The sequence below is a fragment of the Salvia miltiorrhiza genome, chromosome 5 (genome assembly GCF_028751815.1).
Source record: "Salvia miltiorrhiza cultivar Shanhuang (shh) chromosome 5, IMPLAD_Smil_shh, whole genome shotgun sequence".
Lineage (NCBI taxonomy): Eukaryota > Viridiplantae > Streptophyta > Magnoliopsida > Lamiales > Lamiaceae > Salvia > Salvia miltiorrhiza.
This window is the reverse complement of record NC_080391.1, coordinates 13,539,364-13,827,100: the sequence shown is the minus strand read 5'-3', so window position 1 is coordinate 13,827,100 and position 287,737 is coordinate 13,539,364. Positions and strand designations below refer to the sequence as shown.

Sequence of the window (287,737 nt, the reverse complement as noted above, 5' to 3'; positions counted from 1 at the left end):
AGCGGGCCAGCCCGTCGGGTTGTCGGGCCAACCCACGGGTTGTCGGGCCATATCAAAATTTATATTTTATAGAATTTCCACTTTGGGTTTTTCTTTTTAGTTCATTGGTTGAGCTCTTCCTTTGGGTGTTGTGTCTCATTTCATTTATGAATTATGAGAGATACAAGGAATTTCCACTTTAGGCTTTTATTTTTAGTTCATAGCTTGAGCTTTTCCTTGGTTCTCATTTCAATACAAACCATGGACATTCTTTATTGGGCTTGTGGGTGGAAATTAAATTTAACAAACACATTTATCAACCAAGACTTCCCCTGCTCGCTTTGTTGGGCTTTTGGGCTCGTGGCACATCTTCTACATTCTCAATAAAAGAAAAACTTCGACATTATTAAAAAAAGAACCTTAGATTTAAAAACAAAACAAAAAAAGCTAAAATTATTAATCCATTTATTATTTTATCATCCCCAATTTAAAATATTATCTTCGTCAAACGAAGATTAAAGATCATAACCCATCAGTGACACGGTTTTCAATTAACATAGCACCGCACCCAGATATTGATCGACACAGTTAGCACGGTTATGAACAGCAACATACGAAAATCATTTTGATTTAGATACTATTACCAATTTTAGTGTATTTACTAGTTGGAAGTCGGGCAACTGTTATTTCAATGAAATGAACCACCCCTGCCGGTGTTCAAATTAATGTTTTCTAAATCAAATCCGCATCCAAAATCATTCATCAAGCTCAAGCTTTGATTTGGAAAACAAACTCACATCTGTAAAATGTTTAACGGAAGATAATTCGTGATATAAAAGGTAAAAACGTAAATGGTAAAAGAGAGAAGAATGGGATCAGACTGACGTGCAAATATGATATGTTCAGCAGAGCAACAGATTTTCACTGAGCCTCTGAAAATAGCGATATATTGATTCGCATCATTTCCCAAACTCAATCTCAAAATTATAACAAGAAATAGAAAAATGCAGCAAAAATGTATTTGTAGATATTCAGAGATCTACCAAAATGAAAATGAAAAGCAAGACAAAGCAAATATCTAAAAATCAACAAGTACCAGTTTCATGTGTAGATATTCAGAGATCTATCATCAGAGATCTATCAAAATGAAAATTTGAAAAATGATAAACTAATAATGCGAAAAAAATAAAAGATGTCTGTATGGTAATAAAAAAGAAAAGAGAAGCACTATCATTAGAAAAACCCTAATGTCGTTCTCAAATAAAAATTGTAGCTAGGGTTTTTAATGAACACAAACATTGGAGCAGATGCAGACGAAATTTTTTGGCTATCGTTTAAATGAACAAATATGATACTTCAGCAAGAAAAATTAAACATGGAGAAAATTAAAAAAATTAAAAATTAAAAAACGAAAAACTAACAAACGAAAAAAAATAGATCTTACAAAGTATAAAAAAGAAAACTAATCTGCAAGAAAAAATTTCAAAATTAAACATGGAGATCGCTAGAATTAAAGATGCAGACGAGGGAGGAGGCCGAGATCTGGAGGCTAGGGCTTGGGCGACGCCGTAGTTTGAAACCCGCACGGCGGCGGCTGGATACGAGCTGTCCAGTGGGAGGCAGCGGCCGATTTATCGTCGTCGAGAAGAGAGGTGACACCGCATGGAGCGTCGGCTAGATGTGAGGGTGGAGTTGGCGGTTTAGGGATCTAATACTTTTGGACGGCGGCTTTGTCGTGATATGGTTGCATGTTTTTCGCCGGCAGAGGATGAGGCAGAGGGATAGATAGGCAGAAAGAGAGAGAAGGCGATAGAGAGCAGGGTTGAGCTTATCGCCGGCAGCGGCGAAATGTGGAAGAAAGTCGGCAGAGGGAGAGAGAAGACGAGGAGAGCACGGCTGAGCTTCTCGCCGGCAGCGACGAAAGGTGGAAGAAAGTGGAGGTTTAGACTAGGAGAAGAAATGAAAGTGAAAAGCGGCGCTGAACCTTAAAAGTAGAGGTGATGAGTATTTAACCTGTATTTTAGGGTAGAAAAGTGTAGATGGGCTGTAATAATTTAATTGGGCTGAATTTATTGTAATGTATTTAATTTGGATGTATTGGGCTGTATTTATTTTATTCTTCTATTATTAATTCTCCTTTAAGAAAATAAACCATTATAATATATATATATATATATATATATATATATACGAATTAAATATTTTTACTTAATATTTGTTTAAGTAAAATATTAAGTATTTTACTTATTAATTAAGTAAAATATTATGTATTTGTTTACTTAATATTAAGTATTTACTTAATATTTGTTTAAGTAGTAAAATATTAAGTATTTGTTTAAGATGTAATTTAAAAAAATATAAAGATAATTGAAAAAATATGAAATTTGTGTAATAAGGAATATAGGGAGTATTTTTGAAATGATGGATTATAATTGCAAATAAGAATATGTGTGTTGAGAAAATAGTTTTTTTAGTGGGTTTTGAGAAAAATAGTAATTTAAATCAAAATTCATTTAGTTAGTCAATATGTGAATTATTTTTGTACAAGATATCTAATGTTTCATCTTTACTTACTAATAAAAATATTTGTAAAAAAAAAAAAAAACAATTACAAAGATATAAACCATAGAAATAACAAATAAAATGATTTGATTCAAAAGAGTAAGCTATAAATTTGAATTAATTTAAAAGGCTGCGTACTTTTTTATAATTTTAGGGCTTAATAGTATTTATTAGTTAAAAAGGATAGAATTAAACAAACAATCCATGAGTAAACTAAATAATTTAATGAAAAAAATAATTCATGGAGATTAAAGATCAATTCATTTCAGACCATTATTTTCTAATAGGCGTGAAAGAACTTCTACAGATTTTTAAGGTGTGTAGCGGCGCACAAACCCTAAAAATGAGATTAAATAAGTATTTATAATATTTTTATTATGTAACTAATTAATAGTTGGTTTTTTGTTCATGGGCTTAGTATTTCGAGGCCCAAAATACTCCATAGTTGGCAGCACCAACAATTTGTTTCAACTCTACTTCTTTATAACCCAAAATGAAAGTTTCGAAGGAAGCAAAAAGTAAATACAACACTCACCAACATATTAAATAAACTAGCATTTGCATCCCGTGCAATGCACGAGAAATTATTTTTTATTTTTTATATTTACATATAAATTAATATAGTATTAATTTAATTATCATACTCATTAATATAATAAAAATTAATTTAACTAAATGTATTTGAATTTAATATTAAAAAATAAAAAAGAATTTACAATTATGAAATTTGACATTATGAATAGAAAAAAAAAAGTTAAAAAAATTTAAAAAAATACTAATAAAAAAGAATTAAAAATAGTTTTTTTTTAAATAAACATGAGAGAGGAGAGAGAAATTTGTAAGATTTTAATATTTAAACAAATTTAATTTTTACATTTTAAATCAAATATTTACATAAAATATATCAAATTGAAGCTCTTATCGTGATCTTTAATTTGATATGCATATTAAATATTTTATAATTAATCAAATTTCACAATTTTGGAAAGAAATTAAAATAACAAATCAGAAGTTTAAAAAATGAAAAATAAAAAGAAAAATAAAAAGAACAATATAGTTAAAACATAAGCCTTCAATTTTATTATAACTACAAAACTTCCACTCAATTTTGAAATTGAATTTCAATTGGAAACTGCCCTTTTAATATAGTATAGATAAGGGAATTGATGCACTTTACTCATAATTTTAAGGATGTAATACTGTAATTGAGTAAAATTTATTTGTATCTCTGATTTTGTAATTTAAACATTTCAGAATTGAGATGAATATCACACAATAAATCGATATATGATATGTCAATTAATATTCTAAATTAAATTTTTTATGTGCACATATATAGTTTTATGTATTGATTACAAATGAATAGACTATCATACTACTTAACAACTTATATATTTTTACTATTATACTATCATATAATATAGTTTAAATTTTAGGAGCCCAAAATTATGATGTTAAATACATGCTGTTAATTTTATTTTATAAATGCCAAACAGATGACAAATATTTATCGCTTTTATTTTATAAATTTTAGGATTTTTTTCAGTTGCAATATTTATCGCTTTATTTAGAGGGTGTTTGGCTAAGCTTGTGTTAAAGAGCTTATAAGCTCTTGGAGCTTATAAGTTGTTAAAGTGTTTGGATAATTGAGGTTATAAGCTAGAGAGAGAAAAAAAAATTAGAGAGAGAAAATCGAAGAGAAATGAACTTAAATGATTAATGATGAAAATAATAAATTATAGTTGAAAAATATTTGTAAAATGATTGTTGCATATGAGATTATAAAAAAATAAGTTGAGGTAGATGAACTTAATTTTTGAGGAACTTATAAGCTATTGGAGCTTATTTTTGGAGTTTATAAGTTGTTTATGAGCTTATTTTACCAAACACTTTGAAGGAGCTTATAAGCTGTTTTGAGGAGCTTATAAGCTCAGCCAAACACCCTCTTAATAAATGGGCTTTGGTGAAACATGACAAATAAAAGCGGCTAAAACGTGGGGCTTCTATGCATTTAAAAAGTGACGTGTACATAAGAAATTAAAATGATAAACAAATTAATTTCGCACTCATACAACGTATATAGATTTATATGCACTTATGCAAGTGTTGGTTAAATGAATTAATAAACATAGGATTGGTTTCTACAACAAAATGAGTTTATATAAAAAATTAAGAAATATTGAACATGTCAATAATACAGTTGAATATAGCAATAATTTTATTAAATATTTGGAATTTTTGGGGTTCGAAACCTGGATACGTTTAACACAATTACCGATATGTTCATAAAAAATCTTGATGCGAAATTTAATCTTAATTATTGATCGTTCGATAGATCATGATCAATGGCTGAAATTGTTTTTCCTTTCTTTGTAAACATTTATTTTCCTAATGAACTTCCTCCAATAATATATATGTATATGTATGTGTATATGTGGGGGAGGGCTAATGTAAAAATACATTTTTTTGTATAAACTATAAACGAATAAAAATGTATGAATTCTATGTAGAACATGTATGAACTGCGAAAAATAAATTTTCGCTACCTTTGGGATTCGAACTCAGGACCTGAATTCATCCAACAAGGTGTTGAATCAACCGTAGATCTTGATGATCTAAGGGCTGGAAATTATTCCTATTTTATACAAAAAATGTGTTTTTATTCTAACTCTCCCCTGTATATGTGTATGTATATATATATATATATATATATATATGTGTGTGTGTGTGTGTGTGTGTGTGTGTGTATAAACGAGCCTAAAGCAGGTCACTTGAAGATATATATTTCTCAAGAAGAACATCGTGACTAAGAATCTCAAGTTTGATTAAGGGATGATTTGGTGGACGGACAAAAATGTCAAAATAGATCAACAATTGGTGGACGGAAAGAGTAGTATTGAATGTTGGTTGTTGATTCCTAAAACCAATATGAGTTGTTGAAAACGATGTATTGTCCATATATTTTCATTATTTATTTAATATTTATTATTTTTAGGGTGCGTTTATTTTGATTTATAAATTTATCATTGAAAAAGGAGGGATAATAAAAAATTATGTATTTAGAGGTAAAAAAGAAGGTCACCTTTTCTTTTACAATATTTGACACAAAAAAGAAGTTCACCATTTATTATCCAACATACGCATCGGATAATATTATTCATCATTGAAGTAAAAATAAGGAAGGAAAAATGGTGAACTTTTTTGGTGTCAAATGTTGGAAAATAAATGAGACATTTAAAGGTATAATTTTTTGTTATCCCTTGCCTTTTCCAATGAAAAATTTATCCGTCAAAGTAAACGCACTCTTAATGTTATTTATTATAGCTGTGGTCCAAATATGTCAAATATAATAATGATAAAGATTACATATATTAAATAAAATATAAAAGTTTTTAGTGGGCCAATATGTAGTTTAGAAAAATATATATATATAATTGCATATATATATATATATGTGCAATTATATATATATTTTTCTAAACTACATATTGGCCAACTAAATAACGATTTAATAAAAACCATTTATATTTATTTAACTCTCTCAATTTTACGTCTTATCTTTTAAAATTTTTGATCATCAACATTAATTTCAATTTCAATAATCTAAAATTTCATTTTACAACTTCAATATATTTACAAAAATTTATAATATTACTACTATGTATTATAAATTTGTACGAATAAGTAGACCGTGCATCGCTCGACAGCCAGAGCAGAAACAGCACGCCAGCCAGAGCAGAGAATACCTAGCAGACAGAGCTATATCAGCTCGGTAGCCAGAGCCGATGGTGCTCAGCAATCAGAGCAGAGGCCAATTCCAGAACATCCATGGAGGCCAATTTCAGTACTCTCGCACTCATTTAGTGAAACTAATGTGGATAAAAATAAAGATATTTCTCAAAATACTTTTTTTAGAAATGTTACACCAAGAGGTTACACCCTGCAAAAGCACCATTTGTTTAGACTTTAGCAAAAACAAATGAAGCTGCAGACAAGGAAGAAGGTTGTCGCTGGAATTGAAAAGACGTTCGACTCATCTTTACTGAAAAGATGGCAAACAAGGCAGAGCAGAGTAAACTTGGCAGTTTGTGCAGCATCAGCTCGGCAGCCAGAGCAGAAACAGCACGACAGCTAGAGCAGAGAATGCCCAGCAGACAGAGCTGTATAAACTCGGCAGCCAGAGTAGAGCCATCTCGGCAGCCATAGCAAGGAATGCCCAGCGGACATAGCTGTCTTAGCTCGGCAGCCAGAGTCGATGGTGCTCATCTGTCAGAGCATAGCCATCTCGGGTGCCAGAGCAGATCCATCTCGGCAGACAGAGTAGAGCCATCTCGCAGCCAGAGCAGAGAATGCCCAGCAGATAGAGCTGTATCAGCTCGGCAGCCAGAGCCGATGGTGCTCGGTAGCCAGAGCAGAGCCATCTCGGTAGTTAGGGCAGAGCCATGTCGCAGTTAGAGCAGAGCTATCTCCGTAGCCAGAGCTGCAGAAGTAATATGTGAAAAAATATAAAGATGTTCTCTGTATAAGAAAAAACTTATCTGCAAAAACAAAAAAATTGTTGGTTTAAGAACCAATTTGTGTAGATATTCATAAATCTAGAAGCGGCTGTAATAATTTAGTTGGGTTCGAAAATTATTAATTGTTTTGGACTTTCTTTAAGTTTGTGGCCAACAAAAAAAAAATAAACTTATTTACTGGAGTTCATGAAGTTTGCTGTAATAAATTTATTTTTTACACTTATTTCTTTAATTTATTGATTTGATTAATGGTTTTTATGTGAATTGATATGATTGTGAAGTAATTGGCTTGGTATATTCTAAATTGTTATGTTATCTAGAAACTGATATTTGTATTCTTTCTCTCTAATTGAATTATTGATTGTATTTAACTCATATATAAAAAATTAGCATTTGCATCCCATGCAATGCACGGAAAAATATTTTAAATTTTTATATTTATATAAAATTAATACTAATTCAATTATTATACGTATAAATATAATAGAAAAATAATTTTAATTGAATATATTTGAATTGAATATTGAGAAAATAAAAAAATATCACAATAATAAAATTTAGGGTTAAGTATCAATTTAGCCCCTAACGTAGAGGCCCATGTAACCAATACAACCCTATGCGCAGGGGTGTCTCAACTAAACCCCTAAGGTCCATGTTTTGCGTCAAGTAGACCCCTCCGTCTAACGGAGAGTTAACTCCGTCCGAATTTTAATTTTTTTTTATTTTTTTTATTGCGTGGGGCCCACCATTAAGGGAAAACATGGACCTCCTTTTCTCCCTCTCGGTCTCCCTCCTGCTGCCGCCTCCAGACGGAAGGGCCGCCACCGGAGCCGGCGGCCCTGCCTCATCTCCCTTCCCCCTTCTTCCTATCTCCCTTCTTCCCTCATCTCTCGCCCCCTTCGACCTCTCTCCCTCTCTCTCGTTCTCCCTCTGTTTTCTCCTCACCACAGCTGCGCCCAGCCGCCACCGGAGATTCCAAGGTACTGTACCACCGTCCCAGATCCGGCGTTGTTGCTGTTGTACTTCTTCTCGGGCCGCCACCCCAGCCTCTCTCCTTCACATTCTACTCTCTTCTGTCAACATTCAAACAAGTATTAATTCATTATTCATGACAAGATCATGAATTATGGTACAGTACCTTGGAATCTCCATTCAGACTAGCCTGTTGTTCATGAATTACAGCAGCCCGAGAAGAAGTACAGCAGCGCCTGTGAAGGAGAGAGGCTGGGGTGGCGGCCTGAGAAGAAGTACAGCAGCAACAGCGCCGGATCTGGGACGGTGGCCGCGCTGTCGGGCAGGAGCAGGCGGCGGCTGGCGGAGAATGACGCCGGAGAAGGAGGCGGTGGCGGCTGGGCGCAGCTGTGGTGAGGAGAAAACAGAGGGAGAACGAGAGAGAGGGAGAGAGGTCGAAGGGGGCGAGAGATGAGGGAAGAAGGGAGATAGGAAGAAGGGGGAAGGGAGAGGAGGCAGGGCCGCCGGCTCCGGTGGCGGCGCTGCCGTCTGGAGGCGGCAGTAGGAGGGAGACAGAGAGGGAGAAAATGAGGTCCATGTTTTGCCCTTAATGGTGGGCTCCACGCAATAAAAAAAATTAAAATTCGGACGGAGTTAACTCTCCGTTAGACGGAGGGGTCTACTTGACGCAAAACATGGACCTTAGGGGTTTAGTTGAGACACCCCTGCGCATAGGGTTGTATTGGCTACAAGGGGCCTCTACGTTAGGGGCTAAATTGATACTTAACCCTAAAATTTAATAGGGTAAATATCATGGAAACTCCTGAACTATACCCGCTTTATCAAAAATACCCTTAAACTTTCGAAATGTTCTCTAAAACAAACCCTCAAACTATCTGGTTTTATCAAATATATACCACATGTATTTTTCAGTCAACAGAAACGTGATATAGCTCGCCTGATGCCACAATGTAATTTATATTCTATTTTTTTTTTTTTAAATTACATGGCAAAAATAAGGGCTCTTAACTGGGCAAAATATACCACATGTATTTTTTTTTTCAATTCTTATCTTCTTTTATTATACAATGTAAATTTTCAGTTCAATTTAAATACTATGCATTTTTTTTTGTACCACTTAAATACACTTAGGGTGCGTTCATTTTGATGGATGGGAGAAGGAGGGACAATACAAATTCATGCCTTTAAATATCTCCTTTTTTATCCCATATTTTACACAAAAGAGAAACTCACCATTTTTCCTTCCTTATTTTCATTTTAACGAGGGATAATATTATCTCTTTATTTTTTAAGGTATAATATTATCACTCCTTGAAGTGAAAATAAGGAAGGAAAAATGGTCCTTCTATTTAGAGGAGATAAAAAGCAAATACACCCTTATAAAATTTTATAGTATTACTATTATTCATTATAAATTCGTACGAATAAGTAGAGCGTGCATCGCACGGGTAAAATCTAGTTTTCAATAAAGCAGCGGTGGCGGCGGAAGATTTGGCGCTGCCGTAGCCCTAGTTTCGTTATCGCCAGCTATATATTTGGGCTCAACCAGTATTTCTTATTTGGGCCTTCTGAAGAATAATGACGTTGATAATTCAACTGTCACAGATTTGAACTTTCCAAATTAGTATTATTTTCTTGAAACAAATTATAAAAGATATTTGTTGAAATCCAATATTTCCTGAAAAAACAAATTGATTAGATAATTAATGTACAATTAGATTATAACAATATATGTTAAATATCAAATAAATAAGTTTATATATTCAATATTTCTCACAAGTATATTGATGAATAAATATAAGCCAATGAGTCTAGTAGTGTTAAATTTAACTTTTACTTGTTTATATTAACGAGCCTCACAAAATGAAGTTCAACGGACTTTCGCCGAATTGAAATTATGCTCCGACGAATAAAAGTAAGCTCATATAATATAATCATATTACATCTAAAAAATTAAGACATCTAGATGTAGTTACAAATTCAACACAACCATTAAACATAAGCGCGCGATTAGTGCACTATTTTGAACTCGGACATTATTTAATTTTTAATGTATTGAATCCTAAATTTCATAACGGATGAGTCTTATGTGTCAACGGTGTCATCGTATCGACGAGAGGCGAAGGAGCCGGTGGCAGATGGCGGCGAGAGGGAGTGGTAGATGACAGAGGTAGGAGGGGATGGAGGGAAGGAGAAAGGGAAGTAATGGTGGTGGTGAGAAATGAGATGGGGAGCGGCTGGTAGAGAAAGAATCAAATGTGAGAGGAGAGTTATAATGAATTGATTAAGAATTTTAGTTAAGCTTAACTATGGCTCAAAAAGGAAACATCTCATTATTTGGGACAATCCAAAAAAAATACAGGCTATAAATAATGGGACGGGAGTAGTAAATTCATATTTATTTATTATTATTGTTATTTTAGATAGGAGCTATACTAAGTAAAACTATAGCTATAAATAGAATTATCCTCCAAACATAAATCAGCACTGAAAACAATTGTCCAGCTCGGCATGAAAATAGGATTATAACACAAGGTCCGAGCGGATTGGCTTGAGTCCACGAGCTAAATCAGAATTTCAAATTGGATCGTAACAGTTAGTTATTGTATCATTAAGATTAATTTAACTTAAGGGTGAGCTCATGTTATTTTTAAAAGGCAATAGGAAAATAAGAGAGAACCTTGATTTTAGTCCAAATTTTTTTTGATTAATAATTTGAGACACTAAACACATAAACAATCTATAATTATTTATCTATCTAGATTTATAAGCCCTATCAAATATGCAAGTAAAAATAATATGATCCAGCTTGGGCTGTCAAATCAGGCTGGCCATCTCTAGTCAAAATACATAAAATGGGCTATATATTACGTATCTAGTTCATGTTTGGTTGGGTATTTTCGGAGGTTAGAAAAAGATTTAATTAATTGAATTCATTACTTGTTGTTTGGGTTCGATAATAAGTTAACCATTACCTTTACTTGAGGATAATTCAATTACCCAATTTGTTACCCCTCAAAATAGAGGGGAAACAAAATAAATAGAATCCCTTACTAACGATTTCTTTCCATTGTTAAACCAACACTAAAAAAAGTAGTAATAGTTATTGTTACAATTTCACCCATTTATTTGATTTTATTCCTCTACTTGAATCAAACGAACACTTAAACACAATGAGACCAAATGGCGTTGATGGTACGACCACAATAGGTGGTGTGATTTTCTACTATTAACCCAACTAATTGATGCGTAGTCTGTCGAGTAACTTAATCGAGATTCACTATAAATTAAATTTTAAAAAATAAAATTGTACTTGAGTAGAGTTTAGTGATATAAAATCGTTCACCACGATGATGAATCAAAATGATGAGTTAATACGATTTAGCCACTTAATTACAATTAAAAAATAATATTATTCTCATTTTAGTCTTAAACACGTATATCAATACTCAATAATTATCCTTCAGTATAACAACACGAACGTTGCAAAATAACATTAATAATAATTAATAGAGTAAATAACAAAATATTAAAAAATAAAAATAAAAAGTTTGCATAGACATGTGGAGCTCGAACCCTTTTTAAAAAGATAATTTTAGGACCATTTTTTATTTCAAACTCGTATAATAATACCCGCTAATTATCCAAATTCATTTTAATTTATAAAATATCTAATTAATTAAATATAAGTTGTTACAATAATTGATTATTTGTCTTAATAAGATCTCAACATTACAAAATTAGCATTAATAATAAATACCAATAAATTATTAATTAGTTGTTACAATACTTAATTATTTGTCTTAATAAGATTCAAATATAAATATCCACTAATTATTCATTTCATCTAAAACTTGCATATTAATAATAGTTAACTTTCAGAACTCATTTGAATTTATAAAAATCTATATATAATACTCCCTCCGTCCACTAATTGTTGGCCTACTTTCCTTTTTGGTCCGTCCACCAATTTATGTCCTACCCATTTATAGTAAGTCTTTATAATTTTTTAATTGGTGGGTTCCAATAAACAATACACTTTTTCTCCACTCAACTAATAAACAATACACTTTGTGGGTCCCTTTCTCCACTCAACTAATAAACAATATATTTTGTGGATCCCTTTCTCCACTCACTACACTTTTTCTTAAAATCCGTGTTTTGCCTCCTAGGCCAACAATTAGTGGACAGAGGAAATAGTATAAACAGATGAGTTTTTTTTTTCAAATTTTCTCTCTCATCTCAACTTTTTCCACCAATTTTTTTTTCTCTTATTATTATTATTATTATTATTATTATTATTAACTTTGATTCATGAAAAAAATATTAAATATGGATGATAAAAGCAATTTAAAAGCATTTTACTACTGATTTCAAATTATGTAACAAAGGAGAAGTGAGGAGGATGTTTTGAATGTTTAGCCACCTAGTACCAAAGAGGATATATCCGATGCTAGGATGTTATGTCCAAGCAATGGGTTCTTCATGACAAGTGCACACTGTTTCTCTTCACTCTTCAGTGCTCACTTTTCCTTAAACTGAAAAAGAAAATCATCATCAAAAACTCCAAAACAACCAAGGTATTGAGCACAACTTGTTAGAAAAAGTAAATACAAGGCTGTTTCTGTTTCTCCCACATCACAGCATGGTTGAGAGAGAGAGAGAGAGAGATGCGGACAAAATTTCCACCTTCAACCTCTCAAATAATTTCAACAAAGATTCCAAACAATTAACCTCTATCGAACTCTACATCAGCTGGCAGCAATGACATTTAGGAAGGAAAAATCTTATAACATTCCTTGGGAAGATCCATGAATAAAACTCAGACAAGGCCATGTTGAAAAGACCCTAGTTACTCAGAGCTAAATGGCCATCCGTTATAGGTCCGATAAGTTACCCTTCATTCTTCCGGAATCCAAATGTGAGGATTCATATTCAACCATACACAAGAACGGCACTAAGAATAATTCAAACTTAGTCTCCACTTGTTCCTGTAGGTGAAAAGAATGAGGCTGCATCTAATGGCCACTTATTTCCTATTTCCCTTTTCCATCAAGACGCTTACTTTTTACTTACTTGATCAGCATTGTCTTCCTGTACAGACATTACACAATCATTTGACATATCATCAACTGGGACCTCATGATCATCTGTCCTATCTGATTCATCATCGCTCATAGATCTTCTCCTCCAAAGTTTCGATATAAAACGAGTTACCCCTCTGTTCTCTACGGATGCCTCTTCATTGTTTATTCTTTCAAAACGAACAGCACTTACTTTTCTGGCATTTCCTGCTAGTATCTGCACCAATCATTTCAACTTGAATTAATATAATAAATGAACTACTACATTAATTAAATATATATATATTGATTCATACATCATATAGCAGCACTGCTTTTCTGTGTTTTTTTTTTTTGGCTTATAACATAAAAAGGGGAGTGAAAAGTCAAGGACTGAAGAAAGATAAGGTATGTAGAAAAACCAAACAAACCTCAAGCTTAAATATTTGAGTTTTCTCATTTTCTTCTTGGCGGTCAGATTCGGGCTCATCATAATCAACATGGTCCTCCTGATTTTCTCTTTCAAGGACTACTTTTATTGTCTCACCTGTTCTTGGGATATATCCGAATGCCTCGCAGACAAAACCTGAAACTGTTTCATATTGATGACCCTGCATCATAGGGAAACAATGTCAACAAGAATGATACTGAATTGCAACTTTACAGAGTTCTGGATTCGCCAATAGCCAAATACTACGCAACTGTTTCCTCCTTTAGAAAGAAGATGTGCTAATAATGTTCCTCGAACATGATATAACTAAGTATTATATGCAAACTGCTACTAATCATAATAGTGCTCCTCAAACATGTAATGTTAATTATTTACATGCAAGCTGCTATTAGCCACAAACCTTCGAAAAGAAGATTGCTAAATTATCTCCAATCTCATGGATATGTTACATTTGAACCTTGAGTTCTCGTCACAAAAGAACAACATACTAACCGGAAGAATAGTATGCATCATATTAGAGATTTGATCTAAGATTAGTGTGCTGTGATTATCATCAGATCAGAGAGCACTGTTTGAAATAAAATAAAAGATGAGCAAATTCAGAGTACCTCTGGCATTTTAATGTTAAGATCTTCAGAAAGCTGATCTATTGATGTATTGGCATCCACATCATATATGCCTTCAGCACGCATGACAACATAACCAGTCTTTTTCTGGATTTCCTCCTATAAAACAAATAAAATTTGTCATGAGGAAAACTAGGGTTGGTTTAGAAATCTAACTGATATAATTAAAATGAGATCTTTAAGATAGCAAGCAAAAGAGTCCTGGATGAGCATATTAACATTTGAATGCCTCCATCTACAATTGTTCTTATCAGTTTGACCATCATGTGCAAGGAATTCACATTCTGATCAACAATCTAATTACAATATTTTTGGATCATGTACCAAATTTTGTATCAAGAAGACTATTCATAGCAGGATATGGAAACCAGTTGAGAAGAAAGAAGAGCAAGCCACCAGCAGTCACCAGAAACTTCAATCTCATTATTATCAAACAGAATTACCTTTGAGTCATTTTCATCAAAAATCTCACCAACAATTTCTTCAACTACATCTTCAAGGGTCACTATCTGTACAGCATTAAAGAAATATAATTAAAAGCAGAAGTCCAAACTTATTTAGGGTGTACATCATTTCATTAAAATGATTAGGCTTTTAATGTACTTAAAATAGAAGAAGAAAGGCTTACACCAACAGTTCCACCATATTCATTTAGAACAACAGCCATGTGAACTTTCCTGATGCGAAACTCTCTAAGAAGATTCCAAACAGACATTGAATCTGCAACATTCAATGCATTTGTATATACACAAAGAATTAAATAAACATGAATTAAAAAGACTATCACAGCCAACAAAGAGCTTCAATCTCTCTTCCTTTAACAATAAATGTAAAAATTGGACAAAAATCAAACCTTTAAGCATTATTCCGATATTTCATATATTTGGCAGGACATAATGACACTATCTCATCTTATATCTCACAAAAGATACATCTATGAAGATCACTACATGTAACTATGGAAAGATAAGAAAACCAAAATGAGTATTGGGATATTCATTTTTCCATCAATATAATCAATCGCCTAAAGCATTCCTCCCTAACATCTAATCTGAAAGGAATTCAAAACTTCAGTCATATTTTGAATTACAAGTACTATAATTTACCAGGAACAAAGTATGCAGGTTTGTGGGCCATATCTCCGACTTTAGAAGTTTCTAGCAGCTCCCCCTTCAAAACCGAACAGACAGGATATTTTCTATAAAATTAGGAGTATGAAATAACAAAATTCTGGGTAAATAAAATATACTCCCTCCGTCCCCAAAATAAGTTCCTCTTTGGGGACGGCACGGGTTTTAAGGAAAAGTAGTAAAGTGTATTGATAGTGGAGAAAAATATGTTATAATTAGTATTGGGAGTGGTGAAAAAGTGTTATAATTAGTATTGGGAGTTGTGAAAAAGTGAAAAGTAAGAATAAATAAAGTATTATTAGTGGTGGGGTAGTTGTCCAAAAATGGAAAGAAAGAAAGAGGAACTTATTTGGGGGACATCCCAAAAAGGAAAAAGAGGAACTTATTTCAGGGACGGAGGGAGTATATCAAAACTTAGTTGACCTTCTGCACGTAATCCAGGAGATCCATTGCATATGCCATGCCAACAATGTTGTCAATTCGCTCCTCAAAGACAGGCACCCTACAAGCAAGTATGTGTACTTTTTAGACCAATCATAGAATATCTAACTGTAGAAAAAGGGAGCCCTACCTAGAATACTGATGATCTACCCATTGATTGTGGAAATCTACAAGTGTCGCACCGTCATCTATGGCAACAACATCAACCAGAGGAGTCATCACCTCCCTCACATGGGTATCTTTTATTTCCAACACATTTTCAATCATATCCTGTTAAAGTCCAGTCACATTCAATAAGATACATTATCACATTCTTCCAATTACACGGAAAACTGAGCACATCCATATAAGATCAGAAAAAAGAATTATGTCAGGCAAATAAGATAATGATAAGACAGGCAATTTACAAGGTTAAAAACTTCATAGATTGCATCCTCTCCATGTGCTCAATCAATGAGAAAAGAAAATAATGTTGAACATGCAAGTTACACCATCCCACCCCGGCCTGTACAAAAAAAAAAAGGGACTATGCTAGTGATCCCAATAAAACTCATCAATTTACCTGTTCTTCCTCCTCAATTGCGCCACTTAACTCTGCTCCGCGTAACATCAGTTTTAGTTCATCTTCAGTTACATATGGTTCACTAAGAGATCACAATGAAACAGGTCAAAGTTAAGTCAATAGCACAAAGTAGTCAGAGAAACATACAAAAACCAGAGTCTTTTCAATAACAGTGACCAATTACATACTAAAGTACATGCTAACAGTACTATGCTTCATATTGAGAAGGCATTTAATTGTACTAGGGATATTGAGAAGTATTAATGCATATGAAACTGAGACAACATACTAAAGTACATGCTAACAGTACTATGCTTCATATTGGGAAGGCATTTAATTGTAATGTTGTACTGAATGTACTCTTACATCTCAAAGAAAGTAATTGTTAGTATATGAGTGCTGATCTTCCTTTAGAATAACTACTATTAATTACATCTCATTCTTTTCTGCAACTGCAGAATGCATAATTTTCTCATGAGGTCAGCAGATGCAATCAAGGATATATTAATACATCTTAGACGCACATGTAAAGACATTAGGAACATGTAATGCACATATTGTAAGTGAAGAAAACAGACCTTTTTCCTTTTAAGCCTAGCAATTTTAGCATTCCCATTGACAGATAAGTCACAACTCTCCCCACAGGATACAATACGAGGGAAAGCCATGCCACTGGCCTGACCTAAAGGCAACAGAAAGAGTAGAACATCAAAAGTGTAAAAAAGGTGTATCTTGCCCTTGGATTACTTTATTCATATTGCTCCTTAAGGCGGAGGTATAGCAACATCATGCTTGCAACCTGATCAGGTCAAAACTCACCACAAACCTAGCAACCTCAGTGGCATTGTGAACAGCAATGCTTTTTGGAGTAATTTCTGTCAGGAGCAGAATAGCAACCTGGGAATTTTGGCAATTTAAGACTATCAAACATTTTGAAGAAAACAACAGGGACAAAGGAGCTGCGGTAAAAGATTTGATCATTACACAGCATGCACCAAATATCATAAAAACAAAGACAATTAGTTTAAATAGCATTAGAAAAGATTCTACTTTTCTCGGACAAGACTCCTGGCAGAACGGTAATCGAACTTGTGACATTTCAATAAAAATAAAGAAGAAAACATGTAAGTCCTTTGAATGAACATAAATAATATCATCAGTGCTTAGCAACTGATTCATTATTTCAGAATATAGCAGAATACTTTGCTCCTAAATCTCATGATTCGTCCAACTTAAAATAGGCTTCTCAAATCATTCTACAAAGAGTAAAGATAACCAAGATCTCATTCAAAAACTACAACAAAGCATCAGAATAAATTTCAGCACTCAGAAAACAGCATATAGGGTTCACAATTTTCAGTATGAACTGTTAAATCGATAGTCCATATTGCACTGACGTCCTAATTCTCATAATTTGCATCTTTCAGAAGTAAGCAACATTCACGCTAAGGTGCGTTCACTTTGTTTGTTAATTTATCACAATAGGAGGGATAAATAAAAAATAAAAAATCTCCCTTGAAATCCCTCCTTTTTTATTCCTCATCTTCTATAAAAAAGAATTTCACCCTTTCTTATTCCTCCTTTTCACTGAGTGAAAAGGAGGAATAACACTGAGTGAAAAGGAGGAATAAGAAAGGGTGAAATTCTTTTAATAGAAAATGAGGGATAAGAAAGGAGGGATTTAAAGGGAGATTTTTTTTATCCCTCCTTTTATTGTGATAAATTAACAAACAAAGTGAACACACACCCTAAGAGTCGAGAAAACTGAAAAGCTTCTGCAAGCAGATCAACTCAGTTCCAATACAAAACTCTAGTGCAAAAGTAAAAAAGAAAACACTAAACATACCGTCATCACCCCAGTAGCTGCACTGACACCAGCTTCACCAAATATTGCAGTTGCAGCCTCAGTAACTAATGCTGTAGCACCAATATTGACCACTCTGGGCACATAAAACATCTACAATAAGAAAACAAGTTCAAATAAAAAAGAAGAAAACAGATGCAAGTCAATTTAACAAGAAGAGCATTACGTGGTGCCAATGAGGATTGTCGTCAGGAACCGAGTAACATCATTCCTTAGCATTTTGAACACACCATTCTCTGATTCTTTCTCAGCCAATTCCCGTACCTGCATTTAGTATAAATAACATTAAAATATCCTTAATGATAGCATAAACTCTATCATCAGGAAAGCCAATTTGAATTTCCAACCGAAGAAGAGGAAGCAACTTCTGATTGATCATTTTGGCCCAAACCTAATCCTTGCTATGTTGCAGTAAGTATGATTATCATTTTCAAGAAAATTATTTAAGCATAAGAAAATTCATGCGCCAAGGAACTACACATATCCATATAATGCTTCCATCACATCACAAAAATGCAAAGAACGATATTGAGCCAAAACTTCGAAGGGGACACATGAATATCCTCACTCTATTGTTAGCATGCTTTCAGATTTCAGTACGAACAAATTACTTGGTGGATGGCATCTTAATCATAATAGGCTTAATAATCTGATAGCTTTCTCCAAAATGAGCCGAGTTCATTCTCGCTGAAATACATTTCAATCATAAATACCAATATCCAATTATATAACCAAAATAAATTCCACGGCTAAGGTTCATTGACATCGCTCAAATACATTTCATTCAAAAACAAAAATACCCAATTATAAAACAGCAGCACCTTCCAAGGCCAAAGAGTAGTAATGGAGGTCTCAGCCATGGAGAAAAATGCAGAGAGGCCCAGCAGAGCCGCAAGAATCAATCCCTGCTCCTTGAAAACCGTCAAAACCTGCAAAACCTTGGGCCATGAACTCCTCATCGCCGACAAATTACGTTCCCAAACTCCATATCCCGCAGCCACAACACCCTCGGCCGCTAATGCTCTCCGACAAGTTAATATTACAACCGCACCAATCGCAACCGCAGCCGCAATGGCCAAGCCTCTCCTCGCCAAAACCTCACCAAAATCAATTGCCCTCGCTGCTGGGCTATTAATATCATCATTCACACGACAACTAGTTTTAACAGAAAGCAAAGAAAGAGGACTTCTTTTATTACAATTGAACAAAAGGATTGGGGAGTTGTAGGGCGGTGGACAACAGGAGCAGCAGGCAAGCTTCTTTGCGGCCAATTTAGGGGATAATCTCAACAAGGAACGGCGACGGAAGATGAAGGAAGGATTTGAAGCGGTGATGAGAGCGGATCGATTAAACAATGTGGTTTCAGACGCAGCCATGAAGTAGTTGTGTATGATCATAATGAATACAGCACAAACAGATTAAAAAGAGTTGGTGGTTAGTGAGAGAGAGATGAATGAAGGGGTTGTTGCGGTTGCGGGAGTCTGAATGCAGCAGCTGCGAAGCTCATCGTGGTTTATTGTTGTCCCAGAGCTACGACTGGTGTAGCTCTGCGGATTTCTTTTCTCTGTACGCTGGAATCGAAGGGAAGGTTTCAGCCAACTTGCAGCACTTAATGACGAATATACCCCTCTCTAATCTCAAATATTGCTTTTCTTATCCCTCCATACCTCTTAAAACTCAATTCTTCACTTTAAGTTTAGGGTTACTAATGGACCAAATTACTCGTCACCTATTTAAATTTTGACTTGATAAATATTAAATTAACCTCATTTCGTCAAACTTGTTTAAACAATTGAACTAAAAATATGAATTTATAAAATGTTTCAGTATTCACTATAAGTATAAATTAATGTATTTATCGTTAATGTGGTAATGTTATATAAACATAAGGGGTAATTGTCCCTAAATACATTTTTTGGAATTGCACATCACATTTAAAATCCGCTTTATAATACATAACCTTTCCTTTTCTTCTGAAATTGCACATGGTCAACCAACCACCAACCGAAAAAATGACGTGGATGCCGGAAACGCCACATATACACGCCGAAAAAATAAAAATTAATTGATGTGGCAGCCATGTAGGAAATTATAATTTTTTTTTTTTGCTATTAAATTCGAATTTCCAGAATATAGAATTAAGGCATTAATTTCTCAAATTCCCAGTTTTCCCCTAAATCCCCTAGTTTTACAATTTCCCCATTCGCAACAAATTGTCGAACGGACAGATCTTTATCGGCTTGCACCGAACATGATGGTTGGCCTCCTGACATCGCTGATCGCAACCTTCCATCACTAGATCCCACGAAAACAACAATTTCCCATCAGCCCTGCAGTTCTACCATAATCAACAACACGACAACGATAAATGCATTTAAACTAGCCAAAAAATGATTATATCAACTAAGTTTTCAGCATAGTAGGCCCTGGATAAAGAAAGCAACTCATGCCAAATGCACAATGAAAATTCAAATTGTCGGCTTATTCGCTTTAATTGAGTTCATGGAATCTATCCAAATTAGCAGCTGATGTTAGGGGAAAGATCGTAATCTAGGTTAAATCAACGGCGACACGTTCGTCTCCCTGCCTGGTTCGTCTCGTGAGCCAGAGCTTTGATCGTCGGTTCGTCGCGTGCGCTGGAGCCTTCGCCGCCGATTCGTGTTGGTGTAATCGCTAGAGCAAGTGTAATCGTTGGAGCTGGAGCCTCTCTTGGTGTTGGTGTAATCGCTGGAGCTAGGGCAATGTGGAGCAGATCGCTGGACGCTAAGGCAATTGTGGAGCATATCGAAATTTAAGTCTGAACGCTAGAGCAATTGTAAAATTGGGGGAAATTGTAAAATTAGGGAATTTAGGGAAAATTGGAGATTTGAGAAATTAATACCTTAATTCTATATTCTGGAAATTCGAATTTAATAGCAAAAAAAATTATAATTTCCTACATGGCTGCCACATCAATTTTTTTTTTTCGGCGTGTTTATGTGGCGTTTCCGACATCCACGTCATTTTTCCGGTTGATGGTTGGTTGACCATGTGCAATTCCAGAAGAAAAAGAAAAGTTATGTATTATGAGACGGATTTTAAAGGTGATGTGCAATTCCAGAAAATGAGGAAATGTAATGTATTTAGAGGCAATTACCCCTAAACATAAAAGTCAACAAGGCGCTTTTGGAGAATTTGCTAGTTGCGGATTGGATTATTCTGCGGCGTCAGCAAAATCAAAGGCGTTGGTTGATCTCTCCAATTGAGCTGTGGTCATTTATTCAACTTAACGCGTGGGAAGGGCTTACTCTCGTAATGACCCGACTTGGTCTCCTTCCCTTCCTACACTATTCATTTTCACTAAAATAAAAAGAGCGATTGAGAATCTTGAGAACCTCTGTCTTTGCGGAGCAGTTTTTTTTTTTTTTTATTTGTAATGCCCTCCATTCCACTATTTTGATCGAGTGCTCTTCCGAACAACCAAGTCATAATGAGATAAAACATGATGTTTCCTCGACTGTGCATAGAACATGCATTAGCATTATGTCATTCCTACAAGTGATCCCCCATTCAGGATTGAAACAAGTGCTATATGAGGACTTCGAAATCAAATAGAATATATTTCTTTCCATTCCTCGTGAGCCACTTAGTTCTCCGAAACAAGAGATCAAAGTGATCTTCTTCCTATTTCCCAATAAGTCGACGGCGTTACACCATTGGGATACTTCGAATAAACTGGAGTGCATACCTTTTCTCAAGATAACCTCCAAACTCTTGGGGTCGTTGCTCCGAATGTTTATCTCCTGGTGTGAAACCGATTGGTTCCGTAGTTTTAGAATTCTGCTGATCCCAAGTACTCCATCTCCATCATTGCATATGGCAATATAGAAAGTAAAGAGGAAAAGGCATGACCAGAAGAATTGTGTGAAATAAGTGAATTTATCTAATTGGGGTACTTTCACTTTGATTTCAGAAAGATCACGTGAAAAATTAAATGAGAACTACGATTGGTTAGGACTAAATGTACACTTTCCTTACATAGGATAATACAAAAATCCATTCCAATCCACCATCGGAATGAGTTTTTGAGCTTGTTTTGTTTTAAGCGTAGGAAAGAAAGAGCTAACCGAAGGCGATAATAAGCCTTTCTTCATATCATAAAAGAATTGGACCTGAAAGCTATGATGCTATCATAAAGGAATAGGACCTGAAAGCTATGATGCGATCAGTCCATCCGCACTATAAAACTACATAAATTAATTGCGTAAAAAAAATACATAAATTAATTAGGAGTTATGGCCAAAAACTACACGAACTTTGAATAAAGTTGCAATTTTCACCTCAACTTTCAATTAAGTCAAAAAATACATGAATTTACTCCATCCGTCCCACCATAAGTGAGACTCTTTCCTTTTTGGGTAAAAGTTTTACCCTTTAAACATATTTTCACTTTTTCACCTACACACAAAATACAATTTTCTTAATTTTCGTGCCCAAAAAAAGGGGTCTCACTTATAGTGGGACGGATGAAATATATTTTTGTTGCGATTTTCACATAAGTTTGACTTTCAACAAAATTGAAGCTTAATTGACAGTTGAAATTAAGTCAAATATATTAAATTTTACTTTATTAGACATTCGAGCTTCTAAATACTCATCATCATTAGAAGTTAGACCAAGATCATGTGAAGTTCCGACAGTCAATTAAGCTCTAATTTCGTTGAAAGTCAAACTTAGGTGAAAATTGCAACAAAAATATAAATTTATGTATATTTTGGCTTAATTGAAAGTTCAGGTGAAAATTACAACTTTTTCCAAAGTTCGTGTATTTTTTGGGCATAACCCCAATTAATTAATAAAAATTTAATGTTTATAATTTTTTAAAAAAATTATGTATGATCTCTAGGTCGATTTGATTAACCATATCTTTTTTATACATAAAAATCGAAATTGGATTGGTAACCATATTTTTGGCATGATCTAGATACGATTTATGTGTCGGTTCAGTTTCTCAATCTTTTTAGCTCACCCCTTATATTAATACAAACAAGTTGTACAAGAATCTAGAAACAAAAATTATAAAGCACAAAAACTTATAGGACGTTTTCTGCCTAAACAACCAAAAAGAAAAGCTTGAAGTTATTCATTTGTGAATTATTGACAAGTAAGTTTCATCATCATCATTTGCTATTGATTTACATTTGAAAGATTTTCAACACTAGAACTTGATCTCATGCTGTATTCCGCCACCAGCTTTGAAAACAGAGATGACTGGTCCTCCAACAACTTCTCCGGCGTGTCGTATTCCTTCAGCAATCCTGCACCACACCAACAACCAACTCAATCAATCACACACACACTGCTAATCGTGTCGCAACACCAATTTTACTACCGTTACCATACCGTTATCCAACAGAACAACCATGTCGCTGTCCAGTACGGATGTTATCCTATGTGCAATCGTTATAACTGTCGAGTCACAGAAATGATTTCTCAGGGTCTGTTGAATCAGATTATCAGTTGCTGTGTCGACAGACGCTGTTGCCTCATCCAGCACCAGAACCTTGCTTTTCTTCAGAAGCACGCGCCCAAGACAAACTAGCTGCCTTTGACCCACGCTCCAGTTCTCTCCATTCTCGGACACTGCTTCATCACAATTCAAACTCATCGAGTAAATAAGCTGTGGAGTCGATTAACTAACTTGCTTCTACGAAAAAGAACAATCAGTGAACGAGATTTACCTGCAAAATCAAGCTTCTCTGCCTTTTTCCTAACCTCATCACCAAGCTGGCATTTATCAAGAGCCTAAAAATAAAAACAAAAACAAGATACTTAATCAACACCTGAATCAGGAGAGTATTCTGCGTCTTACTCGAACTAAACGCACCTCCCATATCTGCTCATCTGTATACTCTTCAAGGGGGTCGAGGTTAGTTCGAACAGTTCCCTCAAACATAGTTGGATCCTGAGGGATTATGCTTAACTTAGATCGTAAATCATGCAGTCCAATATCTAAAATATTGACACCATCAACCAGTATCTGTCCGACTGTTGGTTCTACAATTCGGAACAGAGTCTGAATAAGAGTTGATTTGCCACTTCCTGTCCTTCCTACTATACCAGTCCTCTTTCCACCAAAGAAAGTACATGTTATGCCTCTTAACACGAAGGGCATGTGAGGACCATATCGAACCTACAATAATAATTGGTTTAAAGAAAATCTCCAAGTCAGCATAAAAAACCAACGTATTATTAGATATTCAACGATATGGAAGTCCAGCCAAAAAAGTCACCTGAAGGTCTTTGATATTAACTTCTCCTTGGGTAGGCCAGCAACTCTCGGGCCTGCTCGACTCTATAACAAGAGGAGGTTCACTTGGAAGTGAAGTATACTGAAGTATTCTTTCGACTGATATGATTCTGTTCTCCATAAAGCAAAGGTTCCAAACAACCCAGGATTGATACATATTCAAATTGAGGCCATATGTCACTGCTAAACCAGCAAGACCTGCATTACATATTAAGAATACAAGAAATTACTTAGCTGTATAAGAACATTCAAAAAGTTCAGCTTGTAAAATATACGATATATTTGCACAACACTCACTTGGATCAATAGTTCCTTCTGGAAGAGTAATCAGGAAAATCAGTGCAGAGGCAAACGTCATGAGAGACAACACATCCAAACGAAGGCATAGCCATTCCATGGCGCCAGCAGTATTAAACTTTGGTCTGGAATATCCATCTATTAGTCTCAAGCTAGTATCTCGGAATCTGGGTTCTTGATCAAAACTTCGAATTGTGATTGATCCTGACAGTGTCTCAGAGAAGTGTTGTATAACTGGAGCTTTGCTCACTCCACATAGTCGGGCGAGTTCTCGTGCAGCAGCTATGTAATATCGCTGCAAAGGAAAGTATTGAATTAACTAATCATTTGAATCGTATGAAATTAGCATCCATCAACACACATGATAAGCAACAAAATTTGAAGTCAAATACACCTGGAATAAGCACATCACTTTATAAATCAAACGACTGGGCCGTATATATATATAAAATAGTAGCAAAGGAATTTGAAGAGTTTACCTGCAACAATATGCAAATTGCAATTACTGGAATGAAAATGATGAAGACCTGCCAAGCAACTTGTGACATGACTGCAACAACTCCTAGAAGCTGAATTACGGCAAAAGAAAATAGCGCAATGATACCCATGTTCAAATCCACAGTGCTTTGGTCCGTAGATGCCTGTGAAAGAACAGAGCTTTCATGAAAAGTTACTCTTTAAGCAGCTTGACTTCCATGAGTGTCAAGAAAATTTCAGTCAGTGTTAAGGACAGTGAAAGAAACCATATGACAAGTGAAAAAGAAAACAAAAGAACATCGTCACATACCCTATTGAGAATCCGCCCACTTGGAGTGGAATCAAAGAAAGACATGGGTGCACGGAATATGCAGAGATGCATTTTGTTAAAGAGTATGTTTGCAGTCTTGTAGGTAATGGTCACAACAGATAAAGCCCTGCCCAAAACGCAAAAAGCACTTCCAATTGACAAAGCAACATAGACAAGGATAAGGGTAGATCCTCCAACTCGAGCTGCTTCATCCTTCGAAACAGGAGTTGCCCAAGCCATCCAGTAATTGCTTCCGATTTGAAGTGCCTGAAACGCTATCTGACATAGCAAAGCAATGGGTGCTAAGAGTCCTCCATACGCTGTCGTAATATAGTTCCAGTAAACTGACAGTCCTACACTTCCTTTTACTCTTTCTTCTTCTTGAACAAGCTGACCACCCTTTGTTACCTCATTAACATTATCATTTCCATGTCTTTGAGATTCCTGCCTCTGCAAAACAGGCTTAGCATTTGTTGAGCTGCTTCCCTCACCACTCACTGATTTCTCCACACTCATGGAATCAAGAGCTGATAACGCCTCCTCGTGTGCACCAACTAGTTCCATGAAGTCACTTCCTGATCGGAGGATGTCATTGTACCTGCCTGCTTGTTTAATTTGTCCTTCTTTCATAACCTGATGATTAAAAGATTAGTCATATGTCACAGGATGAAAGTTTGCAAGAAAAATGCAACAATTTAGAGATGAATAAGTCACCAGAATAAGGTCAGCAGCAGGCAGAAACTCCACTTGATGAGTAACATAAATAATGGTTTTGGAATCCAGAAGCCCCATAATGCATTCCTGGCATTACATATAAATCATGTTGATGTTAGTACGTCAATTGGACATTAAAACAAGAGGCGTGGATGGAATTAAGAAGAGGATCAACTATCATCATAAAAAAATGTGTCATAAACATATATTACAATTGAAATGAAGAACATATTGTGCTTACATTGAAAAGATGAGTGCCTGTATGTGCATCCACAGCACTGAATGGATCATCAAATAAATAGATGTCGGCATCTTGGTAAAGAGCTCGTGCAATCTGTATCCTTTGCTTCTGTCCACCACTCATGTTGATTCCTCTCTCACCAATAACAGTTTGATCCCCAAAAGGGAGAATCTCCAGGTCTTTGTTCAGTGAACATGCTTCGAGGACCCTATTGTACCGTTGTCTATCCATTTCCTTACCAAACAGTATGTTTTCTTCTATCTTTCCGCTTTGTATCCAAGCTGACTGAGCAACATAGGCTTTTGATCCTGAAAGACTAACCGCCCCAGATATTTTTGGTATTTCCCCCAAAATACTAGAAAGTAAGCTCGACTTGCCAGAACCAACCATACCACAAATTGCAACCCTCATGCCAGGTGACACTCTAAAATTAATATCTCTCAAGGTGGGACTAGGAGATAATACATCCCAGGAAAAGTTTCCATTTATTACCTCAATGGCAATATCAGAACCACCAACCGGAAGCTTCTCTACTACATCTGGTGGCAGGTCGTCAACAGAAAGGAATGACGCAATTCGATCCAGGGAAACCTTGGTCTGAACAATCATCGATATTGTATCAGGCAGATTGTAGATTGGCTCTTGAAGAATCCTAAACGTTGCCAGCGCAGATAGTATCTTTCCCGACTCAAGTGGGATTCCCATCAGCATACAAGAACCAAAAGTTACCACAGACACAAACGTAGGAGCACCCCAAAAGACAAATGTGGTGAAGGCTGTCGTATAAAGATATTTTGCCAACCACCCCGTTTCTACACTCCTAAGATCCTGAATTCTAGAGAGAAACTTCAGCTCCCAAGCCTGAAGTTTAAGGATTCTCATGTTCCTCAAGACTTCTGAAGTCGCCTTCATCCTTTTATCTTTGCATTTCATTAGCTCGTCCTGAAATTTCTCCTGCAATTTCCCAAGTGGAACATTTGCTAACATGACCAAAATAGTAGCAACAAGTGCAGCTATTGAAGCAAGCCCAAGATCTCTATACAATATAATTAATGCTAAGACGACCTGCAGAACCACCATCCATGGATCATGCATATACCAACCAAAGTCACCTATCCTCTCAGCATCAACTGCCATGAAATTAATAATTTCCCCCGTTGTATGTTCTTTCTTCGATTGACATGAAAGCGTCAATCCCTTATTATATATTTTGGCAACTAAAGCTGCCCTCGCCCTATAACCAGCCTGCTGAACCTTAAAAAACCAATGTCTCTGGGAAAAGCACTCAAACAACTTTGCAATGGTAAATGCAGAAACCAATATATAGCCCTCATTTTCGAAATGTCTACTTCCATTTAAGTACTGGACAAACACATCAATAAGGTATGGACCAACATAAGAAGCCAAAGTGTATATCAGCACACAAACAGCAGATAGCACGACTTCTCTCCACGCCGTATAAAGCAACCCCTTGGCCAGCATGATCGTGGTGACTCTGTTACTTCCTCCACTATAAGATTCCAGCTTATCATTCAAAACTGGAAATGCCCCTCTAGCAGTGTCCAAGCCGGCAAGCTGAGGAACATCCTCGAGGTCCAACGTTTTCTTGTATCCTAGAGCGATTAAAGGACCCATCCACGAGAAAGTAAAGAGACTATAAAAACCAGCATCGGCGTAAGGGGTCACAGTCTCGTCCCCTTTGGCTGGTGTCTCAGACTCTATACCATTTCTAGCACTACCAATTAAAAGGGGTGTCTCAAGGATAGTGTTCTCATCCATTTTCCTACCCCAAAACCCAGTGAAACAGAACACTAAACTCAGAAGGATGGAAACAATATCAGAGGCCCAAAACAGAATCGACAAATATTTGGCCTTTTCGAAATAAAGAAGGTCGGTTACTAGGCAATAACAAGATACGCAGAAGAACAGCAACCACCAAAGCCTCAAAACGAGTGGATACTTGGTTTCTTTCGAATTCGAGAAATATATATGCAAGAAAAGGTAGAGAGACAACCAAGAAACTGTTTTGACCGCCAAATCCGATAAAGTTAGAATCTTTTCATCACTCCAACCATTTCTATACCAATAGAAGAGGTTCAAAAGGCATAGAGTGAGATTAAAGAATGAAAGGGCTAAAGAGGAAAAACGGGTTGTTTTGTAGTATGAGACATTGTTAATTGTTGTACCACTATGTTTGTGGTTTTCATCGCCGTCGCTCCTAAATTTCTTGTGAAGCCACGAAACGAGAACAATAAACAACAAAATCAAGTGCACAGAGGCCGTCAAGAAACGCAAGAGAATTGGATTAAATAGAAAATCACGGCCACCTCCCATGTCACCAAAGGGAAAAAGGCGGGAATCGGAGAGGAAAACAGACATACCCGTCGATGAATTTGTCGTTGGAAGGAATCCCATTTGGTGTGGGACTGTGGTGGCCGTGAAGGTTGGTCGCTTCTTCTCCTTTAGTCGGCGGGTAGTCAAGTGTGGTAGTATGGATTGGAGTGAGTGATGAAAAAATGTAAGTTGGTAACTCGGCTTTATATACTTGTGTTTATCAAGAAGATACTCATACCCCCGCATCCACTGGCAAAAGAATCGACTTTTCCTTTTCCATTATTTGTGGATTACTTTTTGTTTGATTTTCATATAATAAAAAGAGAAGAAAAGAAAAAGTGGTGATCAGAGGATAAAAGTCAAACACAAAAGGCTGGGCTTTGGTTTGCTTTGCTTGGGCAGGAGAAAACGTGGTGGCCAAGACTCGGAAGATAAATGGCTTTCTCAAATCTGATTTCATTCCACAATATCCTTTCATTCTTTTCCCCCCTAATATTGTCAGAATTTAGAATAGACGGCCCCGCTTAAATCATAAATGCCAATTTATCGATTCCTCCCAAGTGGATTTTATATTCCTAATAGATAAATGGATTTTCACAAGTCAATGTGGAAATGTGTGTTAGCTGTCGACATGCATGGAAAATTAGCACTACAAGTAACATAGAATCAACCGCCGTCTATTTTTGAAACATTTTTTTATTTAATCACCTAAAATAACTATAAAACACATTTGAATTTATAAATTAAAATACTTATAAATTATTAATATGATATCGGATATCATTCTTAACATAAAACGATTAGCTTTGAGTATTTAAAGAATAAAAAGTGTTCAACAAAATAGATTTAAAATATTTTAAAAAATTTGCCAAAACACCTGCGTTTAAAATGCGCAATTGACTGCATTTTGTGCACATCAAACCTTGTTGTGTTTTTTAATAATGGAGAGGATCCATTCCCTCTTAATTGTCTTTTCATTATTCTAGACCATCACTTCATTCTTTAAATACTCCAAGATACTATTGATGAAAAATATCAAGCGGCTATTAATAGACTCAATCATACTAGAAAATCATTTGTGGTATTTCAAATGAAAATCATTTGCATAATTCAAATGAACTAAGATTTGAATTCGAGTTTGAAGACTCAAAATAATCTTAATTGTGAATTCAAATTTAAAAACACGAATCAAAATTAAAAAATTAATTGATAATTTTTAAATTATTTATTGAAGGTAAAATGGCAAGTGTGGTTAATTTTTAAATTTTTTATATTAATTAACAAGTTTTTATTTTTGGTATTTTAATTTGAACATTTTTAAAGTTCAGTCTAAACTAAAATAAGCTGAAGAGAAACAATAATACTGTATGGCATCGCATTGTTTAATGAGTTCATCTTATGCACTTCATCTCTACTAGAATCCATCCATTACCATTTACCTAGAAAATAGAAAACACACTACTATTATTAGACACATGATCCCCCTGCAAAGTGTTTGCTTGTGAAAACTTGTTGGCTTCACGTGAAGCACGTTTTCACACAACATATATTTCTTAAAAGTCACGTAGAAATCGATCTCATGCTGTATTCTGCAACGAGCTTCGCAAACGAAGACGACTCCTTCCCCAACAGCTTCGGTGGAGAATCATATTCCTCAACTACTCCTGCAATACTCAAATCCTACGTATTAACATTATTTATCCAATCCATCGCCCAAACTAAACGCGTTCCACATTTGACATACCGTTATCCAGCACTAAAACCATATCACTGTCCAGCACAGACGTTATCCTGTGTGCGATTGTTACGACTGTCGAATCCGAGAAATGATGTTTGAGAGTTTGTTGGATGAGATTATCAGTTGCTGTGTCCACAGACGCTGTGGCCTCGTCCAGCACCAGAACCTTGCTCTTCTTCAGAACAAGGCCGGCCCTTCTATATGGCAAGTGGGGCAAAGGCCTAGGGCCCCCAAAGTTGAGGGGCCCCAAATTTTAAAAATAAATTTATTAGTTATAATATATTTTGTATTAATTATAAAAAATTATTATATATTAATCTTGAATGGATCATAAAAAAAATTAATTATATTGTGCTCACCTCCTATATTTTCCTCTCTCATCTCATGCTTTACTGTTTTGTTATTTTATTTGTTTTAAGTGTCTGCAACTTAAGAAATGTTAAATAACCTAAAAATTTTATACACTGAAAACAAGGTACTAGAGAAATTTGATCTTGAAGCAACAAATTTTTTTAAGTTTCATATTTATGGGCCCTTTTTTTTTGCTTCGCCTAGGGCCCTCGAAATCTCAGGACCGGCCCTGCTTCAGAAGCACGCGCCCCAGGCACACCAGCTGCCTCTGCCCAACGCTCCAATTCTCTCCATTTTCAGACACTGCCATGTTTCAACAAATGGAACTCAATCAGTTCGTTTGGTTTGCCACTTAACGAAATCGGAGAATGAGGGAAGAACCTGCAGAATCAAGCTTGAGTTCCTTTTTCCGGACTTCATCAGCAAGCTCGCATTTACCAAGAACCTAAAGCTTTCACAACATATACTTAGTTAATCAAGATAATCATAATCCTGTCTTCCACTTTAAAATAAAGTCTTGTTACCTCCCAAATCTGCTCATCTGTGTACTCTTGAAGAGGATCCAGGTTAGTTCGAACAGTTCCCTCAAACATAGTTGGATCCTGTGGGATTATGCTTAACTTAGATCGTAAATCATGCAGGCCGATATATGAGATATCAATACCATCAATCAGTATCTGCCCAATTGTTGGTTCTACAATTCGAAAGAGAGTCTGAATAAGGGTTGATTTGCCACTTCCCGTCCTTCCTACTATACCAGTCCTCTTCCCACCAAATAAAGTACATGTTAGGCCTCTTAGCACGAAGGGCATTTGAGGAGCATAACGAACCTAGACATAGATCGGATAGAACCCGTGGTCAGCACGGAATAGACAGTTTTTTTGTCAAAATAACTCCCCACAACGAAGATCACCTTAAGGTCTTGGATGTTAACTTCTCCGTGGGTAGGCCAGCAGCTCTCTGGCCTGTTCAACTCTATAACAAGAGGAGGTTCACTTGTAAGTGAAGTATACTGAAGTATTCTTTCGACTGATATGATTCTGTTCTCCATAGCGCAAAGAAACCAAACAGCCCACCCCTGCACGGTGTTCAAGCTGAGGCCATACGTCACTGCTAAACCAGCCACGCCTACATTGTTGTTAACATATTCAGAAGATAGGAAAATCACTTAGGCAAGTGTGTAGTTAAGCTGAAATTAAGATGGTGGTTGCATCTCACTTGGATCAATTGTTCCCTGTGGAAGAGAGATAAGGAAAGTCAATGAAAAGGCGAATGTCACGAGAGACAAGACATCGAGACGAATGCATAGCCATTCCCTTGCACCTGCTGTATGGAACTTGGGCCGCGAGTATCCATCGATCAATGTCATGCTCATATCTTGAAATCTTGGTTCCTGATCGAAACATCTGATTGTGACTGATCCAGAGAGTGTCTCCGAGAAGTGCTGTATAACTGGTGCTTTGCTCACCCCACACAACCGTGATAGTTCTCGCGCTGCAGCTATGTAATATTGCTGGAAAGGAAAACATTGAGTTAACCTACCATGTTAGCAAGTTACAAGTGATAAGAAACACCTGCAAAAGCATGATGAAATTGGATATTACAAATACTTTACCTGCAGCCATAAGCAAATTGCAACCACTGGTATAAAAAGAATGAAGACCTGCCATGCAACTTGTGACATGACTGCAATAATTCCTAGAAGCTGTATTATGCCAAAAGCAAATTTCCCAATTATGCCAGCCATGATCAAATCCACCGTTGTTTGGTCTGTAGATACCTAAGAAAGCAAAAAACCTTGCTAAAGCTATCCATGAATCCAAAATGAAATAAAACCTTCCATGACCAAAACAAGAGAAATTAAAAACATTTTTCCACATACTCTATTGAGAATACGCCCGCTTGGGGTGGAGTCGAAGAACGACATGGGGGCGCGAAATAGGCTGAGATGCATTTTGCTAAAGAGTATCTTGGCTGTCTCGTAGCCAATGGTTGCGACACATAAGGATCTGCCAAGAACACAGAGAGCACTTCCTACTGACAACACGACGTAGACGAGGATAAGGGTAGAGCCTCCGACGTTAGGTGCCTCATCCTTGGACACAGGGGTCGCCCAAGCCATCCAATAATTGCTTCCGATTTGGAGTATTTGAAACATAACCTGAGTTAGCAAAGCAACTGGTGCTAGCAGTCCTCCGTATGCTGTTGTGAAGTATTTCCAGTAGACTGATGCTCCGACATTCCCCTTTTCCCTTTCTTCTTCTTGAACAAGCTGGCCCTTTATTTTGTCACCGTCATCTATTGTGTCATCTGCAAGCTTTTGAGATTCCTGTCTCTGGAAAACAGGTTTAGCATTTCCAGAGCTGCTTTCGTCACCACAAGCTGTTTTCTCTGCACTGATGGAATCAAGAGCTGATAACGCCTCCTCATGCGCACCAACAAGCTCCATGAAATCACTCCCCGATTTCAGAATATCATAGTATTTGCCAGCTTGCTTTACTTTACCTTCTTTCATCACCTGTTGATCAAAAAAATATTAGGCTTGTGTAATTTCTTGGTCAACAAATTTACACGATGAGAAACTCACCAATATCAGGTCAGCAGCAGGCAGAAATTCCACTTGATGCGTAACATAAATAACAGTTTTTGAATTCAAAATCCCCATAATGCACTCCTGGCATTCCAAATGACTAATGTCAGTTTGAATAAATAGATTAATAATCATTAGCAAGAAGCTTCCCAGAAGCATGAATAACAGTAGCAACCAAGAAAATTGAAAGCATGGTGCTTACATTAAAAAGATGAGTTCCTGTGTGTGCATCCACAGCACTAAATGGATCATCAAACAAATAAATATTGGCATCTTGGTAGAGAGCACGAGCAATCTGTACCCTCTGCTTCTGTCCACCACTCAAGTTGATCCCCCTCTCACCAATCACAGTTTGATCACCCAATGCAAGAATCTCCAGATCTTTATTCAGAGAGCATGCTTCTACCACTCTATTGTACCACTGCCTGTCCATTTCTTTACCAAACAGTATATTCTCTTCAATCTTTCCACTCTGTATCCAAGCTGACTGAGCTACATAGGCCTTTGTACCCGAGACCCTAACAACCCCAGATACCTTCGGCATTTCCCCTAAAATACAAGAAAGCAAGCTCGACTTCCCAGAGCCTACTGTGCCACATATTGCAACCCTCATACCATGCGAGACTCTAAAGTTAATGTCACTCAATGTAGGAGCAGGAGATGATACATCCCATGAGAAGTTCCCATTTGTTACCTCAACAGCAATATCAGAACCATTTACAGGAAGCTTCTCTACTACATCTAGTGGCAGGTCGTCAAGAGAAAGGAACAATGCAATTCGATCCAGGGACACTTTGGTCTGAATAATCATGGCTATTGTATCAGGCAGATTGTAAATTGGCTCTTGAAGAATCCTAAAAGTTGCCAAGGCAGATAGTATCTTCCCTGACTCAAGTGGGATTCCCATCAGCATACAAGCCCCAAAAGTTACTACTGAAACAAACGTCGGGGCAACCCAGAAGACAAACGTTGTGATGGCTAAAGTATATAGATATTTCCCCAACCAGCTGGTCTCAACACTTCTAAGACCCTGGATTTTAGACAGAAACTTCAATTCCCAAGCCTGAAGTTTGAGGATTCTCATGTTCCTCAAGACTTCTGATGTCGCCTTCATCCTTTTATCCTTAGATTTCATTAGCTCATCTTGAAACTTCTCCTGCAACTTCCCTAGGGGAACATTTGCCAACATCACTAACACAGTCGCAACAAGCGCAACTACTGAAGCAAGCCCGAGATCTCTATACAATATCAGTAATGCTAGCGCGACCTGCAAAACCACCATCCACGGATCATGCATGAACCAACCAAAATCACCTATCCGCTCAGCGTCAACTGACATGAAATTTATTATCTCCCCTGTTGTATGTCCTTGCCTGGAGTGGCAGGAAAGAGTCAATCCCTTGCTGTAGACTCTAGCAACCAATGCTGCCCTTGCTCTAAATCCAGCCTTTTGGGAGTTAAAGAACCAATGCCTCTGCGCAAAACACTCAAACATCTTTGCAATGGAGAATGCAAAAACTAATGCATAGCCTTCGTTTTTGAAATGCCTACGCCCATTCAAGTATTGAACCAAGGTATCAATGAGGTAAGGTCCAACATAAGAAGCAAATGTGTATACCAACGCATACAAAGCAGATAGCAAGATTTCTCTCAAGGCAGTAAATATCAATCCTTTAGCTAACATGATTGTGGTAACTTGGTTACTTTCCCCACAATAGGACTCCAGCTTATTGTTCAACATTGGAAATGCACCTCTAACACTATCCAACTTGGAAAGCTGAGGAACATCCTTGAGGTCCAACGCCTTCGTGCGCCCTAGTGCGATTAATGGAGCCATCCAAGAGAAAGTAAAGAGGCTAAAAATACCAGCAATGGTGTAAGGGGTCACAGTTTCATCCCAATTTGTAGGTGTATTAAATTCTGTACCATTTCTAGCACCATTATTTAAAAGGGGTTCTTGAAGAACGGTGTCTTCATCTGTTTTCTTACAGAAAAACACAATATAACATAAGAGTAACCCCATTAGCACCGAAACAATATCAGAGGCCCAAAACAGAGTTGATACAGATTTGTGGTTTATGAGATTAAGAACGTCGATTGCAATGCAGTAACATGATAATGAGAGGAAAAGCACCCACCACAGCCTTAGAGAAAGCGGGTACTTAGTTTCTCTAGAATTCAAGAAACCGAATTGCAAGAAAAGATAGAGAGCCAACCAAGCAAGTGCTTTCACCCCTAAATCCGCTAAAGTTAGAATCTTTTCATCAGAATAACCGTTTCTATACCAAAAGAAGAGGCTCAGCATGCATAGGATGAGACAGAAAAATGAAAGTCCCAAACAGGAAAAGAGGGTGGTTTTATAGGAGGAGAGACGGTGATATCCAATGGTGTGTTTGTGGTTTTGATCATCCCGACTGCCCTTGAGTTTTTGGTAGAGCCATGAAGTAAAAAGGAGAACCAACATAAGCAGGTGCAGAGAGGCCGTGAAGAAACGCAAGAAAGCCGGATTAAGCAGAAAATCAGCTCCCATGCCTTCAAAGGAGAAAAGGTACAAAGAAAAAACGAACATACCCGTCAAGAAATACGATGAAGGTGAGAATGTTTCTGGTTCTGGAGTAGGGCAGTAGTTGACTGTGGTTTGTGGGTCTTATTATAGTAGTGTTGAAGAAGAAGAAAAAGACGAGATGGAGATAAGCAGTGGAAAAGGAGCCGACATACAGTACTGTAGTTCAATATTCTGTATTAGTATCTTTGAATGAACCTCTACTCGGTGGTCAGTGGAAAAAAGGTCAGGAAAGGGGAGTATGCACACACCCAGCTTTCCACGCTTATCGCTACGATTACTACACATGTGTCCCTTCACAAAACCAACTGGTTTCTTCAAAAATGAACCAAACCGGCCCGCTTTTTTTAATACAGTCGGTTGGTTCTTTCAATTCCTGTTTTTTGTTTACCACTTTATTAGAAACAGCTTTATGTACTTTTAATTTGTGAGGCGACTAGGAATTTGGTGGCTAACTGGCTGGTGTCTGAGAGCAAAATAGCGCAAGTGTGTGAGAATAAGAACTGAAAAATAAATTGGCCACAGCGGTCATGACCGTGGCAGTGGTCTGCTGATCCGTCCCTCGCCGGTGAAAGAGACGGCAACAAATTGGGGATTTTTGATTTTAGAGGGAGAGAGAGTTGAGCAGCCAGATTTCTAGTGATGCCGGGAAGAAGGTTTTGTGTGTGTCGAGAGAGATGAGTAAGGAAATGGGCCCGGACCTAAAAAAGTATACATAAGTTGGGTTTGTCAAGTTAAGTTCGACACTTACATGAATTCAATTGATTATGTGTAGTAGCTGAATTGCATAACGATTTGATTATGCTAAATGGTGATACAAATCGTGTACTCCGATTTGATTATGCTAAATGATGAGTAAGGAGTATTATTTAAGTGATGACTTAATTATGATTTAATCAGGCTTAATGGAGTAATAATTATTATTATGTATAAAAACAAGTATAGATAATTAATTAAATGATTAATGAAAAGAATTTGCATTAAACAGCTTACAAATAAAAAGTATTTTTAATGATGAAATCTATACTATATTAAAAATGGAGTTTTCAATTTCAAATTAATTTCAAAATTGAGTGGCAATTTTGTAGTTAAAATAAAATTGAAGGTTTATTTATAAGCTATACATCTTTTTTTTTCTTTTTCTTTAACTTCTTATTTTTCTATTTTATTTCTTTTTTAAAATTGTGAAATTCGACTGATTATAAAATATTTGATATGCATATCAAATTAAAGATCATGAAAAGAGCTTTAATTTGATATATGTTATGTAAATATTGGATTTAAACTATAAAAATTATATTTATTTAAAGATTAAAACTTAAGAAAATTCTCTCTCCTCTCTCATCTTGTTTTTGAATAAATCTATTTTTTTTCAATTATCTTTTAACTTATATTGTTTTCTTTTTTCACAATATCATTTTTTATTAATATGAATTATTCTTTATTATTTTTATTAAACTAAAATATATTTATTTTAAATTATAGTATTTTTAATTATATTAATTTAGAATTTTTATATAATAATCAAATGATAATCAATTTTATATATAATAAAATATAAAAATATTTTTTGTGTGTTGCACGAGTGTAAATGCTAGTTACCTTTCATAAATGAATCTCAATTTAATGAAATAGAATATCAATTTCACAAATACGAATTGGGGATTTCACTATTAAATCTCAACTATCATTTGCATTTTGTGTAATGCACGAAAAATATTTTTCTATTTCTATATTTATGTAAAATTAATATCAACTCAATTATATAAATATAAATATATATATATATATATAGGGCAGGGTTAATATAAAAACTACTCTTAAGATGAAAACTAGGAACCAATTTAAAGCCATTGATTTAAATAAAATAGAGGGCTGAGATTAAACTACAGATGCACAATTTCGATTGCATAGATGCACAGTTTCAATTGCATAGATGCACAATTTCGATTTGCTTGAGTATTTTGCATTGTTGGTTTCAATTGCATAAATTACATATTTTTTAAGTGCACAGTTTCTTTTGTTAACTAAATCCTAACCATTAGATCTAATATTTAAAAGGTCAAGATTAGTGATGAGGAGTAATATGTGCAGAGTAGGGAAGGAATACGAATCAGAGGAATCGACCCCATTGGCGGGACGAATATGGCAGAGGAGATACACTCGCCAGAGAAGTCACCATCGTCAGAGAAGTCATCGTCATCAGAGAAGTCAATTCCATCAGAGAAGTCACCATCCTCAGAGAAGTCCTCCACATCAGAGAAGTCACCATCCTCAGAGAAGTCCTCTACACCAGAGAAGTCATCCACGTCAGAGGAGTCCTTCATGCCAGAGAAGTCATTACCGCCAGAGAATACGTGTTTATCAGAAGAGTTACCTCCATCAGAGATGTCAACATCACCAGAGAAGACGCCTTCGCCAGAAAAGACATTTCCATCAGAAGAGCCAACAAACGCGCGGGAAGGTCTCCCGCATATTATCGAAATTACCAGCGTACCCTTCCATCATGAAAGACGCATGCACCGCAGATGTTTTTACTATTTTACCCCTCCGATTGTAAACCTATAAATAGGGCCCGAGCTCGTGTACTGTGACTTACGCTATCTCATATTTTCAAATACAACTGCTATTTTCTCTTTGGGGCAAGGTTTCCGATCATTTTTACTTCATCTTCTTCAAGTCATCAGACTAGGTATAATTCGCGGTTTCTCTCTATAGTTTTAGGTGTTGGTTTCGTAAACACCAACTGGCGCCGTCTGTGGGAACGGATCAGAGCTACGTCGTGAGTTCCGACGAGCTTACAAAAAAATAAAATCAGATTCACTGTTCATGGAGAGATCACTGTTCACCGAATAAAAATTCAGACTCACTGTTCATCTAGGGGTTACTGTTCATGGAGGCGTGATCACTGTTCATCAAGAAAAAAAAATCCAGCTCGTTTCTTCCCGTCTTGTTCCTCTTAGTTTTCCGGCGACGCCGCCGTTCAACCATGAAATCCGACTTTCGCAGCCCCATCATCGATCTACATTATTCTCAACAAATGGGGGGATGTTCTTCCCCAATCTTTCAGATCTAGGAGAGTCCGCTCAAAATCGAGCCCAATCTTTCACCGATTTCTCGATCCCCAAATCTCCCAAAATTTTCGTCGACCTCATATAATCTCCCAAAAATTCCAACAAATCTCGTAGCCATCATCTCAAATCACTCATTCTTCAATCTAAAAGCCCCAATTCCAAAGAGCAATTCCATCTCCAATCGGAAATCACAAAATTAGAAAATCAGATTCCAAAACCAAAGCCCTCTATCATCGAGCTCACCAGAGCCAGGCCGAAAAGCCCCAATTGCAATTCTGAAATCACACTCCACATCAACCGCCGGCTGCAGGTCGCCACATCCAACCCCTTCTACGCCAAATCAGCTGCCGCCGCAACTGGAAGACCGGCGAACGCGGTGTCACTGCGCCTCTGGTTCGATGCGCGGTCGTGCCGTCGGCCTAGGTTCCAAAAATGGAGCTGTACTTCGATGAAAATTAGCAAGGGCTGCCATCGATGCTGGGTCATGAAATCGGCGAGGTTCGCCGCTCGCTTTCTAGCTCGACGGAAACGGGGCAGTGCCCCTCCTTTCTAAAAGCTAAGTCCAAATTTACTCTACTCTACAATCTTGATTTGCCTTACTGTGTAATGTGTGCGAAATAGATGTATTTATCATGATAATTCTGAATTTGATTTGCTTGGTGTGATTTGCTTGAGATTGCGGCTGTGGGGATTAGTCGAGAAAAGAAACTAGATTATTTTTTTTACAGCAATTAAGGTTATGCTGTTAAAATACTTGTATCATGGCATGATATTGATTTCGGTCAACTAAATTGATAAGGGTGTCAAGCCCTAAAGTTCCCTAATGCTTTTGATGCTTTCAAAGCAAAGTGGTATATAGTCATCTTCTATTTATTCTTTTCAATTATCGATTCGTGGAAGAATTGTGCTCTTAAAACTGTGCTGGTGTTTTGCTTATTATATGGGAGATATAAACGATGTTTATGCTCTGTTACACACTCTTGACTTGTGATGCTTAGATATTTTGAGCCCATCTCATGGTGAGAGGAGGATTAGCACCATATCATATAAATTTATCATGATCGCGAGTAATTATTACTGCTATTGTGGGGGATTAATATTGTTATGATTTTGCTGCTATTATGCTCTAATTGCGGGACTAATTTTGTGCTGTTAATTTTGTGCTGATAATTTCTCTGCCCTGACGGGTGACGGGGATTCCTCTGCTCTGACGGATGACGGGTGACGGGCATTCCTCTTCTCTGATGGGTGACGGGTATTCCTCTGCTCTGACGGGTGACAGGTGCTCTGACGGGTGCTCGGACGGCTCTGACCGGGATGCTCTGGGCGAATATTTTCAGCTCTGCATAAGACATTTAATACAATTCTTTGTATTATGCTAACTCTGCGTATTAATAGATTCATGGATATTTACAGGTTTACAGCCCTATCTCTAAGGGCTCTCATATTTTACTAATATATATGTGCTTAAGAATTTTTGTAGCACAGGATAAACAAATTTGGGGAATGATTTGAACAATTATGGTAAATACCATAATGTAAAACAGGGTAACCCACTAGTAAGTGGTAATTCAGGTATTTCGCTGACCTCTATCAATGGGAGGAGCATGATTGGGATGTGTGATATTTTATCAATTGGGCAAAATCATGGTTTATATGATCTTTGATGGGATTTAAAAATTTGAATGAATTCATCGGTATATGAATATGGGAATCAAGTTGTGGCAATGGATTATATAATCTAGGGTTCGAATTCTCTTTGCAGCCCTGTCTCAAGGGGCTCTCATATTTTACTAATATTCTCGTTCAAGAGTTCTTACAGCACATGATAAACAGCTTTGGGAAAAAACTTGAACAAGTATGGTAATCACCATAACACGAAAAGCTAATCCACTTGTAAGTGGTAACTCAGGTACTTCGCTGAACTTTATCTCGTGGAAGCATGTGAGCATGATGGGGGAGTATTATGCTTTATTACTAGGCAAAATTATGTCTTCAGGATATTTTTATGGGAACATGTAAGTATGATAGGGATTTGGGAAATATTCTACTTCTTTACTTGGGCAAAACCATGACTTATATGATCTGTGCTGGGATTTATGCAATAATAATTATGTCTTGGAAGCTGCACACCTTTTGCATATGTGCCTAGGGCTGGATTATGAATTGACTAAGTACACGAGGCTGCACACCTTCTGCATATGTGCTAGGGCTTGAAATGCAACTTGAATTATGTTACTTGGGAACTGTAGTTATGCTAACTCTCTCACAATCATCACAAGCATGAGCACCAAACACACACACACTTAACATGTTCATAACAGAGTATTGCACATGTCACCAGAGGGGGGAGTAGGGTGTATACCCGTAGTCCCCAATTTTCAAATTCAAAAATTGCTTCTCAGCAAGTCAAGGGAAAAACAGAGGGATCATGCTCCACCAGAACAGAGGGAAGCACTCGTAAGCCGCGAAAGTTGGTTGCGCCACCCGGGCCCTCCATGCTCCGCGCAGAAATCATCGTGTAGTCATAAGCCGCGAAAGTTGGTTGCGCCACCCGGGCCCTCCATGCTCCGCGCAGATATCACCGTTTACTCGTAAGCCGCGAAAGTTGGTTGCGCCACCCGGGCCCTCCATGCTCCGCGCAGAAATCATCGTGTAGTCGTAAGCCGCGAAAGTTGGTTGCGCCACCCGGGCCCTCCATGCTCCGCGCAGATATCACCGTTTACTCGTAAGCCGCGAAAGTTGGTTGCGCCACCCGGGCCCTCCATGCTCCGCGCAGAAATCATCGTTTAATCGTAAGCCGCGAAAGTTGGTCGTGCCATCCGGGCCTTCCATGCTCCGCGCAGAGGGTTACTATTTAATCGTAAGCCGCGAAAGTTGGTCGTGCCATCCGGGCCTTCCATGCTCCGCGCAGAGGGTTACTATTTAATCGTAAGCCGCGAAAGTTGGTCGTGCCATCCGGGCCTTCCATGCTCCGCGCAGAGGGTTACTATTTAATCGTAAGCCGCGAAAGTTGGTCGTGCCATCCGGGCCTTCCATGCTCCGCGCAGAGGGTTACTATTTAATCGTAAGCCGCGAAAGTTGGTCGTGCCATCCGGGCCTTCCATGCTCCGCGCAGAGGGTTACTATTTAATCGTAAGCCGCGAAAGTTGGTTGCACCCCCCGGGTCCTCCATGCTCCGCGCAGAGGGTTACTATTTAATCGTAAGCCGCGAAAGTTGGTTGCACCCCCCGGGTCCTCCATGCTCCGCGCAGAGGGTTACTATTTAATCGTAAGCCGCGAAAGTTGGTTGCACCCCCCGGGTCTTCCATGCTCCGCGCAGAGTGTCAAGCTTGGATGGGAAGCAGCAAATGAGGGAAGCAGCTGAGGAATGCTCCGCCGTGATTTCACTGCTCTGTCGTGATTTCACTGCTCTACCGTGATTTCACTGCTTTGCCGTGATTTCACTGCTCTACCGTGATTTCACTGCTTTGCCGTGATTTCACTGCCCTACCATGATTTCACTGCTCTGCAGTGATCCCAATGCTCAACCACCGTCCGTGATCCCAATGCTCAGCCACCGTCCGTGATCCCAATGCTCAGCCACCGTCCGTGATCCCAATGCTCAGCCACCGTCCGTGATCCCAAAGCTCTGCCGCCGTCCGTAATTTCAATGCTCTACCGGGATCTCAATCCTCTGTCGGGATTTCAATGCTCTTCCGGGATTTCAATCCTCTGTCGGGATTTCAATGCTCTGGCATGATTTCAATACTCTGCCGTGAGTTCAATGCTCCGCCGTGACTTCAATGCTCTGACATAATTTCAATCCTCTGCTGGGATTTCAATGCTCTGAGGGGCATTTCTCTGCTCTGAAAGGGGATTTCTCTGCTCTGTCCGGGCTGCTCTGAAAGGGCATTTCTCTGCTCTGTCCGGGCTGCTCTCGAAGGACATTTCTCTGCTCTGATCGGGCTGGGGTGTTTCTCTGCTCTGTCCGGGCTGCTCTGAAAGGAGATTTCTCTGCTCTGTTCGGGCTGCTCTGAGGGACAATTCTCTGCTCTGAAAGTGCATTTCTCTGCTCTGATCGGGCTGGGGTACTTCTCTGCTCTGACCGGGCTGGGGTATTTCTCTGCTCTGACCGAGCTGCTCTGATGGGAATTTCTCTGATCTGATAGGTGTTTCTCTGCTCTGACCGGGCTAGGTATTTCTCTGCTCTGACCGAGCTGCTCTGATGGGAATTTCTCTGATCTGATAGGTATTTCTCTGCTCTGACCGGGCTAGGCATTTCTCTGTTCTGATCGGGCTGGGGTATCTCTCTGTTCTACTCTACGGGCTACACTATTTTGCGCCTCTGCTTTATGGGTTGTTTTGATCTATTCTAATCACTGCTCAGCGAGAAGTAAGCCGCCTCTTGGGCGTGCCAATGTTATCTATTGGTCTTCTCACGCGCTGGATTTTTTACGCGCTCAACAACAGGGTATATTGTTCAGACTCGACAAATATTTATGACGGGTTTTCTCACATGATCAAAGTATCATATTTCTCAACTTCGACACGGGTCTTCCTATGTTATTCGGGTATTCTTGCAGCGGTCTTCTGGGTCATCCAACACAAAGCATTTATATTGCTTATCTATGCAAAGTATTCAATATGGGGTATTCTCAGCGCTGGTCTTCTTATGCGCCCAAAGAAATGGAAATTATTTATCTTTGTCAACATTCAACAAACAAGAAGGAAATCTAACTTGGAACTACAATTCCAAAGTCAAGGGGAAAATGCTTATCTTTGCTTTCTTACAGTATTAAAACTCTTATGTCTTCATGATTTGCAGGGATTAAGGAAAACAGCACAGCGCTGGCTTTAACAATACTTGACTGGCTGAACACGAAGAATACCCGGTTCAACCAGACCAGGGGGGGAGTTGTCACAGCCCACTATCCCAATGACGGGTTAACAGGGGTTATGACTTGGGGTGAACAATAAGAAATGGAAATGGACAATTACTTAACATTAAAGCATATGGAAATGTCACTCATAGATAAAATGCTAGGATCATATATGATTATTTGGATACTTATAAAACATACACATAAATGAGAACTGATTAAGGTGGGTTACCCAATAACACGTGTCACAATTTCATAACATAAAGTTATCCTAATCAAAGTGTTTTGCAGCGGAAAACGTGTGAGATATACATATGAAGATGTATACTCAAGGTTACATTTCTTGAAATGTCAAAGGAACACCCGCTCAACATCATTCCATTCCATCAACTGCTCAACCTGCACATTTAGAAATACATGCAGGGCTGAGTATAAAAATACTCAGTGGGCATAGCCGAAAATACAACATGCATACATATATAAATTGAACTGCCATAACAGTAACACACAGGGGTTTTCTTAAATGACCTGCGCTTACTAAAATATTTCTTTCATTTTCATAAAGTCGATCGGCCGATCATTTTCCTTCATATGATCCATATCTGTTCCTTTCTGTCACGCGCCGGGAAGGAGGCCTCCTTACCACGGACGCCAAGACCGGTCGCAAGCGACTCGCGGTCTCCATAAGTGTACACGTTAACCCTAGCTAGCGACCTTTGTCTAGCATAGGATCCCAATTGGATTTCCTTTAAAGTTGGCGAACCAACACAGATAGGATACATATAAAAACATAAACATTTTTGGCAGTCAATCATTTCATAAACATTTCATTTCATTTCATAAACATTTCATTTTTATTTCATAAGAGTCATTTATCATTTGGGCATAATAATAAACTGAAATTAACAGTTAAAATCATCTCATGCATATATTCGTATAAGAGGCCTACGACACGCAGGGGATCTCTATATACGTATAGTAAAAGTAATGCCCACCTGTATAGGCAATGCCTGTCGTTTAACGTTATCTCTGAATCGGAATAGCAGTGCTAATCCTCATGATGCTCAAAGCCTACAAGAAATCTATTCTCAATAGGTCTCCTTAAATTCTAATCTTAAGTCATGGTGTAGTGCTTAATATTCTATGATTCACTTAGCCGGGTTTTCAAAATTTAATGAATAAATAATTAAAAACATTTCTCTTGAGTTAAGAACACCAACAATATTCTTACTCATCTTTCTTTAATAATTGGAATTATAAATAAAACCAATTAAATCATAAATACTTTTTTATTTCATGATGCAAATGAAATGTCATGTCATGCTTAGCATATGATAAGTAATTACTTAAAATATGCACTTAATAATAATTTAATATTATTATAAAAATTATCCTTTAAATAAATTAATCAAACTAATAATAGTTCAATTAATTAAAAAATAAGAAAGCCTAATTTAATTAATTGAAGGCAATCCAAAGTCTTTAAAAATAATTAATCAAACTAATTAATAGTTCAATTAATTAAAAAATAAGAAAGCCTAATTTAATTAATTGAAGGCAATCCAAAGTCTTTAAAAATAATTAATCAAACTAATTAATAGTCTAATTAAATAAAATAGGGAAGCCATTTAAATAGATGAAATAGAGCTCATGCTTAAATAAATAATAGCCCATATAAATTTAAAAGATGAGGCCCAACTCAATAAAATATGAATGGCCCAGACTGAATAAAATAAATCGGGCCCAGCTAAATAAAATTAAAAATCGGCCCAAGCTTTTTTTTAAAATCGCAGCCCAAATCTATTTAAAAATCGAAGCCCATCACTCATAAAAATCGGCCCAAAGAGATTAAAACAAAAGCCCAACTGATTCAACCCAAACCTAAGCCCAACACTCCATTAAAATCGGCCCAAGTCAATTTAATTAAAAATCGGCCCATCAGGCCCAACCTCAAGCCCTAGCCCATCACTCCACCCTTCTTCTCCTTCCTCCCTAGCTGCGCCCCCTCTCCCCCATTTCGTCTCTCTCTCTCTATTTCACGCGCAGACACATACTCACACCCACACAACAAGCGGCGCGGCTTCTCCGGCGACAACAGCTGCCGGAAATCGCCCCATCTCCATCTGATCTCTCTCTATTCGGCTGGTAACAGCCGCCCGTTTCTTCTTCTCTCCCTCAAACGTCCGTGGCCGAGCAGTAGCAGCCATGGCCGCCGAGCTCTGCCTTCCTCCGCTGAACTCCGGCTGCCACGACCAGTAGCTGGTCGCCGCCCCTTCTCACCCTCTCTCTCTCCGTCCTCGGCCCGACATCAGCGGGCAGAGCCGCCGTGCAGCGGCCTCCTCTCTCTCTCACTTCCGCCAACGAGTAGCGGAAGCCGCTCTCTTCCCCGACTTGACTCGGCAGCCGACGGCAGTAGCTTCGCCCCGCCGTCGCCGCTCACCCTCTGAAACTCCCTCTCTGCCCGTCCTTGGCTGGGCAGCAGCGGCACCACCGCCGCCAAACCCAGCCTCCCTCATCTCCCTCCGACGAACAGCGGCTGCCAGACCGCCGCCGACAAGTTCTGACCCAGCCAACAGAAGACATGCACCCTCGGCTTCACTCTTCTCTCGGCTGAAACAGGCCCGACATCCCACCGCGAAGAGCGGCGCCCGAGCCCTAGCTCCCTCTCTCTCACCGTGGCCGGGCGACAGCAGCGCCGCTGCCGTGCCGTGCCTCCGTCCACCTCCCGACTCAACACAACAAGTTCGAACAGAGAAAGTTAAAGCTTCAAGACTTTTTTTTTTTCTACTCTTCTTTTCATTTTTAAAACAAATCATGCTTTCATTGATGTATATGCACAGATTATGTATACATATCTATTTTCATAGTAAAGTATGTTTATGATCGAAAAGATGCACTAAATATATGTATATGTATGCATTTCTATCTGATGCTCGGTGAAGTTGAAATTTTGGGGAAAGGCCTTGAGTTCTAAAACAATTGTTGCGAAAATAAATATTTAAGGCAAGGTCTAGGATCTATTCAGTGTGGAGAAAACCTTGTGATACTGATTTGTTGATCTGTTGAGGGAGAGTCCTTTAAAACCAAGCTTCTTGTGGTGTGAAAGCATGCAGCAACAAAAACTTTGTAAGTTCAAGTTCTGTTCTTGAAAGAGGGAATTTGGTGAATAAGGCCCTCCATCTGCGTTTTTCTTGTGAGAATAAATTGTGGTGATTTGTTTGAAACAGAGTTAAAGCTTCCCTTAGCTGATATAAAATGTTTTAGTTGGTATAGTGGTGTAAAGGGAAGGTGATATAAAATTGTGAGGGAGTCGGTGGTTGATGGAATAAGTGGAAGGAAAGGTGCAGTGGAAGTTGGTGGTGTGAGTAGTGGAAGGGAAAGTGGGAGGAAAGGTGGAGAGTAGGTGGGAGTAGTGGAATAAAATAAAATAAAATAAAAAAAATCTTCCGGGTTGTACTATAAAAACTGTAATAATTCTTCAGGGTTTGTTGACTAAAAGCTCGTGAAAATGCTTTAAATAAATATGCGACGCACATAAATTCAATAACTAAATTTACAAATGTTTTTGTAAATTATTTTTGTTGGAATTAAAAATAAATTCATTTTCTTTATATCCGGCGTGAATCCTCCCGACTTCTAAGTTCAAAATTACTCTAAATTTAGCTAGGAAAAAGCGGGGTGTTACATTCCTCCCTCCTTATTAAAATTTCGTCCTCGAAATTGCATATCTGGTGTTCTATCTTGTGATACTAGTCATTCGTTTCATTCATCTCTTTTGTGGCCTTTTCCATCCTGTGATGGTTCCACTACATGACAAGAACAATATTATTGCCTCGTAAAACTTGAATCTTGCGATCAAGTATCTGGACTGATTTCTCATCACAACTTAGGTCCTGGCTAGGACTACTTTATCTTGCTTAATCACATGCTTTCTTAATTGCGAGGTGCTATACGTATTGTATACATCCACAATGCTTGGTGGCAGAGCCAACTTATAGGCTACAAAGGCCTAACTTATCTAGGATCTCAAAAGGTCCTATATAACGGGGTCGTAACTTGCTCCTCTTTCCAAAACGTATAACTCCCTTTGAGGGAGAGACTTTGAGGAAAACTCGATCCCCAACATTAAATTCTAATTCCGATCGGCGTTTATCGGCGTAAGACTTTTGTCTATCTTGAGTTTCTTTGATTCTTTGTTTGATGTGGTCAACTTTCTCAATCATCTGTTGGACCAGTTCAGGACCTAACAACATTCTTTCACCCATTTCATCTTAGTAAAGTGGTGAACTACCTTAATTGTTTCCTTTGTCCTAAGTCACCTTCTCAGATTTGACTAGGAAATTCTAACATCAAACTTTTCTCATTATCTTGGTAACTTTCACTTAAAGATTAATGGCACTCCTTCTGCCATGTAAACTCATTTTCTCATTTTCAAATGATTATTTAATGTGGTTTTCTAAGTTTCCATTGTGGTGGCGTTCCAACTTTATTCTTGCTGTAGCTTCTGGCACTTTAGTCAAAGCATTCACTCTCTTAGCTTGAGCCTACTAGCCTTGGGGTTGGGTTATACCTTAAGTTTAGTTCTAGTGCTTTCCTTCCATTTCCTTTTTCTTTACCTCCATCTTGAGGTGGTGTACATATCTTGTTTGTGCGTAAACTTTTTCCTTCTCTGATTGTTGTAGTGACTCGGTGGTGAGAGTCTCGTTCATTGCTTGTTCCTTCATAATATCTCCTTAGTTTACTAGGGAAATTGAAAATCTCATGCCGCGATTCATTTACGAACTTCTTTACGCATTTCTCATTATTCATTTATAAATGACTTAAATAAGCATTTTAAACTCCATTAAAAAGGAATTGATTTAAAACATTTTAATCCTTTTAAAATCCATACTTATAAAGCCTTAACTCATGCTCTATCTCATATTCTATCTCTTTACTCATCTCTATATAAACTCTCCACTCATCTCAAATCCTTAAGTTCAAGGATAAGTTTCAAGAAAATCATGGTACTAAGTCTCGATTTATCTCTCATATAAGGCTCGTCTAATCTCATTCAACACATAGACAACACAATCACATAATGCACATAAGAAAACACAATCAAACATTATCAAAACATGCTCTGTTTTTACACTGACTCAACTTCAAAATCCAACCTGTTCTTACTCCGACACCTCTTGGACTCGAGACTCATACCAAAAGAAAGGTCTTCGAGTCTATTTTCATAAAAAAAAAAGTAGAGTCAAAAACTCGAAGTATTGTAGGAGATATGACTGTTTTACTACAGTCTACCATATTCGGCAGTTTTGAGCAATCGAAAACTTGGATTTTTGAAAAATAGTAAATGTTGTCAAACTGAGCTCAAATTTTGTGGATATCTAGCTAACACAATAAGGTTAATACCATAAAATGTTGGAAAGCTAGATCACACAGGAAGCTACTGAAATGAATGACTCTTTCCCCTGCTCTCTGAAACTCTCGGTAGTAATGTGCAGTTTTGGTTTTGTATTTTATAAAAATAGTAAACGAAGTCCAAATCATTTGAAATTTTACCGATGTTCTCAATACTCATGCAGAGACTTGGTATAAAATTTTCAAAGCTTTTTAACATTGAAAAACCGTCGATCACAGTAGGTCAGTAGGCCTACGAAATTTACCACAATCTCATCTCAAACTCTTAAAATACTCAACTCAACATTCCTTCAAGGAAACTCATCAAAGCTCATTTTAAACACATATAACACTCACAAACATTCAAGCACACTATAATGCTCATCATACTCAAATCTTGACTCTCTTCTTACATCATAACCTCAAATCTCTAGTAAAACGTTTCAATGAACGCATCATTAAAATTCTCTTTTCATTTTCATGCACAAAATTACTCAATTATTCAAACATGATCTCATTCATCATATAAATCATTATACACATATTGATTCCCTTTTATCATGTACTAAACTCTAATGAAACTTCATGTATCATCATAAAACTCTTAATAAAACATGACAAACTTTCACATAATGGTCATAAAGCAATTAAACCTCATTTTATCAATCATCGACTTCTCAAAATATGAAAACTCAAAACTCATATAAACTAAACTAAGTCAAAAATTTTCTTAGCCAACAAAAGACTTACTCAAACATAATTATACACTAATATCATGCTCAAATACATATATCTTAAGCCAAAATAACTTAAATAACACATAGGCAAAAAGTTCTAATTTTTATTAAACTAAACTCTTTTGAAAATATCACTAATCATGTATAACCTATTGATCAAATCATAGATCTAACATCCTAGGTTACCAATTAGCACAAATCAACATCATAAAGCAAGATCACATATAGATACACATGTATGTCATCTTCTTCTTCAAACTAACACTTTTCATATTTCACCTCTCAACCTCAAGCTTCAATCTCATCCATCATTAATCATCTAGATCATCTCATAAACTCAAATTCATCATCAATACATCAATTGATCCATAGGATCTCAACATCCCAATTTTAGGTAAACTAACCTAATAGAAAAATCTATATCTCATGGCTAATCATCAAGATATTCATATATATTAACTCAATAATCATCAATCATCATATAACTCAAGCCAATTCAAGAAAACAAACAACAAAATTTCGTAGGGTTTCAAGCCCCTAATTTTCGAAAATTTCATAGAAATAAGTTGGGTGATTTTCTTGCTCAATCATGATCATATACTCGCATATAACATCATACAATCTAGATCTATAAAATAAGAATCACTTACCCAAGTTTCTCACCAAAACTCATATTTTCTCACTCTAGCTTGGAAGCCTTTCTTCAATGATTCTCTTGAATATAAGTAGCTAGGATGTGTTTATGGAAGATTTTAGAGTGGATTGAGGTGTTTTGTAAATTTAATTTTTTTTTTTTTTTTTTTTTTTTTTTTGGAAGCTTCGAAGGTCTCTTCAGTGGAGGAAAATGGAGGAAAGTGAGAGAAAGAGGGAGAGAGGTGTTGGTCGAAAATGATGAGTGAGGAGTGAGAGAGGATTTTGCAAGATTGTAAATGATATTGTGATCTTTAAAGAGGATTTTGTAATCTTAAGGAAATATTGGCAATTAATGCCTTGATCTCTCTAATCTCTACACTCTCTCAATAATCTCTACACTTGGTAAATTGTGGTATTTAGTCACATGGTAGGGAAATTAAAGTAATAGTGTGAGAAGGGTGATTAAAAATAAATCACAATAACTATGGAAATGTACTCATTAATAAAATACCAATACATAATTATTCATGTGACCACATAAAATAATTATAGCACTAATATTAGTGCACTCACTCAATTATAATATTCCTCTCATAGGAAAAATAATTTTAAAACAAAATATATGCTTGGAAATATTTTCATTAACCAGCATCTTTTGATTTCTCGGTAAAAATAAACTGCACTTGCTTTAGAAACTTAATTAAAATTTCAAGTGCTAATATCCTCAAATAAAAATCATAATAACTTGCTCACAATGACATACGTAACAAAACTCACATAATCAATCAGTCACGTAATTTCACATAATATCACGTCAAAGCAGTCGGCAAACACAGACAAACTAGACGTCTCTCCGACCGATTTTTTTTTTTTTTTTTTTTTTTTTTTTTTTTTTTACTCTTTCTTTCTCGACTCTATTTCCAACTCATTATTCCTATTTTCTTAATAGGACAATCAATCTCTCTGACATCTCAGTACTCTCAATAGTGTTAAGACACTATCTCACAACATAGGGAAAAGTACGGAGTGTTACATGTACTATCAAATTTAGATAAAATTCATGACTTCATGCATAATTTAAAATTCAGGTGGCTCATATAAATACACTTAACTCACCAATTAAAACTTATGCACCACATTTATAAAAATTTTCCTTTAACTAAGCACATTAAAACACATATATAATGATTAAATCACATCAGATAAATCAAACCAGTTTTTATTATAAATGGATGCCGAATCCTAATTATTAATAATTAAGCCCTTAATCAGGGATTAAAAGTCGGGTATGACATACTATCCACTTTAAAAGAAATTTCGTCACGAAATTTGTACCACAGAAAATAATTCTGGGTACTTCTCATTCATGCTAAACTCGAGTTCTCACGTCGCCTCTTCTTGGTCATGGTGCTTTCAAAGAACTATTACTAAAGGTATCGACTTATTCCTTAGTACTTTAACTTTCCGATCTAGAATAGATTCGGGTCTCTCCTCATATCAATTGGATTCCTAATTCCAATTTATATACATGAGATTTACTTGAGAATAAGTTCCCTCGTCCTTTTGCGGCGGTTCATTACTCCTACCTCATTCCTAGGGCTCATCTACGGAGTATCCTATTTTCCAAAGACCAAAATGGTCATCAACCCATTTCTTGTTACCTATCACATGCATAATACTTTCTTATGAATCTATCTTAAAACTATCATAGACTAATTAACTTAAGTCCTCATACTCGAACACTATATTACGGTCTTAGCTTGGACTCTGAATTTCTATCATAATGAGTGGTTGATATCATTTATAGGACAAAGACTAATAATCTCAACTACTTACAATGAGACACAATTATACGAAGCCATAATTTGGGTAGTATACTACATCGGTAGACTAACACTTCTTGGTCTTATCAAACAAGGGAATCTATTATGACAACTCACGAGTTGCAAGGCTCAAACTCAACACAACACCAAAGCAAGGTGTTGTAGAAATTGTTCAAGAGAATCAAAAGAATGACCAGAGGGTATGAAATGATTAATTACTAGGTCGAACAAAATGACCTCGAGTAAGAACCCATCTGGCTTTTCAACCGAAAGTTGAAACACATGGGTTTTCAACCCAAAAGACGTCTACTGAGATTTGGATCATGTGGACTGGCCAGGTCCAACATCATCACCTCCCAGTCACACGAGAAACATCGTCCCGAACTTGAAGGGCCATGAACATACTATACATAACAAAACATAAGTTCATTATGACAATTAAACTTATCTTAAGGTTCCCTATCTTATTGATCTCAAACCCCAAACCTCTCTTAAGACATATACACACAGACATACGTACACAGGCAAAATACTATATTCATAAAATCTATCCTGTAGCAAAAGTCGATTTGATATTCCGTCGTACTTGAACATTTGAACGTAGAGACTATGGTTCAACCTTTGATGCAACATTTACCTTGAATTCGTCGCGTATCGTCATTCTGTGTTTTTCCTTTACCTCGTACATATCTTTCCATTCCTCTTTGTAGTTCAAAAGAATCATTGTTTTCTTGAGGGAGCTGAAATGCTCTAAGTTCTCTTTCATTCTTCTACTTCATCACCTTAAGAATCTAGATTGTAGAGATATCCTACTAATCTAGTAGTCTATGTTCTTTTAAAATTGTGATCATGCAACTTATAGCAATCTATGTTCTCCGGGAAAACATATGTCACTTTTCTATCATTCATCTGATCATAACATCATAGACTGCGAAAATATGCCATGAAAGGCAAAACATTCAACATTTCATCATAACATGCTCTTCACATAAACATATTCATGAAGCATTTTAGAACATTAACATCTTTAAAACGTTGAAACTGCAGTTACCTTCTTTCCTTGATTGAGCACGATGCAATGGAGTGTTGAGCGGTGCCATATGAACCCATGTAAGTCTAAAGAATCAAACTAGACTCGACTCTTTAGAATAAGGTTTCTAGGGTCAGAGCGAACGAACCGCTCTGATACCACTCTGTCACAGCCCACTATCCCAATGACGGGTTAACAGGGGTTATGACTTGGGGTGAACAATAAGAAATGGAAATGGACAATTACTTAACATTAAAGCATATGGAAATGTCACTCATAGATAAAATGCTAGGATCATATATGATTATTTGGATACTTATAAAACATACACATAAATGAGAACTGATTAAGGTGGGTTACCCAATAACACGTGTCACAATTTCATAACATAAAGTTATCCTAATCAAAGTGTTTTGCAGCGGAAAACGTGTGAGATATACATATGAAGATGTATACTCAAGGTTACATTTCTTGAAATGTCAAAGGAACACCCGCTCAACATCATTCCATTCCATCAACTGCTCAACCTGCACATTTAGAAATACATGCAGGGCTGAGTATAAAAATACTCAGTGGGCATAGCCGAAAATACAACATGCATACATATATAAATTGAACTGCCATAACAGTAACACACAGGGGTTTTCTTAAATGACCTGCGCTTACTAAAATATTTCTTTCATTTTCATAAAGTCGATCGGCCGATCATTTTCCTTCATATGATCCATATCTGTTCCTTTCTGTCACGCGCCGGGAAGGAGGCCTCCTTACCACGGACGCCAAGACCGGTCGCAAGCGACTCGCGGTCTCCATAAGTGTACACGTTAACCCTAGCTAGCGACCTTTGTCTAGCATAGGATCCCAATTGGATTTCCTTTAAAGTTGGCGAACCAACACAGATAGGATACATATAAAAACATAAACATTTTTGGCAGTCAATCATTTCATAAACATTTCATTTCATTTCATAAACATTTCATTTTTATTTCATAAGAGTCATTTATCATTTGGGCATAATAATAAACTGAAATTAACAGTTAAAATCATCTCATGCATATATTCGTATAAGAGGCCTACGACACGCAGGGGATCTCTATATACGTATAGTAAAAGTAATGCCCACCTGTATAGGCAATGCCTGTCGTTTAACGTTATCTCTGAATCGGAATAGCAGTGCTAATCCTCATGATGCTCAAAGCCTACAAGAAATCTATTCTCAATAGGTCTCCTTAAATTCTAATCTTAAGTCATGGTGTAGTGCTTAATATTCTATGATTCACTTAGCCGGGTTTTCAAAATTTAATGAATAAATAATTAAAAACATTTCTCTTGAGTTAAGAACACCAACAATATTCTTACTCATCTTTCTTTAATAATTGGAATTATAAATAAAACCAATTAAATCATAAATACTTTTTTATTTCATGATGCAAATGAAATGTCATGTCATGCTTAGCATATGATAAGTAATTACTTAAAATATGCACTTAATAATAATTTAATATTATTATAAAAATTATCCTTTAAATAAATTAATCAAACTAATAATAGTTCAATTAATTAAAAAATAAGAAAGCCTAATTTAATTAATTGAAGGCAATCCAAAGTCTTTAAAAATAATTAATCAAACTAATTAATAGTTCAATTAATTAAAAAATAAGAAAGCCTAATTTAATTAATTGAAGGCAATCCAAAGTCTTTAAAAATAATTAATCAAACTAATTAATAGTCTAATTAAATAAAATAGGGAAGCCATTTAAATAGATGAAATAGAGCTCATGCTTAAATAAATAATAGCCCATATAAATTTAAAAGATGAGGCCCAACTCAATAAAATATGAATGGCCCAGACTGAATAAAATAAATCGGGCCCAGCTAAATAAAATTAAAAATCGGCCCAAGCTTTTTTTTAAAATCGCAGCCCAAATCTATTTAAAAATCGAAGCCCATCACTCATAAAAATCGGCCCAAAGAGATTAAAACAAAAGCCCAACTGATTCAACCCAAACCTAAGCCCAACACTCCATTAAAATCGGCCCAAGTCAATTTAATTAAAAATCGGCCCATCAGGCCCAACCTCAAGCCCTAGCCCATCACTCCACCCTTCTTCTCCTTCCTCCCTAGCTGCGCCCCCTCTCCCCCATTTCGTCTCTCTCTCTCTATTTCACGCGCAGACACATACTCACACCCACACAACAAGCGGCGCGGCTTCTCCGGCGACAACAGCTGCCGGAAATCGCCCCATCTCCATCTGATCTCTCTCTATTCGGCTGGTAACAGCCGCCCGTTTCTTCTTCTCTCCCTCAAACGTCCGTGGCCGAGCAGTAGCAGCCATGGCCGCCGAGCTCTGCCTTCCTCCGCTGAACTCCGGCTGCCACGACCAGTAGCTGGTCGCCGCCCCTTCTCACCCTCTCTCTCTCCGTCCTCGGCCCGACATCAGCGGGCAGAGCCGCCGTGCAGCGGCCTCCTCTCTCTCTCACTTCCGCCAACGAGTAGCGGAAGCCGCTCTCTTCCCCGACTTGACTCGGCAGCCGACGGCAGTAGCTTCGCCCCGCCGTCGCCGCTCACCCTCTGAAACTCCCTCTCTGCCCGTCCTTGGCTGGGCAGCAGCGGCACCACCGCCGCCAAACCCAGCCTCCCTCATCTCCCTCCGACGAACAGCGGCTGCCAGACCGCCGCCGACAAGTTCTGACCCAGCCAACAGAAGACATGCACCCTCGGCTTCACTCTTCTCTCGGCTGAAACAGGCCCGACATCCCACCGCGAAGAGCGGCGCCCGAGCCCTAGCTCCCTCTCTCTCACCGTGGCCGGGCGACAGCAGCGCCGCTGCCGTGCCGTGCCTCCGTCCACCTCCCGACTCAACACAACAAGTTCGAACAGAGAAAGTTAAAGCTTCAAGACTTTTTTTTTTTCTACTCTTCTTTTCATTTTTAAAACAAATCATGCTTTCATTGATGTATATGCACAGATTATGTATACATATCTATTTTCATAGTAAAGTATGTTTATGATCGAAAAGATGCACTAAATATATGTATATGTATGCATTTCTATCTGATGCTCGGTGAAGTTGAAATTTTGGGGAAAGGCCTTGAGTTCTAAAACAATTGTTGCGAAAATAAATATTTAAGGCAAGGTCTAGGATCTATTCAGTGTGGAGAAAACCTTGTGATACTGATTTGTTGATCTGTTGAGGGAGAGTCCTTTAAAACCAAGCTTCTTGTGGTGTGAAAGCATGCAGCAACAAAAACTTTGTAAGTTCAAGTTCTGTTCTTGAAAGAGGGAATTTGGTGAATAAGGCCCTCCATCTGCGTTTTTCTTGTGAGAATAAATTGTGGTGATTTGTTTGAAACAGAGTTAAAGCTTCCCTTAGCTGATATAAAATGTTTTAGTTGGTATAGTGGTGTAAAGGGAAGGTGATATAAAATTGTGAGGGAGTCGGTGGTTGATGGAATAAGTGGAAGGAAAGGTGCAGTGGAAGTTGGTGGTGTGAGTAGTGGAAGGGAAAGTGGGAGGAAAGGTGGAGAGTAGGTGGGAGTAGTGGAATAAAATAAAATAAAATAAAAAAAATCTTCCGGGTTGTACTATAAAAACTGTAATAATTCTTCAGGGTTTGTTGACTAAAAGCTCGTGAAAATGCTTTAAATAAATATGCGACGCACATAAATTCAATAACTAAATTTACAAATGTTTTTGTAAATTATTTTTGTTGGAATTAAAAATAAATTCATTTTCTTTATATCCGGCGTGAATCCTCCCGACTTCTAAGTTCAAAATTACTCTAAATTTAGCTAGGAAAAAGCGGGGTGTTACAGGAGTAGCTGATGAGGACTGAAATATGCACCAGCGCTGTGCACTATATAATGGGAACATTTCTATTTATGCTTATGATTAGTATTATTATTATTAAGCTAACCAGTGCAGGTTTAATTGAAGATTTGGGATAATAAAAGAAATAATAGAGCTTCGGGCGTAGTCAAGCAAGCATAGGCGATTCAGACCAAGGTCAATGTATTAAGGGGGCTTAAGCCCAATTATCTTAGTAAATGGGCTTGAGGCCCTAGGGCTTATCTACATGCTTATAAATAAAGACTTAGTAGTAGGTTAGAGGATCATCTCATTTTTTATTCATTCATCTCTTGTAAAATGTAATTCTCTCCAAGTATAGTGAAAAAATCCCCAACACCCCGTGGACGTAGGTCTTCTCGACCGAACCACGTAAATCCGGTGTCGTTTACTGCTTTCTAGTTTAGGTGTTGGTTTCTCGTTTCACCAACTAGCCAGACCAGGGGGGGGAGTGACAAAAACACCAGAGAGCAACTTACAGGACTTACCTTTATTTTCGTAAAATATTAGAGTGTTTATATCTTTATGACTTGCAGGGATCAGGGAAAACATCATAGCACCAGCTTTAACAATACTACAATGGTTGAACACGAAGAATACCCGGTTCAACCAGATTAGAGGGGGGAGTGGTTGATGAGGAGTAATATGTGCAGAGTAGGGAAGGAATACGAATCAGAGGAATCGACCCCATTGGCGGGACGAATATGGCAGAGGAGATACACTCGCCAGAGAAGTCACCATCGTCAGAGAAGTCATCGTCATCAGAGAAGTCAATTCCATCAGAGAAGTCACCATCCTCAGAGAAGTCCTCCACATCAGAGAAGTCACCATCCTCAGAGAAGTCCTCCACACCAGAGAAGTCATCCACGTCAGAGGAGTCCTTCATGCCAGAGAAGTCATTACCGCCAGAGGAGACGCCCTTGCCAGAGAAGACGTGTTTATCAGAAGAGTTACCTCCACCAGAGATGTCAACATCACCAGAGAAGACGCCTTCGCCAGAAAAGACATTTCCATCAGAAGAGCCAACAAACGCGCGGGAAGGTCTCCCGCATATTATCGAAATTACCAGCGTACCCTTCCATCATGCAAGACGCATGCACCGCAGATGTTTTTACTATTTTACCCCTCCGATTGTAAACCTATAAATAGGGCCCGAGCTCGTGTACAGTGACTTACGCTATCTCATATTTTCAAATACAACTGCTATTTTCTCTTTGGGGCAAGGTTTCCGATCATTTTTACTTCGTCTTCTTCAAGTCATCACACTAGGTATAATTCGCGATTTCTCTCTATAGTTTTAGGTGTTGGTTTCGTAAACACCAATTAGGTTCCTAGTTCTCATTTTAACAGAGATTTTTATTAGAACCTCTTCCTACATATATATATATATATATATAGGGAGAGGTTCAAGAAAGAACCATAAATAAAAGAAGACCGGAGAACCATTTTCAGCCATTCGATCATCAAGATCTACGGTGGATGCATCATCTAGTTGGATGAATGCAGATCCTGGGTTCGAATCCTGAAGGAAGTATTTTTTTAAAATTTTTTTAGTGCATTAATTTTAACAGCGAATGCATTAATTTTTACAGTGGATGCATTAGATTTGATCGTTCTTCCGTTCTCACAAATAATGTAGTTCTCTCTAGAACCACACCCTATATATATATATATATATATATAGGGGCGCACTCCAGTAAGACCCCCTATTTTTCGTGTAACATGAGTACAATGAATAAGACATATAATACTAATGAACAAAACGTATATCTAATGAACGATGTATATACTGATGAAAAATAAAATTTAAAAAATTCGTAATGAATAAGACATATATACTGATGAACAGGGCCGTGTATATTGATGAACAACGCAGTATATACTGATGAATAACAAAATTTAAAATATTTTGCTCCCTCCAGGATTCGAATCCTGCGAAAAAAAAAATCATCCTCCAGATACAATATCAACCATAGGATTGATAAAATAAACGCACCAGATCGTGTCCTAGATCTCACTAAAATTAGGGGGTCTCATTGGAGCAGCCCCCTATATATATATATATATATATATATATATATATATATATATATATATATATATATATATATATATATATATATATATATATATATAAATATTATTTTTAGTTTAATATATTTGAATTAAATATAATAAATTAAAAAATTACAATAAAAAATTGATATAATGAAAAGGTAAAAAAGTTAAAAAATAAAAATGAAAATAAAAATAAAAAATAATTAAAAATAGATTTAATCAAACAAGATGGGAGGGAAGAGAAAAAAAATTAATTAAATTTTTACATTTCAAATATTTGCATAAAATATATCAAATTAAATCACATATTGTGATCTTTAATTTGATATGCATATTAAATATTTTATAATTAGTTGCATTTCAAAATTTTAGAAATAAATAAATTAAAAAATAAGAAGATCAAGAAAAAATAAATAAAAATAAAAAATATAGTTTACAAATAAACCTTCAATTTCATTATAACTACAAAATCACCACTACATTTTAAAAATTAAATTAAAATTTTGACTTTTTAATATAGTATATTGATGAAATTGTATCCTAATTTGATTGAATTTAAATTAGGAATTTTACCATGGCTATTCGGCAACTTGCAAATGGAGATGCAACTGACCAATATGATGAGTACTTGCTAATTGCAGAGTCCACATCGTTGTAGTGCGTAGCCAAATTCTATCGAATTACCGTCCAACTCTCTGGCTCAAAATACTTGAGAAGGCTGACGTCCGCCGACTGTCAAAGGCTTCTTGCACTGCACAAGACAAAGCACGAGTTCCCCAAGATGCTAGGGAGCCTGGATTGCATGCATTGAACGTCGAAGAATTGTATGATGGCATAGCAAGGAGCATATATACACTCGAGGTGATCAAGGCGAGCCAACGATCATCCTCGAAGCTGTCGCATCCGAAAATCTGTAGATCTGGCACGCGTATTCTGGGGTTCTTGGCTTAAACAACGCCATCAACGTGCTCAACGCATCGTCATTATTTAATGAAATTTTTGAAGAAAGGGCTCCACCGATCACATTTGAAGCCAACAACTCCTACTATACGATGGGGTATTACTTCACTGACGACATCTACCCCAATTAGCCCACTTTCGTGAAGAGTCCTCCCTTTTCATCGGACGAGAAGAGTAGGTGATTCAAGTTGATGCAAGAAGCGGCTCAGAAGGACCTCGAAAGAGCTTTCAGTGTCCTTCAATCGCGTTGGGCAATCGTTAAAGGATCAACTCATCTTTGGAAGAAGGAGCAGTTGAGCGACATCATGTTTACGTGCATCATTTTGCATAACATGATTATCGAAGACGAAGGCGAGCACGCATCGAAATAGAAAGGAGAGGGCAACAACAAGGCTTCAAGTAACTCAGCCGCATCTCGTCCTTGCACCGAAACTCCACTGAAATTTCGACAATATTTGGCTCCACAATCCTACATTTGCAACTGAGAACTTCACAATCGCCTCAACTCAGATTTGAAGGAGCACATTTGGGCTCCCTTTAGTCTGATTGAGTCGTAATTAAATTATTGCATTTTATTTTAAGTATTATTTTATTTTAACTAATGTAATGCTGAAATTTAATTTTAATGAGATGTTGGAATTAAAAATTGAAGAGTTAAAATGGAATAAAAAAAATGGGGAAATTAGAGCCTTTGCATTGGAGAGTTGAGACTTTAAGGTTGGAACCACCTCCTTAGACATAGAGCCTCTCATAGAGCATTCCCACTCGAGATGCTCTAAGGGATGGTAACATGAATTTTAATAATAGTTAGTTGTGTATTTGATGAGTGGAGAATGAGTCCCATAAAAATTGAAGATTGTAAGGGTAATAGTTAGTGGAATTGTTCTAAAAATATGTTAGGAATATGTTTTGGAGACGAACCAAAATAGAAAGAATGAAGATGTTTGAGGGACGAAGAAAGTAATGATTTCTAGATTTATGAGTATGATTATATAATTAACAAAAAATATACTATATAATATGGTTAATAGATGGAGCTAATGGAGCAAAATATTCATTGGGGATAATGAAAATTAATAGTTGTTCACACAATATTATTTCAATAAATTATAGTTTTAATTATACTGAACGGAGTTATCCCACCCTTCTCCCTTACATACAAAAAAAAATGTTGGTGTATGAGGGGATACACCAGTTATAAACTTTGGTTTGCTTTTTAGAGTGTTGCGTTTTGAACATGGTCAACTGATCACGAGTTAGCTGATTTTTGATGTCGAAATTAGGCTCGAGCATGGCTCGTTTCTTATTGAATCGAGCTCTAAACAAATTTTTATTGAATCTCAAATAATTTGCGAGTAACTCTATTCATTTATAACCCTAAACAAAATTCTTTTTTATTCCCGCTTCTAAATGCTTTTCCCTGATCATAGATTCCTCGCTTAGCTATCCATAATCCATATCGGCAGTGACATTACCCTTTACAGAAAAACATAATTCTACAGAATACCTAAGAGCATTGGCAACGCCCTTACTCGAGCGCCTACTCGAGTAGAGAGGTGCACTCGAGTAAGGCGTTGCAGGGAGGGGCTACTCGAGTGCTACTCGAGTCTTCGAGTATGCACGAGTAATTTTTTTTTTTTTTTAATTCTCTTCACTACTAGAAAAATGCACATAGATGACAGTAGATAGATGACGTTTTTTTTCTAAACGCGTCATCTATGAGCGCATTTTTGGTTTAGATGACGCTTTGTAAAAAAAGCGTCATGTATGAAGTGTCAAGATTAAAAGAGATGACGCTTGTACAAGAAGCGTCATGCATAAGTGTCATCTATGCATAACATAGATGACGCTGTATGAAAAGCGTCATCTATGTGCGTGTTTCTGAATTAATATAGATGACGTTTTATTAAAAGCGTCATCTATGTGCGTGTTTTGAGTTAAAATAGATGACGCTTTATGAAAAGCGTCATGTATGATAGTGTTGTTCAAAATTTTTTTTTAATTTTATTTTAATTTTTTTTAACATTTAAATCCTTAATCTATAATTACTGTTAAAAATTTTATATGATTTTTTTTAATTAGTGTTTCTAATAATTTTAAAAAGCGTCATGTATGATAGTGTTGTTCAAAATTTTATTTTAATTTTATTTTAATTTTTTAACATTTAAATCCTTAATCTATACTATTAAAAATTTTATATGATTTTTTTTAAGTAGTGTTTCAAATAATTTTATTATTATTGATTAAACTATTTAAATTTTGATATAGTCAATTTTTATTATAAAAATTATGATGAAATATTTTTATAAAATTAAAAGGAAAAAATGTGTTAAAAAAGCTTCCAATGGGATTTGAACCCATGACCTTATAAGTTTAAACTGCACCCTCTACCAACTACACTATCTAATTATATTGTTGATAAAACTATTCTAAATATATAAATAACTCAGATTTCCGCCTTGGATAAGAAACAAAACTGATTTAATTACTTATCCTTCGTCCTTAGCGAACAAACGATGTTCATTCTCTAAAATTCCCTTCGTCCTTAGCAAACCCTAGTCTGAAATTGCCACACCTCCGACCATCGCCGCATCCTTCTCCATTGTGACCACCGCCGCACCTCCGACCACCACCGCACCTCCGACGACGCGATTTCAACCACCGGCTTTTGACGACGACTCTGGAGCAACATTCACGCCGGAGCTTCTCTCATTCTGCTGCCTCAGACGACGCGAGTTCCCCGCTGTCACTACTGGAATCCGACGGTGCCACCGCCCTCTGTGGCCCCGCGACCTGTACTCAGATTTCGGTAAGGCAGCAAAAGCTCGTCGCCGTCGCTCCCTTGGCTTGACTAAACAGGTACAGCAAACTCTCCTTTCCTCTTCTAAGATTCTAAGTTCAATAATACACAATTGATTTCATATTATTGTTATTGTTATGTGCTGCACATTTTTGAGATTTCCTTGTGAAGTTTCAACCATTGTAAAACTCAATAGGTAGAATTGAAATTTATTCTATATGATGTGAGAGTTGAAGGATTGTGCACCTGATTTTATTTTATTTTTGGATAAAATATCATTTGACTAAGTTTTGTTACTCTTCACTGCAGCTAGGAGTAAAATCGAAGTAGTGAAGTCTTTAAACCAAAGGCATTGTCTCTGACTTGCAATAAGGACATGTCATTTGCGTCGAGCCAATGGGTCCCATGGGTAGTCGTATGTTATGGATTCAACTTCTAAAAAGCGATGTATTTCTGCAAACTCTGATGCTTAAGTAACGGGTATTAATACATACACTAATGATTATAGTGTCCATCAATTGTTACTCAGAAATCTTGAGAGGTTTCTTTCTTCTGTTAGTATGAAGTGATGAGATTGATGATGTTGCTTTCACCCATTACAGGTACTATTCTATGTATGGACATGTGGAGAAACTAGCTGAAGAGATAAAGAAGGGAGCTGCATCTGTTGAAGGAGTAGAAGCCCAGCTATGGCAGGTAACAGCTTTCTTCTACATTATCTGCAAGTTGTGAGTCATATCCGACATTGAAGTTAAAGTTTGTTTCTTGTGTAATAAACTCTAATAAATATGAAGGGTGTATTAAGTATGGAGCTCTTTATGCACCTTGAATGGAGTGAGTGAAAGCAAATTATCTACTTTGGAGGTCGATCTTGGCAAAATCTATATGGTCGGGTGGTCCCAATTGTTGGCTAGTTGAGGATCTAATTTTGTGGAGTAAACTTGGAATGAGTTGGATACCACAGATTATTTTTAGTCCTTGGCTTGAAATTTACTGAGTTGCAGCAAACTAGTAGCTGGTCCTCTGTATTGCTTGCGTAGAAATGATATATTGTTGCTACTTATATTGAAAGAATATAGCATTTTGTGCAACTATGCTACAGGTCCCGGAAACACTATCTGATGAAGTTCTCACAAAAATGAGTGTGCCTCCAAAGAGTGATGTGCCCATTATCACTCCTAATCAACTCTCGGAGGCTGACGGTTTCATATTCGGCTTCCCTACAAGGTTCGGCATGATGGCTGCACAATTCAAAGCATTTTTTGATGCTACTGGAGGCCTATGGAAAGCACAGCAACTCGCTGGCAAGCCTGCTGGGATCTTCTACAGCACTGGATCTCAAGGCGGCGGCCAGGAAACTACAGCGTAAGTCTACCCACAATCACATTTTACCTTAGGAGACCTCAAGTTTAGTCCATATCTCGAACACCTATCTTAAAAATATAGACTCATAAGATGGTCTCACGCTAGTTTTTGCAGAGAGGTAATATATAGTGGTGGATTGCTAGAGAAACTGTTGACTCTGTCTATTATTTGATTTGTTTCAGATTGACTGCTATCACTCAGCTTGTTCACCACGGCATGATTTTATTAATTGATCTTTGATGCAACTCTAAATCAACTTGTATTGGTGCCTTGCAACGTTGAGTAAGTATTTATATGTTCTTACATTCATTTTCTTACTTAAAAGGTATTAATGCTAATGTGACTTTTCTTTGAACATTGGATAGTGAACATTGGATTTTGACAGTCATTCAACCTTTCAAAGATCGTGTCTATTTGATGGATCCGCTTTCATTGAATTGCACTTATGTTGTTCCAGTTTCATAAATCTGAGTATTCTCAATGTGAGATTGACGAGGTTCGTGAGGATTGGGCTTCTTGTGTGATCCATGAGGTTTGTCAAATAATCCATAATATTTATATCTCACTATTATAATATCTAAATAATGCATATAACTCTTTAAACTATTTTGCTTTGTAGATTGACAAGTGAAAGGACAATATTGGTTTATGAAGACCTTCGTTAGTTTTGGATATGATGTTCCAACGGCTACTATTTCAAGCTTTTTTTGTTTGTATTAGTTTAGAGTGGATTCAAACATTAACCCAAGCTTTTAGGATATGGATGTAAGATTGTTAATATTGGATAATTAATGTATGGATATGTTATTGAGGATTTAAATTATGTGTTGAAATGTTACATTTACTATATTTCAAAATTTAGAATAGGAAATTCAAAAAAAAAAAAATTGAAAATAATAGATGACGATGAAAAATTGTCATCTAAAACATAAAAAAGCATCATCTATTTATATCTTAGATGACGCTTAAAGCGTCATATATCAAAACAACAAGTGTCATGTATTTATCATATATATGACACTTTTTGCATTTATACTCTCATAGATGACGCTTTTTAAGTATCATCTATACTATAAAAGCGTCATCTATAAGCGCATACATGACGCTTCTTAAGCGTCATCTTATTCAGAGGGTATAGATGACATGTCTATTTTTGACACTTGCGGATGCACATAGATGACGCTTAAAAAACGTCATCTATGAGAGTTTTTCTAGTAGTGCTTCTCCTCTTTAAAAATCTCTCTCTCCTCTTTAAAAACTAAAAAAATCAAGTAGGCTATCAAGTAACCCCAATACAGCACTACTTACTCAATAACACAACCCACTATCAAGTAGGCTATCAAGTTAGCCCATTGCGGATGCTCTAAGTCATGTTGACACCACATGTTAAACAAAGTGGTAATGCATAAAACTACCCATGTTTGTCGTTCTATATTTAAGAAATACCCACTTTTTCAATTCAATACACTTTACATCCATTTCAATTTTTTATTATTTTTTGTGAGTTCTCAAGCAGCTCTCCAATCTATGTTGCATGCTTTTTGCAGAATCTATGTACTTAAATATTCACGTGAAGGTTATACGCAATATTCATTTTGCGTGAATAATTTAGGAGACATTTTGCGTGACTATATGCAATTACTCATTATTCAATATTCATTTTACATGATTTATATGTATTTATTCATTTTACGTAATAATGGATTTTGCATGAACCCTTTCTTAAAGCTATTAATTCGAAACTAGTGTGTAACCCGTCGAAATTCGACGGGAATTATTTGATGTTATAGTTTATAAATTAAAAAGTCCACCTCCCTTTCATAATATATTTATAAATGATAAATATTATTCAATAAAATAAATGTTAACATAACATAGGTCTACATTACATATCAAACTAAAATGAAAAATAAATTAAAGAGGACTTTCATCCCTAACATGAGTCACATGACTTAGGAAAACGTATATTCGAAAAAATTATTTGCCACCCGTACTCGCGACCCGCGGATACCCATCACCCATCGGGTATCCACCACTCGCTATCCGTCGGATATCCGTCACCCACTACTCGTCGGATACCCGCCGAGGTTTGAGAGGTAGGGGCACTGCTTCTCGACATCGACATCCTGCAATCAAACCACCCAACAAATAAAATCAACACTAAACTGCATCAAATTTTAGAGAAAATTTCAACTTATTGTGCACTACTATTTTCCACTCATACCCGCGACCCGCTACCTGTCAGATACCCGCCACCCACTACCCGTCAGATACCCACCACCCATTACCGAAACATCAAATATTTAAGCCGATTCCTTCTTTTTAACATCACAATAAGAAATGCTCGCAAGACTTTCCATCTTTTATTAGTCATCTTACAAACAACTTTTCTGTTCTTAATTTTCTCTAACTTATTACTTTACTTTAAATTATTTTGTATAGATTTTTAAAAGCTCTACTCAAACTACTCTTTTGTACGCAACTGCGTTCTCAAATATTAATACTGGCAAGCAACTGTAGAAATGTGATGCATATACACAAATCTGCTAACATATCAAAATTCTCTAATCATTACAAGCTTATGAATGCTAAACATATAATTTTAACAGCTAACATATCAAAATATAAGTAGCCCACGTGATACATCATACACGTAAGTTAAGGTAAACAACAATGACACGTACCAAAAGGAAATAAATTAAAATAAAATAACACAAAATTCTCTAGACATTAATATGTAGGCTAAATAAGCACGGAAATTAACCAAACAATGAAATTGAACAAAATATATATTTTCTTCTTCATCTCTAACCACGGGCCAGAAAGATAATGATGCCTAATTTTTTCATGCTCTGGCCTTTTCTTGCTTCATGAGATGTACAAATTCACCAAATACTGTGACAGAAATAATTCAGAATCCCTCAATTTCAAATCAAAGTAGTAATTAACTAATAAGTCAAGAACATTCATTTGCAATTCATGTAGTATGTCGTGAGGCCCGATTATCAAGTTGAGAGACAGGGTTTCGACATGTTTCCCATCCACATATTTTATTCTAGAACACAACAAAAGATATGGATGAAAATGGAGCTTATTTCTAAACTTATATCTTGTCAAAGAATAGTAAGAAATAACAGCAACACTTTGAAAATATAGTGTGCAGTGTTGACATATATAATGTTTAAATCAGTAAAGTTCTTGAAGACTAAAAGTCAAGTTTTACTGGTTAGATATATATAAAAAGATAATTAATTAGACCTAATTTATGGTAGAATTAGTAAAAATTAGGAAAAAAATAGAAAAGTTACCAGGATCAGAATCATGGGGTCCGGGGGAAGCTTCAGGATGATACTGTAGTGACATGAGCTTCTGCTGAGGAAACGCAAGCCCAGCACAGCTTCCACCATTCAGATTGACATGAGTAACCTCGTACTCTTTTAGGAAGTGATTCCGGATCAACAACATAATTGTGATTCTGCACAAGACAGTGAATTTCGATATAGTCCAATAAAGAAGTATACTGAAGAAACAAACCTAAGCATTGATCTCAAATAAACAATTTTTTTAAGGAAGCGTGTATAGTTTGATTCATTTATACTTCATTTTGTTAACTACGCATTACACGCTTATGAATGCTAAACATATAATTTTAACAGCTAACAAATTCAACCAAATCAAACGACAAAAAAAAAACATTAAACAACAACTACAAATTTAGCCTAAAAAATTAAAGCAATGAATAAAGAAGAAGAAACACAACAAATTAAAGAAGAAGAAAAGTACCTTGCGTTGGCTGAAAATGGCTGAAAAAACACAATGCGGCGTAAATCATTATTAACTAAGAAATTTATAGCTAAAGATCTAGGTTTTAAGTTTCCATTATTAAACTTCTTTCCAAAAAAAATTGTTTCTAAAGTTAACTATAATCATTCTATATTTACAATGGCCGTGTAGAAATTAAATCAGGAAACTAAATTAATACTTACCATCATTATGTAGGGTAGGAATTAAATTAGGAAACAAAATTAATACTTACCATCGCTGTGTATGAAGAATCACGGCAGATCGCGGGGGAAACCAGCGCGGCAAATCGCGGTGGGGAAGGGAGGTCGCAGGTGGAGGCTGGGTGGTCCGGCTAAGCAGATTGCAGTGGTGGGAGGGCAGATCCGCGTGAAGGGTGGGAGAGGGAATGAAGGTGGCAGATGGCGACGGTGGCCGGCGCGGCGAATCGCGGCACGGTCGAAGGCGGCAGCGGCGGTATTCGTGTGTCACCTTTGCAGATTTGGGATACGATATTGCAAAGGTGATTTAAGACAAAATATGTGCGTGTGCCACCCCACACCTTCGTTGCGCCGACGTCGGAGGGACGCCGAGACAGGGCCTAGCAAGGCGGACCATTGCAAGTGACATGATTTCCTTTGGAGACAAAGAATTAGGGCTCGCTTCAACTTTAGGGCTTGATATGAGTATTCAGAATTTGATGAGAGAAAAAGAAAAGAAGGCACCGGAGGCGGATCGCCAGGCTCAGCGAGGCGATCGGCAGCAGCGACAACGGACCCCTTGCCAAGAATAAAATCGAGAGAGGGAGATGTGGGGATTTTTTCTTTATGGGTAAAAAGGGATCGATACATGGTGATTAATTCACGTAAAATAAAAATAAAATAATATATGTGGAATTAATTTGCCACATAGGATGAATGATATTAAGCTAGAAGCTTTAGAATTGCAGGGATTTTAAATGCTGAATTCTTAGATATGCCACGTAGGACCCCGGATTAAGGAGAGCGCAGGAATCCTTAATCGTATTATATATTGATAGGTTTTGAAAACATTTAAGATCCGTGGGGCCTAGGCTAGCAACATTATCGAATATGTTTGAAACAAGGAATTTAGACATAACAGGCCATACAAAATCATTGCCAAAGCACGTGGTGTATAATGGTATGGATGAATGATGGTGTTGGTGGAGGTGGTTGATTAGATATGGACGGCCACGTAAGGGAACGTCCAATTTTGGGTTATCCACGTTCCAAACATACTAGTGCATAACCCGTCGAAATTCGACAGGAAATTATTTTAAATTATTATTTAAATTATACGATGCTCTCTTCATCCTCTAAAATTATGCATATCTTTTCTTTTTTGGTACGGCCCCCAAATTTATGCATACCTTATTTTTAGACACTATCTCACATATAATTTTTACAATTTTATCTTTTTAACTTACACTATTTACTCATAATCTATTTAACAATATCCTCACTGTAGGACCCTTTCTCCACTATCATTACTACAAACTTTCATGCATAATTTTGGGGGACGGGGGAGTATTATTTTTGTATAAATAATTATTTATATATAAATTATTTTTAAATTTATTTAATTTAAGGAAATATAGTTGAAATTATATTAATCTGAATCATATTCCTCAATTAAGTGTTAACATTTTGTTAGAATAATAAATATTTTTTTTATATAAATTTTTATTTAATACTAATATTTTGAAAAAATGTCAATATTGAAGATTTTATTTCATCTGAGCATCATCTCGTCTAAACCACCCTGTAGGATCATATCATCATCTAAAGCCCGGAAGACGACATCTAATGTTTGAACTCCAGATTTTTGAGCATCATCTCGTCTAGACCTTAAAATACAAAAACTGAACTTTTTATGCGTCAATTTTTTTTAACATCACTATCTGGAGGTTTAAAATCAAATTTGACTTGTGAGATTGTATGATTTAGAGCTTCTAATATCATAACTAACTTGTAAACATCATTTTGTATGGAACCTTAAAAAATTTCAACAAACTTCTATGCATTATTTTTATTAGCTTCAAATATTATAATTATGTTCCAAGAATCATTTCGTTTGGAGTTTGAAAGAACAAATTTAACTTGTGAGCATCATCATTTAATTGGGTTTCGAGAATCATCTCGCTTGGAGCAATTCAAATTGTATTAGTTTTAATCATTCCACCAATTAAATATAGATTTTTAATTTGGAGAGTATAAGCTTCTTCTTGTATAAGTTTTATTTTAGTGAAACCTTATAAAAAAAATCAATGTGAAATGAGGTGATTTATATGAATTATTCACTCGATTGAGATTATTATAAATTTAATACATAATTAAAGATTTCCAATGTATTTTAACATCATATCCTCTATTGTTCTTTATCTAAATTCTTCATTTATGCATTACTAATTTCATAATTTATCTATTATCTATTATCTATTATTATTATTATTATTATTATTATTATTATTATTATTATTATTATTATTATTATTATTATTATTATTGAGGAAACTGAAACAAATAAAGATTTTAGATATGAGAAATATATTTTTCTTCCCTATACAAATAAAATGTACGAATATATTTTATAAAAAATAAAAATAAAATTTTAATTTTTTTAGGGAAATTTTTAATTATTTTGATAGACATAAAATAAGATTTTGTTTTAAAGTAATCAGGTTATAGAATTTGTGCCTTATTATTCAAACATGTAAATCAATGACCGAACCCGTTTATAATTTACATACACGTGCATGTCTCAATATAAATTCATACAATATAATATATTGCAACATATACATATAATATATATACGCTTTTGAGAAATTTAAAATTAATAACAAATAAACATCTAATCACTAACATTCAATTAAAATCATTTATTGTATATAAATTATAATTTTTTTCTTGTCAAACATGTAAATCTAATTTTTATCGAGATAAAATAAATAATAAAATTTATTAATTTAGATTATATGTAAGTTATTATTATTATTATTATTATTATTATTATAAAATAAATAATAAAATTTATTAATTTAGATTATATGTAAAGTTAATAATATTATTATATACTATATACATTTATAATTAATTATATTTATTAAAATTGATGAATCTTTATATGGAATGTAATAGTTAATTAATTTATAAATGATGAAGATTATATATGGTAAATTTTGAAATGGTGAGATTCTAGATATGCCACATAGGTTAAGGCTTAATCCTATTATATAATAGATTTCTAGAAATTATGGATTTGCGTGAATTCTAATTTTGCAGAAATTATGTGAATTTGAATTTTGTGTCACTTATATTAGGTGTTTTGCGTGAATTCAAATTTTGCTGAATCAAGCAAAATTCATGGGGGAATCAAGCAAAATTTTTATTTCAAGCGAACTTCATGAGGTAATAAAGCAAAATTTTTATTTCAAGCGAAATTCATGAGGTAATAAAGCAAAATTCTTATTTCAAGCAAAATTCTTGGTGATGAATCAAAAATCAACACCTAACTATAAAGCGATAAATGACTCGAAGATTTACGTGGTTCGATCGTTAGATTTACATCCACGGTGGGTTTTTGAGGTTTTCACTATACTTTGTGTGTTTACAATTTACATGGTGAGAAAATGAGTTGAAAGTCCCCTCAACTAATAATAAAATGCGTTATTTATAGCCATAAGAGTAAAACTAGGGCACTTGGGCCCATTTGACCCCTAAGGCCCATTAATTTAAATAATTGGGCCTAAGCTCTTATTACATGAGTCTTGAGCTTGGAGCTGAGTCGTTGAGCCGATTGATAAGGTCAGCCATGTCAAGTCAGCGCTGCACAAAATATTTGAAATAATAATAATAATTGTGTTAATAATAATAATATAAAAGAAAGATTTCAGCCATGTTAATTGCGTAGCGTTGATGCAGAGTTTACTCCTCATCACATTCTTCATAATTAATTAACTAATATAACAAATAAATCTATCTAATTAACATTAATAAATAAATAAATAAGAGAAAAATAAAGCGTACCGTGGTGGTTTCCGGCGGGTTGTCGTGAAGAAGGCAGCTTAACGGGGTCGTCGAACTAACACGAAAATTGTTTAAAATTAATTAATTATATATATATAATGACAGAGAGAGAGAGAGAGAGAGAGAGAGAAATACCTTGGCACGAGCAGCGGGGTGGCTGAACGGCGACAGTGGCAGCGGCAGCTTCTGGAGCAGCTGGGGGAGGGGGGGGGGGGTTACTGAGCGGCGCGCGAAAATGGGAAAGAAAAAAAGGTCCGGGTCGCCCTAATATTCAACATTACCGACGGCGTTTTGCCGTCGCTAGTTAGCGGCGGCAAATGCCGTCGTTAGAAATAAAAAATAATTAAATATTAATAATACATATAGTACCGGCGGCGCCGCCGTCGTTAATCACTGGCGGTCAGTTTGCCGTCGGTAGTTGGCCGGTATTTAAAAAAAACCGGGTCGGCTACTTTGCCGTCGTCGGTAGATCTGGACGGTACTATTTTTTGTAGTGGTAGCAAATAAAAAAAAAAGTGAGTATTTCTTAAATTGAGTTTGAGAAAAGTGGGTATTTTTTATGCAAGGCTCCCTTAAACAAATCATCCCCTGTAGAATACATAATTCTATCTAGCTATTAGCTATAAAAGATAAATTTGAAATTTAATTTGTGATATGACGAGTTCCTTTATAGATGTTGCATAGATTTTGAGGGTAAATTCTATGCTGCGGGTAGAAATTAATAGACATCTGACTCCGAACTACTTTTTCAAATAAATACTACAATGTGAAACATATTTTTTCCAACCCACGCGTTTGACGGAAACAAATTAAGCTCATTTTGATGGAACAAAAGTCCTTTTCCAACATCTTATGAAGCTAGCTTAAAAAGTCATTTTCCATCATCCTATAAAACTAACTTAGGAATAGAATGATAGTATTAACGAAATAATACTTCTTATGATTGATATGTTCATGAAATGAATAGTGCAATGAAATAGTATTAGTTTATATTTCTACCTTTTAAATTATATAATTATTTCTTATGATCAAATTTTCTTATAATTGAAAAAAGCATAGTTACTTATAAGGGCGAATTTTGTAGTAGCCAAGATAGTGAAAATCAATAATTATTCTCGAACATACTTTCAATAATATATAACCAAAAATCAGTGTTTTGGACTGATCCTCGTGCCCTCTCTTTTTCTTTCTTTCGTGCTCACTTTCTTTCAAAACCCTAGTTACTCAGCCATGTCATCAGCACTCTGAAGTCCTAATTATCCTTCCACCACGACGCTAAAAAATTTACTCCGACGCGCAACTATCGCTATACTAGCATCTACTTCGATCAATTTTTTTCTTTTTCAAAATCTCTTTCTCTCTCTCTCTCTCTCTCTCTCGTGAGAAATGAGAATGATCAATTCACACTTTTATACAACGAATTCATACGTGTTCTACATAAAATTTATACATTTTTCATAGTTCTTATTTCTTATTTTAAGAGGTGCTCTTTCAGTAGCCCTATATATATATATATATATATATATATATAGGGAGAGGTTCAAGAAAGAACCACTAAATAAAAAAAGAACGGAGAACCATTTTCAGCCATTCGATCATCAAGATCTACGGTAGATGCATCATCTTGTTGGATGAATGCCGAACATGGGTTCAAATCCTGAAGGGAGCAATTTTTTTTATTTTTTTTTAGTGCATTAATTTTTACAGTTGATGAATTAGATTTGATGGATCTCACGTTCTCACAAATAATGTAGTTATCTCTAGAACCACACCCTATATATATATATATATATATATATATATATATATATATATATATGAGATTTAGGGTTTGAGATAGAGGGAATGTGAAACAAATAAAATTTCACCTCGAACATGCTTTGTATGTGCAGAGTGTATATGGGTAATTTCGTTCACATAATAAAATTTGACTATAATTTATTGAAATAATATTAGACGGAAGGACAACTATTAATTTTCACTATTACCAAGTAATATTTTACATCGTTAACAGTATAAAAATGTAACTCCATTCATACCATCACTCCATTTAATTAATTATTGAACTCATGGGTTCTAACTTATAAATTTTCAACAACGGTAAATTTATTGGCCAACTAATTGACTACATAAAAATGGTTCTTTAAGAATTTCTGCTTTCTGTATATTAACCCTATTCGGAAACATATATTACACTAATTTACTTCACAAAGAGTTGAGTTCAGAAATAAAAGAAAATTTGCTACATATGGTCAAAAACATAGAAAGTATATGAGTTCCCAAAATGGCGGCGTCCAATTAATCAACGAATAATACGTAAATATATATGCATGCCTTAAAAACTAATATATATATAGTACTTTCTTGACTAAAGGAAATTCAAAGAATCGCTGAGAACAAATTCATTTGAAGACGGCTAATTAACAGGATCTTGGCAGGGTCATAAGGAAACTGATACAGAAGATTAATTAATTTATTTACTATTATTTTATAAAATATATTAAGATTAGTTAGCAAGTAGTTATACTTTACTTTCTTTAATCAAGTAGTTCCAACACCAAAAAAAAAAAAAGCTTCCATCTTTGATGATAAAATAGACTATTGGACATCAATTAATGACTATTTGTGAAAGCCTTGGCAGTCAAATTAGAATATATTTATATAAATGAGTAGGGAGACCTCTGCTGCCCACTTAACAAGAAAGTCGAAGTAGAAACCAGCCGTCGAAGAAGAAACTTTAGCATACGCAAGCTTACTGAATTACGCGATCATCTTCCAATTTTTTTCACATTATATATGTGTTCCATTTGTTTTTATCACATTTTTTCATTTTAGTTTTTAGCCTTATGATTTATTTAATAAATATTATTCGGGGTTTATAATTATTTAGTTATATTTTTAAATTCTTAATTAATTATTAGGATTTATTAATGAAAAATGCACTTGTTTAGCCTCACAAATTTACCTAGTCATGACAATTTTAGCCCGAAATCCGATTAATACATTATTCAAGCTTCACTGATTTATCATTTAGTGATTCGTTAGTTATTTCTAGTGTCATAAAAGTCCAAAGGACAGCTGGATTTTACTCGTGTGATTTTCACACGTATAATTTAATGACGAGAAAAATGAAAAAATTCTACATCATCAAAACAATAGCATTTTATATTTTCTCATTAAGTTTTTAAAAAATTCACATAAAAGATGTTGAGATGATGCCGTGTGGATGGCACTACAAGAATTTCGCTCTCCATTATTTATACAAAAAAAAAAAACCGTTGTATATAATGGTGTCGTCTATGATGTACTCATACGTAACGGAAAAAATATTATTATCTATTACTACTAGATAACAGTATGATGCGCTCATATGTAACGCTAAAATACCGTTAAGTATAGGTGAATTGATAACAGTACGATGCACTCATACGTAATGTTAAATAACCGTTATCTGTGTAATACATAATAGTTTCGTGCGTTGACACATAACGATTGTGTAGCATTGTCTAATGAGTGTTTGTTTTATTTTTTGATTTCTAATTAATTTTTATTACATTCATTAAAGATAAATATGTCTTTTAATGCAAAAATTACTATTTTTTTTGGCATTGTTATGAAAATGGGTATAATTTATTTTTGCTATTTGAAATTGGCAAAAAAAAATTTACTATTGACCCACTATACTATATCAATATCTATCTGTAACCACAAACCCATTTTTATATGGGTGAAAATCTAAAATGCCCACATTCTTAGGTTTTATATAAAAAATTGACTAAATCTATATCTATTTAATACTATATAATAACGACAACAACTTTTCAAAAATAGTAACTTCTACTTTGTTTTATGCATATAACTTTTTATATTAATTTATAATCAATATAAAAATTATTAATTAAATCATTAATCAATAATCATATTTATGTATATGTAGATATTCTTATTTAAATATATATAACCGCACTATATATGATCAATCATTCAAGCATTAAATGCATGTTTAATATATGTACATGATGACCATTATTTAATATAAAGTACAAATTAGGATGAAGAAATTACATCACCAACATAAAAAAAATGTCATTTATGTTTATATCATAGAAAGGATTAAATATCAAAATTATAATTATGGTAATGTTGTCATAATTCTTTTTATTGTATGTTTATCTTCAAAAAGAATTATGTTGATTTTTGTTACTAAATATTAACTGAATTAATCTATATATATTTTATGCTATATATAGCGCACATATTATCATCTAAACGCACGTAATATGTGTGTACATATCTAATTGTCCTTGAAAATTTATTACCTAATTTAAATTATTATCATTACTAAATTACCCTTAATTTATATTGGAAAGTTTCTAAAGATTTTATTTTCTTTTTTTACTTCAACAAGTTTGATACAAAATGAATTATGATCTATTAATCATGTACAAATCTTTCCACTAATCATGATCTAATAATTTGAAAATAAATTTTTGACATGGCCACTAATCACAATACTATCTACAAATATATGGCCACTTTGTTTTAAAATGATACGAAACGATTTTTATTGCTATGAAATTGTTATACTAATTTCTATAACAATTTTTATGAAATTGTTATAATTTTTTCATTAATTTGTACTTTTATGAAATAATCAAAGAATGTAACTAATGTAATATATTATTCTAATCATTTTAGCTATTCCTTCATCTTTTATATTTTTTTATTTAATTGCTCGTAAATTTTGACTTATTAACTTATAAACATTTTAATATTTATTAATTTAAACAAACGATTAATCGATTCAACAAAAATGGATCCATATATTATTATCTTAAAAACAATCTTCGCAAATATTCTCTTGTAACGTGGCAATTTTACAATTTTTTTTTGACATAAATCATAATATATGATATTATCTTCTTATAATAGTGACATTGTCTCCTCGTAAAAAAATCAATGTAAATTTGTTTTTTGAGTTCACACATTTATTGTAATATAATATTTTTATTGAGATATCCATCAATGTGCACGACATATAACATTATCCCCACAATTATTGCCAATCATTTATATTTTCTTATTTTTAGTTTAATTTTTGTAATTTGTTATGATTTTTTATTAACCTATACTTTTATGAAATAATCAAAGAATGTGGCTAGCATATGATACTATTCTAGCCGCTATAATAATTTCTTCCCTTTTTTTTCCAAGATATCTAATTTATTAGTATAATATAATACTTCATACCATAATTTCATTGAGTAGTTGATCAATTTGTTCAACGTATGCCATTGTTTCCACAATTATTATTATTATTATTATTATTATTATTATTATTATTATTATTATTATTATTATTATTATTATTATTATTATTATTATTATTATTATTATTATTATTATTATTATTATTATTATTATTATTATTATTATTATTATTATTATTATTATTATTATTATTATTATTATTATTATTATTATTATTATTATCTCCTTTTATTTTTAATCTTTTATTTGAAGTTCACTAATTTATTAAATATAGTCTTAGATTTTTATTGAATTATTGATCGATATGCTCAACGTATGACATTATTCCAAAATAATTATGGACATTTATTTATATTTTCTGACTTTTATTTCAATTTCACTAATTAATTTGTTAGATTTTTTCTTTAATCTATACTTTTATGATATAATTAAAGAAGGGGTTATTGCCAGAAAATACATATACTTTGTCAATTTTCTGGTTTATATCATGACTTTATAATTTGGCCAGAAAATACATCAATTTTCAATTTAATTACAATTATAACATGACTTTATAGTCTGGCCAGAAAATACACCAAGTTTCAATTTATTCTCAATTATAACATGACCTTATTTAGATTATTTTTCATCATAGATGTATTAATATTTATTGTATTTATATTAAATTGTTATGTACAAAATATTTATAATTGATTGATTAATTTTTATAAAAATTAAGTTAGATGATTAATTATTTCATAATATATATATATATATATGTATGTATTTTTAAGCCATCAATATAATATCTTGTTATATATATATATATATATATATATACATTTTCAACACACAAATGCATATATATATATATATATATATATAAATTTGATTTTAATGTTCTATTAATATATTATATATATAATAAGTATTTATTTATTTAAATTATGAAATTATAAAATATTAGGACCAATAAAAAATTACGTACATATATAATAGAAACTATGTAAGAAGTAAATAATATTATATATTATTATATAGATGTATATTTATCAAATATATATGTATTTATATATAGTATATTGTGAGATGAAAAGAAAATTAAAAATATTTAATGTATTAAACTTGATATTATTATGCTAAATTAATTACAAGGTCATGTTATAATTGAGAATAAATTGAAACTTTGTGTATTTTCTGGCCAGACTATAAAGTCATGTTATAATTGCAATTAAAATTGAAAATTGATGTATTTTCTGGCCAAATTATAAGGTCATGATATAAACCAGAAAATTGACAAAGTATATGTATTTTCTGGCAATAACCCCATTAAAGAACGTAGCTAGTGTATGATTTTATTTTAACCATTATAATAATTCCTTCATGTAATTTTTTTTTCAAGTTCATTAATTTGTATCAATTGATATACTCAACGTAGGTTATTATTTACGCAATTATAGTAAATTTTCTTTCGAGTTCATAATTTATTATAATATATATTATCTTTTAGTATATTTTTATTGAATTATAGATCGATGTCTCAATGTACGAAACTATTCAAAACAGTTATAGTCATTCATTTATATTTTCTATTTTTTTTTCAATAAATTCATTAGTTTGTTATGGTTTTTATGAAATAACGTAGCTAGCATATGATATTATTCTAATGATTATAGCAATTCCTTCATTTTTTTGTCAAGTTCACTAATTTATTGTTGGTAACTTAATGAATTATCATAATCCTAGTTTTGATGATACCAATATAATAATAATAATAATAATAATAATAATAATAATAATAATAATAATAATAATAATAATAATAATAATAATAATAATAATGATGATGATGATAATAATAGATAAATTATGAAATTAGTAATGCATAAATGAAGAATTTAGATAAAGAACAATAGAGGATATGATGTTAAAATATATTAGAAATCTTTAATCATGCATGTATCAAATTTATAATAATCTCAATCGAGAGAAGAATTTATATAAATCACCTCATTTCATATTGAGTCTTTTTTTTTAAGATTTCACCAAAATAAAACTTATACAAGAAGAAGCTCTTGATCACCAAATTAAAAATCTACATTTAATTGGCGGAATGATTGAGACTAATACAATTTGAATTTCTTTGTCAATTTAATTTGACCAAATTTATTTAATTAAATACATGGTCTAATTAATTTAATTTAAAAAACAAAATTGGTTTGATTAAGTAAATTATTTCTTCAATTTAATTTGATTATAAATTAATATATTTTGTATAAAATTTTAAAAATAAAATTTGGATTCAACATAGATTTTTTTATGAAAATTTATCAATTAAATTACTAAATAAATAAATACAATTTGAATCTCGTATCAACTTTCTTAAGCTAGTCTTTCAAACTTCAAACGAGATAATGTTCCCGAGTCAATTTTATTCTTTCAATTTTCAAACGGATGATGCTCGAAACTCAAGATTTGAAGATAATGTTCACGAGTCAATTTTATTCTTTCAAATTTCAAACGGAATGATGCTCGAAACTCAATTATGATATTTCAAGCTCCACATGAAATAATGCACAAAAATTTGTCAAGATTTTTCAAGCTGCATATAAAATGATGTTTAAAAGTTAGTTATGATCTTACAAGCTCAAGATGATAATGATCTTTAAAGTTACACACAAGATAATTCTTGTAACTTAATTTTGGTCATTCAAAGTTCAAATGAGATGATACTCACAAGTTAAATTCATTTTTTATAACTCCAAACAAGATGATTCTTGGAACTCAATTATAATATTTGAAACTAATAATGCATAAAAGTTTGTCAAGATTTTTTCAAGTTCCATACAAAATGATATTTACAAGTTAGTTATGATGTTAGAAGCTCCAAATCATATAATCTCACAAGTCAACTTTGATTTTTAAAGCTCCAGATAGTGATGTTAAAAAAATTTGACGCATAAAAGTTCATTTTTTTGTATTTTAAGGTCTAGACGAGATGATACTCAAAAGTCTGATGTTCAAACGTTAGTTGTCGTCTTCTGGGCTTTAGATGATGATATGATCCTACAGGGTTCAGACGAGATGGTGCTCAGATGAAATAAAATCTTCAATATTGATACTTTTTCCAAAACATTATTAAATAAAAATTTATATACAAAAATATTTATTATTCTAACAAAACGTTAACATTTAATTGGGGAATATGATTCAAATTAATATAATTTCAACAATATTACCTCAATTTAAATAAATTTAAAAATAATCTATATATAAATAATTATTTATACAAAAATAATATCATATAATTTAAATAATAATTTAAAATAATTTTTTATCGAATTTCGACGGGTTATGCCCTATAAGCCACGGGAAGAGATGGTCTAAGTACTAGTTTAAAATCCCAACTTTGACCAAACGAAAATACGCATAGCCACTCGTATCAGGTGCAATGAACCCACGCAATTGAAATTGATTGCATGCGAAAATTGTTTTTCAAATTTAATTAGTTGTCTGCCTAGAAGAAAAAAGAAAAAGATCAAGTTGTCTTAGAAATGATTTTTTAATTTACTTGGTAAATTTAAGTATGATTTCCGAAGTCACGATCGATGTGGTTGGTTCCACACCACATGACTGCCTCTTGAGTTGCTATATTTGAAAAAGCTGGGTCTTGAGTTGATATAAATACGGCACGATGAAGCAGATGGTATATCACATCATCCTCAAATCATGGACTTCCAGTTTCCATCTCTAGTGCTGTGCATCCAAATCTTGTTGCCCACTCTCATATTCCTCACATTTATCAGAAACAAAAAGAGAAATGCGAAACTCCCACCGGGGCCATGGAGGCTGCCCTTGCTCGGAAACATGCACAACATGATCAGCGGCGACGCTCCTCACCGCGTGCTGCACAAACTCTCCCAGAAGTTCGGGCCAGTGATGCACCTCCAGCTAGGCGAGCTGTCGGTGGCCGTGATCTCGTCACCGGAGGCGGCCAAGCAAGTGATGAAGACTCACGACATACAGTTCGCGTCCCGGTCCCCGATCATAGTCGCGGAGATAATCAGCTACGGGTCCACCAGCATCACGTTCGGGCCCTACGGCGAGTACTGGAGGCAGCTCCGGAAGATCACGACGCTGGAGCTCCTGAGCATGAAGCGCGTGCAGTCATTCCGGTGGCTGAGGGAGAAGGTGTTCGTGGGTCTCGCCAGGAAGTTCGCTTCCATGGAGGGCTCTCCCATCAACTTCTCCAAGGAGTTCAACGTCGCAACTTTCAGCCTTATCTCGAGGGCGGCTCTGGGTGATAATAACAAGCAGGTTGAGTCTCTGCACTACATGATCAACGAGCTCGCCGAGCTGTCGGCGGGATTCGATGTAGCTGACGTCTTCCCTTCCATCAAATTGTTCCAATGGATGAGTCGACTGAAGAAGAGGGTTTTGGTTATACACAAAGATATAGATAAGATACTCGAGGATGTCATCCACCAGCACCGAGCTGTCAAGAAGACCGACCATGAAGATATTCTCGATGTTCTTCTCGAATATCAGCAAGATGGACTTGATTTTTCTCTCACCAAGGACAACGTCAAAGCTGTCATCGTGGTAATTACTACTTTTCTTAATTAATTCTTCATTATTAGGATATGGATATGGTGTGGTATTAATTTGTTGTATGTATATATGTAGGATATGTTGGCCGGTGGAAGCGAGACGTCGGGAACGACAGTGGAATGGGCGATGGCTGAACTGCTGAAAAATCCAAGAGTCCTTGAGAAGGCGCAAGAAGAGGTGAGGCGGGTGTTCGAGGGAGAAGCAAGCATAGACGAATCGCGCATTCCTGAATGCAAGTATCTGAAGCTGGTGGTGAAGGAGACGCTGCGGATGCATCCGGCGCTGCCTCTCATGCTTCCGAGGAAATGCCGTGAGACATGCGAGGTTGACGGATACGAGATACCCGAGAACGCCAAAGTCATCGTCAATGGATGGGCTATCAACAGAGACCCCAAGTACTGGAAAGATGCAGACTGCTTCCAACCGGAGAGATTTCTTGATAATTTGGTGGATTTCAAGGGAAACCATTTTGAATTCCTCCCATTTGGTAGTGGGAGGAGGATGTGCCCCGGGATGTCATTTGGCCTCGCCAACGTTGAGCTTCCGCTTGCTCTCTATCTCTACCATTTCGATTGGAAATTAGGCGGTGGGATGAAACCTGAAGATTTGGATATGGAGGATGGGTTTGGCTTGACTGCGAGGAGGCTCAAACAGCTCTATCTTGTACCCACCGTGAAAAAGCCTTTGCCTGTTCAATAATGCCAAAGACTTCCCCAATTTTTGACTTCATACGTTGAAGGAATGAAGGATACTTCTGCCTCTGTCTCATCTACACTTCCACAATTATTGACTTCATACGGTGAATAAATGAACTTATCTCATCTGTATCTTGTTTTCGTGTTTATCAATAAAATCTTCGTATTTTATTTAGTTCGTGCAATGTAATGTAGTGACGACTTTAATTCATTAAATTGTTTCATTTTTCTGTTGTCAAGTTTTTTAATCTTTGTGCAAATCTGTGGTCTGGAATGAGTCTTGCGGTCAACGGTTTCACTCTTATCCAACAACACCAGTCTTTATCATAATCAAAGACTATGGAAAAAAGAATAGAAGAGGGCGGTAAATTTTGTTTAGCCCATAATATTTAATAAAATGAAATTCTATTTAGTGGTAATATATAGGAATAGCTAATTTTATAAAGTGTATAAGATTAATATTTTTAAGGGTTAACTATTAATTTCACCCCTAGCGTATAGGCCCTTATCACGTCTGACACCCCATGGTCGGGGGTGTCAACTAAGCCTCTGAAGTACCTAATTTTCTCCATTTAAGCCCTCTACCCTAACGGAGAGTTAACTCCGTTTATTTATTTTTTTTTAATTTTATTCTGGTGCAGTAATTTTATTCCGCCCCGTCAGTGGCGCCCGCCGTACGGAGGCCGGCGTCAGCTCCTCCTTCTCTTCTCTACGCTCTCCCTCTCATTTTTCCCGATCTCTCTCTCTCTCTCTCTATGATGTTGAATCGGGCTTTATTGAAGAATATTTACAGTCTTTAAAAAATGGATCTAGCAAAACTCTATTTTCTATCTGTCGTTGATTGAGGTTGGGGCTAAGCCCTGTTATGTGTGAGTGTCGGGTCAAGGGGACGACAGCCGTGGTGGCTAGCCGCCGGCGGCGGTGAAGCTGCCGTTGTCTCCAATCTGCCAAGAATCAAGGAAAAAAGGAAAGGATTTAAATTCCAGAATTTCAATATGTGAATATATATATATATATATATACATATATAATTTACAAAAAGGAAAAAGAAAGAGGGGAGGTTTTCAGATTTTAGAAATAAAAAGGGAAATGAAAGAGAAGGAATTAGGGCTCACCTTGAACCGACGGCAGCGGCTCAGTGAGATCGGGGTGGAGGAGAGACGGCTGTTTTCCGCAAGAGGTTGAGGGAGGCAACGATGGTCGCACGTGTGGGGGATGCGAAGGCGGCGCTCTTCCCCGCTGTTCTATAGTCGGAGATTGTAGGGAGGGAGGCGGCGCGGCGTCGACCTTGCGGCTGTGTCCGTCTGTCCGGGGGAGGCGGCGGTAGCACCCGCGCGCTGTTTCTAGCGGGAGAAATGAGAAAGAGATAGGGAATAAAATTTAAAAAAAATAAAAATAAAAAACTAACGGAGTTAACTCTCCGTTAGGACAGATGACTTAAATGGAGAAAATTAGGTACTTTAGGGGTTTAGTTGACACCCCCGATCATAGGGTATCAGACGTGATAAGGGCCTATACGCTAGGGGTGAAATTGATACTTAACTCTATTTTTAATCATAACAGTATAAATATTGTAGCCAATTTGGAGTATAAGTACTTAAATACCATTATAATAAGCCAAAAAATGTATGACGTTAACATTTCATTTATTTATGAATAAAAAGGTAAGTATAAAGCAAAAAAATATTGACTTGAACATATATCTATAATTTTATGCGAGTTTAACAAAAATAACGTTGGCTTTAACTCAAGCAATGTAAATTCGCATTAGTTCTATGAAAACATATCTTTATTATTTTATGTCCAAAATCATTAAAGAATCAATGTAAATTCGCATTAATTCTCAAGCAATATGTCGTGCAAAAGTCGTATGATTTTACCTGGGATATTTATTACATTTGAAATATAATGAATTTGAAATAAATAAATTCTAAACAATTATTTCAATCAATTAAGTAATTTTTTTATTTTTTTTGTCTATAATTTTTTTTTCTTAAGATAGGACATGTTTAAACTTTTCTTTAACTTTTTTTTACTTATTTTATCTTTTTATTTTTGACATTTTGATTTATTATACCATGCATTTCTATTTATTTTGTGTATAAAAATTGTTTATAGAACAAATAACATTACTATCCAAGGACATCAAATTATATGATGATGATAAAATTACCACATTACAAAAGGATGCATGTAGATAATAATAATAATTGTGTATCTATTTTGGTGAATTCATTAATCATTTATCTAAATTAAATAATATTAAAATAATTATAAATTAAAATCGAGAACCAAATAAATTATGTAAAGTTAACTAAACCAAAATAGAGAAGGTTCCTGATTAATTATTATGTAGTTAAATTTTATAAATATGTTGAAAATTAATGAAATTAAAATGGTCAAATTGAGAAGATTATGCATAAGTTACAACACAAAAATTTAAAAATTCAAATTATAATCAATTGTTATTTTCTAAAGAGAGATTATAATCAAGGGTTAAGGTACAGATACCCCCTAAACATGACCCCCCTAGAGCGTATACCCCCCCATTCTCCAACTTGGTACAGATTGCCCCCAAACTCGACGGAGAGTATACATTTAAGTCCAGGCGTTAGACGGACGTCTAATGCCGTCAAGAAAATAATAATTTTTTTCACCGCTGCAATTCCGGGTTTGGGATCTCCGCCGCCGCGTCGCCCCCTTCTGAACTCCGGCGAGGGGTCACTATCTCCATCTCCATCCCATCTTCATTTCTTCTCTCTCGAAATCTACCGAAGAAATGAAGAGAAGCCTCAAATCTGGACTCGAATGGAGCCCCAGTTTTCCAAAATTTGGGATCGCCGCTGCAACTCCTGGCCATCTCAGTCGCCGTCGGCGTCGCCTCGAGGAATCTGGTATAGTCAGTCGTCATTCATCCTCCTCTCATTCTCTCTGGACCTAGCGCCACCGATTAAAAATGATAGTGTCTCCGTTCTTCATACGATTTCCGGCGAAGCTTATAGGTGTAGCTCCCTCCTTTATTCTCACGGCTGCTGCGTTTCTCCGGCGAGCGGAGAAAGGTCCGTCATTGCTACTTTCTCCTGGTCAACGGCTCGACGCAGCCATGCTGCTGCTGGATTCGGGGATGGTTACGCCGCTGCCGCCGTTGAGGACCTTCTCCGACGAACGGTCAGCCCCGTTGCTCCACTTCCGAGCCCAACATTAAATTAAAAAAAAATATTTTCTTGACGGCGTTTAGACGTCCGTCTAACGCCTGAACTTAAATGTATACTTTCCGTCGAGTTTGGGGGCAATCTATACCAAGTTGGAGAATGGGGGGGGGGTATACGCTCTAGGGAGGTCATGTTTAGGGGGGTATCTGTACCTTAACCCTATAATCAATTATTTTAAAAATGAAAAAATTACAAAATAAATCACGAATATATACAAATTTTGTGAATTTGATCTCATTTTCAAACCTTTTTAAATACATATTGAATCTTTATAAATTTTGCAATTAAGGCTTCTCCAACAATCGAAAAGATGACACGAAAACCACCACCATCTAAGATTGGATAGAGAAGGACAACACGATATCTTATAGTGTGCAATTAAGCACCAAACTGATAATACTAGAATGTTTTATATTTTACCTTTAATGATTTAGATCCATATATCTGTTTTGTGTTTTTCAAGGATTTTTTTCCTTTTTTTTTTCTTTTTTGTAAAATCTTAATTTTTCGGTATTATATACTTCAGTTTTCTACTAGAATTCTCAATATAAAAAAGTACAAGAATTTTATTTTTATTTGTAAAGGTTTAAAATTGAGGTCTAATTTGCAAAATAAGTATAAATCCGTGATTTATTTTACATTAACCATTCTAATGCACTGTTGAATTTGTTTAGAACTAATTTTATCATATAAAATATTTTTATTTACTAATGCATATTTTTTATATTAGAACAATTATCTTGACGAGTATTAAAATAAATTTATATATCTTGTGATTATTGATATTTCAAAACTATTCAGATTTATCTCACTAATTTTTTTGAATCTATATATGTTTTTATTTTATTGTTTGTTAATATTTTAAATCTATAAATATTAAAATTTAAATTATAATTATCATATTAAATTAATAATTATAAAGTGTTTCATATATATTGGATGAGGTATCATGAAAATCCCTGTGCGAATTTTTATAGAAGCAATTGACAATCATCTGCAAATGATAATCTTTTGCTAATGATATTTTTCATAAAAATAAATGAGACTTCGTATAAAAACAAATGATACATTACAAATGACACTTTTAGTGAATGCAAATAACATTTTTAACAATAATACTTTGTCCGATTGATTAGGGAGGAAAAGAAATACAAGAGGGGAGGGGGAGGGGGAGGGGGGGGGGGGGAGGGGGTGTGCTAAGTGCGAGTGCGGATTTAACTCAACAACAATTCTTCGTGATGGAAAATTTTGCCAAGATTAAATATATGGTTAAGGTACAAATCCACCCCTAAAGTGGACACCCTTAGAGTGTATTCCTCCCTATTTTCGATCTTGGCCCAAATAAACCCCCAGAGTCCATGAAAATGGTACATTTAAACCCATCGAGAAAACGTCCATTTTCTCACCGTTAACTTTTTTTTTTTCTTTTTTCTTTTTAATTCCTCTACCCAGCAACCCCCTCCCCCCACCGACCGTCCCTTCATGTTCCGACCACCACACACCACAACTCAAACCACCACCGCGCCGCCCCAGCCGCACAGACGCGCACACACCTACAGTATTCCTCCTTTCCCTTTCTTCTCTGATAGCGGCAGCCAGCACAGGCGACCGCCATCTCCTTTTGACTTCCCTCTCCCTTGCATTCTCTCTCTCGCGACCCATACTCAGACTAGACACACACACATACTCTATCTCTCAAAATCGAGCCCTAACAACCGCCTCATCAAATCTCCTGCTGACAGCAGCGGCTAGCCACCGTCGTCGCCCCTTGTCTCTCGCCCTCACAGACACATGCAACCACACACATATTGACTCCATCTTCCTCAAATTCCCACACACAGACACGTGCCGAAAGCGGATTTCTCTCTATCTCTCTTTCTCGGGCTCCACCTCGCAGCTTTCCTTCAGACGAGAAGCCACCTACAGAAAACACCGGAACTGACTTCATCGAGTGCCGGATGGAGGAGAGCTGTAACGACACAAGTTTTCCGTTAGCGAAAAGCTCATCGACGAAAAGCATTGCGACCGGATCTTTGAGGCGGAACTCGAAATCAACGAAATCCTTGCTAGAGACCTCCGGATCTGGCTCTTCCAACTTCTCCTCATCAACATTGTGTGCCATCGACAACCGCTTCGGAGACGACCTATTGGCGGCGAGTTTCGAGGGGAAAGTCGCCGGAGGACAATCGAGGAAGCTCTTCGACGACATTCTGATGTTGTTGACGCACACTGATGCCATCTTCGGCCGATCCCAGTTTATTCGCAGAGAAATTTTAAAAAAAAATTGACGGCGAGAAAACGGCCGTTTTCTCGCTGGGTTTAAATGTACCCTTTTCATGGACTCTAGGGGTTTATTTGGGCCAAGATCGAGAATGGGGAGGGATACGCTCTAGGGATGTCCACTTAAAGGGTGGATTTGTACCTTAACCCTTAAATATAAAGCTCCAATATATATATATATATATATATATATATATATATATATATATATACTATGCATGTATATTTCTAAAATTTTCACATTCCAAGACAATATATATATATATATATATATATATATATATATATATATATATAGGGTTAGGTTTTATTAAGAAGTTCAAATGTGTTGAGAAGTTGAGAAGCAATCCAATAGATGAACATGTCAATTAATTTTTATGAACGCAGATTTGATCTGGGGTTCGATCCTTGGCGGTGGCGTATTTTTTAACAAATTAAATAGATTCGTATATTCGTCAGTTATATTTGGTATGTTCAAAGAATTTATTGGTATGGGGTCTAATTGCCATGTTCATCAAAATGTACTGACATGTTCATCTATTAGATTGCTTCTCAACTTCTCAACACATTTAAGCTTCTCAATTGAACCACTCCCTATATATATATATTTATTTACAAAAATGCATAACTTTGAACAGAAAAATGCATATGTATAAAGACAAAAATGCATAACATTGCACACAAAAATTCGACCAAGGTGGGGTGGGGTTGGGTCAGAGGCAAAAAAATCGAATCAGTCGAAAAATACAATTTATTTTTTGTATAATTTATTAATGCATTTTTTGCGTGTAAAGTTATGCATTTTTTCACACATTCACCCTTCTAACTCTTCTTGTTTTTGCTAGTTATCTTCTTAGGCTAATCTTCTTAACTATGTAGTCATCGTACCACATATTCTGTACTTTGACTGCATAGTGAGGACTCCACTTATAACTCTCCAAATCACTAGCATTCTTAGCAAACTACACGCTATCTTTGTCAGCACAAACCAATACGCCCAAAACAATATTTAAACTTTGCAATAGGCAAAGCCTTAGTTAACATATTTGAGGCAGTATCCTCTATGCCAACTTTAGTCACTTTTATAGTACCTTTCTCCATAATATCTCTCACAAAGTATAGCCCTACATCAATATTCTTAGAACGCTTATGAAATACTTGATGTTTCACCAAGTGAATAGTATTCTATCACACGATATAGTGATGGTATCCTGTTCAACGACAAGCTCTTGTAGCATTCCTTCTTTGACTGCCTCTGTATCAATCATATACTCTGCATTTTGTAGTTGAGAGCGCTATAACTGATTAAAGCATAGATCTCCAACTTACAGCAGAGCCAAACAATGTAAACACATATCCAATTTGAGACTTCCTAGTATCAATACCAACAGCATAATTTGAGTCCACAAAACTAAGGGGGGTGTATTCGTTGTGGATTTCCACAGACTTTAAAAAGTCCATGGAATTTAAATTCCATGGAATTCACATAGATTCCAGACGACTTTCAAAGAATTCGTGGTTGGATTTCACCCCGATTTTCACTGATTTTCGAAGAATTTAGGGGATAATTCTGAAATTGAAATCCATGATGCCAACGCCCGCTGAGTCCCAGCACCGCTGGAAACCCAGCGACCGCTGGGAATCCAGCGACCGCTGGGAATAAGTCCTATATAAAGGCCCAGCGGGCGCTGGTGCCCTAATTTTTACAGCTTCTCAACCTCTCCGCGCCGCTCCAGAACCTCCTAGCCCACGATTTCACCTTCAACTACAGTTCTTCCATACCACTACCCTCTAAAATCACCTTCAACGATATAATGGTCCGAACGAAGAACGCAAACGTCCGTAGAGAGGAGCAAACTTTGAGCGAAAGGTATGAATGTCCATTTGAATTGCAAAGCGAACTAGAGGGAGAAATATTTAAGAAATTTAACTCGAACTATATTACTCCGTATTTGAAGAATCTAGGGATGAAAGAGTATGCTAAAAATATTGCTTTTTCTGGGTATGATCCTCTATGTTATGAGTTCATGACTACTGTGTCTATGAGTAGTGACATGAAATGGATTACAGTTAGGATGTATGAGCGAGAGTATCGCATTAGTTTGGCTAGAATGAAAGCTGTTTTTGGTTTCAGTATTAGTGGATTATCTGATAAACCTCAGGGATGGAATGTTAATCAAGTGTGGAATCGATTGACTGACTGTGATAATTGGGATAGTTCGGGTATGCCTAGTGGGTACATTAAGGATCCGGCGTTGGCTATTGTTTCATAAATTTCTTGCGTATAATGTGTCTGGAAAGGAGCAGGGGAATAAGGTGAATGCAGTTGAGGTATTTTTGCTGGAGTGTGCTTTAGATGGCACAAAAGTGTGCATCTCACAGTTTATTTGGGCTGCTATGATTCGGGTGAAGAAGCGCCCTACAGCCCATGCTTCTTTCGCTACTATTATCACTGGTTTGGCACACAAGTTTGGAGTTCTTGCTGCGATAGAGAGGCCTCAGCATGGTCAGGATGAGCTGCATGGTGAGTACATTGATTATAGTGAGCTCAGAGGAGCTCAATTGATTTCTGACCATTACACGTTGGTTCCTCATGAGAAGAGGAGCTCAATTCCAGCGGCCGCTGGAAGCCCAAGTCAGAATACTCGAATTCTGGGGAATTCTGGGGATTTACTCAAATCCCAAACAAATACATCCCCTAATTCATATTTTTTGGGGTTGCCGCTGGAAGCCCAAGTCAGAATACTCGAATTCTGTAAATCATAAACAAATACCCCCTAATTCATGTTCAATTCCGTGGATTTCATCAAATCCCCAGCTAATACACCCCTAAATTATATAATTCATGCTCAATAAATAACGTCAACATCCATAAAAAATCCAACATTGAAAAATAAAACGTTAATTCAACGACATCCATCAAAACACCTCCCTAACTATTATCTTCGGTCTCCGCCTGATCGTCTTGATCGGTTTCAGATATTTGTCTATTTTCCCACATAGCATTAGCAATACTTGCTCTCCATGCATTAGCTTCATTCCTCTGAGACAACTGGCTTTGAGAAAGATAATCCAAAATGTCCGCATCGTTCTCAACATCTGCTGCAACATTTCCTTCTTCAATTCGATTGGAAATTCATCAGAACGAAACTCCTTTCAGAGAAAGTTATGCAATCCAGCACAAGCCAAAACTAACTCTGCTTGTGTTTGAAAAAGGAACGGAGGAGCTGTTTTGAAAATTGTGAAACGTGATTTGAAGATTCTAAAAATGCGTTCAATCACGTTTCGCAATGATGCGTGTCAAAGATTGAACAACTCATCTGCATTTCTTGGATGACGACCGTCACCACCGAAATCTTTGAGATGATATCGAACGCCACGTAATGGAGCCAAAAACTGGCGACGATCAGCAAATCCACAATCTACTAGAAAATATTTACCTTGAGGCACGTGGAGTCCATTTGGTCTAGACAATGCATCACTTAAAATTTTGGAATCATGGGCTGAGTCTTCCCATCCACTAAGAACATAGATGAACTGCAAATCAAAGTTGCAAGCTGCCAAAATATTTTGCGAATTCACCCCATGACGGTTACGATAACAGCTCACGTCTTTACCTCTTATCATGGCCGGGATATGAGTGCCATCTATAGCCCCGATACAATCCTAAAATAATAGGTGAATGTGTTATACAAAAATCATAAATATTTAATATAATATAAGAGCAGAAATATTATACCTTGAAGTAAGGATAAAATCTGGTACTTTCCCAAATTTTAGCGGGTATTGCACCAGTCGACTTAAACATCATGTCCGGTGCTATGGTGTTCAATGCTCTCAAGATTTTGTTGAAGTTCTGACTAGCAGCAAAAAGCGAACGACCAAACCTTTCACGAACGTTACAATAACGATCGTTGTGCCCTACAATGATGAGGAATGTTGCCAACATTTCTTCAACAGTTGTGTATCGTGTATCATCCACATGGGCTTTCTCCCTAATGATCTGGCATAATTTGATGAAGACGTCAGGATACATCCTATACAACTGTCGAAACTGGCTCGGATCTCCATCCATCATTCTCGTAATAAAACGGAATCCTTCCCTAGTCTTTGGTCGTCGCATCAGAGCGTTGTCAGCAGTCGGATGTAGCGTCATAATATTTCCCAATAGAGTGATAACTACCTTAGCTGCTTCCATCAGTTGCCTAACAAGATCAGAAAGTTCAATCTCCATCTCTGTTTCGATTTCATCCTCAAGTTCTTCATCTATGTCTTCTTCAATTGCAATGTTAATTTTATCTTCATAATTCATGCTGCCATTTAAAACAATGAAACAATAATTGAAATAAGAATAAAAGGGACTCACATAAAATAGCCTTTTAAAAATACTTATAAAATTCAACCACATCCATCAACAAAATAAATTAAGTATTAAAACATAAAACCAACAAAATAATGAACTCATAAAAAGATGGTGAAACAAAAATAAAAACATAGTTCAAAAAACATGACTAAACTATACTCTATTTCCTAGTCTTGGATTCTATCCATCTTTTGCGTTCAGGAACAGTCATTTTCATAAATCCATCTTTTTGTGACTTTGTAACAAGCAAGTCAAATGCTGTGTAGCGGGCATCTTCACTCAAATCAGGAATTTCTTTGATAGCATCCCAAGTTGTATAACCTTTTTCTTTTTCTCTTCTCTCCAGCATAGTATCTCGTTTCACGAAGAGGCTTTCAACTCGATCCATTGTGCTAGTGACTTTTTTAATTTCTACCATGAGCTCCTGATGCGAACTATTTTCAGTGTGGCCTGAATTTGTCTCAAACTGGCCTCTGCTTCTTTTGGTGGGAGCTCTTCTCTGAGTGGACTCCACAGGCACTTCAGTGGACTCCAAAGGTGATTTGGAGCCGGATAACGGTGGATCATCTTCACCCAGTACTACAAACGCCTCATTAGCAGCATCGTAATTCAACTCCTCTATGAGCGGACCTCTACTTTCATCATCTCCTATTGTCCTAGCATCAGTAGCACTGCCCACTCCAATTGTGTTTCTTCATACAGCCTCACCGTTTCCAACAGCAAGCCTCAAGTCATCAAAATCCGAAAAACTCCCAGCGCGTAAGTATGCATCTTTTGGGTGAGCCTAAAATAATAAATAAGAAAATTATTAATTAACTATATTATTTAAATAACATTGTGTTTAAAAAATAATTGATAACAAATTTACCTCTATATACGGATCCCATACTTCATCTGGGGCCGTGAATTTTTTGGTGTCGTTGTCATAACCAAAACCAGAGTTAAACTTCAAGAGTGTTGAATACGCATTCCAACGGCTCTTAAACCATTTGATACGACTTTGGTAGTGATTATAATTTTTATTGCACCTAAGTTTTTCATTCAGAACAGGCAATATCCTTCCCTCAACTGTTGCTTTGCTAAATATAGCACTATTATCGCGCCATCCCCTAATTGCAGATTCAACCAGAATTCGTAACAAGGCATCACTTTGTTCCTTTGTCCATGCTTCATACACTGCCCTTTTTTTGGAATCTTGTGGTTGAGAGTCTCCCATAATAATATTACTAGACACCGAACAGTACTATATGAATGAATAAAAATAAAAAATAAAAAACATCAACAAAAAACTAAAATCAACTCACATGCAATAGAAACACAGCATACAGTTGCTAACAATTTATAAAGGTACAAGATTCATGCTATAGAAAAATTGCATAATTAAAATAATAAGAAGATATAAAATTTATGAAAAAATACCTGGCTAAAAGCTAATATAAAACCCTAAACTTGTCTTATTTTTTGAAGGGGGTGTGGCGTCTGTCGAATGTGGAATGAGAGGGGGAAAAAATCGAAGAGGGGTATTTAAAAAGTGTTGCTGGGCTGGGCTGGCTGGGCCCAGCGACCGCTGCAACCCAGCGGCTGCTGGGAACCCAGCGCTCGCTCAAATCCAGCGTATGCTGGACTCTCTCAACGGTGGCTGAGTTCCAGCGCTCGCTAGCTTCTGGGCCGCGGGCGCTGGAACTCAGCGCTCGCTTAAACTTCATGGATTTCAATTCTCGTGGTTCTTGGCCGGATTTCGTCGTGTGTATTTTTTGGATGAAATCCATGAAAGTCATTCCGGATTTTAAGTCAATGGAATAACGAATACACCTAGATTTGTATGGATTTTAAAAAGTCTGAAACGAATACACCCAGATTTATATGGACTTTTAAAAGTCTTGAACGAATACACCCGGATTTCTGCAGACTTTTAAAAGTCTGGAACGAATACACCCAGACTTTTAAAATCCATAGAAATCTATTAAATTCCACAACGAATACACCCCCCTAAGCAATGCATTTTTTCCTTCATAAGTCTTTTGTTAGAACATGTGAGTTACACATCTTTTTTTTTTCTTTCTAATTTTAATCTCCTAAATAGTCATGCTAAGAAATGAGTCATAAATATTGAAATTTAAAAATATAGCCAGTCTCTAGATACTACTCCATCTCCCTCTGTCTCATTACTTTTGGGCACATAGATTAAAGAGTGTGTAATTAGTAGATAAAGTGAGTTGGTGGAGAGAGGAAAATAAATTAGGTTTTCTAAAAGTATATATATATATATACACATATATATATATATATATATATATATATAGAGAGAGAGAGAGAGAGAGAGAGGTTAAACAGAGAATGCTAAATATTTAGAGAATAGAGAATTCGTGAAACAAAAACGAACAGATGTATAAATTTGATGAACAAATCAATGTACCGCATGAACAACATTTTGCCCCAGGTTCGAATCCTGCTGGTGGCGAGTTTTTCTCTTTTTTTTACCAAATACGTCTGTTCGTTAGTTATATTGATCTGTTCGTAAAATGTATAGATTTGTTCAAAATAAAATATATAATAATTCTCTGTTTAACTTGATCCTATATATATATAGGGTTAGTTTCTATGGAGAAGCAAAAAAAAAGTAGAGAATAGAGAAGTATTGAACATGTCATGAACATATCAGTAGAAAAATAGAGAAGCAGTTGAACATGTAATGAACTTTTGGGGGTTGGGGGGTTCGATGGTTGTTCATGTTCAACACAAATTCCCGTTGAATATGGCGCGAATCAATCTCAGCAAGTTTAGAAAATCCCGTAAATTCCTCATTTTCCAATTCTAGGAACCAACGAATATTATTATGAACTTACGAACATACTAATGTTTGTCGATGTGTTCGTATAAAAAATAAATGAACATACTAATGTTCGTCGATATGTTCATATAAAAACAAATGAACATACAAATAAACATACTTATGTTCGTAAGTTCATAATAATGTTCGTTGGTTCCCAAAATTGGAAAATAAGGAATTTCCTAAACTTGAAGAATTCGGATGAATCCGATTCATTGATTTTGGTGAGATCAATGGCTCTGATTTGGTCTTCATCCTCTATACAGGGGAATGGTCTCCATTGAACTCTTCCCTATATATATATATAGAGAGAGAGAGTAGGTGGTGAGCCATTAGTTAACTAGTCTCTTAGTTATTTGCCAAAAAAATAAATGGGGTATTTGTAACAGGACATCCCATTATAAAAATTGAGACATTGGTTATGGGACGAATGGAGTATTCTGTAAACAAACTTTTTCTGGGCATAAGAATTAAGAAATAGGTATTTAAGATACTCCCTCCGTCCCGCGAAGCGTGACCCACTTTCCTTTTTGGGTTGTCCCACGAAGCTTGACCTGTTTCTAAAAATAGCAAAAAAAATTACCCTTTATTCACCTTTTCACTGTTTCACCTACCACACTTAACACACAAAATACAAATTTCTTAATTTCCGTGCCGAAAAGAAATGGGTCACGCTTCATGGGACGGAGGGAGTATATAGTAAATGAAGATTATATGTGAGAAGTTGTAAAATAACTTTACGGTGTAAAGTAAATAGCCACCATTTTTTATGGTGTAAAGTAAATTAGACACGAAAACTAAGAAGGATTAAATTATTTTTATTTTTAGAATGTCATTATTGGCGAGACAAATCTTCACTAATCAATGATAAGAGTACACACGATTACAATTATGAAACAAGACTCCGATGTAGATGGTTAATACCCAAGGTCTGAGGTCTAAAGAATCACTAAATAAAAGAAGATCGGAGAACCATTTTCAGCCATTCGATCATCAAGATCTACGGTGGATACATCATCTTGTTGGATGAATGCAGATCCTGAGTTCAAATCCTGAAGGGAGCAATTTTTTTTATTTTTTTGAGTGCATTAATTTTAACAGCTAATGCATTAATTTTTACAATGAATGCATTAAATTTGATGGTTCTCACGTTCTCACAAATATTATAGTTCTCTCTAGAACCACACCATATATATATATATATATATATATATATATATATATATATATATATATACACACAGATAACATAGAACGTAGAAAATATTATTTTCATTAAAAAGAACCCAAATTTGACCAATAAAGAATAATCAGTGTTGCGACTCCGGTTTAGGCAGCTCAGCTCCAGCGACTGATCATGTGAAATTCAAGCCATCACTACATACTTTTAATTAAATATGTCTGAAGGTTGTTAATTTGTCAAATCAAGCACTTGAAATTTACTTTATAGCAACATTTTTTTTTGGGTGATGTTGGTAGTGACTAATAGCAATTTGAAATAAAAAAACTAAGATAAGTTTATATACAATTGACTTAATTACAAGCAATATTTTATATGACGAGTCAGGATCCGAATATTTAAACACCTGCAAAATTACAGATTAGTACTAGATAAATGTTTAGATCCAAATATTGACCCTTCTTATAAATTGTAAGTAGTTTTACACAAGTTTTGTGTATATGTGCTATCATTACAATTTATATAAGAATTAATTGTAGAAATTATATCAGTACATACGTAATTACTCAAACTAAATATGTCCTACGTGCAATGCATAGTTAATATTTTATGTTTTTTTAAAATTTTAAATTATGTATAAATTTGAATAATTTTAAAATTCATGAATTGTAACAAAATATATAATTTGGAGTTGATTTGATTGTTAAAATAATCTTTTAATTGTACTTATTTGAACCAATATATATTTGATAGTAATTAATTTGAAAAATATTTTAGAACTACATTAAATTTATGTAAATACAAATGAGATTCAGATTCAATATTCCTTATATAGTTCAAAATTATAAAAAAATAATTATGTCATTGCAAGAAGAAAAAAAATGAAAATGTCATATATTTTAATTAAAGTTTAGAACATGGAGTACATAATATTTTTTTAATAAATATTCTTATAGCTACCGATGTGTGTGGACATGTATTTCACCAAAATTCATTCAAATAATATATAGATATATATTTTATGTTGTACTTATAAATTTTCTAATTAAATTTTATCATATAAAAAATAAAATTGAACAAATATATATATCAAACATGAATTAAAACATTATAAAAAAAACATAATTAAATGACTTAATAACTATGAAACATGTTTAGACGGAAAATTTATGAATGATGGTCCTCCTTTTATATATTCTAGTTTTGGGTCCTCGCGATGTACTACAAGATATATATTATTTTAAAAAAATATATTTAAATACAATAAATTTTATATTTAAGAATTTAATTATTTATTAATAATATATGAGTATAAAAAATTTTAGATTGTACAATATACGGATTGGAGCAACTATCGTTTGTCCTTAATTTGAAATAAGAATTATCATGGATGATATTGGAGTGATAAGTACTTCAAACAATGTCTCTTACTTGATCTTCAAATAATTTAAGCAATGCATCATTAAAGAGATCGATGAATGTATAACCATTATTATTTCACAATCTACTATGAAATTTTATTCAACCAATCGGACTCATATTTTGAAGTATCATGCTCTTAGTAAACCGTAGCACTGTACAATTGAGCCATAAAACTGCTGACTAAATAATCAAGAAAGAAACAATAAATAAATTGCTCCCTCTGTCTATGAAAGAATTTCCTAGAGGGAGTGACATGAGTTTTAAGAAAATGTTGAGCGCATTGAGAATGAAGAAAAAATTATTGAATATATTAAAGGTGGTGAAAATGTATTATAAATAGTATTGATAGTGGTAAAAATGTGAAAAGTAAGGGTAAATGAAGTATTATAAGTGGTTGGTATATTCCAAAAATAGATAGAATTTTTTTTTGTGAATGTAAATGTCCCCAGAAAAAAAAAGTATATAAAAAATAACTAATGCAATAAATTATGGTGCTATGATTATATTATAATCAATTTGATGAGATTATAGTTGATACACAATTATAAATGGTCAAAAAATTTCTCTTACATTTGCTCACTAAATGATATCATGAAAGAATAAATAAATAAATATGTTAAAAGTTCATATATAATCATAAATCTTATCAATATATTAATATTATAATAATTTCATTTAAGTTTATTGAATATTTTATATATATTTATTAACTATTTGTGATCATTTTATATATCGTATAACTAACACTTATAATATTTAAGAGATAAAAAATTTAACTAATATTTTAATTGGACAACATAAAAGATTACAATAAAAAATATACGTATGATCTTAGTTGATAAAATATAAAATAAACAAAAAATATTAAAAAATTATTTTTATAAATAATAAAGTGATTTTGATGAGAAAAGATATAGCGTATTATTTATAGAAATGGATCTCTTGTTATATATATATAAATTTTAACTGGACTTCTAAATCGACACATTTATAGTACCTCATTTTATTTTGTGCTCTCCATTTATTAAATGAGTACCAATTTGGAGATGACACGAATTTTAAGAAATTGATTAAATGTGTGTGAGTGGAATAAAGAATAATTCACTTTTATTGTGTGTGAATTATGTGTGGTGCACTTATCAAAAAAGAAAATATGTATTTATCTGGTGGACGGAAACTTTCCCTTCCGCTCTTCCCCTTCTTTTCTTTTGTTTTTAGACGGGTACTCTTTTTTCCTTTTCACGATTTTTTCCACTGGATTTTCCGTGAAAAGGTTTTAACGATGCTCGGCCCTTAGTCTGCTTCTCATGTGCTCTCAAGGGTTTTTTTTAGGTTTTTTCTTTTCTTTTTCTAATATAATCGCATTTTAATTTCATAAACGGAGGGAATATATTATAACATGCTGCAAAGTTTATTCAATGATGAGTATCCTAGGTGTTACAACTATGCGATGACCTCGTCTTATGATTAAGAAATTGAAATAGTGTCTAATTCCAAAAAATTAGAAAATGATTATATTTTAAAACACATTTGAAAGAAAGTAAAATTCGTGTTTTATCAACAACTAGCATTTGCACCCCGTGCAATGCACGGAAAATATTTTTATATTTCTAAATTTATATAAAATTGATAACAACTCAATATCACATTTATACATATAATAAAAAAAAATTAACTTTAACTAATTAAATATATTTTATTGAATATTGAAAAAAAAAAGAATCCACAATAAGAAAAAAAATTGATATTATGTAAATAAAAAAAATAAGTTAAAAAATTAAAAATTTAAACAATTAAAAAAATTATTCAAAAAAAAAAGAGAGGAGAGATAATTTTTAAAAATTTTAATTTTTAAATAAATATAAATTTTATATTATAAATAAAATATATCAAATTAAAGTTCTTATCACAATCTTTAATTTAATATGCATATTAAATATTTTATAATTAAACGAATTTCAAAAATTTTGAAAGGAACAAACAAAGAAATAAAAAGATAAAGAAAAAGAAAATAAAACCCTTTTTATATAGATTCTAGAATTGTAAATAAACGTTTGTTAGAAATGTGAGTTAGTTGACTTAAATATTTTAATATTTTATTTTAAATTATGAATCGTAAAAAAAAAAGTTTACAAAATTAAAAAATAATGAAAAATGAATTAAAGAATAGATTTAGTAAAAAAAAGATGAGAGAGGAGAGAGAAATTTTTAAAATTTTAATATTTAAACTAATATAATTTTTACATTTTAAATCTTATATTTACATAAACTATATCAAATTAAAGCTCTTATCGTGATCTTTAATTTGATAGGCATATTGAATATTTTATAATTAATCGAATTTCATAATTTTAGAAATAAATAAAACAAAAAAATAAGAAGTTAAAGAAAAGAAAATGAAAAGAATAAATAGAGTTTATAAATAAATCTTCAATTTTGTCTTAACTACAAAATTGCCATTCAATTTTCAAATTGATTTGAAATCAATTTCTAATTGAAAACTGCTGTTTTAATATAGTATAGATTAATCTCTGCAATACACGGTATCATCGTGACATCGTGCAGCAATCTAGCATCTGGTGATCTTAGTCCTGACTCACTATGGAGATCCAAATTCCATCAAGTATTAGTAGAATGAAATTTATGTTTCATAATTTTGTGTGTCATCGTTTTATTATACTATTACTCCTTCTGTCCCGCGAAACTTGGATAATTTCTTTTCGATACGAATTTTAAAGAGTTAGTATTTTATGTATTAAGCGAGATAAGTGAAAAAGTAAATAAAGAAAAAAACTTTTGTCATATAAAAAAAGTACTCAAGCTTTGCGGGACAACCCCAAAAAGAATATTGTTCACGCTTTGCGGGACGAATGGAATATTTTAATAATATTTTTATAAAATTTAAATTTATTAATATTATGAATTATATTTAACCTTTAATTACAAAAATTGAAATTTTAAAAAATTATATACCCTAATTTTAAATTTACCAGTATTCATAATGAATTAAAAGTGAAATTAAATGATAAAAGATAGTTGATGGGTGTGATTTAGTTATCTATTTTCGTGTCGTTTTCCATTGATATTGCTATGATATTACCCAAGTTGTTGGCATTTGGCGCAGGAATTAGATGAAGTGTGGAAGAAGACTCGTGGATGGAGGAAGTCGGAGAAAGTTAAAGATTTGATGAAGATTAGAGTTGATTGTGGAGGAGTTTAGAGATTGGGCTTGAAAATTAATTATCTTAAATTTAATTAAGCTCAAAACTCTTATTTTTAATTATTTTTTGGGCTTTAATTTTGGTGTTGGCCGAGTGGCCCATGTATGGCTAGGTATCGCCTATCTTAGAGATTTTAATTCCATATAAATCTTTGATTCCCCACTATAGCCGCTAGTTTATTAGAGATAGGTTAGGTTTTAATTTCTAATTACTAGGAGCCGCAAGTTTTAGAATTAAGTTTTAGAAGTTGATGACTTTTTGATTTCATTAGACGATTTTTTTACTTTAGACTTAGACTTTTAATTTCGCTTTGTGAATTCACTTTTGCTTGGTGATCAACTACTTGGCAGAAGACGTCTATTACTTTCGTTCCAATCTTTGGTGACTCATTATTATTTTCAATTTTAGTTGCAATTTATTTCTTTAATTTTATGTTTGCTTTAATTTATTTGATTGTGTTTAATTTCAATAGTATGAGTAGCTAATTTCTTAATTCGGCGAGAATAATGAAACTCTAATTTATTAATTTGTGAGACCTAATTGGTTTTAAAATTGATTCCTATTGATTTCGATTTATTCCTATAGTTTAAAGATAATTCTGATTTTATTTAAGCCTGATCAACTTAAGTTTAATTGGATTACAATCAATTAGCACCTCCAATCCGTAATTGTTGGAATAGGGCTGATTAGTGATAAAACTACCATGTTCGTAGTAGGAATAAATTGGTAGATTAATTATTACTAGCGTATCTAGGATAATTGGTCTAAACTGGGTTCCTTCTTCTTAATGCTATTAGAATATTAAATCTAAGACTGGTGTATCCAGCTAGGTTATATTTTAATAAGGGAAATAGGCAGGACTAGCGTATCTAGCCGTCTATCGACTCAGTAAGTAGGAATTGGGGTATGTCAGTGCGTATCACGGTATCCTATAACTAGTTGGTTAATAGGAATTAATTAATTATTGCGTCGATGATCAGAGCTTTGAATTAGTGTGGATTTATTTGAGCCGAATTACCTTTCTATTGATATTTTTCTAGAGTCTTTTATTTGATTTATTGCTTTCTTAGTTTAATTAATATTTTTTCTCAAATTTAAGGCGTGGTGGCATCACCAAAATTATAGATTTTAGGGAATTGAATGATTTTACCTGCTCTCTGTGGGATCGACCCTGCTTATCATCATACTAATTTATTTTGATAATTCTGCAGGAATTATTTGGTGGTATACGACGTCCACCAATAGTCACTCCGTCCTATAGATATATGCAGGAAATCTTTTAACACGAGTTTTAATAAAAAAGTTGTTGAATGTATTTATAGTGAAGCAATAATGTGAGGTGGCGTTTACTTTGCATGATTGATTATATGCATGATTGAGTATTTCTATCAATCATAGGATATGATTTCTCTAGTTCCACCATTTTCATAGGATATGAATCAAGCAAAAATAGCTTGAATGATATAAATAATCATTTTTATAGGATAATTAAGAATCAAGTAAAAATAGCTTGAATGATATAAATAATCAAGGGCATTGAGATATCCCAAAGTTTCAATCCATCAAAGTAAACAAGAGATTAGCCTTACTATTTTAATCTATCAAAATTAATCTTCCAAAGTAAACGCTTCCTGAGGGTATTATTAAGTTGATTATGAGTAAATAAGTGTAAATTGTAAGGGTAAAAATGTCTAAATTAGTGTCTTAAAATAGATTGTCCATATATTTGGGGGACATACCAAAAATAAAATAAATACATAATTTTAGGAGACGAAAGAAGTACTTTTATATCAAAATTGATTTATTCATGCATTTTCATTTCTTGTTAAAGATATCCATTTCAATGTATTCATTGTTGCTTTATATATATAGAAAAAGAGAAAAGTCCATGTCGAATTCATGAATTTAATTAATTTATTCATATATGGAGAAATATTTATGTCCAATAAATATGTAAAATAGAAAAAATGATGCTAACAAGAGCTAAACGAAGTGATTCTTACATAACAAATTACATATGTAACATACTATTTCTATATATAATTAATTAATATTCCTATACTGCTGAAATGGAAGTTTAATATAAAAAGAAGAAATAAAAACCCTTGAATGCACAAGACGCAAGCAAGGAACAGAGACTCTAAAAGAGTCCGATAAAAAAAACAAAACGCTCAGAAAAGTCTAAACGTTACCGCAAAAACCAACAATCAAATATTAAAATCCATATTGGAATGATAATCATCCTTGTTGCGATCATTTTCCATGGCAATTACATCCGACCAACGGAGGTTCGCAATATTGTTCATAGTACGCATCATGTTGCTGCTACTATGATCAACAACGAAGTTGCTCGGCTGAAATCCAAGACCCTCCGCATTTCTGAGGCGGTTTTTAATGCTATCAGTCGGAACTGCATGACCAAGCTCACTTCCTTTTCCCGAGCCTTTTGGACGGCCACGTCCGCGCTTCGGCTCCGAGAGCAATAACATCCCTTGATTAACCTGCTCCTCTAACCGACTTATACGACCAGCAATATCCTCCGGAGTAGGATTGGACTGCTTATCTCCAACAACCTCCTTTTGAATCGGAGAATGAACCTGCTCACTCACAAAACCATCTGTCCCAACCTCCGACTGCTTCTCCGCCACTGCATCCTTAAGCGCCAAAGTTTCATTCCGCAAGCTATTGCCCTCCTCTGCAGCAGCTGCCACATTCTTCGCAAGATTCACGACTCCATTCGGTGTCTCCATCTCTATATCCTCATCCACATCCTCATCGTTGTCATCCAGTTGATGCTCCGAAGTTACCGGGACTAGCACAACTTCCAACGAATCAGGCCCTGACAAAATACGGTCATCCCTCTCGTTCACATCCTCATGGGACGTCACAACCTGCTCACTCGACTCTAAAGCAGCAAAACTATTCTCAATAAGGGTTGCAGCGCATGATGAGACCTTCTGCTGCACCGCATGCTGTTCCTCGACAACCTCTTGTCGTATCAAGTTATTTCCATGTGCTGGTGAAGCCCGCACCTGTTCAGATTGTAGCCCCACCGGAATCGATTCACCCCCAGAAATCCCTGGCTCAGAAACCTCCTGCCATTGTTTCGCTATTGCTTGTTGTTTTCCAGACGGCTTCATAGTAGCCTCCACTGGCAGATTAGCTTTACGACACTTATCGGGAGAATGCCCCGTGATCTTACACTTGGAACAATAATACGGTAAGTACTCGTAAGTAAACTCAACATGAAAAGAATAGTCACCCCCATCAAATAGAAGCGTAGTAGGGAGAGATTTGGACATATCTAACTCCACAAGAACACGAGCGAACTGTCCGAAATCTCGAGTAATCGAAGCACCATCAATCTTCAGCGGATGGCCCACGAAACGTGCAATTCCAGCCAGCACCTCCGCATGCCAATATTCGATAGGCAAATAATGTATACGAATCCAAACGTTTGCCAACGACGAGAGTTCTTTAAACGGATCAAAGTTCTTCGCCCACTCGCGAAGGCGGAGATGTCCATTAAAAACTTCCCAAATCAACTTGGCTTTAGCTCGTTGTTTATCCTCTGCGTTCTGGAAGACTATGGTATAGTATCCTTTACCCAAAGGAATGAGTTGCCAAGGCGAACTGATATTCCACATGTTCTGAAGCTCCTTTTTAATCATCAACGCAGGCTTGGGCGTCTCCCCTTTGTTTAACAACAACCTTCCCGTCAAAGCATGATTAAGGGCAGAAATCTGCTTCAAATGAAGCTCTGTAGGCATCTTGAAACAGTAGTGATCACCTTCTTTTGTAGGGCGTAGAGCATGATAATGATGTGCAGCAACATCCGGACGACGCGGCGTCCGATTCGCAGTAATATCGACATATGAATTGAGAAGAGGTGTGTTAGCCGTCTTCTGTTGGGAGCGGTTATTTGCTGGAACAATATTAGAATTCTTCCCTGGAAGATTGGCATTAGGAGCCATGTTTCGACTGCGCTGATCGGCAGACGAGCCATCCACACGAAACTGGTGTGACGTAGGCTGAACAGATGCCGCCAACCCCACAGGCGGGCTTGGGTTCCGGTGCAGCTGAGATGCCTCTGGTAGAACAGAGCTTGACACATTAGCAATTCCCCCCGATGGGTTATGATTTTTCTTGTGTGGCAGGGAAGAATTATGAATAAAATTGTTGGAGACAACCGGTAGGTTAAGCCCACCCGTCGACATGATTGCAGAAGCGGCGACGGCGGCAAGAGGCGAGCAGCGTCTGAGGATCTGGAGTCTCCCCAGAGAGGGGATCTAGATCGGGTTGTTGAACTGTGAACGGCGACAAGTAGCTAGGAGCTCCTGCCGGAGTGGTCGATGCTCCGCTCCGACGCAGCTTTGAGCCGCGACCGGCGAGGATCTTTCCAGAGATCTCGCGCGGTGGTGGAGAAGGCACCAGATCTGCCGGATCTCGGAGGAGGCGGACCGGAGGTGGCCACTGCTGCGGGGCACGAGGCTGCGGCTGGCCGGTGGCTTCTGGACTGGCTGCTATCTGGAAGGGGCAGGGAGCAGGCTCGCGGCTCCGGCCCTCCAAACATGAACGACGCCGGCGGCCTTGCTGGAGCAGCTCGCGGTGGAGCTCGCGAGGAAGAAGATCGGGCGAGAGAGAGAGATCGCGGTCAACGCTCCGATTCGACGAAAGCAACGGCGTTGAGCGACGTCAGCGGCCTTGTCGGAGCAGCTCGCGGTGGAGCTCGTGAGGAAGACAGATCGGGCGAGAGAGACGGTCAACTCGCCGATTCACCAATTTCCCTACTGTTCATTTATCTCTCATCTGCGAAGAGAGACTGCTAAGTGGTAGAATCTGTTCACACTGTTATGTGACTGGAGTACCCTATACTTGGACATATATTTATCAACAACCTATTTCAATCCAATTTTTTAATAAAAAAAATCTATTTCTCTCTCTTCCACATGCACAATCTATAGTTCAATTTAATTATACATATCAATGATCCACTTCAACCTAATATACATATATATATATATATATATATATATATATATATAGGGGTGCTCCAATGAGACCCCCTAATTTTAGTGAGATCTAGGGCACGATCTGACGCGTTTATTTTATCAATCCTATTGCTGATATTGTATCTGGAGGGTGATTTTTTTCGCAGGGTTCGAATCCTGGAGGGAGCAGAATATTTTAAATTTTGTTATTCATCAGTATATACTGCATTGTTCATCAGTATATATGTCTTATTCATTACGAATTTTTTAAATTTTATTTTTCATCAGTATATACATCTTGTTCATTAGATATACGTTTTGTTCATTAGTATTATATGTCTTATTCATTGTACTCATGTTATACGAAAAATAGGGGGTCTCACTGGAGCGCGCCCCTATATATATATATATATATATATATATATATATATATAGTTGGGTTTCTGTAGTATCCAAGCTTATAATAGATCCGTAGGTCCAAATCTAGACAACACATTTATGACATGTGGCGCATCAAGATGGTGACACGTGGCAAGAAGCTTCCAAGCATTTCAAGGCAAAATATGGAGAGGGGTAAAATTGGAATGTAATTTTTGGATTTAATAATTAAAAAAAATTAGATTTTCTCAAAATAGATATTTTTAGATGCATAAAGTTTAATACGAAAATGCATGAAGGTTCATATAAAAATGCATAAAATTTCATATAAAAATGCATAAGATTTCACCCCACCCCACCACACCCCTGAACCCCACCCCCACCCACCCCCCACCCCCACCCAATTTTTTTTTTAAACTGATTTTCTAATTGCTGACCCACCCCTACCCACCCTAATTTTTTTTTTAATTTTTTCAAAAATTAATTTTCTGACCACTGACCCATCCCCACCCCCACCCCACCCACCCACCCACCCACCCACCCAATCCCCCCTCCCCCCAATTTTTGTTTTAATTTTTTCAAAAACTGATTTTCTAACCACTGACCCACCCCACCTACCCACCACCCACCCCCCCCCTTCCCCCAAAAAAATTTTAATTTTCAAGTTTTTTTAATTTTTGGGGATGCATAATTTCATACACTGATATGCATATATTATTACATGAAAATGCATAAAACATTAACTACAAATAATTATTTTTGCAAATACACCCTAAAATAAATACTAAACACTAAAATCTATATACACTAAAACCTAAAAACTAAACCCTAAATACTAAGACACTAAACTCTAAACATCATTAAACCCTAAACACTAAAACCAAAACCCTAAAATAAATACTAAACACTAAAACCTATATACACTAAAACACTACACACTAAAACCTAAAAACTAAACCCTAAACACTAAAACACTAAAATCTAAACATCATTAAACCCTAAATACTAAAACTCAAACCCTAAAATAAATACTAAACACTAAAACCTATACACTAAAACACTACATACTGAACCCTAAACACTAAACCCTAAAAACTAAACCCTAAACACTAAAACACTACACACTAAACCCTAAACCCTAAACCCTAAACCCAAAACACTAAATCTTAAACACTAAAAACCTAAACACTAAATCCTAAGCACTAAACCCTAAACCCAATACCCAATACCCTAAACCCTAAAAACTAAAACCCTAAACACTAAAACACTACACACTAAACCCTAAAAACTAAACCCTAAACACTAAAAACCTAAACACTAAACCCTAACCATGTACCCTAAAATAAAATATTATAAAACGTGTGTATATAAAAAAGAAGAATGCATAATCAAGAACAATAAAATGCATATATTATTACATGAAAATGCATAAAACATTAACTACAAATAAGTTTTTTTTTGGGGGGGGATGGGTGGGGGTGGGTCAGCAATCAGAAAATCAGTTTTTGAAAAAAAAAATTGGAGGGGGGTGGGTGGGGGTGGGGGTGGGTCAGCAATCAGAAAATCAGTTTTTGAAAAAAAATTGGGGGGAGGAGGGGGGGTAGGTGGGGTGTGGGGGTGTGGGTGGGGGTGGGTCAGGGGTGGGGTGGCGAAACTACCAGATTTATTAAAATGAAATGTATTTTTTGTATAATTTAATGCATTTTTTATGTGAAAACTTTATGCATTTTTGTTTGATTTTATATGCATGTGAAACATGCCTATTTTTGGGGGGTGGTAATGGGGAGGGTTGGGGGGTGGTGTGGGGTGGATTGGGGGGTGGTATGGGGTGGGGTGGTGAAAATACCAAAACTGTAAAAATCAAATGCAATTTTCTGTTCAAAGTTATGCATTTCATATGAAAACTTTATGCATCTTCGTGTGAGACTTTATGCATCTAAAATATATCTATTTTGAGAAAATCTAAAAATATATATATTTTTTAAATTTTTAATTCTGAAAATTACATTCCAATTTTACCCCTCTAGATTTTGCCTTGGAATGCTTGGAAGTTCCTTGCCACGTGTCACCATTTTGATGCGCCACATGTCATAAATGTGTGGTCAAGATTTGGACCTACGGATCTATTATAAGCATTGGATACTACATGATCCCATTCGTATATATATATATATATATGGGTGGGCTACCGTGAGAGCACATCTTAAAATAAGAAATAAGAGCAATTTTTAATGTATGAATTTTATGTAGAACACGTATGAATTCGCTATATAAAGGTATGAATTGTGAAAAATAATTTTTTGCTACCTTTGAGATTCGAACTCAGGATCATAAATCCATCCAATAGGATTACGAATCAACTGTAGATCTTGATGATCTAAGGGCTGAAAATGATTCTTATTTTATATCTTAAGAAATGCTCTTATTTTAGCCCTCCCCTATATATATATATATATATCGTTTCATAATCAATTTATTCATTCAATAAAAATATGCCACGTGTCATAACAAATACTTACAAAATTGATTTTGAAGAAGTTGTCAAAAGTGGGTATGGAACTTTTTGCATGACCTGTTATTAGTTTTCTGCCATTTTTACATTCTTTTATTTATTTCAATTTTGTTTTTTAGCTATATTTTTTGTCTTATGACCTTGGACGATTGAAACTTCAAAGTTGGATTCTTGGTTCTCTAGTGGCTCCTCAGTCGTTGACGACCTAGATTTCAAATAAAATCTCTTGAGATACTATATACTCTTTTCATCCTATAAAAATATACATAATATGGGACGATAGATTTTAAAAAATTCTGTAAAATATAATATAAATGGAAAAATGGTTTCACATTGATTGTAATATTTAGTTTATTATTATAAATGAGCTATGCATATTTTTATAGCAAAGACGAAAAAAAAATTATGCATATTTTTGTGGGATTGAAAGAGTATAAAGAAATCATACTGGAGGGGAAGGAGCTAAAGGCCTGTGGATGGGCCCCTGCCAATAACCCTAAATTATTTATGCCGCTTGAGAGACTAGTATTTTATTCGAATCAAGAGATTTTATTTAAAAATCTAGGTCGCCATCACTAGAGAACCAAGAATCCAACTTTGAAGTTTGAATCATCCTTATGTTATGTATCATTCAACTTTGGCAAGCAGCGTGATTCGTAAAATTCACAAGTCCACAACAAACAAATTTCCACAATAAACTACATTCAGTCTGCACCAAACTCCAAAATTTGAGATTGAAATTAAGTGCAATTATAACTTGTTTCAGTTTGTAACTTTAACATGTTTCAAAATAAACGTGGGAAGTAGTCTATAACTATAACACAAACAACAGAAAGCAAAATATGATCAACACACAGATACTTGATCATTTATTCAGCTGTTGGAAACACTAATTATTTCTATATATTTGAGCAAGTCAGCTTGTTGATTATTTGGTTGACAAAGGTCTTTTGATAAGTGGAACAACGCACAGATCTTTGATCCTTCTAGATGTGACGCCAGTCCCGTCAGCCATATCCATCTCTTGAGGTTTCATCCCACCACCTAATTTCCAATCGAAATGATACAGAAACATTGCCAGCGGCAGCTCAACATTGGCTAATCCGAACGTCATGCCAGGGCACATTCTCCTTCCCGCACCAAATGGGATATATTCAAAATGATTTCCCCTGTAATCCACCATATTATCCATAAATCTCTCTGGTTTAAAGCTGTGTGCATCTTCCCAGCATTTGGGGTCTCTGTTCACAGCCCATGCATTCACTATGATTTTGGTCTCTGCCCTTATCTCATATCCATTCACCTCACATGTTTCGCCGCATTTTCTTGGGAGTAAAAGAGGCAGCGGCGGATGCATCCTCAGTGTCTCCTTCACTACTGCCTTCATATACTTGAGTTGAGGAATGCGCGATTCGTCAACGAATCCCTCTTCATCAAATACCTTCCTCACCTCTTCTTGTGCCTTTTCAAGGACTCTTGGATTTTTCAGCATTTCAGCCATCACCCAATCCATGGTTGTCGCTGATGTCTCGCTTCCAGCACCCAACATATCCTGCATGTTTTAACAGAGAAACTCAATAATAAGAATTGAATCATAAGTGAATATGGCAAGACAAGATATTAGAAAACTAACCACGAGAACAGACTTGATATTATCGGTTGTAAGAGGAAGTTCAAGTCCTTGTTCCTCAACTCTGAGAAGAACATCCAACAAATCTTCATGCCCCTCCACCTTCACAGCTCTGTGCTGACGGACTATATCTTCAAGTATCTTGTCTGCTTCTTTGTGTAAAGCCATGACTCTTCTCCTCAACCTACTCACCCTCTGAAGCACTTTGATTGAAGGAAACCATTCTGCAATATCGAATCCCCCGGACAATTCCATCACCTCTTTGAGAATGGGTAGCAAAGCCTCATGTTGCTTAGTGTGGTCGCCAAGTGTGGCTCGTGAAATAAGAGCGTAAGTGGAGTTGTAGAGCTCCGCCGTGAGATTGATGGACGACCCCTCCATGGACGCAATCCAGCGGCTGAGATCAGCAAACACTTCCTCTCGCAGCGATCGGAACGACTGAACACGTTTGTTGCTGAGAAGCTCCAAGGTGCAGAGTTTGCGGAGCTGCCTCCAGTAATCGGCGTGAGGGCTGAAGGTGATGCTGGTGCACCCATAGCTGATTATCTCCGCTGTTATGATGGGAGGCCGCGACGCGAAGTTGATGTCGTGAGTTTTCATTATCTGCTTGGCAGCATCAGCAGAGGAAATGACGACAACAGAGACTTCACCAAGCTCAAGGCCCATCATGGGGCCCAACTTCTGGGCAAGCTGGTGAAGCGCGCGATGAGGAACATCGCCCACCAGATTGTGTATGTTTCCGATCAAGGGCAGCTTCCATGGCCCCGGAGGGAATTTTCCATTTGAATCTTTGGTTTCCAATAATTTTCTTATGATTTTCAAGAGTATGAGAGTGGACAACATGAATGAGATGCATAACACTAGAGATGGAACGGGGATCTCCATGGTCAGGATGTGGTGCATTATTTCAGCTCGGCTGCAGGGTATTTATAGACGAAACACACTCTTCTAATCAAAATCATATACTAATAGCTAGGAAAGTATAGATACAAATATAAAAGAGCCAACTTCAAAAGTATCCAAATTGAAATAGGTTAAATAAAAATTGTCCATTAAGATAATTCATACTAAACATTTTACACTTTATATTAAAAAACTTAGAGCATCCGCAATGGGGGCTTGAAAATTGACTCGAGCCCCCTGATTCCGCGCCTGCCCCCATTGCCGCTTCTCCGGCTCGCGAGCCCGCCTCCCATTTCTGCACCGGGCTCATAGAGCGGCGCGTCTATTCACCGCCCAATCAGGTTCCTTGCATTTTTATTTTCTTTGTTTTTGTTAATTTAAATTAGTACAGAACAAGAATTGTTGTGTTTAGAATAATTCCAACATGCCATTTTTCTTGAATTTTCGTGTTTGGTATAATAGTTTTTTCATTTTACATCCCCTGTTATTTTCATTTTCCCGTTTGTGGTTAATTAATATTTTGTGATTTTTGGTATATTTTTCGTAGATTTAATTTTATCAAAATTAATGTAATGTTTCTATATTTTTCGCAGATTTAATTTAAATTAAAAATAATAATAAAATTAAATAAGAAATAAAAATACAAATTTGAGAACCAAAGGGTGGGCTATTAAATGGTGGGGAGTATGAGGACTACATTTAAGAGTCCACCTTGGCTCTCCATTGTGAATACTCCGTAAAAATTATTTATTAATTTTCTAGTTGTGAATTCTAGTTTTCAATTAAATTCGAATTCACAATCAAGACAATATTAGTTGTGAATGTAAGTTTTAAAACCCAAATTCATAACCAATATTATTTGTAGTTTTGAATGGTAAATTTAAAACTCAAATTCACAACCAATTTATATTCAAGTTGTGAATTAAAGTTTAAAATTTGAATTCATAACCCGTTGTAAATTCATAAAGTTGATTGTGAATTTAAAAACATTAATCATACAAACTCATCTCCATATTATTATTTTTTTTTCTCTTTTAATGTTGGAAGAATATCAGCTAAAATTAGCCTTTATATACAAGTATAAATCTAGAAAGGAAAGAAAGCAATAAATAAAAGTAAAAAAAACACATAAGCAACTCGTCCTCAATCGAAAACTCATTAGCGACGACAATAATCACCAAGTTTTACACTGATTTTACCTTTCTCAAATTTTTAAAAAAGCCCTCTTCTTTTTTTTTTTTTGAGGAAAAAAAAAAAAAAAAAAAAAAGCCCTCTTCTCAATAAACATATATGGCGATTTGTAGCAATGACGATTTCGATTGGGGCAGCACAGTGGTTTTGGGTTTGGAGTTTTGGATTTGGAAACTGTTTAGGGGATGGATGCTAAACCTATTGTTCTTTTTAGTATTTATTAATTGAGCTGGTCTTGGGGCCCAATTGTAGGCTTTTGCGGTTGGGCCGCACCCATTAAGTTATCTACTTATTTGATTAATTACAAAAATTTAATTTGAAATTACTAAATTTTAATTGAAAACTAATAAACTCTAAACTTAAAAATAATAAAAATAGAAACAATTAATATTTGATCATTCGTTGTGGGGACTAGAGTGAGCAAATCTAGATCGGACCAGTTGCACCGACCCGTGAGAACGTGAGAACTATACAAATTAATTTATAGGCAAAATTAATGTGTCCCCTATATATATATGTAGTGAAATCTTAGATTGATTTATAGACGTTGATTTAATGTATTTTATTGCTTATATTTATCTGAAATGATTTTTTTTTTTACTTGTATTCGAATTGTAAAAGAAGCAAAAAATTTACTACTAATTTTTCAAATATCATTAATCAATACTATATACTGCATTATTCATCACTATGTATACTGACTTATTTATTAGTTTCATCAATATATTGGGAGTATACAACCACATAGGTTTGAACTTCTAGAGACAGTCAAAATTGATTTTTTGTTTTTAAATGTTACATATTTTATGTTAATTTGACTTTTTCATGTCTGGTAGGTTCTAGTTATGGAGTATGTTTCAGGGATCAAAATAAATTATGTAGTGGAACCAAAATTGGATCAAATTCGAATTAAATCGAACTCGATATTCGGTCCCGGGCCGGTTCAAATTTGGTCATCATTTTCTTCGGTTCGAATCGATCCATTTTGCTTTTCCCAAATCTTAGGTCATATTGAATCGATCTGAGTCAGACCCGATGCTCAGCTGAGTGACCTCTAGCGAGGGCACACTATTTGGCGACACCAATTTGTCTTCCTCCGTTATATTATACTCGTTCAAGGATCAAGCAAAATCAATTAGCTATAAATTACTTTTCTTATATATATTTAAGGTTTATAATTATTTTTTTTATATTTATTTAAATTAATACTCCCTCCGTCCACGAAATGAGTACCCATTTGTGGATGGCACGGGTTTTAAGAAATGTATGGAGTGTAGTGTGAATAGTTTAAGGGTCCCACTTTTTGAGTGTATTAATTAAAGAGATGTGTGGAGTACACTTGCCAAAAAGGGAAATGGGTACTCATTTCGTGGACGGACGAAAAAGAAAATATGAGTACTCATTTTGTGGACGGATGGAGTAATAGATTATTTTGTTTAATTAATTCAAAATTAGGATATATAATTTTTTATAAATATTTATTAAAGACCATTACATATGAGTTATTAAGAAAAATAGTGATTAAAAGATAAAAGTGATACATAGTGGTGGAGCCAACAACTTTTTGTGAGAGAATAGTTTCAATTTTTAGAAGGGGCCATTATTAATGGGACATACAAAAAAGGAAAGAAAGTCATTATTAATGGGACGGAATCAGGGTGAAGTATAAAATAGAAAAATTAAAGGGTTATTAGTGCCTAAATACACCAACTTTAGGGGTAGTTTGGTTTTGCACATGAATTTTAAAAGGTGTAAAAAAAATACATGAACTTTAATGTTGTAGCAATTTTATCACAAATTCAAATATTAGATATTCGAACTCCATAAGAGCATCCGCAGCACTGGTGTCGAGCGGCGCCTCGATCCGGGTCGAAGAGATGGCCGCCGCACTGGAGACACGGCGGGATGCGAGGCCGTGTCTTGGCTAAGACACGGGGCGAAGGGCAATTGTGTATGGCGCCTCCCACGCTGGAGCCGGGAACGATTTCTAGAGAGTGGAGACTGGAGTGGCGAGTGGGGCGGCCGGGCGGGGCTGGACTCTGGAGTGAGAGGTTAGGGCTGGGACTTGGGAGTTTGGGAGGTCCCGAACAGAACAGGGAGGGGGGTGGGTGAGAGGTTTAGATTTAGTTTTCATATTTAATTTAATTAAATAGTTTAAAATTTATTAATTAAAATATCGGGTAATTCGGGTATACCCGATACCCGGTCATTTCGCACCCTAAATACCCGAGCCCGTACCCGATCCCGAATTAATCGGGTATAGGGTATCCGATACCCGATTTTTTCGGGTCGGGTAATCGGGTACCCGATAACCGATCCCGAACTTCCGAGGCCTACACGCATTATTCAGTTGATCAAATTCATTTTCGCAAATAATACGTGTAATTAAATCTCTTTTCATCAGCACGAACACGACTAACTAGAAAAACACTTGTAAGAAGAAACGGAGAAAGAATTACTCTCTGTTTGACTCGGAGCATATAAATATCCTCAAACACATTAATCCGGTCTCTCCCAAGTGAGACAAAAATCCAGTAAACAGATGGGGTGAGGCCCTTGTTTTTACTCTTTTTCTCCAACCTTATTCAAGTGAGAAGAAATACTCAAGAAAGAAATGGGCAAAATATCAATCAATATCATATAGCCAAAAAGTTGGACATACACACCGAATTCAAGCCGATACACTACATCAACATGTATATTAAGAGCCTCTGCTAATAAGACAAGTTAGAGTGTGACTCACTCTTCTATATCACATAATCAGACCACTGAGATATATGCGAGGTCTGATCCATGGTGAAGCTGGGCGTCTTCTCCAGCCGCCCTCCCATCAATCTAGCAGGATTCCCAACTGCAGTGGCTCTAGCAGGCACCTGCTTCAACACAACAGACCCAGCACCGATCTTAGCCCCCTCTTCGATCCTAACATTGCCCAGAACACAAGTCCCCGCCCCAATCAGAACGCCGTCGCTGATTTTCGGGTGCCGGTCGCCGCAGGTCTTCCCCGTGCCGCCCAACGTCACGTTATGCAGAATTGACACATTGTTCCCAATCACGGCAGTCTCCCCAACAACCACGCCCGTCGCGTGATCCAGCAGAATCCCCCTGCCAATTCTCGCTCCTGGATGGATATCCACCGCGAAAGCTTCTGAAACCCTACTTTGTATCAACAGAGCCAATACTTTTCTGCCTTTGCACCATAAATTGTGACCTATCCTGTGCGCCTGAATTGCAGAGAATCCTTTGAAGTTTAGGAAACAGTGCACGAAACTGATACAAGCAGGGTCCCTCTCCTTAACCGCTCTCAAATCATCCATCACTGCCCTAATTATTTCTCCATCCCCTGCTAAAATCCCTAAGAATAGATCATAAAGGATGCCGCTAGGAAGGCTGGAATTGCTCAATTTCATGGAGAGGTGATTGGCGAGAGCACTTTCTATGGAATCGTGGCATAGAATCGAAGTATGATAGTAACTTGACAGAATGGGTTCGTGATCAATATCTGACCTGGCCTCCTCCTTCATCCGCAGCCACAAATCATCGCTCTCTCTGGCAACCTCATCTTCATCTACAACGGTTACTGCTTGCGTGTGGATGGGGACGCGAGAAACGTGATCGACGAAATTAGGTCTGCAACATCTGGTGTAGCTGTCGAAGACGCGATCGTCGACCGATTGAGTGGTTTTGGGAGGAGTTCTTGCACTGGAGTGTATGCAAGTAGCCATGGAGTAGCTGTGTGGCTGGAAAATGGGATTGTGGTGCAGAAATGGCGATGTGAAGAATCTGGAGGAGAGAGAAAGAAGAGGAGCGAGGAAAATGGAGGAAGAGGAGAGAGAGGTAGTATTATATAGGGGAGGAGATGTGGCTGTGGAGAGGGAGAGCGACAGAGCTTTCATCGGGAAATGATTTTGGATTTGTATTTTTTCAGCGAATAAATTAAAGTTGCTTTGCATTGGGCGAATGTGCGGGAGAGGAAACGCAGGAAATTTGGGAATATATGGTACCACCATTTATAGGGTCCATGCGCAGCCGTAACAGTAACATTGCTTCAAATATTCAAATATCGACCTCACTAGTTTTTTATTTAGATTTTCATCTTTGCTCAAAGTAACGTTTTCTTATACTCGGCTCCCTTCAGAATATTCAAACTGTAAATTGTTTGTGTCGTTCAAACCCCAACTCCAATCAAAACAAAAGTTACATTATACTCATTTATTGTTCTTTTAATCAATAAAACGTCTAATGTAGGACAAATACTTATTGTCCGCTCAATCAATATCTTTTCTAATTTAGATGATTACATTGTCGTAACTTATTAATCTACCTAAGTGTAATCCATCGAAATTTGATGAAGAATCATTTTATATCGTATATGAAATGATTTTTATATAAATTATTTGTTAATTGTTTTTATTTTATCAAAATTAAATTGGTGACACAGTTCAAACTATAATAATCTCAACAATTGTCCTCACTTATAGGTTAATTTTTTGTTGCGAGGTAGAATAGATAGTCTTTTTACATAAGTTTTTATTTGATGAAATTTTATTAAAAAAAATTGATGTGGTTTGGAGATTTTAGAAAAATAAGAAAAAAAATATATGTACATTTGATATAGAATATGATAGAGGATCGATACATTGTATTTCTCATTAATAGTATATTGAAAATATTTATTAATTTTATAGGAATATAGTAATATTTTAAAATTGATAGGTAAAATTTAACACCGCATCTTATATATGAAAATCGTCTGACCCGAATTTTACAAGATTTTCGAGCATCATCTTGACTGTAATTCAAAATATCACGTTTGACTTTTCTACGTCGAATTTCTAATCATCATTCTCAAGTTTGAAATATGACATTTGACTTATGAGCATCACGGTTTGGAGCTTGAAATAATATAACTAACTTTTGAGCATCATCTCATCTGTAGCTTGAAAGATAAGAACTGACTTGTGAGCAGAATCTCATCTGGAGCTTGTAGGACCATAACTGACTTGTGAGCATCATCTCATGTAGAATTTGAAAGACCATAATTAACTTTTGAGCATCATCTCGTCTATAGTTTGATAAACCGAATCTAAGTACTTAGCATAACTCATTTGGAGCTTGAAAAGATCGGAGTTGAGTGCTAAGCATTATCTCATTTGAAGCTTAAAATGTCGAAATTAAGTTATTAGCATCATCTCGTTTGGAGCTTGACAAACCACTTCTAAATTGTGAGCATCATATTTTTTGGAGCCAAAACTAACTTTTAAGTACATCTCGTATGGAACTTGATAAACCACCTCTGGCTCTGACTTTTTAATATTATCTCATTTAGAGTTTGAAAGACGGCAAAAGGTCAATTTTGATAATCATCTCGTTTAGACCTATAAAGAAGCATATACATAACTTAGTTGAAATGTTTATCACTTAATTGGTCAATTTGTATTGTCATTAATTTAATTTATTTATTTTATATATAAATATTAGTGTTTAGAAAATCATCTTATGCTCATCAGACAATTAGAATTTTCAGCTTTCTCAATATTGGTATTGTGGTAAAGTCTTCATTTTTTCAAAAATTGAATTAGATAACTTAAATTTAGAGTTTTCACATCTACACTAAACTGAATTTTCCTTGTATCAACATCAAATAATTGAATTTTTCAATCCGATTATTGGTTAATTCGGTTACACCAAGTAACATTTTTAGTTCTGAAAAAATTAGTAATAATTCATACTGAAGTTGGTTGATTTGATTTTGTAATAAATAACAAAACTAAATTATTTGTGTTGTACCTAAAAATAACGCTTCGAACAGAAAGTAAAAAAAACGTAAGAATTTACGTGATTCGATCGTAAAGATCTACATCCTGGGAGGGTCGGCCGAGAAAATTCACTATTTATGGTTGAAGTTTACAATTACAGAGCTCTACTTTGAATAGTGATTATATGCCCATATTTATAGGCTAAAATACTAAGAGCATCCGCATTGGGGGTTCCTTGATAGCCTACTTGATAGCCTACTTGATAGTGTTTGTGTTATTGAGTAGGTAGTGCTGCATTGGGGTTCCTTGATAGCCTATTTGATAATATTAGTTTTGATTTTATGTTTTTCATTTAAATTTAATTGCTCAAATTTAAATAACACAATTTATTACAAATTTAAATTGCATTAATTATAAAATCCTAAATATTACATAAAACTTTAATAAAATAAAAACAATTCCTAAAAATTAACTACTCTGGCCCTAGAGGTCCGAAACATGCCCAAAGGTGCTCAGTCAAATCATATCGGAGCTGAGCATGTAGTTGTCTATCTCGGAGAAGGCTATCCCTTCGCACATATTCCTCGAAGGCCACCGGTGTTTGTCCAGCACTCTCCGTCGAACCACTGCTAGACGCCCCGTCATCATCTCTCCAGTTGGCAGCCGCTTCACCTTCGTGCTCCACAATCATGTTGTGGAGAATGATGCAACACAGCATGATGTCCTTCAAGTGCTCTACGTACCAATTGCGCGCCGGACTTCGAATGATTCCCCACCGAGCTTGAAGGACTCCGAAGGCGCGTTCCACATCCTTCCGTGCCGATTCTTGCATCTTCTTGAACCTTGCCTCCTTCGGATTGGTTGCCATTGATGGACTCTTCACGAAGCAACGCCACTCCGGATATATGCCGTCACACAAATAGTAGCCCATCCGGTATTCGCGCTGGTTGGCATGAAAGACCACCGGCGCCGCAGTTCCTCCTAAGACGTCGGAGAAGAGTGGAGACTGATTCAGCACATTGATGTCGTTGTTTGAACCAGCGACGCCGAAGAAGGCGTGCCAAATCCACAAATCGAAAGAGGCAACGGCCTCCAATATCAAGGTGGGCTCTCCCTGATCCCCGCGTGTGTATGCGCCGTGCCACGCCTTTGGGCAGTTCTTCCACGCCCAATGCATGCAGTCTAAGCTCCCGAGCATCCCGGGAAAACCATATCTCGCCTCGTGCATTCGAAGTAGGCGTTGCACGTCTGTTGCCGTTGGACGGCGCAGGTAATGGGCTCCAAAAGCCCGTATGACCGCCTTGCAGAACTTCTTTAGGCCTAGACGATCGGTTGAGTCCGCCACTTTGAGATACTCATCGAACACATCCGCACTAACCCCGGTGGCTAATTGGCGGATAGCCGACGTGCATTTCTGTAAAGGAGAAAGAGAATCTCGACCGAGTGCATCAGTGCTCATATGAAAGTAAATATCTTCACCTTGAACAGCCTCGACGATGCGCAAGAACAGCTCCTTCTGCATGCGAAATCGACGCCGGAAAAAAGTAGGGTCGTACGTTGGATTGTCGACGAAGTAGTCTTGCATAAGACGTACATGGGCCTCTTCACGATCACGGTGGACGTATGATCGGGGACGTTTCGCACGCGCCGGCTCCGGCGTCGGTTGGGGGCAGTATGATTGAAGCACTTGTTTCTGCAACTCAACCAACTCCATGAACTTTTCAGCGACTTCGTCGGAATCGGGCGAAGAATCATGTTCAGGTGACGACATTTTTGGAAGAACGAATATGATATTTTGCAAGAAAAATTGTAGAAAAAGAAGGAATGAGTTGTGATGAATGAAAGTGAGTTGTGATGAATGAATTGTAGGTGAATGAGTTGTAGGGAGAAGTATTATTTATAGAGAGAAAAGAAGATTAAAAAAAAAAAAGGAAAATGGAAAAAAGCCGTTGAAAGAGCCGTTGGGAAGGAAAAAAATAAAAAAAAATTGAAAAACGGTCGAAATTCGGAATGAAAATAATATTTTTTTTTATTTCTGGCGCGTGCAGAGCACGCGCCTTCTCGAGGATACCCGATAACTCGGGTACTCCTCGAGGACCTCCACGCCGCATCGCCCTCCTCGAAGCCGGCCATCTCCTCGAGTACTCACTCGAGTACCCGCGATGCGGGTGCTCTAAGAATTCAAGTAGAAATAGGACTCGTTTTGTAATTATAATAGAGTTATAATTCTTCATGTTTATCCATATCTTCGTGATAATAACCTTCTTTATTGGAGATTTGATAGTCTTCAAGATAGCTCCAAATCTCGGAAAATCGGGGCTGATAGGTTATCAACAACGTTGTTATCGATGGATTTGTCTCAATCTTTCGATTTTCGAGGGATGCATATTTTTGTCCTCATCAAATTGATTTTTATAATTTTATATAATAAAGCATAATATAGAGTTAATTAATTAACTACTTCAAATAAATTATTAATGTGTTATCCAATTAATCTAATAAAATGTTATATGTTGTTATAAATAATTGTTTTGATCATAAATTCAGTTTATCATTTAAAACGAAGTTATATAAAAAATCGATGTGAGATTCCAATTGATGATCGTCTCATGAAATAAATACTATGAGATTCAAATTTTATTTATAAAAAAAAATTAAAGTCAATATATTACTACTATTAACAAATAGTATATATGAATATAAAGAAGCTAAATATATGAATTTGAAGAAGCTAGTGAAATATGAGCCTTGCACTGATGTTAGTAGTTATCAATTTTTAAAATTCATATAAAATCATGTACATAAATATATATAATCTATATATTGAATTGACATTTTGTTGATTAATAGAGAAATGGTAATGAGCCGCATTAATTCCGGAAAATAAAATTTGTTAATTTATTGTTCTAACATATGGATTTCTATTATTTGACAAACTTAATTATTTTTTGTTTAATTATAAAATTAGTAAACTAGAAAAATAACATAAGAAAAATTAAATTTATTAATTCATTTGTTCTAATATATGGACTTCTATTGTTTGATAAACTTAGTTATTGGCTGAATTATTATTGGTCAAATTAAATTAAAATTTTGATGGAAAATATAACTATCTATTTAACCAAAAACTTAATTAATTAGCCAAATTAAATTTAAGGTGCAAAGCATATGTAGGATGAGATAGTATATTTTGTAATCTTTTAACCTGATTTTAATTATACATCAATTTTTTTATTAAACTTCACAAATTGAAAATCTAAATAAAATGATATAATTTGAATCTCACATCAATTTTTGGCATTCTGTTAAGATATTGAGTAACATATACTCCTCATGTCCTACCTATCTTGAGACACTTTCCTTTTTGGGTGTCCCACCTATCTTGAGACATTTCTTTAAGGAGATTTTAATGAGGCCTAGCCCTTAGTCTGTGTTTTGTGCTTTCAAGAGTTTTCTAGGGTTTTTCATTTTTTTGTTCTTTCTTTATAAAATCTCTATTTAATAAATTAGTTTACGCAAAACAAATAAATTATTGTAAGCGATTTGATCAATGATATGTGTATTAAAATTTAAAATATACATAAAAATAAATTTATTAATTTATTGTTCTAATACTAATGAAAGGAAAACATATTACTGACCGTACAAATAATAATAGAACATATAATATGTACAGTTGACAACTACTCCCATCATCTCACTATTGTTGTCATACTTACCCTTTTGGATTGTCCGATTATTATTGTTCCATTTCTCTGTCCCTAAAATTGTGGACCAAAAGAGATGGCACGGGTTTTAAAAAAAGTATGGTAGTTGTGTTTAAGTGGAGATTGAGTCCCACACCTTTTTGTAAATATTGAGATTAAAAGTTTGTGGGGTTATTTCTAAATTAAGAAAGACCACAATTTTCAAAGACATCCCAATATATAATAAAGTCACAACTTTTAGGGGCGGAAGGAGTAGTAATTAATTCTTTAAAATGTATGGATCCTCCTACTTTTGATTAATTTATATTTTTTTAAAATTTTCGTATTCAAAATTTATGAGACAATAATCATGAAATAGAATGAGACATTTACTCTGCATGATTGATAAAATGTATGATTGAGTATTTTTATCATCAAGAGTAGAATTTCTCCAATTTCACTCTTTTAATGTGATAAAAATCAAGTAAAATTAACTTAAAGAATAGAAATAATTAAAGGTTTTAAATTATCCGAAAATTTAAAATCTATCAAAATAAATAAAAAATAATTTTTTATCAATTAAACTTAATCTTTCAAAGTAATTCGAGTATAATATTAATCCACTTAGCAGTGGTTTGACTAAAGACGAGATTTAGAACCGTGTGGTGCCCCAAAACGCATGACGAGTGCGATGACAAATGTTTGTTTGTGCGATCATTAACTCCTTTTTTGACTCTCGAGAAACAAAAGGCTAATTGTCTCATGCTAAGGGCAGCCTATGAGTTTTTTTTTTTTTTTTTTTTGGGAGCAGCCTTTGAGTTTTACTTCTTCTCGTCTTCTTCATCATATATATTGGAGAGCATTTCAATTAAGACGATAAATGAACAGAGCTACTCGCGAGCTATTCAAGATTCGACTCGAAAAAAGTTCATTTGGAGCTTGATTCGATGATAAACGAGCCAAGTTCGAGTCTAATTTCGAGCTCAAGATTTTTATCGAGCCGAGTTCGAGCCTGACAGAGCTCAGCCGCGAACATGTTTGGATTCGATTGTTCGCGAGCTTGTTCACAAACCTTCAGTCGAGCCTTCAATCGAATTAATGCACGAACCTTAAACGAGTCGAACTCGAGCTCGAATAACAAATTAATTAAGAAATTTTTTTTATATTTATAACAAATTCAAGCTTGAACATCATATATACGAACATCTAATGAGTCGAGCTCGAGCTCGAGCTCGAATTCGACATTATTGAGCATCGCCCGAGTCGAACTCGAACCGAGCTCGACGAGCTTGGTAAGTGGGTGATGAGCCGAGCTCGATCATCAAGATAAAAGCTCGAACCGAGATCGAACACCCGAATATTTAAACGAGCCGAGCTCGAGCTTGCTAGTATTCGGCTCGTTTCCAGCCCTAATTCCAATAAGATCTCCTATATGTGGTGAGATTTTAAATTCATTTATGAGTATTGATTTAATGAATTATATGACTGATATTTATATGGAGGAGAATTTTTTTTACTTGGATTCGAATCCTGGAGAGAGCGAAAATTTTACTGATTTTTTGAATATTTTTATTCAACACTATATATTGTCTTATTCGTTAGTCTCACGATCTCACGAAAAATCGCAATGTCACCGAAACTTACCATATATATATACATATGGGGTGTGGTTCTAGAGAGAACTACAATATTTGTGAGAACGTGACAACCATCAAATCTAATGCATCCACTGTAAAAAAATTAATATATTCGCTGTTAAAATTAATGTACTCAAAAAAATAAAAAAAAAATTGCTCCCTTCAAGATTCGGACCCAGGATCTGCATTCATCCAACAAGATGATGTATCCACCATAGATCTTAATGATCGAATGGTTGTTCGCAATTTTATTTAAGACGCCGCAAGTGTACGGGTGCAAATGTGTACAGTAGCAAGCAAGGTCGTATTCCACAGAGACTGAATTAACCAATTTCTATCCTAAATTATTCTACTCTATCTGGACAAACGAAATTAAGAGTATTGTTTTAAAACTAAAAAAATAAATAAATACTGGAAACAAAATAAATCAAGCTGTGAAACAGAGAAACAGATAAGAGAATATTTCCCAAAGCAAAGGTTTCAACAGATTCTCCTAACTAATATGTTCAATTTAATTAATCAGATGATTCCTAAGGCAATCTCTAAGCTAGTTCATACCCACTCCCGTGGCATACAAACCATTGATTACATGCAAGGCTACCATCCCTGGATCACACTCTAACATGTAACTCCTAAAAGTTCCTTGGATTAATGCACTCACAATTATCAATTCCCTTTATAATTAAAATAAATGTGTTCTATGTTCTTAGTTCAGGTAATAATCATCATCTCCCGATCTCAAATTAAAACCTATGATTATGCTAAATTGTTGATCAAGCAATAAAGCAACAATTATAACAAAAACATAAAAAGGAATAACAATCTCAATTAATTGAATCAAACAGTCAGAAATTCAAATCATGTCTACTCCCTAAACCCTGCGAAAATGGATTCTAGCCACACATAGACATATGCACTAGAATCAATATCTCAATAAAACAGAAAAACATTCAACAATAAAACCGTAGTGAAATCGAGAATCTTCAGTTCTTGCTCTGGCTCCGTTCTCCGTCTCTCCCAGCTCTCAGGAAAAGTAAAATATGATGAAAGGTGATAAAAGGTTTCTTTCAATATATTTTTGGGGAGTATTTATATGCCCTAGGTCTCAAAATATAGGTCAAAACCGTGTAGGATCGAAAAATAGCTGAAATAATAGAAAAATCGCGCAAAATCTGTGCTATCACGCGGGCCGAGGCGCGGCGGCGCGCCCAGCCCGCATGAGGCGACACGAGGTTCTGACAGCTTTGCGCAGTAATTTTGTTTTTGCTCATTGTCCCTCGTCCGAACTCCGATTTAACAATCCGTTTGCGCTCACGAACTCCTCTCGAGACGAACTACAACTTGTATTTCAGCCAATTCTTCCAAATTCTGCTTCATTATTTCTGAAAATTTGTTCAAACAACAAGCAAGTGACAAGTTCTTGACAATAAACCAATATAAACTCAAATAAATCATCAAACACACAAAATCCTCATAACTAAACATCAAATATGACACACCAAGAGGTAAAAATGCATGTTTATCAATGGCTGAAAATGGTTTTCCGTTCTTCTTTTATTTAATGGTTCTTTCTTTAACATCTCCCTATATATATGTGTGTATATATATATAGGGTCACATTCAATGGAGACCATTTCTTATATAGAGAATGAAGACCAAATCAAGGTCATTCATCTCAATCCAATCAATGATCCAGATTATTTCCTGATTTGATTTTTCATGTAATTAAATAATGGTTAATTACATTTATTTAATCCAAAAAGGGCAAAAACGTCCACTCAAATCCACGAATTATGGCATCTGGTTGAACAAATCCCGAAAATTACTCTCTTCCAATTCTGGGACCTGATCCGTCAATGAACATAATAGGTGAACATTAGTATGTTCATTTGTTTTCCGACGAACATATTGATGAACATTAGTATGTTCATTTGTTTTTCTACGAACATAACGATGAACATTAATATGTTCATTTGTTTTTCTACGAACATATCATCCAACATTAGTATGTTCATTCATTTTTCTACGAACATATCAACGAACATTAGTACGTTCATTAATATTTTCTACGAACATTAGGTTCAAACTCCTTAATCAACCAAATTTTCCCATTATTTTTGCAGAAATCAACCAACAGAATTTATACAAAGGTTCTACCTTTAACACCCAACTGGACTTTACAACCAACAGAATTTACGAATTTTGTAGCACAGAACCACCAAAATGGTAAAATTCATCTCACAAAATCGAAAATAGGGGGTGATTTCTCTGTCCGGCGCTATTTTAACTCGGTAGGGGAGATCGGTCTCCATTAGGGCGTGGAGGCCGCTGTAGATCATGGAGGGGAAGCGGTAGATCTGGGATTGGAGGCGGCAGATCATGGACGGTGGTGACTGGAACTGGTGCGAGAAGGCGGCGACAACTGGAGGGCGGTGGTCATGGCACCTGCGGTGGTCGCCGGAGATCCCGGAGATCGAAAGAAAATGGTGCAGATTTAGGGATCTAGGGTGCGGTGGCAGTGGCTCCACCTGCGATGACGACCATTACCAAGGCAGGAAGGGATGGCGATTTTGAGGAGAGAAGGACGGACGTGGGGGAGCGGCGCTGCTGGTCTGGCGCGGCTTGGGGAGATTGGGGAGGCGGCGGAGCAGCAGCAGGAGAGATGGAGGCGATTAGGAAGGTGGCGGGGAGGAAGGCGGCGGAGCAGTAGGAGAGATGGGGAGGCGGCGGGGGAGGGGGGAGAGTGATTGAGAGAGAGAGAGAGAGATAGAGAGAGAGCGTGAATGAGAGAGAGAGTGAGATTAGGGTTAAATAGAAAATGACATGCTTAACCTTTTGATTATAAAATAAATGAAAATTAATAAAATTAATCAATTAAATTACCACCATTAGATTAAGTTAGATCAAGGAACCAGATTTGGTCTTCATTCTCTATATAGGGGAGTGGTCTCCATTGAACTCTCCCCTATATATATATATATATATATATATATATATATATATATATATATATAGAGAGAGAGAGAGAGAGAGAGAGAGAGAGATGGAGGTTCAAATGAGAACCAAGATTTAAAATGACAACGGGAAACCATCCTCAATCCTTGGATCATGAATATCAATGGTGGATGCACAATCTGGGTTCGAATCCTGAAGTGAACGAAATTTTTATTTATTTTTTATTTTTTCCGCCAGTACAGTGTTCTCAGTTCTCATTTTAAATTGTGGTTTTCACTATAACCAACCGCTATATATAGAGGATGCGCTCCAGTGAGACCCCCTAATTTTCGTGTAACATGAGGACAATGAATAAGACATATAATACTAATGAACAAGACGTATATCTAACGAACAAAATGTATATACTGATGAAAAACAAAATTTAAAAAATTGGTAATTTATAAGACATATATACTGATGAACAAGGCAATATATACCGATGAACAATGCAGTATATATTGATTAATAACAAAATTTAAAATATTCTGCTTCCTATAAGATTCGAACCCTACGAAAAAAAATCACCCTCCAGATATAATATCAGACATAAGATTGATAAAATAAACGCAACAAATCATGCCTCATGTTACACGAAAATTATGGGGTCTCATTGGAGCGGCCCCTATATATATATATATATATATATATGGAGAGGTTCAAATAAGAACCACTAAATAAAATTAGAACAAAGAACCATTTTAAGTCATTCGATCATCAAGATCTACGGTGGATGCATCATCTTGATGGATGAATGCAGATCCTGGGTTCGAATCCTGAAGGGAGCAAAAATTCTATTATTTTCGGATGCATTAAATTTAATAGCGAATGCATTAATTTATATAGTAGATGCATTGATTTTAATGGTTCTTATGTTCTCACGATAAGTGTGGTTCTCACTATAACCGCACCCTATATATATATATTTATATATATATAGGGAATGGCTAAAATAAGAGCATTTCTTAAGATATAAAATAAGAGTCAAGGTTCAATGAAGAAGGCTTATGTGTAAGTGAGAAAAAAGAAGAAATCTCAACCATAGAAAGAACATGATCGAACGATTAATAAAATGTCTGACTTTAATTGTATCATATGGAAAGGTCATAAGAGTAATTCAACTATAATCTATAACGTCTGACTCCTATTAATATGGAAAGATTATCTTCATATTTTTGGTATATATTAAACACATTAATTGTATCAGTAACAAATCTTTCTAATGGCATAAAGTCTCCTAATTCAACGCAAACTATATTTTTTCTTGACAAAAAGTTTTTCTTAGTATCTACAGAAATTATTTTCGTTTGTACATGTCATAATCTGAGTTCTTCACAATAATTTCATGAATTATCCAGCCGCTCATCAAGTATTATAAGATGGAAAAAAATTCAGTGAAACTAAAGTATTGAAATTTTACATTTCAGATAAATATATTGTATATTTCTAATGAACTTATTGAAACTTATCAATCTCCATAATATTTTTCCGCATTGGAATTTCACAATTTGAATGAATTTATTATATTCTAATGAACTTATTGAAACTTATCAATCTCCATAACATTTTCCTGCATTGAAATTTCACAATTTGGATGAACTTATTATATATTTCTAATGAACTTATCGAAACTTATCAATCTTCATAACATTAGCTTCTATGGAGACCACTCCCCTACATAGAGAACAAAGACCAAATCTTGTGCGTCGATCTTGCTTAATCTAACGGTTCATATAATTTTCTGATTTGATTTTTCATGTAATTAAATATTGGTTATTAAATCCACTGAAATCTAGGATCACGTTGAATAAATCCCGAAAATTCCGAAACTTCATGTTCTGGGACCTGATCCGTCAATGAACATAATATGTGAACATTATTATGTTCATTTGTTTTCCTAGGAAAATATCGACGAACATTAGTATGTTCATTTATTTTTTTACGAAAAATATCGACGAACATTAGTATGTTCATTTATTTTTTACGAACATATCAACGAAAATTAGTATGTTCATTTATTTTTTTACGAACATATCAACGAACATTACTATGTTCATTAGTATTTTGTACGAACACGTTCTGTGGATGCGTTATTCACGTAACAGACTCTTCATCAAATTAATATTCCATAAATAAAAGATTTGATTGTCTATATCTATGACAATTAACGAAAATATCAAATCTTCACCAGATGAATCACCACCCTTGGATATAACAAGATCGACGCACATGATTTGGTCTTCGTTCTTCGAATTTTTGATGGTCTCCATAGAGCTCTATCATATATATATATATATATATATATATATATATATAGGGTTTGGTTCAAATGTAAACTCTATCTTACGGTGAAAACTAGATCCTATGAATAAACACATAAAATACGTGAACAAGAGATATAGTCAAATCGTGAACAATTAAATGTTCACGTGTATACAAGATTCAACCATCTTTGTTCATGTATTTTATTTATTACAATTGTTCACAACTTGATTATCTCTTGTTCACGTATTTTATGTGTTTGTTCATAGGATCTAGTTTTCACCGTAAGATAGAGTTTACACTTGATGCTTCCACTATATATATATATATATATATATATATATATATATATATATATATATATAGGGGGCCGCTCCAATGAGACCCCCTAATTTTAGTGAGATCTAGGGCACGATCTGGTGCGTTTATTTTATCAATCCTATGGCTGATATTGTATCTGGAGGGTGATTTTTTTTCGCAGGGTTCGAATCCTGGAGGGAGCAGAATATTTTAAATTTTGTTATTCATCAGTATATACTGCATTGTTCATCAGTATATACGGCCCTGTTCATCAGTATATATGTCTTATTCATTACGAATTTTTAAAATTTTATTTTTCATCAGTATATACATCTTGTTCATTAGATATGCGTTTTGTTCATTAGTATTATATGTCTTATTCATTGTACTCATGTTACACGAAAAATAGGGGGTCTCACTGGAGCGCGCCCCTATATATATATATATATATATATATATATATATCACGTTCCATTTATATTCTTATTTCTCACCGCATTTATCTATTCTCGTGATCATTTGATCTTTATATATATATAGGGGAGGCTAAAATAAGAACACATCTTAAAATATGGACATAAGAATAATTTTCAGCCCTTAGATCATCAAGATCAACGGTTGATTCGTAAACCTGTTAGACAAATTCATGGTCCTGGGTTCGAATCCCAATGATAGCAAAAATTTATTTTTCACAATTCATATCTTCATACAGCGAATTCATACGTGTTCTACATAAAATTCATACATTAAAAATTGTTCTTAATTCTTATTTTAAAAGGTGTTCTCACGGTAGCCCTTTCCTATAGAAGGTTTTGATGAAGATAATATCACCACCAAAGCAAGACCAATAGCTATGAATAAAAGATTATTGAAATACTGCAAAGAAGAAATAGATAGTCTTCTTAAAAAGGGTTTAATAAGGCCAAGTAAAAGTCAATGGAGTTGCTCTCAAATGGATAAATCATCCATTACCAAATAAAAAAGATTTATTAAATAGATTGTATACAGGAAATATATTTTCCTCTTTTGATCTTAAATCTGGGTTTTATCAAATTCTTCTTAAAGAAAAAGATAAATATAAAACAGCTTTCACTGTTCCTTTTGGACATTTTGAATGAAATGTTATGCCATTAGGATTTAAAAAATGCTCCAATGGAATTTCAAAATATTATGAATCAAATTTTTAATCCTTATATAGATTTTATAATTGTCTATATTGATGATGTTTTAATTTTTTCTGAAAACATTGATCAACATTTTAAACATCTTAATATTTTTGTACAAACCATCAAAAGAGCTGGTTTAGATATAAATATTAAATTTTTTCAAACAAAAATAAAATTTCTTGGTCATTATATTGAGAACAAAATAATTGTTCCGATTGAAAGAGTAATTTTATTTGCGGATAAATTTTCCGATAAAATTACAGATCTTAATCAACTTCAACGCTTTCTTGGTTGCCTAAATTATATAGGTGATTTTTACCAAGATCTTGCAAAAGACTGTAAGCTATTATTTCAAAGGTTAAAGAAAAATCCTTTACCTTGGACTGATAAACATACATAAGTTGTTAAAAGAATTAAGTTGAGAGTTAAAGAACTCCCATGTTTATCTCTTGCTAATCCAGAAGCATTTAAGATAATTGAATCTGATGCATCCGAAATTGGATATGGAGGAATTCTTAAACAAAGAAATTCTGATAGTTCTAAAGAAGAACTTATTAGATTTACTTCTGGAATTTGGAATGATTCTAAAAATAATTATTTTACCATTAAGAAAGAACTTCTTGCAATAGTTAAATGTGTTGCTAAATTTGAAAGTGACATATTAAACAAAAAAATTCTTAATTAGAGTTGATTGTAAATCAGCTAAGGATATTCTTTTAAAAGATGTTAAAAATATCGCATCAAAACAAATTTTTGCTAGATGACAATCCATATGTTTTGACTTTGATATTGAACATATCTCTCGAAAATCAAATTCATTACTAGACTTTCTAACTCGAGAATTTTTGCAGGGAAGAAGCCTAGAAGACCATTGTAAAACAACGAGCAATGGGTAAAAAATCAATGGCAAACTTGGGTAAAAATCCAAACACTATATATGGTTAAGTTCCCTAAAAACGAATATATAAGTAGAGAATGGAGAAACATTGAACATGTCAGTAAATGCGGTTGAACATACCAATAATTTTGTTGAATGTTTGGGGTTTTTGGGGTTCAAACCCTGTATACGTTCAACATAATTCTCGTTGAACGTTAAACGAACGAACGTTGATCGTTATATTAGATAAGATCAACGCATGAGATTTGGTCTCCTTTCTCTGAAAATATTTGTGTTTCTATTGAACTTTCTCCTATATATATATATATATATATATATATATATATATATATATATATATATATATATATATATGGATGAGATCTTGTAGATTCCACTCCCCTTATAGTATATAGGTCCAAATCTAAAGCACACAATTTGATTACGTGGCTCACTAAGTGTGTGACACATGACAGATGTCTTCCAAGGCCTTCCAAGGCAACATACGGAGGGGTAAAATAAGAATAAAATTTTTAAAAATTGAAAAAAAAAATTCTTTATTTTATACTGAAAATTCATTTCTTTTCCACGACCGTCATCAAAATTATGCATATAATTAAACACAAATATGTATAAAGGTAAACACAAATATGCATAATGTTGGATATAAATATGCATGAGAATATATGATCTGTCACGTGTCTCTCGTCGCTGGTCATCTGACGGGTCGAATAATGCGATGCATATTTGTGTGTAACCTTATGCATATTTATGTTTACTTATATGCATAGTACTATGCGACACTATCAAGTGGCTCTCGTTGCTGGTCACCTAACAAGTTATATATTCTTATGTATATTTCTATTCAACGTTATGCATATTTATGTTCAACTATATGCATAACTATGGCGGCGACGAGCAACAACAAGAGGCACTGGAGGGGTGGTCGCATAGTGATACTTTCTCATGCATATTTCTATTCAACGTTATACATATTTGTGTTTATGTTTATGCATATTTGTGTTCAATTATATGCATAATTTTGACAATGATTGTGGGAAAAAATAAATTTTCGGTAAAAAAGAGGAAAAAAATCCGAAATTTTGATTCCTATTTTACCACTGCGTGTGTTTTGCCTTGGAAGTCATTGGAAAGCATCTGTCACGTGTCACGCTCCTAGAGTGTCATATCACTATGATAAAGAGGTGGATTATATATCATATATATATATATATATATATATATATATATATATATTTATTAGAATTTTAATTTTAATTTTATTAACTAATAAATGATTATTTGCATGATAAACGTTACTCCTTCCGTCTCACTTAACTTGACACATTTGATTTGCGCACAGAGATTAAGAATAAAGAGTTTAAGAGTGTAAAGTGGGGAGGGACCACTTATTTTATGTACGTAGAGATAATAGGGACCCTATACCATCTTTAAAAAATGTCATTATAAATGAGATAAACTAAAAAAGAAAGTGTGCCAAGATAAATGGAACGGAGGGAATAATTTTTATGAAATATCCTAATTATGATTCATGATAATAATAAATTATATTTTTAAAATTAAAATAATAAATTTAATTGTAAGAAAAAAAAAGAAAAAAAAAACTATTGTAATTGAAGCACAAAATATGCTTAGAATGATTAGGCGCGAAAAGGAAAAAGATTGATCTCCTCTATCATGTATACAAGTTATAACTTGTTCACACAACGCAAAAACTACAGCTCAACAACACTTCTTTTCTCTCTCTAAAATATATAGTCAGCAAAAACTTCGTGACCAACACTTGCGACATCATAAATCCTTGTTGTATTCGACTTAGGAGTTGTTTAAACTTTAAAACACCGCCATCTTTGTGTTTTGGATGCCATAAACCTTTCTTTTTGTCCCCTTAAATCTTGGTTTATACATCTCCATCGTCGTTATATATACATGCAATTATGTGCGGTGTTTCACGTTGAGGATTACGGCTCACCCACGCTCTCCTTATTTATTGCTCTCACTGCTTCAATCCTCACAAAATACGTCTTTTCTTTTGTGCGATGAATTTGAGGGCCTGGATTTTCATTGTTTTTGTGGTGTGCGCCCAAGCTCAAACGGAGACACGAAGTTATATATCGTGGAACGATTTGAGATTGGATGGCGGTAGTGCTACTTTAGAGAATGGAGGTGATCCCACTAAACTCATCGTCGTTTCTCAAAACGGCACCGGAGATTCTCTCACCGTTCAAGGCGCTATTGATTTGGTGCCGGAGAATAATACCCACCGTGTCAAAATCTATGTTCATCCTGGAATTTACAGGTTCCAATCTCTCTCTCTCTCTCAATCATCTACTTTCAGTTTTTTTTCTTTTTTGGGCGGCATGCAGTTTAATTTTGTGAGCTTTGTTAGGAGAGTGGGGTAGTGAGGAGGTTACCTGTTTTAGTAGTGGGCCTTTTGTCTCTCTCTCTCTTACTCAATTTCATAAGAATTTCTTTCTTCCTTTGCCAATGATCTAAATATAAATGTTTTGTTGTCTAATTCAAAGTTGTATTCGAACAAACCGATATAAATATTTTCCATGATGAGAATAAAAATGCAGGGAAAAGGTCCACATCCCTGCAAATAAGCCGTACATCACATTGATCGGAGACGAAGACAAAGCTAATGAAACGGTGATCACTTGGCACGACAAAGCCGGCGACAAGACAGCGGACGGCGGTTTCTTGGGGACTTGGAACTCGGCCTCAGTGACAGTGCTATCCGACTACATGTGCGCAACGTCCATCACTTTTGAGAACACAGTGATCGTGAAAGCAGATTTAGGAGTGAACGGCTACCAGGCGGTGGCGCTGAGGATCGCTGGTAAGCACGCCATGTTCTACAGAGTCCGCTTTCTGGGGTCGCAGGACACCCTCCTCGACCAAGACGGCTCGCATTATTTTCTCGAGTGTTTCATCCAAGGCACCACTGATTTCATATTTGGGAGGGCAACATCCTTGTATAAGGATTGCAACATATCCGTGGTGGGAGATGGATTCGCGATAGCAGCTCATCACCGCGACTCCCCCCTCGATCAAACTGGCTTCTCCTTCCTCAACTGCACAGTCAGGGGTACAGGTCATGTGTTCTTGGGCAGAGCCTGGGGGACTTACTCCAGAATTATATATTCCTACACCGATTTCGACATTGATGTTAGGCCCCAGGGATGGCAGGATTGGGGGATTCCTTCCAGACGCAGGTATCATAGTATAATAGGAGTATTTGTTTCTGTGTCCTACGTTCTTCTTTCTTTCTTTCTCTGCTCATCATTCTGTGACTGTGTGGTTGCAGTACCGCGGTTTTCGGCTTGTACGAGTGCAGGGGAAGAGGAGCACAGAGAAACACAACTCAAGACTGGTCCAAAGCCATGAACATCTCAGAAGCAATGCCTTTTTTACACACAGCATTCATTCAAGGGGACCAGTGGCTAAAACTCTAGTTTCTTTCTGTCAAAGATTTTGTTTGTGCATATAGATAGAGTTGAGTCATTTATACTTTGATTTAAATGTTGCAATGCTTTTTTTAGTTCAATATATTGGAACCCTCTGCAACCAATGAAATGAAATCAGAATATTGATCAAGTAATGGGAAATTCATAAATAATATAGAGGAGAGTGCACAAGGACGCATAATCCACAGAGATCTCCAATCCTAAGTGGGATGTACTGAATGACTGGATGACCTTGTTTCTATTCTATACATGAAGAAATTACTTGACAAACACAGTAATTAAATACCTACCATAGATGTACATCTATTCTAAATTCTATTACCATATCTAATGAGACATTATTCATCAACACTCTGTTAGCATCTCCGTCGCTTCTGCTTCACATTTCAGCTCAGCAATCTCACATTCCACCAAGTTGTTCTCTCCATTGTCGTCGTCTCCAATATTGCCGTTATCAACACCCAACTCACTACCAGCGTTCTCCTTCTCTTGTTGGTCATTGTTAGAATATTCCTTTTCTTCAGCTTCAAATACACGCTGCTGCGGCTCAGCATCCATGCATTCATCTTTGAGAGGGACGTTGGTCAGTGTCATGCCCGCTAACTCATGAATCTCTTCGTCAACTGCACTGAGTTTGTTACTGGCAACGACTTTGTCAACAGAGGTTGGAGAATTATCAGATTTGGCTTCTTTAGAAGCAACTGATGATGTTGAGAGCTTAGTATCGATACTTGTTGAAGATATGATGCCAAGAATATTTGGATTTGGCTCGATATTCACCCACTTATCGCCAACCCAATCTCTTGAAACTCTTAAATTCTTCAGCTCACTACTCAGGTACATATTTTCACCTGATATAACACATAAGAAAAATACAATAACAAAATAAGTCCCCGAGCTGTCTGAGAGGCCAATGACACCAATTCAAAAGTTTGGAATGATCATAGAGATAAGATGCATGCACAGACAGCAGGCTAACCGGAAAACTCTGCAAACCACTATGAGGTACAAACCTGGGATATAAATCTGGTACATTCCTTTTTCGCCATCGCTAGCATCAGAGATGACACCTTCCCACCAACCATCACTCCACCACGTGTCAGCTGGATCTCCAACTCCGAAGGTTGGGCTTGGCTCGTTGCTAGGATAGGCAGGTCTGACAGTTGGGCGGCCAGCATGCCGCATCCCCAGCTTATCAGCCTTAGCCACTCTATTTGTAGGAATCCATTCCTACAGTTATCACAATGTAAAACACACACTCAAAACATAATACAAGAATGGCCATAACCATCCACAGAAAGTTAACACATATTGGTTGATTCGTCTTGATATCATGCAAAGACTTGAAAGTTTCATTTCCTTTTCAGGACATACTCTGACAACTAAAAGATATTATGGTGATGCATACCTCAAGGTTGGTGCAACTATCCTCATCCTTAATATCTTCGTACAGAATTTTTATCTGTCTCCTCGAGATCTCTAAGACTGTGCATCTGAACCAGCAACCACGAATACCACTGTCTTGACAAAGAAACTCCACCTTTTCATTCTGTTGAAAAAGACTTTGCCGAAATTGACCATCGACATGCTTGAGAAAATTTGTCTCTCTGCTCAGCAGACCATATTTCTTGTATGACAGATCATATGCTGATTTATGATCGTCTCTGGAACTTCTATGCCTTTTAGATCCCACTTTTGCATCATCCTCAGAGCTAAACTCGTCTTCCTCAAAAAAATCCGGGCTAAAGCACGAGAATATTGCTTGATCATAATATCCCCGTAATTTACTTAGTTTGAATTGCTTTACTCTATTACCCTTGAACTGTCTGAAACAGAAATGAAGTCCACCTAACAAATCGTGTGGAAACACTTCCAGGCATTTCTCATAGTGTTCACGAGTTAATACTATGGCCGGGCCATCAACGCATTCAGCGCTGATGACCTGTACATAAGGAGTAATAAAGACTTCTTTGGGATCAGGATTACGTAAAGACACAACTCCCTTCACTTCCTTATTATGATGGAACCATCTCACTTTGACCTTTTTCTGGCACTTCCTGTCTTCATACATATCCTCCAAATATGCAATATAGCGATTCTCTTTCTCAGCCATGACAAAGACAAATGATTGAACCTGAATAGCAGGAAAATGTAAGGCACATAATTGATGGACATGGTGGTGAAAAATAGTTAAAGAAGAGCTACTATGAACATTTTGTCATTCTACCAACATAATATTCTTTCAAGATGGAAAAATAAGATGGCATCTAAATTAAAACAAATTCTCTTGCGTCACATAAAACGAATTGCTTCTAGGAGATCTCTCTCGGAAGTTAACTCAATCAGGTGGTTTACAAACCCTCTTCACAGGCAATATAATATAGATGAATGTTTATAGAGTCAAGCTTGAGAAACTCTATATAGGATGGATTTAAAGAGACTTACAGATATTGAAATCCCATTCCTGCAAAATTCTGGGTAATGCTTCAATTGTTTACCACAAGCCCAAGCTGAACCTGACCATGAAATGTCTAAATGATGGCCTTTCAAATTCCTAGCTATGCGACCCTGACATAAATTATAGTACAATTTGTGAATAAAAAGACACAGATGAATAGAAACACAAACATGATACAATAAAATACATGGCGAGAGAAACATGTACCTTATGAGGTAGCATCTGGGTCTGCTGAGCATTTAATTCAGCAGTATGGTTACCTTTAGGCGACACTGCAATCAAAAAGGGAAAATGAAAAATATTAAGCTAAAAAGAATTTCTAAATGTAATTTGAGTGCATTTAGAAAATAAAAGCAAAGTAATATAGCCATCATTGTGGCAGTTATTTCACCTGAAAGCATTAGGTCAACAACATTAGTCCTTTACAACAGGAGTTATTTTTAAAGTTGAGTTTCAGAAGTTCTACTGTTCTACAAATACAAAAAAGTTCTCATGGAGGAGGTTCGGTACTATCAAAGGAGACATCAACGAATTAACTTTCTCACCAAAACCAGAAGATAAATCATAACTTCACAGGAATGAATCAGAGATTCTGTCCAAAAGGTTACCACTAAAACCATATATGGCAGGACGTGGGGAAGAAAAAATGGCACAACACGAAGGAATGTAGTCCACAAGTTACAACCAAGACAAGTTCCATGGAAAATAATCATAATCTTCTAGCTTTAAGTAGTTAGTTAGTCGCACAGGAAAAGGCAAACATGCCATGAAAATATGCTAGGTCAAGTCCAAAGTATTCTACTAGAATTCAGCCTCTCTTTGCTAAAGAAAATAATTCAAGAACCAAAGTGATACCTATAATCAAGAACAAGAACTACCAAAGAAGACACATGCCCAAGCAACATCAACATAAAACCTTTCAAACATGAAGAACCATAAACAACAACCCAATAATCACATCATATAAACAGATAAGTTAAAGTCGTAGAAACGCAAATAACATAGGAGTGCCAAAAAGCCAGACTTATAAGGAAACATACTCGCACGATCTCCTTGCCTATGTTGTTTGGATAACATGGAAGTAAGCCAGTTCACCACCTCCCTCCTCGACCTCCATCTGAACCCGGCCTGCACGGAGTTATCGGCCCCATGGGCGTTAAAGAACTCATCAGATACAACATAGAACATGTGCCTAACACTCCTTTCAGTGCCCACAACAGCAAGAATTGATTCCCCTGAATTATCTTTCAGAAAATAGTGAACCACGCGGTTGCCCCTCTCTTTTGACACATATTGCTCCTTCCACTCCACAAAATATCGCTCATTGACAGCCATGGCTGATAATCAAGCAACCACTTTTCACAACTACTCCTCAGCTGCCATCAGAATCCAGCTCAAACCCTAATTTGAAAAACTAAACTACTTCCCCACAACAAAATTGTGAGAAAAACTACCTCACCGTCTCACCATAAGATATAGATTAGCTGATAACAGACACAATGCCGGAAAAAATCAACAAAAAGCCCCAAATGTTAGAAAGAAATCAAAGCCAAGGTTGACCAGCGTAGAACGCCTCAAGACCCAAAACTCAGAGATATAAAGCTATCTCTAAGCCACAAGACACTCAGGAAATCTTGAAGCCATGAAGATCTGCTGAACCAAGTCAGATAAAAAAGGGGTTGTGGGTCAGAAGCCTGAGAACCCCATAAGACATACAGCACATAAATGGGAATCTAACTATGAGCATGAAATTAACTCTGGAAAGGTGGAAATTGGGCCTTGAGCAGGATTTTCAGTTGAAACAAACTGGAGAAGACGGAACTGCGGAAATTGGAAAATAAAGAAATTAAAACTGGAGTCTTTTCGTGGTGCAGCCTTTTAACTCAAAGAGAAAAGGTTGGCGGAGAGAAAAATTGATGGAAAGAGAAAGAAGAGTAGAGAAAAAAATAGGAAAAGTAGCAGAAATGCAAGATAGTTAGAAGGGTGGAGGTGGGAAGGAGAAGGAAGAGAGATGGGCTTCAAGAATGGGAGACGGTAAGGAAGAAAAGGGTTCAACTAACTCAACAAGGTCAAGGGCAAATAAATGTCTCCTTTTTATTTTTTAACTTTTCGTTTATTCAATTTTATACGTGCTATTTAAGATATCAAAAATTAACATCTACTCTACTTGATTTTTTTTAACTTGGGAGAGAGAACAATGAGTTTGAAGCCTAAAGTGTATCGCTTGTTCCTTTAAGAATATTTGCTTGATTTAAGTAAATAGAATGTATGAAATAACTTAATGGGGATGCATCTCAATTGATAAATAAATTAATGGCTAAATTGCCTGTAAATTTAAAATATTTTATTAAATTTGAAAATTAAAATTTATTTTATTTTTTTATATTTATATCTAGTCATCGATTTTTCCAACATGGCCATCGGAAATGATATTGTAACCGTCGAAAATGACATTGTAGACTAAAAAATGACACTTAAAAAATGATAAAAACAAAAAAACAAAAAAAGGGTTTTCTCTTTCGTGTTCCCTTTCCCCTCACCCAAACCTTAATTTCCCCTCCCGGTCACTCGGACGTCGCCCTGCTCCCTAGGCACAGAATATCTCCTCTCATCGGCCTAGATGTCGCCCTACTCCCTAGGCACCGAAACCCAAATGACCACCACCGAAAGAAAATGAAGTAAGCTTCGGGCGGCGGCAACCATGGTCGTTGTTGTAAACAACCATGGCGGTGGTCGCCGACTTCAACGGAGGATGTTAGGGGTAGTGATGTTTTATCAACGACCAAAGTCAACAATGACGAATCATACAAATCCACGATTTCTTCAAATCAACCTAAAAGAAGAAGGAAAGAAAAACAAAAAGGGGAAATATTCAAATGTGAAAGGGGGAAAAAATTGGGGGCAATCATAGAGCCCTAATTTGAAAATTTAGCAAATGAAAATCCAATGGAGCTTCAAAGATTTCACAAATCAACGAGGAAAGGACCCAGGGATTTGGTCCCAACGTCGATTGATTCTTCGAAACGGAGGCAACAACACCAGATTCACATTAGGTTGATTGGGGAGAGGTTCAGTGCCCAGGGAGTAGGGTTGCGTCCAGGCCACTGAGATAAAGGGGGCAACGATGGGTGGGGGAGGGGAAATTAAGGTCTGGGGGAGCGAGAATGAAACACGACGGGTTTGGGGAAGGGAGAGGGGGATTTTTTATTTTTATTTTTTATTATTTTTTAATTGTCATTTTTTAGTCCAATTGTCATCTTTTAGTTCACAATGTCATTTCCGACTGCTACAGTATTATTTATGACGGCTACGTTGGTGAGAACTGATGACCAGACATAAATTAGAAGGAAAAAAAATGGAAAAGTTATAGATCCAGAGGAGACAAAAATAGGTGCAATTTTGAATTCGATAAAACGTTTTGAATTTACAACAATTAACTCATAAATTTATAAAGTTAAACTTTAATGGTGTGAAATATAAGGAAATTATTACAAACTAAACATCTAATATGATATCTTGAAATAATTACAACTTACTAATCAATTAGAAGTGCTTATCTTTATTCTTTCAAGTTTAATTCTTTCGATTCGACTATGATCAAAATGATTTATTTTACTCCTTCCGTCCCAGGCCAATAGGCTCATTTCTTTTCGGCACGGAGATTAAGAAACTTATTTTTTGGTAGTTAAATGGTGTGTGGTCCACCAAAAATTAACCTTTTAACGGTACTCTCATGAAAAGACTAAATAGTCCTCCCTTATTGTTACTTAATAAAGTCCTAAACATTCCATATTAAGACTGGGCCTATTGGAGTGGGACAACCTAAAATGGAAAACGAGCTTATTGGAGTGGGACGGATTGAGTAGTTAATTATAATTGTATTATAGTATAGGTATATTTCCATCCCTAATGCCTGAAAGGGGAGAATATATTTGTAATCAATTCCATATTTCAATTTTTTCTACCCGCCGATTTTTTATTCTGAAATCGTACTTATTTTAAAGAAAAATGTGAAATAAATTACTAAATGAATGCAAGAAATGAACAATTGTCGTGCAATGAGCATTGTTTGTGAAATCAACAGTATTCGTGCAACGTAACAATTTCCACTACTGTGCGAAATTAACCGTGTCTGTGCATTGGCCGGTGTATTTTCATAATTATTTTTGCTCTAATAATTTTAATGTCTATTTGCTTTCCTTAAAACACATAGAAACTACTCAAATTGATGTAATTGTCCTTACTAATCATCTAAGGGTCATAAAATTATGCATGATGTATGAATGACTGCATGATCTCAATATATAACAGTAATGCATGAATAATAGTTAGTATTTCTTATAAACAATGCCCGAAATTATAGACACTCAAATCAACATGCACTATTTCATATACTATAAGACACCCAAATAGGATTTGAGAAACTTTGAATAGACACTGAAAGTTATCCTTTCATTGGCAGAGTCATTTCTCTTCAAATCACAACTTCTGTCCACAACCCTCAGTCGTGCGTGTACGCATGAAGATGACATGCAGTGCCAACGACTCGATTCGGCGATGCAATTGAGTTGAAGAATTGCGGGCGATGTAACGATTTTTTTTAATAAATGAATTTTTGTGTGGATCACAAAAATGGATCTGATCATCTGAAAATGGGTAGGAATATTAACTCGATCTCATACAAGAGATAGGTCCTATGCAAAATTAATTTAACATAAAACATATGTGATACAAACGTTAATTATCATTTGTGGTCTCGTCTAGGTAATACTTATCCACATACAATGTTGATTTTTATGTTTTCTAGTATTTCGGCAGCCATTGTCCATAAATGTGTTTTGGGCCTTGGGTAGCTCGACATTGACAAATTGACAATGACATATACTACTACATTAATACATGCGCGTAGCTAAAGTTTTCATAACTTATTGCAAAGTTTGAAAATACATTTATAATTTGTATAGGCCTACGGAACAGAATTAAAACCTTGGCAGCTTAATTTTTTTTTTCTTTTTTGCCCTCTCTCTTTTTAGATTCTTAGTTTGGCGTTTGATGTATTTGATATATAAAAAAAAAAAAAATAGCATCACGGTTATAACTTTTTTCGTGAAAGCGACAACTTTAATCACTTCATCGTAAGAGTAACGCCAATCTGATTCACAAAGGGTGAATAACTGAATATGACATAATTTGACAAATAAAATCATACGTCAAGATAAATAAGTTTCATTAGTTTGCAATTCCCTATTAAGATATTCATAATAGCGTCACCTATATGGCTATGTCCCGAATATCTTTTTTTTTTTGAGGAAACGACCAACCATTATATTAAAGATCTCGAAGGACAACATCAAGCAACCAGGCCGGAAAGTCCGATCGCCAAATCTTTACATCATCACACCAACAAGCAAAATTCGCAAGACAATGCGCGGCTCTATTAGCCTCTCTACGAGCATGGCAAAAATCGAATATGTCCCGAATATCTAATTGCATATAACTTACATGCTTTTATGTTACATAAAATATTTTCTAAAAACTAACACCACTATTTTCTGTCTTCTTTCCTAATAGCTTTAAATAAGTATATATTTTTGTTTTGAAAAAAAATAGGTATACTTTTAACAAATCTACAACGATATGTAGGCCTGTATGGCTCTGGCTACCAACTTCGTTAGCAACACTAACACAAAAAAAAAAAAAAAAAATCTCAAAAAAAAACACTTATACAAAAAATAATACTCCCCCGTCCCAACGAAAGCGGTGCACTTCTTTTGGGCACGGAATTTAAGGAGAATAAGATTACAATGTAAAAGTATGTAAAGGTGTGTGGGGCCATATTATTTGTAGTATAAAATTATTACCGAAAAAGAAAATGCACCACTTTCTTTGGAACGGCTCAAAAAGGAATACGCACCGCTTTCGTTGGGACAGAGGGAGTAATAATTTCTTACATTAAATGCATTGAAATACATGAACTTTGACGTGCCTTTCATTTTGGTCATAAACTTTTACTTTCTCAGAAAATAGATGAACTTTTCAAGTTCTCAATTTTTTCCATATGTACAATTTAAGGAGAATTTTTTCGTTATTCTTACTTTTTCCATGATAAATTTATCAAAGAGAACATACCCTCGAAGAAAAAACTAAAAACCTACACATTCTGATATTAGAGACGAAGTAATTAAGAAACTGCAAGTTCCACTCTCACACTACACAACACAACACCCAAACAGTTTAGCAGATGTATAATCAAAATCCAGTTCAAGATGGGACAATATATCAAAAGATTAACAAGCGAAATATAATCTTATAAATTTAAGAGAAAATTCCACAAAAACAGATTATCCGCGTCGTCATCTATTCCCCATAATTTGCAGGCTATTGTACATAAACGAGGTCTACCGCCACGTACCTCAACGGCAGCTGCAGATTTCCCTCGTCATCGAATAAAAAGATAAAAGGAAAAAAAAAAGAATCTAGAAAGCTTTAAGACCTAAATTGGGAAAAAGAGTGAAGTAGCTAAGTATCCCAAATCATAACAACAGCAATGACTCCAACACCAAACAAAACAGCCAAAAACCTGTAGTGTGGAGTGTCAAGAGCTACCTTGTTGAGAGGCATATACCCCTTGGATAGTAGATGATTTATGGACACATAGATGAACACACCACAAGCTAATCCCATCGATATCGCAAATATCCAGTCAGCCACCGCACCCTGCGTAGTCGAGTCTATCACAATGCCGATGGCTACACCAATCGGGCTTGATATCGCAAACGCAAAGGCATACGCTGCAGAGGACACCAGGGGCCTCTGAGGCATCATCCTCAGCAGCGCTATCCCCATCGCCACTGCAGCAAATATCTTGTGCAGACACACCGTCCACAGAGCTCGCCAAGCATCTGCTTTCGTCTCTGCTACTCCGATTGCTATCCCTTCGAACACAGAGTGAAAGCATAGTGCGGCTATGAGCAGCACGCTGTCCCCTAGTGAAGTCACTGAAGCTTGGGCTTCTCTAGAGTTGTTATCCTAAAATTACAAAAGCACACAAGAATTCAATTTAAAGGCCATATAATTGGTATAAATCAATTCCAAGACGTTTTGTTCATTTCACCTGTGACTTTGAATCCAAAGACAAACTATTGTTGTTGCCTTCTGCATTGCTAGGATTTGCTACAACAAGAGAGAAAGAGAGGGAGAGAGAGAGAGAGATGGACATCAAGTATTCGATAATCGTTGAACCAAGAAACAGTTACGCAAGAGAGATTAATTGTATTGATTCACACTGCGGGTGTTTGGCTGAGCTTAAAGCTTATAAGCTGTAAGAAAAGCTTAATCTCACAACTTATTTTTTCACAATACTATTATAAGCAATAACCTTTTTACAAAAATAACTTTACTATGATTTTTATTTACATCATATATAATTCAATTTTATTTCTTTTTAACTTTCTGTAACTTATAAGCTTTTGAAAATCTTATAAATTGTTGGATCTTAGATCTTATAAGCTCTCTAAAATAAGCTTAGTTGAACACACTCATTATCACAAAACTACATGTATTTAAACATGCCTCCAACAAACAAGAATGCCATCTTTATCCGAGCCAATTATACTGGCGGAGCTTCAACGGAGCTAAAGTCGAAATTCGCTTGGCTATATGGGTGCTAACATAATTTCAGAAAAAATCAAAATTACAAGGTTGTGCTTGAGATCAAGACACAACACTAAAGTTAACGTTTAAGCCATTAATTTTCTACCAGACACAGATCTCAACGATTTTTTTTTTTGTTTTTCGAAAAAAACCATGTCCATGAGTATAGAATTAGGCCAACAGATAACACTTTAATTTTTTTCAGAAAAAACAGATCTTTAATCTAATCTAGGAGAAGCCATAACCGAAAAAGCTATACCTAACACATTCTGAAGGTTTAAAATTAAAATTGGTTGAGCTACTTATATTCATGAAAAGAAACATAAGTGATAACCCAAGCAGGCCACCAATTGTATAAGTATAAGCATACCTTGAAGTTGAAGATGAGAATGCGCAGAAGCGTGATTTCCTTCCTTGGCGTAGACATAAGAAACAAGGCAATCAGCGCCCATGGTCATCAAGTATCCGGCACTCGCGAGCATGAAAGCGAAAGGGTATTCCTTAGTCGTCAATTCCTCGAAACTCTCATTCGAATCGCTCAGGAAATGCATCAACGCGGTGCCCAGAAACACCCCTCCGGCGAACTGCGTTCCCATAACCAGAAAAGCCTCGTTCCATTTCATGAAATACGGCGACATCCCGCCGGCAAAAGTCCCCACGAACACCAGTATGAGGCACCATAGCTTCACCACAATCAGCGACCCAGACCTCAGGTTCGGCTTCTCCGAAGCTGAGTCCGAGTCGCCGGAGGCGGAGAGGACCAAGAGGAACAGGAGGAGGACCCAACCAGACATGGAGTATTTGGCCAACATTGTTTATTATTGTCGTTTTGGAGTATAAATTAAGGTTTTTGGCGTTGGATAAAATTATACTACAAGAGGTTATTGTCGTACTCGGTAGTAGACTCCAGGGAAGTTTGTGGAGTATTATTTTTTGTACCGGCGGTGGTTGTGTGTGTTGTGTCGAACAGATAATAATAATAATAATAATAATAATAATAATAATAATAATAATAATAATAATAATAATAATAATAATAATAGATAATCATCATCTCTCCAAAATATATGAACACGTAAAATAAATGAACAAGAGATAGTTAGACGATCTCACTCTCTTGTTCATGGTTCTCCGATCCATTCTCACGAAGGAACGAAAAAGATACGGTTCTCACTTTTAGTGGGACAGAGGGAGTATATATCTATATGAGAGGATTGTACTAAAAATAACTTTTAGAATATAAAATAGAAATAAATTTACACCATTAATCTATCAATAATCTAATGGTTGAGATTTAACCTTAGAAATCATATATAAATGTATGAATTTTATGTCGAACATGTATGTCTGGATTGCAAAAAATAAAATTTTCGCTATTTAAAATGTATTTTTTTTAACTCTCTCTCTCTCTCTCTCTATATATATATATATATATATATATATAGGTGCACTCCAGTGAGATCCCTTATTTTTCGTGAGACGCTGAGACCACCCTTATTTTTCAATGAATAAGACATATATACTGATGAATAACGAAATTTAAAATATTTCTCTCCCTCCAGGATTTGAACCCGAGAAAAAAATTCGCTCTCTAGGTACAATATTAGTCATATGATTGATAAAAATAAACGCACGAGATCGTTTCTAAAATCTCACTAAAAATACATAGGGGGTTTCATTGGAGCATTCCCCTATATATATATATATATATATTATATATATATATATATAGGGGAGAGCTAAAATAAAAACACTTCTTAAAATATAAAATATAAACAATTTTTAGCCCTTAGATCATCAAGATATACGGTTGATTTGTAACCCTGTTAGATGAATTCGTTGTCCTGAGTTCGAACCCCAAAGGTAGCAAAAAATTATTTTTCACAATTCGTAACCCTGTTGGATGTTCATACGTGTTCTACATAAAATTCGCACATTGAAATATTTTTTTATTTTTATTTTAAGAAGTATTTTCACGGTAGCCCTTCCTTATATATATATATAGGGAAGGGCTAGAATAAAAACACTCTTAAGTGTATAAAATATAAATGATTTTCAGCCCTTAGATCATCATCATCAACGGTTGATTCGTAACCCCTTTGGATGAATTCGTGGTCCTGGGTTCGAATCCCAAAGGTAGCAAAAATTTATTTTTCACAATTCGTAACCATGTTGGATGAATTCGTAACCCTGTTGGATAAAATTCGTACATTAAAAAACGTTTATATTTATATTTTAAGAAGTGTTTTTACTGTAGCCCTCCCCTATATATATATATATATATATATATATATATATATATATATATATATATATATATATATATACTGAGAATGCTATCTTTCGTGAAAAATAAAAATATTTGCATAAGTCAGTATAATAATGTTGCATAAGTTACAGTATAATACTGCATAAATTTTTTACATGGGTTCGATTTTTGGAGGGAGCGAAAATTTTATCTAATTAATTGAATTTCGTTATGCATTCATGACAAAACATCTTATGCAAATTACAAGCATTTTATACAACATATATACTGACTTATGTAATCATTCTCCATTCTCACCATATTTATCCATTTTCATTTGATCTTTATATATATATATATATATATATATATATATATATATATATAATACTTTCTCTATTCTTATAAAAGTAATCATTTTTAAATGACAGTTGAATATATTGAGTGGAGTAAGAGTATCATTTTATTGTGAGCTGAGCTTAAAATAGATTAAATATAGTATTTTATATGAACCAATGAAAATGACAAATTAATTAGATGCTCCTACATTTTATAAAAATGGAGTAATAGACACGTACATTAAAACAAAACCAAAAATAAGAACAGACAACAAAAATGGAATATATTGGAGCACAGGATTCGTTATTGTTAGGCATTGAACAGAATCTTGAAAATATTCACGAATAAATAAAGTATTACAAGCATCCGATACCCATGCACTGAAAATGACGTATAAGAATGCACGCAAGCCTTCAACGATATCCCATTTATCAAATCAAAATTGCATAAGTTGTCTTCTTTTTCTTCTTTACAATCTCATGATGAATTAATAATACTCAAACTTTTTACAAGTAATTAAGGGTTGGTTGCCAGATAATCAATTATATATCTCGACCATTTTAAATGATTCAATAATACTACTATTAGATTTTGATACGTAGCAAATTCAATACCGCCAAATTTTTCAATCTTAAAATGTCATTTCAATTATAAATTGGAAGGAGAAATTATGGTGAAGAAATCTGAGAGGATGTTGAATTTATTCACTATAAATCAATAAATGATCGTATTGTTGAAACATTCTAGAATGCTTGCCAAATTAACGAAATTGGTCAAAACTCATGGTTTATTGAGAAATTAGCGTTTGCACGCCATGTAATGCATGAGAAAATATTTTTAGATTTTTATATTTATAGAAAATTAATATTAATTCAATTATCATATTTATAAATATAATAAAAAATAAATAAATTTTAACTGAATATATTTTAATTGAATATCGAGAAAACTAAAAAATAAAGCATAATTCACAATTACAAATTTTGATATAATATGAAAAGTAAAAAAAAAAGAGTTAAAATACAAAAATAATAAAAAAGAATTAGAAAGTAGATTTATTAAAAATGATGAGAGAGGAGAGAGAGAAATTTTTAAAATTTTAATATTCAAACAAATATAATTCTTACATTTCAAATCAAATATTTAAATAAAATACATATCAAATTAAAGTTATGTGATCTTTAATTTGTTGTGCATATTAAATATTTTATAATTGATCGAATTTCACAATTTTAAAAAGAAATAAAACAAAAAATAAAAAGTTAAAGAAAAAGAAAAAATATAGTTTATAAAAAAATGTTTAATTTTATTATAATTACAAAATTACTACTCAATTTTCAAATTGATTAGAAATTAATTACAAATTGAAAATTGCCTTTTTAATATGTTATAGATTATAGATTACTTATAAATAACATTTTTTTTTAGGGAAATAAATAACATTCAAACAGGTTTATTTGGGAAATGTCATTTTCAATATATATATATTTGAATGAGTCGTTTTCAATAATTTATGGTTTAGGATTGGTGTAGAATACAATATTTTCCTTGATTTTGGTTTTGCATATGACTTCCCAATTATTGGTCTCGAAAACACATATTTTACATTGTTTGCAATTTTACCATGATTTCACTTTTTCAATAAAAATAATAATTGCAACGTGTTAACACATAAAATGATAATTATTCCAATGTATTAGTGTTTTAATGGAAATATCCCACCTTTAGGATAAGTGAATGGATCAATTTTCGATTATTTGTGTCCCAACAAAAAAATTCTGATGCCAGAATGTTGACGTGGAATGTCGGGAATCCAAATTCACAATTTACGTAAAAATTATGTTCGAAATAATAATACTCCCTCCGTTCCATTACAAATGTTCATTTTCCGTAATGGGATATCCCATTACAAATGTCTCATTTCTTTTTTGGTAATATATTATCTCTTTATACCTAATATTTAAATAATTTCCATCAACCTACTTTATCTACTTTCTACACATTTCTTAATCTTCGTGCCCAAAAGTAATTGGACATTTGTAATGAGACAGAAGGAGTATAATAATACTCCCTCCGTCCCGCTAAAGTTGGCAACATTCGTTTCGGCACGGAGATTAAGAAATTGAGTGTTATATGTTTTAATAGAGTGTGGCCTACAATTGTTGACCAAATTAGTGAGTAATTGTTGACTTAATTAAAGTAATTTTGGTATTTTTAGAAAGTGGCCTACAATTGTTGACCAAATTAGTGAGTAATTGTTGACTTAATTAAAGTAAACTTTTGCCATTTTTAGAAAGTGGCCAACTTTAGTGGGACACCCAAAATAGAAATGTTGCCAACTTTAATGGGACGGAGGGAGTAATAAAAATAGAAAAGAGAGATAAAAGGGCGAGGTTAGAGTCTAAGAGCCAAATCTAGGGCTCAGGTGGAGACTTCGCGCAGATGATGAAAATGGTGGCTCTGCTCGCTGTTGTTGTTCGAACCGTGAGAGGATGAAGGAGGTGGCCTTCGTCGAAATTGAAGGCGGAGGCGGTCACCGAAAATTGAGGGAGAAAGCGGTGATGATTTGGAGATCTAAGGTTTCATAGATGAGGTGAGATAGAGAAGGAGATCGAGAATAGCGAGGGACGTGAAGTCGGGAGATGAGATCAGGTGCAGCAGCGGCGGCGGCACAACTATTATCGCCGAGAATAGATGAAGACGGGATGTTATGTGTGTATGTGGTGGGTGGATGTGAGAAATAAAATGGTGAAGGCGGTTCTTTCCAACACTATTTAAAGCCCTAATCTCTTAAATCTAACCTAGTTTCCACGGGTGAATAAAGCTTGATTCTCCAAAATCTTGATGGTCTCTTCTCATTTTAGCTCTTCTCTCTATCTTCTCCTTAACAGTCGGATATTTTTGAAATGGTCAGTGGGATGTTTTTTTGGTATTTTCCTAGGCAGAATCGAGTAAGAATTCAAAATCCGTCCCCTAGAAGGTTACCACTTACACTATTTATAGACTACATAACCTAAAGGGTATTTTTATCTTCCTGGATTATAACACGGATGGGTATTTTGGTCATTCTATTCTCCATCTACTTTATACGCGGGGTGAAAAGGTCCTTTCTTTTTTAAAGCATCTTCCACGCCAGCCGACAGATTGTTAATTAGGGGAGGCGGTCCCTTCAAAAAGGAGAACAGTGACTGATTGCCTTTCAGTTACAATGAGTGTGCTTCGCAGGTGCACCCTTTCTTACCCGTATAAAGTTACTTATTTCCTGTACAAGGCCACTTTTGGATCAGTACACTATGGCTCCATCCAAAAGAGGTTCAATTCTGATCTACTTCAGCTCCGACATCTTGTTATGGAAGCCACGCTTGAATAGAAACAAACTCTGCTCTGGATACTTCTCAACTCTTATCTGACGTCTAGGACCCCGCTCTGATCCTATGGCGCTAAATGATTAGTATTGAATGAAATCTCCTTCCTTCCGAACAATTTCGGGCGGTATCCTTTAGGTTCAGCTTTGGCATTACTATTCTCTTAAGGCGAGTAGTGGGGGTATTCGGGATCTCGGGTCTGTCAGGGAACCCGAACTCCGAGTCCCGAATATCATCCTCATCACAAAGAGAGGAGCATTGTTTCACCAGAGAAGGAGTAGTAGGAGGTGACGACACTAGTATACTTTTGGGATCTAAGGTTTAATCTAGACATTTACTCAAAAGAGGGAGCTCTAGTGGTGGCAGTAGTCGTAGCAACGTCTGCTTCCGTCGGAGAAGGAGGCGGTGGTGCTGTGTGTGCACGTGTATTTATGTAAAATGACACTATTTTAATTACATAGCTTTTTTTTGGGATATAATTTCTACGTAACTTGTCAATTTGGATTATCGGCGTTCCAAGTCAATACTCAGATACGAGAATTTTTTTCCAAGACATAAATAACTGAAAACTAATATAATATGTACTTTTATGCACTTATCCTAAATGTGAAATATTTTCATTAAAACACTAATACATGCAGATAAAATCAAATATTTACCTTATATAAAATGATGCCGTTGGTTGCATAAAAGATAATGCCACTTTGTATGCTGGGCAGGGTTGTGGGTCTCATTGGCCTTTTCGGATCATATTCAATTCCATTAGGAAGTGAAATTCGAAGAAAATTAAATATACATATCGATGTTTTCAAAAACAAGTTAGAATATGAGTCTATGAATATTAAAATAAGTTAGAAATGCAATACACATGGAGTAGGGAAATTCGTAGCCTATTTGCGTTGAATTTGAGTCCAAAACGTAAAAGAATTTATGAGTCTTGGTCCCGATCAAGTGGAGTGGAAAAACGTATGGGGAAAGGGGACCACACACAATCCGTCATCTACCAAGAAACATAAAACCAGCCTCACCCATCCCATTTATTTCTTCACGCCATCAATTTCATTCCACAATTCCTTTAAAAATACGCATTCACTTTTGAGATATTTTAAAGTTTGATCATCTAAACTAATTTTACTTAATTCATATTCCACTGAAAATGTAATTTAAAAAAAATCCTAATAATGAATATAAAAATACTTAATCATGTATCGAATCATGAAAAATAAATGCCCATGAGAGTGAGACATCTTAACTAACAATACATAAGGCCGAATTTGTAAAAAAAAATACTACGATAAACAAGCTCAAAATTATGCATCCACCAAAATATGTTGTGGATTAGTCCATACAATTTTTTATCTATCTAAACTATCACTCAAAGTAAACATCACACTTCCACAGACATGTCTAAGAGGCGATGCGTTAGCAATTAGAATCGCCGAGTCTCCAGCAAAAGAATATGAATGAATGACAAATCTTCCAAAAAAACCTTGCAATAGCAGGACCCAAGGGTACATATTCACCTCAAATAGGAACCATCTGTGCTTTTTGGTTGAGTTGCAAAATTTATATCCACCTATAACAGTACACAGATGTTGTAAAGGACGAAATTGCTAACTCTGCCAAAAATTACTTTCATGGCAATTGTAAATAGGGGGGCAAAAACAGAGCATATTTGGGTTAAGAGAAACTGTGTTGAGGCAACCTCAGAGAAGATTTGCAATTAAACATTCCAAATGCTTCTTCAGATAAATGAAGTTGAGGAATGTTGGCACTTTTATCTGAGTCTCCAGGGACGTCCGTGCTGCTTCTGTTCTTGCATCCTCCTGCACCATACGAAATTCATCTTAGAATTTCATCACAAATTTATCAACAAAGCCCATGAAAATGACATTATTCAGATCATTTCCACAACTCAATATAAAAATGCAAAGTTTGGCTACTGGATTTATTATGATATTAGGGGAACATTTAGCTTGATCTACATTGGATATTGTTTTGTTTTTCACTTCTGTGGCCCACTACTGTTTCTCTGTCTTTTGAGTTCTAGATTTGTTGGGAAAGAAAAGGTTTTCTGTATCTATTTTGTCATAATAATCTTATTTGATCTTCTCTTCGTTTCTTTTTTCTTTTTTGTTGGGTGGGGGTGGGGGGGTTCTGTGTTGGCAAGACATTGTTTGATTATGCTAATCAGAATCGTGGATGACCTACTTATTTTTGGCCTGTGTTTCTTGTTCTTTTTTTTACTTTGATAAATTACATAAATAAATAAAGAAATTCAAAGACCGTACGACGGAGGACTCGAACCCAAGACCTCAGACCTTGGGCATTAACCTCCTACCGCTAAGCCAACACACACACAAAAATAATGGATGTAAAAAAAAGAAAAACCAATATTAAAAATATTGTGTAAAAACACAATGTTTTTAATTTGCTGGATCTTGCATCACTGTGTATTAGAGAAACAGGAGTAGAGGGCCAGAGAAGTGAAAAACACAATCGTAAGAAGGACATCATTCAGTCAGAATCAACAGATACAAGGTAACCAACAACACAAATTTGAAAAGAAACCCATACCTTTGAAGCTCTTTTGATCGTTCAATGAACTCTTTTGAAATATCACGACCTTGATAAGAGGCTAGAACAGTTCGAATATCAGCTGGTTGGTGTCTGGCAACATCTGCACTCAAAACAGGATACCAATTTTTATTTAAGCAAAATTAACAATTTGGTACACTAACTACCAAAAAGAGCATGCGGCAGATCCTGACAGCAATCAAAATTGAATGCTTACATTCCAGGAACGGGATAAGATCCAAAAGAGCCGTGTCTTCTGCTTCCCCTTGCCATTCTTTTATAGGAACACAATTTTCAGGCTGAAGGCTAGTTTCTAGAGCATGCCCGCTTATATATAGAACCTTTGCTGGATCCCTGTTTAACATAGAAAGGTCCTGCAGCAGGAGATACAATTAAACTATTAATTAGAATCTCTCAGGAATACTATGCAATAGTGAGTTATATATGCTCAATGCATCTAACTATGATAAATAACTGATCAATTCTCATAATGAGCACATGAGCAGTCAGCAAGCCAAGACTAGGTTCTTACCATGCCGAATGTTCACCAGAAGCAGAGGACAATGGTTCTCCAAATATAAACAGAATTAGATGCCAATTGCCCACTAGAGATTTTAATTGACTTTTCTAGTTGGACTGTCAATCCACGAACTTAATATTTAAATGTTGACAAGATTACACTCTGTTCCCAGGCATAATTAACAAAAAAGGACATGTCGACAAAGTAGAAGCACACATAAGAGTTCAAGGTTATGAGGCAGAAACATCTCTCTAATTCTTTTAGGAGCAAAGGTTAATAAAAAGGTAAAAACAATGGGAAAAGCATCAGCTATGTACCAATCAGTTCTACAAGCTCACTAAAAATGCCTGGTCTACAAGAGAATATGGTTCATAATAAATTTTCCAATATTCAGAACTATGGTTGTGGTCATCGTTTATTTCACACTTCACAACAAAGCATTGCCATGAGGCTTTCAGTGATATGGAACAGATGAGTTTAACTAGAAAAATCAAACAGCAATGACATATAAGATCGTGCAAATGACTATGTTGATTGGGCCATGTTTATGGCGTCTATGTAATAATGATATTCGAAAGTGGGGTATTGAGGGGCAAAGCATACACTTCTATTCTTTTCTTATGGCTCCGACAGAGTAAAAACAATGAATAAGGTTATAGCAATTCTCTCATATGCGCATGATTCTCCTGTGGGCAACTGTAGACAAGGATTCAATGATAAGCTGGTCATTAATGAACATTTCTACTCTATTCTTTTGTGTCAGTCCTTACATAGGCAACTGACTAATACTTTCAAGGGACCTGCTTCGCCGCTGGCCTAAAATTCTCCCATTCAGGTTCATTTTCTTAAGGCATGTGCAAATACGGAACCTTGGAAAAAATTTAAAAGGATGTACCCTGTAGTGTTTGCCATCTATATATCTCGTTGCAACCCTTGAGAGCCTATAGCGGATGCAATTTTTTGGATCTAATCTTTCAGCAACAGGATCAACATACTGCAATTGCAAATGCAATTTTATGTGAAAAAAGGTACAAAAACAAAAGAACAAACTAATGAAATGGTTAAGAGGTGAAAAGTTCCAAGAGATCAAAGATCACCGTAATTAGTTGGTCAGAATATACAACAATTTCATAAAATTGGGCTAAATGCTCCAAAAATTCATCTACACCTGGTCTTTTGAATGTTCTCCATCCCCTGTCACGCTATAAGAAGAAGCAAAACAAAACAAAAAATCAATTTAAGAGCAACTTTCATAATGCAGGAGGGAGCAAAGGAACCACGTGAAAACATATCATTTGTTGAAATAAAGATTCATAGGGAGTAAACAAATCAAAAGTCACAACACAATCTGAAGTAAGCAGATAAGAAAACTACCTTCCATTCAGAATAAATCAAAGTCTCATTCAGATCAAGAACAAGGGTAAAAATATGCTTCTCCAAAGGATGCAAATCTGGCAAAAGCTTATCTGATATCGGTTCGGTGAAACCCTGATATGATGCAATGAGATTTAGAAGTAACATAGATTACAGATGGATACAGATTCAGGGATAAAGCATCTTCAATAATGAATATAAGTAAAAGTGTTATACATCACACAGTCACTTACCTTAACGTGTTCTTCAGTTAACCTCCTCAAGTCAAGGTACCCTTCAACTAACTTAGAAAGCCCTACAACATATGTCAAATAATGGATTCATCATTAAAGAGATACATATATGAGTAAGGGTACTAAAAATAATCAAATAAGAGTAAAGGGCAATAAAGAACTGCATTTCTTCATCTAATATTTGCAATAAAAAAAAAAAAAAGAACTTCACCTGTCATTGCAGCTGCACGTAGATAAGCTTTATATTTCTGTATAAACAATAAGGGGAAAGAGACTTTTAGCTCATATCGCCTACCAAAAGAAAACGTCTAACTGTACAATTATAATAATTTATCTTTAAACAGTAACATAATATTTGAGCAGTTCTAGTCCTAGAGACGCCTGCACATCTTTTAAGCTAATGAAAACCATATCACACAATATGATATTGAGCACTTCTTTGCCCTACCCAACCCTATCCTAACCTCACATGTGTCTGCCTTCTCTATGTAGACATATAAAACATCTAGTCCTTTCATAAGGGGGCGATCATTAATATCAAACTAATCAACTTGTGGGTCAAAAAATTTACCTCAAAGTGTTAGTACATCCAATCTCACACCCATTTAGCAATTAGCTGACTTGTTGTTGACTAAGATAAGAGCAAAATATATTGGGAATAAAATTGGAGTATATAGTATGGTATATTTATTTTTAGTTTTAAGGGTATAAATTAGCAAACTGGTCCTTATAAAGACACTCAGATGCCTCATAATCATATTGAGTATATCATACAATATCAACGAAAGATATTTTTTTCTTGCAGAGAAAAAGAAAATAAGGAGGCCCAATCTGGCTCGGAATTCTATTAAAAACAAAGTCAGAATTAGCAGCCCTATGTTACTTGGACCCTGATGTGGTGTATCAAATAGGGCTCGCTAAGCAAAAACTCAAGTTTTGAGGTATTTAAGTGTTCTAGATAATTATATTGCATTTTTTTATGTATGTATGCCAACATTTACAGGAGGCTCCAAAGCTGTCCAATATAAATTTAATATTATAGTATTATACAATAATAAGAACAAAGTCTTTTAATAAGGAATGTTATCAAATGCACAATCATGAGGAAGAGAATGAGCATTCTTAATTTTTAGGCAAATGCTTGTGGATTAACTATGGGGGTCTGTCTCAAACTCTCAGGCAACAGAAGATATCCCCAATTTGAAGTATAAGAAATTTACACTGCACTATTCTGAGTCTCTGGCATCCATGTCACACCACAACTGCAGTATCTCAAGTCAGGAACTATAAAATTTAATAGAGACCAAGACACCAACACTATCCAACCCTGGAAAGAAATGCCATAAACCATGTGTAATCATATTCAAATAACATGTTTTTAACCATGTCCCAGACTCCCAATTATTACTTGTCTAAACAAAGAACCAATTTCCATTTATTTTAACTTATTCCAACCCCCTCCATGTCTTGGCCCCAGATAGTCAATTAAAACAAAAGAGGTAGAACTATTGGAAATTGGAAAATACAACCATAACTTTGAGACTTAATGAAAGCCGTGAGCAAATCCACTAAAGAACAAATATCCAGTTCGTATGATTTCTGGGAACTAACATATAATAAAAAGCCAAGAACGAGGGAGCTGACAGACGCACATCTGAAGAATTTACATCATCCCCAATGGTGACATTGGTAGATGCACGAAGGGCCTTACTATTCTCATCAATTTCATCCAACGAGTATGCTGCAAAGAAACGTGTACATCAAATTATACACAATTAAAATGAAAGTCATTAAATAAGAATGACATGACAGAAGCCATCCAGTTTTTGAAATGCACTAGACGTAGACATTCTCGAGCAAGAGCAACATATCAATTCATCAAATTAGTCGAGAATAACATAGGACCTCTAATTTTTGCATGGAATCAAGAAAATATTAAGAGAACAAAGCCTTTTTAAGACACTATGACTAGGAGCTCCAGACATCCTACTCTATTTTTGACTTAATATGTGAAGAAAGCAAAAACTCATGAACAAACGGGCCTTCTGCCCCCACCCCCAAAAAAATAACAAATTCATATTAACGGATGATATACCCAGGAGACCAGGAGAACATTCATAACTCACTATCAAATGCAACAACTGAACAGGGTTATTATTACGCTATAAAACTTCAATAGTTGTTACAATATGAACATTTGATAACACCACTAAGACTCAAAAAGAACAATGATACGCAGGAGATCAAAACACAAAAAAAGTTTACAAAAGAACTTGAAAACATCCACCTACGAAATTATGGATCAGGTGAACACAGCATTGATTGAAAGACGTGAGGAACAAAGTTAGAAAACAGAAATCTAGGACCAGGTCCACGAGATCGACTCTGAACCAAAAATTACAAATTTGAAATCAATTGTCAACTAAGTGTTCCACGAGAAAAGGAAAGTCACTTTAAAATCATAGGAATAACATATCAGTACACCTGATCATGACATGCCCGCGCGGCTCAAATAGTAAATTGCTTATATTTTCCCACTGAACTACTTTACCAATTATGAATGAATAACAACTTTAAGTAACAAACGGCCAGGAAAATGTTTCACCAGTTTGCATGACATGTCCCAAAAAAATTGGAGAACATTAATGATATCAATTTGATAGAAGTCAGCCCACAATAAAGATACGAAAGGAAAGTACCATAGGTAGCGTAGCCTGCAGTAGCAGCAGTGCCGGTGAGCGCGGCGATGATTCCATACTTAAGAAAGCTCCAGGAACTTTTCACAGCCTCTGGTTCCCGTAAAGGCGGCAGATCCTCTGATGGCGGAGGCTGATCACCGAGGATCGCGGAAGAGATCATCGTTGGCTTGGGCGATTCTGAAGCGAAATTTGAAGAAAGTCCACTATTTCTCCTAGAGATTGTGGAGAACAAACGCGACGAAGATCGCAGCAAAGCTGACATTATCAATTTTTCTGCAGCTCTGATTAGGGTTTTGGAATGCTCAGAGTAGTGTCACGGGGTTTTTCTGAAACGATTGTCGAGTCCTGTTGAAGTTTGTTAAGTAGAATGACGAAAATGCCCCGCCCGTTGAAATTTACGACTCTTATAGTTTTTATTTTTATTTTTTACACTATGAAACTTCTATTCTAATCCTAGTAGTAGGTCCTTGTACAGGCCCAACATAACTCAGTGAGATTAATCGTGAGAAGAAAAATGGGGGCCTCTTATAAGGCCCATGCACCTATTTTAAAGTCAGGCCCATGAGGCCTGTTTCACTCTCCTATATATATCTTCTTATTTTTACTCAGAAAAATCTTATCGTACAATTACAATTATAGAGGCTAGTGTTTTAAAGAAATATAAAGGAGATTAGATGTGTAAGGGTGAAGTGGTGCTTCTTCTTGTTCTTTTTTCTAGGGGGTCTTGAAGCGAGTTGTCATTCAATTTTAAGATCGAGCACTGTGATACAATTTAGAAGATTTATACTGTAATCTTCAATGATGCACGAACACCCAAAAGATATCTCTAAACTCCAATGTATTATTTATCTGCAATAGAAACATGTTAGGTCTGACTTATATGTACTTGTTAGACATCTAGAATATGATCCAACAACATTCAATAGACATTTCCAATAACTTTGCATACGGAACTTCCATAGCTCGTAGTTCTCCACAGAGAATTGGGGAAGATTCTTGGCACTGATAGTTTCCATGATGACAATATGCACTAAAGGATTATGAAAATGATTTTTTAAGATCAATTCAAGCAGTCTGGATTACGGATACAGAGGTATATTAGAACCCTTGTTCTAATATCACTTGTTGGTCCCCACGCGAGTAAATGCTGGTATATGGTGGGGGAAGAATACACGAGTTATAAACTTTTGTGTTGTTTTCATTACTTACGATAATTAAGACTAGACAACTAACTGAAATTGTTAGCTTTTAGGTGACTAGATCACACACTACAAGTGAGCTGATAAAAAGTCTTTTCTTAGAGTGATATCGGTTAGCTAACCTACTGACAACTCAAGAGCTTATCAATTGACACTACTAGAAAAATGCACATAGATGACACTAGATACATGACGCTTTTTCTAAAAAGCGTCATCTATGAGCGCATTTTTTATTTAGATGACGCTTTGTTAAAAAAGCGTCATGTATGAAGCGTCAAGATTGCAATAGATGACACTTGTACAAGAAGCGTCATGTATAAGTGCCATGTATTTATAACATAGATGACACTTTATGAAAAATGTCATCTATGTGCGTGCTTTTTAATTAATATAGATGACGTTTTATGTAAAGCGTCATCTATGTGCGTGTTTTTGAATTACAGTAGATGACGCTTTATGAAAAGTGTCATGTACGATAGTGTTCATCAAAATTTTATTTCAATCTCTTTTTTATTTTATTTTTTAACATTTAAATCATTTATCTACAACACCACTAATTAATTATTATTGATATTACTATTTAAAATTTTATATAGTTATTTTTTTTAAAAAAAGTGCTCTAATTTATGAGAGTTAACGAAGTCCCCTTTCTTTTGGGCACGGGTATTTAGGAGAGTTAAAGTGAATGTAAAAGTAGTAGGGACCATATGATTAGTGCTTTATTTAATGTTATTTTATTTACTAATTCAATTGACTAATACGAATATAGCAAAATTAAAAAGGAAGGAAAGGGGAAGCGGTGGTAGAGACGAAATCACAGAACACCTCCGGCGGTCTCTCTCCGGCGGTCTCACAGAACACCTCCGGCGGTCTCACAGAACACACACCCATAGCAATACCTACATCATTTCCCAGATCTAGCAAACTCTCTTTCTCCCACTTTCATAAATCAAAATAAAAAATCAACTCCAATAGACGAAATCATAATTCAATAATCCTAACTTCAAAATCAAAATCATAAAATTGAGCTCGCGGTGGAAGGCGGCGCAGTGGGAGGCGCGAAGCGGTGGAAGGCGGAAGGCGGCGCAGATCTGAGCAGATCCCTAACTTATTTGAGCAGATCTGCCCGCGGTGGAAGGCGGCGCAGGAGGAGGCGCGAAGCGGCGGTGGCGTTGGAGTCGGTGAAGACGGAAGCGCGAGGCGGAGACGCGGGCGGAGCAGGAGGTGTTGGAGGCGGTGAAGACGGAAGCGCGAGGCGGCGCGATTTGCGTTGGCGGCGGAGACGCGAGGCGGAGCAGGAGGTGTTGGAGGCGGTGGAAGGTGGAGGGGTGAGAGGAACGGTGGCGAGGAGGTGTTGGAGCCCGGCGCAGTGGTGGCGGTGAGAGGAGGGAAGCGGTGGAAGAGGATGGTGGGCGGGGTTGAGACAAGAGAGAGATAGATAGAGAGAGAGAGAGAAGCAGTTGGGTTGGTTGGTGGGGGAGGAGAGAGACTTTAATTAAATGCTTAATTGAGTCCTAATTAATGCCAAAAAAGGAAAGGGGACTTGTTACATGGGACGGCCCAAAAAGGAATAGGGGACTTGAATATTGGGACGGAGGGAGTATATTATTCTAAATTGTGGTAGATTGTTCTAATTTGATTTTTTTAAAGTAGTGTTTGCAATAATTTTATTATTGATTATGCTATTTAAATTTTGATATAGTCAATTTTGATTAAAAAAAATATGTTGAAATATTTTTATAAAATTAAAAGAATAAAATATGTATTGCTTCTAAAGAGGTTTGAACATTTGACTTTAGGAATAAATGTATGTAATGTCTTTTCCAACTACACCATCAAAATATTTTGTAATTCTATTTATACGCACTTATAAAAAAATAAGAAATAAAATCTAATTGCCCTAGTTAGCCTTAAGCAAATTCGCACCCATCAAATTTGCATCCAGCAGCCTCCAGTTCTCAGCGAATTCATTCATCTTCAACAAAAATTTGTCCATTGCCGCGCCACTGCCGCCCATTGCCGCGCCGCTCACTGCCACCTATTCGTCTGAAACACTGCCGCCAACTGCCGCGCCGCTCGTCTGGCCGCCGTCGACTGCTGCCTCTCTTCCGCTCTCTATCTCTCTCACCCGCTTTATCTCTATCTCTAATTTCTATCTCTCTTCATTTGCAGAGCCGCCGCCACCGCCGAGGATGTTGTAAGTATCTCTCCGTCCTTTCGCCTCCCTCCCCTCTCCAATACTTTTTCGCTAGCATTCACTCTTTCACTTGAGAGATTTTGGTGCTCAATTTTGAATTTTAGGGTTTTTTTGCTAATTCATTGTAAATGGGGGTTTGAAGATTCCGAAGGCTAAAGGTTTGATTGCTGCCATCAGAGACGAGAATTGCTGCCATCTTTAAATTAGCTAGAGGTTCGATTTCTGCCATTATGTTTGTTTGCTTTGCTGAAGCTGAAGGAAAATGAGATTTAAAGCTGAAGATTGAAAATTCCAGAAATATTGTAGAAACGTCTGTTGCCGCTTTAGTCGTGTCATCATCGCCTCCAGCCTCTGAATCAGTTCATCAGCTTTTATTCTTCAGGTAACAACTCAACTGAAATTCAAAAATGTATTTATGGCTCGAATTTTAGGGGCAGATTATTATGAAGAATTGATTGCGTGAATTGAATATGGCATATTCTTTTATTTATCTTTTTTCGATGTTTGCTGATTGATTGGATTGGAAATTTAGATCTTTCGTTGAAACCTTCACTTGATGAGATATATGGGGTTCTATCCTTTGTGTTCTGGATACTAACTTTGATACCACTTGTTAAGTATGTCTTCATAGTGCTTAGAGCTAATGATAATAGTGTTGGTGTGATATTGAGGTCAGCATTGGAGAAGCATAGGTTGTGCATAGGTTGAGCCCTCATTTTATCATTCACATAGTTTAGCTCGTCCTTTTTTCTTCAGATATGTAATTAGATGAAATTGATATCTGAAAATGCAAGATACTTATATAGTTTTTGTCTTCGCAGAACAAAGTCTGATGAATTAGTTTCTGCATATGTCGATTTCTTTCAGCTGTCTTGTTTGGCATTATTGGTACATTGATTACTGAGGAATAAGAATTTTGACTATATGACTGCAGAGCTGTGGCTCTTGGATGTTCATATTCCCATTGGCTTGTAGTTGTAGTTTAGCTCTAGGAATTTGTAGGATGTTCTTTAATAGACGTCACTCGCATTGTCAGTGGTATTCTTCTACTGGGAACCTTAGTCATTGCATCAGACAATTCCATGGTTTTGGTTTTTGTTGCTTTGACGTATTTTCTCAATGATTCGTGGGATGTGTAATCTTATGATTTTTGTTCAACTCATATAATTTGTTTTCTGGTTTCACCTTCTTTTCAAATTTTGATCTTCGTGTTATCCTCTGATGCAGACACCACAGAAATAATTCGTGTTTTTTTGTATCTATGGATTAGTGTTGAATCTCTCTAGGAGTTGACCTATCTTAGTGAACTAGCAACGATTGCTTCAGGTGTCGCCCAATGTGCTTGACCAGTACTGCATTTTGAACTGGTTTATTCTTATATATATATTGCTTGAACTAGGCTAATCACAGGATCACAACAACCATGCAAAGGCGCATATATGGTCATGCAACAGATGTGGAAATTCGACCTTTGAATGAAGAGAAGGCTGTTCAAGCTGCAGTTGATCTCATGGGGGAACTTTTTATCTTCTCGGTAGGTCTTTCTTCCAGCTTCAACTTTGTTATGTTGCAAAAGATTAAGAAATGAAAAGGTTGGATATGATATGAGAATTGCTTTTTTTTTTTTTACATCTATCTTTTATGTTTGTCTTTGGAAAGCTATTGAGTTGTGTTCCTTTTCTTCTTTCTTTTATGTTTATCTCTATGAAACTAATAACAAGCACTGCATGATACATACAGTCAAACGGAAGAAGAAGTAAAATCTAAACACCCCGAGTTTCATATGCAGATCTTTACCAGGTATAAGAGTAAGTATATACTTATGAATCTCTTATGATTTTGCATCTTCTATTATGCTAGTTATTTAAGCATCCATTAGTTATTTAGTACATTGTGGTGATAAAACTTTTCAAATTGTAACTAAGGTAGGTTTCTGTTTTTAACTGTTAAAAGAGCAAAATAGTGATTACTGCTGACACTGAGGCTGGAATCCCTGTGGAACAAAGGCCTTTGTTAGTTGTTACCATATCTTTTTTCATTCCGTTTAGATTGAATCACTAAATTGTGACTTTTGAATGGCCAGTGGAAAGAAAAATCATGAACTGAAAAGGCTTATGAATCTGCTTATACTATTTTATAGTCTGCCAGTGGAAAGAAAAACCATGCATATATTTCTAAGAGTTTTATTGTAAGAAAAACCTTTGATTGAATTAGTTTTTTCATTTTTCACTTAGAAATGTGTTGCTTGGACAGGTGCAGGGGAAAATGAGTAAATGCTTTATAGCTTCTTGTAGTAATACCTTATCTGCCTTAATTTCAAGAACATTATCGCAGGTAAGTATTTATTCCAATTTCCCCCATTTAAATTTACTGTGTAATCTATTTTTAGTAAAAAAAATGATGAATTTTGATTGATGTATTGATGCTTTGAATACTTGAATTCCACACAAATTGATGATTTGAATGCTTGAATGCTGCATTGACTCTCCCATGGTTGTGGGGAATTGGCAATATAACTGATTAAAATTAAACCTTAAAAGAGAAATTGAGCATATGTTTTGTTGGGTATGAAGAATGTAATTTTCTGATTATTTCAGATTCTATTACAATTTTCAGTTTGGAATTTTAGTTTAAAAATTGTTTGGCATATGAATTTGTGATTAAAATATTGTTGCAATTTTCTGTTTTGAATATTGTTGGTGAATGATGATGTTTGTGATTGTTTTTGGTGACGAATTTGTGAATAGGGCTGTCGAGGTGAGATTGACGAGGTTCGTGAGGATTGGGCTTCTTGTGTGATCAATGAGGTTTGTCAAATAATCCATAAAATTTATATCTAACTATTATAATATCCAAATAATGCATATAACTCTAATATGCTTTAATTGTAGATTGACAAGTGAAAGGATGGTTCATGAAGAGAGATTCGTTAGTTTTGGATATGAGGTTCCAGCGGCTGCTACTTCAAACTACTTTTTTTTTTTTTTTGTATTAGCTTAGGATGTATTCAAACATTAACTCAAACTTATGGATGTAAGATTCTTAATGTTGGATGATTATTGAATGAATGTGTTTTTTAGAATTTAAATTATGTGCTGAAATGTTATATTATACAATTTATTGAATTTCAAAATTTAAAGCAAAGAATTCAAAAAAAAAATTAAAATTAAAAAATAATAGATGACAGTGAAAAACTGTCATCTAAAACATAAAAAATGTCATCTATTTATGGATACATGATGGTTAAAAAGCGTCATGTATAGTAGTTATAGATGACAGTGATAAAGCGTAATCTATCAAAACATGAAGTGTCATGTATTTATCATATATATGATACTTTTATCATTTACACGCTCATAGATGACGCTTCTTAAGTGTCATCTATACTATAAAAGTGTCATGTATGAGCGCATAGATGACGCTTCTTAAGCGTCATCTTATCTAGAAGCATAGATGACATGTCTATTCTTGACACTTGTGGATGCACATAGATGACGCTTTTTAAGCGTCATCTATGAGCGTTTTTCTAGTAGTGTGAACAAATAACTAATGTTTGTGTAGAATGCGGTAGTTAAGCTACTCGCGTTTGTTTAGAAAATCTTTAATCAATCAACTTGTGAACAAGTCAGATTTATGTTGATCAACATATGAAAGTATGCAAATCAAGTTGTGAGTGATGACAATTCAAAACACTTAATTGAAATGCGAATTTTAAAGATCCACAAACTTTAACGTGGTTTAGATAAACCCTCCTACATCTATGAACCTAATAAACAGTTGAATCTTTAACTCCTGGACTTCTCATTTTATAGTTGCAAGCTAGTTGTTCAATTTTGTAACCTCGAACTGATCCAAAGGTTAACTGGCTATGACCGAAATCTTACTTTGCTTTCAGACAACTAAACACTTTGTTGCTTACTTGTTTATATTTCTTACAACAAACTTCTAACGTCTTAGGTAAGTGGTAAGTGTATAAAGATGGGTTTCAACTTAGAGTAAACTATTACAGTTAAGTATAGTTCTGAAAGATCAATTTGCTCGATTATAGGGGTTTCGAATTTGCAGAGACTATAGCTTAGAAATTGGTGGGAAATAATTGTTGGGTTCTCAATTGATAACTAGTATCAAAGCTTGATAGTATGTAGTCATTGAGTTTCCCTTCATGTTAATTGTGCTGCTAAAGGTGTTGAGAGATTTGAGCTTGGAGTGCTTGAGAGTTTTTGTTCGCAGCATTTTCGATAACCTTGAAGTGTTGAGTTTTCGGGTATTTATAGGTGGGGAAGATGAATAGTGTCATTGGAAGGAGCACTATTCAAAATCCGATCTTATTTGTCTTGAAATTCTTCTTGTTTAACTTATGGTACATCGTTTTCGGTGCCTACAACATCGTACACAAATATTTTGCAAAGCTTGTACTTTGTTCTGCAAGTGTCAAGATCTTCTACATATACGTTGCCAAACTTCGCTTAAACTTAGCAAAGGTCTTAGGTTGACTCCATGTAAGTTCAGCAAATATCTGACTAACTCTGTTTTTCTTCAGTAGACCTTAGGTGTCAGGTGGGGGGAAGCGTGTGGTGGTTGTAGGGGTGTGCAAACCCAACCCGGACCCGCCCGGACCGACGGGTTCGGTCCGGACCGAACCGGCCCGCTATAGGTGTTTGGTCCGGGTTGGGTCCTATTTTGTGGACCGAAACTTTTTCGGGTTGGTCCGGTTAACTCGGTCGAAACTCGGCGAACTCGGAACCGACCCGTGCCATTTTAAATTTAATATTTAATATTTATATTTAATAATAAATATTTATATATTAATCTAACTTATACTTTTGAATCTAATTCTAACCCTAAAAATCCCTACTGCTGCTCTCGTCTCTCTGCAGCGCCGCACACCCTGACCCATCATCCACTTCTCAATCTAACCCTAACCCGCCGCCCCGCCAACCGGACCGCCGCGCCCACGCCCTGACGCCCAGCAGGCCAGCACCGCTGCGACTTGCGAGCCTGCGCCTGACGCGGTCTCCCCGCTGCGCGCCCACGCCCAGACCGGACCGAAGCCTCGGCCTCACTCAAACCCGCCGCCCCGCCTACCGGTCCAACCACGCCTCGGTAAGTCTCGAATCCAATGCTCAATGTTAAGTCTCGATTAATGCGCTCAATTCGTGCAGTACATTGTTTCTTCAACTGATTCATTTCCCTTCTCAACCTTTTTCCTTTCCTTTATCGACCTTTTTTTTTCCTTATCAACACTACAATTAGTAGTGACCTGTGTTAGTGACAATTTGAGTTACAACCTTCACAGCTTTCAAAGTCCATTTTCTCCTATCATCCACATATATATGCTAATTGATTTACATGTCTTAAAAATGTGTTTGATCATTTGCATGACTTGTTTATTATCCTCATTCATGTCCATTAAATACTAGAGTTTTAGGTACTTTATATGTTATGCAGTTCCAAGAAATATAACCAAGTTTCTGAATCTCCTCCTTTAAGTCCAAATATCCAAATCTACCCTTATCAAAATCTAATTTGCTTACTACACCACCTTAGTACAGTTTAGTGGATCTTAATCTAACAAATTTTTCTCCATGGTGAATGTAAAGTGCAATGTCATCACTACAAATGTAGAAAAAACAATAAATCATCAAATTACTAGTAAATAATGAATTCAAATTACATGCAAATGACAGCATACAAACGTAGAAAATGTAATAAAACAAGGGATTTGCAGCCAAATCAAATCAAGAAAATGCAAAGGCATAAGCAATTAAGTATAAGAATTCTTACAACCAAATCAAATTAGAGTAAACACCGAATTGAAAAAGTGGGGTTTGCAGTTATGAAATTGGGGGAACTAAGAACCCTAATTTCTAAATCATATAGCCGCTTAAGAAGGTCAATAAGAAAAGCAAGATGACAAAGAAAGAAGAATAATACAAAAAAAAAGATGTGAGTCGTACTTGTCCTCCATTAATCCGACAAGTCGAGATTCGCGAGTATTTTTCGTGGCATTACTACAACTCGTTTTTGTCTCACGAGATTATTGCGTTTTTCTCGTCCTCTTCTTCTCGCCTTCTGATTAGGAATGAAGATTCGAAATTGTACAGCTAGGGTTAGGTTAAAGGGATTTTAATCCTAAAAAAATGAAGCGACGTTGTTTCATGTTTTTTAGCTATAAAACGACGTAGTGCTCTCTAATTTGAAAAAATGACGTCATTTAATTTAATGTCATGTAGCCGCCACGTAGTGTCCAAAAATGTCCTAAAGATTATGTTAATAATCAAATAAAGATATATTATACATGTGTGTGTGTGTGTATGATTATTTATACATATGAAACACATACTTTTTAAAAATATATGTGAATAGTCTATATATATAACCTAGGGGTGAGCAGACCCAACCAAAACCAGCCGAACCCGCCCGGACCGGCGGGTTCGGTCCGAACCGAACCAACCTAAGACACATATATGGTCCGGGCCAGGTCAATTTTCTAGGACCGAAATTTCATCGGGTCGAAACCCGCTCGAACCCACCGAACCCTAACCGACCCATTTATTTATCAATTAATTATTTAATTTATATATTTAATATTTATAATAATATTAATAAAATTTAAAATCAAAACCCTACCTAACTAAGTCAACTCAAGTCTGGAAATTCAAAATAAACATTGCAAAACTTGAATCAAGTATGTGACTTGCGTCTCTAATCCTAGTCGTCGTTGCTCAAACCCGCTGCTCCACCCACTCAAACGGCTTCTGTTTCTCTTTCTTTTCTTCATCTCCATTGTTACTCGCCATTACCATCAATTCTTGATTTTCATTTGGTTTTGCCACTGCTGCTGCTTGCTCTTCTTCTTCTTCATGTTCATCAGCGGTCGTCTCCGCCGCCGCCTGGTTTTCTTCCTCATTGTTTAGCAAAACTACCTCTTTTAGTATAATACTCGACTCTTGTGCTTCTTTATCAATATCGACGGCGGGTTCTTGAAGGAGGAGCGACGCTTCATTGCTTTGAAGAGCTTCTTCATCTGATTGTGTTGATGGAGAAAGATGGCAAGCTGCGCTATCTTCTTCCTCTACTTGTTCCTCGTCTTGAATTGGGCAGGAATCTTCAAACTGCTATGTGTTTTCTTGGTCGAGAAGAGCTTCAAACGATGACATATTGGACTCTACTTCTTGCTCAATCCCTATCTTTTACATGTTTTAGATCTGAAAATTAAGGACAAAACAGGGGGGGGGGGAAATAATTATATTATTGGCGAGTCTGATCCAGATCGAACCGGACCCGTTACTTGGGTTCTGTCCGGGTCTGGGTCGGTCCAATTTTTTGAAAAATTCGGTCCAACAAACCCGGCGGGTTGGTCCGGGTCCGACCCGCTGCTCACCCCTAATATAACCACACACACACACACATATATATATATATATATATATATGTATGTATTTATTAGATAAAATATATATTTTATATTTTTCACCTTGAAAATATAATAGTTTTAAAATATTAAAATTTAAATCTTAATATTATTAAATTTGATTAATACTGTCTCTGGCCCTCAAGAGTGTGCATCCCTTTTGCGACACATATTTTAATAAATATTAAATTATTGTGTTGTGAGTGAATAAAGAGACTCACTTTATTGTAGTGTTATAGTGAGGTAGTGTCCAAAATGAAAAATGCACACTCTTATGAGAGAGATAGAGTATATATTGTGTGGAGTACAATGATGAATAATGATGCTTGTGCATATGTTGTCAGTGGCGGTTTTGAGGGTGTGCGGGGTGGGCGACCGCACAGGGCCCCGAAAAATTGAGGGCCCCCGATTATATATAGGTCTATATATTTATATATACTTAAATAATTGAAAAATAAATAACTTTATTAACTAGTTCAGTGGAAAGATGCTCTCTTCAAGTTATATATGTGGAATCTTGTTGATGTAGGTTCGATTCTTGAGAGTTACAATTTTACATTTTTATTGCTTTGGAGCCCTTTTCCTTCATTAAGTGGTGTGTGAAATTGATGATGAAAGTGTTATTAGTGATTTTGTTTAGTTATAATTTTATATTTTTATTGCTTTGGGGCTCTTTTCCTTCATTAAGTGGCGTGTGAAATTGATGATCAAAGTGTTATTAGTGATTTTGTTTCAAAATTTACAAGGAGAGCAACACTTCTAAGTAAATGTTTTAGTTTTTACATGCTTATTGTGTAATAAAATAATAATAATAATAAAAACTATCACTCAGTGATATATATTTTTTTGCTTTATATTTTTGATACATTTTTAGCTATAAAAGGGCCCGATTTTAAATTTCGCACCGGGCTTTCCATAGGTTAGCCCCGCCCCTGTATGTTGTATACTAGTTTTAATATAGTACTCACTAGTTTCTATTTCTACAATAGTAAATTGGTTAGTTTTAAAATTGTGTTGACATATGATTATATTTATATAAGTCTAATAAGAAATATAATGAAAAACCAATAGATGAGTATTAAAGATGAGCTTACAATATTCCAATTAGATTCAGTAATTACTACTCCCAAAAAGTTGGAATCTCTTCATCTCCAATGTGGTAAGTAGGCGTATTTCTCAACGCTTCACCTATATAAAGGCACCATTTATCTCTGTAGAGACACCAGCTTCCACACCCCTTCCCCAAACACACCCAAAGAAATGGACCAAAAATATGATTCGACCGGATCTCAACCCTCAAAGAAGATGATCTCTCAGCTACTAATATCCGTTTCACTGTTTTCCTTCCTAGTCTCCTTCTCCTCGTCTCTACTCCACCCCTCCCCCAAATTCCACCACTACTTCTCCTTCCACCTCCTCACCCACGCACTCAGCAAAAACTGCCTCTTCCTCATCTGCAACGGCCTCCTAGTCTTCCTCGCCAAGACCTCCGGCTTCATTCAGCCTCCCGCCGCCCGCGATCTCAACGATAAGCGGATCGCCGACGCCTTGCTGCAGACAGCTCTCGATAGATTTCAATTGGAGGAGCACGCCGATGCCGGAGAGAAGAGCTCCAAAGAGGTCTCCATTTTCATCGCTGAGGAACGAGGAGAAGATCGCCGTGATTCCGCGGATGTGGACAAGGATGGAAATTCTGCAAGTTATTGCTGGCTTTTCCACGACGATGTGGAAGAGCTGTACGAACAAGACAACGAAGAAGAAGGAGAAGATGATAATGATGAACAAGTGGAGAAGAAAGAGGATATGATGAGTACGGAAGAGCTGAACCAGAAATTTGAAGATTTCATAAGGAAGATGAAAGAGGAGATTATAATTAATGAAGCTAGGCACAAGGTGCTTATGCTTAAATAACCTAATTAAATATGTGAATAATCAATATACATGCACCTATTAATATAGTAATATATAATCTTCCTTTACTTTGTAGATTAATTAATTAGTAGCCAAATTACATGTATAGACCCATTTCCTCGCTTGCTAGATGCCACTTTGTTTTGTGAGGTGCTTTTCTTCTTTATGGGATCAGGGAGGATGGTATGTTTTTTCTTCATCATTAACCAACTTATTTTTGTTTAATGTAAAAGAAGATAAGAGATGAAATAATCATGTAACTATTTTTTTTCAATAATATTATGATGTAATTTAAACGGTGATATGTTTATGTTATACATCATTATTAATTAATCTATACTTTTAGTTCAAAATCCTTCTTATAGACTTATAAAATTATGATTAATTAAACTCCAATAAGTAAAAAGTCTAGGTCCGCCACTAAATGAGATGTCTAGGTTTGTAGAAAAAATAATACTAATATAAATTTAGAATCTCATTTTGAGATAACCATTTTGAATAGTAAAACACAATATTTGGCCACCCATATGAAAAACACAAATTTTGGTCATTTTTTACGTTTTAAGACTACTCTGTCCTTAATTAGGGTGGATCGAATTAGGTACACTTGACACTATTAGTACCAAGTGTATCTAACCCGCGCGCAAACCCAAAATCGGTCCGCCCTAATTAAGGGCAAAACAATCATAAAACTTAAAAAATGGTCAGATTTTGTGTTTTTCAAATTAGTGGCCAAAATTTGCGCTTCATTCTTCAAAATGGCCACGCGGATATATTGTTTCATAAATTTATAGTTATTATTTAATAGAAATCAGAAATTATAAAATTCCTTACCTTTATCATTTACTTATAAATTTTTATTCAGTACTATTAAATGGAGAATATACAATAAACTTTTTTTTTATCATACAGTTACAATCTTTTTTTTGCCAGAGACAGTTACAATACAAGACTAAATTTCATATACTTTTTTTTGATCAGGAAAAGAACAAAATATATTAAAAACTGGTACCAGAGATACCAAAGTCAGAGGCTACACAAGAGTGACCAAAGGACTGGTAAGGAACCAAGAAGAGCAATTGGTATCCCACTCACAAAAGTTAAAACACTTATTCCAACTCCACATTCTAGCAATGATCTCCAAGATTAAACTAGATGGATCCCCTCCCTTACCTTCGAATCTGCTTGCGTTTCTTTGTCTCCAGAGAATCCAAATAGTGCACACCCAAAGAGACTTCAAAAACTTAGTGCACTTCTTCCCATTGCCAAGCTGTGAAAACGAAAGAAAATGTGCTTCCAAACCTTGTGGGCGAACCGACTGTAAACCGATCCATCTCATGATACCATCCCAAACAGCGGAGGCCTTGGGACAGTGTAAGAGGGTATGGTCGACAGTTTCAACTGGTGAAAAACATGCGTTGCAGTTCATTTCCACATCATCAATCACAATATTTCTCCTTCTCAAGTTATCACACGTGGGGAGTCTCTTCCGAAGCGCTCGCCAAGCTGTCACTTTAGCTTTTTGTAAAGCTGGGGCATCCCACACCATCGCCGCTGTCTTCGAACTGTCATTTGCTTCCGTGCCGTCTTTCCTTTCTGCCTGCAAGCAAGAGTAAGCAGATTTTGTTGTATATATGCCATCTTTATTCTCCTTCCATGTCCATCCATCAGTTTCTCCTGCATGATACACCAACTTTGAGATTTGTCTCAAATTTCCCCTTTCCATGTTTTGAATATTTAAAATTAACCCCCTTTAAAATGACTTTTTATAGATTTACCCCAAAAACCATGGATATATTTTGTTTAACCCACGCTCGCCTAAAATGGTATCAGAGCGGGTTTTAATTGAGGAATTATATTATATTTAATTTATTTTATAATGTTACCTATGGGATTAACCTATGTGGGAGGAGACTCCATCGAATTGAATGGATCCGGACGAATGTCCGAGATGTCTTGTATACAGGATAACTTTCCAAAATTTGGAAAGAGAAGCTCGTCACCAATTAGGTGAATTACGATGGTGTTGGAGAGCACTTATGCTCAACATTACCGAAGACGAAGAGACGGTTCGTGAGATCATTACGAACTTTCAGGAGCATCTCGGTGCCTTATTGGAGAATGCCGTGGCCAAAGCGGCAAACAGACAAGCAAGAGCCTATCTCCATCAATTTCATACTTGATGGAACCAAAGGACAAGGCAGGAGTAGCTTTTCCAAGCTACCACAAGATCGAGCCAAGCTCTTCCGACAATGCCAACTTGCGGGAGATTCAAAAAACGGCGAAAACCATATTCCGGAAAAATTCGGAAAAAATGGTCCAAAGACCCGACGTATCCACTACCACTCGATGCAGCACCCAAGGAGCTTACACCGGAGGACATAATTTGAATCATGAAAGGCAAATGAATAGCCTTGATCGAATCGGATTAGAAGATCTACAGGAGTTAGCAGAATCTTTCGCTAACCTCAACATGGTTGATCTAAAGATGAACCAAGAAGAAGGGGTGCCCAAAACTGAGCACCAAGAAGGAGATTCGTCGAAAAGAGGTGGGGCTTCAGATGATGCAAGCCATTACCAACGAACCAGACGACGCCGGCCACAGATGCGGGATACTCCTGTAGGAAAGGCCACACTAGAACCAATCCATCCATACGGATTGATTCTCAACCTCGATGAAGCCAGTTTCAAAGATTGGGAAGGACTCATCGATGAATGGGCTTCAGCAATGAAGATAGTGATTGCCACGATAGAATATGACAAAGAAGAATTTGTCAAAATCTTCGAGGCAAGTTTTGCGGGCATGGCAAAACAATACTGGGATAAAGCCGACACCGAAGGAAAGAATGATTTGTTCAGCCACACATCAGCTGCAAAAATTCTTGAGTTGGCTACCAAGCAAATTAAAATCCATTTTCTTGGAATGGGTTTTTTCGAAGGATCCGCTGAGGAAAAGCAAAAGAAATATCATCAGGCACTTTACAATCTAAGATTGGTGGTGTTAGAGCCGAAAGCTCTCGATGAATTTTTGCGCCTATACACCCTATATGTCCATATGGGGGTAGTTGATGATCGGACTGCCAAGGACCTCTTTTTCACAAAGTTTCCAAGTCCATGGAGGGAGATGCTCATCAACGAGTACGTTTCACCAGGAGAATATCCACTTGATAGTGCATTAAGAAGGATGTCATATGTTCACAAGAAGCTGTCCGAATGGTGCCAGAAGGCGGCGGACCAGAGGAATCTCAAGAGATTGAGGAGACTCAATAAGAAATCTCCATTGATGTGCGACAACATTGATCTTCCAACAGAGATTGGTGCTGAGCTGCTGTATCAAAGGAGGAGCCGAAAGAAACATAGGTACCAACCCTATGAAAGAAAGTCTAGAAGAAGTTCTTGGAAGCCAAGAACTATGTGGACCAGACAGAAGGCACGCTCCTACAAATCAGGCCAACGGAGCGGACCATCAAGAGACCGATTCTCAAATCAAAAGAGAATCCCAGCGAGAAAAACTTTCAGGCGTACTCAGGCCAAATCCAATGAAAGTTTCAAAGATTGCAACTGCTAGACGTGCGGTGCAAAGGGGCATATCTCTACTAATTGCCCCGACAACGAGAAAAGAGGGATAAAGAAATTTGAATCCACACGGGATATCGAAGATGCTATCTATTACTGGAAATTGATACCCGTGTATCAGTTTGAAGGTATATCCTCTGATGAGAGTATATACGAACAAGAAGAGGTCTTTAGTTCTGAAGATTCGGAGATGACCGATGGATCAACCGGAAACGAGTCAGACTAAAGAAGACCAAGAGGTCCACCACACCCAGAAGGAGGATCAGAGTGGATTTACCAGCCATTTTCTAATTCCACAAGAGGAGGTGGTCAAGAAGCTCGTGAAAAAACTCAAGAAGGAAACCGATGAAGTACAAACTTACCAAGGGTTTTCTAATGGAAGATTGAATCAAGTCTTACACAGCTTGATCCCATTCAAAAGGAAGCATCATGTATATTTTGGCGTTACCAGTAAAGAGATGGCGCTTCCAATTGAGATTACAAGCAACCAGGTGGAAATCCAGCTGGTTCCAGCCGAAGACATACGGCGGGATCTTAAGAGAATGAAGCCAGATGTCGCGAGTACGATGAAATGGATTCATATTGGAGCAATTCAGTTGGTAATCAAATCTTCCCTCTTCCCAGGGACAGATCAACCAATTGATGTTGCACTTTGCGACAAAAGAATCAGAGATGCCAGAGAATCAGTTCTTGGAGCCTTTTCGGGTAATCTCTATGCCAAGAAGATTATAACCGAGTTCTACCCACAAATCGCTTATAATCTGCAGGATTCATCCTTCAGCCGAGCCCTGACTCTCTATCAGGACTACAAGAAGAAGGAACTTATGACGGGAGAAAATAGGCCATACTCACTGACTTATCAAGTCTCGTATGCCTTATCAAATTCCCATCACACGGAGTTATTTCTGGGAAAAGAATTTATTGAAATTCCATAAATATTCAAGGAGGTAGCCAAGGCGGTCAATCCAAACCGAGTGGAGATACCCCAGATCAGAGGAATCGACATCGACGTAGGAGACAAGCAGGTGCTTAGCCATACCCAGAGCCTTAAACTGGGAGCACCAGGGCTATCATTCCAAGGAAATAGGCTAACTTCAGGGTCTATAACAAGAAGTTTCTCTCAGTCATATGAGATAAAGGCGATTCAGGAAATGCCAGGTCCGGACATAAGGGTCAAGCTCAAATGTCCCGAGAGGTGGAGACAGGTTTCCACAAGATTTGATACAACTAGCAGGGAGAACAAGTTTCCTTGTAGTTTGTTGTATTATTTGGCAAATCCAGGAGGCAACCGATACATCGGAACTCTGGAGGTTGGAGGCTTTGAAATCCAAGTCGAAGGCCAAGCTAGGCAAGAAGCTGACGTCCTGATCTTAGGACGAGATTTCCTTGACAAATATCCGCCATGGTCATGAAAATCAGGAGGAATGGAGATCACAATCGGACGACAAAGATTGGTGATCCAATGACAAGTCCATTCTCGATATACATCTCTCTGTAGGGATGTTGTACGAGAAATTCAAAGCAGAATATTTTGCTGCTTATGTGGATTCAGGAGCAGGAATCTGTACAGCAAAATGAGGAGTCTTTCCAGCAGAAGTTGAAGAAGAACTGCCTCGAATTGCGGGAAGGGATTTCTCCAAAAAGATTTTACTCCTATCAAAGGGAGTAAAACAGACGGAAATATTGATCGGAGGAGCAGGACAGACACCTTGGTATAAGGTCAAGACTCCACCAATATATTTCCATGATACCGGAGCAGATATATTATTTGGAAATAATTTTCTGCAAACCTTCAAGCGGTATACACAGGACAATGAGACCAGAAGGCTGGTGTTCACAACTAATTGTGATCACAAGATCATTGTGCAAAGGCTCAATGGAGCTTTTCATCGATCAATGTCAATCAAATTTCGCAGCAAGCGTGGTGATGATGGCAGACTCCGGAGACCCCAAATGAAGGATCAAAGGAGATTCGGAGAAGTTTACAGCCTTCTCAACTCCACAAGGACATTATGTCTGGAATGTCATGCCAATGGGGTTAGCCAACGCACCTCAGATATTCCAAAGGAAAATGGATAATCTTTTCAAAGATTATTCTTCGTTTATGTTTGTTTATATTGATGACATTCTTATTGCATCAAAGAACATCTATGAACATGTCAAGCATCTGGAGATCTTTGCGGATGTTTGCCAACAGGAAGGACTAGTGCTGTCTGAAAAGAAGGCAGTCATAGCCACTCAGAAGATGGAGTTTCTGGGGATCGAGATCGATGAATCTGGGATAATTCTACAAGATCATATTGTTGAAAAGGTCCAGGGATTTCCAGAAGATCTCAAAGAAAAGAAGCAGCTCCAAAGCTTTCTCGGAGTTGTTAACTTTGCAGGAATGTTTATCAAAAATCTTGCAGAGTACCGGAAAGTCTTCAGCCCATTACTGAAGAAAGATGTTCCATTCATATGGAAAGAGGAGCATCGGGAGGGTATGAAGAAGTTAAAAGAAATTTGCAGAAATCTCCCAAAGCTTTCGATACCACAAGACGAGGATGACTTGATCCTCTACACTGACGCAAGTGATTCCTGGTGGGCAGCCGTGCTCACAAAAATCACCCCATTTGGAGAAGAACCTTGTAGATACTGCAGCGGACTCTTCTCCGACAACGAGGCTGTGCGATGGCACATAAACGAGAAAGAATTTTATGCAGTTAGAAAGGCGTTCAAAAAATGGCCGCTCTTCTTACTTGCTAAGAAATTCGTTTTGAAAGTTGATAACACTAACGTTAAAGCTTTCTTAACAAAAAAGATAGAATCTAAACCTGAAAAGGCTAGATTGCTTAGATGGCAAGCAGAATGCCAATATTATGATTATGATATTGTCGTCTTGAAATCTGATCAAAATGTTCTTGCAGATTTCCTAACAAGGGATGGAGCTCCCTGAGGTGGAGGCCATCGAAGCAAAACAGGCGCAGCTCTTTGAAAGTTTAGAGCTGCTACAACAGGAATGGCAAAAGTGTGTCCTACACACCAAACAAGCAGGGAAGATACAGATGGCTGACGAAGCCCAAGTATCTAACCAAATCGATGCCTGCTTCATGAAGATGTTCAATCTTCAAGAAGCAATCAACAAGCCGCTCTTGCGCGCTATCCGGGAAAATCGGATTAAAGCAATGCTTTCCGTACAGGGCGGATTACCTGTAGCAGGGGATTCAAGTACCCCTAGCCCAAGTCCTAAGGTGATGGCTTCACAGCCGGATCCTCAAGGAGAAGATGTTGTTAAGGGGTCACACCCTGAGTCAACATGTCAACCCTCCACCTCTGGGGTAAAAGAGGAAGAGGTCAATCTTAGGCCAATGACAGGCCAAGTTAAGGTTGACACTGATTTTATTGAAATTTCTCCTTCTTGGCAGATATATCAAGACAGGTGGGAGAAACTTCTCACAAGAAAGGGCATTAATCCGGGAAATTGCCGGGTTGATGTTGGAGGAAAATATCCTCGGGTATGGACGACTCCAGGAGCCAACCCACACGACGTCAAGGAATGGTATGAGTTCGGGGCTTTGGCCTCAGTTTATACCACCTCTCCAGCCTTCACCGAGATCAAGGGTCTACCCAAATGGATCCAAAAAACGGTGTTTGATGCATGGGAAAATAACGAGTCCCTCAAACGGGGAGATGTTCTGGAATTGTACTTCTTTAGTGCAGCCCCAGAGCCAGTTGGAAAAGGAATCCATGAAGCTTTCCACTTCATCAAGCTTCGGAGACCTGACACGGGAGCCCTGAACCGGATCAAAGTTCCCGATTTCCAGGCCGCAATCGTCTCAACATTTAAGGAGGACCAAATCTCCACCAGACGAGCATGGGGTCTATGGGTCTGTCTCACAGAGATGGATAAAATGAAGTCCAGATTCAAGTTCTACCAAAGTTCAGATTTGGGAACATTCCTGGTTAACACCATGACAGGAACTACGACACCGTTTGCCGAAAAATCCTTCGAAAATAAAAGGCAAACGTTGTGGAATAACAAGATAGCGGGGAGCAAGGAAACTCGTCGCAAATTTTGCAATATGGCTCATCTGGGCCATTGGATTGAGAAAGTCTGCGATCAATGTTCAACGCAGAAGGAGCCAGAATTCGGAAAAGGATTCTTCCCGAAGCCTGACAGAAGGAGGTTCCGGTCTGATGAACATGATGAGCAACAGACTCCAAAAGGAAGAGTACCTCGGGCACCAAAAAAGTAAGGTGGCCGACAAAGCAGAGTGAATTATGTGATTCACAGCAAGGATCGCACCTACCAAGAAAAGAGGTGGAATGACAGGAGGACCACTCACCAAAGCTCCAGGACAAACGTGAGTGGAAGAAAAAAGCAGCCGGCCCCTACCAGCATTATCACAAAACGATAAAGCAAGGGTCCAGCACCATGTGATGACACTAACAAATGTCGGCAATCAAGGCCGACAAAAGAAGGTGGTTGTCACTATCCAAGCTAGCTGGCCACGAAGAATCCAAAGGCCAACTACCGAGCAATCATAGAGGGCTTCACACCTCTATATAAACACAAGCTCTGGAAGAGGGAAAGCATCCGAAAATCACAACACATTTTCACAGCACTCTCTCTCTAGAAAAATTATCTTTGTAATTTTTAATTTCTAGTTTTTAAAAGTTTTTTTCGTTTTAGTCTTAGTTCTTTTAATTTATGTATACAAGGATTAGCTACTATGAGTAGCTAAACAATTTAGTCTCCTCCCTTGGGGAATATTTTATGAAATAAATTAAGTATTTTTCTTTTAACACTCCGTTTTACCCAACTTTCCGGTTTAGTAGAGTTTTTCTTTTCATTTTTCAACAAAGTATTCAACGTCGAAACACAGTGAAGGAGGAAGGTTGCAACCATCTCTTGCGAGTGCGTGGTTGGACGAAGCCTGGAGGGCGGAAGGTCTGTAAAACGCAACAAGGACTGACTCCTGAAGGTGACCATTCGGCGAAAGGTATAATGTTGAATTATGCTTGGATTTATCTTGAAGTGTTACGGAAGCATGTTGGGCCATTTGCTTTGTATTTTGTAATAACAAAAGATATCTATTTTATTTGGGGTCATTCTGTGCATGTTTGCTTTTAGAAGGGTTGATTTCTAATAATGAGAAAATTGGTTGGGGAAGTTTGCTGATCAAGAGAGTTGATGTATTATTTCGCGAAGATTGAAAGCTTAGGGGAAGAATGAGAATTTGTTCAAAGGTTGTGTATTTTCTTACCAATTACCCTATTTAATATATATATATACACACACCATACAATAAGTTTAAGATGGCCTAAAATATTTTTATATATATAATTGATTGTCACAAGAATTTTAATTTTACGCCACTGTATTGTGTGTCTATAATAACTCATTTGATGGCGACAATTTAATTTTATACGTACGACGGTACGAGTACTTTTTTTGGGTCTCGACAATACGATTATACGAAACTTTTACTGAATTCAGGCGCGCGGCTCTCAAGTGAACAGTGTGAGCAAATATATGAACTGTCACGATTAGAGTTTATGAAAAAAATCAATTTAGATATCTGAAGCTCAAATATTTATTAGGGTTATGTTCTGACCTTTGAGTCGAGTTGCATAATGTTGGGGAGCTTGTTGATATGGTTCGAGCACAAATTTTTTGACTTAGAAACTTTGACATGAAGGCCCGAATTAATCTAAATATTTTATTTAAATATATCCGCTTCAACATCAAAATGATATTGATTTAATGCCCCCTAAATTATTTTCACAATAAAAGAAATATCACTAAGTTGTAAAACTTGTGCTATCAATAGCTAATTTATTATGTAATTACATGCATATAATTGTTTTTCTAAGAAAAAATAAACAGATAGATCATAGATGTTTACCATAACAAAGTTGTAAAAAGTACTAAGATATTAACAACTATCACATTGGCCTACTAATAAAGTAGGGTAAGTACTTGTGGTTAACGTTTTGAACTTCTTTTTTTTTTTAATAAAAAAAATTAACTTTTTTTTTAGAATTATAATTAAATCAGCAACTCGTACGCAGATGAAATCTCTACACCACGCTAAGGTGGGAAAACAATCGCACACAGGCGGATCACAACCCACACAAAGATGTGAACACTACCCACGTAAAGATGGGAACACTACCCACACACAAACGAGATTGAACTCAAGACCTCTTACAAATGAAAGTATTTGGGTGCCTCAATTTTATCACTTGAGTTAGGCGTCATCGGCAACGTTTTGAACTTTTGATACCATGTAATACTTATTTACAATCCGAACTCTACAAAATTTGTGTTTAGTAATGGTCTCAGATTTTCCGCTTGTATTATAAAATAACCTATACTATGTCAAAAATATTTATAATATTAGTTTTTATATGTCCTAATTTAACTTAGTTTTTGGCTGACGGAACTAGTAACTTCTTGTAGACTCACCGATCAGTCGACTTCCTTCACGTGGATAAATGATAAAGTACCTAAAAATTTTCAAACTATCAATTTACATTCTAAATTATCTTATACTAATATTAATAATATTTCAACAATTCTCATACTTCTCAACTTTTATACTTATCTAACCTCTATTACATGCATGAGGTCGATCGATATTAAAAATTATGTCACTTTGATTATTGAATAAAACAATAATTTTATAAAAAAAATTAATATATTTAAGCAAAGCACCATTTACAAATAAAAGTCTTATTTATTTCTATGAAATATTTAACCAAAGTTACATTTACAAATAACAAAAATTTATATTACATCCCCCTAAAAAAATCTCTATTACACACAAATTGTAATGGGGCATTCGTGAATGTTATGTGGCTACCACAACATGTGGCCGCCGCATGCAAGTTTTTTCTGAAATATGCAAGACATCAAATATGTAACTCCCACAAACACATATTAATAAAATAGAGAAAATAACGTAACATGCAATAATCTTGTTAATATATCCATATATAATTCAAAAAACGGTTTCAACCTTTTTGGTGTACAAAATCAATATGTGGGCAAAATTTGAAAATTGTAAATAAGTTAGAAGTAGTTGAAATGTGGATGCTGCAGGTGAAGTTTCAGGTTCATTTTCTTCTATGTTTCATTCAGTTAACAGACCAAAAGATAAAAAATGGTTTTGATAGTGGGAAGGTTATAATCAAAAAAGCTTCTTTATTTGATATTCTCTTGATATTGGGACGGCGGGAAAAATATGCAATGGGTTTATTATTAGGGATGGAATATTTATATAAAGAAGAAAATGATCGATAGGTGGAATCTTTGGCGGGTATCCCTTTTTGTTCTTTTCTTTTTTTACTTTGAATCATATTCAATCATCCTATCTTCCTCATTCCGATCCATTTGTATGTTCTTCACAGTATAGGAATTTATCTAGTTTTTTACTTTTTTTTTATTAAAAAAAACACAAAACAAATTTGTCTATAATTTTAATCTATCTTTAAAAAGAAAACATGGTTTAGATTTACCAAATGAAGAAAAGTATTTCATAGATGTTCGCTTATTTTAGACAGGCCGCAAGTATACGGGTGTAATTGAGGATAATAGCGAGTAAGGTCGTATTTCACAAAGACTGAAATACTATAATTGTTTGTCCCGAGTGAAAGTATATCGGTGTATAGGGGAGGGTATGAATACACCAATTACAAATTTTCGTTGCTTAGCAGTGAATGTATCTAAAATAGGTTCAGCTGATCATGATTTAGTTGGGATGATTCAGTACATCTGACTAAAGAGTAAGCTGACTAGCAATCCAAATAAGCATGTTAAACATAGTGCTTAATTAGCAATTCTATTGGTGGCTGGCAAGTTTATCAGTTGAACTACATTACTCTGCTTAGTCAGAATCATTTAAGGTAACTTTTAACTTAATTAGTTTTCAGTAAGGTCAATAGATTGAGTCTGCTGAAACGATGATTGCTGAAAAGTATACGCTTTGAGCTGATGTTAAATGAATTATGTTAATGGTTAATTTGCAGTAAAATGTTGAATATCAAAATGCAAAATGTAAAGTACACAACAAATTTTACATGGTTTGAGGAAATCCTCATGATGAAGAGTAATATATGCGGAACAGAGGAATGACGCTACCAGGGGAATCACGGGGAGCAGCGAGATGGTTTTCGCCAGAGGAATCACACTCGCCAGAGGAACGACTTACACCAGAGAAGCCGCTCTCGCCAGAGACATGGTCTTCACCAGAGGGATCCCCAGAAACGCGGGGAAATCTCCCGTGTGAAGGCGATTTTACTGTTATACCCCTGACCACGCAAGACGCATGCTCCAGTGCTGATTTTACTATTTTACCCTCTATATGTAATCTATAAATAGCAGCATACGTGCTCCTTTGTAACTTACGCTATCTTTTACTATCAAGCAGCAACTCTACTTTCATGTTCTAGAATTCCGATTACTCTCTTTGTCTTCTCCGATCAAAACTAGGTATAGTCAGTGATTCCTTAATAATTTACCGATTAAATAGATACCCATCTTTTTGAGTTTCACCACCTCATAGGTTCACGGTCTTGGTTAACATGAGAATGCACTAATTTTGGATTCCTTGTTTTAAAGCTGCAAGTCAGTTGATCAGTCAAGTTCTTTAGACTGATCCACGGGTTATACGGCCATAACCATTAAAGCAATTTCCTCGGTTGCACCCGAATACAATCTTCAATTTTTTTACTTTGAACTTGTATCTTACTTGTTGGCTTTCTTATCACAACGAGTACTATAACTTTTACAAGGGGTGAGTGTTTGAAGGGTTAGGTTTCCAACTAAGATAATACACTGTTACAATGAAGAACAAATGGAATGATAGTGTGTTTGAATACTAAGTTTGAGATTACATTTAGAATCACCTAGAGATTATGGAGATGTTTGTACGCTGACTTTGGAAGATCTTATATAGAAATTCCATATAATATCTGACACCTCCACCATGAAGCTTTGAGCTATATCAAGAACCTCAAGTTTTTTCAAGCATGCCAACGAGTCTGGGAGCTCTTAAATATGATTATTTCTCAATTCCAAGTGTCTTAATTCAATCAATGTGCCAATATTTTGCGGTAAATTCTTCAGCTCAAAATCTTCGCAACCAAGTATCTTAAGTCATTCAAAACTCTTCCAATAAGATGGACTAGCATCGAAGTAGCCACCTCCATGGAAGAAGAGATAAACAAGATGTTTTATCTTCATTTATGGACTACAAATTATAAGCTCATAAATAGCTTATAAGCTATTTTAAAGAACTTATAAGCTCAGCCCTCTAAGATAGGTTCTAGTGAGATACATGCGAGTTCAAATAAATCACTCAAGAACAAAAAATAAGACTGCAAAATAGTGAAGTCAAGGCTCAAATCCTCGCAGCTTATTTATTTTCAGAATTATTTAGATGCCAAATTCGTATTCATCAATTATGCTTAACTTCTCATGCAAACTTCACACATGCAAGCTCATTCACAAGTTTAAGTAGAACTTTAAGCATAAACCATCATGAGCCAACAACCAGGTTCATCACAATGAATCCTATAAGAAGATCACAAAAAAAAAAAAAAAAAAAAAAACCAAAAGCGAGGCTCAAACAAGATAAAACAGACACTAAACTAGAAAGCAAAAACCACTAAAAACAAACAAATAATTAAAAGAATAACTAAACAGATAATTGCATCCACACTAACACATCCCCCATTCTTATTCACCGATGAGGTAGATAAGTTTGAAAAGGAAGTGTGGGACACGGATATGGGCATGACTCGCATAAGGATCAGGGTGGAAATCGGCCCTGCCACGTTTGCACCATGCACATATATTCATTGTGTTGGCGCATGTACTCCTCATGTCGGTGTTGTTGCTTGGCGCGGACCTTGTCAAATTAAGCATCAAAGTGGCCATGCTGCTGAGCCTCAAATGCGTTAGATCGCATATCTGGATGAGCATGGAAGTGTGAAATCAGACATCCATATGCCTATACATGCGCTGCTCTATAGCGTGAAAATCAGAAGTCGGTAATGGGGCAATGCTAGCTCAGCGACGAGGGCAACAGAAGATGTAGCCCCATCGGAGTCTTCATGAGGATGGTTTCCTCCAACTTCATACGCTGTCTCCTCCTCGACGGCATCCTGGACATGTGCCGCGACATGAATATCCTGAGTAATAAGCACATCTTGCTAAATAATGTATGTCAACCAAACTGGGGGTCTGCGAGATTGAAACCAAATTGATTTAAGGAAATAATTCAGACAAAAAGTTTCCTATAGCAAGAATGATCATGAACCCTTTGGATTTCACTAAATTTCCAATTTGATTTCAAAAGAGGCAATTCCCATTAAATGTAACAAGAATCAAGGTTTGTCTCTTTTAAACGTAGGTCTATACCTACCGAAACCTGTGTTCGCCTTGACTTGTTGTACGTTGCAGTCTTACGAGTCACTAGCAAAAAAGTGTCTTAAAATTTTAATATAGGACGATGATGGACAAACCTACAACACAATTACTAACATGGTATATGATGAAGTTTTGACAGATTATGAGGTAATTAAAATACAAGTTTGGTTATCTTCTTGACACGATTTGTTGTGATTGACATCCATTAGGCGGGCCTACCTAATTCGTATCAATTTTTATTGTTTGATTTTTTGAGGTAAGACTTATAAAATTAAATATTGTCATTATGTTGATTTCCTTTTCTAACATTCCAGGACTTGGCATTTGATTTCTATATACCAGCATTGTTCACATAACATTTACAATTTTAGTGAACTTCTTCCACATTTGAATGTGAGTAATTTTGAATGTCATTTTCAATTTTATATTTTGTCATATTCAACCTTCACTCTCATAGATTTAAATTATCTTCGAGTCCATAATATTCTAGAGAAATATAATTATCATTCAATAATTATTTCAAATAATTATATTATTAATTTTTGTGAATTTTATTCATTTTCAATAGATTTATTGTAGATAAACCAAGGAGAAAAGAAACGATGAAAGTCCTCCTTGATACTTCTTTGTGTCCAAATTTTTTTTGGCCCAACTTTCTTTTATAGAAGTAAGGTCTAGAGACTCTATCCAACTCCATTCAAATTTAAAGTAAGACCATTGATCCACTAATAACTCCGCTCACATTTTATTAAAACTCATGATGTCCACAATATGACATTTTTTGTTCACGAAGAGTGTATAATTTTCCATTGTAGTTTGACATGTAATGTAACACTTCTTCTAATGAAAAACTCGTATAATTCATAAATATATTGTGAAATAGTTTATGTTTCTTTTCCTTATAAACTATAACATCAAATAATTCTTGTCGAATCTCGATGAGTTATACACTAGTGTGTGTGTGTGGTTGCATTCTATGACAACCATTCCCCTAGATAGAGAATAAAGACCAAATCAAGGCTAAATCTCAATCAACGATCCAAATTGCATCCAGATTTAAATTTTCATGTAATTAAACATTGGTGATTAGCATTTATTTAATCGAAAAATGTCAAATGTGTAAAAAACAAATTGACCGAATTCATCCCGTCGAACAAATCCCAGAAATTCCTCTCTATCCATTCTGGGACCTGATCTATTTCGACGAATATATCGATGAACATTAGTATGTTCATTTTTTTTATACGAACAAATCGACAAATATTAGTATGTTCATTTGTTTTTATACGAACATATCGGCGAACATTAATATGCTCATTTATTTTTTTTACGAACATACCTGCAGCCTCTTCTGTGAATGCATTATTCACGTAACAAACTTATCTCCAAATGAATATTCCATAAATAAAAGATTTAATTAGATATATTTAGTGCATTAAACAGATTTGCACAATAGAAAATTAAGTACCTAACCTTTACTAAATCAAATAACCGAAAATTAATAATCTTAATCAGTTGAATTATCACCGTCAGATTAAGCAAGATTAACGCACATGATTTGGTCTTTATTATTTATCTAAGAGAGTGGTCTCCATTGAACTCTCCCCTATATATATATATTACTTTCACGAGAAGTAGATTTGATCAGTGTAAGAAATATGAAATTATTTTTACTTATTTATTTGATCTAAATATTTTACAAGTTTTATGTTTAAACTTTAAGAATTATTCAACATTTGAAACATTTTTTCAAATACTAATGGGCCTTGAGAAATTTGTTGGATTAGAAAGTAAATTAATATTAATGGGCTTGCCTACATATTATTTATGCATTAGAAAGTAAACTATAGATGCAGTCCCCTCTGGATCTTGTATGGTATATATTTTTGTGACAAGAATGTGAGCGACCGTGCTGATAATGCTTCAATCTCGAATTTGACTCCTCTATCCAGCAGCAACTGGAGTTCAGACCTAAATAGGATTTTGTCAATTTTCATTGTGTATAAATAACGGTAAGTGAGCATAAGCCACAGAGTTTAACCTCCAGCGTGGGACTTCTCTTTCCATGTAACACCGATGTAATATGGCCTCAGCCTTTTGCTTATCTGGCAAGTCGTTTCACACACTAGTTAGTATGATCACGTTCCATCAAAAAGGAAAGACATTCTTTCCCATGCATCTCACCTTCTGCTGTCAAATTTAGCAGGCATTGCTGCGGGAGTTGATAATTCTCAGAGTCTGATGGAAAAGCTCCAAGCCAACGAATCTCAGGGATGCGTAGATATTTGGCGTCATAAGCCATTTGCTCCAATACATCAAGATAAATAATGATTGTATAAAACAGCGCTCACTGATCATAATTGCAACAATGGATCAACAATAAATAATCTTACCATAGAACCAAACCTGTACGTAACTAAGATATCAATGCCATATGGATCACAATCCACCAAGCAATACACCGGCAGATGCAAAGTTCCAACGAGGAGGTGCAAAAATCTGAATTAAGACGATGTATAAATGTGCTGAAACATAAAGTTGCAAAATGAAACAACAAAGTATTTTTACCTTCTTGTGGGAATATCAGGGTACCCTCTACCCTGTTATTGAAAATGTTTATTAGACGTTGTTTTAGTAGTATCAAACTAAAACAAACAAATAACTACTCATACAGTGATAACTATGGCGCGATTTTGCCTACAGAATTGATCATTTGCCAACCTCTGGAAAACTGCACAATCATTTTTCTATTCAAGAATATGCACAATACAAGGGGCTTATATGACGAAGTGGTATAGAAGAAGCTCACACCTGATTCTTTCTCCACAATTAAGATATATTCTGCCAAACTGATTATATCTAGTAAAAGAATTGAGGAAAATGATGCATCTATAAGCAATTTGATTTAAAAATAAAAAGTAAAAGATACCTTAAACAAACTAATGTAGAATTTCCATATTGTATCTGAATATCCTAATGCTCCAGTAAAAAAGTTAATCTCTTCAGTTTCACTTAGTATTAAAAATTCAACATCATACCACAAGGACAGAACCACTTTAAGTTCAATTTTGAAGAACTTTTTTATTGTATTCGTTAAAGAACTGCATATGAAAACTTTCTACCTTCCACGTCTTCCACCTGGACAGGAATGTGGTATGTCTGCACGACGAAGTTAGCTAATATTACATTGTTGAAGTATATAGTATCATTTTCAATTTCACTTTCTTTATCTTACCTTGTTAGGACTGCCAATGCAATCAAATTTTCTCCCAGCTTCAGAAAATCTCACCCAACCCATCACCAACCTGAAAAATAATCCAAACAGATCTAAATAGTTCAAAAAAAGAAAAAAAAAAAGATGCAGGCGTAATCAATTTGAAGAAATTAGCAATTTCTTTGCCATTGGGACATCCATACAGAGAGTCATGAAAAAAATGTGATACTAATTCCATTCCATGGAATGCAATATGCCAGTAAATTAGCAGTATTCTTCCATCTAATGTAAACATTGAGGTCACTCACACTCAGATCCTGATTAAACATAATCAGTCTCTTAAACATGACACCAATAACTACAAATAGGTTCAATTTGCAGACAGATATTCAGATTTGAATGCTAAGGACGTGGCTTAAGCAATTCTTACTTAGCAAACAGAGAATTTGCAACTGAAATCATAAAGCTAAAGGATATAGTAATCTCAGAGACACACATAAACCTCAATCTCTGTGAATTTCAATGTGCACTTGGTACCTACCCGTTTCCAACAGATACCTGCAATGGATGATATAGAGGAAATAATTATAAGTCTGAAGCTAGCTTTAAGGCAGTTTAACTGGGGCATCTGAATATTCAGATAACTACTTTCAAATTATAATTATTTACTACACAGATTTCAATAAGTTCAAAACTTCTGGGTAGAAAGCAAAGGATATCCCCCCTCAAAAAATAACCCTTCACAGAAGATGTACTGGGTAGACAAAATTGCATCTGCCAGTTCCATCTCATACGCGGCCCAACAGTGACATATATAATATGCATTGGCAAGGCCCAACAGTGACATATATAAAATGTCAAAAATAACAGTCACAAGCAGTCATGTAACTCATGTCTAAACATATCATACTTATGGAGTTGCAAACTTTTTACTGCAGTCAGATAAGTCTGTAGATGTACATCATGTGACGTGCATACATGTACTAGTTCAAATGGGGAAACCTGTAAACTGAAATAGTTCAGAGAATATACCACATTCAAGTTGTGACGACTGCACTTCAGAAGAATGCAAATGTCATTAATTGCCCTGTCAACAGCGGACTGTTCTGTTTAACAGTAAAGGGAGAATTAGATTAGATGAATCCACAAATAGAAATGAAAAGGTATAACCAAAATAATCCTGATTTTATAACACATCCCCCCTACATCTCCGTTTGTGCTATCTGGTAGCTTTGCAGTTGGCACTACGTGCTTAATTCTTGTGAGCTAATCGTTCCTCTTATTGAGATGATACCTTCTAGTATAAAAACTAATGCAGTAAAATAGATGGAGGTGCATTGCAGGCAAAGAGATTGATGGTTAATTTACCTTTAAAAGCTGAAGGGTGCATGTAATATATATCTCTTTTTGAACAATGCTTTTTTTCTTGAAGAAGTTGCTGAACTATTACCAATACCCGTAGCAATAAATCTGAAAGAAGAACACACAACTTTCTTTAAATTGTAGAGATAATTCGAACTTCAAATACGACGAGTTTGGATAACTAATTTCCTTCAAGTTCGATTAAACTCAAATCTGAGACTTTGCTTGGACAATGTGTCACTTACCCAACCTCCGTACTTGACTTTCTCTCTGCAGCGTGAGAATTTCCTTTCTACTTGCCAAGTTATAGCTGCAACAGCTACACATATGCAACCCAAACAAATTAAAGTGAAGCAAATAAAAAGTCGCCACCAGTTTATCTTCTCAAATTACTTATGCATAAAACAACAGTATGCCTTTACAAAATTGTAGCAAATTCGATACCGTCGGTCATCAACAACGGTATGCTTTTACAAAATTGTAGCAAATTCGATACTGTCGGTCATCAACAAAAAAATGCAAAATGCAAAATCCAAAAAAAAAAAAAAAAAAAAAAAACTAATCGTCCGATTCAATATATTAGAAGAAGCAATGTTAATTGTGAACACAGCTCACCAGTCTCCAAAACCATCGGCGCAATATGAACTGAACTGATCAATTCGTAAAATCGGCGATCGACCGCCACATATATCTTCAACGATTGATCGCGTAAGCTCTGCAGATCTCGCTATTAGGTTTCCAATTAACTGATAATGAGGGCCTGGTATGAAAATTCGGATCAGAAAGTGAAATTGTACCCCTGATTTTGTTAAGCAAGTCGAACCGATTGTGGCTCAGTTGTTTTCCCGCCATTTCTTCATGAGTGTTTTCTACTACATCCGGAAATATCAAAAGTTATTACTATCAGAAGGTGCTATGCAGAATTAAGAATGACATATTTATCGTGATCGTATATGTAAATGGGCAAAAAGTTGTATACATCCCGGTGCATTCACTTCCATTCCCATTTATTAATTCTCAATTAAATTTATTAACTTTCAATGAATGAATGACGTATTTTTAATAAATTAATAATTAAATAAAACGACTGAGAGACTGCTCTATGATGGACTTATAGGGTGTTCGGCTAAGCTTATAAGCTCCTCAAAACAGCTTATAAGCTCCTTCAAAGTGTTTGGCAAAATAAGCTCCTAAACAGCTTATAAGCTCCAGCTCCCCAAAAAATAAGTTCCTCTACCCCAAGTTTATTTTTTTATAATCTCATATGCAACAATCATTTTACAAATATTTTTCAACTGTAATTTATTATTTTCATCATGTATCATTCAAGTTCATTTTTCTTCAATTTTTTCTCTCTAGCAAAAAAATTCTCTCTCTAGCTTATAAGCTCAATTATACAAACATTTTGACAACTTATAAGCTCTTAAAAATTACATCTTATAAGCTCTTTTAAATAAGCTTAGCCAAACACCCTCCCAACTTTCAACAGGGTTTCCATAGGTACTTTCAACTTCAAATTTAAAAGCTAGGAGATAAGTAGTCTTATGATGAAATTGAAGTTTATTATACAAGAAAAAGAAAAAAGATAGCAACCCTTGAAAGCACAAAGACATAGACTAAGGGCGCGGAACTCGAAAGAAGATCGTAAAACTAAAAAAGACTAAACAAAATCATCAAATCAATAATGAATCTCAGGATAGTCGTCAATTTCATCCGACCAACGTCCATGTACTATATTATTCATTACACGCATACTAGGACTATTGCTAAGGTCAACCACAAAGTCCTTCGGCTTGTAACCCATTTCTCACGCATTCTTGAAGCGACCTTTTATGCTACCTTCCAGAGCTGCATGCACATGCTCACTTCCCATGCCCTTTCCTGAGCCCTTTGGACGACCCTGTCCCCGCTTAGGCGGCACTTGCTCAACGAGCAATTGCATCCCCTGACTAACCTGTTCCTCTAACCTTCTAATACAACTAGCAATATCCTCCGGAGCAGGAGTAGGGGTGGACGAATCCTGGCTTCTTGGGCCTTCATGCAAGACCAGGGCAACAACCGCATTAGAAAGCTGAACCACCTTTTTTCTGTGGGTCGGCGACCGAACCAACAATCTGGACCCCTTCTGTGCCTCAGAAATTTGTGCAATAGATCGCACACTCGAAATCGTGGTCCGATCAACAGATCCATCGCTATTAGCCACCACAGCCACTGTATATGCAACATCTGTGTGAACATCCCCGAAGAATGGATTCTCCGCTACCTCAGCAAGAGAATCAGTGTCAAAAACCATATCGGCCTGTAACTCCTCATCCACGGAACTATCCGAGTCCGTAGTCGCTGCCACCTTTTGTGTTGGCTGATGTACCGGAATCGTGACTGCAGCTAGCAGGTTAGGACTCGACGTATCTCATGTCCCCAATTCCGGCTCCACTCTATCAAGCGCCCCAAAACCATTATTCTGGACAATGATGGGATCCCCACCCCGGTTACTACTAAGCTTTTGCTTCCAGCTGTTTCGCTGCTTATTAACCTATATAAAACCTTTCTTCTTAGCATGAGCAGCTTTCGAAACATTTTGTTAGCTGGTGGTAACATTATTCTTCGCCACAACCACATTACCCTTCTCTACAGTCACCTCACCCGAGGCATGCTGTTTATTTTTCTTGCATTTATCTACAGTATGTCCCGTAATCTTGCACCGCGAGCAATAGAAAGGTAGCTGCTCGAACCCGTATTCCACGTAGAATGAGCTATATGGGCAAACTATCAGAATAGATTCAGGCAAAGGTAGAGCAAGGTCTACTTCTACAAGAATGTTAGCGTAATGACCAGCATCACCAGCTGCCGAGACGTTGTCAACCTTTATCGGTGCGTCCAAAGCACAACCAATACATGCGATAATCTCTGTAGTCCAATATAATAGCAGGTAAACAATAAATACGGACCAAAACCTGACAGAGAGAAGAAAGCTCCTTATAAGGATCGAAATTTCAAACCCATTCACGAAGGCACAGAGAACCCTTCGAAAGCTCCAACATCTGCTTCTTTTTCGCCGTTGATTTGTCCTTTGGATTCTGAAATTTGAGAGTGAAGAAGCTTTTTCCTATTGGGATCAGCTGCCACGGAGCGGTAGGCCGCCACATCGTCTGAAGCTCGTTCTTGATATCTTGTGTTGTAGGCGGAGCTTCTCCTTTACGGATGATTAGTCTGCCTATAAGGGCATGCCTGAATTCAGCAATCCAGCTCTGAAATAACTCATGAGGGATGGTAAGAGAGATCACATCCTCTTGCTTTTCAGGTTTTAGCGTCGTTAAACGATGCACAAGAACATCGGGCTTCTTGTTTAATAATGGTCAGGAAACAACCGCATATGAGGGCTTCACTGGAGCATTCGGACCAGCAGCTTGAAGGTGCTGGATAGGAGGGGTGTCGGTAGATTTGTAGCAAAGCGTCAAATTGCTAATTGAAACCATGTCTGCCACCGTGCTCTTGGGGTCAAGAGTTAGGGCATCGGAAACCCTAACACCATGAGGCACATGCTGGGATGGGCTAAAATTAGAGGATACCTAAGGCAGGTTGAGCCGTGAGGGGTCAGGGATTACCGACTTATCCGTAGACTGAATAATGGACACAAGACATTTTCTATATGAACCTAATAATTTGGGAGTTTTTAAATATATTTCTTATAGTTTGGGACATTTTTGATAAAGCAAGTATAATCTGTGGTTTAATATGATATTTACCCTAAAAATAAGAGGTCAGTGATGGGATTGTCTAAAAATGGGTTGTGCATACTTTTGTGGACAAACGAATATATATAATTTACACAATCTATATATAACATCTATATAATATATAAAAGAGGAGTTTTATCCCTCCAAATTTTTCCTCTCTCTTCTCCCATCAATTTTTTCACTGTTTTTTTTCTATATTTTTATATAATTTTAATTATTTTCTAAATATCGTCAAATTTGATTTATGAATAAATATTCAATATGCATATTAAGTTTAAGTTCGTAATAAGATCTTTAATATGGTAAATTTTTTTTATCAAAAATGAATTTAAAACGAATAGGTTATTAAAATTTTAAAATATTTTATTTTCTTTTTGTTTGTTAAAATTGTACAACTTTTTTTATTTATGTTTGTGTATGAAAATATTTATTTATTTATTATTGTGTGGAGTACTCTATAATAATAATAATAATAATAATAATAATAATAATAATAATAATAATAATAATAATAATGTGTATACTCATTTTCATTCATTACAAGAAATAATATTATCAAATAATTTAAAATTATTTAATGACTATAGTTATCATTACACTTTATACATAGTTAAAAATTACATTTTTAAATTCGGGATTTTATTGAATAATTGGTATTTTATTTTTAAATCATATTTTGTTGTATTTGTTTATATTTTGATTATATTTAATATTTTTATTTATTTATTTAAAATATTATTTAATTTCGATTTCGTCGTGCATCACACGAGTGGTCGTACTAGTACTCCATAAAAGAGGAGTTTTTTTCACTCCATTTCTTCCCTTTCTTTTTCTCTCTCTTCTCCCACCATTTTTTTATACTATTTTTTCATTTTATTTTTTATATTTTAATTATTTTCTAAACATAGTCAAATTTGATTCATGATAAAATATTCGATATGCATCTTAAATTTAATATTATAAAAATTATCAAAAATGAATTTAAAATATTTTATTTTCTCTCTCTTCATTAAAATTTTAAAACTTTTTATTTATATTTGTGTATGAAAATATTTATTTATTTATTATGATGTGTAACACTCTATAATAATAATGCGTAATGTTAATTGTCATTATCAAATATTTTTAAAATTTATTTAATAACTATAATCTTTTTTTTTATTTTATAAATTAACAGTATTAAATAAAAAAATTTAAAGGCTGCACCACAAGGGACTCGAACCCAAGACCTTTGGCCATAGGCATTAACCCCGTACCACTTGGCCAACACACGCACACATTTAATGAAAATTCTCATTTTCAAATTCAAGATTTTATTGAGTAATTGATATGAATTATTTTATTTTATATAAAAATATATTATTTATTTATTTATATATTTATTTTGTTTAATATTTATATTTATCTATTGAAATGTGTCATTTAATTTGATGTTCGTAATCGTCGATGCAAACATGAACGAATGGACATACTAGTTACCTTTAAAATTAAATGTGTAATATGGATATAATAGACAATTTATATTTTATACTCAAGACAATTTTTATATTAGCATAGATTTATTATTATTGAAAGATAAATTACCATTTAATACTTGGACTATTGATGTTTTCATAATTATATTCCAATTAAAAAAAATTAAAAAAAATACGAAATATCAAATTTTTAACAATTATATCTTAGATTTGATTTTTGACAACAACAGTCCAACATGATTTGTCGAAAGCTTAGTTACACTTTTACAAAAAGAAATTTAAAATGAGTAGCATTAAAATAACATTGTTTTGATATGAAGATAGCTGTAAGGACTTGATCTTAACTCATTTTTAGCATAAAAATTGAAGTTGTTTTGTTAAAAGTGTAATTTTCCCATACTAAATTTTTTTTTAAATTCTTAATGAGACGAACTTTGTTTAGTATCGAGTTGAATCCCTTACTTTATTTATCGAATACTTTGAGACTCATAAATTCAATCAAATCTATACAATTTTTTTAAAATTTATATTTATATTCAAAATATTGATTATTTTCTTTTGAAAATAAATTATTTCATTTTAAATAATAAATATAATAATTATATTTTATAACAAACAAAGTAAATTAGAAATTTAATAATTATTAATAATCTATATAATATACATAAAAAATGAGTTTTTTCCCTCCTTTATCCCTTTCTTCTTCCACCAATTTATTCCAATATCTTTTTCTTTTAGTTTTTTTTTTATATTTTAATTATTTTATAAACATCATCAAATTTGATTCATGAAAAAACATTCAATACACATCTTAATACAAGATAGTATATGAGGTGTAATTGTAAGATGGCGTACTAATTTGAAATATTAGTAATAATAAGTTCAGCGATAACAAATACTGTATAAAAAGTAAATCAATTTATAAAAGCTGTATATGCTCTCGTCGCTATCGGCGTCGCCTAAATTTGAAGTGACCGCATATGATGCAAATAAAAACCAATAATTACACATTACGAAAGCGGAAAATGACTCGAAATTAAATCTCGCCCAAAAGAAGAGGATCCAAAAAAATTAGTAACTCAAATCCCAGGAATTAATAACAATATTATTATTCCGCAGATTTACAATGCAGAGCCTGTCTACGATACATAACGGCGTTAATGCGCCGTCACAGTTTCTTCTCTTATTTCTTCCAAGAGGTGCTGTATGTGCTCCGGCTCGCTAGCCACGTAATCCAACAACCCTTCGCCGGCTTTCTCGCCGGAAGTTTCCGAAACCGGCGGGGAAATCCGGCCGAAAACGACGATTGCGACGAGAAATAGCGCCGTCGAGACGAGAAGCGGCCAGAAGTAGTTCAAAATATCGAGAAAATTAGGCGCGAGATAGCAGAAAGAAAGGATTACGATGCTGAATCCTAAGGCTGAGAGGATGTGGAATTTGTACTCGAGAAGCTTCTCCGGGATTTCCATGAGAAAACTCGAAAACTCTCCCTCTCGCTCTCACTGGGCAGAGATTCTCTGGGGAACAAGTCTTTTGTAGGCTACGAATATCTATTGTAAGAGATAGAGATTTGGGGTTCACTTTTTTCATGGGTTATTTATTTTTAGGAACTTCAAAAGCCAGTTTCCCCAAAATGCCCATCGTAAAATCTGGCTTACCAAATGAGAGTAATAGTACAGACTGTGACAGCGATATGAGGGGTGAATCTAAATTTTTACCTTTTACGTTTTACCTTTTTTCGTTACAAGTGAGTCAAATCAGGATAATTTTCATTTTGACCTTAACTCTGCTTTTGTCGATCATCTTTATCGTCGGTTAGGATTTTTATTTTTGCGTTATTAGATTTCTGTTGGTAGCTTTTGTTTGAATTTGAATGTAATGTCTAAACTTTAACGAAACCATTCTAATTTGATTATAATTATAATTAATAAATAATAAAAACAAACTAATATGTTCTAATTAAATTTAATTGAGTCAGATGTAAGGTGTATAGATGGACGCAACACAATCTCTAATGAAGTAAACATATAAAAAACCAAAATGTAGGTGAACCGTGAACCCAATTAATCACTACAATAACATCATGAGTTCAAAAGAAAATTAATTTTTCTAGAGTGAGATAGGTTCAATATATGATATTCCAAGAATTTGTGGCATTAATTAAAAAATGGAATTGCAGTGAGCGATTTTGGAGGATTTGTACAGTACAAAATGAGAGAGAGGGAGAGGAATAAAAGGGAGTGCAAGTTTGAATAGATTGGGTGTCACTTAGTGGTGTGTAATTTATTGAGAGAGTTGGTGGGGGCATAATATTGAAAAGATATTCCATCCCATGACCGACCACTTCTTGTCATGTGATGTGCCTTAAACCCTGCATTCATTCTATTCAAATCTAATTACCATCGTCTATGTTTTTTCTGGTTTTACTGTATTTTATGGGAATGACATTTTGTACTTTTTTTTTTCTTGCAATAATATAACATTAGTTACATTATCAATCTAAAAATTCCCTAAAAGAGATATGGTTTAGAAATCGCACATATATACTCTTTTGGAGGATCTACGCTAAGTTATGAATCTTTTAAAGGGTTAGATGGAAGAAAGAGCTATAGTTCTTAATTTCTTATGATAGAGTAAAAGTTTACATGGATGGAAAGATTTTCTACACATGTTTTGTGATCTTTAATCAATATGTTAAAAATTTTAATATACTCACTTTTACAAGAACTTGTAGAATGTTTTTAAAATAACTCTAGTGCCACACACATGCAACTGGCAAAAATTTATTACACAAAATAATTTAAGTGACGCTGACAGACTGAAGGCACCACCGAAAATAGAGATCTAATGATCAAATCATGAAGATTTTTCAATTTTTTGAATTTAATGTTGATAATATTATGTAAAACTTGTAGAATACTTTTAAGATACCTTTAAAGTCACACTCGCCGACAAAAATTTCTTACACAAATGAGTTCAAAGTTGATGAGGACAATATTATGCACATCTCTTTGGGATTGGTATAATAAATACTAATGTAACAAGACTTAGGCCCAATTATTTGAATTAATGGGCTTTAGGATCCAAATTTACTTTATAGCTTATAAATAGGGTGGGTTCTTATAAGTATTTTAGAGGATTCTCTTTTCATTTCTAACCATATAACACTACAAAAAAACATAGGATTACCGACGGCGTTTGCCGTCGGTAATGGCGAGGCGGCCGCCGGTAAATTTCTCGTCGGTAACACAATTACCGGCGGCAAAACACGCCGCCGGTAATTACCGGCGGTCGGTACCGCCGTTATAATTCGCCGGTGAACGGCGGAGACCTGCCGGCACATTATCGGCGGCGTTTTTACCGCCGGCAATATTCACCGAACGACGGCGGTGAATACCTGCCGGAGACTATTTCATTACCGGCGGCAAAATGCCGCCGCTAATTACCGGCGGCATTATGCCGCCGGTAATTTTTTTGAAATTTAATTAATTAATTATTTATTTTTATTTATTTATTTATTTCATAAGTTAGACGAATTTCTCAGTCGGTCACCATCTTAGTTGTGCTCTAAGTCAAGCACGCTTAACTTTGAAGTTCCTTTCGAATGGTCACCAGTACAGAACACTCGTATTATTGATATATAGTACCTATTAATTCATTAAAGTCTAATTCAATAATACAATACATATAAAGCAATAAAAAATAAAGTAATTAAATTTAAAACAATCATTTGTTGGGAGAAGATCCTTAAGAAATAATCAATTTCTATCCCAAAGGGAGAAGATCCTTAAGAAATTGATTAAATCTATCCCACAATATATAATATCATATCATTTCATGATAAACACATACTAGCATACTTAAAATTCAATTAATCATACTTCATTTAACAAAATTATTTAACATAAATAAATCTCTAACAAATTCATACTTAAAATTAATCATGCTTTATAATTAATCAAACTTTAATTTAAAATTAATCTAACTCCAACAAATTATTAATTAGATTGTAAAAACAAATTTAAAATTAATTTAACTAATTAAAATTAATCATACTTCACATATTATAAATTAATTAAAATTAATCAAATTAACATTAATTAGATTCTAACAAAATAATACTCCCTCCGTCCACTAATTGTTGGCCTAAGAGGCAAAACACGGGTTTTAAGAAAAAATTGTATTTTTATTAGTTGAGTGGAGAAAGGGACCCACAATTTATTAAAGTCAATGCAATTAGGCCACAATTTATTAAAGGGACCCACAATTTTGATTAAAATATGAATATAAACTTACCCAAAATAGATAGGACATTAATTGGTGGACGGACCAAAAAGGCAAGTAGGCCAACAATTAGTGGACGGAGGGAGTAGTAAAAAAAATTTAAAATTAATTAATCATACTTCAAATATTATAAATAAATTAAAATTAATCTAATTAATATTAATTTTAATCTAATAAAATAATTAATAAATAAATCAAATAACGAGAACGAAAGCGTACGGTAGTGGTCGGCGGTGGAGCGGTGGCGATGGCGGCGTCGGCAGCGGCATCGTTCAACTGAAATGTTAAAGAAGGAAAATGAGATGTGAAAGTGAGAGATAAAGAGAAAGAGAGAGAAATAAGACCTGCAGGGGTGGCTGGCCGACGGCGGCGGTGGCTCGGCGGCGGCGGCTGGGGGTCGGGCGAGGCGGCGACTGGGGCTGGGAGGCGCGGCAGAGAGGGGGGTTGAGGAGAAGTCTGCGTGAAAAGGGGATCTGGGCTGATATTTAATTGCAGAATTACCGGCGGCATTTTGCCGCCGCTAATTATCGACGGCAATACCGCCGGTAATCTGCATATGTATATAAATTTAAAGTTAAATTAAATTGTTTATAAATACCGGCGGCGAGCCGCCGGTAATTAGCGGCGGCGACAATGCCGCCGGTAAAAAAAACAAACGACCCGCCTTATTTTGTCGTCGTTGGGCCGCCGGTAATTACCGACGGGAAGTTCGCCGCCGGTAATTTCGCCGGTATTCCGGCGTTTTTTTGTAGTGTAAAATATAATAACTCACCAAATATAGTGAAAACCCCGTCAACTTCTTGTGGATGTAGATCATTATGATCGAACCCCATAAATTTTAGTGTTATTTATTGCTTTCTTTTAATTCTTTGATACTTCATCCGTCCCATTACAAATGTCTCATTACTTTTGGGCACATAGATTAAAAAATGTATAAGTAGATAAAGTGGATTGGTGAAAATTATTTAAATATTAGGTATAGAGAGATAATATATTGCCAAAAAAGAATGAGACATCCCATTATAGAAAATAGGACATTTATAATGGGACGAATGGAGTATTTGTTACATCAAAAAGAGAAAACAAAAAAAAAAAATACAATTCTTTAAACATTGAGAATTCTTTGAGATTTTAGGCAAAAGTTAAGTACAAAATTGCAACTTTTTAGTGGTTGGAATTTTTTTTGATAAATTAATTACTCCCTCCGTCCCGCCCAAGATGCTACATATTCCTTTTTGGGCCGTCCCAACAAAGATGCTACATTTCTATATTTGGCAAAAATAAGGAATTTAAACACTTAATTAACACTAATTAAGTATTTTTTTATTACATTCTCTCTCCTACTTTATCACTTTATTACCTTCTCTCTCCTACTTTATCACTTTATTACCTTCTCTTTCTTACTTTATATTACTTTCTCTCTCATACTTTATCACTTTATTACTACACACTTAAAACATTAATCTACAACTCCTTAAATCCCGTGCCGAAGAGCAAATGTAGCGTCTTGGCCGGGACGGAGGGAGTATTAGATAAAAAAAAATTAAAGATCACGTTACTGTGAATTCGAGCATAAGACATTTGACTTTTAAGCATTAAAGCCTCTAACAACGCACGCACAACATTTTTGAAATTTATACAACGCTGAGACGTTTTAGACTATTTTCCCTTTTGAAAAAAAAATGTATAGTATTTCCTCTGTCCCGCAAATCTTAAGTCAATTCTTTTCGACACGAGAATTAAGAAAATACTCCCTCCATCCCATTAAAGTTGGCCACATTTTCTTTTTGGTCTGTCCCATTATTATTGGCCACTTTCTTAAAATGGAAACATTTAATTTAATTAAGTCCAATTAATTTAATTTAATTTAATTTAATTTTTTAATTAAACCTAAACCCTCTTTAAATAAAAACACACACAACACACGCACAGACCCAAAATCTCTCCCTTCTTTCTTCTTCTCCGGCGGCCCACAGTAGCGCCGGCCGGCCGCTGTCCCTCCCCTTCTCCTCCCACTCCCTCGTCTTTTCTCACTCCCTCTCTCCTTCACCTCCATCTCCCCCGTTTTTGTTCTTCTTTGTAAATTCGGAGCCCTAAGCTCTCCTCTGAATCCGGCGCTGTTTGTGGGATTTGTTTGCGATTTGAGATTTCTTGAAGATTTTTGTGGTCTGGTTTGTGGTTTGGGGATGTCGACGACGATGGTCGCCTATGGAGATGAACGAGAAACCGCCGGTTGTTGGTGGTGTAGGGCTGGGGCGGCGCATTGATGTTTGGAGAAAGGAGTGACACGTTGGTGTTTTGGTGGTGGTTTCCAGAGGCAGATGAAAGGTGGTGGTGGTCGGAATGTGGTGTGCGATGGTCGGAGCAGGAAGGGTCGGCGGCGCATGGTGCTTCCTTGTGGAGATGTCGGCAGATGGTGGTGGCCGATGGGCAGGAAGAAGAAATCTTAATTAACTCAATAATTTTGGTAGGTCACACTCAATTTCTTAATCTCCGTGCCGAAAAGAATGTGGTCAACTTTAATGGGACGAAGAGAGTAATATTTAGTGTGTTAAGTGTGGTAGGTGAAAAAGTGAAAAAATGAATAAAGGAGAATTTTTTTGTCAAAAAAAGAAATGACTCAAGATTCGTGGGACGACCGAAAAAGGAAAGTGACTCATGATTCGTGGGACGGAGAGAGTATTTGATTTGTATTTGGGCCCTACTATGATTATTTTGTGCGAGCCCAACCCAATTGCAAATTTGAGGCCTTCTCACTGGTAGTGAGGAAATACAAATACAGCCGACCGTTTGTTGGGCGGTACCCGCGATGGTGGCGCTCGCGAGAACTGCCGGCGCCGCCGTTACTGCTCTCTCTCTCATCGGTCTCCTCTCCTACATAATTATACATAACACTAAGTCTCGCTTAAAACCTAGGAGCAGAAAGGCCGCAGTCAAAAAGGGTGTCGTCGCCGCCATTGGCAACACTCCTCTCATCAGGATCGACAGCCTCTCCGACGCCACTGGATGCGAGGTGAGGTGATTTTTTTACTTATCTTCTTCCCCCTTTCCCTTAGATGCTTTGTTAATTGACCTCTCTCTCTCTGCTGGGCAGATTTTGGGGAAAGCGGAGTTTTTGAATCCTGGAGGTAGCGTCAAAGATAGAGTGGCACTGAAAATTATCCAAGAGGTAGGTTACTTAGTTCTCCTTTTGGAATTTTCTGCAATTCTTTTTTAGATGTTCTTGATTATTCTGTGAGCTTTTATTTGTGTACTACCTCCCCGAAGAAAAATGCTTGTCAACTTCCTTTTTTAATAGGATTTTTTTTTGGGGGTGGGGGGGTGGGCGGGGGGGGGGGGATTCTATTGTGATAGACGTGCTGCTGCTTTTTATTATTATGATATTTCGGAACTGAAGTATTTAGGAATTAATACCATTTTTGATTGTGTTATGCTTGCAGCCTCTAAGAGGGTTGTTTGGGTGATCTATACTCTATGAAACTCATATAAGATGTTTTTGAGCTAACAATAATTTCAAATATGTTTAGGCAACTTACTGAAAAGGTATCGTATTGATCCCGAAATAAGATGTTGGGAGCTATAAGCTCGTTTTATGAAACTAAGGAACCCTAACCTTTTCTTTGTATAAGAAAAATATCATTTATTGTATAAAACCTCTATCTTAATCATGGTAATTACAATTTTGTCAAAATTATCATCTTGTGAGCTTAATCGCCCAGACACTCAAACAGCTTGTAATAAGATATAACTTCTTATAAGCTTGAAAAATATCTTGCAATATGTATGAAAACTAAACACTTTTGAATGCCAATGAAAATGGTTCCTTAGGTTCTGATTCATCCTTCTATTCGTCCTGTCTCTCTCTTTGTTTTTATTAGATAGGGTTTTCCAAGAAAAATGTTTTCATTTTCCGATAATTACAATAGGTTGCTGCAAGCTGTATCATAATGCTTTAGAATTTTCGGCCAACTGAATCTATTTTATAGTTTATCATAGTTCTGTAATCTGTTTCATTTGCAGGCTCTGGAATGTGGAGCTCTATCTCCTGGAGGAGTGGTCACTGAAGGCAGTGCTGGAAGCACAGCCATCAGTCTTGCAACCGTGGCTCCTGCTTTTGGATGCAGTTGCCATGTAGTTATCCCGGATGATGCTGCTATCGAGAAGGTATATTGATTATGTTGAAATAAACGTTCCACTTTCTTCGTTATTTGGCGCAATTTCTTCCTTGCACAAGTTCATACAGTTGCTCTTCTTGAACTAATCTTTCAGTATATTTTTCTTTAATCTTTCGTGTCGTTTTGCAGTCTCAAATCCTGGAAGCTCTTGGTGCCACTGTGGAAAGAGTTAGGCCTGTTTCAATCACCCACAAAGATCACTTTGTCAATATTGCAAGGAGAAGAGCACACGAGGCAAACGAACTAGCCTCAAAGTACCAAGATTTGAGCGAAATTGACAACAATATCAATCAGCTTAATGACACTGATGCGGCCTTTGAAACGAATAGTTCAAAGTACTTAACCAACTGCAAAGGTGGTTTTTTTGCAGATCAATTCGAGAACCTTGCCAATTTCAGGGCTCACCATGAGGGAACTGGACCTGAGATTTGGGAACAAGTTGGTGGTAAATTGGATGCGTTTGTTGCAGCTGCTGGTACTGGTGGCACTGTCGCTGGAGTCTCTCGGTATCTGAAGGTCGTTGACTGCAGAATTGTAGAATCTCTACGTTGACATTACTGAAATAGTGTGTAACCTTCTTTCGCATAATCAACAGGAGAAAGATTCCTCTATCAAGTGCTTTCTAGTCGATCCACCTGGTTCTGGTCTGTTCAACAAGGTGACGAGAGGAGTGATGTACACGAGAGAAGAAGCTGAAGGACGGAGGTTAAAAAACCCTTTCGATACGATCACTGAAGGAATTGGAATTAACAGACTGACAGAAAATTTCAAACTTGCAGTACTTGATGGGGCTTTTCGTGGCTCGGATAAAGAAGCTGTTGAGATGTCTAGGTTAGTCTAATCTTTCCTTTTCCCTGCATCAAATGTTGTTGAAATTTTGTTTATATGTAATACGTCATTGATGAATGCTAATGCTCATTCCTCTTATCTGCAAGACTGCAAGTCACCGAGGGGTTAAGTAAAACATACTTATGATTTTTATAACTGTTGTTGTGAAAATGCCAATACTTGGACCATTTCATGCCTTCCATTATGCAAAACAGTCAGCGAGCAGGCATAATTGGTCCTAAATATTGGTCGTGAAATATCACTACTTGTTCATGCAATAAACCATAATTGGACACTAGAAAACAGGTAATAGCAAGGCCAGAAAGCCATTGATTGATATACCATAATTGGAAGGTACTAGTAATGTATCCTGATAGGCTGCAGCTTCTCGGTGAAAGTTTATTCCTTAAACACCACTCCTTTGGAACTGTGACACTGATTGGAGCTCCATCTGTTATTTTCCTGTAAGGTATGTATTGAAGAACGACGGGCTGTTTCTTGGTAGTTCTTCAGCAATGAACTGTGTTGGAGCTGTCAGAGTGGCACAACAAATGGGCCCTGGTCACACCATCATAACAATTTTATGCGACAGTGGTATGAGGCATTTGAGTAAGTTTTACAATGCCGAATATTTGGCCCAGTATGGGCTGACGCCTTCAGCTTCTGGATTGGAGTTCCTTGGTATCAGTTCTGGTGAGAATTTCAATGAATTTCAATGTATTTGTTTTCTTCTTTTATCGACTTATAGTGAATGATGCATGATGGAATTTCCAGTTTTAGACATCTTAAAATAGTTATAATCACATAACATTTTTTCTCATGAAAGATCTATTGCACTTCTCCCTCTTCCCTGCCTCCCTAGTGTAGATATGAAACTGGAGAATTGATAAAAGAAGAAGAAAAACACACACCAAATAAAGGACAAGAAAGTCGTGTAAAAAATCTTAAATACGAACTAGTAGATTCTCAGAAGGTCGACCCTTCTATATGCTGAGTTCTGAGGTTGGATTTCTGGAATAGTTTCAAGTCTAGTAAAGGTTCCCCCTTCTCTCAAATTATAAAGTGAATCAGAAAGAAATTATAGAAAAAAGTCGTGTTTTATATGCAGACTTAAGCCATCATCCTCTGAGATCGAAGCACTAAGAAAAAATTAACTTCACTTAATTTGGATAATGGAAACAGGCTGGGCATGTGAGATTTTCAGGCTAGTTTGCCCTATTTTGCTGCTTAAATCTTATGACCATTTGGCATCCATTCCTTGAGCCTTAATCAACTAGAGTGCTGCAGGGGGTGTGGTCTTTAAATATCTTTGTCTAATTTATCTGAATGCATTCTAAATCATGCTTGATATATTGTCACACTGAATGATTCCATCTCCTAGAGAATAGGAGTTTGAAAATGCAGCTAATGATATTAAAGTGCATGTCAACTTATCTTTTGCAAACTTTCTCTCCTTTCCAGAAAAGGATATAAATGAGCCACAGATGTGAAGGACGAACGTCAGAAAAGGCGAAGGCTCTTGATGAATCTCAAACAACGGAATTTGGAAAAGTCCAGCTGATACTGCTATGGATGAAGAAAAGAAGCTTCTGCAACTGGAATATGACTAGAACTGGCAAGCTGCAATGCATCTTTCTTCGTTCATCATTGATTTGTGATCTCATTTCCTCTTAGTCAGGCTCTGATATTTGATGAATGGAGTTGTTTAGTAGCACCAAAATGAGTTAGGTTTGCAATGTAAGTTGCTCTTCTATTTCATCAAGAAGAGAATTCTATTTCATCACTTTTTGTAAGAGATTTTTGCATGAATCATCAAATGTAACAGTTTATGAGAACATTTAAAAATAATATTAGGGTTATTGGATTAAGGAGTAAAGCACAAAATACTTAAAAATGCTTTTTGGTTGGTGCAATGTTTTTTTTGTTTTTTTTTTTAGATCTGGTTGGTGCAATGTTGAATATATATGTGTATAAACTAAAATAAAAACTCCTTTAAGATATAAAATATGAATTAATATTTTTTATCCTTAGGTTATTAAGATTTACAGTTGATCATCACTTTGTAAAGTTGGATAAAATGAATTTCAAAGTTTTAGCAATTTGTCGTGATCAAACGAGATTCAATTTTTTTAAAAAGACTATATATGCTATATACCCCTCATAGAAGAGAATATTTGTAATTTTTATTAGATTTTCTTGCAGACAATAATGTGCTTCAATAAGAGTGGGGCGACGCATGATTACAAATAGGATGTGACAACATTATAATGAATTCTGCAATCCTAGTTGGAGACAAACCAAAGTGGGCTATCATTACTCATTATTATCACTCACTTCTATCTCTCCACAGAAAAGGAATTCTTTTAAGTTTCAGTATCTGTATTCACCATCTTTGCAGAATCAGAACAAACACATGATACATTTTCAGATGGAATGAAATTTCATCTCCTTCTATTGCAGAAACGTCACAACTTTTGTGAAGCTCCAAAAATTAGTAAGTCTTAGTGGTTATCAAAGTAGTGTTTTTTTTAGTTTCTTTACAATGTCTTGAAAAAAAATGAGCACTTTTCATCAGCAGAAATCTTAAATGACTGAAAAACGTTCACTTTTTACTTGATTTTGAGAAAATGATAGTATATCATTATCCTCTTACATCAATCATACTTAGTTTCTTCCGAGCCTCCTTACTATTTGTTGCACTTCTTTCAACTTTCTATGTCCACTTCTCTCTTAGCTCCGAATTAGTGGCCTCTTGTTTCCTATTTGTGAACATCGTTTTTGTGTGCAAGAAAATGTCAAGCAATGAATATGAGAGAATGGTACAACCAAAAAAGCTGCTCGAACAAGAGGCTACCACCAAGAAAAGGTTGCAAAATGGAGAGAGTTTGTTTGAGCCTAATTTGATATTTTTGGAAGACCAAAAATTTTCGTTGGGGCCAAAAAATTTAGAGCGCAGTTCGATTTTGAATTTATGTGAGGAATTGGGATTAGAGGATGTGGAGGAAGAAGACTATCTCATTGAAATACCTCTATCAGAAAATGAAGAGGCAGAATTGCTTTCAGATATGGATGATAATTTGATTGAGATTGATCTTTCGATGGGCTCAGTTTCACCCTGTGAAAATATTGCTACTTGATTTTCACTCGACTGGGAATCCATACTTAAAAAATTAGGTGACACTCTTGTCGTAAACTGTATAAACTGAATTGTTTCTTCAGTTTCTTTCATTAATACTTTTTTTTTTCATTCATTATAAGTTGTATGTTACACTCTTCTAGTGTAATTTTTCCTATTTCTCCTTCGTTTGTAATATTGTGGAGAAAATGAATATTATGGATTTCTACATTAACGGATCAATTTTACTTACCACGTTTGTAATTTTTCCTATTTCTCCTTCGTTAGGTTAGGTGTTCGAAGTGAACTACTCCTTTTTTAGATATTTTCACTTGAAGTCTAATGGCGTGATATATTTTGGTATTGTTTTATTTTATTTTTCTACTTCTGCTTTGCCCTTAAAATATGCACCCAAATGGTGCAATCACGAGGAACGACTGGTTATTAAAGCAAATTCATTTCATATCATATTATTGAATTTCATTTAGTTTCTAAATATATAACGATATCTAATTATGGGTGTCTCATTTGTTCAGAGCTTCACATCTGAATCCGATTAGATGTAATGGTAATTTATTTAGGCCTAATTGTTAAAAATTACGAAATTGTCATCATTTGATGAGGAAATAACTCATTGAAAAATTGTGTGGGCATTATATATAGATATCGACTATCAACTTAGTGAGTATACTGAAGTATTAAATTTAATGAGCATTGTATATTATTATATAGTTAAATTATAAAGAAAACGTAGAACATATTTTATTTTAAATATATATAAATGTCAATCTAAAGTTAAATTTAATTGAAAAAAGATAAATTGAAACTAAATAAGAAATTCTGTTCTTTAGATATATAATTAGTTATTCATCTATAAATTTACATTAAAATTAACATAAATTCTACCTTTTCAAATTTTATTTTTAAAATTAAAGAGTCACTTCTTAATTACATTAAACGTTATTATAAATTTATAAGAGTGGATTTTGAAAATAGCCACTTTTATATAGTAAAAATAAATTTTACCCACTCAAATAAAAACATAAAAAAATACCCACTTTTTGTGTTAAAGGACTAAATTGCCCTTCTATATAAATGGGCAAACCCTAGCCTCCTCTCATTCTCTCATTTTTTCTTTCTCTCTCTGCACGCTACGCACTCTTCTCTCTCTCTCTCTCTCTCTCTCTCTCTCTCTCTCTTCTCGATCTGGAGCTTGCTGAGGCCGAGGACTGCGGTGGCGATCGGCTTCCTCCGCTGCTCCAGGCTGTCCTCCTCCCCGATCAGCGTCGGCGGACGGCGGAGCACCGCCGGATCGAAGTTGAAGCTGGTCAGCGGCTGGTCGGCGTCGACGGCCTTCCGGTCGAGGAACGGCGGCGTGACGGGGCCGACTGCTTCATATTTTATAAAACTCTCGCTCTCTCCTCTCTGTCTCTCTCTCTCGCTCCCCCTTTCTTTCTCTTCTTCGGCCAGTAGCTGCACGACGAGCTGGAGTACGACGGTGGCGGAAGGTGTTGCGCCAGACGTAGATCTCGCAGCGGTCGAGGGCGGAGACTGATGGCAGCGCCATCGAGGATGTTGCAGGTGATGTGGTGCACCGTCGGAGTTTGGGTGAGGAATTCATCGCCGGAGTTTGGCCTTTTCTTCTCGAGATGCAGATTTGATGCTATCAGAATTGAATTTAGATTTTGAACCAGAGTTTGTTGCCATTTTCTTGCATTTGTGTGAACGAATTCGCTTATGTTGGAATTTAGGCTAAATTTGAAGCTATCCCCTCTTCTTCTTTCAATTTTCTCCAATCAATTGGTGAGTCCGAAATTGAATAGCAGATTCGATTATATGCCATTTAGAAGAGAAATTTGAGGAAAAGTTGAATTCAATTTGAATTTAATCGGAAAAAAATATAAGTAACAAAGAAATTGATGAAAATCGCGCAATTTTGTACAAATGTTCTTGAATTCACAACTGAATTATCGGCGTTGGTTGTGAATTCACAATTGAAATAATGTTGATTGTGAATTCATGTTTTATTGGTTGTGAATTTACAACTTGAAAAAATATTGGTTGTGAATTCAAGTTTTATCGGTTGTGAATTCACAACTTGAAATAGCGTAGGTTGTGAATTCACAACTAACACTATTTATAGTTGTGAATTCAAACTTTAAAACTTGAATTCACAACCAATACTTGTTATTCAGTTGTGAATTCGAGTTTTAAAGCTTGAATTCATAACCAAAATTTATTTTGGTTGTGAATTCGTGGGTATTTGTAAAAATTATATATATAAGGGTAAAATGGTAAATGTGGGTATTTTTTTAACTTTTTATATTAGTGGGTAAAATTTATTTTTACTATATAAAAGTGGCTATTCTTATATATTAACACAATTTATAATAAAAATATATATAAATAAAAAACAAATTAATATAAAAAAGAAAACAAAGAGAAAAGAAATTTGTATGTTTAACATTATTAGGAAGGAGAAAAAAAGCTTTAAAATTTTAATGAAGAGAAAGAAAATAAAATATTTTAATTTTTTTTATTGATAACGTATTCATTTTAAATTCATTTTTGATGATTTTTATATTATATTAAAGATCTTGCCACAATCTTTAATTTAAGTGCGTATTGCATAGTTTTCATGAATCAATAGAAAAGAATCAAAATAAAAAAAGGAGAATTGAAGATAGAGGAAATTGGTAGAAGAAGAGAGAGAAAAATAATACATGAAAATTTGCGGGAGAAGAGAGAACAAAAGACGAAAAAAAACTCTTTTTTTAAAATTTATTTATTATTACTAATATTGTTATCCCATGCGATACACGAGAATTGCTATAGTTAAATAAATAGTAAAAAAATAATTAAAATTAATTCACACTATGTCATACATAATTATGAACGTTCACTAAGTTGAAAATCACAAAATTTAAATATTTAAAGCATTCTCTTGTAATGCATCAAGCAAAACAATATGTTTGATGCGCTGCAAATGATATATTTATGCCATATTCTATAATTAGAAAAATAGAATAAAAACAATAAAATGTGAAAAGAACAAGAGGGAGAATTAAGAAAATAATTTTATTTATAACTTCTAACTGTTATAACTTTTTTTTTAATTTTTTTATACAGTTAAGAAAAAGAAAAAAAAGATATATACTCACGCGATATTGATAATAAATAAAAAGAGAGTTTTTGTGGTAATTTATCCAAAAAAAAAAAAAAAAGAATTTTTGTATCTTTGGTTCTCTATCCTCCTGGACAATGGCCAACCCAGATGACGAGCGACGTTTCCTCCCGGATGATGATTGTGATATCTTACAAGCGGTGAGAGAAGGTTTCTTGCATGGCATTTTCCATATGAAGTGATCGGCGAATCGTGTAGCTCATAAAATATATGGATGGTTCTTAAAAAATCTCACTAAATATTGTACCAAACAATTAAATATATGACGAGTCGTGGATGGAGTAACTCGACCCGCTCTCCCTGACGTTAGCCGCAGGGACGGAGCCAGGAATTTAGTTTGGGGGGGGCTGAACCTGTACGGGGGTTCGGGGGCGGTAGCCCCCGAGAATTTTTTTTTGGGCATTCAGTATATTTAAGGTATTTTTTTTAATTAAAATACGAGCATAATACTAATAATAACGAACAATATTTTCATAGATTATATAGTTTCAATATATCACAAAACTTTTTTTGGAAATTCCGTATATTTAAGACATTTTTTATTAAAAGGCAAGCATAATAATAATAATAACAAACAACATGTCCATAGATTATATATTTTCTATATATTACAAATTAGTTTCAATACATTATAATTTTTTTTAGCATTTCATACATATTAGGCATTTTTTATTAAAAGACAAGTATAATAGTAATAATAACAAACAATATTTCATAGATCATATAGTTTTAAAAAACAAAATTATCCTTAAATTAAGTATATATGAGAGAATATAATAACCAAATACTCTTTTATAAAACAAAATTATTTAAAAAAAAAAAAAAACTCAAAATTTGGGAGGGGGCTCTAGCCCCCCCGGCTCTGGTTAGCCGGACTTATAATAAGTATTGGAAAATATGAATTTTATTTATTTATTTTGGCAGCAACAGTTTTCCATTAAAATACTACGGGGGCAGGCCTTAGGCCCATTTAAGCCCAATAATAAATGAGGAAAATAGCAGTTTGTGAAGGTCAACCGAATCCAGATCAGCTCACATTCAAAAGAATAAGCAATCTCATCCGTCCATCACTGCAAATACCAATCTCAGCCGTCAAAGACATGTCAAGTTTTAGAATCCCGCCGAGTGTCTGGCTTCACGATCCGACATGGCATTAAACTGGATTTAAAATCCGAATTTGGTGTCCGCGATATAAAAGGCCAGCCCCAACCATGGAAGTTGTGGGTACCTTTGAAACAGAAATTTTAGAGGGAGAGAGAAGAAAATACCTGTAAAATCGTTTCAGTCTCACACTGAGCTTCCGAAGAAGCTTTCCTATCTTCGAATCTAGCCTTTGATATCTGTAAGCTTAACTTAATTCTGGTCTTTCTCCATTACTCTTTCAGTTATGGGAACTGCAGTCTGTTTTTATCAGCTCTCTTAGTGAAATTGAGGTTGAATTTAGCAACTTTGCACTTAGGGCTTTGTTTAGTGCCTGATGAATTTCGATCCTTGGATTATTTTTTACTCTCCTTTCATGTTGAATGTAGTTTTTTTGTTTCTTTCAGTTTTGATTAGGTAGTTACGGTGTTAGTGATCTTGTAGATCTTGTTAGGGCATGCTAATTTCTTTGTTTGAAAGCAGCCAGGATATGCACTTTGTTAGAGGGGTAAATGTCTGTAAAATAAAGGACTTTTTCATTCCAATCGTCCATGGCTGTCCAATCTCCTCTCCTGGTCATAGCATGCAGCGTTCCTTTTTTATTTATTTATATATTTATTAGTGATGGGGCTTTATTGCCATGTAATATCTGTTGACTTTGCTTTTGGTGTATCAAATGCCATACTTATTATGTCAATTATTGATGACTTATCACCATTTTGTGTTTTCATGAATATATGCTATCACTGATGGTACAAAAAAATAAATTTTTATTAATATGCAGTTTGCTTTGGGAACGTGGGCTTCTCTGAGATCTTGCACTTGAGTCGTAGCTGTTATGGGAGAGGGAGATGTGATATCTGAGAATCCTGAGTCTGTTGCAAATGGAAATGCTGAGGTGGAGGGTGAAGCTGAGACAATTATGGATAAGAAAGGAGAGCATCATGATGGAGTAAAAGAAATGGAAGTAGATAAACATGATGATGGGAAGATTGAGGCTCAGAATATGGATGTGGACAAAGATGATGTCAGCAAATGCGAGGAAATTGATGAAAATGCTGCAAAAGAGGGAAAGGAAGAAACTGCACCGGACAGAGAAAAGGAAGAAACAGCAGCAGCTAGAGAAAATGAGGAAACAGCAGGGGGCAGAGAAAAGGAAGAAACAGCAGTGGATAGAGAAAAGGAAGAAACGGCAGAGGACAGAGAAAAGAAAGACACTGCAGCAGCAGTTGAAAAGGAGGAAATCAATTATGAGGAAAGGGGGGAGAGTGCTGAGGAAGAAACCGGTAAGATGGATGAGGATAAGGTTGAAGAGGAGGCTGATGGAGTGAAAGAGGAGGAAGAAAATCAAGAGGAGCCTAGCAAAGAGAGAGAATCTAAGAAACGTTCGAGAACAAAGAATAGTGCTGGACAGAAAAAAAATAATAAAAAGGTTTCTAAAGAAAAAGAGGAGGAAGAAACAAGAACCCCCTATGAGAAAAAGGTGAAAGAGCCTAAAACCTCATCACATAAAAAGGAGGAGACAAGAGCCTCAGTCGATAAAAAGGACAAAGAGCCAAAAACCCCTGCAGCTTCTACAATTGATCGTCCTATTCGTGAGCGGAAATCTGTGGAAAGATTGGTAGCCACAATCGAGAAGGATTCAGCTAGGGAGTTCCATATTGCCAAGGTGCCAGTTATAGTTTTTCAATTTGGTGTTTTCTCCCATTGGCAGAAAAGTTCTGCTGGATGTATATTACAAAACTAAAGTCATGTTTTATGGATAGACTTTGACAAAGTGCTTTGCTTTCAGGGTCGTGGAACTGCGCTAAAAGATATTCCAAATGGTATATTCATTTACATTCTCTTTCATGCATGCATGGTTGCTCTCTTTGTTGTGTGTGTTTCGTAGCTTGTCGACAATCTGTTGGTCTGATGCATTTCTTTCCCGAACTTTCTTGTATATACTTCTTTTTATTTGATCTATTTTGTTAGCTAAATTAAGTAGGGGCATCATGCTATTCTTTGAGGAAACATAATTACAGGGCGTAAAGGTCTATTTTATTCTATACATACCAAAAAGATGCATAACTTCATTCCAACTACTAAATTGTGTACTTATTTTTTTTATTGAAGATGGGATTTTTTTATTTCCTTACTTTAGTGAGTTGATGGAAAATGTTTGAGGCTCTGATGTCTACCCCTCTCTGTATTTTTTGGTCATTTTGTTTCGAGCAATAGTTCTCTTCTCGTTGTGTTTCACTGTGTTCCTGGTTCTTCAAATTTGTGGAATCTGCAGATGAAACAACCTGAAGTTACTATGATACTATCTTGAGCCTGTATGAATTGGATCCAAAGACTTTGGAGGAAAAAATGGATATAAGTACTGGCCTCCAATGAATAATCAGACTTGACTCATTTTATTTTTTCGAATAAATATAACTCATATTTGAAATGCTTATCTGTTGTGGTTTCAAAGGAACTTCTGTTTGTTTTATCTTGCTGCAGTTAACACAATTGAAGATATAAGAACATATAAGTTTAGCAACAACTCTATTATTCCAGCAATAGCTGAATGTTTGTTCATCAGAGAAATGGTCATGGTGACATTTGAAACTATAACTGGAATTAATAAATAATAGGTTGAAATATCAGGGATACATTGGAATTATTGCAATCCTGTGAGCGTATATTGGGAATTGCCACTTGTTCTCAACACTCTCCAATTATGTTCATGCTGAGTGATAGCTATCGTATTTGCTTAGCAAATTGTTCAGAAAATTCTTGTATCTTGACATCAATTAAATAATAATAAAATATTGAAAATTAATTACTTGAAAGTCTCTTTTAAATTGTCAAGTTGCAATTGGAAAATATAAACTTTGTTTATGTTTTTTTGTGTCTATATATGAAAAAGTGCAGTCATGTGTTTGAGTGTTAAACCTTACTATTTTTATTTATTATTTGAAGTACTGGTAAATGCTCGACTTCCTGTATCCCACGTACCAGATCTTGGCAATTCAATTAGAAATTTCATTTGTGATGTTAAAAATAGCTTTTTTATTATTGTATATCAAAATGATGTCCAGCTATGCTCTAATAGTGGAGTTGGTCTCATGTCTGAGCTGCAGTGGCATACAAGTTATCGAGAAAGAAGACTGATGATACTTTCAAGTTGTTGCATACAATTCTTTTTGGAAGAAGAGGAAAGGTAATGCTTTTAGAGTTTATCTTATTCTGGATTTAAGCTTCACAACGCTTAGTTCCATGGTTGTCTCTCCTTACCAATTAGATTAATACTCTTCAAACAACCTAATATTGAGAAATTTAGGTTAAGCTGTACTCTTTTTGTGAACTGCATTTCTGGGCTTATTAACTTTGGAGTTAAAAAGCATAGCCATTCTGCTAAGACTTTTGCTGCTTTCCTAATTTCAAGTAGCATTTCAGTCTCAGGTTTTGTTTTGAACGCTATAAGAGTCTCCAGTAGTAATACATTTAATCACCTGTAGATTCATACTTGAGGGTGTATATTTCATGTTTCCATCCTGGTTCCCTCAGAAGCTAGTTTTCTTGTTCTTGCTGGTTTTGAAACTCAGTTCAGACATGCTCACAGATCTTACTCCAATTCCTGTTGTTTGGTCTATAATAGTAAGCCTGTCTAATTCTTGCACTTGATAAGTTGATGTCTTTGGCAAGTATATGAATGTCTGCCTGCAGTGGTTGGCTCAACTGTCCGACTCTGTTAAACAAAGTCAGGATTATTTCTTTGTTTTTGTACTTTTCTGGTTTATGCAGGCTGCTCAAGTCAAAACCAACATATCAAGATTCTCTGGATTTGTTTGGAATGATAATGAGGTGAAAATGAAACTCACTATTTAATTTTTAACATCTCTTTCTCATGTTCTCCACTGATACATTGAGCTTTATGTGCTCCATATGAACATGATATCAGGAAAAGCAAATGACTAAAATCAAAGAGAAACTCGACAAGTGTTTCAAGGAGAAGCTGGTGGAGTTCTGTGATGTCCTTGATATACCCATTTCCAAGGCTAATTCGAGGAAGGTTGGTTTATATCAAGCAGCTAAGGACCAAAAGTTATAAATTTAGCTATGCTAGATTGCTAGTTTGGGTCCCATTTCTTAGTCTATATTCTGGTTTGTTAAAATGTGTTACTACTTACTACTGACCTTTTCTTGTTAATCATTTAGAGCGTTGGAAACCCTGCATAGTTGTATTTAGATTCTATAGAGCATCTCTTTTTTTTTTTTTTTAAAACCTTCTATAGAGCATCTTTACCACAATGTTTGCTGATGGATTGAGTTACTGAATTTCTGCTATTCTGTTCTCAGGAAGATATTATTTCTAAGTTGATGAAATTTTTGGTGGAACCTCATGCAACAACCTCCGAATTACTTGCTGATAAAGTGCAGGTTTTAACTTAGTGAATTTTTTATATAAATCTTTCATTCCTATTTCACCATTTATTTCTTCCAACTCCTGTTTATGCGAATTTCAATTTTAAGGAACAATCAAGTAAGGGTAAAAAGAGAAAGAGGGTAAGCAAGTCGTCTGGGAGTAGTACGCCATCAAAAGGCTCAGCTAAGGTATATTTTTTCAGGTTATTTAATTGTTTGTTCCCTTAATTTTCTTTGAAGTTGGACTCGTATAATTAAACTTTATTTGATATATTTTCTTGTCTTTTTACAAGATATTAGTGATACTATACATTATCTGCAGCATTGTCTGCACTAAATTTCTCGTTCGTTCTGGACAATCTACAAGTTTCTATAGAATGTAATGGTTCTTCTCTTTGTTTAAGGCTTAAGTACTATAGTAACATCTAATTATATTGAGCTGCCGCGTGAGAGAGAGCTAGACATTCACTCACAGTTTGTGCTGTAGAACTTCACAAATTTTGTCTGCAGCGTATGTTCATATCAGCTTCATAAGTATGTCTCTACATGCAATCAACACATTTTTAATCTTTTCCTGAGTGTCCGGAGTTTTCTCAATTTCTGTACTCTTGCATTTGGTCCTTAAGAGTGAATAAAAATGAGAAAGGAAAGGCCTACAGGTTCAGATTCAAAAGAAAAATATAGGAAATGAAATGAAAACAAAAGTGAAAGGGCAAAAGAGGCCAACACCACCACCACCACCATTACCACCAACTTTTGCTTTCCCTTATTTTTTTTTCCTTTTGGCTCTCTGCACTTCAGCCAATTTCATAGTCAGATGCTTTAGATGGTTAATTTATGTGGAGTTTGCTTGATGGTTATATCTCAATGGTAACCACATTATCAATCCATCTGACAAAAGTTGAAGAGGGTTTAGGGGGAGAATGTACAAAAGAAATTAACTTATTGAGCCAAAGAACGAATTAAGCAGGAGAAGGAAGTCAACAGTATCTGCTACTAATTTGCTACTGAATGTGAAATTAGATTGATAAAAAAAAATCAAGTTGGTAATCAATTTTGATGTTCTTGGAGATTCTGGATACATGCATTATTTGATATTATTATGTATGGTATTTTCAGAGTCATAAGAAAACTGGCAGTGCCTCTAAAAAGGCTGCTGAGGCAAAAGGCACACCTCCTGAGTCAGAAGATGAATCAGCAGAAGAGAAAGATGACGGACATGAAGAGGAAGGTGTAAATGGTTTTCCAGAAAGATCAGAGGATGAGATGTCTGAACAATCTGTGAGCGAGGAGAAAGAAAGTGAATCTGAGAAGAAAGAAAGTGAATCTGAGAAGGAATCTGATGATGACAAAGGAAAGCAGAAGCAACGATTGTCAAAGTCTCCTGCAAAGAAAGGATCTGTTAGTAAAACCAAATCCCAGAAAACAACAACCTCTAAGAAGGCCAGCTCCCCGCCAAAAAAAGTAACTGCCAAATCAAAAAGCATTAGTAACAGTAGTGATAAGAAACCTTCTAATAAGAAGAAAGATGAATCAGACAAGAAGTTGTCAGCTCCGAAGAAGTCAGCTGTTAAGGAGAGCCCTGGTGAGGGTTTTGGTTTCTCCCATTTTATCAATTGCATAGTGAGGGTCAAGATCTCTAACCGGATCTTTTGTTGTAATTGATTCTTTACATTAGCCCCCTTTTAATTCACCTTCTGTTCTTTAGTTGCATGCAGTTCCTGAAGGTGCTTTTATTTTGGTTCAAATGCAGGGAAGAAGGTTCTCAAAGTCAAAGATAAGCTCAATGAGGAGAAATTAAAGCCAAGCGATGATAAACTCAGGGATGCAATTTGTGAACTCCTTAAGGAGGTTGATTTCAATACGGTTAGTCCCTGAACACTTCCATCCATGCTTTATAATAGGCACTCTACCGTTGAATGCTATTGTAGTCGTCAGGTGGCACTAAAACTAAAAGACTAAAAACCTTTGGTTCTGCGATATTTCTATTCTACACTTGTGATTTGATTTTGGATCAGGTTTTTCTTTCCCCTGGCCATGTATAACTCGATGATGCATCTGATAAATGAGAATTCTGGGAAGTTACATGAAACCCAATTTTAGTAATTTCCAGTTTACAGCTTGATCATGCATGATCTTTCCATTACACAAAAGTGTGTATGTTGACGTATGAACAACATTCTTTCTTTTACTGTTTTTTCTTTGTTCCCTTATCTGTATTTTTGTGATGACTTTAACACACTCATTATACTTGTATCTTGCAGGCTACCTTTACTGACATTCTGAAGCAACTAGGTAAGTTTCCCTTTATTTTAATTTTCTAGCTGACAACTAATTTTTTTCACTCTACCTGCACCTCCACTGTTCCTTTCTAATGTCTTTCTGAATATAGATGCCAAGTTCAAAGCCAGCCTAGACAGAGCTGTAGCTTTACTTTTAGATTTTTATATGGATGTTTGGGAGGATGTTAGTGTGTCTACGTGTGTTTTTTGGGTATATCTAGATCACATGATTTTGGGAGAAGTTAATTATGAGAGTCCTAGTTCTGCAGGTCTTGTTTACTCTATTAAAGTTGTTGCTCTCTGTCACCCAAGCAGGCCAGCTCTCATTAAATTGTTTTGTTGTCTTTTACATTTCTACATTGTGGCGGGTAGGGGAGAAGAAAAGGCTCAAAACCCCTTTTATTCTATTAGGCTAATCTATCTGTATTATCTGGTATATTGATCATTTTGAATGTCCCGTCATGTTAGGAAATGAATTCATCTGTTATTTACATCATTTTAATCCTCATCACCATTGCAGCCCAGCAATTCAATACAGACCTCGCACCAAGAAAATCATCAGTAAAGCTCATGATTCAGGAGGAGCTCACAAAACTAGCTGATGCTGATGAGGCGAACGGGGAAGAAGATGATGGTGTCGGTGATGCTGAGAAGAAAAACAAGGCTTCCACCCAAGGTGTGAAGGTCTAGCAACCTTGCTACTAAATACTAGTATAACCCTATCATGTTAAAAAGTTTCATCATTTTCTCCTCCTTAATTTATTTTTCTCCTGCTACTCTATTTAGCATAATCTTATTTTGCTTGGTGAAGGCAGCTGCAATTTAGTGTTAGTTGTTATTACTGGCCAACTCTTACTACCCTAGCTATTCCTAGAGGTAAAGCTGCAGCCTGTCATGTAATATTAGTATACACACACAAAGTTGTAGATTTTCTTTTCCATTCTCCTTTACTGATCCAACTTCTATAAGTGCTTTTCTCAGGTACCATACCTCACTGGACCATTCATTTACTCCTTAGGTATGCTATGTATTTGAGATATTTGTATCACAAGTGGTAGGTGGAATGTTTATATAAGAAAATTGATAAATATATATTTTAAATTAATGTGTGATACACACCAATTGCGATGAGTGTCTTTGTGGGTACTTGATGTTGCTTGGAATATCGATTTTAGTTCGTTTATACCTTTTGTTTTCCACGAGCATTTGAGAGGCTATCTGAAAATACATGTATTTGAGGCTGTTTGGAAATGGAGTTCCCATAGATTCAAGTAAGATGTTCCCAAGTGCAACTGCAAGAGCAAAGCTGTGTCGTTTCATAAAGCGACCAGCTTTGTTTATTTTGTTTCACAATTTTTCGAATATAAAACGACAAATGTGCAAATTGATGTTTTGGCTCATTTGGAATTGTTCCTGCTTTTTTATTCTCTACATGATTTCGTCAGCATCGGTTTTACGGGGGTGAAATTACAAAAACTTTTAAGTTTAGAGATTTTAGAACTGTTGGGATTGAAATTAGAAAAACTTAAAAGTGTTGGGGTATAGCTTTTGAAATTGCCCAATCGGTGGGACAAACAATGGTATTCTTTTATTCTTACCCAATGTTCTTTCTAATTTACAAATAAATAAAGGGTAAATAGTCGGAAAATACATGAACTATTTTCAAATTTGCATATTGCACATCACCTTTAAAATTAGCTCCATAATACATTACTTTTTAATTTTGTTGCAAATTACACACGCGTTGACCATCACCTTGATCGGTGTTGATGTGGCACCGGAATTTTCAAATGTGGACTCACCGGCATTCAAAATGACGTCGTTTTGAGTGAGTATCAATTAAAAAAAAAAAGGAAAAATCGTTTTGAGTGAGTCAGCCCTAATCCATCTTCTCCCTCACTCTAGCGCCTCCTCCCTCACTCCAGCGCTGTCTCCTCGTCGCCGCCCCCTCACTCCAGCGCCGCCTTCCTCACTCCAGCGCCTCCCTTAGTTCACCACCACCACTCCAGCGCCTCCCTCCTCGCCGGCCGCCGCTCGCCTCCGCCCTCCTCACCATAAGACGCGCGTGCACCGACCACCATCGATTTAGATTTTGGGGTTCTGTTTCGAGCTTCGTTTGGGGAAATTTGGGCTCTGTCGAACCCCCAAATCAGAATTGCAGGGGGGAGGGAGACTAGGTGGGCGCTGGAGTTGCTGATTTGGTGGTAGTTATTTGGAAATCTAGAGATTTGTGGTGGTGGTTATGGCGGAGGTGAGGCGGCGCGAACTGGGTGGAGGCAGCGCACGAACTAGGGTTCACCACGTGCCTTAGTTCACCACCACCACTCCAGTTCGTCGCCGACCGCCGCTCGCCTCCGCCCTCCTCACCACAAGACGCGCGCACACCGATTACCATCGAGGCTAGCCGTCGCCACTGCGCTGCTATTTCCGCGCCGCCGCCAATTTAGATTTGAGGATGATGAATGATGGGTACTGGGAATAAGCTCTGAATTTGGGGATGATGAATGATGGGTACTGTAAATTTGGGGAAAAACGGTGTTTGCGGTGGTTTCTGGAGTGGCTCGCCGGATTCTGGAGTGGCTCGTCGGAAAAGCAAAGATTTTTTTTTAATTCTTCAAATTATCAAAACGACGTCGTTTTGCTCACGTGGCTTGCCAGCGTGTAAAAAAAGCCACGCGGTTGTCCATATCATCGTCGGTCAAACTTAAGAGTTGCCGGAATTTTCGCCGTGTGCAATTTGCAACAAAATTAAAAGGTGATGTATTCTAGAGTTAATTTTAAAGGTGATGTGCAATATGCAAATTTGAAAATAGTTCGTGTATTTTTCGGCTATTAACCCATAAATAAATAATGCTCAATGCTAATTTTTTAATCCAATTTTAAGCTTTTCTCAAAGGTTATAAAGCTCGAATTTGATTGACTAAATTGGAGCTCAATTCCATGACATAGCAACACTATTCGGTCTAACTACTTGCAAGCAACACTATTCGGTCTAACTACTTGCATAAATATTTGAGGTGGTCTTGAATACAATCGGGTGTATCCATATCCAGATTTTGACCTACATTTTGATCCAAATCGTATTAATGACATTATTCGGTTAAACAAATGACATTACTTATAATTAATACTATAATATTATAAATAACACTGTGTATAATTGATATTATTTATAAATATAAATGACAATTCTTGTAATTGACACTATAAGATTATAAATAACCTTATAAAAGATTGAAAATGACACTATAATATTTTAAATGGATAATTGCGTGAAAATACACAAACTTTGCCAATAATCCATATTTGACGCGAAGTTAGGATTTTACATTTTAATACACCAACTTTCGTTGTTGTCCAAATTTGACACGACTTAATTCTTAAAAATTCAAAAAACAACCCCTTTTTGTAAATAATTTTACAAAGACCCACTTACGTTATTATTTGGGACATTTAAACCAAAACAAGATATTTTCTTATGATGTTTTCTTTTAATCTTTGATCCGCGCCTAAAATGGTTTAAAAGAAAACATCATAAGGAAATATCTTGTTTTGGTTTAAATGTCTCAAATTATAACATAAGTGGGTCTTCGTATAATTATTTACAAAAGGGGCTGGTTTTTGAATTTTTAAGAATTAAATCGTGTCAAATTTGGACAACAACGAAAGTTGGTGTATTAAAATGTAAAATCCTAATTTCGCGTCAAATATGGATTATTGGCAAAGTTTGTGTATTTAGGTGCAATTTTCCCTATTTTAAAATGTTACAATGTCATTTATATAATTGAATAGTGTCAATTATAGGCAGTGTTATTTGCATAACCAAATAATGTCATTTGCACGATTTGGATCAAGATGTGGGTTTGGATCAGGACGTGGGTCACGATTTCGGTGCGGGTCAATTCGGTTGTACGGTACACTCGATTATACCTAAGTTTTTATGTAAATATTTTAAATTTCATTTATTGTAGTTCGAGCACAGTTAAATTTCATTATTTGTGAAGTGATATGTGTACTCAGAATTATAGCTGTAAAATGGGCCCGGATCGGGCCAACCCAGTTTAGCCCACTGGGCTTTTGAATTATATCGGGCCGGGCCGATCCAAAATATGATCCGGCCTCAAAATAGCAAGCCCAACTCGACCCCTATCGGGCCATCGGGCGGTCGGGTCAAACCCGCCCAATATTTTTTTTCTTATATTCTATTTTTTTGCTATAGAAATGATAAAAATAAAAAATAAATCGACTAACATCAAATTAAATCATCAATTCACAAATATAATTAAAAATAAAATAAAAATATTAGATCATGCTATTATAAGTTAAAACACAACAAAAATAAATAAAAAATCATATAATAGATAGTTTATTAAATAACACTTCAAAGTGTTTAAATAAATTTAAAGTCCTAATAATAAATATATTAAGCAAACTCAAAATTAATAGAATTGTACTTATTACTCATTATATAATGAAAGGGTTTATAGAAATAAATAATTTAAATGAATGAAATATGAATATATATATATATATATATATAATTTATACCAAGTATTTAATTCAAGATGTAATATTTTTATATTTAATTAAGAAGCTCAAATTTATCAATTAATGAGTTAACATAAAAGTAAAATATGAACATAAATCTATTTTTAATTATTTTTTACTTTAAATTTTAAAATATATAATTATAAAGTAAATATTATAAATTAAGAATTAAAAAAATTGATCGGGCCAAAAAGCCCAAAACCCCCGGGCTTTTTAGCTCCAAAGCCTAGTCGGCCTGTTTGGGCGAACTTTTTAGGCCCGATTTTTTCGAGCCTCTATTTGTGTGAGTCCAACTAACTTTAAATTTGGCGGGTTGGACCGGCCCATCGAATCAGGCTAATTTTGACAGCTCTGTCTCAGAATATGAAAGCAAACGCTAGCTAAAGGTTATGGTTTGCGAATTTCTTCTAGAGCAGCTCAAACAATTTGAACTCGGCCGTATAAAATGCAATTTATTCAAAGTGAAGTCACTCTCAAATACCAGCTCTTAATTGAATCAGTGCAATTCATTTACGTACCCAACCTAAAATTCGGAATGCTTAGGCAGTTATAATTATTAAGAATCCAAAGCACATGCATTACACAAGTTACAACCACTAAAAGATGTCACGTGTAATAAGTTAGGTGAACACATCATGTTTAATACTCAAATTAGTGTTACAAAACAAAATTAAGTGGAGCTCCCAACTCGATGACTCGACTCCTTTTCTTTATTCATTTAAAAGCTAAACTGCTATCAGAAAGTTGCATTGACTCATATTTGTAAAATCTTTATTTATTTTTTATTTTTTATTTTTTATTTTTTATTTTTTTAGTGGAGCTCGGCACAGACCTGAGACCACCAATAGTTTGTTATCACCAAACTTTATTTATTACTACTATTGTATAAATTTTCTGAAACCGAACTACCTTTTTGGGGTAAAAAACATCGCAATGAAATGTTGTACTTCGACGGCTTAATATACAAATTTATTCTAAATTATTGCGCGTTATCTATTTCCATTCTATCCCTCTTTACCAATAAATAATCAAATTATACGAAACAATGTAAATCTAACTTCAGTCGATTTTTTCGGTGACGAAATCTATATATAAACATCAATTTTTTCCGTCAATTTTTCTCTCTCCTTTTATTATATTCCCTTTATTAAATTATAAACGGGAAATCATAGTATGAGCTGAGTTTGTAGTTTATGGAAGATGAAAACTTCCACAGATCTATATTCATATATTTATAGGTGTGTTACAGCAGTGAGTCTATATTACAAGTTACCATGCACTTGCACGTATAATATAACTACTATTTGAGCTAACTAACTAATTTCACAACAACTTCTCAGCTAACTAAAGGCTTCTATTCAATACAACCCTTGCTCAAATGAAGCTACCCCTTTTCAATGGGAAACTTAGATGTCAGATACTCAAATCTTGAAATAGACACCGGCTTGGTGAATATATCTACTACTTGATCCTCTGTAGGCACATATTGAACGTCCAATTCCTTTTTTATCACTTTATCTCGCACATGTGTATCAATTTCAATATGTTTGGTCCTTGCATGAAGAACCAAATTGGCTGCAATGGCAGCTGCACTCTTGTTACCACACCAGATGAGAGACAATTGAGAAATAGAAAAACCAAGTTCTTGTAGCAATGACTTGATCCAAATAAACTCAACTGCAGTATCAACAAGAGCACTGTATTCAGACTCAGTGGAGCTTCTTGAAACCACATTCTACTTCTTGGAGCTCTAGGATAACAGATTGGATCCAAGAAATATACAGAACATCTCGGTGGACTTTCGATCATCCAATGAACCAGCCCAATAAGCATTTGCAAAACCTTGGAGACAGAGATAAGATGACGATTTGAAGATGAGATTCTGATTGATGGAGCCTTTAAGATACCTCAAGAGCCATTTGCAAGCCTTCCAATGAAGTTCAGTTGGAGATTGCATGAGTTTACTAAGTTTATTGACCATAAACAAAATATCAGGTCTAGATAAAGTGAGATATTGCAGTGCACCCACAACATTTCTATAGAGAGTAGGATTAGAGAAGGGACTGCTATCTTTTAGGAAAAGTTTGGAGCCACTATCATAAGGAGTAGGTTGTAGCTTACTATCTGAGAGATTAGTTCGAGCCAGTAAATCTCTTATATATTTGGACTGATTGAGCATATAGGTATAAGATGGTGTGCGAAGTAACTTGAATTCCCATTTAGAAATGCATTGTTTATGTCTATGTGTTGTATATCCCAATGAAATGTAGAGGCTAGAGAGAACATTAACCTCACAGAGACAAGTTTCACCACTGGACTGAAGGTCTCTGAGAAATCCACACCTGCCCTTTGTTGAAAACCTTTAGCCACCAACCTTGATTTAAGCCTATCAAGAGAGCCATCTGCATTCTTTTTCACCCTGAAAACCCATTTACACTGAATAACATTCATATAACCTCTGTACGGAACACGCTCCAAAGTAGATTTGTCAATAATTGCTTTAAATTCTTGTTCCATGGCTTTAAGCCAAATAGACTCTTTGAGCTATATTACAAACTACCATGCACTTGCATGTATAATATAACTACTCTTTGAGCTAACTAACTAATTTCATAACAACTTCTCAGCCAACTAACGGCTTCTATTCAATGCCCTTTGCCCTATATATATAGGTTGATAGAAATTTACACAAAATTTTTCAAAAAATCAACGAAAATAAAAATATACAAGTAAACTTCTTAATATGTCCATATTTATTATTGAAAATATGCATTCATGTATCCATATTGAGCAATGAAACTCAATTTTCGGCCACCCATCTAAAAAATATAAATTATGACCATTTATTATAATTTAGGTCTAAAATACCCTTGACCCCGCGGATCCTACTCTACCCATCCCATCCCAACCCGTATACGTGATTCTCTCTCTGTCTCTCTCCTCTTTCTTTTGGCACAAATGGACATAATTGTGTCAAGTATATCTAATGAATGGTACAATTGACACGAATTTACCCATTTGTACCAACTATACCATCATTCAATCTTCAGTCAGATTTGGCACAAATAGACATAATTGTGCCAAGTATACTGTATACCTAATGAATCCCACAATTGACACGAATTTGCCTATTTGTACCAACTGTACCATCATAACCCCAACCTGAACCCGAAGCCCAACCTACGCACAAACCCGCAATTAAGGGCAAACCAGTCATAAAATGTAAAAAAATTACCAATTTTTTTGTTTTTTAGATAGGAAGCCAAATATTGAGTTTCATTGCTCAATATGACTATCTCAAAAGTTGACTCTTATTATTTAATGATGAATTAAAGTTGGTGTATATTAAAGAATTAAATAGGGACATAACAATAAATTTACTTAAAAATACTACTACTTTTTTTTTTTATGAAAACAAGTCTATATATTTGGGACATCGAAAAAGGAAAATAAGCCTATATAAATGGGACAGAGGGAGTATATTATTTCACATTTTCTCTCTCCTCTCTTTATCATACGTTTTCTCACTTCTATTCTTCTATACAATTCTATTCTTCTATTCTCTTTTTCATATTTTTATGATTTTCTAAAAATCTTTAAATTTGATTTACAGAAAGATATTCAATATGCATCTTAAATTAAAGATAACTCTTGTGGTATAAATACTTGTGTGCTATAACACTCAAATTGGATTCACAATGAGATACGTTCTAAATGATTGACAATATTTAGATCGAAATATCATAAAACAGTTATATTTCTTATTTTATACTCCTCCTGTCCACGAAATAAGTACCTATTTGCCTCTAAATTTCTGTCCATGAATTAAGTACCTACTATGCTTTATGAACATTTATACCCTCACTTACTTTTTAAATTTACTACCCTTTAACAAATAGGCCCACCATACTCTTACTTAACACCACTAATTAAACTCTCTTAACTATATGGCCCACTTTATTTGATTATCAGATTGGATCAATTTCCTTTTTCGGCCCACTTTAGCTAAGGTTTTCACCACCTATTCATATCACAATTCCCCTAATGAGGAAATAAAAATTTCTTTGCCGAAAACACTAAATTCTCAATCCCTTCTCTGCCAATTCTGAAATCTTCGATCTTCTTCTTCGCCCAACCCTTATCTGTCGATGGATGATGCTCCTACGTCTCCTCCCATTTATTCAAGGGATTGGGAGTACGAATCGGTGGAAATCGAGGGTGGATCTGGGCTCCCCTCCATGGAAGCAGTTGCCATGTCGTATGTGGCGTTCCTGGGGTGGGTGGCGCCGGAATCAAATCCATGGTGGCGGAAACCAAATCCATGGTGCCATCGACTGGATTTGTTGAAGAGCGATTGACTTGATATGTTGACCAATCGGTTTCTGTGGCTGAATCTCGATGATTGAAAGTCTCGGTGACTCACACTCCTCTATTGATGGCTCCAGCGTTTGGATTTGTTCACGAAGCTGATTTCTATGACTTTTCACAGTATGAAGTCGAAAAGTACACGAAGTATGTGGGCCTTTCGGAGTCTACGATGCCAGACAGTGGCTATGACGTATGGGTGGCTACCAGTGGCCACATCCCTGATGAAGAGCCATCGCCGTTCGTGAGAATGGAGTATGAACCCTGTGCGCACCGTCGCCGTCTTCAAATCCTAGGAATTTATTTTCCTACGCTGCTAGATTTGAGCTAATAAGGTGATATCTAACTACTTTTCCCTTTGTTCTTTGATTTCTGGTGATGCGGTTTGTTGGTTGGCTGGTGATGCCATTTTTTATCATCAAGATCTACGGTTGATTCATCACCTTATTGGATGAATTCATGGTCCTGAGTTCGAATACCATATGTAGAAAAAAAAATTAATTTTCAGAATTCATATATTTACACAGCGAATTCATACATGTTCTATGCAGAATTCATACATTTACATACGATTTACCTAAGATTAAATCTCAACCGTTAGATTATGGGTATATCAATAGTGTAGATTTAGTCGTATTTTATACTCTAAGAGTTGTTTTTACCCTATCCCTTCCCACATACACACACACACACACACACATACACACACACACACACACACACACACACACACACACATATATATATATATATATAGAAGGACTACCGTGAAAATACTTCTTAAAATAAAAATAAAAATATTTTTTTATGTACGAATTTTATGTAGAATACGTATGAATTCATCCAACATGGTTACGAATTGTGAAAAACAAATTTTTGCTACCTTTGGGATTCGAACTCAGGACCACGAATTCATCCAACAGGGTTACGAATCAACCGTAAATTTTGATGATCTAAGGGCTGAAATTTGTTTATATTTTATATTTCAAGAAATGTTTTTATTTTAGCTCTCCCCTATATATATATATATATATATATATATATATATATATACATATAGGGAGAGGTTCAAATAAGAACCACTAAATAAAATTAGAACAGAGAACCATTTTAAACCATTCGATCATCAAGATCTACGGTGGATGCATCATCTTGGTGGATGAATGCAGATCCTGTGTTCGAATCCTGAAGGGAGCAAAAAATTCATTATTTTCGGATGCATTAAATTTAATAGCGAATGCATTAATTTATATAGTAGATGCATTGATTTTAATGGTTCTTATGTTCTCACGATAAGTGTGGTTCTCACTATAACCGCACCCTATACATACATACATATATATATATATATATATATATATATATATATATATAGGGCCGCTCCAATGAGACCCCCTAATTTTCGTGTAACACGAGGCACGATCTGATGCATTTATTTTATCAATCCTATGGCTGACATTGTATCTGGAGGGAGATTTTTTTTCGTAGGGTTCGAATCCTGGGGGAAACAGAATATTTTAAATTTTGTTATTTATCAGTATATACTGTCTTGTTTATCAGTATATACTGCCTTGTTCATCAGTATATACATTTTGTTCGTTAGATATACGTCTTCTTCATTAGTATTATATGTCTTATTCATTGTCCTCATGTTACACGAAAAATAGAGGGTCTCACTGGAGCACGCTCCTATATATATATATATATATATAGGGTAGCTATCTATAGAGAATTAGGATATAATAAAGAATAGAGAATTAGTGCTTGCCGTTAGATCTTGAGAATTAAGCGGACAGGATTAAAACCGAATATTCAATAAAAAAATGTGATTAATTATTATTAGAATAAATCTTGAAGAATCTCGCTCTTCCGATTTTCACGCCTCCACATTCATTCCTTATTTTGTAGATTATTAGAGTTTTCATAATTACAAACTTTATTCCTGCAAATCAAAGATTCCCGTCGAAGTATATGCACCTATAGATTAATTTATTTTACTTTTTTTAGGAAGATTTATTTATTTTACTGTTGATACGAATATTCAATATTATATACCTACGTATTCTAAATATATTTAACACTGTTCATTTTAGTTACTGATGCATCATGCATGTTTATTTGATGAAAATATAAGATTTATAATACACCGAATATATATCACAAATAAAACAAAAAAATAAATAAAGGTACACCTAACAAAAATTTAAAAAATATAATGACATGAATACGTAATATATATTAAAAAAAAATTGAAAAAACTATACTGCTATACAATAATATGTAAAACATGTAATACAATGATATTCGAAAACAATTGAATAACTATTCGTAATAATGACATCGATATTCGTTATAAATAATGTTGAATGATATTTAATTGATCGAAAATAATTCATACTATAATTGCAAAATATAAATGAACATGAATAAGCACATGTATTAAAATAAACATAAACATAAACATTAAAATTGAAAAATATACTACTTATAACTGTAGAATATATGATACAATAATATTCATGAAATTTTTTTTATTGAACTATGTACCTGTATTCATTTTAATTTGTGGATGAAATATTGAAATCTTGACAAATTATTTAATTCAATGCCATAAGTACACACGTTCAACATCAAAGGAAGAAAAAAAAATTAAAATATTAAATCCATGGATATCGGTTTGTTTCCGAAAATAGTGGGATTTGTTTCAGTTTTTTTTAGGGTTAAGGTGCAGATAGGCCCCTCAAGTGGAGGCCCTTAGAGCGTTTCAGTCCCCTTACTAACTGTGTGTGCAGATTGGCCCTCGAACTCAAAAAAATGGTGCAGATCGCCCCCTCTGACTTAACACCGTTATGGGCCGTTAGTCAGAGGGGGCGATTTGCACCGTTTTTTTGGAGTTCAGGGGCTAATCTGCACCTTTTCCCTTTTTGGAGTTCGGGGGCTAATCTGCACACCGTTCATTAAAAAAAATCACATCTCATCTTCTCCGACCAACTTTTCCGGCGTCAATCGCCGTCAGATGAGGAAAATCACGAAATCAAGTTCCCAAGCCCCAAATCGGGAATTCCAAATCGGCGTCATTGCTCCCGAAAATCACATAATCGAAATGAAAACTCGAATTCTCCCTCGAACGTCACCGCCCTCCAATTGCAGAATCACCCCCAACGAATCGAACTTCGCCTCGCCGTAGGCGGTGATCGTGACCCCAATCGAGATCGAGATCATGTTGGCCATGGTCTCTGATTTGGAGGCGTCCTTCTTCAACAGCACGCCGATAGTGTAGATGGCGACGGGCATCGTCGGCCTTTATCACCGAATTTTGCCGGATTTGAGAGAAAGAGGCGACTCCTTATCGAGAAAAGCTAGGCGACTCCTCATCGAGAAAAGTCAGGCGGCGGGTTCACCGGATATTGCGGCGGCGATTTCCGACGGAATGGGAGAATTAGGGCTCGTCCTTGACGCTAAGCGTGTGCAATCGAGCGAGCTCCGAGGTTTAGGGCCCAAGAGAGAAAGAAAGGGGCGATGCTCTCCACCGGCCTCGCCGGAGCTTGAATCAGCGACAACGACGATCAAATTTTGAGCGAGAGAGATGAATTAATTAAAAAGTTAAAAGGTGCAGATTAGCCCCTGAACTCCGAAAAAACGGTGCAGATGGCCCTTGACTAACGGCCCATAACGGTGTTAAGTCAGAGGGGCCGATCTGCACCGTTTTTTTGAGTTCGGGGGCCAATTTGCACACACAGTTAGTAAGGGGACTGAAACGCTCTAAGGGCCTCCACTTGAGGGGCCTATCTGCACCTTAACCCTTTTTTTTATTAGATTGACGGTTAGCCTTCCATATATTTAAAAATCAAATAAAACAAAATAATATAAACCATTAGATATGCTAAATCCAAAGGCTGAGATTGATTCTCTATTCTTAAAATACTTGTGATTCTCCACGGATCCATTCTCTCTATATATATATAGGGGCCGCTCCAATGAGACCCCCTAATTTTAGTGAGATCTAGGGCACGATCTGGTGCGTTTATTTTATCAATCTTATGGCTGATATTGTATCTGGAGGGTGATTTTTTTTTCGCAGGGTTCGAATCCTGGAGGGAACAGAATTTTTTAAATTTTGTTATTCATCAGTATATATGTCTTATTCATTACCAATTTTTTAAATTTTATTTTTCATCAGTATATACATTTTGTTCGTTAGATATACGTCTTGTTTATTAGTATTATATGTCTTATTCATTGTCCTCATGTTATACGAAAAATAGGGGGTCTCACTGGAGCGCGCCCCTATATATATATATATATATATATATATATATATATATATAAGTGGGATCATTTAGTACCCAAGCCTTAGGTAGTATGTAGTACCAATTCTGGACCACACATTTTGTCCATGTGGCGCACCAAGATTGTGACACGTGGCAGAGGCCTTCGAAGGTAAAATCGGGAAAAAATCGAATATTAAAAAAAACAGTCATGTTTTCCATACATAAAATTTTACACAAAAATGCATAACTCTACACACATTGAATAAGTCAGCGGCAAAAAAAAAATCGAATATTTAAAAAAGATGACGGTGGGAAGGGGGTGGGGTGGGTTAGAGACAAAAAAACCCGATCGATCGAAAAGTGCAATGCATTTTTTTGTACAATTTAATACTCCCTCCGTCCCGCGAAGCGTGACCCACTTTCTTTTTTGGGTTGTCCCACGAAGCTTGACCTGTTTCTAAAAATGGCAAAAAATTTACCCTTTATTCACCTTTTCAATTTTTCACCTACCACACTTAACACACAAAATACCACTTTCTTAATTCCCGTGCCGAAAAGAAATGTGTCACGTTTCATGGGACGGAGGGAGTATATTTTTGTGTGAAAGTTTATGCATGAAAAAAATATTTTGTGAAACAATTCGTCAAGAGTTATTCACTCGTGACTGACATGAAGCAATGTATTGGACTATTATTAAAAGTTTTGCTCGGCTATAAAATAAGGAGCAATTAAGCGATATCATGTTCGCGTGTATTATTCTACGTAACGTGATGATCGAGGATGAATGAAATGATGCGATGTAATGGAAAAGGGAGGGGAACAACAAGGCATCGAGTAGCACTGCTCAATCTCCGGCTTGGTGCGAAGGTCCGCTAGGATTCCTAAAGTATATCGCTCGAGAGTCTTCCATTTGCCATATACAAATCCACAACCACCTCCATGAAGATATAATTGTGCACATTTGGACATGCTTTGATTGTATTTAACCGTAGTTCAATTATTATAATTTTTTTAATTAATGTATGTTGACATTTAAATTTAAAATTTGGTATTTATTCTAATTTTGAAATACATTTATATTATAAAAAAATAAAGATAAAATTTATTAAGCCAAATTATACAGATTTATTTCGTACCCTAGTGGAGAAGCTCCAAAACAGCTCTCCAGTGGAGACGCTCATAAAACAAACGCACCCTTGACATATAGAAAAAACTAGAATTAGACATTGTCTTAAGATGTTAAAATCCCAATCAAACAAAATGGATAAAGAATGAACGAGACTATAGTAATCTATAAAGCAAGTAGAGGAAGAAGAAATACCTAATGTCATTCACAAAATGAAACCCATTCTCATATACATACAAAATGCAATACAAAAAGATATAAACATAATTTTATATTAGTATATAGTACATTTTGAATATATGTATCTAATTAATCAAGTCAACTCAAGCTACCTCGGCCTGCTGCCGCCGCCGCCACCACCGGACCCGGATCCTATATGGTAACCCGACCCGAGCTTCCCACCGCCTGCCACCTGCCCGTACCCGTAAACAGCTCCTCCTCCTTGATGACTCATCACGTTCATACCGTACATCCCCTCGTATCCACCTCCGCCGCCGCTGCCCATACTCACAACCCCGGCGCCATTTCCACCGCTCTCCTTCTCCCCTCTCCCGGCCATGGCGGTCTTCTCCCCCTCCAGATCCCGGAACCTCTGCAAGTATACCTTTAGCGGCTCCACGTAGTCCTCGAACCCTAGAGTGGTCATCGCCCACAGCAGATCGTCGCCGTTGATCGTTTTCCTCTTCTCGCGCTGGCACTTGTCGGAGGCCTCGCCGGTGATGAAACTGATGAACTCCGACACGCATTCCTGAACCGTCTCTTTCGCGTCCTTGGATATTTTGGCGTTTGCCGGCAGCGCCTTCTTCATGATTCTGCTCACGTTCGCGATCGGCAGGAACCTGTCCTGCTCCCGAGGGGACAATTCGTGGTACGAATTGTGCTCCCGGTGCCCTCCAGACTCATTATCTGAGTCCGCCATTTCTGCTCAGCGATTCTCCCAATTTTAATTCAATAGTATAAAATTGCTGCCAATTGCACTTTCCTACTTAAAAAAGACTTTTCACAAGCACAACTTTGACAGAATTTGTAGAAAGAATGCAAAGTAAGTATGTTTGGATTTGTGACTTTACACTCAGCTTTTACAACTCGGTAAATCCAACAAAATAATCTGTCTCAACAGCTGAAAGGAAAGGGGAAACAAAAACTCGTACCAGAAATAAAAAATTGAAACCTCAAAACTTCATAATCTCGGATAATCACCGCTGTGAAGTTGCACACATCTCACTAAAATAAAGAAAAAAGAAAAGGAAAAATTTCTTGACAAAACTCAGGTTTTGAAATATATGAGAATTCCAAAAGGGAGGCAAAAAAGAATTGATAAGTGTAAGAAAGGAGGCAAGTAGCTCCAACGGATATTCCGGTACCGGAAAATCGGAAAACAGAAGGAAGAAGGGTAGAGAGAGAGATAAGAGAGGGGGGGTTTGGGATGGAAGTGGAGTCTGTGGAGGTCCGTTGGATCAATGGTATAATAACGGGATCGTTAGAAACACGTGGAAGATTAGAGGCCGTTCCTTATCGATAACTATGCGATCAGTGAGGGAAATTCCAAGCCATCCGATTGGTGATGAGTGGGAGGATCTTATCCGTCCATTTCGCATCAGGCACGTATTAGCCTCTCACTGGTTGTTTCTACTCCAACGAGGAATTGTCTAGTGGCTCAGCTGGACCCCCCACACCTCCTTTTTTTCGCTTATTATTGTTTTTTTTTTAACACACTTTTCTTCTTTCTCCTAAAAGGATTGTATACTGAAAGCAAGACTTTTATGTTTGTATACATTGATTCCTTAGTTCACTGTGATTTTTCTATTTGAAATATTGTTATTACATAATTTTATTATAGTCCAATTTATCTCATACTATAAATTATATGGTATGTTGTAAATCACAGAAGATCATATAATCGGTAAAGTTGAGATATAATTTTCATTCACAGTTGAGATAACTTCGGACGAGTTATCAGTTTAGACTATAGCATAAATGGATAAATAGTTTATCTTGGCTATTTATTATGCTAATACCTTCGTGTATTGAACATGATCACAGTGAGATGAATTCTTATATTCTGACTAATTAAGAATCAAGATCTCAGTAACTTAAATAGTCTTAACCTTAATTAAATTAATCGTGTGAATAATTAATTGACTATTGCTTCGATTTATCAAGGGTGGTGAGAGTTATGTTGAAGTTCAACATACTCGATATTTTGGGTGATAGCAATTATTATTTGACATGCGATTACATTGCAATAAGGATCTGTGTCCTGCTAATAACAGGATGATAATATCCTCTCAAGGAACTTAATAAGTTTATCGTATTAAACCCTGCAGGTGGAATTAGTTCCCATACGATAATAAGTTTAAGTGGTAGCAGTCGAGATGTCATTTATAATTGAATGACTGATTAATTAATTAATTGATCGTCAGAAGAATTAATTAATTAATGGATATTGGATATCTTAAACACGGGGATTAATTAAGTCTAATACTAGTCCCGACTCACCTAAAGAATAAAGAGGTAATTCAGTATTAATTTTCTAGTGGAATAAATTTAATACTTGTGTCTCGATTTATTCTGGGCTGAATAAGAAAATCGAGCACTGGGAAGCCAAACTTTATTCGAGCTAGTAGATCCCCCTTGGCCCAATAAAGGCTTTGCTCTAAGTGGGTTGGACGCCCCTTCTCATTCTCATTTAAGCCTTTGGGCTTTGTCTTAGTTTAATTAGATGATGGGCTTATTATTTATGGTTTTAATACCCAATATAAATAATATGTACAACCCTAATTCTAATTAGTTGTGACATTACGTAAGACAGAAAATTGAGAAATCTGTTAGAGCAGAGAGAATGGGAGATCGACAGTTACACTAGGGAGAGGACTTGAAGATTATTGTCATCCAACGTCAAGTCTTGCCATGGGAACAAGTCGGAAGATCAACTCAGGAGTCGATCATTGCCGGATTCGCAAGTGAGATTCAATATTATCTTGCTATAGGTACATGATTTTTGTATGTATTTGTTTGATATCCGAAATGGATCCTGGGCACATGAACTATATGTCAAAATATGGTTCCTTCACCTACACACTTTTCTTCTTTCATTATTATGATGCCATCTTCTTGTAGTACTCATTCCGTCTATCAATTCGTGTCTTAATTTGTCATTTTGATCTGTCCATTAATTTGTGTCCTACTTATTTTTAATAACTATTTTCTTAACAAATAAATAATTTTTTATTAAAATTCGTGTCCCCTTCTCTTATGACACGAATTGGTGGACGGATGAAGTAATATTTTACAATATTACAATAAGTCATTTGTTATCATATTTTTTTTTCAAGATTTGAAATTAAATATTTATGTATATATAAATAAAGTCGCTTATCTATTAATTACTTCATCTCATAAGAGAATGTATAATTGTCGGTGACACGAATTTTAATAAATATAAAAAATTTTCATCTCTTTTTATTTTTGTCCATCCCTAAAACATCTTTTTAACTTATTTTTGAAAATAATTACCCATATAATCTTCACTTTTTATGGGACTCATTATTCACTCATTAAATACACAACTAACTTTTGTTAAAACTCGTGTCACCTTCTCTTGGGAAGATGTTTGAGGGGCGAAGGGAGTAGGTGATTATATTATAAGTGAAAGAAGGAGCTCACTTTTATTGTGTAGTGTTATAATAGTGAGATAAAAAGATAAGGGATTTGTGGTGTGCCATATGTGATAAAGTTGTAAATAGATTGATAAATTAAGAATAAAAAAAATAAGGGATTTGTGGTTGGGTAGTAGTGTTAAAAAATAACAATTGATACTCTTGTAAGATGTCCCAAATGGAAGAAGTGCACACTCATGGGACAAACGAAATATATTTTTATTATATATTTAATTTATGGATAAATATTATAAGATCATAAATAACAAGAGTCATCTTAACCATCCAACTCTTCAATACTCCAGCCACCAAAATACACATACCAATAAAATAATACTAGTATTTACTAAATTTCTCTCTTTCTTTCACATCATCAATATTCATCCTATCGAGTAAAAATTTAAAAGGCCCACTTCCTTATCTTTTTTTGTAAACATGCCCTCTCTTATTATACAAAGCATTCTATGCTCTATTCTTTAAGTACCATTTGATTTGATGGGTTTGCTTGGTTTTTTGTGAAAGTCTTACACATTTGACCGATTTGACAGCTATCAATCATAAAAGTCAACGATTTGACAACTATCAGTCAAGAGTACATATGATCGGTGGGTGGCTAGATCATGTGTCCGGCCGTCCGACCGATAAAATCATGTGTCCGGCCGGTAAAATCATGTGTCCGGCCGGCCGGACACATAATCTAGCCACCCACCGATCATATGTACTCTTGATTGATAGCTGTCAAATCGTTGACTTTTATGACCGATGGCTGTCAAATCGGTCAAATGTGTAAGACTTTCACAAAAAACCAAGCAAACCCATCAACATCAAAGGGTAAATTAGGCACTTCACATAATAAGGGCATAGAATGCTTTGTAGGATAAGAGAGTGCATTTTTACAAAAAAACTTAACGAAGTGGGCATTTTTGCCTATTAACACCATCCTAATTCAAGCACATTTATTTGAATGATTTATCCATGATCACCCAATAACTACATTATATTAGATTATTTATTTTATTTTTCAAACATAAAAAATATTTTTCATTAAATATAATGAATAAAATTATGATTATAACAAGAAATTGTAAAATTTCAAAAATTTATATCAAGCAATAACTAGAAAATTGAAAGGCAGTAACTAGAAAAATTTATATTGTGCAATAACTAGAAAATTGAAAGGCAGTACCAAAATTACACAAACTAAATTAATACTACTAATATACATTACAACAAAACAATGCGATATTTCAAACAAACTATCGATTCTAACAATTAGAGAAAAATTACACATTCAAGATTCACGGCCAAATTTTTGCCAAATATTTTCGATCAAGTCATTTTTTAGAGCAGCGTGAGCTTCTCTATTTTGTGATTTATTTCTGATATAGCTAGATAGACTTGCAATCTATTTTGTAGGTAATTTAATATTTTGATTTTCATTTTCTTCAACATCTCCACTATGACTACTGAACTTTCTAGCTTTCGTAAAATATGTAGGATCACAATAATTTAGGTAAGTGTGCATCTCATATTCCACTATCATATTGTGCATGATGATGCAAACTAGCATTATTTTTCCATTATATCACAATTTCGCATAAGGCATGGTCATTTGATAAAACGGAAACGAGTTTGTAGAACGTCAATTGCTCGCTCAACATCTTTCCGAGCAGCCTCTTGCCGTTGGACAAATAGTTGGTGCTTCATAATCTGTAGACCATTAATAATTTTGACACATGCTGCCCATGGAGGATATATGCCATCAGTGAAATAATATCTCATATTGTTCTCGTGATCATGTACAACATAATTAACCTATTGTGAAATCGAGAGATGAACTTCGTTGCGTGCTCGTGGTTGAATTGAAATTAGGTTTAATCGAAAACATATAGTCTAATAATTATTCAAGAGAGAAATGCAAAAACCGATAAGTTGGTAAGACTTACCAGCTCTTTAGAGAATGGTTGGAGAAGCAAAGTGACGCTCATGAATGCTGAAAGCAAGACACTTGCAGTCGAAGAAATAGTTGATTGGAGGGTACCTATTGTACAATACCTGAAAATAGGCTAGTTGACGGAATAGCCATGAACTTCCAAAAAAGCAGCAAACACAAAATTTTATTTAATGGGAGATTATCTATACAAGTCATCCTTTATCTATCCATTTCTCAGATGCATGTCAGTCGAAGTAAGAAGGCGATCGAATATGTACTCAAAGGTGTTTCCGGCAACATTATTCTTCTATTTTCCATTGTGTTTTATTTGTATGGAGTTATCTTCTTTGGTATTGATTTCCACATTGCAATAACCTTTCAAGCGCTGCGATTTCTTTTTGTTCCTCACAACTTCATCTAGATTTCACACCAGGTTCCTAATCATATCTTCATAATCTCAATCTAGGGTAAGTAATGTTTAATTGTTTATTCACTAGTATTCGATTTTAATTTATTTATTATCCCTTAAAAACATCACACCAAAAAAATAGTGAATCTCTTCCTCCATTCAACACATTATCTATCAATTTTTTTTAAAACTGTCCACTAAGTGATATATTTATGACAGAATGGAGGGAATAGGTTTTTTTTTGATAGAAAAATGGAGGGAATAGGTTGAAACTGATAATGTGGCAGATTTATTTACAAAGTTTTATGGCAAAACCATTATGGGCCAAGCTAGATAAATAAGGCCTCTTTTTTAGTCTCTGTAAATATCTAGCAGATATGGTCCAATAAAGAGCCCATAATTCTCTTCCTAACATCTCAACTCAGATATCTGTGATTCTGCAATCTCCAAACAACGCTCTTCAATCTCGGCCATCCCCTCTCTCTCTCTCTCTAGAGATGGCCATGAGTTACCTTGTGGTCTTTCCCTCCACCACACCTAATAACCGAGCTCTTTCATTTTCGCCTCCAAAACTCACGCTCACGAACCCTCCGTCCCCACTCATCCACGTCCCTACTCTACCCTCGCGAATCCCCAAAAGGTCAAGCTTCGCCGCCCATTCCAAGGGCAGCAACTCCGCCGACGCGCCTGACCGCCTAATCTCGGCCATGGTCTACTTCTACCCCTTCTTCGACGGCGTCCAGTACGGAAAATACATTATCACGCAGTTCTCCCCGTTCCAGGCCTTGATCCAGCCGCTAGTCCCGGCGATTAGAGTCTTCAAAAGCTTCCCCTTCAACGGCTTTCTGGTCTTCCTGACGCTCTATTTCGTGGTCGTGAGGAATCAGAACTTCAGCAGGTACGTCAGGTTCAACACTATGCAGGCTATTGTTCTCGATGTGCTGTTGATTTTCCCTGATCTGTTGGAACGGACGTTCAATCCGAGGGATGGCGTTGGATTGGATGTGCTGATGAGTTTGGATAGCACCGTCTTTTTGTTCCTATTGGTCTCCTTGATCTACGGCTCCTCTGCTTGCCTGCTCGGCAACCTTCCCAGGTTGCCTCTTGTTGCAGATGCTGCAGACAGGCAGGTATTGTAAATTGCACCTCATTCTTACGCATTTAGCTTTCACCAATTTAGCAGATAATTGAACAATGGCGTTTTATAACATGTAATAATTGTCATGATTTTAGCTGGTGATATATATGTTGATTTTTGGACTTTGGCTTCATTCTCTCTTCTCCAATTTTGTAACTCTCTAGTTCAGCTGTATGACTAGTGTTTGTAGCTTAAACTTCGCAATTTGAACATGTTGAATTTATGATTATCTTTAGATAAGCAGTGGTGGATAAACTAGGCTTTTCTCTGAGAAAAAGAATAGCCTTGATTGTGCTTGAACTAGGTAGTTGTATCAATGTAGCTGCAATCTTGATTATTGATTAGAGGGTGATGATAGAGGAACTCAATATCATCCATCTCAATCGACTCTTCTTCCTCAACTGATCAAACGCTTAGTAGCTATGGTCGGTTACTGCCTTATAAGTTCAACTCTGGGTGATGTATGCCTTTCAGTAAGATCACCACCATTAGTTGTCTGTTTAGAGAAGCTACGATCTTGATGATTCCGTCCTAGTTGATTCCCACACTAGAGTGTCAAAATCGATAGGAGAGGAGCCTCATTTGTAGAAGCCTTGAATCATTTCAAGCCCTGTTAAGCCACGGATGGTTGGTTAATGTGCCGTCATTGCTTACTCATGTATATATGCGTTTCAGTAATATCACCACAATAATCTGTTTAGTTACTTTCTTTTAGTTTAGAGTAGAACAGCTTCATCCCCAAGACCAGAAATTTGCAAGATTTAGTTTAACTTGGTTTAGTTTAATAATTTGATTTGCCTATGGCAGCACTGAGTCTCTCTCTCACCATATTTGTACTCGTTCAAATTTACTAGAGACAGAATTAACATTGTTGTTTCTCATGTCATTATTTATGGGACTAAGGCCATTATTACGATGTGATTTGATAGTCATTATCAGTATGATGATTTTCGCGTAAGCTTTGGCTTGATATTACACATCATGATAATATTCTTTTAGATGGGCCGTATCTTTCTTTCTCTTTCTTTTTCTAGCAAATTAAGTTTTCATCTTAGTAACATTTTATATATAGAGTTGTTTGCTAATTAAAGTCCAAGCTTTGGACCTTGTTGTAAATTAGACCTAACTTTTATAACATTTTAATACTGTATGAATCTTTTGATTTGTAGCGAATTAGTCTCCCCCAATTTTTTGCACGAATTTAGAGCTGAAATTGAAATAAATGTTGAAACTCAAAATTGATTGAAGTGTTTTGAAGGCTATTGTTTGGAATGTGATATTGTATTGTCAATTGTCAATTTCATCTTGGGTGCGGAGTTGAGCTAAAGGTTTTTGCGATCGGAGTTGCAATTTTGGACGTCGGAATGAGGAAATTGACAACATATTCAAAAGCCCTGAATCTGTTCCCATAAGAAAAACAAGGTCGGGAAACTTACAAGCCTATGAAAGTTGTAAAATAAGCAACTCATTTAACTGGCGGGATTGCTCTCCGTCGTTGAAATTGATTCATAAAATTCCATGCACATTTGTTACTCCAATCATTATCATCAGACTCACTACTTTCATCAAACTCAAAAAATATTACTCCCTCTGTCCACGAAAAAGTGCCCTACTTACCCTTTTTTTTTGTCCACGAAAAAGTGTCCTGTTTACTTTTTTGTACAGTCATACCCTTTACTTTTCAATTTATTTACAACTTATGTCATTAATAAATCCACACTTTTATTTAATCTATGCAATTAACCCACACAATTAACTCACTAATTAAAACTACGAAACCAACTCCCCCATGCCTAATCAATCCCATTTCCCCCAAAATTAAATTACTCTTTCTTTGAACTCAAACAAGTGGAAGAAATACACACAAACCCTCTAAATTGTATCTCCAATTGTATCTACAGCCCGATTTAATGACTTTTGGGTTATGTGTGTTTGTTGATTAACTCAATGGAATAATAAATATGTTCTGAAAATTAACTCCACTTCACGTGTGAATTCCGCACTACAAGAAATTGAGTTTTTACCCATACATAATTACCCACACATAATAATAAGTGATAGTTTAGCCACACATAATTTCAAAATGTGTAGGTAATTCACACAAAAAAATTTCATTAGTTATTGACATTTAAAATGTGTGGCAAAAACATTTTCGTGACATTTATTATTTTACGGTTATTTTTAAGTTTTATTGATGTATAATAAAATTTAGTTTTAAATTTGTTGCGCCAACGTGGCAAACTAATAAAAGTTATTAACCACACATAATTCTAAATTATCTATGTGTGGGTAATGAATTTTTATCATTATTTATTCTTGACATGTAAGAAACGTGGGAAAATATTTTTAGCTACATTTATATTTTGGCTTTAATTAATTTTTTATGCAAATCTTAATTGATGTTTTACCCACACATAATTACCCACACATATTTTAAAAAATGTGTAGGTGAAACAATTTGAAACTTCCAATTAGTTATTGACATTTAAAATGTGTAGCAGAAAATTTATTTGTAACATTTATTATATGGCGCTAATTCTTTTTTAAGTTTTATTTTATTTAATGATGAAGTTTATTTTTATATTTGGTGCGCACCTCTATTAATTTTTTTAAACCACACATAATAGATGTGTGGATAATAATTTATATATATATATATATTTTGACAAATTAAAGTAAATTTAATTTTATTTTTATATATTAGTGCCAACTAATCAATTGATTTCTCTACAATTATACAATAAAATAAGAATTAAATAGTCTTTAACATTAAAATAGGCATAAAAAAACAAGAATGAATATGTTAAAAAAAACACAAGAATTAAAATAGGCATAAAAATTAAATACTCGTCTTTAACATTAAAATCGAACTCAACAAAGAGTAGGATTGTTTAAACTCTCAACAACTAAAAGACAAGAAAATATTAACAAACTAATGAATGTCATTAGAACTATCCCTATCGTAATTTTTACCCCACTCAAAACAACTTTATCAGCTTTCTTAGTACCCGTGCCAGCTAGGGATGTCAATGCAGCCCGAAACCCGTGGGCCGACCCGAATAACCCGACAAAATTATAGGGTTAGGGTTGCAAAATCGCAACCCGAAAAAACCTCCAGCCCGATTAGCCCGCACCCGACTAACCCGGAACCCGATAGGGCTAGCCCGAAAACCCGATGGGCTGGCCCGGTGGGCTGACGGAATTGTGACTGATGCATCCAGTTATAACTTCTGCTATGTTTAGATCTATGGTATTTGCTTAAATATATATATGTAGCCTCATTAAAAAAAGTGAAATTAATTAGTTAGAATATATATATGTGTGTGTGTGTGTGTGCAATATCATTAAAAAAAGTGAAATTAATTACGAATTTTTTGTAGAAATTGATTATTGGTATCTCATTAGTTAGAAATTAATTAATTATTAGTATCTCATTTTAAAGAGATACCAAATTTTTTTTCTTGTCAATGAGACGTGCATGGCAAATCCATTAATTATTCAGTAATAATCCAGATTGATTCTAGTGCATTGATACATGTTAAATTTTACTATCTCATTTTAATATAATTTTGTTTATGTAATCTTGAATATCTTATATTTTTTGCATTTCATGCTTTGCTATATAATTTATATATTTAATATCTATGTATATATTTTATACCTTATACATTAGATCATTAGGAATAATAAAATACAAATGATAATTTTATTTTTACGCCTTTAACCTGATTAGCCCGATGGGCTAGCCCGAAACCCGAAAGTTTAGGGTTAGGGTTGAAGATTTACAACCCGAAAAAATCTCCAACCCGATTAGCCCGCACCCGACTAACCCGGAACCCGATAGGGCTAGCCCGAAAACCCGGTGGGCTGGCCCGATTGACATCCCTAGTGCCAGCACCCAAATGGGGCACTTTTTCGTGGACGGAGGGAGTATTATATTATAAACTCTAATTAATATTTATAACTAAAAATTGAAATTTTAAAAAATTATATACCCTAACTTTGAATTAATGAACCCAAATAATCAATTATTAATTCAAATAAATATAAAAAAATAATTATAAACCCTATTTGGACGAGTGAACCCTTGTTAATTATCTTTTTATAATATTAAAGCATAATAAATTAAAATTGAAGAAAATATAATTAAAAATCTATATAATATATAAAAGAGGAGTTTTCTCCCTCCATTTTTTCCCACCATTTTTTCTCTCTCTTCTCCCATCAATTTTTTCATTATTTTTCATCTCTTTTTTCTTTTACAATTTTAATACCTTTTTAAATAATATCAAATTTAATTTATGAAGAAATATTTAATAAGCATCTTATGTTTAAGTTTGTAACAAAATATTTAATATGGTATAAAAATTATTAAAATTAAAAATAAATTTAAAACAAATAAGTTCCTAAAATTTTAAAATATTCTATTTTCTTTCTCTTTGTTAAAATTTTAATTACAATTCTTTTATTTTTGTCTGTGTATGAAAATATTTATTTATATGAAAAAATTGATGGGAGAAGAAAGAGAAAAAATGGAGGGAGAAAACCCCCCTTTTATATATTATATAAATTTTTAAAAAATGAATTTATTAATTTTGTGAAAGAAATTTTGTTTATGGGTTTAGTACTTAATGAACTTTGGGGTGTTAATTGCTATCAACGTTATGTTAAGGGCTTAAATGTAGTTCGGGTGGTAACGTTAGGGGTGTTTTTGCATATTAACCCTTTAATATAATGTGTATATATTATATCATCTTAATTTTTTTCATGTATGTTTTGATTTGGACGAAATTAAAATTCAGGGCAAATTCTGAAATGAGCTAATGTTTATGTATTTATACTACAACTTTATATAGCTAAAAAAGTATATCAAAATTCACTAATAATTTTTGGATTTACAATCAATTAACGCCTCAAAAAAATATGTTGTAAAATGAAAATCAGTAAAAAGTAATTAAAAGTTTCAAAAACCCTTTCAAGACCAATAGAAAATTTGAAAGAAAAATATCTAGATATTTTGGTGGAAATTTTAAATAGATAATAATAATCATTAGATAAAAAGGTTTTGTCAAGTTTTTGGTCATTCATTTGATACGCCTCCAATTATAAGATGATTTCATTTTTATTTTAAGGTTACTATCTTCATTCTAAATATAATATTTTAAAATATATATATTTTTTTTATCACCTACTATAAGATGGTTTCATCTTCATTTTCATGCTACTATATTCACATACTATAATATTCTAAAATATAATTTTGTTTTACTATTTTATTTAAATAAGTATCACCGTGCATCGCACGGGAGTAATACTAGTTATAATAAATTAAGACTGGTACACACAAAATAGTGGAACGGAGGATCTCATCTGCTATTTCAGAGGGATCCATAACTTGTTTCCTTGATACCTGCTAAAAAATATTCATATATTGAATGATTATAGTCAAAATTGGTGTCACAATGTTGACGAACCATGTGGATCCTCATGCATTGTAGCGCTAGATCTGATCATACGCCTTCACCTACAAAGAACGGAAAAACGGGGAAACCAGAAAATGAAATATTTTTATTTACATTTTTTTATATTTATTAATAATTATATTATACGAGGTACCACAATTATCCCTAAACGTCGCATAAGTGGTATACTAATTTTTCAACTAACGTTGATAATGTTGCACAAGTCATTGGGCATTATAATAAAGTGGCCAGTTAGGCTTTAGTACTGAAATTAATTTGTTGTGCCGCCACTAATTCTTTCTAGTGTGGCAAGTAGCTTTCACATGAAAATGATCAATAGCCATCGAAATTTAAATTTATCAAAATATTTAAATATTATAGAATTTAGCCAGGCACCAAATGGAATAAGTGTTATCTCTAGTAACAAGTAATGCACTATATATAGACTATAGTGTGTATTAATTATGCCATCTAGACTAAACTAAATCATATTATGCCTATATATACACGTCTATTATATGCACGCGCACATACAATGATGTCGGTAATTCAATTTTTATACTTCTCTGTTCCCCGATGAATATTCATATTTACTTTTTGATTTGTTTCTCGAATAAATGCCTATTACAGTATTTCTTTTTTTGATAAATGTACCTCACACAATTCATTTACAACAAAAATGAGATATTTATTTCATTCACACAAAGTCAATCAATTTTTTAAAACTCATTTTATTTTTAAATGGGTATTCATTTGAAGGACGAAGAAAGTAATACATAGTAGTATAAGATTTGAAACCAAACATAATTATACTATAACATGTTTGTAATTACAAAAACAAATATTCCGTTGAAAATTAGATGTTGGTTCAAATTTTGATCCCTCTCATAGTAACACGCTCTAATACAACTTTTTGTGATTTTTTTTTTTTTGAGAGAACTTTTTGTGATTCTATATAATTAATATTCTTATCTCTAACCTTAACATCAATATATAGCTCAAATTTATAAATGCAATATATTGTTAGCTACGCTTAATGAATTTAAACAAAAATGCAATATATATAAGTTTTAAGCACACACCACAGAGCGTATTGTTATAGTACTAATACTTATTCTAGTTCAATCGACAATCAAGTATGCTTAAACTTAAAATATTTTAAGATCGAAAAAATTCAAATGAATTTTTAGATTATTCATTCTTTCCACCGTCTGTTGAGTTGCTTCTTTAGGTACTGATCTATCTGTCTCCAGCTCTTTCACAATTCTCACGAACGAAAAAAATAATATGCGTTGGAACATTTGTTTTCTTCTAATTTAAGTAATCATATATATTTCACTTCTACACGCATAAGTTTAATAAACAACTTTCTAAAAAAAAGTGCAATTAACATCAATTTACATAAAAGTTATTTCGATGATTTTTTTCGGGATTTTTAAAAATTACATATCATTCTTAAAAGAAAAAGGGAAAACAAATTGAGAAATCGTGTAGTCGACAAAAAGTGAAGTGGAACCCAATTATTACTACAACGATTATAGATCGAAAATTCCATAACGATTCTCTCTCTATTATGTGGAATATTATGAATTTTTATTTTTCTATTTTTCTAAAATCCTCCTCTAACAAGCAGTATAATCACTTTTATCATTCTCTCCGTCCCATTGATAATGGCTTATTACTGTATGACACATTTATTAACAAGAAGGGTGAGTAAAGAATAAAAATGATAGAAAGTGGTGGAGCTCACAAATTCTTGTGAGAAGAGGTGATTTCCTTTTTAGAACAGGCCATTATCAGTGGGACAGAAGAAAAAGGAAAGTGAGTCATTATCAATGGGACGGAAGGAGTATTATTTAAAATCAATTTTTATATTTTTAATAATAATTCTCTCCATCTCTCTTGAAACATGGAAATCTCGAACTCAAATATGAGATTTTTTTCTAAATGATACTCCCTTCTTCTCTCAAATGAGTATCCATTTGAGAAGGACACCAATTTTAAAATTTTGATCGAGTATAATGATTTAACTTTTAAAAAATAAAAAAATAAACACCCCAAGGGTGAGGGGTTAGGCAAACCTCCAACATGTGAATAAAACATCAACCAATATCTTATACATGATGCTACCCAAAAACGATAACACCCAGATGAATCAACAAGGAAAAACAGAGATCAAACGGGCAAAAAACAATCATAGAAATAGCCCAAAAGTGACTACACTAAAAAAACAAAGGAAACAACATCAAAGAAAAAACATTTACCACAAAAGGGAAATGAATATTCAATTGGGGACGAATCAAAAGATAAATATGGGTACTCATTTGGGGGACATAGAGAATATAATTTTATGGGTTAAGTATCAAATACGCCCCTAACATAAATGCCCTTATCACGTCTAGCCCCTCCGAGGTCGGTTCAACTAAACCCCCGAAGTCCTTAATTTCGTGCAATTAGCCCCTCCGACATAACGGCCGTTTAACACAGTTAACTATTTTAATTTTTTTTTATTTCGTTAGTGGGACCCACGCTTTCTTCTTTGCCAAACTCGCCCGAAACACGTCTCCACCGCCGCCGCTGCCGCAGTATCGAGCTCTGACTCGTGCACCTCCCGACACTTCTCATGGCTAATGAAATCATGCTTCCCCAACCCCCAACAGCCACACCACCCCTCCGCCCTCTCCACCACCACAATCGGCAGCGCCGACACCACCATTTCGAGCCTTCCCGATGACCTTGTCCTAGAATGCCTCTCTAGAGTCCCTTACTACACCCTTCATTCTCTCTCTTCCGTCTGTTGTTGTTGTTGAGCCTACCTCCTCAACTCCCCCGCCTTCCACCTCCTCCACCTCGGCCACCACACCCTCTTCCACCTACCTCTCTCTCTTCTCGCATTTTCGATTGGTATCAATTGGCCTAAATATACATCATCAACCAGATGGCGATGTTGAGGTGCGACACGTGGACAGGGACGCTAGTGCCCAAGGCCGGGATGACCTTTCCGAGAAAGAAGTTCGTTGTCGCCGCGGTCGACGGGAAGATACTTGTATCACGTATAGCACCCTATACTCGACTTGGCTTCAACTAAACCCCCGAAATTCTTAATTTGGTGCAATTAAACCCTCTGCACTAACGGTGTTAAACGACCGTTAAGTCGGAGGGGCTAATTGCACGAAATTAAGGACTTCGGGGGTTTAGTTGAACCGACCTCGACCATAGGGTGCTAGATGTGATAAGGGCCTCTATGTTAAGGGTGTATTTGATACTTAACCCTAATTTTATTTATTTCTCTTTTCCTTTTCTTTTTTATTCTTATTTGTGTCTTTCTTTTCTCTAAAATCATACACTTTGGTTAAAAATAAAAATATTCAATATGCATGTCAAATTAACGACCGTGGCAAAAACTTTAATTGATATATAATATATACTCCCTCCGCCCACGAAAGAACTTCATATCTTTCCTTTTTGGGACGTCCACAAAAGAACTTCCTACCTATTTTTGGACTATACCCCACCACTTATAATCCTCTTACTTTTCACTTTTCACAACTCTCAATATTAATTATAACACCTTTTCACCACTCCCAATACACTCAACTACCTTTTATCCACTCTTAATACACTCAACAATATTTTTTCTTAAAACCTGTGTCACTCCCTCCTAGGAAGTTCTTTCATGGACGGAGGGAGTATAAAAAAGATACACAAGACTGTTGTATAAGTTATTATTCTCACTCATTTATCTTATTTTATAAATAATCCATTTATCCTATAAAAATAGTTCTATGAGGGAGTGACACATGTTTTAATAATTATAACTGAGTGTCTTGTGAGTGGAGAAAGATACTCAATTTAAGGGGGTAACGTTAAAATGAATAAAGAGACTCACTTTAATGGATAATAAGGTTTAGGTTAAATTAAAGTATTTGGGTTGATATAGGTTATTGTTAAATATAGTGTAAAGTAGAGACAGATGCTTATAAAGTTGATTTATTAAACAATTTTTAAATGGTTTGTTAGATAGTTTTTATATAAATATTGATTGTGAATGATGCTGGAAAACTAAGAATATGCGTATGTTGGAGTTATTTTTCTAACTCCAAAATAAACTGACGAATGCCTTGTTATTATTTTTTTTATTTTGTCTTTTCTTCATGTTTGTGTTTGGTAGGTTTCAACTAAGTCAAAGGGAAGACAAGAGGAGCTCGGTTGTTCATATAAAGAATGAGGAAGTGGATACAGAAGAGTGGAGCTTGTTGAGAGAAGAGAGGAGCTGTTTGGTAGCTCCTAAAATCAAGGAAGAAGTGGACCTAGTGGACTAATTCCTTCAGCCAATCCAATGGCCACTTCTCCACCTCTTAACCCACGACTTTAGCCTTGGAGAACAAGATTGGGGAGCCTATATATACCAAGGGGAAGTCCTAGTTCAAATCACGAATTTAGAGATAATATATTGAGCCTTGAGTGATCTGTGTACGAGTGTTGTTTCTTGTGTTAGGATAACATTTGCTATAGCATTTATTTGTTTTGTCGGATTTCGGAGTATAGCTCTTGAATCCAATCTTGTCCTTCAGAATTGGTGTTGCTGACTCTTACATGAAAAAGGAAATCATGTCCTTTTAAAGTCAATGCTCTTACTTGAGCATTAAATGCGGCGTGTCTTGAAATCTATCCACGTGGCTGGAGTTAGTAAGACATCATTTCTTTCTTCAGTCCGTCATAGTCTTTAGTGTAACTGAACTTGTCTTCAGTTGAAGTGTTTGCTATGACTCGTAGATTCTTCAGGTGTTTCCAATGTATTTTCCATCAGTCAGGACTTCAGTTGAATCTGCAACTCCGATGCATTCAGAACTTGTAAGAAGCTTTCAGTCGAACTGTTCTTCAGTTGAGTTGTTATCTTCAGTCTTCAAGACCTCAGTCTTTGGTTTAGCTACTAGAGGGACTAAAACGTTTAAGTCCTGAAAGATAACCTCTAGCTAGAATGTGTCTTCTAACAGTTTTGGTATCATCAAAACACAAGGGTTGGATATATCTATCATTTCCCAACAAAACCCAAGACCTCCAGCTTTAGACATTAACCACCTACTACTAGGCGAACACACCCAAACATATCCCGTCTAAACTTGATTGGCTATAAATTAGTTAATTATGTAAACGTCAATCATAATCAAGTCCTAATAATGGAAAACGGTACTTAATAAAGTGATGATCTCCTCTAAATTATTTGTCATTGTCGAAATTTATCTTTTAACAAAACTATTCATATACTCTAAATATTTCGCATGCCATCATCTCCCACCAATTATTTCCAATTATGGCACCAAAAATAATGAGAATCAAGCTGAGCTAAATAATAAATTTACGGCATTGAATTTATAACGGCAACTTTTGCATGCTTAATGCATTAACATCAATGGGGTAGTATTGGTATTTATTTTTGTGAACTACATTTATCAAAGTTGTCTCGGCCTATTGTGTTAGCATTAGCATTAGCATTAGCAAGGTCCACAAATAAATAGCCATCTTTCCAAAATCCGGCCATTTGTGGCCAGAATTTTCCTCACTTCGATTCTCTTTGTCATAAATTCTACACTCGTCTCATATTTAAGTAACTAACATATTAAATAACCCCTTTTTTCAGATCAACGTTACGTTATAAAATATTTCAATCTACTATCTATAATTGGAAAAATACTATACCCCAACTATTTTAATTTTGCTATAAAATTGTACCTCACTACATACAAAATTAAAACTTTATGCTACACACCTATTTTTATTAACAATTCTACCTACAAATAAATAAATAAAATCAACTTTATTTTATTGCATCGTCAATCTTGACCTATCAGTTCATTGGTAGCTAAAACTGAAACCAAGAAATTGGTTTTATTTTGTTAGGTGTATACTTTTTCCACTAACTTATCAATGAACAATTTTACTTACACACATAGGGATGAATTATACTAAAAATGTCATCTTTCGTGAGAAATGAAAATAATTGAATACGCTAATATATAGTGTTGCATAAGCTGCTTGTAATGACTGAATAAATTTTTTACTTGGATTCTCGAATCCTGGAGGGAACGAAAATTCTATCTAATTAATTGAATTTCGTGATTCAGTCATTACAAGCAGCTTATGCAACACTATATACTGGCTTATTCAATCATTATCATTTCTCACGAAAGATAGCATTCTTAGTATAACTTTCTCCTATATATATATATTAGGTAAATGATATTGGGTTGTGATTAATTATTATATTTTTTTTATTATGTATACTCTTATAAAATATGGTAGTTATAGTTAATTGTTAATATATATATATATATATATATATATATATATATTTTTAATGACGAATTCTAAAATATTTTTTGATAAAAAAATATTCCTTAAAATTATATTATTACTCCTGCACCCCATAAAAAGTTCTAGCTCCCTCATAAGATATATTGTGATAGTAATGCGTATATATTTTGAAATAAATACTCCCTTCGTCTCGTATGTATAAATTTATTTTCCTTTTTTGCCGTTGTCACATTTATATAGGCTTGTTGACATAAAAAAAATGAGTACTATTTTTTCTCATTTATTATGATATTCTTATTTAACTTTTTAATTAAATTATAAATATAGGTATATTAGAAATTTTACTTGTATATTTTTATTTTTAATAATTTTTTCTTAATTTTTGTGTAAATTTTAATCAACTTATATATACGAGACGAGATGGAGGGAGTATTTTTTTCGATGAATAAATACAGCGCTAGTTAGAGTAAAGAAACAGAGTCTTAATTTGGATGAATAAACAGCGCTAGTTAGAGTAAAGAAACATAGTCTTAATTTGGTTATCGTCTAAAAAAGTGTCGGCTTCAACTCCAATTATGCGCCGACAGACTAAGCTAATACGGATGACATTATTAACCCAAATCTAATCAACATATTAGTATTTTATTTCTAAATAACTCGCTCTTTTTACAATTTATCATCTACAATCGTCGGTAGTATTTTCGTGACAACATTTAATTCCACATCCCATAAGTTTATTTCTAAAATGCTATAGAATGATTATTTTAAATGATAAAAACATTAAATTCCACATCCCATAAGTTTTAGTAATGTGCCGACAAATGATTCGGACAGCTAATATTATCTGTGCAGCTTAAAACCAAAGCAGTGAGCAGCTCTCTACTTCACCACATACCACACTCACCTTTCTCTCTTCGCTATCTCCGCCCAACCACAATGCAGCTCCACCTCGCCGCCGCGGTGGTTCTATCTCTAGCCCTCCTCCTCCCCTCTTCCACCACCGCCCACAACATCACCCGCATTCTGGAGAAAAACCCCGATTTCTCCAGCTTCAACCACTACCTGACCGTCACGCAGCTGGCCCCCGAGATTAACCGCCGCGAGACAATCACCGTGTGCGCGGTGGACAACGCCGGAATGTCGGATCTACTGTCCAAGCACCTCAGCCTGGGAGGCATCAGGAACGTGCTCGCGCTCCACGTGCTCCTCGACTACTTCGACGCCAAGAAGCTCCACCAGATCACCGACGGCACCGCCCTCGCCGCCACCATGTTCCAGGCCACCGGCTCCGCCACCGGATCCGCCGGCTTCGTCAACATCACCGACCTCAAGGGCGGCAAGGTCGGGTTCGCCCCCCAGGACAACGGCGGCGTCGTCTCCGCCACTTTCGTCAAGTCCGTGGAGGCCATACCCTACAACATCTCCGTCATCCAGATCTCCTCCATTCTCCCCTCCCCCGAAGCCGAGGCGCCCGCGCCGGGCCCCAGCCAGCTCAACATCACCGCGCTCATGTCCGCTCACGGCTGCAAGGTCTTCGCCGAGACGCTGCTCGCTAATCCAGCGGAACAGACCTTCGAGGACAATGTGCAGAGCGGCTTGACCGTCTTCTGCCCCGGCGACGACGCCATGAAGGCCTTTTTGCCCAAATTCAAAAACCTAACCGCCGCGGGGAAACAATCTCTGCTCGAGTACCACGGCATCCCGGTTTACCAATCCATGCCCGGATTGAAATCCAGCAACGGCGTCACCAACACTCTGGCCACCGACGGCGCCAGCAAGTTCAATTTCGATGTGCAGAACGACGGCACGGACGTCACCATTGTCACCAAACTCGTGACGGCCAAGATCCTCAACACGCTGATCGATGAGCAGCCGTTAGCTATCTACCAAGTGGATAAGGTTTTGAAGCCCAAGGAGTTGTTCAAAGGAGTTCTGCCACCGTCCCCGGCGCCGGCACCAGGTCCCGACGCCGACGCCGAGTCGCCCAAGCCATCCAAGAAGAAGCACAAGTCGCCCCCCGCCCCGGCTGCGCCGTCTGATTCTCCGGCGGATGCTCCAGATGGCGACGTGGCGGACCAGACCACTAATGGCGCCGCTAGATTCAACGCCGGAGGATACGCCGCCATATTTTTCACTCTCTGCTTTGCATTTCTTCAACTGTAGACTAGATTTGTCTTATTTTTCCGAATTTGCTGTTTCTTTTTACTTTACTTTTTTTGTTTATTTTTATTTGGGATATTGTTAAGGCCCGATGGCCATTTAATTTTTTTGTATTAGATTGTGTTTGTTCGTGAAAAAGTGTCGGTTATTTAATTTAATTTATTTATTTATTTTTACCCTAACTTTATGTTTCTTGTTAGTGGAATTTTTGGGAGGAAGTTGCGTCGGTGGTCTGGTTATTGTTTTTATTATATTCATTTGAGCTGTTATTGGTTATTCGATTGCCGCGCGTAAATCACGGGATAATTTGCCCTCTTATTTCACATGCATTCCATTATGTTATGCTTAAAATAGTGCTCCCCTCACTAAATACTGATCCAAGTTTGAATGCTCAACATCTTAATCATATTATGATGATTTAGGACCTTGTTCTTTTCTTTCAAGGGTGCGTTTGCTTTTATTACAAATTTTTCATAGGAAAATGATGAATAAGAAATGATAAAAAAAATAGAGGCAGCATCCTACTCTAGCCAAAATCTTTTAGTTATAGGAAATTCTAGCCATACAAATAAAAATATGGAAATAATAGCATTTTTGACTGAAATACCCTTTTAGTGTGTAACAGTATAAAATACTCTATTACACACATTTTATAAGCGAAAAAGTGTGTAACAGTGTAAAATACACTGTTACACACTTTTTCGCAATCACACACTTTTACATAATTATACATTTTTGAGAAAAAGTGTGTAACATTGTAAAATACACTATTACACGATTTTTGAAAAAGTGTGTAACATTGTATTTTACACTGTTACACACTTTTTTGCAATTACACACTTTTACGTTATTACACACTTTTCCGAAAAAGTATGTAACAGTATTAAGGGTATAATTAGGGCTGGGAATTTCGGGATCGGGTAATCGGGTACCCGATACCCGACCCGAAAAAATCGGGTATCGGGTACCCTATACCCGAAAAAATCGGGGTCGGGGTCGGGGTCGGGTATTTAGGCTTTGAAAAAATCGGGTGTCGGGTATACCCGATCGGGTATCGGGTATACCCGAAAATACCCGAATTTTAAGTAAGTGAAATTAATTACTCTAATTTTAAGTATCAAGTCCCAGCCCTCACGCCCCAGCCCTAAACTTCCGCCGCCCACTCCCAGTCTCCCACAGCCCACTCCCACAGCCCTCCCGCGTCCTGCTCCCTCCCGCCTCCGGCCTACTGCCCAGACCCAGCGGCGCACCGGCGCCCCTCGCCCGTCCACCATCGCCCTCCTGCGCTTCCACTCGGCCTCCCCCCTGTTCGGTTGTCCCTCCGCGCGCCTCCTACTTCCCGTCGCCGTTTTCCATCAAATCCACCCACAGGCGACGGCGCGCCGCACCGCGCAGCAGCCAGCATCACTCCAGGCAACACCACCTCCGAGCTCCGACAGCACAGCAGGTATGCTTCTTCTTCTTCTTCTCCTTCTTCTCCTTCTTCTTCTTCTTCTTTTGTTTTTTGTTTTTACAGACCTCAAGCACCGGTCTTTCCTGCTCCGAATGGAAATTGGAACAATGGGTTTCCAGTGGCTTGGAATTGGAAACCTGCTGCTGCTTTGAATTGGAACAATGGAAATTAGGGCTCGGTTTGCTGCTGCTGCTTTGAATTGGCTCGGGTATTAGGGTACCCGATTTTAAATTCGGGTTCGGGTTTGGGTAGCAAATTTAGGGTATTTTCGGGTTCGGGTACCCGATTTTTTCGGGTAGGATACCCGAACCCGACCCGATTCCCAGCCCTAGGTATAATTGTACATTTACATTAAAAATGCTAGTTTTTCCATATTTTTATTTGGGTGGACATTTTTTCCTTTTCTTATCCAAGAAGTGCTAATTGAGCCCATTAACCCAAAAGAATATTATCATTTTCTTTTTTTTTATTATATATTTACCGGAGATGAGAAAATATTGAAAAATGCTTTTACACTCCTACCTTAAGATAATATTATCTAACATTAAAGAGAAAATAAGTGAAAATGAACCGTACGAGAAAATATTCCAAAATTCATGATAATAAACATGTGAAAAATTAGTGAAATTTTTTCTGATTTTGTATTAAAGTAAACGCAAATGTAAGATCTAGTGTGGAGAAATTGGGAGGTCGTTGACATAGAGGTAGGTGGCGTGATGATTGAGGAATGGCGTAGTTGGTCGCGGTGTAAATCCAGTGTAACCTCTTTCGAGTTTAGCTACGCATATATCGGCGGCAAACTTAAACACAGAGTGTTGCTCCAAGAAAGGCTGTGCTGCATATTCACCGATTGCCATCCACTATATATAATATAACCACATATTTATCAGATACTATTACTGCCACACTCACCACGTCTAACCTCATATGCGACCACATATATATAGTCCGTGTTAGCATTAATCTTTTTCGTTTTTTATTTTGTTTTTTCTTTTATATCACATAAATGACATTAGGATCCCCGTATTCACAAATTACATACAGATCAAAATCCAATTTGTTGTTTTTCCCTTTAACTTCAAGGATAGGAGTATAATTAATACATTAGGCTTTAATCTTTATGTAACTTGCATATTTGACAATCCTAATCCTAATCCCAATTTATGACATATAAGAGAAAAATAAAATGAAGAATTAAAAAAAATGCTAACATGGATCATATATTTTTTATTTTGACAATAGGCCCTCATGGTAGATATATAGCATAACATTCCTTTATAGTTCTAATTATCCTTAAATTAAAGAAAAAGATACTAGCAATAGATATAATAGATAAATACTGTATAATATATCATAGGGTTAATTGCATTAAAATACCTGATTTTTTCCCAAAATTTGGTTTTTTGACAAACTTTTTAATTGTAGCAAAAATTTTAGCTACGTTTCAATTTATTGCAATGTTCGTCCCGCGTATATTTCCGGCCAAATCCATACTGAGGTGGACCTCCGTAAAGCTTAGGTGGCATGTCGTGCCGGGTAATGAAACATTATCGTCTCAAATCCATTGCAATAAATTGAACGTAGCTAAAATAAATTGGCCGAAAATGAATGGATTTGGCCAGAAATATACGCGGGACGGACATTGCAATAAATTGAAATGTAGCTAAAATTTTTGCTACAATTAAAAAGTTTGTCAAAAAATCAAATTTTAGAAAAAGGTCAGGTATTTTGATGCAATTAACCCTATATCATATTATGTTGTTGACCTGACCTTAAATTAAATGTGTGTGTATATATATATAATAGAAATATAGTAATAAGCAAACTAAATTTTGTAAACAAACCTCTAGATATATGTAAACTATTTGTGCCTATAACATTGATTCATACCTGGGCTCCATCAATCTCAGACTCTTGAATTTGGATCGCAAAGGACAGAGGCTTCAGCGTGCACAGAAAAAATAAGTCTGACTTCTGGAATAAGGTCTCATGCATTTGCCTACCAGTAAAATCACCAAATTAGCTAAACCATTTTCAGTTTATTTTTATTTATTTAAAAAAAAAACCAGCAACAACAACTTGGACTTCTTATTTTGTACAAACCTTTACCTGAATGCCAGCACATCAACGAACTCTGAATCAACCTGCAATGGATAGCAGCGTTTGTCATCAGACACGGTGGCCAAGAGCAGACAAATGTACTAATCTATTCACCCTTTAGCTATTGCTTACTCCGGTTTCCTCTTTCACTTCTCTTGTTGCACCTACAAAGATATCCTCTCCCTGGACATTCAAAACCAATTTACTCATTCAATCGTTTTGATTCATGCTATTTTCAACTGAAACTTAAATTCTAACACAAACCTCCTCCACAATTCCAGTAGGGATCTTCCAGATTCCCGTGCCTTTAAATTTGCCATGTTTTTCCAGAACAACAAGCAACTATGCCATCCAAGTTGCAACAGCGAACAACGTTAGATAGGGTTCTATACAGTATAAACTACTCCACGGCTTGCCCGTAAATGTTATTTTGAGGTTACATGATGAACATTCAGTTGATTGACTGGAGACCAGAGTATGCTTTATACAGCAACAAATAGGGTGATTCATCAATCTATCAACAGAGATGAAATCTAAACATATGAATCGTTGATGGTAGCCAAACAAAACAAATAAAGTGATATAACTTCCTAAGAAACAATCATCAGAAAAAATGGAAATATAAAAGATTTTGATATGAATGCTTTTTCCTATTATGAATGGATCTTCCTTCTCCATTTTGGACTAGCTTCCCAACTTGCTTGGTCGCTTATCAGACTCCATTTAACTAGTAGAACAACTATGACTAGTCCAATCTCACAAAGATGATGACATTATTAACCGTGTGATGTTAAAAATTTGCAAGAAGTTTCTTGTGATCAAGATGGTTAATTTTCCAAAGCAATCCACATTTCTATGACAGTATTTACAACGAACCAGTTCACTTCAGTGCTCAGGCAGCATGCATATATGTATGAATGCATGAGATCTGCAAAAATTAAGAAAGATATTGAAAGCACCTCTCTTTTGTCATTCAAGACAATAGCACCAATGCGGAGCCGGTGCGTTGCATTTGCTGGAATGGTACTAGGAGTTTCAGAAATCCATTTTACAAGCATCAAATACTGAGGCTCAGCATGGTGATACACAAATCCTTCCTGCAATGTTATAAATTGGTGTGTTTAGACCACACTCAACTGTCAAGACGGGTGGTGAATCTAAGCACATGATAAAGCATCAATTGAAGATACAAGTCTTGAGTTGCTATAGACAACAAACTTACTTTTTCTGCCGACTCTTTAGTAGAATTAAAAATTGAAAGAGGCAGAATCATCCTTATTAAAATTCACCAAGTAAAAATTATATAATTCCCATAATTACTGATTTTGCTGAATCGGGAAGTTTTACAATCCACGTCCAGTATCTCCCAGGCCTTATTGCGTTCTAATGTTTGATATAAAGGAGGTTGTACTTGTAGCCTGTAGGCTATTATTTCATTCAAAAAAACTAAACTTAGAGAGCCTTTAGGCCCATTATTTGATGACATGTTAACTTACTCCTAATAAGATTACTAACACAAAAACCTATTTGACCTGCTGATTCCCTATAATAACAAAATATAGAATTAAAGAAAGGTCACAAAAACTTCAAAGTCCTATGTTGAAATTTAAACTACCTTGACTGCAGTTTCAGCAAGAATGACAATTTCAATTGGTAATTTGATCCATACTCCTTTCTTGCCCTGCATGAATTCATTAAGATGTGACTTAAAAGGCAGTATGTTATTAATGTAACAATGAAACATTACAAAGTTGATAATCCAGAATGCGCGTATCAGCTGCAGTTAAGGTAGTTTTATTACTTTGGTGCAAACAAATTAGATGCTCCATTGGCTGCTCTGAAAATTGTATAACTGTATGAAGTCCGCCGAAGTGGCAAACACTTAGATAACACTAGGTCAATAGATGATGTAAAAGCAATGGATTGAAAAGCTGTATTTGGGGCAGGTTAGACTCAATCAACACATACATAATGGAACCTTGACCATAAAAAATCTGACTTGGCCTCATTAGTTGATCATCAGCAATTTTCAAGCTTGGCAGTTTGTCAGTCAAGAGCTAAGTTCTTCCAATAACTATACGTTGAGACTTTCAAAAACCTTTACAAGTAACAAGTGAAATTCCGACCTTTAGGGTGTGTTCTCTTTGGTTGATAGATTTATCATGGGAAAAAGAGGGATAACAAAAATTCTCCCATTAAATGTCTCATTTCTTTTCCCTCAATTTCTACGAAAGAGAATTTCATCATTTCTCATTTCTTCTTTTCACTCCAAGAAGTGATAATATTATCCCTCCATTTTTGGTGTGATAATATTATCCTTCCTAGAAGTGAAAAGGAGGAATGGGAAAGGGTGAAATTCTCTTTTGTAGAAAATGATGGAAAAGAAAGAGGGAATTTGAAGGGAGAATTTGTTTTTATCCCTCTTTTTCCTATGATAACTTTATCAACCAAAGAGAACACATCAACCAAAGAGAACACATCGTAGAGTAATCTGAACTTCTCACAGCAACAGATGAATTTGCTTAACATGATAACAGAATATGTGAGATTAATAACAAAAACGAACATCACCACCCATCATGTCATAAGATCATGATGCATAAAAAAAAAAGCATTAACTAACTTTGAGACAGCAAAATCTTGTTTCAATCTAAGAAATACATGATTGAAATCCACTAGTTTTGAAGTTCCCTGAGGATCACTTCGCTGATCCAGAAAATAGAAAATTGGAGATATTGATATCTCCATTCCATTTGGCAGTTGGAAGATTTTGGATCATATAAAAAACAAGTAGCGGTGGGCACCAACCATATGGACGCAGTGATTCCAAGCATGAATAAATAAGTACCTGCAGTTTCCACAGTGAAAGTGAAGTTTTGAGAATGAGAGCAAAATCAGTGGGATCCATGGGCTCCTTCAATTCCACTATGACACCTCCATGCTCGTCTTCATACGAAGGAAGCACTAGGGCATCTTCTATTCCATTTTCAGAATCCATTAATAGCCACAGCCAACCTGAATATAGGAAGCAACTTCAGTATTAATGATAGAAACGCATGTCTCATCATATGTAGGGTCTTGAATAGTCGATAAAAGCCAATTCTCTCCTAATTCATGTTTTTATGCTGATTCTACCATAAAACGAATATCAGCAAGAATCAGATTCTATTGATTCGACATCTACTGAAATTCACCAAAATACACTTTCAGAAAGGCACAAGAAAGTGTATGTATGCTATATACATACGAATATATGCTACTGTAATTTACAATAGATACAAAATTTAAAATAATTCATGTATCAACACAATGGTTCAGTCAGCTTAGCTATCCGAACTTATCAAAATATCAGATTACCACTCAGCAACAGTATTAGAGTAAATTCAGCAGCAGATCAGTAGCAGTTCATCAATTCAAAAAGACAAAGCAGAGACACCAAAAATCGAAACAAGTTGAAAGCAAGTCAACAGAAAAATTTGAATGATAAAATCGAAAATGTAGAGCAGTGTAAATGCGAGTGCCGCTGTTGGAGGCAAAGGCCCCGCCATTTATAGAGTGCGGCTGCAGCGCAAGGAACGTGACGCGGACGCGGACCATAGAAAACCCAAGGTGGCGAGTGGATGCGCTGACGTCAGGCTTGGGTAATAACGTGAAGTGCCGTGGCGGCAACCAGCTCGTACTTCCCTGGGCTCCACCCACACTCGAGTTTTCACTGTGTTGAGTGCGCGCTAAATTATACCTCTCACCCTCCTATCATCCATTAATTCAACTGCTAGTAGTGCTACGGGTCCATCAATAATTTCCATTTTTTTTGTTTCGAGAGATATAAATTTTTGAGATTATACAACACTAGATAAACTAAAATCTTTCGTTTCAAACATTAACTGCTTTATCATTAAACCAGCAAATTCTCACAGATTCGGGAGATTTAAGATTGTTCAAAACTTTGATATCATAAGTTTGATTCTAGTGCTGCCCGCAAAAATAATTCGGCAATCCGTGTTTGACGTGTTACGGCCAAGTGCAATATATATATTACACGTTAGAATTTTAAAAAAAATAGAAAAATAAACACTAATTATACGTAAGAAGTGAAAGTGTTCTGATTTCTCAAAATCGCGATTCAAACCACTGAAACCCCTAATTGAATCCTAACCCAGCGTAGAGCTCTTCCACTGCCGATTTTGATATTGTTAACCATAGTTTTTGGAGAAACATATTTCAATATCACTGAAATTATCTAAGCTTCGTGGACTATGCACTTTGTCGTTTTTACAGTTCAAGTTTTCCCAAATATTCGCTTATCACATTTGGTTATTCTCGCCTCTAGCTCATCTTTCAATTCTTCAATTTTTTCGACAGCTCCTTTTTTTCATTTTTCACTAATCTATGGCTTCTTCGTGTGGAATCAATGAGTTGCCTTCGCTCTTCCCTCAAATGCAACATCTGCCCACCGGAAATAGCTACAACCATTTGGACAATTCACACGACAAATTGTTAACAACTGAAAAACAGAATTCAAATTGAGGAAGAAATACCAGAAAATAAAAAATATACACTAAAATACAAATCTTATCTCTAAGAGGGCATTTCCAAAACCTCCAAAATTGGCGGTGGAAGAGCTCTACACTGGGTTAGGGTTCAATTAGGGGTTTCAGGGGTTTGAATCGCGATTTTGAGAAATAAGAACACTTTCACTTCTTACGTGTAATTAGTGTTTCTTTTATTTTTTTTAATTCCAACGTGTAATATCTACATGGCACTTGGCCGGAACACGTCAAATACCGATCGCCGGATTATTTTTGCTGGCCACAAATAAGAAAAAAAATTAAACGATGGTACTGTTTTGTAAATATACTTAGGGTGAGATATATTTGAGAAAATGCTCAAACGATGGACCAAAAACCGATACTAATATTTACCCTCTTTCTTTTATTTTTTAATTCCACGTGTGCTACTGACATGGCACTTGGCTGAAACACGTCATTTACCGATAATCGAATTTTTTTTGCGGGCCATATATAAGAAAAAAATGAAACGATAGGTATTATTATGTAATTATGCTTAGAGTGAAATATTTTTGAGAAAACGCTCAAACGATGGGCCAAAAACTGATATTTGCCCTTTTCTTTTACATCATCGGAATTTGGAACAGAAGGACGCCGCTACAAACTTCTAAAACTGTGAAACATATGATTGTAGGGGAGGCCGAGAGGGTGATTTTGGGTAGGTGTGGCAAATCGTGCGTGTCGAATCATTATCGGATCGACCTGATAGTGACACGATCTGATAAGATCAAACCTGAACACGACCTGTTAAGAAAGTGCTCGACACGAACACGAACCCGACACGATTTACACAAACTCGAATACGATACGAACACAACACAAACACGATAGCAACACGATTTGAATCGTGTTAACACGATACGAAAACGATTCGATAATGACACGATCTGATTAAAACTTAATTAATATTGAATTGAGATGAACATATTATCGAAGAGTTAAGACGTGGAGACGGTAGGGTGAATTTTCAAAAGGGTTGAATTAAAATGTTGAATAGTAAATTGGTACCCCAAAATTAACAAGTCAAATAAAAATTCTAAAGTGTAGAATAAGAATTAAAAAATTTAAAATAAATATTTAATAAAAATAATAATATTAATTCTATCAAGTTACATGAATTCAAAATTTTCATGCATGTTGTTCTATTCATCACCAATTTAATTCACACTATAAAGTAGTCAAAATTCTCATTGAAAATACAAAAGTATTTAATGGAATTAATGTTCCCAATATATACATATATATTTAATTGATATATTAAAATTATAAATACAAAATATATAAAGGGTAAGAATGTCTTTTTATGTTGAAATGGAATTCATTTTTACATTTGATCCGGATCAAATTAATCAAAAATAGCATGGTCCTTAAAATAAAAAATCTCGTGTGTGAATGAATTAAGTACTTTTAAGTTTTAAACCTCACAAAAAGTTTGCATCGAGTTAGAAGCCCAACAAAAAACGATGTAAACCATTTCAACTTTTCTTGAACTCTAATCATGCTCATTCATCCTAAAACCAAAACAACCCACATTCATATTTTCAAGAAATTAAACGTCCAAAAAAAAACTCAAACGCTATAAATTAGATTTTCTCCTAAAACCCACCCAACAAGAACCCATGCACAAAAAATTTTGTGACCATATTGGCTTCACAAGAAAATTAGATTTTTCTAAAAAAAATTAATCCTTAGATCATCAAAAACCCAGTTAAGAGAGCATCTGCATGCAGCAATTCGTGATAAATTTCCATGCCATATCTCTTGAAGCAAAGACGAGAAGAAATCATGAAATAGCGAAAGTATTGAATTTGTGGAGAAATAAGATTTGAGTTGGATTCGACATTTTACAAATGGTGTGTGTGTAATTAGGAAAGAGGAATGAGAATGTCGCCGATGTTGTTGTGCCAAATGCTTCGCCAAATTCTCCAACGGCCCTGTTCCCGGGTATGCTCATTGCTGAACGCACAATCTCACCTTCACCAAAACACACACACACACTTCATTAATTAACAGCATTCTCTATCTGCAATGTCTCTTTAATAATTTCACTCACACAATTAATATATGTATATATATATACATACCATTCTTGATCTCCTTCACCTTGTACTCTTCGTTTTCGGGTCCTTGGAGCAGCCGAGCGGGTCGAATGCCCCGCCCGGATACTTCTTCTTTTCCGGGTCCTTCTCCATTCTCCTCTGGTGTTCCAGACTCCCAGAATCGTGAATAACCAATTGGGTTGTAGTGATAGATCTCTCTCTCTCTCTCTCTCTCTCTCTCTCTCACACACACACACACACACATTTACGACATGATGACAACATTGACAAGTAGATTGGCTCCAAAAGGAATGAAATAGAATATTCAATCAACATATCTGACTATGTTATGATCAAGGACACCAAAACACTAGTGAGAAGGAACTGTAGAGAAATCCAGCAAATGTGAGGTCTTCAATCTAAAGCAGCAAAGAGCAGCGACGAATTCGTTCCACCGAAGCCAAAAGAGTTTGACATGGCCGCTCTAATGCTCATCATCTTTGAAGCACTCAAAGGCATAAAATCACCATTAAAAATGGGATCTGGTTTAGTGAGGTTAAGGGTTAAGGGCGCAATCCCCTGCAACGAAAGCACGTATTAGCAAATCAAACTTGTAAACTGTAAATTACGTACACTGTCAGTTTGCATAATCTGTTGCAGCGTGGTGAATAACCGTAAAACTCAACAATCTAGACATCTCATATTAACAATTGCACGCATATAATTCAATCACTAGCAGTGTTGTAGACCTTATACACGACATGCATTCTCATACACGCAACATGTAAATACTTCTAAACATTCTTCAGTTACGAAAATCTTACATCGTATGCTAAAACTCATTCACCTTCCTCTTCAGCAAGTTTCAGGACTAGATTATATACATATAGTTTTTTTTTTTTTTGAGTAAATATTATATATATATATATATAGTTAAAGACAATATAAAGTTGCAAGACTAACATAGATTTTCTTACATGGTGAATGGATAATATGGAGAATATTGCTTCAACAGCTCCTGCTGCTCCAAGGAGGTGTCCCGTGGCACCCTGAAATCCAATCACGCGTAAACTAGAGATTCAGTTTCATCAATACCTAAAATGTATTCAGAATTGAATGGTTTCTTTTGCTGCAAAGTCAGAGATCCTGACGAAACATTAAAGTTATGCCACTCCAAAATTATTCACAAATATGTATCCCGAAACAAACTGAAGCTCAAAATTTAGTGACAGATGTCCACTTAATCTTGCTTGCAATGCAGCCAAGACAAGCCATTGAGTCATGAACTGGGTTACCTTTGTGGAGGAAAAAGCCAAATTCCCTGATGCTGCATGATTGCAAAATAAAGACTGAATCGCCTTGGCTTCCACCGCATCACCTGCACATTTCAACAAGTTAGCCTGAGTTTATCTCACCATCATACGGCTTTCAAGAAGTCATTATACTGATTTTACGTACCCAGAGGAGTCGACGTTGCGTGTGCATTGATATAATCCACCTGGTTAGGGTTCAAGCCAGACTGCCAACCACAGAAAGGACAAGGAACATATATCAATGACCTAATGATGATAAGGAAATATGAATCTAATACCTGCTTTAAAGCACGTGACATGGCCAAAACTGCTCCTCTTCCATCACCGTGTGGTTGGGTGATATGATATGCGTCACCTTAAGAGGGGAAAAATATCCAATTCTCCATGAAATGCCTAATGCAGAGTAGAATGTCAAGAAAATCTGAAAGTTGAAGAAATCACCTGACATCCCATAACCACGGACTTCTGCATACACTTTTGCTCCTCGTTTCCTAGCATGCTCGAGTTCCTTTTATAAATAAAGGATGCGATAAAAGGTTTCAAATCTCTACTTAAGAGAAAAACGTAGATTTTGCTTGGCACTAGAAATACCACTCACCTCAAGAACGAGGATGCCAGAACCTTCACCTATTCTGTTATAAGTAGTTAATTAGATGCTAGATGTGAAGCAACTCCAGAAAATGAAAAATATGTATCACAACAATAGCAACCGTTACTTACACAAATCCATCGCGGCCACAATCAAAAGGTCTTGAGGCTTCTTTAGGTTCATAGTTATACTTGGTTGTCAGTGCCCTTGACCTGTCATATAGCAAAATTTGTTGCTTCCGTCAAGACCGTCACTAAACTTAATTTTAAACTCTCCCCAAAATTTTACACGGGACTAGAGAACTTCAGTGGACTTTCTTTTACAGTTGTTTATGCAAAAGGTATTTTAAATTTTCTGCACCCCAAAGAAAATTCATGAAGTTCATCTACAATTGTGTATATCATCTGCATGCAACTTGCATATTTAAGCATCGCACACAATGGCAAAAAAGTATTAAAATGTTGAACATATTAGCACCGAGTTCCCAAGATTTTACAGTAAAGGCCCTATTAGCCTCAACTTTTAAAAAGCCACATATGCACTCTTCTAAACATGACGCCATTAAATAGGAAAACAGCTTTTGATTCTTAATTTTTTAAAGCATGTTACCACCTAGCCTTCTATTAAGCCACAGTGAGATGTAAGACAACTTTGAGGATGAATGGCGTAAAACACTGGTAAATTGTTACCTACAGAATCCTGCTATAGACAAAGCATCAATGCTTGCCTCAGTCCCTCCAGCAACCATAACATCAGCATCACCAAATTGAATCATTCTGGTAGCATCCCCAATAGAATGTGCCCCAGTAGCACAAGCTGTCACTGCAGCATGGTTTGGTCCCTAGATTCGAGATCAAAACTAGGATATACAAAACTAGATCTTGTATCATGAAAAATGGTTCTTCAACCACAAAGTCATTGTGTGTAACTAGCAGCCAGGAATTATATGAAACAATTTCACTTTTATTGCTTAACATTTATTTGACAAACAAGCAACTTTAGTTTTACTATCAAAACACAATAACTTTTTGTTCCCTTTAATTCATTTATACATGCTGTTTTGCAAGGTCGATCTTCAGTTATTACAGTTTTTGTAGCAACAAGTTTGATTCTTTGAACGACAAAGTTGGGGTAAATGATTCAAACATAATTATGCAGCAGTATGAAATGACCCATTTCACAGGCATCTCTATGGCAACCATATATATATATATATATATATATATATATATATATCCCATATGAGAATGACTATTCTTAAAATTATCATGTTACTAGGAAAACAGGAATGCAGCATACCTGAAATCCATACTTCATGCTCACATGGCCAGAAGCCATGTTTATTAGTATCCTTGGGATGAAAAATGGACTAAGCCGGCGCAGTTTCTGCACTCAGAAAAAGAAATTCAAAGGAAAAAACTGATTATTTTAATATTTAAGTACCGTAAATCTGTTTAAAAATCCAAAACAAAATGACAAAATGCTGGATGATCATGCGTGATTCCATTTCATGGTTCCAATTGTGGATACTTTTGAACTTTCAACAATCAGGAGAATTTTACCACAAATCAGCAAACAAAAATAGCATACAGAGCAAGCAGCCAACTAACCTTCTCACAAATCATTCTTGAAGCATCCAATATGTCACTAATGCTACCAGTTCCTGCACCTATGGAGACTCCCTGATAATCTTAAATTAGAAATGGGAAGTCACAACTAGAACTTAAACACACAATCCTACATAAATAAATGAGCATAGTACCGTGCTTTCCTTCTCATCTTGCTGAGTGGGGATATAATTTGCATCTCTTAGAGCCTCATCGGAAGCACATAATGCGTAGCCTATGAATCTGGCAATCGACCTATGATCCTGCAGTGATTAAAAAATAAAATTTCATAACTTGTTATGCTAGCTCATGAAACAAATGGAATGTGAAGGCAGCCTACACGTGATTGCTCTTTCTCATCATACACAACTATATTCTCTAAAATAAACTAAAAACTTATGTCTTTATAGTTGATGCTTATATGGAGGATTGATAATTTTTTTAAATGATAAAATAAACCAACAAGTTTTACCTTAGAGTTAAGCCATAACTCCTCATTAAATTCACCTGGGTTGGACCCACAACGTACAACTCCAGCAACTTTTGATGTCAATTGATCAAAGGTTTGCTGTTTTGTCTCCGTATCAAATCCATTCATCTTCAGATCTTCAATAGTTGCTGCCCTAATTCCGCAATCCCCATCCATTAAATGCTTCCAGGTAGTTTCCACACCACAGCCCAAAGGAGTTACCATCCCTAAACCTATTTACAATATGACCACAAAAATAACCCATAGTGTACTTTAGCATTATTGCGGTATCAGAAAATTCAACAAGAACCCAGCTATCAACCAAAACAATACTATCATGGAGAGCACTAATAGTCATCTCATACACTCAAGTACATGGAGAAATCAGCATCAAATACAGATTCAAGCTCACATGATTTCATGAGTGCAGGGGCGTAGCCAGGGGGGGCTAGAGCCCCCCCCAAATTTTGAATTTTTTTTTTTTTTTTTTTTTTTAATAATATGTCTAAAAATGTTGTTATTATTGTTATTATATTTGTATTTTAGTAAAAAAATGTCTAAAATGTATTGAATGCCCCCAAAAAATTTTTAGTAAATGTTGAACTATATTATCTATGAAAATGTTATTATTATTATTATATTTGTATTTTAGTAAAAAATATCTAAATGTATTGAATGCCCCCAAAAAAAAATTTAGTAAATGTTTTGAACTATATTATCTATGAAAATGTTGTTATTATTATTATTATTATTATATTTGTATTTTAGTAAAAAATGTCTAAAATGTATTGAATGCCCCCAAAAAAAAATTTAGTAAATGTTTTGAACTATATTATCTATGAAAATGTTGTTATAATTATTATTATATTTGTATTTTAGTAAAAAAATGTGTAAAATGTATTGAATGCCCCCAAAAAAAATTTTAGTAAATGTTTTGAACTATATTATCTATGAAAATGTTGTTATTATTATTATTATTATTATATTTGTATTTTAGTAAAAAAATGTGTAAAATGTATTGAATGCCCCCAAAAAAAATTTTAGTAAATGTTTTGAACTATATTATCTATGAAAATGTTGTTATTATTATTATTATTATATTTGTATTTTAGTAAAAAAATGTCTAAAATGTATTGAATGTCCTCAAAAAAAAATTTTCGGGGGCGGTAACAGTTCAGCCCCCCCCCAAAAAAAATCCTGGCTCCGCCACTGCATGAGTGTGCACACAAGTATGTTGTGTGCATGCACATAGTAGGACTAAAAGCTTTCTTCATGTAAGTGCTAATTGGATTGGATGGAGATGTACTGTTCTAGCTTGGGTGCAATTATGACCTTATATAAATAATATGCAAACATATTTTCTTGGAAGCATTATAGTGATCTGTATCCTTTCCTATATCCTTATTTAGGAATATGGGCCATCTAATTTCATGCTGCAATGCATTATAGCTCCAAACATTTTCACTAACCAAAATGGCACAAAGAACACCATCCATGGCAAACCATTCCCCATCATTTAAATAATCGAAAGCACTACATCTAATTCCAAGCAAAAACTCCTCCCACTGCCGCCTAGCTCGCACACTATTCCCCTCCAAGATACAATTTTTATTTCTAATTCCAGAATAGAAACTTGACAGATTTTCCTAGATAGCTAATTTATGGAATTACCTGTCACAACAACTCGACGAGACGCTGAAAGGGGTGGAGGGTCAAAGGGAACAGTAGAGAACAAACGGCTGACGTGAATGATTGATGTCAAGATTCTCTTATTGTGCTTAGCCATTGCCATTGCTGCTTCCAAATATTTTCTGACAAAATCCAACTTATTCAACTTGCAGCGACGCCTTCAGGGAAGAAAATTTTTTATCAACGACAAACACATTGCAAATTACGTCGCAAAGCGTCTAACATTACTTGAGTACCCCAGAATTGGATGTTTGATCTCTTTGGGGAATTCTATCAAACAGGTAATATGCTAACTTAAATGCATCGCATCTTTCTCCTTCCAAAAAAGAGCCATTTTTGTACTCGAAAATAATATGTTTTATAATGTGAAAAATGCATTGGATTAAGAAGATTGAGATTGCTACCTATTCATGCAAATGGAGATTTTTTTTTAAAAGCCATTACATATATATACAGATTCCCGTCGCACATACACATACGGATTCATACAGATACACATACAATAACAGAGGACAGCGGACTTACCGGAGGCGGCCGTTGGCGCGGCGGCGAGGGGTGGTCGCGGGGTGGCTGCTGCTGCTGCTGGCGCGGGCGGAGCAGTTGCTGAGTGACAGAGAGGCAAGGTCCGGGCCGTCCGTTGCGAGGCTGGACGGTACGGTGCGGGGCGGCGGGTTAGGATGGGTAACGGGTGGCAGCGTCGTGAGTGAGACTGATTCTTTAACTAAACTAGAACATCACAAGTATTGAAATTAAACTACATCAATTACTCAATAAAATTCTGGATTTGAAAACTTACTATTTTCAACTTTGTATAAAGTATAATGATAATTATAGTTAATTATTTAATAATAAAAATTAGCATTATACTTTATTATAATTATAAAGTACTCCGTCCGTCCACGATTTAATGCCCCACTTTGGTGTGGGCACGAAAATTAATAACGCTGAAAAAGATGACGTGGATGAAATATAAGAATAATTGATTAAAGTGATAAAAATAATTGACTAAAGTGATAAAGGTGTTGTGAGTGGGTCCACTAATGATAAAGTGTAGTAAATACTCCCCCGTCCCATGAAGCATGACACACTTCTTTTCGGCACGAGAATTAAGAAATTGGTATTTTGTGTATTGAGTGTAGTAGGTGAAAATGTGAAAATGTGAATAAAGGGTAATTTTTTTGCTATTTTTAGAAATGTGTCATTCTTCGTGGGACAGACCAAAAAGGAAATTGTGTCATGCTTCGTGGGACAGAGGGAGTATAAAATATAAAAATGATAAAGGTGTTTTAAACTGGGTCCATTAGTGGCAAATGGTAGTAAATATGGGAAAATAAGAAGAGTAAAAGGGTACAAAAAGCATAATATGGCATTAAATTGTGGACAGATTTTTAAAGGCAAATATGACATTAAATTGTGGTCGGAGGGAGTATGATGCATCAGACTAGGTTTATCAGTTCCAATAAGGGAGACCAGGTCGCCTGCCACGTCAAAAAAATAAAAAATAATTGATAAGGCAAAATTCAACATGGTCGACCTTGAAAAAAAAGAGACCAGGTTCGGTCTCTCTTTCCTCAAACATGGACCAATGATATCTTAACACTTGTCAATATTTAATTGGTTGAGCAGATTTTGTTATACCACTCTTGCTATATTTCAACACACCTTCAAAATCTTCCATTTTCTCTCTCTACATATAACATTTAGTAGTATTTTTTTTTTCTATATTTTTTTCAATGGATCGAGGCAATAATTCTTTCTTCAACTCTCAAAATTTCAATCCCTCCCAAGACTATTATCCAAATCTTGCTGATATTCCAAGCGCCAATGAATTCCCAGAGCTTGATTATGCTATGAATTCAGAATTCTCGCATAATCTAACTAATTCTTCTATTTCTGAATATCACCAAACCTCTGAAAATTTATCTGCAAACCCTTCAAACAATGCACAAAGTTGGACTGATATAGAAGATATATCACTAATGTCTGCTTGGTGCTTTGTCAGTAACAATCCAATTGTTGGCACTAACCGAAATAGTAAGTCATTTTGAAAAAATGTTGCAGATATGTATGAGCGAAGTCGAACAGATTGTCCAGAAATTGGAGGTCCCAGGTCCTTGGAATCATTGAGGCAACGTTTCAAACGCCTCAACAAAAATATAACTCTGTGGGTTGCTGCATACCAGAAAATATATGAGCAACGAACGAGCGGTTAGTCCAAAGAGGATATCGAGAAAGCAGCTCAAACAATTTATGGTAAAACTAAGTTTACTCACCATGAGATGTTTGAAAAAGTTATGAGAAGCTATCCGAACTGGGAACTGAAATTGGATAGTAGTGGTTACATACGACGTTCTCACCCAGACGACGAAGACAGTGTTGATGAAAGTCGCAGCAGCTCAAAAAAATCAAGGACATACAAAGATGCGGATCCTCCAACCGACTCCACTTTAGAAACTCCAGGTAGTGATGCTTCAAAATTTCATCGTCCTATTGGTAGGGATAAAGCTAAAGCTAAAGCTAAAAGAAAAGGAAAACAAACAGAATCACAATCTTCGATAGTTTTAGATGCTTTCACTATTGAACTACGTGAAATGAGGATCACACGTGAAAAAGAAATGAAAACATCTACGTTGAATACGTTGATGAAAAAAAAACCAGTTATCTCCAAAAAAGAAGCTCTCAAACGTCGGCTAATGACAGAACTTTATGAAATGTAATCGAACTTACGATGCTTGTTTTTAATTATTGTGTTATTAAATTATTGTTGTAGGGTTGCTTTATGTAATTTCAGTTTATGCAATTTCAATGTAATTTCATTTTGTGTAATTTCAATGTAATTTCGCTTTGTGTAATTTCAATGTAATTTCAGTTTGTATATTTTCAATGTAATGTGATTTTTGAATTATCGCCATGTCATTTCCAAAAGCCTTTACTTTCGGTGGCACCACCTATGTGATTTCTAAATTATTGTCACGATATTTTCAAAAGCCTTTACTTTCGGTGGCACCACCCATATGATTTCTGAATTATTGTCACGACATTTCCAAAAGCCTTTACTTTCGGTGGCACCACCCATGTGATTTCTGAATTATTGACATGATATTATCATGCTCTTGCTTATATATTTATCCATGCAATCTCTCAAATGACAGAATAATTATCTCTTCTATACTCTAGATATAAAAATACTCCTCTTCAAAAAATGGCCTCTAGTTCTAATATTGATGCTTTAAAATCTCGCGATGATGAAGCATAGGAACAAAGCGTTGCCGAACATAATCACCAACTTGATTGCATCATTAAGGATGTGGTCATCCATGCTCAAAGCACTAGCGCCCGATGGAGCTCACTCGGCACTGAGATGTTTGATGCTCAAAGCACCAGCGCTCGTTGGTCTCAAGCGAGCGCTGGACGAAGAGAGGTGAAAGAATCCACAGAAATCTCGTGTGATGAGGTGAGATTTCTCTCTTTGTATTTTTGAAGGAGAATCCATCAAAATCCATAGAGTTTTAAAATCCACAAACTTTTGGATACCTAAGGATTTTTTAAGACTTTATAAAATCCATATTGAACATCTCCAGATTTTTAAAGATTTTTAAAAGTTTGGATTGAATACCCCTAGTCCCCAGACTTTCAAAGTCCAAAAAATCTTACAGACTCTACGACCAATACACCCCCCTCCCTAAGTAGAAACCAGAAATCTCAAAGTTCACGAATTTCAAAGGCTCAAAGCTCACTATTGTTCGCTATTTTCTTTAACACGCCGCAAGTGTATGAGTGCAATTGTGTACAGTAACAAGCAAGATCGTATTCCACAATGACCAATTAATATTAATTCTTATCCTAGATTATTATTCTCTGTCTGGACAACAGAATTGAAGGTATGATTTTTAAACTAAGAAAAATAAATACTGTAAAACAAATAAATCAAGCTGCATGGAAGAATCAAATAGAAATAAATTATCCCAAGGTAAATGTTTCAACAAATTGAAAATCTCAACAGATTCAATTCAACAACCAAGATAATTCTCCTAGGGCAATCTCAAAGTAGTCTATACCCACTCCCGGGTGTACAAACCGTTGATTACATGCAAGGGTACCGTCCTCGGATCACACTTCTAACATGTATATCCTAAAAGTTCATAGGATTAATGTCCTCACAAATACCAATTCCCTTTAGAATTAAAATAAATGTGTTATATGTTCTTAGTTCAGGTAATAATTATTATCTTCCGATATAAAATTAAAATCCAAGATTATGCTAAATTGGTGATCAGACAGTTAAGCAATCAACAGGCACAAGAACATAAAAAGAATAAATAAATCTTAGGGCTAATTGCCTGTAAATTCCTAACGTTTACACAGAATTGGTTTTTGCACCTATTTTTATTTTTCTACTTTTAAATACCTAACCTTTTGTTTTTGTCTCAAATTTATCCGGCGACCGGTTTTTTCTTACGCCGGCGCCGAAAATGCCACTGTGGCAGCCGGAATCGACGAGCTGGCAGCCGGAATTGACACTTAAACATATATTTTACATGTGACAAAAAAATAAAAATAAAAAATACAAATAAATTCCAAATCATCATCATCTTCCTCAAACCCTTATCCCCCTCCCCCAACCTGGCGGCCCCGCCGCCGCCTCACCCTGCCAACACCACCGGCGCCGCTCCTTCGCCGCCTCACCCTGCCAACACCACCGGCGCTGCCCCCTTCCCTCCCCCAATCCACCGCAGCCTCCCCCCTGCCACCACCACCACCACCACCATTCGCAGAATTCCACCACCATCAAATCAATCCAACAACCACCACAATCCCATCCTCCTTCACCTCCACCAAGATCCTCAACAACCAACCGCCGCTTCCAAATTCGAACAGAGATGACCTCGCCGAAGGTCAAACCAGCAAGACCTTCCGTCGGCCCTCCGCCGTAGCCCAGCGCGACCTCGAATTCCCCTAAATCACTGGGGAAAACCTTCCTTTCACCGGCCTGCTTGGAACCACTGTGGTTGACGCGCAGGGACCAGGTGGAATATTCGGTTGTCTTCCAGGCAAGGGAGTCGGGAGATGGAGTTGCGCTGGGGTGCAGCGGAGGGTGGGGAAAAGGGAGAGAGCGGCGGTGGGTGGGGGAATTATCAAGCTCGAGATCGGCTTTGGAGTGGAGCTTCTCGATCTGGAGCTTGGTGAGGCAGAGGACGGCGGCGACAATCGGCTTCCTCTGCTGCTCTAGGCGGTGGAGCGTTGGTGGTGGCGGTGGGTGGCGGCACCGGCGGTGGTGGAGGCGGCAGAGGGCGGCGCTGGGTGGGGGAGGGAGAGTTAGGGTTTGGAAAGGGGTAAAGGACGATTTGGTGGGGGAGTGATTTTCTTTTTATTTTTTTATTCTTTTTCCACATGTATTTTTATTTCGATTCTTTTTAAATTTTTTTGCCACATGTCAAAAATGAGCCAAGTGGAGAATTCCGGCTGCCAACTCATCAATTCCGACAGTCACAGTGGCATTTCCGGCACCGGCGTAAGAAAAAACCGATCGCCGGACAAATTTGAGACAAAAACTAAAGGTTAGGTATTTAAAAGGTTAGGTATTTAAAAGAAGAAAAATAAAAATAGGTGCAGAAACCAATTCCGTGTAAACGTTAGGGATTTACAGGCAATTACCCCTAAATCTTATTAATTGAATCAAAACTGTAAAGAATCCAAATCTGTTTACTTCCTAAACCCTAGGATAAAAAGTGTTCTATCCACACATAGACATATAAACTAGAACAATAACATGAACAAAAGAAATCAACATTCAACAAATAAAACCGTAGAGAAATCTCTGAATCTTCAGTCTTGCTCCTGCGTTCTTCTCCGTCTGTCTCTGCAGCTCTCCAGGAAAAGTAAAATATGATAAAATGTCTTTTCAATATGTTTCTTGGGAGTATTTATATGCCATATGTCTCAAAATATAGGTCAAAACTGTGTAGGATCGAAAAATAGCTGAAATAATAATTAAAAAAAAAACACGCAAAAACTGAGCTGGCACGTGGCCCGAGGCGCGGCTACGCGCCCAGCCCGCATGGTTTGACAATTTTGCGCAGTAATTTTATTTTGGTTCGTTCTCCCTCGTCCGATGTCCGATGTTCGATCCGTTTGCGCTCACGAACTCCTATCGAGACGAACTACAACTTGTATTTCATGACATTCTTCCAAATTCTGCTTCATTATTCCTGAAAATTCGTTCAAACAACAAGGAAGTGACAAGTTCTTGATCATAAACCAATATAAGCTCAAATAAACCATCAAACACACAAAATCCTCATAACTAAACATCAAATATGAAACACCAAAAGATAAAAATGCATGTTTATCAATTATTACTATTGATCCTCGAAAAGAAATTAGTCAATTTGCCTTTTAGACCGGGCTGTCCGTGCATAATCGAAATTTCGAACTTGGACAAGATTGGTCCAATGACTCCAATCCAATTGATATGTGTAGTAGAGAACAAAAGCTCACAATTAAATTGAACTAGTACGTCCATTCGTGCGATGCACAACGAAGATCAAAATTAAACTACATATCTAATAAATAAATATAAATATTAAACATAATCAAAATATAAATAAATACAAAATATGTTTTAAGAATAAATAAAACAATCTATATCAATTACTCAATAAAACTCATAATTTGAAAATATATATTTTTAACTTTGTATACAATGTAAAGATAATTATAGTTATTAAAAAATTTAAATTATTTGATAATGAAAATTGGCATTGCACATTATTATTATTATTATTATTATTATTATTATTATTATTATTATTATTATTATTATTATTATTATTATTATTATTACGCGTCATAATAAATAAATAAATATTTTCATACAAAAATATAAATAAAAAAATGTAAAATTTTATGAAAAGAGAGAAAATAAAATATTTTAATTTTTTCATAATTTATTTATTTTAAATTTATTTTTGATGATTTTTATACCATATTAAATATATTATCACGAACTTAAATTTAAGATGTATATTGAATATTTTTTTTATGAATCGAATTTGATGATATTTTGAAAAAAATAAAAGAAGAATTATGAAAAAATTGATGGGAGAAGAGGGAAATTGGAGAAAAAAACTCCCTTTTTGTATACTCCATGTAGATATATAGATTTAGAGTGATGTACGTCTTATACGTATGAACTAAAACACAAGTAAAATTTGCAAGTGCATATTTTGAAAGAAGGGTGCCGAACACTTGTTTCCTACTATCGTAACTATGCCTTTCTTTTTCAAGTTCCTCTTCCCATTTTAATTTGATCGACTCCTCTCTCACACACCAACAAAACCCAGAAAATTATTTCACAAAAAGTATTCCCAGAGACCTGAAAAAGAAAAACCCAAAATATTCGCCATGTCTCTGGGGTATGCCGAGAAGCTTTCCTTCATTGAAGATGTGGGCAACGTTGGAATGGCGGAATTTTTCGACCCACCTCACGTTTTCCAGGAGAAAGTAAAGATTTCATTTTTTGGGGGTCTCATTATTCTATTTTGTGTTTTGGCTACATTATGTCTTCTGTGATGCTTCTTCAGAGCTTGTTGATGAATTCATTCTTCTTTGATAGTTGCGTGCTTCGGTGATCATTCTATCTCTGTCTGGAATTACTGAAATTAGCTGTTTAGATTTTCTTTCCTCTCAAATTATTCCCGTTTCTCCTAGGAGGGTTTAGTTGATGCCCTAAAACTAATATGTTTGGTTCTTCCACAAGATCTGCTTTTTGTGAACTACATTATTCATTGTTATGTTGAAGTGTTTATTTTTGGTCTGCTCTTAGAAAATAATCTAAGGGAACCAGATTTTCCCTTTTCTGGAATTGTGAAATCACATGAAGTCATGCTACGTAGTTGTCAATTTAAATTAAGGTTGGTTATTGGGGAAATCACGGTTTAATAGTTATGATCAAGATAGTGAGGGTAGGCTGATGGAGTTGCTTACAAAGAAGGAGTGACAACCAATGCAGTGCTACCTGTATCCATTGTGACATGTCTTCTGGAAGTGTTTGCATGTCCAAACAATTCAAGATGAAGTTTTACTCTTGAATTCTTATGCATCATGGATGCTGGATGATTGAACGTCTTTGTGGAACTAGTTGATGCATCTTAGTTTCCAAGTTCATCTTACAAAATATACTCTTTCATCCATCTTCCCATTGGAGTGATTGTAGTTTATGTGTTAGAAGGGATAGGGTACGGCATTATTCTAAGGATTGTTTGATGATTATATGACTGCTAATGTCTTAATTGCAGGTTGAACGACTTGCCGGGATGATTCAAAAGGTCTGATCCGTCAATGATATATATTCATCGAGTTCAGTTCTCTCAATTAAACTGAAGACCCTTGTTTGTTCATGCAGAGCAAGCACTTGGTGGTATTCACTGGGGCAGGGATATCCACTTCTTGTGGTATACCTGACTTTCGTGGCCCCAAGGGCATCTGGACCCTTCAGGTACTGGGTGTCTATTTTTCCCCTATGTTCAGCATGCGGTCTTTGAGAATTTTTGGACATGATTTTAACATAAGCATCCGACTTTGCATCCTAGAAGTGTTATCTTCATTTGAATGTGTTAATAGTGCTATCCAAATAAAAATCATGTCTTGTTTAAAAAGTATATTACTCTTCTGTTATGTATTTCATAATGCATTTCTTGATGTTTTCATGGGAGAGTAGAGATTTAAATGAAGTACCACCTGTCAAAAAACATACTCCCTCCGTCCGCCAAGATTATGTCACAATTACTATATTAGGCGTCCGCCAAGATTATGTTACTTTCCTTTTATGGAAATGGTCCCACCATCCTCTTTAATATTTTATCCTTACTAACACTCTTTATTTACAAAAAAACCACTCAAAATTCAATCTCAACCACTCATTTCATAAAGTGGTGGGACCCTTTCTCCACTACATCAAAATCATCACCAATTTTATTAAATCTCATGCCCAAGCAAATTGCCATAATCTTGGCGGACGGAGGGAGTACTTTGGGTTCTTATACTTCACTGCCAAAGACTTTAGTTTTATGCAACCTTTGGAGAAGGGGAACCACAGTTATGATTTACTCTCTCTGTCCACAAAAAATAGTCTACTTTTGCCATTTTTGGACATCCACAAAAATTAGTCCCTTTCCATTTATAGACAATACCCCACAACTTATTACTCTCGGTACATCTACTTATTTACCCTTTCTGCTTCAATGTGGGACACTTTCTCCACTCAGAATACAATTAATTATCATTATTAACAATTAACAATACCTTTTAGGTGGAATCCTTTCTCCACTCACAATACACTCAACTATTTTTATTAAAATCTGTGCCGTCCCCTTCTAGGACTATTTTTGTGGACGGAGGGAGTATTAAACAAATTAAGGTTGGTGGATCTTGACGATGGCCTCTTCTCATAGAAGCATATGGTTATTACTGCAACATGATATTATTCATATCATAGCTTAGCCACTGTAGTTTGGTTTCTTTTTCAGTGGTACGTCTGTTTATAAAGCTATAATCATTGCTTGAAACTGTAGAAGACCCTCTCCCCCCTTTATTTTTCTTGATTTATTATCACCCTGATTCGCAGCGCCAAGGCAAAGCCTTGCCAGAAGCCTCTTTACCTTTCCATCGAGCAACACCAAGCACAACTCATATGGCACTGGTCGAATTTGAGAAGGCTGGTATCCTGAAGTTCCTGATTAGCCAGGTATGCCTTATGCCTCCTATGGTAATCTTAAACATTATTGGAAATAATCAGTTCTAGCTATTTCTCAAACTACTCTTATTATCTTAAAGAAGGAGTCGAGGTACATCTGAATTTCTTTCTCTTTTTTAGCTTTTCCTTTTTGTTTTTTTGGCAGAATCTTCACCATTCTTATTCTGCAATTACATGATTGCCACTTGAAATGCATCATATATTATATTTTAGGGTTATTTGCGTGTAAATACACGAACTTTTAGCATTTTCTAGTTTTTTCCACAAACTTTATTTTTTGAATCTAAATACATGAATTTAGTGTTTTCTGATTTTTCCCATGACAAAATATTCCGATCAAATTAAAACTGATTATTCTATCAATTCTCGCTGCCATTCTCCCTACCCATTGTGTGAAACAACAAAAACCCTTAAAAAAGAATAAAGCGATAGAATTCATCCCATTCTCTACGTAAACAACACAATTTTTTATTTTTTTTTAAAAGGTAAACTCATTATTCTATCAATTCTCGCTGTCATTCTCTGCTAATTTCTGTCAATTCTCTCCACTTTCTAATTTATGTATCTAATTGGGGGTAGAATTAGACTTCGATAAACCCAATTTGACAGTGTTGTTCGTAGTCAGAGTGCGGCCATTCCACGTCAGCAGTTTCGGCGGCCACTTCAGCATTAGTTTGAGAAAAAATAAAATTCATGGGAAAAATCAGAAAAACACTAAGTTCGTGTATTTAGATTCAAAAAATAAAGTTCGTGGGAAAAACTAGAAAATACTGAAAGTTCGTATATTTACACGCAAATAACCCTATATTTTATCATGCTTGAGTCTTGACATCTAAAGTTACATTGTTTTTCTTGATTTGGTGGTTTTAACTCTGTGATTTTGTGGCGACTTGTCTTATATGCTAGAATGTTGATGGCCTCCATCTTCGTTCTGGAATACCAAGGGAAAAACTTTCTGAATTACATGGAAACTCCTTCATGGAACAATGCCCATCCTGTGGAGCTGAGTAAGTATTTTCAATATGATTCTCAATTCAAATTAATGTTAAGTTTTTATTCAGTCTGTACTTGTCTGATTCCTTACACATAGAATATTAGCTTTGGAGCTTGGGTTTGTTTTTTCTAATAGTTATTTATCTTGTAGATATGTCAGGGACTTTGAAATTGAGACTATTGGGTTGAAGGAGACGACTCGCCGTTGCTCCAAGGCAGAGTGTGGTGCAAAACTGAGGGATACTGTTCTTGACTGGGAGGTGAAATTCCTTTGGAGAACCCTTTAGTTTGAGCTCTTTATCAAGTATTAATAGATGTTGTTGATTCTTCTTGTCTGTAGTGTAGCTTGAAGGCTCAGCGAGTTCATCGAAACGTGGTTATCTTTAGTTCTGAGAAAAAGTTAAACTCACCAATATCATGCACACATGCATCACTGTGAAATCTGATTGCAAGTCTATGAGTGGTGAATTTGTAATAATTGATGAAATAGTCTCTTATTAGCTAGCTCTTCTTTAGAATGGACTACAAAGACCCTAAAATTCTTTTACAATTGGATTTAGTTGTATGCACTGTGAACTATGAAGCGTGAACAATGATCTAAAAGTAACCACAATATTTGGTACTCTTATCAGTCTTGTGAGTTTGATGTTGGACCCGACAAAAGTCCAACTTCACTCATCATATTTCGAAGTCTTAAGGCTAATGTTCATTTTATCTGAAAGGATGCTTTGCCGCCTAAGGAGATGGATCCTGCAGAAAAGCACTGCAAAATGGCGGATCTTGTATTATGTTTAGGAACAAGGTAATTAATGAGATCAAGTGTACTGGACAACTTGTGATGATATTTATCTCTTTTGCTTTGAGAGTTCAGCATTTTCTATTTTCTTGAAAAGATAGCTAGATTCTGCTCCTGGCCAAAGATAAGCCCGGGGAAGGTTACTATCATACAAAATGACTTATCCACTAGTTAAGCTTGGTCATAGCTCAAGGAAAGCTTTGGTTCTTAAAATGCAAAATGACATATAACCTCCTTTTTGTACTCTGAAAGTAACTTGTTTAGGTAGAGTTTTGACCTGTACTGAAACCGAACTTAATATTATGAAAAGTATAAGCATCAAGATCTTCAGAAATGTCTGAGATGTTCTTATCTTAAAATTATATTCTCCTCAGGATGACTTCCCTTGCATTAGAAAAATGTAGTTTCTCATGGAGATGTAAATTGTGATTGTCAACAATGGTCTTATTGATTCCCTTGCATTTCATTTGAAGTCATGGTCTGTGTGAAGTTGAATTCTACACAGATCAGGAATTTTATGCAAATGATAGAAGATAAAAGTTTGAAAATTTCTCAAGATGGATACAAGTTTAGGGGGAAAACAGAGCATGAAGCTAGAGCAAGTGAGGATGAGATTTTATCATAATACACTTTGTGAGTGCTGGAATAGACATTAGTTGGTGTTCTCATTAATACTGGTATCCTACTACTGTTATTGATGATGTTTGTGCATCTTGTCATGTCACCACCTGATTTATGTTAAATTCAACACTTTTGACTGATATCACACTCTGCAGTTTGCAGATTACTCCTGCATGCAATTTGCCCTTAAAATGCCTCAAGGGTGGTGGGAAGATCGTAATTGTGAATCTTCAGGTAAAGTGTGTCAACTATTTTGTTTCCCTCATATGTAACATACAATTAAGATGAAATTGCTCTACCACAAGCCTTGTAGCTTAGTGGCATTCCTCCCCTTTGTAAGGGTGAGACCTGGGTACAAATTCAATCACCCCATCCCCAACTAAAAAAAAAATAAAGAAAGATGAAATTGCTCTTATTTTGGCACTTAGACTAAGACATGCCTTTTAATTTTTCAGAAAACCCCCAAGGACAAGAAAGCAAGTTTGGTGATACACGGACGTGTTGACAAGGTAACCTTGAACGCTACAAACTTCATTTGTTTATCGTGCTTTTTCATTCAAGAGAATCTTGAGCTTCTTTGGGTTAACTTAAGTGACGGAAGGTACTGAATATAAATGAAAAATAACATGGCTGGGCACTCAGCCAAATTGTCTGATCCATGTGAGTATTGAATAAGTTGGAAAAGACTGGGCTAAATATCAATATGAGAGAGCAACAAAATATCTAGCCTCTTAAACCTTGATGACCTTACATTAACTGAAGTCTCAATTTCCTCCTTTTTATGATGCCCAGACCAAATTCGTACAGATAGCTATCAAATCTTTAGTCTTGGTTGGTCAATCATTTTCTTGTCTCTGCAGTCCCATGGACGTGGGACTTACTAAAAAAATATGGCAGTTGCACTTTATTCTTGGCCACTTATAAGACTGATGACATCTTGGAATTTCACTAGCAAACGGAATCGTTCGATTATAAACCAAAGAGAAAGTCGTAACTAAGTCATAACATGGACTATCTGGTCTATAATGTGAGTTGTACCAACCCAGTCTATTTTCTATAGATAAGGGCATAATGCAAGGGTCTTGTCGATGCTACACTTCGTGCTTCATCAACCGTATATTTTTCAGATACATGCACATATGTGAATTTTAAGCCATCGACTTTGGAAGCATAACATCTCTAGATCTAGCACTGAAAAAGCACCTGGTGTACTGGGTGTATAATTGATAAAACAACAAGGCAAAACAATTTACTATCTCTTGAACACGTAATATTCTGGTAAATAACCGATTTGCGAATTCGCCCCTACTGAAGCCTAAACCAAGAACCTACAAGTTTGATCTGATTATTTTCTTTCACCTGAAACCATCCTTCAGTTGCGCCATGCTTTGGTTTAAAAACTGCATCGTTTCACAGCTCTTTTTTGAACAAATCATCGCCATCCACATTGATAGTCATATAGCTTTTCGGAGTGCATGACTATAATTTTATTACATAAATGTTTATGACTTCTTTGACTCTGTGGTGATGGTGGCTAAAATTACCTTTTACAGGTGATGACAGGAGTCATGGACATGCTAAGTATGCGTATCCCTCCATTTATTAGGATTGATCTTTTCCAGATTATTATAACCCAGGCCTTAAGTCTAGGTATTTTTTCTCAAAATGATTCATCGATTCACCTTCTTTTTCGTTATATTTTCTTCATTTGAATTGTTACTCGTTGATGTTTCTAATGTGCAATCCTACTGTGCTCCAAAAGGCTTTCATCCCACATGTCATTGCTTAAAATTGAGGATCCTAAAGTTCATCCCTTATTCTATATCCCCAATAAGATGCTAGTATCATTGGTATGATGTACATGAGGACTTCTACTGTTATGTCTGGAACTTGTGGATTTGGAACTTTTTTCTTACATTTTCGTTGTCTGACAAGTGACAATAACACTGCAGGCCAAAAGTCTATCTTTAAATGTTTTATTTATCTGATTAATGTCTCCTGTCATACTTTTATTGCTTATATATAAATTCAGTCAAAGCAAATGCTCACAACTATTTTATGTAATTTTGCTTTTGGTGTTGTTTACTTGTGTCTCAGATAAAAAGTATGTGAACTGGACCCTCAGGATAGCAAGTGTGCATGGGAAGCAAGCACCTTTGCCTTTTATCAAATCGGTGGAGGTGAGTTTATCAAATTTACATGCCCCTTTCCTGATCTAAATGTCCTGATAGTTCTATCAATAAATGAAAGGCAGGAGAACTCACTAATAACTCGTTTGCATCTTGATTAGAAAAGGAAATTTTTGGCTCTTTTCAGTGGGAACAATAAGCAGTTCCCAGTACTGGTACTTAGTTACTTGATGCAGCAGTTCTTATATAGTTCAATTGCTAATGTGCTGAGTGTTATTATTTAAGCACATACTTGGAGATGTTGATAGTTGTGGTGGGTTCTATGTCATTAATTTATATTGACATGGTTCTGAAATACGTTGGCAGTTAGGTTCACCTTTTGGGAGGATTAACTTGCATTTCTGGTTTTATCTCCCTCCTGTACTTTGGGTTCTTTACTTTCTGTTGTAATTGAACACTAGGTCTCCTTCTCTGAAAGTCTAAGCATGAAGGCAGCTGTTTTATATGACCAACCTCTTCATCTTAAAAGGTATGTCCTTCATTTCCATTTTATGAGCTATATTTTTGGAATGATTTTAATCCATATAGAATGAGTTTGGAGTACTATGTTGTAAAAATGTCTCTTATTCTTTTGTCCACTTTGGAGTACTTTATGGAAGGTCCTTTTCCTTCTATGATTATTTTCATTTTTCATACCTGAACTCTCTGAGTGCTTGCCTGTACTGGGGTTATTGCTTCTTGGTCGGAGTGTCTTATGCTTATCAAAGTAGTCGGTGCTGATCATATCACATGTATATTTTGTTTTATTGGATTAAAACTCTTGTTCATTGCTTATCAGGAGGACAGCGAAGAGCACGAAACCTTTTGATGTTTTCTTGAATTTGAACTTCAGTGCTGGGTGCAAGTGTACATATGCCGATCTCAAAATCCCCGTTGATTTTGAGGTGAGAATACACTTTTCGTCAATGGTTTTAATTTTTAACATTATCTTCCATTCCTTCTGACTTTTGGCCTTTTGGTCTGCAATCCAACTATTACTTTTTCTAGGGTAACTATTACTTTTAAGTTGATGCTTTTTTTGTATCTCAAAAGAAAAAGAAAAAAAAAAGTTGATGCTTTTTAGGGTAAACTAGTCTCATAATGCTAAGCAGTGATAAATTTGGGTATTCTGCAAAATATGGGCACTTAATAGTTGGATATTTCACGAGGAGGACTGATTTCAGTTGATAAAGATGAGCCAATTCATGCATGAAGTCTGTAACTCTAAATACGTCCGCTAACCAGCCTCCTGTATCGCTCACATGCTCGCTTTACTGGTTTCCCAATAGTTAGACCTTTCATTTAACTTGCATAACACGTGTTTAATGTCATGTTCTCTTCAGATTCCAACCGACTGTCTCAAGGAAGATAAGGATTCCATCATTGAGAAGCTAAAAGAGCGAGCAGTGAGAGAGCCATGCTGCGGCCAGACAGCAGTGGTGGAGAGGAGGGGCATTTTAGTTCCCAAAAGTGAGGTCATCGTCCATGCAATCGTGACAAACATTATAGAATACGGGGGTTCTTTGGGGGCGTCTGCTCTGAGTAACGTCTCGCTTAAGAGGAGGAACGAAGGCTTGATAGACAGTGGGGTTTGTTGGAAGCGAACAAAGGCGCGAAAGCGTACGAGTAGGCATAGAAGGTAACTTAGATGTGATTTAGCTGTGTAAATATTGGGTAGAATACACTACAGTATGGGGATTTTGTCTCCCTTTGTTGCTTCATTTTATTTAAGTTGATGGGGTTGGGATCTGAGGAGTACTTTGTTTTTTTGGTAGATGGCACTCTCAGTCCACCTTATAGGAAACCTTGAAATATAGATAATGTTTAACTTTGTAATTTTATCACTATGTTTCCATATTCCCTCCATCTGAAGATTTTGAAGTTGATGGTTTGTCAGTTATTGGATCAAAAAATTATCCTTGGTGCACGAAAGATTATTAAAATAATGTGCTTCACTATGTTACTTTAATACAGTGATTGATTTAATTTTTCTAGCAATGTTAGTGACTTAGTACCATACTTTGATACAGAGGTTGATTAAAGTATAAATAAAATTCGTGTTAATAATAAATATAAATTCAAAAAACATTTATAAGTTACAATCTTCAAATTGCAAAATTTAATAAGTAAAGATTTACAATTAGATGAAATCACTAGACATTCTTCGTTATCAATAAGTGGTGTAGCTTCGAACTTAATCCTTTTTTCTCCATTAAAAATTCAATATATTCTTAGGAACAATTTTACTTTTAACTCATTTCTAGACTCTTTTTTTTTCTAGAGAAATGTGACAAAATATGTGTATTAATTTCTCACATTAAAAATTTTGTATGAAAAATCGGTGAAAGAAAATGTCCAAGCAAAAGAGATAGAATAATTTACTTATTTGATCTTGAATTTTAATAAAGGAATAGGAGATTCAGACATTTTTGGGGTTTGTTTCTCAACTCATTATTAACTGCTTTCCACAAAAACTTCAATTGTTATGGTTGTTGCATTGAAATACGAAGATGCATGTGCTTCAATCTTGAGTTGAGGATTTCGTAAATAAACTTCCAAAACCCGTAGATAAAACAAGAAGTTTCAGCAGTACGTGCTATCCAATGGTACAACATTACCAAAATACTTTGATGCAAACAGAGTTTATCAACGACAATCCAAGGCTCGTTCTTGGGACCGTGTGCTACGTTACTGTGTTTCTTTTAGTTTTTAATGTTCAATTGTTTTTATTTTAGTTGCTGGTACACGAGCTCCCTTCTGGGCTTGAAGCCTACTTAATAAATAGATTCCCTTGATCAAGAATATTATTTCTTGATTTAAAGAGACGGCGCCTTGCACTTGGGCATGAGAGATCATATCTTTTGAGTTCTTATTATCTTGCTACTTTTATTAATATTAATAGTTCCTCTTGTGTGGGGAATCTTTTCAGTATTTTTTTTCTCTTCCACTCTTAACAAATTTGTCCAACCTATTGGATGCCAAAAACTTGAAGCCACACTACGATGGATATGGAAACTTGAGTTGCAGAGTTAGAGAAAGGGAACCACGTTCTTCAAACTGTATGGGAGCAATTTTGTCCTAAACTAGAGAAAATTGAATTAAACGATGGTATAGGAGAAATCATAGAGGATTTGCAGGGCAACATGGATAAGCTAGGGCAGATGATGATTGTTTTTCTGCGTGACAGAGGATTATCGATGAACCTTGACTCCCAATCAACTAGCGCTAACACTTTGGACCGAGCAAAAGGGGATAAATGTGAACGAGAGGTCGAAAATTAGATGGGTTCATGAACCGAGCCGAGTGTGGCCAAGGAGACACAACTGTTAATTAGAAATTAGCAGAGGCACTAGACCCACGATTCTTTGCGCCGTTGAATCAAAACTGGGATGCAAATGGACGTGGCGCGGGTGTTGGATGGCAAGGACGACAAAGGAATTGGGAGGCGCATGACGTGCCTAGCATGGAAAAGTATGAGTTTGTTACATGTAATCGCCTACC

General features: G+C 35.6%; 23 protein-coding genes, 7 long non-coding RNA genes and 1 other non-coding gene across 53 annotated transcripts; 11 read left to right on the top strand and 20 right to left on the bottom strand.

Moving 5' to 3' along the window:
• Positions 1-847: 847 nt before the first annotated feature.
• Positions 848-950, bottom strand: LOC130987254 (small nucleolar RNA Z122). The gene has a single exon (XR_009089645.1). It is a non-coding gene; the product is annotated as a small nucleolar RNA Z122 (small nucleolar RNA).
• Positions 951-12,611: 11,661 nt separating this feature from the next.
• LOC130986200 (putative DUF21 domain-containing protein At3g13070, chloroplastic) lies at positions 12,612-19,782 on the bottom strand. The gene is made up of 14 exons (XM_057909514.1): positions 18,989-19,782; positions 18,334-18,431; positions 18,150-18,243; positions 17,123-17,200; positions 16,882-16,985; positions 16,304-16,385; positions 15,872-16,011; positions 15,724-15,802; positions 15,277-15,340; positions 14,799-14,890; positions 14,614-14,679; positions 14,153-14,269; positions 13,525-13,704; positions 12,612-13,331 (listed from the first exon to the last, which is right to left on the bottom strand). The coding sequence occupies exons 1-14, from the start codon at positions 19,562-19,564 to the stop codon at positions 13,092-13,094; spliced, it is 2,010 nt and encodes a 669-aa protein (XP_057765497.1). The 5' UTR covers positions 19,565-19,782; the 3' UTR covers positions 12,612-13,091.
• A 3,371-nt stretch (positions 19,783-23,153) lies between these two features.
• LOC130986199 (ABC transporter C family member 3-like) lies at positions 23,154-29,128 on the bottom strand. 2 transcript variants are annotated; one of them, XM_057909513.1, is made up of 11 exons: positions 28,877-29,063; positions 26,496-27,449; positions 26,255-26,341; positions 25,541-26,173; positions 25,233-25,394; positions 24,754-25,048; positions 24,440-24,654; positions 24,034-24,339; positions 23,888-23,951; positions 23,550-23,789; positions 23,154-23,464 (listed from the first exon to the last, which is right to left on the bottom strand). In XM_057909513.1, the coding sequence occupies exons 2-11, from the start codon at positions 27,426-27,428 to the stop codon at positions 23,334-23,336; spliced, it is 3,066 nt and encodes a 1,021-aa protein (XP_057765496.1). In that variant the 5' UTR covers positions 27,429-27,449; positions 28,877-29,063; the 3' UTR covers positions 23,154-23,333. The 2 variants fall into 2 exon arrangements, with proteins under 2 accessions (XP_057765496.1, XP_057765495.1); XM_057909512.1 differs by having other exon boundaries at positions 26,496-29,128.
• Positions 29,129-30,174: 1,046 nt separating this feature from the next.
• On the bottom strand, positions 30,175-36,749 carry LOC130986195 (ABC transporter C family member 3-like). 4 transcript variants are annotated; one of them, XM_057909510.1, is made up of 11 exons: positions 33,711-36,749; positions 33,506-33,592; positions 32,801-33,436; positions 32,534-32,698; positions 32,137-32,431; positions 31,832-32,046; positions 31,443-31,748; positions 31,300-31,363; positions 31,159-31,221; positions 30,574-30,750; positions 30,175-30,493 (listed from the first exon to the last, which is right to left on the bottom strand). In XM_057909510.1, exons 1-11 carry the CDS (start codon positions 36,075-36,077, stop codon positions 30,390-30,392), a joined length of 4,479 nt encoding a protein of 1,492 aa, XP_057765493.1. In that variant the 5' UTR covers positions 36,078-36,749; the 3' UTR covers positions 30,175-30,389. The 4 variants fall into 4 exon arrangements, 2 of the variants coding, with proteins under 2 accessions (XP_057765493.1, XP_057765494.1); XR_009089210.1 differs by lacking the exons at positions 30,175-30,493; positions 30,574-30,750 and having other exon boundaries at positions 31,443-31,520; positions 31,583-31,748; positions 33,711-36,732; XR_009089209.1 differs by lacking the exons at positions 30,175-30,493; positions 30,574-30,750 and having other exon boundaries at positions 31,155-31,221; positions 31,300-31,369; positions 33,711-36,731.
• Positions 36,750-40,552: 3,803 nt separating this feature from the next.
• Positions 40,553-41,495, bottom strand: LOC130986197 (uncharacterized). The gene is made up of 2 exons (XR_009089212.1): positions 41,338-41,495; positions 40,553-41,278 (listed from the first exon to the last, which is right to left on the bottom strand). It is a non-coding gene; the product is annotated as an uncharacterized LOC130986197 (long non-coding RNA).
• Positions 41,496-44,180: 2,685 nt separating this feature from the next.
• LOC130986196 (uncharacterized) lies at positions 44,181-47,360 on the bottom strand. Its single transcript, XR_009089211.1, has 2 exons — positions 47,045-47,360; positions 44,181-44,406 (listed from the first exon to the last, which is right to left on the bottom strand). It is a non-coding gene; the product is annotated as an uncharacterized LOC130986196 (long non-coding RNA).
• Positions 47,361-53,922: 6,562 nt separating this feature from the next.
• Positions 53,923-57,102, bottom strand: LOC130986194 (uncharacterized). Its single transcript, XR_009089208.1, has 2 exons — positions 56,787-57,102; positions 53,923-54,148 (listed from the first exon to the last, which is right to left on the bottom strand). It is a non-coding gene; the product is annotated as an uncharacterized LOC130986194 (long non-coding RNA).
• Positions 57,103-62,974: 5,872 nt separating this feature from the next.
• Positions 62,975-65,492, top strand: LOC130986193 (probable NAD(P)H dehydrogenase (quinone) FQR1-like 1). 6 transcript variants are annotated; one of them, XR_009089206.1, is made up of 7 exons: positions 62,975-63,344; positions 63,595-63,700; positions 63,888-63,981; positions 64,388-64,650; positions 64,833-64,932; positions 65,036-65,182; positions 65,270-65,492. XR_009089206.1 is itself a non-coding variant. In XM_057909509.1 (6 exons), coding segments are annotated over exons 2-5 (417 nt in total). In that variant the 5' UTR covers positions 62,975-63,344; positions 63,595-63,730; the 3' UTR covers positions 64,891-64,932; positions 65,016-65,492. The 6 variants fall into 6 exon arrangements, 1 of the variants encoding a protein (XP_057765492.1); XR_009089203.1 differs by having other exon boundaries at positions 63,595-63,732; XR_009089204.1 differs by having other exon boundaries at positions 63,595-63,732; positions 65,016-65,182.
• Positions 65,493-66,533: 1,041 nt separating this feature from the next.
• LOC130986192 (uncharacterized) lies at positions 66,534-69,188 on the bottom strand. The gene is made up of 3 exons (XR_009089202.1): positions 68,687-69,188; positions 67,959-68,125; positions 66,534-66,776 (listed from the first exon to the last, which is right to left on the bottom strand). It is a non-coding gene; the product is annotated as an uncharacterized LOC130986192 (long non-coding RNA).
• Positions 69,189-71,928: 2,740 nt separating this feature from the next.
• On the bottom strand, positions 71,929-73,173 carry LOC130986191 (uncharacterized). The gene is made up of 3 exons (XR_009089201.1): positions 72,615-73,173; positions 72,480-72,534; positions 71,929-72,278 (listed from the first exon to the last, which is right to left on the bottom strand). It is a non-coding gene; the product is annotated as an uncharacterized LOC130986191 (long non-coding RNA).
• Positions 73,174-81,344: 8,171 nt separating this feature from the next.
• Positions 81,345-83,210, top strand: LOC130986190 (salviol synthase-like). Its single transcript, XM_057909507.1, has 2 exons — positions 81,345-82,331; positions 82,416-83,210. The coding sequence occupies exons 1-2, from the start codon at positions 81,459-81,461 to the stop codon at positions 83,037-83,039; spliced, it is 1,497 nt and encodes a 498-aa protein (XP_057765490.1). The 5' UTR covers positions 81,345-81,458; the 3' UTR covers positions 83,040-83,210.
• A 9,840-nt stretch (positions 83,211-93,050) lies between these two features.
• Positions 93,051-94,106, bottom strand: LOC131025540 (uncharacterized protein At2g29880-like). Its single transcript, XM_057955332.1, has 3 exons — positions 93,759-94,106; positions 93,599-93,674; positions 93,051-93,538 (listed from the first exon to the last, which is right to left on the bottom strand). The coding sequence occupies exons 1-3, from the start codon at positions 94,104-94,106 to the stop codon at positions 93,051-93,053; spliced, it is 912 nt and encodes a 303-aa protein (XP_057811315.1).
• A 16,020-nt stretch (positions 94,107-110,126) lies between these two features.
• Positions 110,127-112,333, bottom strand: LOC130986187 (salviol synthase-like). The gene is made up of 2 exons (XM_057909506.1): positions 111,058-112,333; positions 110,127-110,976 (listed from the first exon to the last, which is right to left on the bottom strand). The coding sequence occupies exons 1-2, from the start codon at positions 111,955-111,957 to the stop codon at positions 110,353-110,355; spliced, it is 1,524 nt and encodes a 507-aa protein (XP_057765489.1). The 5' UTR covers positions 111,958-112,333; the 3' UTR covers positions 110,127-110,352.
• A 3,430-nt stretch (positions 112,334-115,763) lies between these two features.
• LOC130986186 (serine acetyltransferase 1, chloroplastic-like) lies at positions 115,764-117,165 on the bottom strand. Its single transcript, XM_057909505.1, has one exon. It carries the CDS (start codon positions 117,156-117,158, stop codon positions 115,896-115,898), a length of 1,263 nt encoding a protein of 420 aa, XP_057765488.1. The 5' UTR covers positions 117,159-117,165; the 3' UTR covers positions 115,764-115,895.
• A 16,475-nt stretch (positions 117,166-133,640) lies between these two features.
• On the top strand, positions 133,641-135,472 carry LOC130986185 (pectinesterase QRT1). Its single transcript, XM_057909504.1, has 3 exons — positions 133,641-134,149; positions 134,430-135,068; positions 135,161-135,472. The coding sequence occupies exons 1-3, from the start codon at positions 133,890-133,892 to the stop codon at positions 135,306-135,308; spliced, it is 1,047 nt and encodes a 348-aa protein (XP_057765487.1). The 5' UTR covers positions 133,641-133,889; the 3' UTR covers positions 135,309-135,472.
• On the bottom strand, positions 135,443-139,916 carry LOC130986184 (uncharacterized). The gene is made up of 6 exons (XM_057909503.1): positions 138,819-139,916; positions 137,986-138,050; positions 137,766-137,888; positions 136,729-137,454; positions 136,334-136,550; positions 135,443-136,171 (listed from the first exon to the last, which is right to left on the bottom strand). The coding sequence occupies exons 1-6, from the start codon at positions 139,111-139,113 to the stop codon at positions 135,666-135,668; spliced, it is 1,932 nt and encodes a 643-aa protein (XP_057765486.1). The 5' UTR covers positions 139,114-139,916; the 3' UTR covers positions 135,443-135,665.
• Positions 139,917-144,065: 4,149 nt separating this feature from the next.
• LOC130986183 (zinc transporter 2) lies at positions 144,066-146,643 on the bottom strand. Its single transcript, XM_057909502.1, has 3 exons — positions 145,802-146,643; positions 144,893-144,951; positions 144,066-144,807 (listed from the first exon to the last, which is right to left on the bottom strand). Exons 1-3 carry the CDS (start codon positions 146,241-146,243, stop codon positions 144,298-144,300), a joined length of 1,011 nt encoding a protein of 336 aa, XP_057765485.1. The 5' UTR covers positions 146,244-146,643; the 3' UTR covers positions 144,066-144,297.
• A 6,019-nt stretch (positions 146,644-152,662) lies between these two features.
• Positions 152,663-159,176, bottom strand: LOC130986182 (mitochondrial import inner membrane translocase subunit TIM50-like). 4 transcript variants are annotated; one of them, XR_009089200.1, is made up of 11 exons: positions 158,787-159,163; positions 157,740-157,828; positions 156,299-156,335; positions 156,088-156,149; positions 155,855-155,968; positions 155,578-155,682; positions 155,376-155,474; positions 154,178-154,334; positions 153,961-154,063; positions 153,089-153,209; positions 152,663-152,959 (listed from the first exon to the last, which is right to left on the bottom strand). XR_009089200.1 is itself a non-coding variant. In XM_057909500.1 (10 exons), exons 1-10 carry the CDS (start codon positions 159,046-159,048, stop codon positions 153,161-153,163), a joined length of 1,077 nt encoding a protein of 358 aa, XP_057765483.1. In that variant the 5' UTR covers positions 159,049-159,176; the 3' UTR covers positions 152,663-153,160. The 4 variants fall into 4 exon arrangements, 3 of the variants coding, with proteins under 3 accessions (XP_057765483.1, XP_057765484.1, XP_057765482.1); XM_057909500.1 differs by having other exon boundaries at positions 152,663-153,209; positions 158,787-159,176; XM_057909501.1 differs by lacking the exon at positions 157,740-157,828 and having other exon boundaries at positions 152,663-153,209; positions 158,787-159,112.
• Positions 159,177-170,856: 11,680 nt separating this feature from the next.
• Positions 170,857-171,507, top strand: LOC131025539 (uncharacterized). The gene has a single exon (XM_057955331.1). It carries the CDS (start codon positions 170,857-170,859, stop codon positions 171,505-171,507), a length of 651 nt encoding a protein of 216 aa, XP_057811314.1.
• Positions 171,508-172,505: 998 nt separating this feature from the next.
• Positions 172,506-173,233, bottom strand: LOC131025538 (uncharacterized). The gene is made up of 2 exons (XM_057955330.1): positions 172,681-173,233; positions 172,506-172,540 (listed from the first exon to the last, which is right to left on the bottom strand). The coding sequence occupies exons 1-2, from the start codon at positions 173,231-173,233 to the stop codon at positions 172,506-172,508; spliced, it is 588 nt and encodes a 195-aa protein (XP_057811313.1).
• A 14,037-nt stretch (positions 173,234-187,270) lies between these two features.
• On the bottom strand, positions 187,271-191,050 carry LOC130986180 (meiotic recombination protein SPO11-1). 3 transcript variants are annotated; one of them, XM_057909496.1, is made up of 15 exons: positions 190,874-191,050; positions 190,692-190,791; positions 190,322-190,395; positions 190,083-190,184; positions 189,747-189,820; positions 189,256-189,272; positions 188,736-188,805; positions 188,623-188,659; positions 188,312-188,359; positions 188,173-188,231; positions 188,069-188,100; positions 187,894-187,999; positions 187,685-187,805; positions 187,542-187,605; positions 187,271-187,471 (listed from the first exon to the last, which is right to left on the bottom strand). In XM_057909496.1, exons 1-15 carry the CDS (start codon positions 190,926-190,928, stop codon positions 187,345-187,347), a joined length of 1,086 nt encoding a protein of 361 aa, XP_057765479.1. In that variant the 5' UTR covers positions 190,929-191,050; the 3' UTR covers positions 187,271-187,344. The 3 variants fall into 3 exon arrangements, with proteins under 3 accessions (XP_057765479.1, XP_057765478.1, XP_057765480.1); XM_057909495.1 differs by having other exon boundaries at positions 187,271-187,458; XM_057909497.1 differs by lacking the exon at positions 188,312-188,359 and having other exon boundaries at positions 187,271-187,458.
• Positions 191,051-202,294: 11,244 nt separating this feature from the next.
• LOC130986179 (cysteine synthase 2) lies at positions 202,295-206,469 on the top strand. Of its 4 annotated transcripts, none has more exons than XM_057909491.1 (7): positions 202,295-202,585; positions 202,667-202,741; positions 203,593-203,736; positions 203,877-204,263; positions 204,343-204,578; positions 205,045-205,268; positions 206,037-206,469. In XM_057909491.1, the coding sequence occupies exons 1-7, from the start codon at positions 202,382-202,384 to the stop codon at positions 206,063-206,065; spliced, it is 1,299 nt and encodes a 432-aa protein (XP_057765474.1). In that variant the 5' UTR covers positions 202,295-202,381; the 3' UTR covers positions 206,066-206,469. The 4 variants fall into 4 exon arrangements, with proteins under 4 accessions (XP_057765474.1, XP_057765473.1, XP_057765476.1 ...); XM_057909493.1 differs by having other exon boundaries at positions 202,317-202,590; XM_057909490.1 differs by having other exon boundaries at positions 205,045-206,469.
• A 183-nt stretch (positions 206,470-206,652) lies between these two features.
• Positions 206,653-207,921, top strand: LOC130986177 (uncharacterized). The gene is made up of 2 exons (XR_009089199.1): positions 206,653-207,069; positions 207,365-207,921. It is a non-coding gene; the product is annotated as an uncharacterized LOC130986177 (long non-coding RNA).
• Positions 207,922-211,929: 4,008 nt separating this feature from the next.
• Positions 211,930-219,822, top strand: LOC130986176 (DEK domain-containing chromatin-associated protein 3). The gene is made up of 12 exons (XM_057909489.1): positions 211,930-212,216; positions 212,799-213,683; positions 213,807-213,840; positions 215,125-215,204; positions 215,789-215,848; positions 215,946-216,056; positions 216,344-216,424; positions 216,518-216,598; positions 217,529-217,994; positions 218,163-218,275; positions 218,674-218,704; positions 219,212-219,822. The coding sequence occupies exons 2-12, from the start codon at positions 212,853-212,855 to the stop codon at positions 219,379-219,381; spliced, it is 2,058 nt and encodes a 685-aa protein (XP_057765472.1). The 5' UTR covers positions 211,930-212,216; positions 212,799-212,852; the 3' UTR covers positions 219,382-219,822.
• A 4,627-nt stretch (positions 219,823-224,449) lies between these two features.
• LOC130986175 (uncharacterized) lies at positions 224,450-231,804 on the top strand. Its single transcript, XR_009089198.1, has 2 exons — positions 224,450-227,939; positions 231,686-231,804. It is a non-coding gene; the product is annotated as an uncharacterized LOC130986175 (long non-coding RNA).
• Positions 231,805-233,182: 1,378 nt separating this feature from the next.
• LOC130986174 (nuclear transcription factor Y subunit B-3-like) lies at positions 233,183-234,452 on the bottom strand. Its single transcript, XM_057909488.1, has 2 exons — positions 234,153-234,452; positions 233,183-233,922 (listed from the first exon to the last, which is right to left on the bottom strand). The coding sequence occupies exon 2, from the start codon at positions 233,918-233,920 to the stop codon at positions 233,330-233,332; it is 591 nt and encodes a 196-aa protein (XP_057765471.1). The 5' UTR covers positions 233,921-233,922; positions 234,153-234,452; the 3' UTR covers positions 233,183-233,329.
• Positions 234,453-239,369: 4,917 nt separating this feature from the next.
• LOC130986173 (protein TIC 20-v, chloroplastic) lies at positions 239,370-240,273 on the top strand. The gene has a single exon (XM_057909487.1). The coding sequence runs from the start codon at positions 239,500-239,502 to the stop codon at positions 240,139-240,141; it is 642 nt and encodes a 213-aa protein (XP_057765470.1). The 5' UTR covers positions 239,370-239,499; the 3' UTR covers positions 240,142-240,273.
• Positions 240,274-252,448: 12,175 nt separating this feature from the next.
• LOC130986171 (fasciclin-like arabinogalactan protein 1) lies at positions 252,449-254,215 on the top strand. Its single transcript, XM_057909482.1, has one exon. The coding sequence runs from the start codon at positions 252,854-252,856 to the stop codon at positions 254,078-254,080; it is 1,227 nt and encodes a 408-aa protein (XP_057765465.1). The 5' UTR covers positions 252,449-252,853; the 3' UTR covers positions 254,081-254,215.
• A 1,838-nt stretch (positions 254,216-256,053) lies between these two features.
• Positions 256,054-261,350, bottom strand: LOC130986172 (nudix hydrolase 2-like). 3 transcript variants are annotated; one of them, XM_057909484.1, is made up of 9 exons: positions 260,988-261,334; positions 260,479-260,645; positions 259,246-259,311; positions 258,590-258,727; positions 257,895-257,972; positions 257,763-257,813; positions 257,640-257,674; positions 257,421-257,529; positions 256,054-256,390 (listed from the first exon to the last, which is right to left on the bottom strand). In XM_057909484.1, the coding sequence occupies exons 2-9, from the start codon at positions 260,626-260,628 to the stop codon at positions 256,199-256,201; spliced, it is 819 nt and encodes a 272-aa protein (XP_057765467.1). In that variant the 5' UTR covers positions 260,629-260,645; positions 260,988-261,334; the 3' UTR covers positions 256,054-256,198. The 3 variants fall into 3 exon arrangements, with proteins under 3 accessions (XP_057765467.1, XP_057765468.1, XP_057765469.1); XM_057909485.1 differs by lacking the exon at positions 256,054-256,390 and having other exon boundaries at positions 256,743-257,529; positions 260,988-261,349; XM_057909486.1 differs by lacking the exon at positions 256,054-256,390 and having other exon boundaries at positions 257,416-257,529; positions 257,634-257,674; positions 260,988-261,350.
• A 2,631-nt stretch (positions 261,351-263,981) lies between these two features.
• Positions 263,982-270,684, bottom strand: LOC130986170 (3-oxoacyl-[acyl-carrier-protein] synthase, mitochondrial-like). 4 transcript variants are annotated; one of them, XR_009089197.1, is made up of 16 exons: positions 270,430-270,684; positions 269,887-270,062; positions 268,219-268,448; positions 267,902-268,009; positions 267,750-267,821; positions 267,439-267,525; positions 266,829-266,980; positions 266,271-266,351; positions 266,149-266,182; positions 265,992-266,058; positions 265,829-265,905; positions 265,696-265,756; positions 265,533-265,615; positions 265,215-265,286; positions 264,283-264,816; positions 263,982-264,172 (listed from the first exon to the last, which is right to left on the bottom strand). XR_009089197.1 is itself a non-coding variant. In XM_057909481.1 (15 exons), exons 2-15 carry the CDS (start codon positions 270,005-270,007, stop codon positions 264,652-264,654), a joined length of 1,410 nt encoding a protein of 469 aa, XP_057765464.1. In that variant the 5' UTR covers positions 270,008-270,062; positions 270,430-270,617; the 3' UTR covers positions 264,219-264,651. The 4 variants fall into 4 exon arrangements, 1 of the variants encoding a protein (XP_057765464.1); XR_009089195.1 differs by having other exon boundaries at positions 265,696-265,905; XR_009089196.1 differs by lacking the exon at positions 270,430-270,684 and adding an exon at positions 270,141-270,271 and having other exon boundaries at positions 265,696-265,905.
• Positions 270,685-277,092: 6,408 nt separating this feature from the next.
• LOC130986168 (NAD-dependent protein deacetylase SRT1) lies at positions 277,093-286,102 on the top strand. The gene is made up of 14 exons (XM_057909480.1): positions 277,093-277,407; positions 278,202-278,231; positions 278,309-278,401; positions 279,530-279,649; positions 280,565-280,665; positions 280,803-280,911; positions 281,374-281,453; positions 282,224-282,302; positions 282,524-282,577; positions 283,622-283,718; positions 284,166-284,248; positions 284,659-284,726; positions 285,036-285,141; positions 285,580-286,102. Exons 1-14 carry the CDS (start codon positions 277,309-277,311, stop codon positions 285,877-285,879), a joined length of 1,419 nt encoding a protein of 472 aa, XP_057765463.1. The 5' UTR covers positions 277,093-277,308; the 3' UTR covers positions 285,880-286,102.
• The last annotated feature ends 1,635 nt before the right edge of the window (positions 286,103-287,737 follow it).

Coding starts and splice junctions, on each gene's coding strand:
- LOC130986174 (XM_057909488.1), bottom strand. CDS start 233,920: ATGGCGGACTCAGATAATGAGTCTGGAGGGCACCGGGAGCACAATTCG.
- LOC130986199 (XM_057909512.1), bottom strand. CDS start 29,075: ATGCGGGGGTATGAGTATCTTCTTGATAAACACAAGTATATAAAGCCG. Junction 25,049..25,232: donor CAATTTGCATATTGTTGCAG/GTAAACTCTTCA, acceptor TTTCCTTTGCAG/CGATATTACATAGCTGCTGC. Junction 24,340..24,439: donor TTAATATCAAAGACCTTCAG/GTGACTTTTTTG, acceptor TTATTATTGTAG/GTTCGATATGGTCCTCACAT.
- LOC130986185 (XM_057909504.1), top strand. CDS start 133,890: ATGAATTTGAGGGCCTGGATTTTCATTGTTTTTGTGGTGTGCGCCCAA. Junction 134,150..134,429: donor GTTCATCCTGGAATTTACAG/GTTCCAATCTCT, acceptor ATAAAAATGCAG/GGAAAAGGTCCACATCCCTG. Junction 135,069..135,160: donor GGGATTCCTTCCAGACGCAG/GTATCATAGTAT, acceptor GTGTGGTTGCAG/TACCGCGGTTTTCGGCTTGT.
- LOC130986176 (XM_057909489.1), top strand. CDS start 212,853: ATGGGAGAGGGAGATGTGATATCTGAGAATCCTGAGTCTGTTGCAAAT. Junction 215,205..215,788: donor TTTTTGGAAGAAGAGGAAAG/GTAATGCTTTTA, acceptor TGGTTTATGCAG/GCTGCTCAAGTCAAAACCAA. Junction 218,276..218,673: donor AGGAGGTTGATTTCAATACG/GTTAGTCCCTGA, acceptor TGTATCTTGCAG/GCTACCTTTACTGACATTCT.
- LOC131025539 (XM_057955331.1), top strand. CDS start 170,857: ATGGACCAAAAATATGATTCGACCGGATCTCAACCCTCAAAGAAGATG.
- LOC130986183 (XM_057909502.1), bottom strand. CDS start 146,243: ATGTTGGCCAAATACTCCATGTCTGGTTGGGTCCTCCTCCTGTTCCTC. Junction 144,952..145,801: donor TTCTCATCTTCAACTTCAAG/GTATGCTTATAC, acceptor CTCTTGTTGTAG/CAAATCCTAGCAATGCAGAA. Junction 144,808..144,892: donor CTTTGGATTCAAAGTCACAG/GTGAAATGAACA, acceptor TTGTAATTTTAG/GATAACAACTCTAGAGAAGC.
- LOC130986184 (XM_057909503.1), bottom strand. CDS start 139,113: ATGGCTGTCAATGAGCGATATTTTGTGGAGTGGAAGGAGCAATATGTG. Junction 138,051..138,818: donor TAGGCAAGGAGATCGTGCGA/GTATGTTTCCTT, acceptor TTTTGATTGCAG/TGTCGCCTAAAGGTAACCAT. Junction 136,551..136,728: donor ATAGTTGCACCAACCTTGAG/GTATGCATCACC, acceptor TGATAACTGTAG/GAATGGATTCCTACAAATAG.
- LOC130986179 (XM_057909490.1), top strand. CDS start 202,382: ATGGTGGCGCTCGCGAGAACTGCCGGCGCCGCCGTTACTGCTCTCTCT. Junction 202,742..203,592: donor CACTGAAAATTATCCAAGAG/GTAGGTTACTTA, acceptor TTTCATTTGCAG/GCTCTGGAATGTGGAGCTCT. Junction 203,737..203,876: donor ATGATGCTGCTATCGAGAAG/GTATATTGATTA, acceptor GTCGTTTTGCAG/TCTCAAATCCTGGAAGCTCT.
- LOC130986180 (XM_057909495.1), bottom strand. CDS start 190,928: ATGGCGGGAAAACAACTGAGCCACAATCGGTTCGACTTGCTTAACAAA. Junction 190,185..190,321: donor AAGTCAAGTACGGAGGTTGG/GTAAGTGACACA, acceptor TTCTTCTTTCAG/ATTTATTGCTACGGGTATTG. Junction 187,806..187,893: donor CGTACAGGTTTGGTTCTATG/GTAAGATTATTT, acceptor GATGTATTGGAG/CAAATGGCTTATGACGCCAA.
- LOC130986171 (XM_057909482.1), top strand. CDS start 252,854: ATGCAGCTCCACCTCGCCGCCGCGGTGGTTCTATCTCTAGCCCTCCTC.
- LOC130986186 (XM_057909505.1), bottom strand. CDS start 117,158: ATGGTGGTACCATATATTCCCAAATTTCCTGCGTTTCCTCTCCCGCAC.
- LOC131025540 (XM_057955332.1), bottom strand. CDS start 94,106: ATGGGAGACTCTCAACCACAAGATTCCAAAAAAAGGGCAGTGTATGAA. Junction 93,675..93,758: donor TATGGGATCCGTATATAGAG/GTAAATTTGTTA, acceptor TTATTATTTTAG/GCTCACCCAAAAGATGCATA. Junction 93,539..93,598: donor GAGGCTTGCTGTTGGAAACG/GTGAGGCTGTAT, acceptor CTAGGACAATAG/GAGATGATGAAAGTAGAGGT.
- LOC130986168 (XM_057909480.1), top strand. CDS start 277,309: ATGTCTCTGGGGTATGCCGAGAAGCTTTCCTTCATTGAAGATGTGGGC. Junction 281,454..282,223: donor GTATTATGTTTAGGAACAAG/GTAATTAATGAG, acceptor CACACTCTGCAG/TTTGCAGATTACTCCTGCAT. Junction 285,142..285,579: donor AAATCCCCGTTGATTTTGAG/GTGAGAATACAC, acceptor TGTTCTCTTCAG/ATTCCAACCGACTGTCTCAA.
- LOC130986187 (XM_057909506.1), bottom strand. CDS start 111,957: ATGCACCACATCCTGACCATGGAGATCCCCGTTCCATCTCTAGTGTTA. Junction 110,977..111,057: donor ATATCAAGTCTGTTCTCGTG/GTTAGTTTTCTA, acceptor TAAAACATGCAG/GATATGTTGGGTGCTGGAAG.
- LOC130986173 (XM_057909487.1), top strand. CDS start 239,500: ATGGCCATGAGTTACCTTGTGGTCTTTCCCTCCACCACACCTAATAAC.
- LOC130986172 (XM_057909484.1), bottom strand. CDS start 260,628: ATGGATTCTGAAAATGGAATAGAAGATGCCCTAGTGCTTCCTTCGTAT. Junction 257,973..258,589: donor TCTTGAATGACAAAAGAGAG/GTGCTTTCAATA, acceptor TGGATGGCATAG/TTGCTTGTTGTTCTGGAAAA. Junction 257,675..257,762: donor AAGTGAAAGAGGAAACCGGA/GTAAGCAATAGC, acceptor TATCCATTGCAG/GTTGATTCAGAGTTCGTTGA.
- LOC130986200 (XM_057909514.1), bottom strand. CDS start 19,564: ATGATCATACACAACTACTTCATGGCTGCGTCTGAAACCACATTGTTT. Junction 16,986..17,122: donor CTGAGGTTGCTAGGTTTGTG/GTGAGTTTTGAC, acceptor TGTTGCCTTTAG/GTCAGGCCAGTGGCATGGCT. Junction 15,803..15,871: donor GTAGATCATCAGTATTCTAG/GTAGGGCTCCCT, acceptor ACTTGCTTGTAG/GGTGCCTGTCTTTGAGGAGC.
- LOC130986182 (XM_057909499.1), bottom strand. CDS start 159,048: ATGTCAGCTTTGCTGCGATCTTCGTCGCGTTTGTTCTCCACAATCTCT. Junction 156,150..156,298: donor ACGTGCAGCTGCAATGACAG/GTGAAGTTCTTT, acceptor CATATGTTGTAG/GGCTTTCTAAGTTAGTTGAA. Junction 154,335..155,375: donor TAGATGGCAAACACTACAGG/GTACATCCTTTT, acceptor CTCCTGCTGCAG/GACCTTTCTATGTTAAACAG.
- LOC131025538 (XM_057955330.1), bottom strand. CDS start 173,233: ATGGAAAGGGGAAATTTGAGACAAATCTCAAAGTTGGTGTATCATGCA. Junction 172,541..172,680: donor AAACGCAAGCAGATTCGAAG/GTAAGGGAGGGG, acceptor ACTCTTGTGTAG/CCTCTGACTTTGGTATCTCT.
- LOC130986193 (XM_057909509.1), top strand. Junction 63,982..64,387: donor TAGAAGCCCAGCTATGGCAG/GTAACAGCTTTC, acceptor ACTATGCTACAG/GTCCCGGAAACACTATCTGA. Junction 64,651..64,832: donor GGCGGCCAGGAAACTACAGC/GTAAGTCTACCC, acceptor GATTTGTTTCAG/ATTGACTGCTATCACTCAGC.
- LOC130986170 (XM_057909481.1), bottom strand. CDS start 270,007: ATGGCAATGGCTAAGCACAATAAGAGAATCTTGACATCAATCATTCAC. Junction 268,010..268,218: donor AGTTATGGCTTAACTCTAAG/GTAAAACTTGTT, acceptor TAATCACTGCAG/GATCATAGGTCGATTGCCAG. Junction 267,822..267,901: donor AAGATGAGAAGGAAAGCACG/GTACTATGCTCA, acceptor TAAGATTATCAG/GGAGTCTCCATAGGTGCAGG.
- LOC130986190 (XM_057909507.1), top strand. CDS start 81,459: ATGGACTTCCAGTTTCCATCTCTAGTGCTGTGCATCCAAATCTTGTTG. Junction 82,332..82,415: donor ACGTCAAAGCTGTCATCGTG/GTAATTACTACT, acceptor GTATATATGTAG/GATATGTTGGCCGGTGGAAG.
- LOC130986195 (XM_057909510.1), bottom strand. CDS start 36,077: ATGTTCGTTTTTTCTTTGTACCTTTTCTCCTTTGAAGGCATGGGAGCT. Junction 32,699..32,800: donor GCGGGCGTATTCTCAATAGA/GTATGTGGAAAA, acceptor TTGCTTTCTTAG/GTATCTACAGACCAAACAAC. Junction 32,047..32,136: donor ACAGGGAACAATTGATCCAA/GTGAGATGCAAC, acceptor ACAACAATGTAG/GCGTGGCTGGTTTAGCAGTG.